Source organism: Sciurus vulgaris, assembly GCF_902686455.1.
Source record: "Sciurus vulgaris genome assembly, chromosome: 1".
Lineage (NCBI taxonomy): Eukaryota > Metazoa > Chordata > Mammalia > Rodentia > Sciuridae > Sciurus > Sciurus vulgaris.
In genome coordinates, this window is record NC_136461.1 from 79930825 (window position 1) to 80145592 (window position 214768).

Below are 214768 nucleotides of genomic sequence, written 5' to 3' on the forward strand. Positions count from 1 at the left end.
TCTGGGAATAAAAAGATGAAAAGATGGCATGGAACCTTGTCCTTGAGTATCTCAAGTCAGCAGAAGGGGATTGTTAAACAAAAATGGCAAAATTGTGATCTGAAGTGCCATAATAAAGCTCTGTGAAAAGTATAATTGGTGTGTAAAGGACAGAGAAGTGATGGAGGCGTACTCAGAGTAGTTGGAATTCATATGACAAAAGGAAAATGCACATCCCTGGCAGAAAAAGAAGACAGAGGCAGTGAGGAATTCTGGTTGTTCCATGTAATTGGAGAGAAGGGAATGGATAGAAAGATTAAGAGATGGAGTTGGACAGGAAAGTGGAGTCTAGAAAGGAACATGATCAGATTTGCATTTTAGATCATTTTGATAGCAATATGTAAAATAGTGGAGTGGGATGATAATAAGGACAGGGAGACTAGTGAAAGATCTTGCAATAATAAAAGCTTAGTAGAGAGAAGAATTAATATATTTGAGAGCTCTAAATGGAATTGGAGAAACTCAGTGTCTAGGAATGGGAATTAAAGAAGGGAGTCAGAGATTTAGATTTCTAAATCTAAATGGGGCTTGGGTGGTTGATGACATCAACCAAAAGAGTGAAGCAAGCATAAAAATGAATTTAATTTGGGACATACTGAGTTTGAGATGCCTGTGGGACATTCCAGAAGCTGAGGACAAACTATGGTTAAAAAGAAAAAGAAAAGCCTACTAAAAAGAAGTATTCAGAAGTAGAAGTAGTGGCAGGCAGGCAACACCCACCTATAATCCCAGTGATCCAGGAAGCTGAGGGTGGAGGATCACTAATTAGAGGTCACCCTATACAACTTATTGAGACCCTGTCTCAAAACTAAAATGTTTAGGGGCTGGGGCTATAGCTCTGTGGCAGAGTGCTTGTCTAGCACCACATAAAAATAAGCAAAAGCATACTGTCCATCTACAACTACAAAAATAAATTTTTAATTAAAAATTTTAAAAAGAGATGGGGATATAGTTAAGAGGAAGGGTGCCCTTGGGTTCAATCCCAACTGCTAAAAAATAAATAAGAAACCAAGATGAAGAGAAGAGAGTGATGAATGAACAATCTTGCTATAATCAGAAGAGGGAAAACCAAAGTACCAACTTTGACCTATCAAATTCACAGGGATTTTTAATTTAAAAAAAAAAATCAATATCAGCAACAGAACAAATTTGGGATTCTTGTATGTTTTTTGGAGATTGCAAGTTACCTTTCCAGTAAGCAATTAGTGAATATCAAGAGTGTTCACAGCCTCATATCCTTAACCTAGTCCTTTCTCCTCTTGGGATCTACCATTTAAGAAAAAAGAATCTTGCTGGTCACAGTCGTGCATGCCTGTAATCTCAGCAGTTTGGGAGGTTGAGGCAGGAGGATTGCAAATTCAAAGTCAGCCTCTGCAATTTACCAAGGCCTCAACCTCACGAGTTGCTGGGATTACAGGCGTGTACCACCATGCCCAGCACCAGGTTATGATTACAACTGAAGCACTGATGCAGGTGGGACCACAATGGAAGATAAATCTGGAAAAGTGCATGCAAGCCAAACTACGATGAATCCTGCAGGCCACGCCAGGGATTATGAGCAAACCATTTGGGCAAACATCTTAAAAATTTAAAACAGGCAAATACATTGCAAATATGATTTTTTTTCCATTAAGATTACTCAAATTCTATCAGGTAAAAGCTGATTGTTCTGATTTTTTTTTTTTTTTTTTTTTTTTTGGTTTCTGTTTTTTACAGTTGTAGATAGATAGAATGACTTTGTTTGTTTATTTTTTATGTGGTGCTAAGGATCAAACCCACTGCCTCACACATGCTAGGAAAGCACTCTGCCACTGAGGTACAGCCCTACCCCAAAAGCTGATTGTACTTGATTGGAAAAGAGGTAGTTTTCATTTTGGACATGACACATTTGAGATACAATTGAGACTTCCAAAGTATACAACATAATGCCTTTCAAAATTAAGAAACTCAACAAACCATGACATTTACACATTCCCACTCCATTTCCTGCTAGTTTTTTTGAGGTGTAATAGGTAGAGATGAGAACATTGGCTCTGTTTAATTATTATCTATTGCTAGAGCTGTTTTGAAGTTGGAATTATCTACACATTCTTCTCTAGTGATTCTTATGTTTTAAATTCTGATAACAAGATTACTTTGGCTAGGCGTGGTGGTGCACACCTGTAATCCCAGCAGCTCCAGAGACTGAGGCAGGAGGATATCAAATTCAAAGCCAGCCTCATCGAAAGTGAGGTGCTAAGCAACTAAGTGAGACCCTATCTCTAAGTAAAATACAAAATAGGGCTGGGGCTGTGGCTCAGTGGCTCAGTGCCTCAGAGTTTAATCTCTGGTACCCGCCCCCCCCCCAAAAAAAAAAATTACTATGAATCTCACTTAGCTAAATATTTTAAGTGTATGTTTTTATCATTTAATATTGCAGAAGTTACTTTTAGAGTCCATGATTCACCTTTCATACAGTGGTTTCTTAATTACTTCCAAACCAAGCCAATGTTAGCAAAATAATTTTAATTCTAACATGAGAATTTCAGTTCTACTCTGACTATATTTTATAATAATGTTGTCCCCTGATCAACTAAATATTGAATTTCTAAATCAAGAACATATCAAGAAAAAATGTTTTCATGCAATGATATATTTTTCCCAAAAAGGGCTTCCATATAAAATATGCTGAGTTTTATGTTTTCTTTCCATTTTAAGCTTCATTTTAGCCTAGCAAGAGAGCTTAATTTGGGGCTGGAGTTGTGGCTAAGTGGTAAAGCAGCTGCCTAGCACATGTGAGGCACTCAGTTCAATCCTCAGTACCACGTAAAAATAAAGGTTAAAAAAAAAGAGCTTTATTTTGAAAAACTGCATTTGAAGTAGACCTTCATTTACACAATCACATGCCTTAGGAAAGAATATGTCTACACCATGAATTGTTCTATTAGATCCACGCAGCTCTCAAAAATATGAATAATCTACTCTGTTAAATTGTAGGTTATATCCCACGGGCATACTTGGCAGCAGTCACTTAGTCAATGGTGTGAGCAAAGGCCCACCACTCAGGCTGGATTGGAACACCATCCAGTGGACTTGTGATGCTTGCCTGTAGCCTTGGGAACATCCATGATAATCAGAGTTAATGACCTTTTCATTGGTTGATGCAGAAGGAGCCTCCCCTCACTTATGCAGCTGCATAGTCTATGAAACCAAAAGCTTTGTGCACAATAAACAGATTTTGCTTCACCACCACCTTGAGTGAGTCCCCACAGTCTGTGTGTAGGTGACACCATTGCCCTCACCCCTCCAAGGAAGAAACCCCATTCAATATTAAATTAAATAAGCAGGAGGTCATTGGCCTGAAGTTATAGCCATGCTTTGAGTTCACACATAAAGAACTGCAATCTAATATTTTTAAAAAATAAAAAAGAACTGCAACATAACTTAGTATGCAAAAAACTGAAAACATAAGTAGGAAAACAGCTAAGTCTCAGCCAACCAGAAGCTGTCAAGACTTCAGCCAATCTCAATCTGCCAACTGATCAGACCATATCCAAATAAGGAAAAAGGTGGAGCTATCACCAATCAAGTTATTTCTGTATTTCCCTTTTCTGTCTAAAAATAATGTCTGCTGCTGCAGAGCAGAATTGACTAAAACTTTTCTGGTTCTGAGTTCTTTCCAATTCATGAATTGGATGAATTGAGTTCTTTGCTCAAATATCTCTGCTAAATCTAAATTGTCGGAAGTTCTTCCTTTAACAACTTTTCTTGTAAAAGGAATTTTTTAAATTTAATTTTTAGTTCCTTTGACAACTTTTAAGTCAAGAAAGTAAAACAATATCTTCTTAGAGTTTTCCGATTTAGTGCAAATTATAAAGAACATATTCCAGAAAGTAGCATCACATTGAATCAAAAGAAAGTGAAAGAATTAATATAATTGTGGGAATTAACTAGAAGTTAGAAAAGGAGTAGAACTAATAGAACTGATATAATCTAAGAGTTGTTTACTAAAACAAACACCCACACACTGGCTTAATGGAGAGGAAATAAGGAATAGAAATTATTAATGAGGAAATAAATCATATATAATAACTACACATAATAGCTATACATAATCACAGTTGAAAATCTGTTAGTTGAAAAAAGTGCTAGCTAGTTCACTAAGCCATTTTAGAGTATGGAGAAAGAAGAAAAATCATCAAATGCAATTTAAGAAGGCATAATGTGATTACTAATATCTGAATAAAGCATAAAAGAGAAAATTATAGAATTACATCACTTATGATAACTATTGCAAAATACCAAAATGATTCAATAGTATGTTAAAATAATATCCATGTATTAAAATTTAAAGAATACGAGGTGAGTGAATTTTGGAAGACTTTTCATATAGTACCCCCATATTAAATGGTTAAATTTAAAAAAACTCAATAGATGCCAAAATTTAACTGAAACAATGACATCAAAAGAGTACTTTAAGAAAACATAAGTGATATTTTAATATAACCTTAAAAGAACATAAAAAGAAGAAAACATAAAAAAAAGAAAGAATATAAAAACAAGAAAATACAAGGAACTCTGAAATAATAAATCATAAGATTGATAATTTGGCTTTCCAAAATTTAGAATTCAGGGGTTAGGGTTGTGGCTCAGTGTTACAGTGCTTGCCTCGTATGTGTGAGGCCTTGGGTTCAACTCTCAGCACTGCATGTAAATAAGTATGAAAAAGGTCCAATGACAACTAAGAAATATATATTTTTTTAAAAATAAATAAAGGTATGTGTTCCTCAAAAAAATTAACTTAGAACTAAGATATGACCCAAATACAAACAGAATGAAAAGACAACAAGATAAATTGGGGGAATCCTTTTTCTTTTTAACAAAAATGAAAATGCAGCCAGTCAGTAAACAATTTTAAAAAAATGCTTAGTCAGACTCATGCTTACAGAAGCATTAAAAAAGAAAAAAAAGAACCATAAGAGGAAGCCTTTTTGAAAATATGAATCAATTCAATAAGTAATAAATTTGATGTAAGACTATGTATGGTAAGTAAATAAGTGAATGTATACTAGCCCATTTTTATTATAAATGAAAACAAGGAATTATAAATGAAAACAAGGTAGATGCTTTGTTGACTTTACAAAAAGAGTGAATCAGACTCAACTAACCAACTGAAATATATTAAAGTAGAAAACTAATTATACATTTTATTATACCATACATGTTTAAATTATTGGTCAAGTCAGATAAATTGCTTGAAACTCAGTTTTTTTCTAATGTTCTAAATCAAGCTAAAATTCTGGGCAGATTCCATTAAAACTCAATCCAAGAACATTGTGTGGGATGATTGTGCTTTTCATAGTCAATGAAATAAGAAAATCTAAAAATTACTAAGGAGGAAATGAAAACACTTTGGACTGTCATATGTAGCACAAATGCCTGAGTCAATTTATATTACCACGCAGATTTATTTGCAGCACATCCGTGTCATGCAGCTTTTAGTGCCATCACAGATTTACCATCCTAATCTGCTGCTTTTTAATTTTTTAACTTCCTTAGAAGGAGGAAAGAAATCCTAAGATAATTGATTAGTTCATTCTCCCATAATTTTTTTCCTTAAAAATTACTGGTCATTTAACATTTATTTGTACAAAACGTTGATTTGATATCTTGTTAGAAATGATAATTTGATCATAGATTCTAAAGTTAGTGCTAAATAAAGAAATTCTTAGGGAAAAAATTATTGCATTTCCCCAAGTGCTTTTTTTTTTTTTTTTTGCAAAGATATAAGTGGTTACCTGAGTCATCCGTGGGAGTGATGCATCATTTGTCTATGAAAATAATCTCATTTTCATATTTCAGTTCCCTTTTAGCCACCAACAATATATCTTTATTAATTTTGGTTGTTTACCCTAAGGGAAATTTGAAGTATGTATAAATTCTTTCTCTGAGTGATTTTTATACCAAAGTCTCTTTAATAGGAAAAAAAGAAGGAAAGCAAATCAGGAATAATATTTGTAAGAAATATGACAAATATTTATATTCATAAATACAAATACCTCATATATTAATTAGAATGATTAACAGCCAAATAAAAAACTAGGCAAAGAATAAAATTAACAAAATAAAAAAACAAATAGTCAAAATACAGTAAATGATAAGATAGTTATATGCCAGTTAGTAAAGAAGTACAAAGTCAAACATGTTTACCAATTTAATTAATAAAAATATAAAACCCAGTGTTGTCTAGAGTATAGTTAAGAGTGCCATTGAATTCACGTATCTTCCCTATAAGTGTAAATGGGCACAAACTTTCTGGAAAGCTCTTTAACAATAGGAATAAAGACCTTAAAATTGTTATAATCTTTAACTTGGTAATGTGACTTTAAGTAATTTAACAAGTAATCAGCAATAGTTGAAATATACATGTGAATATATGTAATATTGTTTAAAGCGCTGAAATATGGATATTGTTTTTGTTTGTATTTCTGAGGATAGGACCCACTGCCTCAAGCATATTAGGCAAGTGCTCTGTTAATGAGCTATGGCCTCAGCCCCTGTTGTTTTGATATGTTGTGCTATTAAGCCATTTCAGTAAACTTCATGTTTGATGATAGTATTTGATGATTTGGGGGAATGTTCAAAATAAAATGAAGATTATGCATTAATGTACATATATGTAGTGTAATATGTTTATAATATTTGATTATTTGGGGGAATGTTCACAATAAAATGAAAAAGTTATGTATTAATGTACATATATGTAGTATAATGTGTTTATAATGAAAACTTGTGATAGTCTTATATGTTAAATTTGACTAAAATATAATATCCAGTGATTTAATTTAAAAAAAAAAAAAAACCTGTTGCTGTGGAAATATTTTTCAGATGTTTTCAATCTCTAGAATCACTTGATTTTTAGAAAAGAAATTGCCCTCCATAATGTGGGTGGGCCTCAATCAATCAATTAAAAGCTTTAAGAACAAAGACTGAGTCAGGTTTGATGACACACACTAAGGAGGCAAAGGCAGGAAGATTGCATGTTCCAGGGCTGCATCAGCAATTTTGCAAGACCCTGTCTCAAAAAGGACTGGGAATGTCATTCAGTGGTAAATTGCCCTGGGTTTTAACCCCAGTGAAGGAAAGGAGGAAGGGGTGTGTGGGGGAGAGAGAGAGAGAGAGAAAGAGAGAGAAGAAAAGAAAGAAGGAAAGAAAAAGAAAAGGAAGAAACAAGTTTCCTGGAAAAGCAGAAAATCTACCTCAAGAATAGGTGTCAAGTCCTCTGCCAGCATACATGGGAAACCTGTACTAGACAGATTACAGTCTGAAATTTCTCTACTCTGAGCCGCTCCAGACCACCAGGACCTCAGCTTTCTATTCTTTGAAAACATTAAGAATAATGTCGGTTTTCAAGATGGCGGACTAGAGGGTGGCTGTATTTCATGTTGCTCCAGGACTCAGGATTCAAAAGAGGAGATATTGAGACACTTGGGACCAACTCAAAGCAGCCGGGTGAGTCTCTCCCGTTGGGGAGGCGTCCCGGATGGGCCGGAAGTCCCTGATAGCAGGGAACTTCGTGAAGTAGAGTTGCCTGGCGAGACACCCCTCCCCCCGCTGGAGCAGTGAACTTGGACAACTGGGAGCATCATAGAGGAGGCCACTCAGCACAGCACTGGGACTCGGAGCAACCACTGGGGCTCCAGTGGCTGCCCAGGGGAGGAGCGATGAGGAGAGCTGTGTGGACTCAGAACACCGGGGCCTGCCCTGAGGAGGAAGAGGAGGAGCGTGGCCGCTTGGATTCGGAGTGATTATACCAGAGCTACAGGCGGTTGCCAGAGGAGGAGCTGTGGGAAGCTGTTTGGACTCAGAACACTTCTGAACACTGGGGCCTGCCCTGAGGAGTAGGAGGAGGAGGAGGAGGAGGAGGAGGAGGAGCGCGGCGGGTCGTTTGGACCCGCAGTGACTGCATTAGAGCTCCAGGGGGCTGCTCAGAGGAGGAGGCGATTGCTGAGTTGTTTGGACTTAAATCGACCGCTCCTGAACACAGGGGGGCTGCCTCGAGGAGAAGCGTGGTGGGTCGCTTGGTCTTGAGTGGCTGCACCAGAGCTCTGGGCGGCTGTCCAGAGGACGCGTGCAGCGGGTCACGTGGATTCAGAGCCACTCGGAGCGACCACTCCTGAACACCTGGGGGGATACCTGGAGGAGGAGGAGGAACGGGGTGGGTCACTTCGACTCCGAGTGATTGCCCAGGGCTACAGGCGGTTGGTGGGAGGAGGAGGCACACAGTGAGATGCTTGGACCCCTAGTGACCGCACCAGAATACTGGGCAGCTGTCTGGAGGAAGAGGCGTGCGGTGGGTCTCTGGGACTCAGAGCGATTGTACGGGGCCCCAGGTGGCTGCTCAGAGGAGGGCCTCATAGCCAGGCAATTAGGTGCAGCGCAGGGTCCCAGGATCTAGGAGGCTTCTTGGTGGAAGAGACGCACAGAGACATGCTTAGGGGCGGAGCGAAGGCTCCAGGACTGCGGGCAGATTCTCTGAGGAGGGGCAGCCTAAGGAGATTCATGTGCGAAGGGTGAGGCTCCCAGGCCCAGGAGGTAGGGCCAGGCCCCTGGGAACTTTGCAGAGGAAGGCAGCCCAGCCCAGGCAGTAGCTGTAAATTGAGGGGAACCTCTAGGAGGGGAACAGACGAGCGAGAACTCCCCACTGGGTGAGTCTTCCCTGCCGGGTGAGGTTTCCCCACAAGGACGGTAAAACCAGAGACATAGGCCCAAACAGGCCTTGCCTCAGCCTGCAACCTAGTTCCCCTTTGAATGACCATTGGTCAACAAGTGGAGGCATCTCTGCCCACCAGCAGGGAATATACCCCACCTGAAGGCCACCACTCCTAGAGAGGCAGCTTCCTTGTGGAGCACTGCATTATCAACTTCCTCCAAGACTTCAGCCTACTGAAAGCTAAGAGGGGATATATATATAGAAATCTTCAGGGACATTGTAAGTCAATAGAGGAAATCTGCAATATCTCAGCGGTCCACTGATACCTGAACAATATGAGAAAACAAGGAAAGAAAATGCTGCAAACAAATCTAGATGTTACATCAATAAAACCCAATGACAGCATGGCAGAAGAAATGACAGAAAAGGAGTACATAATTAAAATGATCAGGGAAGCAAACGATGAGATGAAAGAGCAAATGCACGCACTGAATGATGAGATGAAAGAGCAAATGCAGGCATTGAATGATCGCACCAATCGACAGTTAAAAGAGCAAATACAGGAAGCAAAAGATCATTTCAATAAAGAGTTAGCGATATTGAAAAAAAAACCAAACAGAAATCCTTGAAATGAAGGAAACAATAAACCAAATTAAGAACTCCATAGAAAGCATATCCAGTAGGATAGAACACCTGGAAGGCAGAACCTCAGACATTGAAGACAAAATATTTAACCTTGAAAACAAAGTTGAACAAACAGAGAAGATGGTAAGAAATCGTGAAGAGAATCTACAAGAACTATGGGATATCATGAAAAGGCCAAATTTAAGAATTATTGGGATTGAGGAAGGCCTAGAGAAACAAGCCAAAGGAATGAACAATTTATTCAATGAAATAATATCAGAAAATTTCCCAAATCTGAAGAATGAAATGGAAAATCAAGTTCAAGAGGCTTATAGGACTCCAAATACACAAAATTACAACAGACCCACACCAAGGCACATTATAATGAAAATACCTAACATACAAAATAAAGACAGAATTTTAAAGGCTGTGAGAGAAAAGAACCAAATTACATTCAGGGGGAAACCAATACGCATATCAGCAGATTTTTCAATCCAGACCCTAAAAGCTACAAGGGCCTGGAACAACATTTTTCAAGCCCTGAAAGAAAATGGATGCCAACCAAGAATCTTATACCCAGCAAAACTTACCTTCAAATTTGACGATGAAATAAAATCCTTCCATGATAAACAAAAGCTAAAAGAATTTACAAAAAGAAAGCCAGCATTACAGAACATTCTCAACAAAATATTCCATGAGGAAGAGATGAAAAAACAAAGAAGCAAATCAGCAAAGGGAGGAATTATCCTAAAGGAATTGTCAAATAAAGGAGGAAACAAGTTGTGTCAAACAAATAAATAAACAAAATTTTAAAAATGAACCAAATGACCGGGAAACCAAATCATTTCTCTATAATAACCCTGAATGTTAATGGCCTGAATTCATCAATCAAAAGACATAGACTGGCAGACTGGATTAAAAAGAAAGATCCAACAATATGTTGCCTGCAAGAGACTCACCTCATAGAAAAAGATACCCATAGACTAAAGGTGAAAGGATGGGGAAAAACATACCATGCACATGGACTCAGCAAAAAAGCTGGAGTATCCATCCTCATTTCCGATAATGTGGACTTCAAGCCAAAGTTAGTCAGAAGGGATAAAGAAGGTCATTTCATACTGCTTAAGGGAAGCATAAATCAGCAAGATATAACAATCATAAACATCTATGCCCCAAACAGTGGCTCATCTATGTATGTCAAACAAATCCTTCTCAATTTCAGAAATCAAATAGACCACAACACAATAATACTAGGTGATTTTAACACGCCTCTCTCACCACTGGACAGATCTTCCAGACAAAAATTGAACAAAGAAACCATAGATCTCAATAACACAATCAACTTAGACCTAACGGACATTTATAGAATATACCATCCAACCAAGAGTGAATACACTTTCTTCTCAGCAGCACATGGATCCTTCTCTAAAATAGACCATATATTATGCCACAAAGCTAATGTTAGCAAGTACAAGAAGATAGAGACACTACCATGTATTCTATCAGATCATAATGGATTGAAGTTAGAAATAAATGAAAGAGTAAAACACAGAAACTATTCCAACATCTGGAGATTAAACAATATGCTATTATATGATGAATGGATAACAGAAGATATTAGGAAGGAAATTAAAAAATTCTTAGAGGTAAATGAGAAGAAAGAAACATTATATCAAAACCTCTGGGACACTATGAAAGCAGTACTTAGAGGGAAATTTATTTCATGGAGCGCATTTAATAAAAGAAGTAAAACTCAACAAATAAATGACCTAACACTACAGCTCAAAGCCCTCGAAAAAGAAGAACAGAACAGCACCAAAAGTAGTAGAAGACAGGAAATAGTTAAACTCAGAGCTGAAATCAATGAAATTGAAACAAAAGAAACAATACAAAAAATTGACAAAATAAATAGTTGGTTCTTCGAAAAAATAAACAAAATTGATAAACCTTTAGCCACAGTAACAAAGAGAAGACGAGAAAAAACCCAAATCACTAAAATTCGGAATGAACAAGGAAATATCACAACAGACAGAATTGAAATACAAAACATAATTAGAAGCTATTTTGAAAATCTATACTCCAACAAAATAGAAAATTTCGAAGACATCAACAGGTTTCTAGAGACATATGAATTGCCTAAACTGAACGAGAAGGACATAAACAATTTAAATAGACCAATTTCAAGTACTGAAATAGAAGAAGTCATCAAAAGCCTACCAACAAAGAAAAGTCCGGGACCAGATGGGTTCTCAGCCGAGTTCTACAAAACCTTTAAAGAAGAGCTCATTCTAATACTTCTCAAAGTATTCCATAAAATAGAAGAGGAGGGAACCCTCCCAAACTCATTCTATGAAGCCAATATCACCCTGATACCTAAACCAGACAGAGACACATCGAGGAAAGAATATTTCAGACCAATATCCTTAATGAACATCGACGCAAAAATTCTCAACAAAATTTTAGCAAATCGCATACAAAAACATATTAAAAAGATAGTGCACCATGATCAAGTGGGTTTCATCCCAGGGATGCAAGGTTGGTTCAACATCAGGAAATCAATAAATGTCATTCACCATATCAATAGACTTAAAGTCAAGAACCACATGATTATTTCAATAGATGCAGAAAAAGCATTTGATAAAATACAGCACCCCTTCATGCTCAAAACACTAGAAAAAATAGGGATAGTGGGAACATTCCTTAACATTGTAAAGGCCGTCTACGCTAAGCCCATGGCCAATATCATTCTAAATGGTGAAAAACTGAAAGCATTCCCCCTAAAAACTGGAACAAGGCAGGGATGCCCTCTTTCACCACTTCTATTCAACATCGTTCTTGAGACTCTGGCCAGAGCAATTAGACAAACCAAAGAAATTAAAGGGATACGAATTGGAAAAGAAGAACTCAAACTATCCCTGTTCGCTGATGACATGATTATATATTTAGAGGAACCTGGAAATTCCACCAGAAAACTCTTAGAACTCATAAGTGAATTCAGTAAAGTAGCAGGTTACAAGATCAATGCTCATAAATCCAACGCATTTTTATACATAAGTGATGAATCTTCAGAAGGAGAAATTAGGAAAACTACCCCATTCACAATATCCTCAAAAAAAATAAAATACTTGGGAATCAATCTCACAAAAGAGGTGAAAGACCTCTACAATGAGAACTACAGAACACTAAAGAAAGAAATTAAAGAACACCTTAGAAGATGGAAAGATCTTCCATGTTCTTGGATAGGAAGAATTAATATTGTCAAAATGGCCATACTACCTAAAGTGCTATACAAATTCAATGCAATTCCAATTAAAATCCCAATGACGTACCTTACAAAAATAGAGCAAGCAATTATGAAATTCATCTGGAAGAATAAGAAACCCAGAATAGCTAAAGCAATCCTCAGTAGAAAGAGCAAAGCAGGGGGTATCTCAATACCAGATCTTCAACTCTACTACAAAGCAATAGTAACAAAAACGGCATGGTATTGGTACCAAAATAGAAAGGTAGATGAATGGTACAGAATAGAGGACACAGACACAAACCCAAATAAATACAATTTTCTCATACTAGACAAAGGTGCCAAAAATATGCAATGGAGAAAAGATAGCCTCTTCAACAAATGGTGCTGGGAGAATTGGAAATCCATATGCAACAGAATGAAACTATAAACCCATATCTCTCACCATGCACGAAACTCAACTCAAAATGGATTAAGGACCTCGGAATCAGACCAGAGACCCTGCAGATTATAGAAGAAAAAGTAGGTCCAGATCTTCAACATGTCGGCTTAGGACCAGACTTCCTTAACAGGACTCCCATAGCACAAGAAATAAAAGCTAGAATCAACAACTGGGATAGATTCAAACTAAAAAGCTTTCTCTCAGCAAAGGAAACTATCAGCAATGCGAAGAAAGAGCCTACAGAATGGGAGAATATCTTTGCCAATCATACTTCAGATAGAGCACTAATCTCCAGAATCTATAAAGAACTCAAAAAACTGTACACCAAGAATACAAATAATCCAGTCGACAAATGGGCTAAGGAAATGTATAGACACTTCACAGAAGAAGATCTACAAGCAATCAACAAACATATGGAAAAAATGTTCAACATCTCTAGTAATTAGAGAAATGCAAATCAAAACCACCCTAAGATTCCATCTCACCCCAATTAGAGTGGTGATTATGAAGAATACAAGCAGCAACAAGTGTTGGCGAGGATATGGGGAGAAAGGTACACTCATACATTGCTGGTGGGGTTGCAAATTAGTGCAGCCACTCTGGAAAGCAGTGTGGAGATTCCTTAGAAAACTTGGAATGGACCCACCATTTGACCCAGCTATCCCACTCCTTGGCCTATACCCAAAGGACTTAAAATCAGCATGCTACAGAGATGCAGCCACATCAATGTTCATAGCTGCTGAATTTACAATAGCCAGACTGTGAAACCAACCTAGATGCCCTTCAATTGATGAATGAATAAAGAAACTGTGGTGTATATATACAATGGAATATTACTCAGCCATAAAGAATGATAAAATTATGGCATTTGCAGGCAAATGGATGAAATTTGAGAATATCATGCTAAGTGAGATAAGCCAATCTCAAAAAGCCAAAGGACGAATGATATCACTAATAAGTGGATGATGACACATAATGAGGGGAGGGAAGGGTTAGTGTTAGGGTTAGAGTTAGGGTTAGGGAGGGGGCAAGTATGGAGGAAGGAAGCACTGTATAGAGGGAAAAGAGGGGTGGGAGGGGTGGGGGGAAGGGAAAAAATAACAGAATGAATCAAACAACATTACTCTATGTAAATTTATGATTACACAAATGGTATGCCTTTACGCCATGTACAAATAGAAAAACAACATGTATCCCATTTGTTTACAATAAAATAAATAAATAAAATTAAAAAATTAAAAAAGAATAATGTCCCTGCAAGAATCACAAACTCTGGGACAGGAGTCCCCTGTGTTTCTCCTTTACTAGCAAAGCAATAAACCATCTTTTCCCTTCTCCAAAAACAAAAAAACAAAAACAAAAACAAAACAAAACAAAACAAAAATTAAGAATAATGTCTCTGCATCAGTTTTTACTATAATCAATCACCTGTCATAGGGGTTGTACCTGAATTAACCTTAGCTAAGAATCATTCAAATGAGTATCTATAAGAAGAAGGGAAGCCAGTAAGCAAAAGCTCACTAGGAGCACAAAGGGAGACATCAAAAGTGCTGACAGGGCTTCCCAAGAGCAATAACTTCATTTGTCCCTTTAGGGAAGTCTGGAAGCTAATTCTGGTGATCCTGAGGATTAATCGCACAACCATTTTGTGAAGTGGTCCCCTCTAGAGAACAAATTTGCTGTGGGAAGTGAAGCACGATTCATTTCTGTTATTTCAGGTCCAAAATTAAATGGTGGGTAAACAAACACATTAAAAAGCCAATTCACTCCCCAGTTCTCAGCTTGGATTGGTATCCCAACAATGTTTTTCAGGGAACATGAGCATGTGACTTTAAATGCAGAGTGTTTTCTGCCTACACTAAAGAAATAGTCAGCCAGTATGGTTTGGGGCAGCAAGATGCCTTTTGTTGAGCTGATGTCAGATTTTGGTGGCAAAGAGTGATAGCTGGGTCCACAGGTTCAGCTTCTCCTCTGGTGGGAGCCCCCTGGCCTGGGTCAGTCAGGGCAGCACTGAGTCTGTTGCCAATGCCTCAAAAAAGTGTGCAGGTCTCAACTCTGAAAAATGAGTTGCTGCCACTACTGAGTATTTTATTTCTTTCAGAGAATATGTTGAAGCCGCTGGCCATAACTGTTGTCCAGTGCTCTTTAACTACAATGACCACGTTACTTGACCTTTTATTTCAAGCTTGACATTGCAAAACAGAGCATTAACTAAGCACAACATGGACAAGAAGGTCAAGATTGAGGACTGCTGTTGCACCAGAAAAAGATCACTCAGTCTGTTTGTGATGCAGACATGCAAGATTGTGCCAAATTTTGCACTACTGACATCCTCGAACCCATGACAATTTTGCATTTCAAGACCCTAGTCTTCAATCCAGGGCCTTCAGATAATGCAAAGCTGAGCAAGCCTCTGCCATCCATTAGGAGAAGCATGGCTGACTCTGCCATTTGCAAGATGGTGAGGCTTAAAATTGTCCTCCATTTCTACACATTTTCCTGAAAAAATGACAGTATTTCATTATTTGTTATGGCTGAATAATGCTTTATTGTATATATATATATACCATGTTTTCTTCATCCTTTCATTTGTTGATGGATACAAAGACTGACTCCATATTTTAGCTATTGTGAATAGTGCTATAATAAACATGAGTGTGCAGAGATTTCTTTTGTATGCTAACTTAATTTCCTTCAGATATATACACATAAATGGGACAGCTGAATCATATGGACCTTGTAATTTTAGTTATTTGAGAAGCCTCCATGCTGTTTCCCATAGAGGTATGCTCATTTGCATTTCCACCAATGGTGCATAAAATTCCTTTTTCTCCACATCCGTGCCAACATTTGTTATTTTTTTGTTGTTTTAAAATAATCTTTAGTTGTATATGGACACATGCTTTTATTTATTTTTATGTGGTGCTGAGGACCAAACCCAGAGTGTCACATGTGCTAGGTAAGTTCTCTACCACTGAGCTACAACTCCAGCCCCTTGGTTTTTTGGTAATAGCCATGCTAATTGGGACGATGGAATCTTGTTGTGGTTTGAATACAAGGTATCCCCCAATAAAAGCTCTTGTTAATGCAGGAATATTCAAAGGTGAACTATTAGATTATGAAAGTTGTAATTTAATTAGTTCATCCTAGTTTGAATGGACAGACTTGGTGGAATCTGTAGGCAGGTGGGGCATGGCTGGAGGAGGTGGGTCACTGGGGACATGCACTGGAAGGGTGCCTTTTCTCATTTGGCCTCATCCCCATCCCTCTCTTTCTCTGCTTCCTGACCTACCATGAGGAGAGCAGTTTTCCTCTCCTGGGTCCTTCCCTCATGATATACTGCCTCACCTTGGACCTAGAGAATGGAGTCAGTCATCTATGCACTAGGACTCTGAAACTATGAGCCTCAAATAAACTTTTCTTTCCCTCAGTTGTTCTTGTTGGGTATATTGGTCACAGTGATGAAAAGCTGACTAAAACAAATCTCATTATAGTTTTGATTTGCATTTCCTTGATAGCTAAAAATATAGAGCATTTTCTCACATTGGCTATTTCTCATTAGTTTAAAAAGTATCTATTCAGAGCATTTGTCCATTATTAATTTGGTTACTTGTTTTTTGTTTTTAAGTTTTTTGAGCTATTTATATATTTTGGATATGAATCTTCTGTCAAATGAATAACTGGCAAAGATTTTCTCCCATTCTGTAAATTGACTCTTCAGTCTGTTGATTATTTTTTTTGCTGAACATTCCAATACCATACTATTTTTGTTATTGTGACTGTGTAGTATGTCTTTTTCTTTTCTTTCTTTTTTTTTTTTTTTTTTTTTTAGTTGTCAATGGGCCTTTATTATTTATTTATTTATTTATTTCTATGTGGTGATGAGACTTGAACCCAGTGCCTCACACGTGTCAGGCAAGTGCTGTACCACTGAGCCACAATTCTAGCCCCTGCAGTATGTCTTGAAACCAGATATTGTGATGCTTCTGCCTGTGCCCATTTTGCTCAAAATTGCTTTGGCTTTGGGGGGTCTTTAGTACTTTCATGTAAATTGTAGAATTTTTTTAAGTTCTGTAAAGAATGACAGTGATATTTTGGTAGGAATTACATTCAATCTATGGATCACTTTGGGTAATATGGACATTTTAGCAACTTCAATTCTCCAAATTCATGAATATGGGAGGTTTATCTGCCTTTTACTGTCTTCTACAATTTATTTCATCAGTGTTCTATAATTTTCATTATAGTTTATTTCTAAGAGTTCTGTGTGTGTGTGTGTGACTACTTTCCTGATTTCTTCCCTAAGCAAGTTCATCATTGGTCTATAGAAAAACTACTTCATTTATGTGTGATTTGTCAAAATGTATAAATGCATTCTATTGTCATGTGTAACTAATTATAACAAATAATAATAAAAAAAGAAAAACTACTGATATTTGTATGTCGATGTTGGATTCTGCTACTTTGCTGAAAATGTTTATCAGTTCTAATAGTCTTTTTGGTGGTGTCAGGCTTTTCTCTGTATAGAATCATATCATCTGGAAACAGGGATAATTGGAATTCTTCCTTTCCTAGTCATAAGTCTTTTATTTCTTTCTCTTGCCTGATTGCTCTGGTTAAAATTTCTAGTATTATATTGAATAAGAGTGGTGAGAGTGGACATCTTTATCTTGTTCTTGATCTTAGAGGACATGCTTTCAGTTTTTACCCATTCAGTATGAATGTTGGCCATGGATTTGTAATATATACCCTTTATTATGTTGAGGTATGATTCTTTTATACCTAATTTATTTCAGGGGTTTTGTCATGAAAAGATGTTGAATTTTATCAAAAAAAATTTTTGCATCTATTAAGATTATTATGTGATGTTTATCTTTGATTCTGTTTATGTACTGTGTTTATTGATTTGCATATGTTGAAACATTCTTGTGTCCCTGTAATAAAACCAGCTTGATTATGAAGGGGTGATATTTTTAATGTATTGTTGAATTCAATTTGCAAGTATTTTGTTGAGGATTACTGCAACTATATTCATCAGGGATATTGGTCTATATAGTTTTGCCGTTGTTGTTGTTGTGTCCTTATTATAGCAGGGTAACACTGGCTTTGTAGAATGAGTTTGGGAGGGTTCCTTCCATTTCAATTTGATTTAGTAGTTTGAGAAACATTAGTGTTAGTTACTCTTTAAAAGTCTGGAAAATTCATCCAGGTGTGATGGATGCACTCATGTAATCCCAGTTACTTGAGAGGCTGTGGCAGGAGGATCACAAGTTCAAGGCCAGTCTGGACAACTTTGTGAAACTTTATCGAAAAATAAAAAATAAAAAGTTTATTTCTAGGTTATTTATTTATTTATTTGTAATTGTCTTAAATAGTGTTATAGTTTTCTTTTTCAGACAATTCATTACTCACGTATAGAAACACTACTGAGTTTTGCATTTGATTTTGTATCCTGCAACTTTACTCAATTTGCTTTCTATTTCTAACAGTGTTTTGGTGGAATCTGTACGTTTTCTCTGTTAAGGATCATATCATCTGCAAACACGAACAATTTTACTCCCTCCTTTCCGATTTGGATGCCTTTTCTTTCTCCGGCCTAATTGCTCTGACTAGGACTTTTCCATTACCATGTTGAATAGATACAGTAAAAGCAGTATCCTTGTCTTGTGCAGATCTTATGAAAAAGATTTCAAATTATCTCTGTTCCATCTGATGTGAGCTGGTGGTTTGTTTAAAGTAGCCTTCATTTTTTTGAGATATATTCCTTCTATGCCTAATTGTTGAGATTTTTTAAAAAATACTTTTAGTTGTTGACAGACCTTTATTTTTTAATTTGTAGGTGGTGCTGAGAATCGAACCCAGTGCCTCACACATACCAGGCAAGTGCTCTGCCACTGAGTTACAACCCCAGCCCAAGAATTTTTATTATGATGGAATGTTGGATTTTATCAAATGTTTTTTCTGCATCTATTGAGATGCTTATATGATTTTTTTCATTCCATTAGTATGATGTATCATGTTTATTGATTTGCATATGTTGACCTTTTTGTCCCTGAGAGATGAATATAACTTGATTACAGTGGATGATATTTTTAATGTGCTGTTAAATCTGATTTAGTATGATATTGGGAATTTTTACATCTGTAATCATCAGGGATATTGGCTTATATCTTTCTTTTTCCTTCCTTTTCCTTTTTTTTTTTTTTTTTTTTTTTTGTCGTTGTTGCTCTTGTCGTTACTTCCTTGTCTGGTTTTGGTATCTGGGTAATGCTGGCCTTGGAAAAAGAGTTTGGAAAAGCTCTCTCCTCTTCAATTTTTTAGAACAGTTCAGGAAGAATTGGTGTTACTTCTTTGAATTCTTGGTTGAATTTATCAGTGAAGCTATTGGGTCCTGGACTCTTCTTTGATGGGATGCTTTTTATTACTGATTCAATCTTGTTATTGATCTGTCTAGATTTTCTATTTCATTATGATTCAACCTTGCTAGGTTGTATGTTTCTAGGCATTTATTCATCTCTTCTAACTTTTATAATTTATTGATGTATAACTTTGTAGTATTCTCTTAGGAGCCTTTGTATTTTTGTGGTATTAGCTGTAATGACTCCTTTTTCATGTCTGATTTTATTTGAGTCTCTTTCTTTTTTGCTTTCTTAGTTAATCTAGCTAAAGTATTGTTGAATTCGTCTTTTTTTTAAAAAAAAGCTCTTCTTTTTTTAACCTTTTGTATTTTTAAAGTCTGTTTCCTTTATTTCTAGTCTATCATTATTATTTCCTTCCTCTACTAGCTTTGAACTGTTTGTTCTCTTTCTAGTTCCTTAGTTCTTTTTAAAACTTTTTTTAAATAGCTTTTTTTAAAAAATACATTTATTGCTATAAATTTCTCAAAACTGCTTTTGCTATATTCCATAAGTTTTGGTGTGCTGTGCTTCTATCTTTATATGTCTGTTTTTTTTGGTTTGTTGTGAGGTACTGGGGAGCTCTATCCCCATACTCTCTGCTTTTAAGACAAAAACATTCAGATCACAGCAGAAAGTATTAAACAGTTTTCTAGGATATGAGAAAATGAATTAATGTACAGATAAAGTAACATTAGAAGCCTATTTTTAAAAAGTGCTGATGCTGGCTATAAACTCGTGATCTTCCTGCCTCAGCCTCCTGAGTAGCTGGGACTATAGGCATGTGCCACTATACCCAGCTTGTATGTGTGTTCTCTTGTATGAGTAATTTTGACTTTTGTTTTAGCTCAGTTCCCCAGAAAACAGAGCTTAAGGCAAAGCTTGTGGAACTAATGGTTTTTTGGAGGGTTCATTCACTCTCAAGAAAGCAACAATGAGAAGAAAAAGTAAAACAAGGAAGGAGGGAAATAAATACAGGGTAGCAAGTTACTGAGTTGCCCCCAGCTTCACTTTAAAAAACTGATTTCTTATTCACATAGGACATCTCTGGAAAGGCTAAGGGAAACTAAACCTCAGAAGTCTATTAAGGAGGAAGGGTGAACAATCTGTTCACTCCTCTGATTCACTCATTGCATGAAGATTGCCCCACTGGATTTATACTTCCTGATTGTGACATGGAACCCTCCTGGCAACTACAGGAAGATCCAGAGTCCCTCTGCATTCCAGTGAATGACTCAGCACCCACTGTAGTGTGTATGCTGGAGTTCATGTCCATGTTAGACTTTAAGTTCACCTGGAAAACCTGATTCAGCTGATGGTGTGAGGAGACAAAATAGCAGTTGAAGCACTAAGTAGTATTTATTGCAGGAATGCCAAGAACCTTTGGTAAGGTGACTTGGGCTTGGAAACAAGCAAGTGCTTAGACATGAGGGATCAGAAGGATCTGAAGAGGTGAATAAATGGGTGCAGTATCTCTCTATTTAGTATGGTGGTCAAATTTATAATTCTTTAGGTTTTACATCTTCATTTAACTTGTTTCAGTGCTCACTGCCAGTTTTTCCTATCTCTCAGTTGGCAGAAAAATAACTTCAAAAAATTGCTTTCTGTAATTTAGTATGGCAGTAAAGAAGTCTAAGGTTAATGTGATATTTTTGTTCTTTCTAAGCAACATCTTTTATTTCCTTCGTGGTTGTTTGAAGGTCACCTTCTGTAACTTAAAAACTTTCAGGGGCTGGGGTTGTGGCTCTGTGGTACAGCACTTGCCTGGCATGTGTGAGTCACTGGGTTCGATCCTCAGCACCACATAAATAAATAAAATAAAGCTATTGTGTCCATCTACAACTTAAAAAAAAAAAAATTAAAAAAAACTTTTGTGGGCTACATCTAGGAATGTAAGTCTTTGTCATTTATTTTGCTAAAAACATAGTTATTCCTTTCTGTCTGCTGCTATGGGATTTCCCTCCTTTGTTTTGGTCACTAATTCATGAACACTGATTATATTTTCTCTCTTATCTTTATTTCTACCATCTACCTCTGACCTTCTTTATTCTGGTGTGTCTCACCAGAATATGATTCAATATGCTTCCAAAATCAGGTCTCTGTTGCCAGTGTGGACTATAATCCTGTGGTTGCATTTTTGTATCATTCCTGTCCTTTATTTCAGTCATAATATTATACTGACTTCCCATTTTAGCCTATGCTTCTTCTTATATGTCCCAGATGCATGTTTGTACAACATGCATGGCTATTTAAAAAATCTATTAATGTTTTAAGTAGTTTCTTGGGGCTTTCTTTTGGACACTGCAGATCATTTTTGTGTTTTTCCTTTGAGTCTTGGTGCTGCCATTTCCTTTTCCTTGTTCTGAGGTGTTTTTTTCACAGGCTCTGTGTTGGTGTTTTGGTCTTTTATTCACCTTCCTAGAGAAAGAGTCTACAGACTTAGAATTTATCAAAGATGGAATGTTTATGTTTTTCTTGGTCCTTCTGCCTATCCATTTGCATATAAGTCAGTTCTTATTTTAATTTCCTTGTACACAATTATTGCAGTTTTGCTTGGCTGGATTTTCCTACATCATTGTCAGATCATCTGTTACTCTGAATTGATAAAGCACATGACAAACCATAATTTGCAGCTCTCACTGCTTATCCTTATCCTCTGTGCACCCCTGCCTACGTTTCTCAACATGCAGTCTGCTCCCTGGTTCTGTCCCACCTATTTTTTTGGAGCTCTTATTCCTGTGTATGTAGAACAATAGAAGGATAATGCAGGTAAAGGGAAGAAAAGAAGAGGTGACTAAAACAACTTGGCTGCCTCAAAAAACTGGACCTACCAGGTAAAGTGACAACTATAAAATTTCTAACTCGTACAGACCCTTGATTTGAGGCCAGGGGCAAAGAGGTAGTATGACTTACTGTTATCCTTTCTTGTATAGCATCTGATTCATATTGCAAAACTTGACTAGCTTTGAAGTGAAACCTGGGTAGATTCTTGATCTAGTTCAATATGTCTTAAATTTAGGAATTTTGGTTTACAGACTTAGTTGCTTATTGATGTGTTGAGGTTTTATCTTAGTTGTTTTTAGAGTATGAGCATTGAAAGCAGTTTTCCTTTGAACCTGTCAAAATGTCTAATTTTTTTTTTTCAGGTCTCGTGGCTATAGTATATTATCCCCATAGTAGTGACAACAGAGAATTTTTTTCTTTTCCAGAACATTTTATTAATAGTAATATTCAATACAGTCACATGATATATGACAAAAGCACAGTCACTGTGGCCTCAAACACTGCATGCTCAATAACTCAGCTTATTTTCTTTTTTTATTATTATTATTTTTATTTAGCTTTAAATTTTTTTACAGACTGCATTTTGATTCATTGTACCCAAATGGGGTACATAATTTCGTTTCTATGGTTGTACACAATGTAGATTCATACCATTCGTGTAACCATGCATGTACATAGGGTTATGATGTCTGTCTCATTCCACCATTTTTCATACCCCCCTCCCTCTCATTTCCTTCTACGTATTCTAAAGTTCCCCCATTATTCTCTCATTCCCCATCCCCTGCCCCCATTATATATCATTCTCCACTTATCAGGGAATACATTCAAATGCAAATTATAGTTATGCTTAATAATCAAATTATGCCAACAGTAGCTAAAGCACACAGTATTATCATGAGAGTCAATTAAAAACCAGGAGAGTCAAGTCAAAGACAGTGAACAGTGCCAGTGAAGTGGGAATGTGCAAATATTCATTGTTAGTGCCTGATGAGAACACCAAACATGTTTTGTTTTATCTAAGCCATATTCATACATATTCAGATCTGTTTGAAATTTTAAAAGCTATTTAGGCCAAACAACCATATATTTTTAAAATAATCAGTGGTTTAATTAAACTAAGCCTCTTGTTTTCAAAATAATAGATTGTTTATATTCAATCATTTAAAAATAAGAATATATATATACTGCGATTGTTTGGATCACCAATGTTTCCCAAAGGCCCATGTGTGGAAGGCTTAGTCCCAAACTGATGGCATTATCAAGAGGTTGTGAAACTTTTATGAGGTGGGGCCTAGTAAAAGGAAGTTAAGTCATTGGAAGCATGCCCTTGAAGGTGATATTGGGATCCTGGCCACTTCCTATTTCTGTTTGCTTCCTGGCTGCCAGGAGGCAAACAGGCCTACTACCCTACATTTGCCCACTGTAATATACTGTGCCACCACAGGCTCAAAGAAACAGAAGCCAAGAAATTGAAACCTCTCAATTTGTTAGACAAAATAAACCATTCCTCTTTTTAAGCTGATATTTCAGGTATTTTGTTATAGCAACAGAAAGTTGACTAACACAAATATATAGCTGGGTTGAGAATATAGTATTATGTCAGTTTCCTATATCAAAGAAAACTGATCTAAGAGGCTAGATCTAAAAATAGCCACTTCCTTTCATCAGCATTCTTCAATCCCCATTAGTCTATCTGCCTATGCGTTGATTTACTTTTGACAGGGTTACAGTGTTAAGGTCAATAACATTAGGAATAAAGGAAAAACAAAGAGAACATGTAACAGAGTCTCAAAGGAAAATGCTTATTCAACATTTACAATTGACTGAAAGGGGAAATATTGAATATGTTCATTATCATAGGTCTATCAAACCATTCAAACCAGAGTAGGGTAGAGAGTTTGCTGCCGCTTATGAATTGGGCATCTCAGAAAAAAAGTTATTCTTTGCAGAGTTCATAACAGCTTGTCAACCTGCAACTAATATGGAAATATGGCATTGCAAGGTTTATGAAATATATATTTTTTATTGATTCTATGCTTTCAAGTTGAAGTATACATTTTCAATCCAAGAAATCAATAATTTATGGAATTAATTTTTTATTATAACTTTCTCACAGCTGCTGAATTAAGAATGTTCTGACTTTAAGCACAAATGTAAATTGCATGTATTTCTAAGAATTCTAGGGAGCAGTGCATCATGGAGTTCAGCCATTATAGAGCTGCCCAATATATTTGTGTATTCAATTTCAATATATTTGGGGTTGACTCATGTAGGCACCTTTAAAAGCACAACTCAAACAACCTTGTTTGTTCTAGTAACAAATGAATCATAGCAACATATAAACCTCTTGAATGAAAGCTTGTTAGCAGAGTTAGCTATTAAACATTTATTTCTAGCAAACACCTTTCAGGCAAACTAATTAGCCTGGACCCAGAAGACCAAAGTTTGAATAACTAGTTCAAGCCTAAAAGTAATAAGGCTAAGAATTTCAATAAAAATAGAAGCCCCCATTGGTACTACTGGTACTACTAACATTTAGTGGAGTCTAATACGTTATCACTAAAACAAACCAGAAAGCATCTTATATATGAGGATGAACGATACTTCAACATTTGTCTATATTTGGTCATGCTTAATAGATACCACATTCTAGGTGCTAGAGATTTATCACTAAACCAACCAAACAAAAATTGTTGTTTTCATGGACTTTACCTTTTAGGGAGAAATGAAAAGCCATAAGCAATAAACAATGAGCTAATAAATATGTAGACTGTATAGTATGTTAGATGACAAGTGCTATGAAAAAATAAGACTGCCCCAAAAAGGACAAAGAGGGGTTCACATTTTCCAATTGGGCATTTTCAGGGTGGGCTTTATTGGAGGTGGTATTCCAGCTAGGATTTGAAGGAGAGATGAGCTAAAGCAGGATGGTGATACTTCAGACAGAAAGACTGATGCAAAATCCCTAAGGCAGGAGCATGCCTGGCAGGTATAGAAAACAGAGAGGGGGCCAATGTGACTGGAACAGATGCAGCAAGTGGGAGAGAAAGTAATAGAAGAGTCCAATAAAGGAACTGGATCATCTAGGGTTTTGCAGACCATTGAAAGAAGTTTAGGTTTTTATTTCTGAGACAGAGAGCCATTAGAAGGTTTTAAGTAAAGAAGGGACATTATCTGACTTCTGTTTTAATCAGATTACCCTGGTTTTTATATTGAAAAGGGACTTTAGAGGACAAGGCATAAACAGAGAGATCTGTTAGGAGGGTATTGCAATAATCCAGGTGAAATTGATAATAGGTTAGACCAAGGAGGTTTTCAGACTCTGGATATATTTTGAAAGTATAGGCAATAATATTTCCTAATGGACTAGATGGGGTATGTAAGATAATCAAGGTACATAACCTTAACAACAGGAAAAATGAGTTATAATTTATATAGGGAATACTGAAGGGTGATACAGATTTGGAGGAGGGAATTAGAAGTTCAGTTTTGGACATGTGAAATTTGAGATGTCCATTAGTGGAATATGACATAGCCAGTTGATTATACATATTTAAGCTTCAGGGAAAGAACCCAGGGCTAGAGATGGAAATTTGGAATTTCATGAATGATATGTAAAGCTATGAATTGATGAGATCACCAAAAGAGTGACTATAGCTAGCAAAGAAAAGAGCACCAAGGACTGAGTTTGGGACACTTCAAGATTAAGAGGTCGGGTTCTGAGCAAGAACCAATAAAAGATACTGAAAAGTGGTCAGTGAGGTTAGAGGAAAGCTATGAGGGCATTGGCATGGGGAGGAATGTGTTTCTGGAGGAAGAAATGATCAATTGTAACAAATGGGGCTGATTGGCCAAGTAAAATCAGTAATGACAGTTGTCTGCTGGATTTAGCAATGACCTTGACAACAGCAATTTCTGTGGCATAGTGGAAATTAAAAAGCCTCATTGGAGTAAGTTTAAGAGAGACTGGGGGCTGGGGTCATGGCTCAACGGTAGAGTGCCTAGCATGTGTGAGGCACTGGGTTTGATCATCAGCACCACATAAAAATAAATAAAGGTGTACACCTACAACTAAATAAATATTTTAAAAGAAAGAAAGAATAGGAGCTGGGAGCAGTGGTGCATGCCTGTAATTCCAATGGCTCAGGGGGCTGAGGCAGGAGGATTGTGAGTTCAAAGCCAGTCTCAGCAACTGCAAGGTGTCCAACAGGGACAGCAAAAGATTACACTTAAATTTAATACGTTTCATTAAATGCCAAACCTATAAAATAGTTAACTCGTATAAAAAATGATCCACACTACAAGACTACAAACATGCTCCATAAGATTTTTCCTGGAGTACTACCCACTACCGGCCAGGAATTCTTTTTTTTTTTTTTTTTTTTTTTTGGTATCAGGGATTGAACCCAAGGGCACTTAACCACTAAGCCACATTCCCAACCTTTTAATTTGTTTTATTTTGAGACAGGATCTCAGTAGGTTGCTTATAGTCTCGCTAAATTGCTGAAGCTGGTTTCAAACCTGTGTTCCTCTTCCCTTAGCTCTGAGTGGCGGGGATTACAGGCGTGCACCACCATGCCCAGTTAGGAATTCTTGTTTTACAAAGTAAGACACATAAAAAAAATTTGTACTCTAACCATTAGGCCATAAACAAGAGATGGTTTTTTCTTTCTTTTTAAATTTTTATCATTTTGAACACCAGCACTTTAATAACTTGCTAAGTTTCCGTTAGGGCTGAAAATAACCGAGTGGTAAAAACTCAAACACACAGCTCTCTATGTGTTAATTTATAGCCCTGAATGAAAATGAGTCTTTTTCATAATTTGAATAAACATGAGGCCTCTTTGATTTTATATAATAATCGTAGTACAAGCCTAATTTTAGAAAATTGTGAAAAATAAATTCCAGACAATTATGCCCAAGATCAAAATAAAATAAAGAGGAAGAGGAAGAAGGAAGAAGAAGGAAGAGAAAGAGAAAGAAAAAAAATCCTTGCTTTTTCCTAACCACTAACTGTTGGCGCAAACCTGGGCCCCTGAAAAGCAGTGGTGTGGGGGCGTGGCTAGCAGGGTCTGCGGCTGCGCACAAGCCCAGCAGCTGCTTCCGGGCTCTGGCGCCTCCGGGGCGTCCTGGGCCGCTCCGCCCGCAGCACCCATCTCACACCTGGTGGAACGTTCTGGAAGTTCTCGAGAGCAGCTGACTGAGCCGGCTCTGAGGGCTCAGCGCCCAGGTGTGTTCCCAGCTCTAGGAGTGCAGTCACCAGTGATGTGTCTCTTCACGTTTTCTTTCTTCCTTCTGCCAGCGTCTTTTTCTCCGATTGGAACTTGCAAGATAACGTCTACGCCTGGGCTTTGGTCGACCCCTTTTCTTCTCTGGAAAGGGTTTACCTCAGAGTTTTCGTTCAAGATGGTCGAACTGCTGCCTCTAAGGCCTGTCAGTCACCCTGTGATTTTATATTTTATTTGCTTTAGTCTCTGCTGGTCAACTAAAAGTAAATGATTAAAAGATGCCATGAAGATGCTGCGGGCCAACAGCTCCCGTGAGAAGTGAAGGGACTGAGCAGGGAAAGTGATTTACTGGAGATTATTTTGCAGTTACCCTTTAACTTTGAAAACACTCTAGATTTTGAGAAAAAGCCTTCACAAAGCCCAGAATGTGAGGGCCTTAGAACTGACAAAGGTTTAAAAGGCCACTGAGTCCAAGCTTTATGTTTGGATGAGGAAGCTCGCCAACTGCAGGTGAAGTAATTTGTCCAGAGTTGCATAGTTCTGGAGTGGATGAGTCTGCATCCTGGCGGCGGCTCTAGGAGTTTTCTCCCTCAGGGATACTGAGGAAGCCTTGCTGCCAAGCCCGAGTTTTCCGATCCATTCCTGATCCTTAGCAGCACACTCATGGGAAATCTGCCGACCCCACGTCCTTTTCTCACAAGTGTGCAAAACTAATTCTCTTGGCTGTGGTTCAATTGTTTATAAAACGTATGTATAAAGGTGTGAAGATTTAAATGAACTTAATGTATTACTGATATATATACAAAACAGTAAGTGCTCAAAAAAGTAACTGTGACCTTTGCATATATGCAGTTATATGATATATTATCATGCACCCCAAAACTGTCGTTAGCTAGATAATTAAATTGTGTATGGAGGAAGGGTGACAGGGTTAAGAGTTTCTGTCCTTCCCCCGCCCCAGTCTACTCATTTGATTACTCAAAAGTAGTTTTTTGAGTATCTGCTATGTGCCAAGTGCTGGATTAGGTAAACCAGAAGGTGTTCCTGCTCTCATGGAGCTAGTTAACTTGTCATTCTTTCATTCATGCAATAAATGAGGCAATTATAGAGCAGCTGGTTTCAACCCAGCAGGAAGGACTTTCTAATTATTAGAGTTGTTCAGAAGTAGAATGAAACTGCCTTGGGAGATATAAACTCACTATCACTGAAAGTGACTTTCATTTGGATTAATTTCTAAATTTTGCTTTGAACTACTTTTGTATTAATGTGGAGAATATAAATTTACTTGACATGACGTTCATGATTTAGTAGATGAAGTACATTCATAAACAAGCATGTTGGGCAAAAATTGTTGAGAGCTCAACAGATATGTAAGCCAGCTTCCAACTAAGGAGGTCTCATTTAGTTTGAGGAAATCAGGAATAGTTTCTTGGAGGAGATAAGATTTTTAATGGACTTTGAAAGAAAAGTAAGATTTATTAAAAATAGACTTTTTTAGAACAATTTTAGATTTGCACAAAAATTGAGAAAATAGTGTAGAGTGTTTCCATATACTCCACATCCAGTTTCCTTTATTATTAACATTTTAGACCTAGTTTCCCCTATTATTAACATCTTAGCATGGTACATCTGTTAGAATTAGTGAACCAATATTGCTACATTATTATTAAAGTCTATAGCTTATGTCTTTTTATCTGTCCAGGATTATAGCCAAGATAGCACAGTTGGAATGTTTTCTTAGGTTTCTTTTGGTTGTGATAGTTTGTTTTAGACTTACTTTATTTTGGTAATCTGGACTGCTTTGAGGAGGCTGTTTAGATAATTTCAAAGATGCCCTTTTATTAGAACTCATTTGTTGTTTTTTTCTCAAATAGGACAGGAATTGTGGTTTATCAAGAGAAAAACTATTATATCAAATGTGCACACTATGAACATGGTTTGTGACAATGTAGATTTTGACCACCTAGCTGAGATTTTTTGTCATGTTTTTCCAATGTTAGATTACCTGCCCTCCACACACTTCCATACTATACTCTTAGGAAAAAAATTACTAAGTGCAGCCTCACCTAAGAGATAAGAAGGCACTAATTGAAGAAAGGTGAGTAAAAAGATATAGATTTCCCAATCACTTTTCTATATGACCTTTGGTGCATCCTCTCAGTCTGAATACTTTCTACATTTGTTGTTCAAAACCTAGCCCACTTTGAAGTTTGGTGCTCAGTTTCTTATGTTCTTTTTTGGGTCATTACTCACATTATAAGAGTATACACACAGATTAAGAATCTGTATACTGAAAATATGAAATCCAAAATGCTCTAAAATCTGAAACTTTGGGCATCAACCTGATACTATACGTGGAAAGTTCCACACATCTTCATGAGATGAGCACAGTCAAAACATAGGTGCACTAAAAAATATGCTTATAAATTTATCTTAAGTTTATAAGACATATGTGAAACATAAATGAATTTTGTGTTTAGACTTGGGTCTCACCCAAGATATCTCATTAAATATATGCAAATATTTAAAAATTTTAAAAAATCCAAAATCTAAATCACTCTGGTCCTAAGCATTTTGAATAAGGGCTAGTCTGTGTATGTGTATGTATATGTATGCATATGTGTAGGTATGTATATGTATGTGTGAATATATATATGTATATATGTATGTGTTTTCATTCCACTTTTTACTGATATTTTCGATAGTTATGATTGCTCTGAACAGTCTTTATAGTCAAGTTTGAGTCATTTCAATTTTCTTTTTCTCTTCTTGTCTCCCTGTCACCAGATAGGATCTGAGGAGGTCCTCAGAAGAAAGAAGGGGACCTCAACTTGGCCTTGGCAGGTTCTTGACTTATACCACAGAAAAGAATTTCAGGTCAAGTTAAAAGAGGCACAAGCAGAGAATTTTTTCAGGAGCGCAAATAACAAAAAAGGATATACACACAAAGGGAGAGGAAATGTGGGTACTGGAGAGTGAGACATACTTTTTTTGGATCTCAGTCTTCTTTTTTTATTGAATTTTTTATTTGTTATTTTTAGATATACATGACAGTAGAATGTATTTTGACAAAGTATACATATGTGGAATATAAATTTCCATTTTTGTAGTTTTACATGTAGAGTTACACTGTGTATTCATACATTAACATAGGAAAGTTCTGTCTAGTTCATTCTACTGTCTTTCTTACCCCCATCCCTCCACCCTTCCCTTCAGTCCCCTTTGTCTAATGCAGTGAACTTCTGTTCTTCCCTCCCCACTCTCCCCTATTCTGTTTTAACATCCACATATCAGAGAGAACATTGGGCTTTTGGTTTTTGGGGATTGGTTTATTTCACTTAACATGATAGTCTCCAGTTCTATCCATTTACTGGCAAATGCCATAACTTCATTCTTCTTTATGGCTGTGTAATATTCCATTATGTATATATACCCCATTTTCTTTTTTTATATATATTTTTTTAATTAAAAATCATAAATTTACATAGAGCAGTGTTGTTTGATTCATTCTGTTATTTTTTCCCTTCCCCCCCACCCCTCCCACCCCTCTTTTCTCTCTATACAGTCCTTCCTTCCTCCATTCTTACCACCCTCCTTATCTCTAACCCTAAACCTAACCCTAACCCTAACACTAACCCCTCCTACCCCCTCATCTGCTTATCAGTGAGATCATTTGTCCTTTAGTTTTTTGAGATTGGCTTATCTCACTTAGCATAATATTCTCCAATTTCATCCATTTGCCTGCAGATGCCATAATTTTATCATTCTTCATGGCGGAGTAATATTCCATTGTATATATACCACATTTTCTTTATCCATTCATCTGTTGAATGACACCTAGGTTGGTTCCATAGCTTAGCTATTATGAATTGAGGGGCTATAAATATTGATGTGGCCACATCACCGTAGTATGCTGATTTGAAGTCTCTTGGGTATATGCCAAGGAGTGGGATAACTGGGTCAAATGGTGGTTCCTTTCCACTGCTTTTCAAAATGGTTGCACCAATTTGCAGTCCCATCAGCAATGTATGAGTGTACCTTTTCCCCACATCCTTACCCACATTGTTACTTGTATTCTTGATAATTGCCAGGCTTATTTTAAAGAAAACGGTAAATGATGAGCATGAAAGTTATGTAAGATGGTGTGGACCTAATGAGTTAGATTCATGGAGCACAGAGCAACTCACAGCCTTGTTATCTTTAATGTTTATTGAATATCTAAAATGACTAAAATGGAGTGAGACCCAAAATTGTAATATCTTCAGGGAAGGCTCCATGGAAATATTTTTTTTTAATTGTAAACAAATGGGATACATGTTGTTTCTCTGTACATGGCGTGAAGGCATACCATTTGTGTAATCATAAATTTACATAGAGTAATGTTGTTTGATTCATTCTGTTATTTTTTCTCTTCCCCCCACCACTCCCACCCCTCTTTACCCTCTATACAGTGCTTCCTTCCTCCATACTTGCCCCCCTCCCTAACCCTAACTCTAACCCTAACACTAACCCTTCCCTCCCCCCCCATTATGTGTCATCCTCCACTTATTAGCGATATCATTCGTCCTTTGGATTTTTGAGATTGGCTTATCTCACTTAGCATGATATTCTCCAATTTCATCCATTTGCCTGCAAATGCCATAATTTTATCATTCTTTATGGCTGAGTTATATTCCATTGTATATACATACCACGGTTTCTTTATCCATTCATCAATTGAAGGGCATCTAGGTTGGTTCCACAGTCTGGCTATTGTGAATTGAGCAGCTATGAACATTGATGTGGCTGTATCCCTGTAGTATGCTGATTTTAAGTCCTTTGGGTATAGGCCAAGGAGTGGGATAGCTGGGTCAAATGGAGGGTCCATTCCAAGTTTTCTAAGGAATCTCCACACTGCTTTCCAGAGTGGCTGCACTAATTTGCAGCCCCACCAGCAATGTATGAGTGTACCTTTCTCCCCACATCCTCGCAAACACCTGTTGTTGCTCGTATTCTTGATAATCACCATTCTAATTGGGGTGAGATGGAATCTTAGGGTGGTTTTGATTTGCATTTCTCTTATTGCTAGAGATGTTGAACATTTTTCCATATGTTTGTTGATTGCTTGTAGATCTTCTTCTGTGAAGTGTCTGTTCATTTCCTTAGCCCATTTGTCGACTGGATTATTTGAATTCTTGGAGTAGACTTTTTAGAGTTCTTTATAGATTCTGGAAATTAGCACTCTATCTGAAGTATGAGTGGCAAAGATATTCTCCCTCTCTGTAGGCTCTTTCTTCGCATTGCTGATAGTTTCCTTTGCTGAGAGAAAGCTTTTTAGTTTCAATCTATCCCAGTTATTGATTCTTGCTTTTATTTCTTGTGCTATGGGAGTCCTGTTAAGGAAGTCTGGTCCTAAGCCGACATGTTGAAGATCTGGACCTACTTTTTCTTCTATAATCTGCAGGGTCTCTGGTCTGATTCCGAGGTCCTTAATCCACTTTGAGTTTAGTTTCGTGCATGGTGAGAGATATGGGTTTAGTTTCATTCTGTTGCATATGGATTTCCAATTCTCCCAGCACCATTTGTTGAAGAGGCTATCTTTTCTCCATTGCATATTTTTGGCACCTTTGTCTAGTATGAGAAAATTGTATTTATTTGGGTTTGTGTCCGTGTCCTCTATTCTGTACCATTGATCTACCTTTCTATTTTGGTACCAATACCATGCCGTTTTTGTTACTATTGCTTTGTAGTAGAGTTGAAGATCTGGTATTGAGATACCCCTGCTTTGCTCTTTCTACTGAGGATTGCTTTAGCTATTCTGGGTTTCTTATTCTTCCAGATGAATTTCATAATTGCTTGCTCTATTTTTGTAAGGTACGTCATTGGGATTTTAATTGGAATTGCATTGAATTTGTATAGCACTTTAGGTAGTATGGCCATTTTGACAATATTAATTCTTCCTATCCAAGAACATGGAAGATCTTTCCATCTTCTGAGGTGTTCTTTAATTTCTTTCTTTAGTGTTGTATAGTTCTCATTGTAGAGGTCTTTCACCTCTTTTGTGAGATTGATTCCCAAGTATTTTATTTTTTTCGAGGCTATTGTGAATGGGGTAGTTTTCCTAATTTCTCTTTCTGAAGATTCATCACTTATGTATAAAAATGCGTTGGATTTATGAGCATTGATCTTGTAACCTGCTACTTTACTGAATTCACTTATGAGTTCTAAGAGTTTTCTGGTAGAATTTCCAGGTTCCTCTAAATATATAATCATGTCATCAGCGAACAGGGATAGTTTGAGTTCTTCTTTTCCAATTCGTATCCCTTTAATTTCTTTGGTTTGTCTAATTGCTCTGGCCAGAATCTCAAGAACGATGTTGAATAGAAGTGGTGAAAGAGGGCATCCCTGCCTTGTTCCAGTTTTTAGGGGGAATGCTTTCAGTTTTTCACCGTTTAGAATGATATTAGCCGTGGGCTTAGCATAAATGGCCTTTACAATGTTAAGGAATGTTCCCACTATCCCTATTTTTTCTAGTGTTTTGAGCATGAAGGGGTGCTGTATTTTATCAAATGCTTTTTCTGCATCTATTGAAATAATCATGTGATTCTTGACTTTAAGTCTATTAATATGGTGAATTACGTTTATTGATTTCCTGATGTTGAACCAACCTTGCATCCCTGGGATGAAACCCACTTGATCATGGTGCACTATCTTTTTAATATGTTTTTGTATGCGATTTGCTAAAATTTTGTTGAGAATTTTTGCATCGATGTTCATTAAGGATATTGGTCTGAAATATTCTTTCCTTGATGAGTCTCTGTCTGGTTTAGGTATCAGGGTGATATTGGCTTCATAGAATGAGTTTGGGAGGGTTCCCTCCTCTTCTATTTTATGGAATACTTTGAGAAGTATTAGAATGAGCTCTTCTTTAAAGGTTTTGTAGAACTCGGCTGAGAACCCATCTGGTCCCGGACTTTTCTTTGTTGGTAGGCTTTTGATGACTTCTTCTATTTCAGTACTTGAAATTGGTCTATTTAAATTGTGTATGTCCTCCTCGTTCAGTTTAGGCAATTCATATGTCTCTAGAAACCTGTTGATGTCTTCGAGGTTTTCTGTTTTGTTGGAGTATAGATTTTCAAAATAGCTTCTCATTATGTTTTGTATTTCAATCCTGTCTGTTGTGATATTTCCTTGTTCATTCCGAAGTTTAGTGATTTGGGTTTTCTCTCATCTTCTCTTTGTTAGTGTGGCTAAAGGTTTATCAATTTTGTTTATTTTTTCGAAGAACCAACTATTTATTTTGTCAATTTTTTGTATTGTTTCTTTTGTTTCAATTTCATTGATTTCAGCTCTGAGTTTAACTATTTCCTGTCTTCTACTACTTTTGGTGCTGTTCTGTTCTTCTTTTTCGAGGGCTTTGAGCTGTAGTGTTAGGTCGTTTATTTGTTGAGTTTTACTTCTTTTATTAAATGCGCTCCATGAAATAAATTTCCCTCTAAGTACTGCTTTCATAGTGTCCCAGAGATTTTGATATGATGTTTCTTTGTTCTCATTTACCTCTAAGAATTTTTTAATTTCCTTCCTAATATCTTCTGTTATCCATTCATCATATAATAGCATATTGTTTAATCTCCAGATGTTGGAATAGTTTCTGTGTTTTACTCTTTCATTTATTTCTAACTTCAATCCATTATGATCTGATAGAATACATGCTAGTGTCTCTATCTTCTTGTATTTGCTAACATTAGCTTTGTGGCATAATATATGGTCTATTTTAGAGAAGGATCCATGTGCTGCTGAGAAGAAAGTGTATTCGCTCTTGGTTGGATGGTATATTCTATAAATGTCTGTTAAGTCTAAATTATTGATTGTGTTATTGAGATCTATGGTTTCTTTGTTCAATTTTTGTCTGGAAGATCTGTCCAGTGGTGAGAGAGGCGTGTTAAAATCACCTAGTATTATTGTGTTATGGTCTATTTGGTTTCTGAAATTGAGAAGGATTTGTTTGACGTACATGGATGAGCCACTGTTTGGGGCATAGATGTTTATGATTGTTATATCTTGCTGATTTATGCTTCCCTTAAGCAGTATGAAATGACCTTCTTTATCCCTTCTGACTAACTTTGGCTTGAAGTCCACATTATCTGAAATGAGGATGGATACTCCAGCTTTTTTGCTGAGTCCATGTGCATGGTGTGTTTTTCCCCATCCTTTCACCTTTAGTCTATGGGTATCTTTTTCTATGAGGTGAGTCTCTTGCAGGCAACATATTGTTGGATCTTTCTTTTAATCCAATCTGCCAGTCTATGTCTTTTGATTGATGAATTCAGGCCATTAACATTCAGGGTTATTATAGAGATATGATTTGGTTTCCCGGTCATTTGGTTCATTTTTTAAATTTTATTTATTTATTTGTTTGACACAACTTGGTTCCTCCTTTATTTGACAATTCCTTTAGGATAATTCCTCCCTTTGCTGATTTGCTTCTTTGTTTTTCATCTCTTCCTCATGGAATATTTTGCTGAGAATGTTCTGTAATGCTGGCTTTCTTTTTGTAAATTCTTTTAGCTTTTGTTTATCATGGAAGGATTTTATTTCATCGTCAAATTTGAAGGTAAGTTTTGCTGGGTATAAGATTCTTGGTTGGCATCCATTTTCTTTCAGGGCTTGAAAAATGTTGTTCCAGGTCCTTGTAGCTTTTAGGGTCTGGATTGAAAAATCTGCTGATATCCGTATTGGTTTCCCCTGAATGTAATTTGGCCTTTAAAATTCTGTCTTTATTTTGTATGTTAGGTATTTTCATTATAATGTGCCTCGGTGTGGGTCTGTTGTAATTTTGTGTATTTGGAGTTCTATAAGCCTCTTGAACTTGATTTTCCATTTCATTCTTCAGATTTGGGAAATTTTCTGATATTATTTCATTGAATAGATTGTTCATTCCTTTGGTTTGTTTCTCTAGGCCTTCCTCAATCCCAATAATTCTTAAATTTGGACTTTTCATGATATCCCATAGTTCTTGTAGATTCTGTTCACCATTTCTTACCATCTTCTCTGTTTGTTCAACTTTGTTTTCAAGGTTAAATATTTTGTCTTCAATGTCTGAAGTTCTGTCTTCCAGGTGTTCTATCCTATTGGATATGCTTTCTATGGAGTTCTTAATTTGGTTTATTGTTTCCTTCATGTCAAGGATTTCCGTTTGGTTTTTTTTCAATATCTCTACCTCTTTATTGAAATGATCTTTTGCTTCCTGTATTTGCTCTTTTAACTGTCGATTGGTGCGATCATTCAATGCTTGCATTTGCTCTTTCATCTCATCATTCAGTGCATGCATTTGCTCTCTCATCTCATCGTTTGCTTCTCTGATCATTTTAATTATGTACATTCTGAACTCCTTTTCTGTCATTTCTTCTGCCATGCTGTCATTGGGTTTTATTGATGTAACATCTAGATTTGTTTGCAGCATTTTCTTTCCTTGTTTTCTCATATTGTTCAGGTATCAGTGGACCGCTGAGATATTGCAGATTTCCTCTATTGACTTACAATGTCCCTGAAGATTTCTATATATATCCCCCCTTAGCCTTCAGTAGGCTGAAGTCTTGGAGGAAGTTGATAATGCAGTGCTCCACAAATAAGCTGCCTCTCTAGGAGTGGTGGCCTTCAGGTGGGGTATAATCCCTGCTAGTGGGCAGAGGTGCCTCCACTTGTTGACCAATGGTCATCCAAAGGGGACCTAGGCTGTGGGCTGAGGCAAGGCCTGTTTGGGCCTGAGTCTCTGGTTTTACCGTCCTTGTGGGGAAACCTCACCCGGCAGGGAAGACTCACCCGGTGGGGAGGTCTCGCTGGTCAGTTCCCTCCTAGAAGTCCCCTCAATTTACAGCTACCACCTGGGCTGGGCTGCCTTCCTCTGCAATGTTCCCAGGGGCCCGGCCCTACCTCCTGGGCCTGGGAGCCTCACCCTTCGCAGATGAATCTCCTTAGGCTGCCCCTCCTCAGAGAATCTACCCGCAGGCCTGGAACCTTCGCTCCGCCCTAAGCCTGTCTCTGTGAGGCTCTTCCACCAAGAAGCCTCCTAGATCCTGGGACCCTGCTCTGCACCTAATCGCTGGCTAAGCGGCCCCTCCTCTGAGTAGCCACCTGGGGCCCGGTACAATCGCTCTGAGTCCCAGAGACCCGCCACACACCTCTTCCTCCAGACAGCCGCCCAGTATTCCAGTGCGGTCACTAGGAGTCCTAGAAACTCACTGCGTGCCTCCACCTCCCACCAACCACCCGTAGCCCTGGGCAATCAATCACTCCGAGTCGAAGTGACCCTCCCCGTTGCTCCTCCTTCTCCAGATAATCCGCCGGGTGTTCAGGAGCGGTCGCTCTGAGTGGCTCTGAATCCACGTGACCCACTGCACGCGTCCTCTGGGCAACCGCCCAGAGCTCTGGTGTGGCCACTCAAGACAAGCGACCCACCACGCTTCCCCGCCAGGCAGCCCCCCTGTGTTCAGGAGCTGTCACTTTAAGTCCAAACAACTCACCACTCGCCTTCTCCTCTGAGCAGCCGCCTGGAGCACTAATGCAGTCACTGTGAGTCCAAACGACCCGCCGCGCTCCTCCTCCTCCTCCTCCTCCTCCTCCTCCTCCTACTCCTCCGGGCAGGCCCTGGTGTTCAGAAGTGGTCTGAGTCCAAACAGCTCGCCACACAACCCCTCCTCTGGCAACCGCCTGTAGCTCTGGTGTAGTCACTCTGAATCCAAGCGGCCGCGCTCCTCTTCCTCCTCCTCGTCCTCAGGGCAGGCCCCGGTGTTCAGAAGCAGTCGTTCTGAGTCCAAAGAGCTCGCCGCGGAGCTTCTCCTCTCTCAACCGCCTGTAGCTCTGGTGCAGTCACTCCGAATCCAAGCGGCCACGTTCCTCCTCCTCCTCCTCAGGGCAGGCCCCGGTGTTCTGAGTCCACACAGCTCTCCTCGCCACTCCTCCCCTGGGCAGCCGCCGGAGCCCCAGTGGTTGCTCCGAGTCCCAGCGCTGTGCCGAGCGGCCTCCTTTACGGCGCTCCCATTTGTCCAAGTTCACTGCTCCAGCGGGGGGAGGGGTGTCTCGCCGGCAGCTCTACTTCACAAAGTTTCCTGCGTTCCGGGACCACCGTCCCATCCAGGACGCCTTCCCAACGGGTGAGAGTCACCCGGCTGCTTTGAGTTGGTCTCAAGTGTCTCAATATCTCCTCTTTTGAATCCTGAGTCCTGGAGCAACATGAAATGCAGCCACCCTCTAGGCCGCCATCTTGAAACCCTGGAAATATTAAGATATAATCTAAATTACAAATCTAAACTACAAAATAATCATGATATTTGAATATTCTAAGACATGTAATTCTGTTGCAAAACAAAGGCCACATATCCTTTTATTACTTTGAACACTCAAGGGAAAAAAAGCATTCTCTTAAGGATAAAAAAAAGCTACAATAGAAATAAAGTTTCTGTAGCATATGTGAAGCCCTGGGTTTGATCCCTAGCACCAAAAGAACAAACACTTTGTGAAGATTGTCTATTTTTTAATAGTAGTGTTTGCAAACCATATATTTTGCTTTTGAGGTAGGGTCTCAAAACAGTCCAGGCTGTTTTTGAACTCCTGGGTTCAAATTATCCTCCTACCCTACCTCCTGAGTAGTTGGGACCACAGGCATGCCTTACCGTGTCCAGCTTGTAAAAGCACATTTTAATAATGACTGCTACTTCATTTATTATGTGCCCCACTGTTCAAAGTGCTTTCTTTATAAAGATATATCAGTCTTCTCTCTCTCTCTCTCTCTCTCTCTCTCTCTCTCTCTCTCTCTTAGTGATACTGGCAATTGAACACAGGGCGTCACACATGTGCTTTAGAGCTGAGCTACATCCCCAGCCCTTGGTTTTTTCCTCCATATTTTTTATTGGTTCATTATAGTTGTACAAAATGGTGAGATTTGTTGTTGCATATTAATATATGCATACAATATAACAGTATAATTTTGCCAATGTTCCTCTCTAGCACTTCCTACCTCCCACCCTTCTCCCGCCTCCTGGTCCCTTTCCTCTATTCTAGTGATCTCCCTTTGCTTTTCACATGATCACCCTCACCACCTTTCTTTTCCTTCTTCCTCCCAAACTTCCACATATGAGAGAAAACATGACCCTTGACCTTCTGAGTTTGGCATATTTGCTTAACATAGTCTCAAGTTCCATCCATTTTCCTGCAGATGGCTTAATTTCACATTTTTTATGACTGAATAAAACTCCATTGTGTATATAAACCACATTTTCTTATGTTGATGGGTTCCTAGGCTGTTTCCATAGTTTGGCTATAAACATGGGTCTGCATGTATCACTATAATTCATAGACTTTAATTCTTTAGGATAAATATGGAGGAGAGGTATAATTGGGTCACATGAGGGTTCCATGCCTAGTCTTTTGAAGAACTTCCATAATGATTTTCATAGTGGTTGTAGTAATTTACAATCTGACCAATAGTATAAAAGTATCCCCAATCCTTTTTAAACTTTTATTTTGAAATAGGATCTCATTAAGTTGCCCAGGCTGACCTCAAAATTGCAATCCTTTTACCTTAGCCTCCTGAGTCGCTGGGATTACAAGGTGCGTGCTACCACAACCAGCATGAACCTTTTTAATACCCTTATGAGATAGGAGTACTATTATCCCTGTTTTACTGATGAAGAAACAGGGATACAGGCAGGTCATTTAAAACTAGTAGGTGGTAGAGCCAAGGAGTCAAATCAGGCAGCTTATCTCTAGAGCTCATGCTCTTACCCTTTTTTTGTTTTTGGATGTTGCTAGGAATCAAATCCAGAACTTTCAGAACTTTGGGAATACTAGGTAAGTGCTCTACTACTAAACTACACCCCTAATCCCTTACTGAATATTATTGATATTATCTGATTTAATCCTCACAAAGTGCTATGAAGGAGGTGCTGTTGTCTGCAATTTATAAGGGGGATACCTAAGTTTTAGAGAGTGAAGTGTGGTGATTGCCAAATGTACATAACTGGTAAGCGACAACTAGAATTTTAATCTAGGCAGTACGACCCCAGATTGTGCTCTTAATCATTATATTAAAGTGCTCTGATGCTGACTAAAGAGTCTTTATAAAAATAACTAAATACTGTGTATTTTAACCTTTTAAAAATCTAAATACTCTTGATCACATTTACTTTAGGTTTTAATCTAATGTTTGAGAATTCCCACTATCTGTAGTTGCCAAAGTCATACTGGGTAGATCTTTAAGCCTAACCAGTTAAATCTTGTCCTCCTCTAAGTTTGCCTCAATTCCTAGTCTAAAAAGTCTTACTTAGCAGGAACTTCCCTTCCTCCTTTAAGAACTCAGGTAGTGTTGATTGTGTTGTAGCATACCTGTAGTCCGAGCTACTCTGCATGCTGAGGTAGGAGGATCTCATTAGCCTAAGTTTGAGGTCACCCTGGGCAATATAGTGAGACACTGTCTCAAGAAAAACAGATAAACAAGAAAACAGTTCAGGTAGTGCTGCCCTCTTCTTCCCTTCAGAAGTTTATTAATATAACCCAAACTGGGTGATTTCTATGCTTTGAGATAATAAAAAATGTCAACTTCTTACAAAAATATAGGAAATCTGTTTTACTAATGAGAAGTCTTCTGTTTCACAGTGTTTTAAAAGGTCTTACCACTGAAAGAAAATGCTGTATGAGAGCAAAGATTTTTTTTTTTTTTTTTTATCTTATAATAAGCAGAGTAGGTTGTTACATCTAGAAGCTGAAGGTGTTTTTCCTCTTGGAATGTAATTCCAATAATAATTGGGATGTAGCAACTTCTAACACCTTTTTTTCCCCCAGTGAATATCAAAGTGTTTCTAAAAGGTTCTTTTCTCTTTGCATAACAAAGAATTAGTTTTGCTTTCTTTGCTTAACTTCACCTACCTGGCATAAATGTTGGTCTCCATAGCAGTAAGAGTAAACATTTGGTAATGGAGTAGCCTAAATTGCTGCTGATTTCAGAACTTCTCAAACATCAGAATTTGCTAATATATAAAGGGCACACTTGGACTGGGGCTCAGTGGTAGAGTGCATGCTTGGATATGTGAGATCTTGGACATCTTCAGCATCCCATAATAAAAAATAAGGAAAAGAAGAAAATGGTATGCTCATTATTACTAAACATTTTTGTAACTGTTTTAAGAACTTTAAATGGACTGGGGATATAACTCAGTGGGTAAGCACTTGACTAGCATGTGTAAGACTCGATCTGATTCCCAGCACACACACACACACACACACACACACACACAGAGGGAGGGGAGAGAGAGAGAGAGATTTATGGTGTGTGTGTGTGTGTGTGTGTGTGTGTGTGTGTGTGTGTGTGTGTTGAGATATAATTATATTACTGATATATAATAAATTGTGGTGTATAATGTGATGTTTTGACACAGGTCTATATCTGCTGTAAAACCATCACCGCAATCAATGATTAACATACCCAACATCCTCAAGTTTCCTCCTGCCTTTGTATAATTCCATAATTTTGTGCTTATTACCCCTCTGGGTTTTTTTTGTTTGTTTGTTTTGTTTTGCTTATTTATCGTCACTAGATTAGTTTTCATTTCTAGAGTTTTATATAAAAGGAATTGTACACTATATACTTCTTAAAGTAAAGAGGAGATCTGGCTTCTTTGATTTAGCATAATAATTTTTGAGATTGATCCAGGTTGTTGTGTGTATGTAATTCACTCACTAGTTGGAGTTGTAATTCAGTGGCAGAGCTTGTGCTTAGCATGCATGAGGTCACAAATTTGATCCTCAGCATTGAAAAAAAAAATCTTTTTTATTGCTGAATTGTATGCATTGTATATATTGAATGGATAGATATATCCATTCACCTGTGAAGAATCATTTGCAATATTTCTGTTTTTTGTCTATTACAAATAAATCATTTATGTGTAAGACGGTATAGACATATGCCCCCCCCCACTTTGGTAAAATACATAGGAGTGAAATGGTTGGATCATATTGATTTATTACTAATTTTTTAAGAAATTACAAAACTTTTTTCCAAAGTGTACCACATACTTTCTAACCAGTAGTATATGAGAGTTCTAGTTCATTATATCCTCACCAACACTTAATATGATTAATCTTTTTAATTTGTGCCTTTGTAATAAGTTAGTAGAGGTATCTCATGTAGATTTAATTTATATTTCCCTAATGATTAGTTGAGTGTCTTTCATATTTTTATTTGGCATTTATTTGTCTTTGGTGAAGTAGCCATACAAAATTTTTTGCCCATTTTTAAAATTGGATTGTTGTTTTCTTATTATTGAGTCTTGAGACTCTTTAAAAATATATTCTGGATTCAAGTGATTTGCTAGATATATGTTTTGCAAATATTTTCTTCCGCTCCATGTCTTATATTTTTATTCTTCCAACAGTGTCTCTTAAAGGGGAGAAGTTTTTAACTTTGATGAAGCCTAGTTAAGCACTTTTTTTCTTTTGTGGATTATGCTTTTGATATCTAAAAATTCTTTTCCTCATCCAAGTTCACAATGATACTTATAGTTTTATGTTTACATGTAGGTCCATGATTTACTCTGAGTTAAATTTTGTATATGGTATAAGGTATGAATCTAAGTTCATTTAAAAATATATAGATCACTAATTGTTTCAACACATTTTGTTGAAAAGACTATTTTTTTCTCCACTCAGTTGTTTTTACACCTCGGTTTTTTTACAAAAAAAGTTAAACACAAATATAAGAGTTTATTTCTGTCCTCTATTCTGCTCTGTTTATCCTTATGCTAATTCTATTCTGCTTTGTTTGCTATAACTTTATAGCAAGTTTTTAAATTGGATAGTCTAAGAATTTTAACTTTATTTTTCCTTTCCAAAATGGACATTCTAGATCCCTTGAATTTTCATATAAATTTTAGGATGATCTTGCCAAAGTCTCAGGGAGAACAAAACAAATCAGCTAGGATTTTGATAGCAATTGTGTTGACTTTGGAGTCAGGCATGGTGGCACATGCCTGTAATCCCAGCAATGCAGGAGGATCATAAATTCAAAGCCAGCCTCAGCAATTTAGCAAAGCTTTTTTTTAACCAACTTAGCAAGACCTGTCTCAAAATAAAAAATAAGGGGGTGGGGGAGAGGGAGAAGAAGAAGAAAGAGGAGGAGGAGGAGGACTATATTAGAAATAATAATTTGCATGTATCAAATATCACCTAAAGAAGGGGGAAAACCAAGTCAAAGATGGGAGAAAACATACCTCGCTGATAAAGAATTAATATCTGGAAAAGAAATTCATGTTCACCTGGCAGAGGAGATATGATTATGAAGATGGTCCTCCCAGGGTGAGACTTTTTCATTACACTTCCATATGTAGTGACCCTGGTGATTTCCCCAAATGTGGGAAATTTGGCTGCATAATTTATGATAGTGAGGGGCTGCATTTGCATGTTCCCCTGGTTAAAAGAAGAAAGGAAAGGAAAAGAAGAAAGAAAGAAATCCTACCAACAAATGAGAAAAAAAGGAAATTCTAATAGAAAAATAAGCAAAGGACACAAGCATTTCACAGAGATAGAAACATGGCTTAAAGGTGTTAAGCCTCAATGTAATCAGAAAAGTCAAACTGAGAGCATAGATTCAATTTTATGCTACTAGGTTTGCAGTAATTTTTATTTTCTTCCCAACTATCTCAAAAATATATACTGTAAATTTTAGCACACTGAACCTCTTGAAATTCTCTTTAAGGCTGATTTCCATTGTATAGTGTTATTATATAGTGTATAATGTTTGTTCTCCAGAATACTCTTCCTTTCCTTAATGCAGTGATTGTTATAGTACAATCCTCAGACCAGCATTATCAGCATCACCTGTGTACTTGTTGGAATTGCATATAGTCAGGCCCTAGCTCTGAATTATTTTTTCAAGGATATTTGTATAACAAATAGCTTTGTAAGATATAGTATTTCTCTCCAGAGTAGAAGACAAACTTGTTTATAAAAGATTGGTTACCAATACTCTGGTTCCTTTCGTATACTACAACCCACTGTGTGTGCCAACGTCATTTGGTCTTTATCCCGTCACCCTGTGGGACCTAGTGGAAGAAAACAATGATACTCTAGCTGTAACTGCTATTGCTGTGAGTAAAAAAAACGGCCTTTGTCTCTGGGTTTTAGATCTAAATATTCATGGAACTCTGGCTAATTAACTTTTTTAAAAATATATTTTTAAATATATTTTATTTGTTATACCTGACATTAGAATATATTTTGACATATCATACATACATGGAGTATAACTTCCCATTTTTGTGGTTATACATGAAGTGGAGTTACACTGGTTGTGTATTAATATATGAACACAGGAAAATTATGTCTGATTCATTCTACTGTCTTTCCCACTCTCTTCCCCAGACTTCCCCATGTCCAATCCAGTGAACCTCCACTCCCCTTTCCCCTATTGTGCTTTAGCATCCACATATCAGAGAGAACATTCGTTGGGCCTTTGGTTTGGGGGATTGGATTATTTCATTTGACATGATGGTCTCCAGTTCCAACCATGTACTGGCAAATTTGGCAGGTTAACTTTTTAGCTTGCAAATAAAATAAAACCTTAGACCTTTCACGGTTATTGGCATAAGTCCTCTTTCTTTAAGTTAATGCTCTGAATTGAGAGCCATTGCTTCTAATTGTTAAAGCATAGTGTTGAATAAGCTAAAGGTATAACGAGATACTTTTTCCATCGCCCAAATTTTAATGTTCAAATATACTTTAAAATTCTCACATTACTCTAAGTTTTGTTCTATCTTTCATTGATTTGTCATCAAACATTTCTATGGTATTTTGTTCTTAATTTTCTCAGATTGTGGTACCATTGGAAGCTGGGCTAATCTAAAGACGTACAGATGGCTGAAAGTGTTGGGAAAGAAGAAATAAAATGGACAACCACAGTAATTATTAGCTCATCTCTTAAGGTAAAGGGGCTCACTGAGCCATTAATCTGAAATTAAACAAATGAAACTAATTTTTATATAGAACCATATTTTAAAAGATAGTTTTAATATTCACAGTTGTGGAGAGCAGGAAGTACATAATAAACTAAATGTATTTTAAAGCTAAATTATAAACTTTTTGCAACCATTTTCAACATCCTGTCTTTTAAGGCTGGAAATTTTCTCAAGTTCTTTCTCTCTAAGCCTGCTCTAATAGAGCTGTTAATATTTCTAGAAACAGTAAGGCATATATATACACATATACACTCCTAGATACTTAACAACTGTACATGTGTATATGTGTGTATGTATATATGCATATATATGTATGTGTGTGTGAACACGTGTGTATACTTATATAGAGAGGATGTAAGGATTTTTGAGAGATAAGTAACTAGAAACTGGTATTTCCTGTCTTAACAACATTGGAAGAAGGCTGTCTCTGTAGTTTGTAGGGGAAGGGGATGGGAAGTTGAATACCTGAGGGCAGTCAGTCAGTTCACAGCTCTTTTTAACTCAACCCCCAGGACTTCCCATCTGCCTGATGTTTATCTTATGTACAGCAGCTGATGTCTAGTGTTAAGGAGCAGAAAATGATTGTTCTGTGACAAGAATAAGAAATAAGGATTAAAATAAGATATTTTTTACCCACCCTCTCCTCCCACTGCTGCCTCAGTCTGCACTTTGCCTGTTGGCATCAGTCGTTCAGTTTCATAACATGTTACTAGTTTAGTAGTTTGCTACAGCCTTAAGTCTCACTGGAAGTTTTGTTTTGTTGTTATTATTTGCAGTACTACGAATTTAACCTAGAGGTGCTCTACCACACCACACCCACCTCCACAAATGCACACATAAATTTTTTATTTTTTTGAGACAGGGTTTTACTAACTCTTCAAGACTGGCCTCAAACTTGCGGTTTTCCTGCCTTGACCTCCTGAGCTGCTGGACTTAAAGGTGTGTGCCACCATGCCTGGCTCTCACTGGAATTTTGCATGCTTCTTATTGTTACCTTTCTAGAATCATGTTTCTATAACTTTTCCAGACTGATTTTGAGAGAGGAAACCAGAAACCCATTTTAATTTGCCATAATAACTATTTCTAGTTCATTTATCATATTTACCCATCTTGCTTTGTGCTATTTGTTGCACTCTTCCTATTTCTTTTTTCTTTCTTGCCTCATTTTATTGATTGGTTGTTTTTCTCATTTTTTTCTATACTAGCTTTGGAAATTATATGTTCTATTTCTATCTTTTAGTAATAATACTAGAAATTTTAACATGTATACTTAGCTTCACAAAATCCAAAGTAAACAATCTTTTTCCTCCTCCTAAACAATGATAGAATCTTATAATAATTTAATTCCAATCACCCCTTTCGGTATTATGTCCCATTATCATATATTTTAATTCTGTTTTTTCTAATATTATTTTAGTTGTAGATGAACACAATACCCTTTATTTATTTATTTATGTGTGGTGCTAAGGATCAAACCCAGTGCGATCATATACTCATATATGGTAGGCAAGCACTCTACCACTGAGCCACAACCCCAGCCCCTTAATTCTGTTTTTTAACTTCATAAAACACTATTATTATTTTCTGAAGTTAGCATTTATTTAGATTTACCCATATTTTTACCGCTTTCTTTGCTTTTCTTTCCTTCTTAGGGCTCACTCTTTCCTTTTTTTTTTTTTTTTTTTTTTTTGCAAAACAAGTTTAATAAACATAGACTGAGAAGTTTGGCGAGCGTAGGATGGATACATAAATGACTGGATGTCATATGGTTCAGTATTATTAATTTATGGTACCCTTACCTCACTCTAGAGAAAAAAGAAGCAAGGGAAAAGTCCAGCTCCATCTCTTCCACAGACACCTGCCAAGTGCAATTGCTTCTGCAGTTGAAATTTCCCCTTGAAATTTTTCAAATTCCGATGAGTTTCAGTGGGTAAAAGTTCACTCCAAAATCTGGCTGTGCCCCCCAGATCACTACAGAAAGCTAGGAGTGTACACCAGGCAACCAAGGAAACAGAAGTGTGAATTCAAGTTCCAGCTACATAAGGAGTCCATAAATCTCAGCAGCCTCTGTTTCCTCATCTGAGAAATAGATGTTTTCTTTTTTTTAAATGTTTTTGTATGTTTTAATTTAATTTGTCCTACTGTCCATGACAGTAGAATGCATTTATACATCTTGACAGATCATACCTAAATGGAGTGTAATCTCATTTTTCTGACTGAACATATTGCAGGATCACATGGGTCATGCAGTCATAATGTACATGAGATAGATGTTTTCTATTCCCTACTTACTATTTCAATATTTCTGCATTCTTCAATGCATCATGTAGGGTACAATCTTTAACAGACAATATTGGTTATTTCCCTTCTTCCTATTTTCTGTCTATCTTCCCTTTGCTAAAGGGAAAAGAAAGTAAGCACAGAAAACATGTTATTTAATTAAGCGTTCTAGGGCACATTTCTTAGATTTTTTTCCCTTAGCATGAAGCAAGGCTATAATAAATACAGAACACCTACCCATACAGTCACTTATATCTTCAACACTTCTCTGTGCTAGTGAAAATTCTCAGGGTACCATTGTATTAATCACATTTTACAAAGAAGTTAAGAGAAAAACACTTTTTTTTTTTTTTTTTTTTTGCATCTGAAAGAATGAGTAAGCAGGGTTGGTTTAGAATTTCCAAAACCCTTAGCATTTCTTCCTTCTCCCTGAAATAGGTAGAATGGTAAGTAAATTGTGGGTTAAAAACATGGAATACATATACAATATCACATAAAATTTTTAAAGAAATTTTTCCTGAATCTTTTCTCATCTGTGATTGCTGATGAAATTTTTTTTCTTTTTTTTATTTCAATTAAAAATCATAAATTTACATAGGGCAATGTTGTTTGATTCATTCTGTTATTTTTTCCTTCCTCCCACCCCTCCCACCCCTCTTTTCCCTCTATACAGTCCCTCCTTCTTCTATTCGTGCCTCCCTCCTACCCGCATTATGTATCATCATCTGCTTATCAGTAAGATCATTCGTCCTTTGGGTTTTTTGAGATTGGCTTATCTCACTTAGCATGCTATCCTCCAATTTCATCCATTTTCCTGCAAATGCCATAATTTTATCATTCTTCATGGCTGAGTAATATTCCATTATATATATATGCCACAGTTTCTTTATCCATTCATCAACTGAAGGGCATCTAGGTTGGTTCCACAATCTGGCTATAGTGAATTGAGCAGCTATGAACATTGATGTGGCTGCATCTCTGTAGTATGCTGATTTTAAGTCCTTTGGGTATAGGCCAAGGAGTGGGATAGCTGGGTCAAATGGTGTTTCCATTCCAAGATTTCTGAGGAAACTCCATACTGCTTTCCAGAGTGGCTGCACTAATTTACAACCCCATCAGTAATGTATGAGTGTACCTTTTTCCCCACATCCTCGCCAACACCTATTGTTGCTTGTGTTCTTGATAATAGCCATTCTAATTGGGGTGAGATGGAATTTTAGGGTAGTTTTGATTTGCATTTCTCTTATTACTAGAGATGTTGAACATTTTTTCATGTATCTGTTGATTGCTTGTACATCTTCTTCTGTGAAGTGTCTGTTCATTTCCTTAGCCCATTTGTTGATTGGATTATTTGTATTCTTGGTGTAGAGTTTTTTGAGTTCTTTATAGATTCTGGAAATTAGCACTCTATCTGAAGTATGAGTGGCAAAGATATTCTCCCTCTCTGTAGGCTCTTTCTTCACATTACTGATAGTTTCCTTTAATGAGAGAAAGCTTTTTAGTTTGAATCTATCCCAGTTGTTGATTCTTGCTTTTATTTCTTGTGCTATGGGAGTCCTGTTAAGGAGTCTGATCCTGAGTCGACATGATGAAGATTTGGACCTATTTTTTCATCTATAAGGTGCAGGGTCTCTGGTCTGATTCCAAGGTCCTTGATCCATTTTGGGTTGAGTTTTGTGCAGGGTGAGAGATAGGGGTTCAGTTTCATTCTGCTGCATGTGAATTTTCAGTTTTCCCAGCACCATTTGTTGAAGAGGCTATCTTTTTTCCATTGCATATTTTTGGCACCTTTGTCTAGTATGAGAAAACTATTTATTTGGGTTTGTCTCTGTGTCCTGTATTCTGTACCATTGATCTACCTGTCTATTTTGGTGCCAATACCATGCCATTTTTGTTACTATTGCTTTGTAGTAGAGTTGAAGACCTGGTATTGCAATACCCCCTGCTTCACTCTTTCTGCTAAGGATTGCTTTAGCTATTCTGGGTTTCTTATTCCTCCAGATGAATTTCATAATTGCTTGCTCTATTTCTGTAAGGTATGTCACTGGAATTTTAATTGGAATTGCATTGAATCTGTATAGCACTTTTGGTAGTATGGCCATTTTGACAATATTAATTCTGCCTATCCAAGAACATGGGAGATCTTTCCATCTTCTAAGGTGTTCTTTCATTTCTTTCTTTAGTGTTCTGTAGTTCTCATTGTAGAGGTCTTTCACCTCTTTTGTGAGATTGATTCCCAAGTTTTTTTTTTTTTTTTTTTGAGGATATTGTGAATGGGGTAGTTTTCCTAATTTCTCTTTCTGAAGATTCATCACTTATGTATAAAAATGCGTTGGATTTATGAGCATTGATCTTGTAACCTGCTACTTTACTGAATTCACTTATGAGTTCTAAAAGTTTCCTGGTGGAATTTCCAGGTTCCTCTAAATATATAATCATGTCATCAGTGAACAGGGATAGTTTGAGTTCTTCTTTTCCTATTCATATCCCTTTAATTTCTTTGGTTTGTCTAATTGCTCTGGCTAGAGTTTCAAGGACAATGTTAAATAAAAGTGGTGAAAGAGGGCATCCCTGCCTTGTTCCAGTTTTTAGGGGGAATGCTTTCAGTTTTTCACCATTTAGAATGATAATGGCCATGCACTTAGCATAGATAGCCTTCACAATGTTAAGAAATGTTCCCACTATTCCTATTTTTTCTAGTGTTTTGTGCATGAAGGGGTGCTATATTTTATCAAATGCTTTTTCTGTGTCTATCAAAATAATCATGTGATTCTTGACTTTAAGACTTTAAGTCTGTTGATACGGTGAATGACATTTATTGATTTCCGGATGTTGAACCACCCTTGCATCCCTGGGATAAAACCCACTTGATCGTGGTGCACTATCTTTTTAATATATTTTTGTATGCGATTTGCTAAAATTTTGTTGAGAATTTTTGCATCGCTGTTCATAAAGGATATTGGTCTGAAATATTCTTTCCTCGATGTGTCTCTGTCTGGTTTAGGTATCAGGGTGATATTGGCTTCATAGAATGAGTTTGGGAGGGTTCCCTCCTCTTCTATTTCATGGAATACTTTGAGAAGTATTGGAATGAGCTCTTCTTTAAAGGTTTTGTAGAACTCAGCTGAGAACCCATCTGATCCCAGACTTTTCTTTGTTGGTAGGCTTTTGATGACCTCTTCTATTTCAGTACTTGAAATTGATCTATTTAAATTGCTTATGTCCTCCTGGTTCAGTTTAGGTATTTCATGTGTCTCTAGAAACTTGTTGATGTCTTCAAGATTTTCTATTTTGTTGGAGTATAGATTTTTCATTGATTGTGTTATTGAAATCTATGGTTTCTTTATTCAATTTTTGTTTGGAAGATCTATCCAGTGGTGAGAGAGGTGTGTTAAAATCACCTAGTATTATTGTGTTGTGGTCTATTTGATTTCTGGAATTGAGAAGGATTTGTCTGACGTACATGGATGAGCCAATGTTCAGGGCATAGATATTTATGATTGTTATCTCTTGCTGATTTATGCTTCTCTTAAGCAGTATGTAATGTCCTTCTTTATCCCTTCTGACTAGTTTTGGCTTGAAGTCCACATTATCTGATATGAGGATGGATACTCCAGCTTTTTTGCTGTGTCCATGTGCATGGTATGTTTTTTCCCATCCTTTCACCTTTAGTCTGTGGGTATCTCTTTCTATGAGATGCGTCTCTTGCAGGCAGCATATTGTTGGATTTTTTTCTTTTTAATCCAATCTGCCAGTCTATGTCTTTTGATTGATGAGTTCAGGCCATTAACATTCAGGGTTATTATTGTGATATGATTTGTATTCCCAGTCATTTGACTCATTTGCTGTTTTTCTCTTGCAGCTTTAAAAATTCTACCTTTATTCTATCTATTAAGCATTTTCATTATAATGTGTCTTGGACAGAATCTTTTTTGATCTAGCTTATTTGGGGTTCTGTATGTTCTTATATTTGGATTTCCATCTTGTTCCAGAGGTTTGGAAGATTTTCTTATATTATTTCATTGTGTAGTCATTGTGAAATACTTTAGTTTGTATTTTGGAGTCTTCTCCTATACAACTGATTCTTAGATTTGGTGTCTTACTGTTATTCCAGACTTTTTAAATATTCTGATTGTGGTCTCAACATCTTTTCTTTATTATCAACTTTAAGGCCTGAAAGTCTATCTTCAAAATGATCAAATGTATTGGTGATGCTTTCCATTGAATTTTGAATTTGATTTATTGAGTCTTTCATTTCCAGGACTTCTTTTGGTTCTTTTTCAGAATCTCTTTGTTGAAATGATGTTTCACTTCCTGTTTTTTCTAAGTTAGTTCCTTACATCTTCTTCAAGCTTAGTGAAATTTTGACTATGAACTTTGTACATTCTCCAGTATTTCCTCCACTGTGGTGTCAATGGAATCACTTGTTGGAAGTGTTGTGGTCTGTTTGGGTGGTTTGTTCCCCTGAATTTTCATACTGCTTCTATTTCTACCCATCTGCTGGGGTCTTTATCACTTTTACTTTTATGCAATAAACTATTTGGTGACCTTCTTTCTCTTAAGATTCCCGGGCTAAGTGAATAACCTGGTATTGATATTTTCACTCAATGTGTGTCCTCTGTTGTTCCAAGTAACAACTCCACTTTGAGAGAAGATTTTAAACCCTATTTACTACAATAACTTTAGAGCAAAATCTTGTACTAATCAGCCTTAGGAAAAACAAAAACTTTTTTATAATATTCTCTACATTTCCTCTAATCCAGTTATAAAATTGCATTAATTGCCTTATTTTTATGAATGCTGTAGCTTGCTCACCTATAGAAATGCAAAAGTTTCTCTTTTTTAATGCTAAAGTGACTGAGTGTCTTTGCACAAAAAAAATAGATCAGATACTGTTTGGATTTGATTCAGATGATGAAAAGTCTTCTATGTTCTCAGTAGATGAATCCAACTCAGAAGTAGCCACAGAGGACATTTGAGAACTCCTAGGGGTCACAAATTATTGATATATTTATATAATATCTACCCTATTTATTATTGCTCTCAATTTGTTGGTCCTGTTCTTCATTCCCTTTTTCATCTTGCTTTCTTTTTCTGCCTTTTGTAGTTTTGCTTGAGCATAACATAACATTTTCTTTCCTATCTTAGCAAAACAGTAATACTTTTTCTAGAGGTTACCCTAGAATTTGCATTACACTTATAACTAATATGAATCTATTTTCAAATAACACTACACTGTTTCATAGACAGTGTGAGAACCTTACAATAATAAAATAATCCTAATTCCTCCTCCTGTCCCTAGTATTATTGCTATGATTTATTTTACATATATATACTGCTTTGAGAGGAGAAAATACCCACCAGTAATAGCAGCAACTAAAAAGCAAATCAGATATCATATAATAAAAATCTATTGAAAATAACTCCTACAACTCCACTAGCCAGCAAGAAGATAGGCATTAATGAAGGTAAAATTAATATGAAGATACATTATAAGGGGTAGAAAGAGTAAGAAATGATGAGAGGAAGTAAGTCTACTGTCACAGTACACACAGGTTTTGTTACACATGGCTGCCGCCATTTTGGGACAACAGCCAGGATCTGCAGAACCCCTGGCCCAACTGTGCCCTGCCTCCAGGACCCCCAGTCGAACCGACTGTACCCCACATGGACTCAGCGCCTGCACCCTGCACTGCAGCTCCCCATTTGCCAATACGTTTGAAAGCCAGTGGAGCCATCTTGGATTATCCTGGAAGTGGAAGCTGCAATCTTTAGGTGGGGCCAATCCCATCCTGAGATGCCTGCTGGAGACTGGAAGCTCATTGTCAGGTACCTCTCATGCATCAGGCTACTTAAGACTGGGAGATTTGAATTGTATATGACTATTATAGTGTAGATTTTTTTTCTCCTTTTTGAAAAATTTTAAGTTTTTATTTCTTTATTTTTCTCGCTCTGTTTTCCTTTTGTTTACTTATTTCCTCAGAGTCTCTTTCTCCCTTTTCTCATGCTAACAACCAACTTCTTTTGATTCTGCTTTCACTCTTCCTACAATCTAGTATTTCTGTATACTCTTTTCTTATCCAATTAACAGTTACATCCTACACCCCTCCCCATCCTCTTTGTCCACCATTAGAAACCATAGACCTCATTGCAAATCTATTTTTTATACTGTAGATAATAATTGATCCCATCCTCTCTGTTCATTATGACAATATTGTTAACATCTTCATAGGGGTTATTTGGTTTAGGGCTGCATATTATCTGTACTGGGTGCTGCTAATATTTATCTCCCCCTTAGAGGAGAGGTCTTGGAAACCTGCAGGGTCACTATAAGCCTGTAGAGGGGAAACTACAATACCCCAGATCTGCACTGCTAGAGGGGAAGATACATGAACAACATGAAAAAATAAGGGAAGGAAGTATTGCAAACAAACCAAGATTCTATATTAATAGATTCCAGTGACAGCACGGTAGAAGAAATGTCAGAAAAGGAGTTCAGAATATACTTAATTAAAATAATTCACAAAGCAAAGGATGAGATAAGAGAGCAAATACAGGCAATGAATGATCACTCCAATAAACAGTTGAAAGAGCAACTAACTGCAGGAAGCAAAAGCTCATTTCAACAAAGAGATAGAGATTCTGGAAAAAAAAAAAAAAAAAACCAGAAATTCTTGAAATGAAGGAAGTAATAAGCCAAATAAAAAACTCAATGGAAAGCATCACCAACACACTAAATCACTTGGAAGACAAAACTTTAGACAATGAAGATAAAATATTTAATCTTGAAAATAAGGTTGACCAGACAGAGAAGATTGTAAGAAATCAGGAACAGAACTTCCAAGAACTATGGAATATCATGAAAAGACCAAATTAAGAATCATTGGGATTGAGGAAGGCACAGAGATACAAACCAAAGTAATGAACAACTATTCAATGAAATAATATCATAAAATTTCCGAAACCTAAAAAATGAAGTGGAAAATCAACTATAAGAGGCTTACAGAACACCAAATGCACAAAATTACAACAGATCCACACCAAGGCACATTATAATGAAAATGTCTAACATACAAAATAAAGATAGGATTTTGAAGACTGCGAGAGAAAAGCATCAGATTACGTATGGGAGAAACCAATATGGATATCAGCAGATTTCTCAGCCCAGACCCTAAAAGCTAGAAGGGACTGGAACAACATATTTCAAGCTCTGAAAGAACATGGTTGCCAACCAAGAGTCCTATACCCAGCAAAACTAACCTTCAGATTTGAAGATTAAATAAAATCCTTCCATGATAAACAAAAGTTAAAAGAATTTACAAATAGAAAACTTGCACTACAGAACATTCTCAACAAAATATTCCATGAGGAGAAAGTGAAAAACAACAATGTAGGTCAGCAAAAGGAGGAACTACCTTAAAGGAAAAACCCATCAAAGGAGAAAGCAAGTCAAATTAAAAACCAAAAATAAACCCAAATGACTAGGAATACCAATCATATCTCAATAATAACCTGAATGTTAATGGCCTAAACTCATCAGTCAAAAGACATAGACTGGCAGATTAGATTAAAAAGAAAGACCCAACAATATGATGCCTTCAAGAGACTCATCTCACAGAAAAGGACATTCACAGACTAAAGGTGAAAGAATGGGGGAAAAAAACCTACCATGCACAAGGACTCAATAAAAAAGTGGGGGTTTCCATCCTTATATCAGATAAAGTGGATTTCAAGCCAAAGTTAGTCAGAAGGGATAAAGAAAGACATTGCATACTGCTTAAGGAACCATAAATTAGGAAAACACAACAATCATAAATATTTATGCCCCAAACAACAGCACATCCATGTATGTCAAACAAATCCTTCTCAATTCCTTGAATCAGATAGACTATCGTAATTCTTGGTGACTTTAGCACACCACTGTCAGGATGCATGAGAAAATACTTTCCCCTCCAGAGTCCTATCAATAGAGTATGTTAGCTAACTCTGGACTTTTGCCAATGGAGAGAGAGAAAACGGTCTTTCATCCACAGTTTTCATTTACATTTCTCTTTTTTTTAAATTTTTTTTTACTGCATTTTGATTCATTGTACACAAATGGGGTACATAATTTCATTTCTATGATTGTACACAATGTAAATTCATACCATTCATGTAATCATATATGTACATAGGGTAAGGATGTCTGTCTCATTCCACCATTTTTCATACCCCCTCCCTCTCATTTTCTTTTACATATTCTAAAGTTCCCCCATTATTCTCTCATTCCCCACCCCACCCCCATTATATATCATCCTCCACTTATCAGGGAAAACATTCAAACTTTGGTTTTTTGGGCTTGGTTTATTTCACTTAGCATGATATTCTCCAATTCCATCCATTTATTTGCAAATGCCATAATATTATTCTTCTTTATGGCTGAATAGTATTCCATAGTGTATACATACCAGAGTTTCTTTAACCAATCATCTGTTGGAGGACATGTAGGTTGGTTCCACAATCAGCTATTGTGAACTGAGCTGCTTTAAACATTGATGTGGCTATGTTACTGTAGTTTGCTGATTTTAGGTCCTTTGGGTATAAACTGAGGAGTGGGATAACTGGGTCAAAAGGTGGATCCATTCCAAGTTTTCTTAGGATTCTCCACACTGCTTTCCAGAGTGGCTGCACCAATTTGCAACTCCACCAGCAATGTAAAAGTGTGCCTTTTTTCAACATCTCTAGTAATTAGAGAAATGCAAATTAAAACAACTCTAAGATTTCATCTTACTCCAATTAGAATGGCTAGTATCAAGAACACAAACAATAATAGATGTTGGCGTGGATGTGGGGAAAAAGGCACACTTTTACATTGCTGGTGGAGTTACATTTCTCTTTTTTAATGCATGAAATTAACTATCTTGTTGCTTATTAATAGCAAATTTTATTTCCTTTTTCTATGTTTTGAAAAGGTTATGATTCTGTCAATTTACATGTTAGGAAGGATAGTTCTTTGTGATATGAACTATAAATATCTCTCTTAGTTGTCTTTTTAAAAAGTTTGCTTATGATGCTTCTTTCCATAAAAAATTGACTTTTATGTAACAAAAAGAACCAGTGAAATAATTTATGACTTGGGGATTTTGTTTCATGAAATGTTAGATAGTTCTTGCTAACTCCAGATTTGTAAAGAAAAAAATTTTGTTTTCTTCTTATTATTTAAAGGTTGTATTATTTAAAAAATATCTTTGGTACATATTAAATTTATCATGGTAGATGAGGTAAGGTAGGGATATTACTTTACTTATCCCTATAACATTTATTGACTACTTCTTTTTCCACAGTGATGTCCTCTTTATACATTCAATTTCTATATGTATCAGAGTGCATTTACTTCTGGGCATTCTGTTTTGCTAATAGACCAGTATGATACTCTTAAATTATTTAGACTTTTTTAAATGGCTTAATGTGTTTTAGTGCTGGTCCCACTTCTATGTTTATTTTTTTCACTAAATTTAGCATCAGGTGATATAGCCTAAAACAATATATTAAGTTCTCATTGAGATTTTGTTAAATTTACAAATTAATTTACACAATAATATGGTTCTTCTGTTTGTAGAAAGGCTAATTCTTGCCTTCAGTGGTACTTTAATTTTTACTTTTAATAGGTCTCACATTTTTATTGACAAACATATTAATATATTTTTTGTTATTGTTATATATGAAATCTTTTCTTCCATTAAATATTCCAGAAGATTGTTTGAATATATGTAAACTACTGATCTTTGTATGTTGATTTTGTACTTGGTAATTTAATTGAGGTATCTTACTGATTGTAGTAGCTGTTAGTAAATTATCCTGAATCTTAAAAAAAAAAAGAAGACATAAGACACTGAGCATTTCTCATGTGCTTATTGTGATCATGTGTTCATTTTCTTTGGTGATGTCTGTTAAGGTCTTTGACCCATTTTTTAATAGGATTCTTTTTTATTGTGGAGCTTTGAGTTCTGCGTATATTTTGGATATCAGTCCTTTATTTAAAAGTGTCTTTTGCAAATATTTTCTACTAGTTTGTGGTTTTTCTTCTCATTCTCTCAACATTACCTTTCAGTGTTTTCAATCTATACATATGGAGAAACTTTAGTTTGTGGTAATTTGTTTTATATTTAAGCACTTCACTGACTTTTCATAATATGTTATCAGCTGATTCTGTTGGGTTTTCATGGTAGTCAATGAAAATTTGTAATCAATGAGAATTTCTGATAGCTATATCTCATATTTTTATTTTGAGTTATATTGCTGTGACCTGCAAAGTAACCAAAACAATATTTCTGATTTTAATTGAAATATCTCCAGGGGCTGGGGATATAGCTCGGTTGGGTTCAATCCCCAGCACAGCAAAAAAAAAAAAAAATCTCCAGTATTTTATTATATATGGTGTTAACCTATTGCCATAAATAATATTTATTATGTTAATATACATCTAAGCTTAATTTATGCTATCTTTCCTTTTAATCAGAAATAAGTACATTATTTTTAAAATACATGGTTAGTGTTATCTGTTGATAAGAACCCAAATAACTAATCTTTGCATTTCTTCATTAAACTATTTTTGTAGGGAATACAGTGGTTTTCCTCCTCACTGCTTACTCCAAATTCCTTGTGTACCTAACAGTTTATATAGTTTGGAAATTATTTGTACTTTAAGTTATAAAGGAATTTTCCTGGGGTAGGGATGTAATTCAGTGATAGAGCACTGGCCTATCACGAACGAGGCCCTAGGTTCAATTCCCAATGCTAAAAAAAAAGCGAGGAATGGGAATTAGGTTCTTATTAAATTTTCTGTGCTAGTAATCTTTTAAGAAATGTGAGAAAACAATAGTTTCTATGGGGTTTTCTCTACTAGGTTTTTATACTTTGTTCTGTGTATATTTTATAAGTTATAATTTTGCAAATATTTACCCATTTCATAAGGTTGTTAAATTTATTAAGCTGAACTCATGAAATTTGCCTTTTCTGTAGTTAAAATTTTCATATGGGCATTCTTTTAATTTTTATTGTAAACTATCAGTTATTAAGTGCCCTTTTTCATCTCTGTTTAAATTTATATTTACTTTCACATGAGAAGATTTTCTAGATATAATACTAGTTTTAAAGGATATTAATAGATATTATATATTCAGGAAGGATTATTGTATGGATTTTATTTGGAATGCTTGTTTAAACAAAGTTGAAATAGTTTTTTCTTCACTCTACTCCTCTTCTGAGCCTTACTATGCTCAAATGTATTATGAAACCCCCAAAGGAGACAAAATAATATTTAGTGTTTTCTAATTTTATATGACTAAGGAACTTTTTTTCATATTTTATGGAACTATCTCAAGGGATTAATAATCTTTGAAAAATATTTTGGAAAACCTTACCTTAACTTTCCATTTATGTTGACAAATCAACTCTTCCTTTTTTCCCCCCAGTAATGGGGATTGAACCAGAATCTTGCACATGCTAGGCAAGTGCTCTACCACTGAGCTACACTCCCAGCCCAATAAATTAACTCTTAAACTTATTTCTCTCAATTCAGTACTTCCTAATTTTACCTTTATTATTTTCTTTTTATTATCATTTTTAGTTAGCTCTCCCAATAAGATATTATTCAAATTCTTTAGCATAGCATGCATGGGTTCTCATAATCTGCCTATGGTTATTCCTAACATTATTCCCAAATTAACTGACTCGTGTATACCTTTCATACTCATCAGTTAAGAATCACACTTTCAAGTCTGGATGCTTTTTCCTGTTATTCTACATATGCTTTTCTCATCTTTATCTTTTCCCTTTACTTGTTGGCTTGATAGACCGCTTTTTCCACTTTAAAGATTGGACTTAAATTTTAGGAAGCTTCCCTCTTTCACATCTGTTACATCCTTTTATATAGTTTCTGGAACTTTTTTAAATCTAAAATTCTCAACCTTATCTTTCATTTCCTTGAACATAATAGTAAGCATGCCTGTTTTAAGGTTTGTATTATAGTTTCAATATATAATGGATTGCCTGTTAGTCTATTTTTCTGTATCTATTATTTTTAATGATTCACTTTCATGTAATCTTATTTTTTGTATGTCTAATTTTTATTGTGTTGGAATTTTTATTTAAAAAATTGTAGAAGTAATTGGAGGACTCAAATAATATTAGATTTCTCTAGAGAAGCCTTAATTCTGTGAGAGAATTGACCCCTAATACCCTATTTGCCAGGTAAAACAGAATTTGAATTTCAGATGAGCAATGCATTTAATGTATGTCCAAAATATTGCATGAGGTAATACCTATACTAAAAATTACATAATTATTTATAATTCAAATTTAACTGGATGTTATATTTTTATTTGCTAAATCTGGCAACCCTAGCCCTCAGTCGTTTATTGTATTTGATGAATTATCTCCTGTGCATCTGGAAGGGCATTAATTATGGGAGAATTGAAAAAATAGTTACTCAAATAATTTTCTTTGTTCTGTAATTCATCAGGCCTGATAGAGAAGACCTGATTGAGAAAAGTTGCTCTAGGGAGGGCTTCTGTAAGGTATTTGGGAGTACTAGTAATTCAGTATCACCTTAATATAATTTCTGGGATTGAAATGATTTGAAGCTGGGCTTCATGCCCAGTGAGAGCTGCTCTACTTTTGTCAGAAACTTCGCTTAGCTCTTCTTCTGCCTCTTCCTGAATTGGCAGGTGCCCTCAGGGAAGATGTGGCCTAAATGCTAGGGTTATATCTTTGAATTTTTGTACAGATCTTCACCTTATAGGTTTTTACTATCCTGCTAGCTCTCTGATGCATTCAAGCAGATTTTTTTAATTGTCCAGTTTTTCAAGTTGCTTTCAGCAGGAGAGTTGGCCTAAATTACTTAATCGGTCATTGCTGAAAGCAGTGTACAGTTTTAAAACCACAGAATAAAGGGCCATAGTTGAACTCTAGGTCAGGATAGAAGTAGCACAAAAAAACTCTCTTAGGAAGGAAGGAAAGCATGTATTTTATACATAATTTTAGACTGTGTACTTAAAATATACATGTTCTGAAGGAAAATATAAAATTAATCTACCTATTTTTATCCACTTGGAGACTAACAAGCTCAAGTTTTAACCAGTTAGGAAACATGATTACCACTAGGATTTTACTTAATATTTTTTGTTGTAGATGGACACAACACCTTTATTTTATTTATTTATTTTTATGTGGTGCTGAGGATTGAACCCAGTATCTCACACATGCTGCACAAGTGCTCTGCCACTGAGCTACAACTCCAGTACTAACTGCTAGGTTTTTAGTATCTTGGGTAATATGATCTAATTTCCTGGGTAGAATAGGAAAGAGGTAATTTTTGAAATAGCATCTAAGCCAGAAGATAGTAATGCTGTTTTCTGACTCACCTGCTAAGAGTATATTAAAATAACTAATAAAAACTGATGAATTGGAGAATTGGTTGTCTCCTGGGTAGTCATCTGTTTCCTGGCACTTTGTGGTTCTGTCAACTATCTAAGAAACACACCATCATCCATTTTCCAGAGTTATACATTAATACATGTCAAATCCATTTCCAAGTAGTTTTTTTTTTTTTTAAGTTTTCATTTCCATGTTCTTATGGGTTATTTCTTCAATCCTGTTCTTAATTTCTGCTCCCAAATAACCTATCTATAGTACATTAATTCATTTCCAAACATACAATCAGTGTTTAAGTAGCATAAAATATTTCTGTTCTTAAAGTGTTTTTCTCCATAGAGAACAGATTTTTTCTCTTTTGGTGACCAAATCTTTACAAGTGATATATTATAAAATAAACTATTAAGCTTTAAATTTTTTTCATTAACTATAGTAAAAGTTATTGTAAGCATGTCTTTAAGTTTATATTTCTAAAAATTCTTTTCAAGAGTTATGAAATTGCAACTGCCCTAGAAAATCAAAGCCACAAGATTCGGTATTCAGATACAGTGGAAAATGGATCAATTATATTTTCTCTTTCAGGTACAGTATATTTGCTAACTGCCTTGACATAAATTATGTGATAGTTAACATGTTATGTTTAGGGAGAGGTGAATGTGTTAAGTTGTTGTTGCTGCATGTAAACACAGATGGTCAACTAGAGAATATATGCCTGGTTAGGTTACAGTTGTTAAAACTGAACCAATTGAGTATGGTGGAGGATGGAGAAAAACTACTCACCTTGGAACTAAGATGAAAGTAGAAAAGCCACTCTCTCAACAGTCAATAATATTAAAGTATTGACTGTATTAACAAGAGACCAATATCATCACATCACTGGTCAAAATTTAAATGCAAAAACAATGAGATTTTTTAATCATGATTTTGTATGAGAGTTTATTCAATAGGTTATAAACAAATATTAAAGAATTGTGTGGGGACAAATAAATGTTCCTGAAATCATAAAACTGTACAACTATGAGTCATGGGCAAAGTACAGGTTTAGATTAAGAGAAGGCCAGGGAGATGGGAAGGGGCAGCTCCACCTGTGCTTGGGAAATAACAGAAGTGATAAAAGAGAGGGAGATAAAGGATTTTTATTGAGAAGACTGCAAACAGACCTATATTGTAGCAGAGGTTTTGGAAAACTGGTGCTTTCAAAAGCTCTTAGAAATAAGACCTCCAGGCTGAAAGTATTCCAGTCTCAAATTCATTCTCCTGACTGAATAGAGTCCTCCAGGGAGAAGTATTTTTGGTGACCTACTATATGTTTTTGCCACTTTATATACATTATTTAATCCTTTTGACAAGCCTAACAAAAAGTTATTCCCATGTTATAGAGTAGGAAATGTATATTCAGAGGTTATATGTTTGCTCAAGTTCATCCAGTTATTATATAATCATGAAGTCACTTTCCACAGATTTTTACCACATCTTAAAGAACTATAAAATCAAGTTTTCCCTCAGAACCATTCTTATGTGCTTCATACTATTTCAGAGATCCCAGGTATCTGTTGAGTGTATAAATTTATATAATTACTTGTATTCAGGTAGAAAGATTTCTCCAACAAGAAATAATTGAATATTTGCTTAAGACTACCCTTTCTTTAGTTGATTTATAGCTTCTAAAAGTCACGGGAGCTTCTGAATTGCTGAACACATGGAGGTGCCTGGAAGGTGGTGGGCCCAGAGAGGGCATTGAAATTCCATGAGACCTCTTCCTAGATACCTTGCAAACAAAGTATCTAGATGTCTTTTCCATCTGGCTGCTCACCTGTATCTTGTGGAATATACTTTCTAATAAACCATTAAATATGTTTCTTTAAAGTAACAAAAAGATTAATTTTTAAAATACAATCAAGCTTTTAACTAAAGTTAGGCATTACCTTCATGTGGACAGTGCCTTATCTGGACAAAATTGCTGTGCAAATAATTATTTTATATACAGAACTTCAAAACTACCTAAATCACTTTTGTTAAAAATTATAATTTCTACTCCTTATGCATTTAGGGTCTGGACATTTTGTTATAGATATTTTTAATTTTGTTGAGTTTACAAATTTTTCTCTATATGACAGGTTGATTTCATATTACATTTACCTTTTCTAGGAGTTGCATTTTTATTAATGGATGCTAAAGAATGCATTATGTCAACTGAAGAAATGTTTCTAACCAAAATTGAGAAGTTTATTAACATTCACCAAAATAGTTTTTTGGTTTTGTTTGCTGCCCTCCATGGGCCTGAAGAATGGAAACTGATGTTCAGGATTCAGCAGAGGTATGGAAAAACAGCACTACAGGTTTTTTTCTTTCTTTCTTTCTTTCTTTCTTACTGCATTGTTTACTTCAGTTTGCAATTCTTAAATGCAGGTGAGTTTTGTTTTGTTACAAGATAAACTTTATAATGTTTACTTTCATATTTAATAAAATTTAGGTCAAACAGCTAGTCTATCAGAGTGGCTGAAGTTCATGCTGACTTATGAGTTTCTTCAACACTAAACCAAAAGTGAACCATTTTAAAATTAAAGACTATTAAATTCTGGGTATAAAGACACCTCAAATCCTGTGGCATTAATCAGGAATAAACACGTAATGAATAAATACATGATAATCAAGATTCATGTACTCTCTATGCCTATTTAAGACAGCAAATACCAGCAAGGTATATGATCTCTGTAACATACTTTTTTTTCCAGATTTCTGGGAAGTAACTTACGGATACTTCCAGTACACAACACAGTAAATGCTATTAATCTTATGTGTGCTGTAGCCAAGGTAAGTCATGTGGGAAAGACACGTTTATATATACAAATACTAATGTGCTTTTAGGTTTTTAACTTCAAATTGCACACCCTTTTAAGCAAGATTGACAATAGTCTGTTTCTGTTTACCTCAGAGAATTTGCTATTTCATGCTTGAAGCTTTTTACTAAGCCTGAACTCAGCCTCTCATATTCTTTTCTGGTAGCTACTCTCCATTTATGACTCAGTTTGGGGAAAAAAGAACATTTAGCTACATATATGATAGCCCTAGTGGTTACTTTTATCTTCCTTTAAATTCTTAAGTATAAATAAATACTAGCCAGATAGCAGTCATGAACTGAGTACAAACATTATTTTATGGAATGTTCTCCATAGTTGTCCACTTTCTTAAGTATACCCAGATACCCCTAACTCCCTTAGATAAAGTTAAGTCTTCCTTATTCTTAAATTTGGAACATATCCCTTATTTATTCTGGTTTTTGGCTATGCTTGAAATTTGCTGATGATAGAAATTGAGTATTTTTCCTATTACTCTAATAACACATTTTTTTAAATTTCAGAGATACTTGCTGAGTTAAAATTAGGTATATTTTATGTGACTGAAAAAAATACCTTGCTTCCTGTAAATAATGCATGTTTATATCTTCTTCCAGACTACCTCTAAACCATACATAGATAGCATCTGCTATAGAATGGTAACAACTAAAGCTTACATCATAGAGCAAAGTCCTGTTTGGAAAACACTTCAAAAGATAAAACTGGGCAGAGATGCAATTAACCCAAATTAGAGTATCAATTGTAAGCAACATTTTAGAAGAATATAAAAATAATTAGCTTTGTTAAATTATAATGCTGAAATGTACTCTTTTGCCTTTTTTTATAATTGTAAACAAATGGGATACATGTTGTTTCTCTATTGAAATGTACTCTTTGAAAATGTTTATATTGATTTAAAGTAATAACATGTATACAATTAAAGGTAATTTCATTTTAGGAGTTTTGTTGAATGATTCCTTTAATAATGTATAGAAAATAATTGGTACCTACATATACTGTAAAACTTATGGGGCTGGGTCAGTGGTAGAGCATTTTCCTAGCATGCATGAGGTCTTGGGTTCAAATCCTAGGACCACAAAACAAAAACAAAACCCATGCAATTTTTTAATGATACAAATTACGTTGGATGTACAAATATGGAGTTGGAAAAAAAATACAGGTTTTTCTAATTAGCTTCTTGGACTAAAGTAAGAGTCGTGTTTAATTTTTAGGTTTTCCACAATTGGCAGCCAGTATTCTAAAATTAATCTTTGCAGGTGCTTTCACACTGTAACTGTTAGAGTTGGCGATGGGACTCTTCCTTAAGACTGCTTCTGAGCATGGAAAGAGAGGGCAACTAAGAGAACCAATCAAATGCCCTGAACTCAAAACTTCTTACTACTCTTTTACAGTGGTATGATAACCAGCTTCACACTAGGAGTTCTAAAATGTTACAGACACCTATGAAGCAGAAAATGAATCTGTTTTTAAAATCTCCCTATATGAATGAATAAGCATTTCAACATTTTATGAAATTAAAATACAAAATTATTAGTTTGTATTGAATTTTCAAAAGTAATATTTTGATTTTTTAAAACCAAAGAATACTAATCCATTATAGAAACATGCAACTGAGAAAAGCTATATTTACATTGTCTAGTAAAATTGTTTTTATAAATGTATTAAAAAAAACATAATGGAAAATATTGTACTTTATTAGTTTTATTTAGGAAGTAATGCTTTCACTTTATCCCAACATTTTCTTGAGAGGTAGACTTTGTTTTGATTTCAATGAGTTCTTCTACTCGAGCCAGAACACTTTCAATCAAATCAAACGTGAAAAGAGCTGAATGTAGGACCTGTAATGCCAAGAAAAATTAGTGTTGTTAATGCTGCCTTTACAAGAAAACAAAAGATTTCATCTTGATGTAGCTTTAAAAAACTTCAAATCACCTTAAGCTGCATTTCAGGAGGCATATTAGGGATCTCTTCTCCACCTACAGTTACAGAACAAAGATCCTTAGACTTCTGGACTGCTGGAAGAGAAGGAAAAAAAAATCATATCATACTTCACCATTAAAACAACTTTTAAGAACTAGATGTAGTGGTGCATGCCTGTAATCCTAGCAACTCAAGAGGATGAGGCAGGAGGATCACAAATTTGAGGCCAGCCTCAACACCTCAGTGAGACCCGGTCTCAAAAATAAAAATAAAAAAGGGCTGGGGATGTAGTTCAGTGGTAAAGCATCCCAGGGTTCAATGCTTAGTACCTCTCACAAAAGATATAAGTAAAACAACCCTCAGATTTTAATAATATAAGCTACCTTCCTCATTAAAAAATGGCATTTGCAGATAAATGGATGGAATTGGAGAATATCATGCTAAGTGAAATAAGCCAGGCCCAAAAAACCAAAGGCCGAATGCTTTCCCTGGTAAGTGGAGGATGATATATAATGGGGGTGAGGGTGAGAGAAGAGTGGAGGAACTTTAGATTACATAGAGGGAAGTGGGAGGGAGCAGGGGTATGAAAAATGGTGGCATGAGACAGACATCATTACCCTATGTACATGTATGATTACATGAACGGTATGAATCCACATGGTGTACAACCATAGAAACAAAATGATGTACCCCATTTGTGTACAATGAATCAAAATGCAGTCTGTAAAAAAATAAAAATTAAAAAAAAATAAGAAAAAAAGTGTGTAAATTATTGAATCTTAACATCAGCCCAGGGAATATTTATACCAAGTTACAAGCAAATACAAATATCAAAACTATCAATTTAGATAAACATTATTTTGTCATGTATAGGATGCATGAAACTTTTCTTTAGAGTATAAACTGAATTATAGTCATTATAAATGTGAAAAACCAAATTTCTAGCAATGCCTCTAAAAATATCACCATAGATATATGGAAGAGATCACAAGATTATTACAGGAGAATTTCTGACAAAGTAATTCTGAATCTAAGATTCTCTCCCATAATTTGTTCAGATTTACTCAGGAGTAAGATGGGGGAATGGTTCTAGCAAAACAAAAGAAAGTGTTAGCTTGTAGTATAACCACACTCAAAGTCAGAACTTGAGCTTTAAAACAGAATATGCTTCAATTTGGTTTAAATTTTCATTAATCCAATTTCAACAGTAATTGCCTTATAGATCAACTAAGAATTACTTTAATCACAAATAAAATAATAGCTGTTGTGGTCCCTTGTTTGGCATAAGTTAAATATGTACTGAAAAGTGTTCTTTTTGAATAAGATAGTCCCAGAATTTGAGTAACTTACTGAAAAAAAAAATTGCATATTACCAACCTTGGCTGTTTTCTTGGCTATTTTTAATTTCTGCTTCATAATGTGCTTTTGACATATTAAGTCCTGTATGAAGTGGCTTTAAGAAATTATTCTCAATCTTTCCAAGTTCTGCCCATAATCCAGTCTGTTGAGAAGAATTAATGAAACAACTAGTTATTTGGTTCAACACTTACCAGTTGCCTATTACTAAACATGTACTTAGAGTGGGAGAAACAAAAATGAATGAAACATGATCCTTGTTTTTCAAGACAGCTTAATGTTTAATAATTATGGTATATGAATATCAACTGAAACAAAAATGTACATAGGGCACTATGCTCATTATCATTACTGCACCATTTGGCTAGCTCCTGGTTTTGAAAGCTGTAATTTTTATCCAATGCGAAAATTATCTAATGATAATTTTACACAGTTTGAAACATTTCTCTTCCCCTACAAACCATCCCCACAATGACTCTACCCCAAATATGCCTTCAACCCCGGGCTTTTCCATGTATATCCTTGCTACAGTTTTCTTTCCTATTGATGGAAACTTTTTTTTAAAACAAAGTTAATTTGGACTTTCTTGGTGACCAATATAGATGAAGACTTTATCTGCCAGAGGCAGCTCAGGGTTATTTTGTCATGTATCTGAGAAGCTTTCATTTCAAGATCATTTCCAAAAACAGTACTAGACGGGGGGATTAATGAAGTCTTTATTTTGAAAAGAGGGGATAAAGAAGAAAAAATCCACTGGTATTAGTAAATTTCTGGGTACTCTTTACACTGGAAAATATTTTAGGTAAAAGAGCAACCCAGTTACCCTAACTATAAAAATGAAATGGACCACTTGAAAATGCATTTTTAAACTAACTTATTTTGAGTCAAGTAGTACATAAATTTTACTTATAGTTCTCCAAATAAAATCTACATGCACTTATATTAAACAATTGATAATATTAGTAACTTGTCACACTTCCTTTTCATCTAAATCTGTTCTCTTCATTTGTCCTACACTGCTAGGAATTGTAGAGAGGCACTAAAAGAATCTAAAACCTAAAAAAATGCCTATTATTTAATTCAACATCTATGAATTTATCCTGGGGAAATAATTAAAGATATATGTTGTAATGATTTTACTACAGGGATTTTAAAAAAAAATATTTAAATAGTGAAAATTGAAATTCATGAAAATATTTCACAGCAGAATGGTAAGTTCCAGTACATTTACATAATGCAGCCATTAAAATACCATTCTTTAGTACATATTGGTAAATGAGGTAAAGGTTATATTATAGTACACTTTCCTATATGTAACACTGGATATAATTTTATTAATATATAAATATAATGCAGAAAAAACTATCATTCAAAAATAAATATTTTTTAAAAATATATTTTTAGTATTTGGCAATGGACCTTTGTTTTATTTATTTATATGTGGTGCTGAGAATTGAACCCAGTGCCCTGCACATGCTAGATGAGTGCTCTGCCTCTGAGCCATAACCCCAGATCCCAAAATAAACATTAAGGCAGATTTTTATCTAATGAATGGGTATGCTTGCTTATTCATGGGATAATTCCAGCCTAGTGCAATATCAAGCCCATTCCTTTTTATTATTTTTTGCATCCAAGTTTATTTAGTTATCAATTTATTTACAGCAAACCACACTCTTTTAGTGATATAGTTCTAAACAAATATTCAGTCTCATATAACCACCACCACCATAAATTTCTGTGACCACAGAAGCTTCTTTGTGTCCTTTTGTCGTCATTTTTCCCTACCTCCAGCAGCCACTGATTTGATTTTTGTTTATATAATTTTTGCCTTTTCCAGAATATCACATAAATGGAATCATAAATGTAGCCCTTTGGGGAAGAAGTTGACAAGATGATTCTAAAATTTATATGGAAAAGTAAAGGAGCTATAATAGCCAAAACAATTTTGAAAAAGAAAAAAGTTGGCAGACTCTCAAGTTCAAGACTTAGTGCAGATGTGGTAGATTTTGTGCTTAGCGTACATGAGGCCCTGGGTTCAACGTATCCAGCACCAAAACAAACAAATAAAAATACTATTAAACCATAGTAATCAAGACCATGTGGTATTGATAAAAGAATAGACATATGAGGATGGAACAGAACAGAGAACAAAATACAACTCAATTCATTTTGTTTTGTTTTGTTTTTTTTGTGGTGCTGAGGATTACACCCAGGGCCTCATGCATGCTAGGCACACACTGTACCACTGAGCCATATACCCAGCCCCTCAATTCGTTTTTGACAAAGGTATCAAGATAATCCAACTAGTTAGGGATATAGTCTTCTTAACAAATAGTGCTGAAGTCAAAATAAAATTCCTTCATACTTTATACCATATAAAAAATTTACTTGAAGTGGATCACAGACCTAAATATAATACCTAAAATTAAATCATTTCTATAAGACAATTTTGGGCTAAGCAAATATGTCTTAGAAAGGACCACCCCCGCAAATAGGTAACATATATAATGTAGATATGCTGAACAAAGGATGATTCATGTCCTGGTTGGGATGGCATAAGATTTCATGGGGCTATTCAGAACATTGTGTAATTTAAAACTTATAAACTATTTATTTTTGAACTGTGCTTCACTATGGGTAAACTGGAGCTGAAGGAAGCAAAATGGTGGATAATGGGGGACTACTATATTATTTATTTTGGTATTAAGGACCTACCTTACCAAACAGACTCACAGAAGCAGGTACAATTCTTTTCTACTCTTTGGAACTTTTAAGATTTATCTGTTCCTTGGAAGTATGATAAAATTATCTGATCTTGAGTTTTCTGTTAGTAGACTATGACAGTTAAGTTATATCTAAAAAATTCCATTTCACTGAAGCTTTCAAATGTACTGCTATGTTGTCCTATAAGTTTTTTTTTTAATTTTTCTGCATTTGTACTTAGTCACTTTTAAATCAACACATTATATCTTCATGCAATCTTTAAAAATCATACCAGAAATTCATTTAATAATTCTAATATAAGCATTTTATTTTTAATCTATAATGCAGCTGCATCTGTTTTATTTAGTTTTAAATAGTTAATATTATCCTTTATCATATACAAATGATACCCTGTAAAAATATTTTTATGGGCTATAGGTGTTTAGTGGTAAAGTACTTGCCTAGCATGTGGGTCCTGGGTTCAATCCTCAGCACCACATAAAAATAAATAAAGGTATTATGTCCATTTACAACTAAAAAAATTTTTTAAAATATATTTTTATGCATAATATATGGAAGTTCTCAAATTTTACTGTTAGTTAAAAATACAGATTTCTTGCTTTACTAAGAGGTTTTCACTGAATAGATATGGGGCTGAACCCAGTAATTTGCAATTATTAAAAAGGTACTCAGATGATTTTGATTAGGATCATATGCTGAGAAATACTGATCTAAAATGGCACTATCCGATGCCACTAAGGAAGTAAACTTGTAATTTTTTATAATTTTAAAATAAAATTTCAATAATCACATGTGGCTACTGTCTACTATAATGAACAATGCAAATCCAAAATTTTTTTAATATTAAAACCTATTTTCAATGGTGATAGTTTATCTTAATACACAGCCCATGATCATAAAACTTCAGGTAATAAAAACACAAGCCAGAATTTGGTTAAAGGAAATTTGTTACACGTTCTGTTCAGTATAATTCTACAAATCTTTCCTATGATGAACAAACTATAATATTTTTAGACGCATGTAGGAGTGAAGAAACTACGGAAATAAGAATATTTTTTGTCTTACATTAGGTTACTGGATCTCTTTAAAAAGTACTATAAATGGATGGAACTTGAGACCATTATGTGAAGCGAAATAAGTTAAACTAAAAGATCAAGGGTCATACGTTTTTCTCTTGTGGAAGCTGAGGAGGAAAAAGGAAAGGTGTGGAGGCAGGGATCTCATGAAAATCAAAGGGAGATCAGAAGCAGAAAGGGACCAGAGCGGGAGAGAAGAGGGAGGGAAGAAGTGCTGGGGAGTGATACTGGCCAAATTATATTGTTTTATTGTGTGCATGTATGAATGAATATGTAACAAATTCCATCATTATATACAACTATAATGTGCCAATAAAAAATGTGGAAAGAGAAAAGAACAAAGGAAAATAAAACATTAAACACTATAAATAATTTTTAAATCTCTTTCATCTTAAATGTTTAGAAAAAGAAGTAACTTGACATTGATGTAATAGTTCTGAAATCTTTTCAGTTCTAAGGTTTAACTATACATTTCAAATTCTACTGAAGCCTCTCTTACAAAAAGAGAACGCATTTCTATACCACAATTAAAATTTATTGCCAGAACAGACAGGGAATGTGGAAAGGATTCAGTCAACCATAATAACAAAGTTAAAAAAAAAAAAAAAAAAAAAAAAAAAGACATGAACAAGACCCAGCTTTTCCCTTTTTTCTACTTGTATTGGTCTTCTTATTTATGAATTGATACTGCAGAGCTTCTCCAACTTGTAATATTATTGAACTATTATCACCTGATGTCATTTGCACTGCAGATACCTCACATGGGATGTTTGTATTTATTTACTTATTCATTCATTTACTTATTTACTTTTGCAGGATGGGGAGTTGAACCTAGGGCCTTGCACATGCTAGGCAAGGGCTCAATTGTTGAGCTACATGCTCAGCCCCAGGATATGTTTTAATCTTGGGGAAACAATGGATTATATAGAATTATATATGTATTATTATGTGAACTATCTGTATTTTTTACTAAGTAAAAGGAATATTCTATGTATACATACATTACACAATTTAATTTTTAAAAATTCTGCTACTTACTTGTGTTACCTGCAATCTCACTGTTTCTCTGGACTCTTTTACTGTAACATTACAATTAGAAATTATGTAGGAAACAATGGACAAGCAGGTGGATGGATAACGATATGAGTAGACAAAAGGTAAAGAATAGCATAATTGTAGGCTATGCATTGGAATCATTATAATTCAAAACAAGTAAAAACTAAAGATACCCACCCATAAAGAATATTTGGTATAAAAATTAGGTTGGTTTTAACATGAGAGATGGGGCAAGACTTATGCTACAAGATTCTAGAAAAGTTGTATGAAACTGAGGTATGGGATAAAGTTCTTGACAATACAGGGAGAAAGAGTCATGAAACAATAGGGTGAGGAGGAGAATGTCAAAGAGTAACAGTAACTCAAAATGGCAGGAAAAGAAATGGATTATTATTCAATTATGAATCAATTTGTTGTCTTTGAATGGTTCTGTTCTTTTTTAAATTTCCTGTACATCTTTCTGATACTTTTTAATTTTTCATCTGACTAGTTACCCTCTTGACTTAACCAGTCAAAAATAGGAATTGGTAGAAGTCCTTCTGAATAAAATGCTCCACAATTCAGCATGACAAGTACAATTTTGTTTATCCATTATCCAAAATTTCTTAAAAATTAAGAAGCTGATTTTTTTTTTTTTTTTTTAATTGCTGGGGATTGAAACCAGGGTTTTTCAAATAATAAACATGTATTCTACCACTGAGCTAACCCATAGCTCCAGAAGCTGTCATTTTTTTTTTTTTTTTGATAAACCACAGGACACATTTATTTCTCATTTTATATACAAGACCTACTGTCATTGTACGTGGGAGAAACACTGCCATAATGCACAAGCTATTAAGCTGCCTCAAATATGTCAGGTTGCCATCTTGGACTAAATTTTTTGCTAATTTCCCTGGTATGATAATTATGTGGTAACTTACATGACCAAATTTGGAATATTTGATCCTTGAGGGGAAAATTTTTAAACTATTAAATAAGAAAGGAGTTTTATAAGCAGGTTGTATCCTTTTTCACCATAAAATGTTCAAGCTAAATAAAAGTAAGGTGTTATCTGTGGATATCAAAACACTGTTCAGTGCTAAACTACTCTTAAGTCTTCTCTAGGCAGGAACCCATTTGTTGCCTCTGTATTATACTAATAAATCTATACATCTTAATCACTAAGATTCCTTTTCTCTGGGTACGGTGTAGCCCATGCATATAATCCCAACAGCTCAGGAGGCTGAGGCAAGAGGATCACGAATTCAAAATCAGCCTCCGCAATTTAGCAAAGCCCATGAGACCCTGTCTCAAAATAAAAAATAAAAAGGGCTCGGGATGTGACTCAGTGGTAAGAACACCCCTGAGTTCAATCCCCAGTACCAAAAAAAAAAGATTCCTTTTCTTTCTGTTAAGCAAATCAGATCATCTCTTATATAGATTAACAACCTTTCCTGATAACTAAAAAGGTAAAAACTCATACCTTACCCTAATTAGGGACACCTTGCTGAAACCTTAGGGGTTCCACTGCTGCTAAATCTCATGCTGAAACTTTTCTGGTTTTGCCACAAGTGCCTTTAGGAATCAGGATTTTTGTGATTTCAAAACCTCTGAACACTGCCTGAAGTCAGAGCCATTTGTACATTTCCTAGATATGTATCCTTATGCAAGTTAATTTATTCTTCCTGCACCTACGTTATCAATGAAAAGGGGAAAACAAAGAATACTCCTTTTTCAACTTTTTGAAGAGTAAGTGATGCACAGCACCTGGTTAGAATAGTGGCTGCCTCTGGCAGGGATAAGAATGGAGGTGGAGCAATGAGGGAATTTCTTGTGATGATTATGATGTTCTCTATTTGATATGGGTTTGGATAAACCAATCTATGTATTTGTTAAAATTCACTGAATATACACTTAAAATTTGTGCATTTCATTTTATAAAAACTCTTCTTCACAGAAAAGCTTCTGACACATATTTAACTCAATGAATAGGTGCTGAAATATGTTGATGTCTGTAAAAGTATACTGATGTCTGTTGCTAATCTTGAAATGCATCAAAAAATAAGATAGAAAGACGGATGGACAGAAGGTGGAGACATGGATAAAATATGAAACAAACAGAGGAAAATGGTAGAATCCAAGTGGTAAATCAACTCAGCATAAAATTCTTTCAATTTTGCTGTATATCTGAAAATTTTCACAGTAAGATTGTGAAGAAAAAAAAAAAAGTACCTAGTACCATAGTAAGCTCTAGTATATGACAGCAAATAACTATATTTGGCTGAAGAGGGATGAACAAGAGGTCAAATAACTGAATCTATTAGATCTGTCAAGAGGGAAGGAAACTGCTACTTTTCTAATAACTTTTTGTCCCAAATCATAATTTATTTAATTAAAAAATCTCTTGGGCATCTTTACATAAAATCTATTTTTTCATTCTTCCTATCCTTTCTATTAAAAAATAGACTAATGACACATGATTAAGATGGTTATAGTTAACAGAAGTGACACATATAGGGAAAGCAATTATTAGAATAGGGTAGGTAGAAAGAAAGGAAAAGATAAAAGCAAATATAACTAATGACACATCTTCCTCAAATTGTCTTCTACTTATTGAATACTTCTAATGAAGTGGTATTTTTTTAAAAACTCCAACTTCCTACACAATATCCAAAAGATGCTGTTACCAAATTTAGTTTTAGTGCTGAAAACACTTCGATTTGTCATGTATGATGAAATGTTATTAAAATACCATAATTTTATATGGTTCAGTCTGAAAACTGTGAACTATACGGTAGAGGAAAACTGAACAAGTCACCCAAATATAAGTTGACTTCCATAAGGTTAGTTAACTTAGGATCTGCAATTTATCTACCCAACAGGCCTGAGTGCATTCAGGAAAGAGCAAAGGCACAACAGGAAAAGGAAAGGGAAAGTTAACTTGGATGTGGAATGGTAAATGCTCCTGGGAATTAACTGCAGGTGTCAGAATAATTGCTGGCACTGTTCCCAGACTTTGTAGCTAACTGACATTAAACACTGGCTTAAAGCAGATATTGACCAAGAAAATCTGAAACATTCCTTATCAATTTTTAATATATTGCTTCTTTTTCAAATAATTCACTTACCTGACTGTTATTTTCATTATCTTTGATAACCAAATATCTCAATAAATTTAATGAAGCCATAATCCTGTTAATTAAAAATATGTTACTTATAGTATAGTTTTACATAATCAACAGCAATTTCAATGCATAAAACAAGTTAAAACCTTTAGAATGTTTTTATAACTGTTTGCCACTAGAAACTATTACTATCACAACTTTTGGAGAATAGCTTATTATTTTTGTTTTGCATTTAAGTTCAAAAAATGCAATTGTGAAAATTACTATTTTTTGTGTGTTGTTTTGTGTGTGTGTGTGTTTGTGTGTGGGTGAGGAGTTCCAGGGATCAAACACAGGACTTCATGCATGCTAAAAAAATACTTTATCACTAGAATCTTGTTATCTTTAATATTTGAAAGCACTATTTGAAAGCACCATCTCTTGATTTCTGGATTTTAAGATTCCTTTTGTTTGCAAATGCTTAAAAATGTTTCTCAACATCTAGTATATCAAAAGTGAAACTACATGTTTTACATGAAAAAAATCCAAATACATAAACTTTTTATAAGTTATATACATGAGGTTCTTAATTTTTAGTCACAAATGCTAGTTGAATCTCTAAGGAATGCTGGTTACGTTAAAGGTATAAAGTGGAGTGTTGGTCATTCTTCAAAGAGATTTTATTGTTTTTACACATCAAATAACGTAAATATGAAAATCTTAATTTTATGAATTAACCCCAGACCATAAAATCATAGGAAAATATATTTTATTAGTTTAGGTAGTGTACTATTTGAACCTTAGTAATGGTTACCTCACCTATCTGAGTTTTGCAGTAAATCTGTTTCAGCACCCTCTGGGAGAAACAGTACCAAATCTAAAAGAGAAATCAGCTGTGGTCCTGTAAACCATTTGTTATATGTTTTCTGAAAAGCAAAAGAAAAATTGAGAAAGGTTTAAATAATAGCATGATAAACTATGTTCTTATTAGCATCAAGTATTCCTGATGCTATTAGAATAAACTATTAACACATTTTAAATGTATATATATGTATATATATATATATATTTTTTTTTTTTTTTTTTTTACTTTAAATTTCAGTACTTCTATTCACTTTCCAGACACCTGAAACAAACCCTGCTCATTTGAGAATACTGGTGTTCTCTCTGTTTTCTATATGGAAAACACTGAATATTCACAAAGAGATGAGACAAGTTTCCATTTATTTTTCAGAAGCATATAACAAAACAAAATGTCATACTTTTAGCTCAAAGAATTAAAACAATTTAAATTTAGCGTTAACAAAACTTTGAAATTCAGGGTTTTGGGTTTTTTTTTTTTTTTAAGAGTAGAAATAGGGAAAGAATATACCTTAATACTAAAAAAAGAAAAAGACGAGGGCAATACCCCACATTGATGTATGCCACATATGAATAAGTTAATTGGCAACTGACACCCTATCTATGATCTTACCTTAAATGACAAGTCGATTTGATTTTTGATATTTTGAATAATAAAGGCCTCCACACCTGAGTGATTACTTGTATTCAATAAGCACCTTGAAAGCAAAATTACAACGTATAAAATTATTCTGAACTGCATTACAACTAAATGATGAAAGTTTTGCGAATTCAAATGGGCCATGTTTTATTTCTGGAGATGTAAAATCCACAGTTAAGATAATTAGTAAGGAAGATCAACCAATTACAAAGTCACTTCTAAAGGTTATTGTTCTTACTAACTAGTAAATTCTATTTATAACTGGATATTTCCAATGAGAAATTTCTAATAAACCAAATTTGAATCTCTTTGTGCATACAGCTGCAATAATTTAACATGGAAAACATGAGCACTAATATAACTTAAAAACTCCAAAAAATATTGCTGAGAAAGTAGATTAATGCTGGTTGGACTAGATTCATTATAAAAGGAAAATTGGTATGACTAATATTATGGTTTAGATCTTAAATGTCCTCTAAGGGCTCATGTGTTAGAAGTCTGATCCCCAGCTAATGGTGCTATTAAGAGGTTGTAAAACCTTTAGGAGGTAGGGTCTAGTGGAAGGAAGTTAGGTCACTGGGGTGTACCCTTAAGGGGATATTGGCAACCTGGACCCTTCCTCTCTATTTCTTGGCTGCCATGAAATAAGCAACTACTCTGCTACCCACTTGCTGTGATGAGGTTCTTCTGCCTCACCACAGGCCCAAAAGCTTGAAGCCAATTGAGCACTGTCTGAAATCATGAGCTAAAATAAATAAATAAATAAATATATATATATATATATTTTTTGCAGTGCTGGGGATCAAACCCAAAGCCTTGTGAATTCCCAGCCCACATCTTTCCTCCTGTTAAGTTCGTTTTTCTTAGTTATTCTGTTCCAGCAACAGAAAGCTAACATAACTAGCTTAAGAAAAAAAAGGAGATTTCTTGGTAGAGACATAATCAAAACCAAACAGGAAAGCTGATATAAGACCTAAATACAGAGATTTTATATACCAGCTTTGACTCTGTTAATAGAAATGAAGAAAAGATAGAATCAAGAATGCTAGTAATGAACAATCCCAAGAGAGATTTTTTTTTAGCACTTCAACATTGCCCAAATCTGTTTTTAACTCATTTTTATTACTTAAAACAAGGCTCAATAAACTAACGTCTGCAGGCCAAATCTAACATGCTGCCTGGTTTTTTTTTTTTTTTTTTTTTCAATATTTTATGGGAACACACCCATCCCAATACAAAGCCTATGTAATAGTTGCAGCAGAGGCTGTAATAGCCTTACACAGACTCTTTGATGCCTCAAACAGCACTGTCAGTAAGCTCTAATATTAACTTACAGGGAAAAGCCTGTCAAAGTTATAAATCTAAAGCTATTAATCTCAACTGTGAATAGTGGAGATCATTAAAATTGTAAAGTTCTAGCAGAAGTGTTATCAATTTCAGTTTAATCTTTTTTTTTTTTTTTTTTTTTCAGTTTAATCTTTTTAAAACCTATTGTAACTTTGGAGATACTCCCATTAACTGAACTGAAATACACACTATTATGGATATATATGTATCTAAAATATTTGATAAACCCCTTCTCTACCTGTTACAGATAAGACTTTAATTATAATATGGCTACTAAATATAGCTGAATTATATGTAAAACATACTGAAGTACTATATTCTAGAATAATTACATGGTATTAACTTGATTTTTAATCAGCCACAACACTTAGTAATTAGCCATTGTTGATACATACCTAAATAAAGTATATTTGCCTTGTGAATCCAACTTGTTAATATACAGTTGAAGCATAGCTAAACTCTTTTTCCTCTAAAATGCAACAAATAAAATTGTTACATAAAATTCATTTTATGAATAAAGATCAAATTATCAAAATTTCTCATTGTAATTCATTACTATTTAGTCCCCCAAATTTACATACCAATGTCTCAATGGGGCAAAGTGTCATTACTTTGACTAAGCCCTGGAAATTAAAAAAAAAATTAATTCTGATGTAAATAGGTTATAATGACTGCAAACAAACAAATACATTATCAATAGTGACTGACTAAAAATTCCGAAAAGTGAGGGTAGGAGATTTACAAGTAAAGTAAATTAATGTTTTCCTAAGACTTTCATTCCACTACTATTTCTATAGGAAACTTAACTACAATTGATTTTGTAATTAACAGAATGAGATGTTACAAAGTGTGATTTTAAAAGTGAATGGTAATTTTCAAATAAATCTAGAGTGGTAAGAAAATGAAATCAAGCATGTAGAAATGCAGTACATTTATTAATAGTCAATCTTAATGTATTAACAAAAGCCATGCTTTTCTATTCAAATATTAAGAAATTTCTACAGATAAAGACTTATTTGGATATTATAACCAATAAAGAGTATTAGGCAAAAAAAATGCAAGGAGGGAAAAACAAAATGTTCTTCTAGTAGTGAGTTAGTACACGCTTTAGATGCACTTAAGTTTTGAGAAAAGTTAAAGGAACTTCATTTTCCAAGATCCCTCTAGAAATAAAGTATTCAAGAAGGAAGTTATACATTTTCACTAGATGTTATGGTTATCAACTATGGTAGCCACTAATATATTTAAGTTTGAATTAATTTAAATTAATTCCAAAGTCACATTAGTCACATTTTAAGCATTCAATAGGCTCCTGGTTTTTCTACTGTACGACACAGATAATAGAACATTCCATCATCACAGAAGGTTCTACTGGATGGCAATATACTGGAGTTTTCAGAGGTAGAGAGGAAGTGGCAAAGGAGGAGTTAGAGGGATCTTTACCTTACTAAAAAGTTCAGGATAGGTAAGGGATTATTTTCAAATTAGAATGCATATTTTATTTACCTGAGGTACAGTAAGAAAACTCTTGATTTCTAAGTACTGGTAAAGTAGACTGTTGTCTTCTATTCTCAATAAACCATTCTCCAGCAGTTCCTACAGATTAAAATATATGCACATGTATATAAGGTAAAATCAACAGCTGTATTGACAAGATTTATATTAAATTATAATGGAAGGGGTTAGGGATATGGCTCAGTAGTAGAGTTCGAGGCCCTGAGTTCAATGCCCAGCACCACCCAAACACACACGTACACACATGTATGTGTGAGATATGTATATAAATAACATCTTTTTAGTTTTTAAAATTTTTTCCAATTAGTTATACATGACAGCAGAATGTATTTCGACTCACTGTACATATATGGGGAACAAACAAATCTTACCAATCCTTTGGAGAAAACAGACTCTTCTGTTCTGAAAGAGAATATTAAAATTTGTCAATATGATTTTATAAATTGTTTTAGAATGACATTTTAGGAAAAACAAATTTTAAAATTTGAAATTTAAAGACTTTTAAAATGCATATCATTAAGGATACATTTTGTTGAAGAATTAGTGAAAATTCTTCATCTACTTTAATATTTCTTTTTATTTGGGTCCAAATCTGACCAAAATTACCTGCTCAGATCCTATTTATTTACAGCAAATCAAGAAAATTTCAACAAGTGCTAAAAAATAAATTATAACTGATATAATTTGCATATTCCAGTTGGCTATTTCTATAAAATATTTTCAATTCTTTTTATACAAAAAAAGAGTTAAATGTTCCACTTGGAATAATACTTTTTAGGTATTCGTAATCATTATTAACTAAATATTTAAGAGTTTGGGGGAAAAAAAATTTCAGGCTCCAGGTTCTTATTCTAGCCATGCAAGTGGTTAAAAGTGGTATGTTTTTGGCTCAATGACTAAATTGTTTGAAAATATCAACACAGAACTTAAGCCAGATAGTGGGACATGCCTGTAATCCCAGCAACTTGGATAGCTAAGGCAGGAAGATTACAAGTTCAAAGCCACCCTAAGCAACTTAGTGAGAGCCTGTCTCAAAATAAAAAAATAATAAGGGATAAGGATGTAGCTCAGTGGTTAATGCCCCTAGGTTTAGTCCCTGGTACCAAAAAAAAAAAAAAAAAAAAAGATTCAAAACAATACATATTTTCACTATATTAATAATAAACTACATGAAGTGAATATAAAAATAATTAGGACATATAAAATATAATACAGAAAATTTACAGAGTCTACAACTACTTGTGCCAGGAGACCCTTAGAAATCCCTGCCTTGTAGGCTGAGGCTTTGGACATTTGCCATGTTATAAATCTTGCTTCACCTGGGAGGGGATGGGATTGAAAAACTGTCACTAGTGTTAATAGGTGACAGCACTGCAAGGCCTGGACTGATGTTAAGAAATAATTTTAGGGCTGGGGCTGTAATTCAGTGGCAGAACACTTGCCTAGCATGTGTGAAGTACTGGGTTTGATGCTTAGCACCACATAAAAATAAACAAAACAAAGGCATTCTGTGCATCAACAACTACAAAAAATAAAAATTAAAAAAAAAGAAATAATTTTACCTGTTATAGGGAAAGAAAACATTTTGAGTTGTGCAAAATTCTTAAGTTTCTGTCTGTAGATTAAGCATACCTGTTACCCTGTAATTTCTTCTTTTTTTTAAAATAAAGTTCTGTTTCTTAGACCTCAAATGAAAAAAAAGGTATATAATTGATCCTAGCACCTCAAATGAGAAAAACTGTAATTGAATATCACTGCTGATGATCAAAGTTAAAAAATGTGAGGTCAAGAAGTCTACTTCCTTTTTGATATAGTTTATATTGTGTCCATGAAGCAAAAAAGATGAACTTCTTGTATTGACTGATCCTCCTTAGATAGAGAAGGCTGCAGTGGAGTAGAAGTGTTTCAATTTACTATCTTTTGAAATAAGGTTAAAAACCTTTGAAATAGATAAATGGAAAATCCCTTATTAAGAAAAAGACTTAATAGTCACTGTTTTATAAAATTATCAATTAATTAGTACTATTTCAAGACTACTACTTAATCCTGAGATACCATATAAATGATCTTACCTTTGTAAAAAGACTTCAATATGCCCCATATTAAACTGCAAAAGGTATGATGGGCTAAAATAGAAAAAGATAATGTACACACATGCATTTATAAATTTTAACATACTGTTATAAGCTGAATTGTAGTCTCTCTCAAAAAGATGTTGAATCATAACCTCTAGTACTCAGAATATGACCTTATTTGGGGGTAACATAAAGTGAGGTCTTTAGAGCAGGTCTGAATCCAATATGACTGGTGTTTATTAAGAAGAGAAATTTGGACAGACATGTACATAGGGAGAACACCACATGAACATGAAGGCAGACAACAGGGTAAAAGATCTACAAACCAAAGAACATCAAAGACTAGGAAAAAATCAATAGAAGCTAGTGGGGAGGCATGAAAGAGATTCTTCTTCATAGCCCTTGGAAGGAACCAACCTTCTGAGACACATTAATCTCAGACTTCTAAGCTTCTAGAACTATGGGTTAATACATTTCTGTTATTTTAAACATCTAGTTTGTGGTACTTTATTATAGCAGCCGTAACAAATATGCACATTACATAAGTTATTTTGGTAGTAGAATTTGATGCTTAAAAGTAACCATAAGTAGTACCAAGTCACCTGCCCTGCTTATAGTCCAGGAAGGCACCAAAAGCTTCAAAACCAAGAGCAATTTAAAAACACTTTGACTCTTATCCCCACCATTTCCTTACACAAATTTTTTATTATTTGACTACTGGCATTATTTTTATTATAGCCAGTATCATTTAGAACTAGTAAAAACAGCCTTTGTTTATACATTATTTTAAATGTATTAGTGAAGGAGTTAAAATTTAAGTGCCCATAATTAAAGCACAGAATCTGTAGTCTAGCAAATGAACTTAGGAAAAGAAACAAAGAGGGACAGGCTTGAGGCCTGAACATACCTTAACAAGCCTAAAATAAGACTGCCAAAACATCAAAATCTAACTGGCCATGGAGGATAAACAATCTCCACAAGGCCGTGGACCATCTGGTGTCACCCACTTTCCCCCTTCTTCCCTTTTCTTTAAGGTTAACTTGACCGCCTGCTAACCAAAATAAACTGCCCTACCACATTGCTGGAATGTCAATTTGCACGTACTACTTGCTGATGTAATCAATGTAGTCATGTGCCCGCTTATGTTTGAATCAGCCAATTATGTGTACCCGCGCCAAACTCCCTAACTTTTCCTATATAAACCCCTGACTACTGAGCCTCGTGGTCAACTCCTCTATCTCCTGCGTGAGATACGTGTTGGCCCGGAGCTCCGTTATTAAAGTGCCTCGTGCTTTTGCATCAAGCCGGTCTCTCGTGCTTCCTGGAGCGCGCCATCCTGAGACTCGAGTAAGGGTCTTCCTTTTGGGGGGGGTCCTACATTAGTATGTTAATATGCATATACTGGACATTAGATAAATGACAGTTTGATGCTTCTTTTAGAATACATGAATAAACCAAATACTAACTCTTACCTTAAGACCATTGGAAGCTGATCAATACTGATGCCCTGAACAAATACTAGATATGCCAGAGAAGCCATAGAGTCTGCTAATTGTTTGTCTTCTTCTTCCTCAACTTCAAGGTAATCCCAAGTCTTCTTTTTCCTTCCATGATTAAAAATAATTTTGGGGAAAGGGTGTCCAATTGCTGATAAAAACCCCTGTGAAACAGGTTAAAAAAAAAAAAAAAAAAAGAAGAAGCAGCAGCTAGGCAGGTAAGACTCGAAGGTGCCCCTTCACTCTATTTACAGACACTGTATAATCCCCTCCTCTTGAGGATGGGTAGGATCTGTAAGACTTGTTTTAACCAACAGAATATGAATGTCACTCCCATGATTAGGTTACATGTCAAAAATGAAGGGATTTTTTGCAGATTAAGGTTTCCTAATCAGTCTAGGCCTAGCTTCCCAGAGTCAGAAACTTTTACCTTGCTGACTTTAAAAAACTGAGCTACATATTATAAAAGTACATATGGAGAAGGCTTTGTGGCAAGAGGACTACAGGTGACTTCTAGAGGCTTTGCAGTCCGTCCCTGACCAATGGCCAGCAAGAAAATGGGGACCTCAATCCTACAGCTTTAAGGAGATGAATTCTGCCAAACACCTGAGGGAACTTGGAACTAGATCTTTTTTCACTGAGGCTTCTGATAACATTGCAAGCCCAGCCAACGACTGGCCTTGTAACCTGATGATATGCTAAGCAGAAGATCCAAGCTGTGGCTAGATTCTTGATCCAAAAAAAAAAGTGGTAAGAAAGATGTGTTGTTAACAAATGGTGCTGGGAAAACTGAAAAATCCACATGCAGCAGAATGAAACTAAACCCCTATCTCTCACCCTGCACCAAAATCAACTCACAATGGATCAAAAACCTTGAAATCAGACCAGAGACCCTGCATCTTATAGAAGAAAAAGTAGGTCCAAAACTTCAACTTGTTGGCTTAGGAACAGACTTCCTTAACAGGACTCTCGTAGCACAAGAAATAAAAGCAAGAATCAACAACAGCTTTCTCTCAGCAAAGGAAACTATCAGTAATGTGAAGAGAGAGCCTACAGAGTGGGAGAAAATCTTTGCCACTCATACTTCAGATAGAGCATTAATCTCCAGAATATAAAGAACTCAAAAAACTCTACACCAAGAATACAAATAATCCAATCAACAAATGGGCTAAGGAAATGAACAGATACTTCACAGAAGAAGATGTACAAGCAATCAACAGATATATGAAAAAATGTTCACAATCTCTAGTAATAAGAGAAATACAAATCAAAACTACCCTAAGATTCCATCTCACCCCAATTAGAATGGCGATTATCAAGAATACAAGCAACAATAGGTGTTGGCAAGGATGTGGGGTAAAAGGTACACTCATACATTGCTGGTGGGGTTGTAAATTAGTGCAGCCACTCTGGAAAGCAGTATGGAGTTTCCTCAGAAAGCTTGGAATGGAACCACCATTGTACCCAGCTATCCCACTCCTTGGCCTATACCCAAAGGATTTAAAATCAGCATACTACAGTGATGCAGCCACATCAATGTTCATAGCTGCTCAATTCACCATAGCCAGATTATGGAAACAACCTAGATTAGATGTCCTTCAATTGAAGAATGGATAAAGAAACTGTGGTGTGTGTGTGTGTGTGTGTGTGTGTGTATACACACACACAATGGAATATTACTCAGCCATAAAGAATAATAAAATTATGGCATTTGCAGGCAAATGGATGAAATTGGAGACTATCATGCTAAATGAGATAAGCCAATCTCAAAAACCAAAGGACGAATGATCTTGCTGATAAGTGGAAGATGACACATAATGGGGGTGGGAGGAGCCAAAAATAGAGGAAGGAGGGACTGTATAGAGGGAAAAGAAGGGTGGGAGGGGTGGGGGGGAGGAAAAAAAATAACAGAATGAATCAAACACCATTACCCTATGTAAATGTATGATTACACAAATGGTATGCCTTTACTCCATGTACAAACAGAAACATGTGTCCCATTTGTTTACAATAAAAATAAAAGAAAAAGAAAGAAAGGTGTGTTGTTTTAAACTGCTAAGTTTGTGGGAACTTATTACATAACAGTAGAAGACTAATACAGAAGCCAATAACAAAATTATTTTACATAGCATTTATATGGTTTCTAGATTAACTCAATCATAATTAAAGGCACACAAATGCGTTTTGTCAATGATCTGACTGCTAGATGAAGGGCTCTTTTATTAAAATAGTTTTTTTAGTTGTGACAGACACAATACCTTTATTTTATTTATTTATTTTTTATGTGGTGCTGAGGATCAAACCCAATGCCTCACATATGCTAGGCAAGTGCTCTACCACTGAGCTACAACCCCAACCCAGATGAAGGGTTCTTAAGTGATAAAAGAAAATCATTTCACATTCTAATAATAATTGTTACAGAGACAGAAAGCAGAACAGTGGTTGTCATGCAATGAGGGGAAAGGAGGAGGAGAAGTCAGTGTGTAATGGGTGAGTTTCAGGTAGGAAGATAAAAATGTTTGAGAGATGATGATGGTTGCACAATAATGTGAATGTCAATCTTAACTGTATGCTTAAAAATGGTTAAAACAGCCAGGTGTATAGCACATGCCTATAATCCCAGTGGCTCGGGAAGCTGAGGCAGGACGATACTGAGTTCAAAGTCAGCCTCAGCAACTCGGTGAGGTCCTAAGCAACTCAGTAAGACCCTAAATAAAATATTTTTTATAAAGGGGCTGGGGATGTGGCTCAGTGGTTAGGTGTAGCTAGATTACCCTGGTACCAAAAAAACTAAGAACAGTTAAAATGGTAAATTTTATATTATGTGTATTTTACCATTTTTTAAAATGCATCAAAGATATTTAAGCATCATCTAAAAATGTTAGACATACAAATATCATGAAATGAAAATAAACCTACTACTCAGATGAAGACTATTCTAAGAACAGTGACTCACTGATCCTATCTACCTGGATACAAAGTGGTCCAGAGGAACACACTCATCGGTGGTAGCAGGGCTTAGAAAATCTATGCTGACATCTCAGGTTGTGTAAGTTTTCCAGTCATAAAAGACATATCCTTGCATGAGTGTACAGGACTACAGCTTTAAACTCAAGAAACACAGAGTCAGCTCTATGCTCTTAAAATTATTTCTAAGTCTAGTATCTGAAAAGCACCTGACCTTCAAAGTCCATTGATTGATTGGTTCCTTTTTTTTCTTTTTCTTTTTTTTTTTTTTTTTTTAGATGGAGTCTTACATTGCCCAGGCTGGCCTTGGATTTGGGATCCTTCTATCTTAACTTCCAGATTAGCTGGGATTTTACAGGTGCATGCCACCGTGCCTGGGTCACTGGGATTGATTTTGAGTTTTGCCTGTATCATTTACTGGCTGTGTGACACTGAGTGAGTCACTTAACTTCCCTAAACCTGTTTCCTTATGTAAGAAATGACATAATACCTATGTTAAATACTTATTGAGCAGCTCCAAAACAAAGTTTATGAAAGTTAAGGTCACAAAAAACTAACATACATAAGTTAAAAGGGAATGAATGACAACAATAGTTAAAGTAGAATGAATTCTGACCTTCTATATATTCATTCTTTTATCCACAAACACTTCAGTACCAGGCACTGAGCCTGACATTGTAGAGAATTAAAAAGTCAAATAAGACTTTGCTGGTCTTTGGGGAATTAAAATCTGCTGATCCCAGATGGTTCCATTAGTCATTTCAGAACACAAAAAAGAACCATGGAAAATCATCCTCAGTCATAAGACAGTTATTTAGCTAACAGATACTAAATATATACTGCTAATTTTCAAAGCCACACATTCTTGTTATAGCTACAAGATAAAAAGTTTACTGCACTCAGATTTCCATTGTCGTCTTAATCATGAAGCTCCATCTCTTCATTCAGTCAGTACTACTTGAGTTTTTTTCCAGAGGAAGGTAGACTTTTAAAAATCATCATATGTACCTAGGTGCTACAGTGCTTCTCTGGATATGTGAGTTCTGACCTGTCAGGGCCTTCACTCTTTATCCACACACTATCCAACAGTTTTGCCCAGACACAGGCTCTTGTAGTTGCCATTGCACAATTTCTTCAACTTCATGGCAGTCTCTGCCCCACCCTCAACTTAAAAAAAAAAAAAAAAAAAAAAAAAATATATATATATATATATATATTTTAGTTGTAAATGGACACAATACCTTTATTATATTTATTTATATGTGGTGCTGCGGATCAAACCCAGTGCCTCACACATGCTAGGCAAGTACTCTACTGCTGAGCCACAACCACATTCCCCCAGTCTCTGTTCTTTGAGGAGTGTTCCTTTACTGCAGCCTTTGGGACATTCATGCAGTTCTACACCAAAAAAACTTGTGCCAAAGTAAGGATTGCTGAGGTCAGTCACAACACACTCACCAGTATTTCTCTAGTACAGAAAAGAAGGCATCTCCTTCCTTCATTTCCTACCTGGTCTCACCCCTAATTCTTGACTTGCTTTGTGTTTCCTCACTGCTGGTTCTTTGTATTTGCAATGCTCCTCCCTCTGAGATCTGAGGACCACTCTTCTATACCCTAAACCTCTTCATAGGATACTTGCTCTGCCTCACCACATTAATTAAACTGGTCTCATTTCTAGCTGTTCATTCTCTCACATCTTTTATACAACAGGGCCAGGAAGGCAGCAGTGGGAGATGCAGATAGGTAGATTAGTATTATCCTGGCTCTTTCTGTACTCTTCAGCAAAATGCTTTCCTCTAGGCAGAACCATACTGTCCTTTTCTCTGTCATATGTTGACTTCCTGATCATTTACTCACATTCACTGAAGATTCTGGCACCTGCTTACAATTTTTTTCTCTATCCAATTCCTGTTATGATGCTGGGAAAGCAGAATGTTCATGTAGTAAACTCTTATAATAGGTCAACCTCATGGATCTTCATTTCTACAAGTTTAATCCTTTTCAGCACCTTTTCTGAATCTCTGCTAACATCTGGAGTTGTTCCACACCAAATCCTTAAACCTACCTATCCATCCCCTCTTACCCATCCCCTGCTTCTTTCCCTAACCGTCCTGGACCATGCATTTTTGGTCAAAATCATTCGAACTATTATTTGTACCTTGTAACTTCTTTATCTGTACCTATGCAGTAAAATACCAACTTAAAAGTAACTACGATCCACCTTTTCTACTTTAACACCTAGGTAGGTGAGTACTGCTGCAGAAATCACACAAAAATATAGACTGTTACCCCTATAGCTGTGGTCTCCAACAATACTTGCATGGTTTTCTACCATCTCTTCCTCTCCCCTGAAGTACTCCAAACTTTTACCTGGTTTCCTGTAGCCTTTTATTCAATCCTCATTTCTATTCCTTCATTCTTAAAGAGATCATCTCTCTTTCCCCTAGAAATTCAAGGCCAGAGATTTTGATTCCCCTAAATTATAATATCCCACTTCTGCTACAAATTTTTTCACACACATACCCATTTTTACTCCTCCTCTTCAGGAGTCCTCTTATTTTTTGATCCTATGTACCCAGATGTCTGCTCTTGGGGCATGTTCTTTCAGTTATCCCAATAAACACCTCTCTTCTCCTCTGGTGGTTTGTACCCTATTAGCCTTGCTCAAACCTTCTCACCTTCCCTGCCATTTTGCTCCCCTGGGCCCACATTTTCTAGCTAATGCCTCTTTCCTTTCTTATTCAGACTCTTTTAAAGAATAGTACACACTAATCATCTGCTTTTTCTTATTTTTGTTCTTTCTTTTACTCATCCTACTCTGATTTCTGTCTCCAACACTACACTCAAACTGTTCTTGCTAAGATTATCAATACAATCTTACTTTCTAAATCCAATGGATGCTTTCCAATCCCTACAGGATTTCTCTGCTACATTTAATAGTACTGATTACTTGTGAAACATCCTAGAGTATTTTAAGTTAAGCAAAATTTTTTAATGTGAATAAAAAAATAAAAAAAACTAACAATGCATATTTGAAAGTCAGAGGAAGTGAGTGTGGAAAATAAGTTAGAATCAAACTATAAAGGCTTCAAGTTTTAAAATCTTTCAAATGTTACAATAAAGTATTTCAGATGTTAAAAAAAAAAAAATAGTACTGATTACTTTTTTCTTCCTGAAATCCCACTACCCCAGTTTCTGTGATATTTCTACCAATCTTCCTTTTGATCTCTTTGGTCGGTTCCTCTTAAGTGGAAATAGTCTTTAGGCTTTAGTTCCAAGCCCTTTTCTTAGGCTGAACTACTTTTTAGGGTGATCTCACCCACCCTTATTAAGAAACTTCTTAAGAACCTGCTTTCTTTGGGTATTAGATACATAGACAATCCCCAACTTACAATGATTCAACTTAAAATTTTTTCGACTTTATGGTGGTAGGAAAGTTGTACACCCTGAGTAGAAACCAAACATTGAATTTTTACCTTTTCCTAGACTAGTAATACACTGTATCACATTCTCTTGCAATGCTGGGCAACAGCAGAGAGCCATATAGCTCCTGGTCAGTCATATAATTATGAAGGTAAACAAATGATACTCTATAGTACACTGTGTTGCTAAGCTATAATGTTCAGTAGGTTAGGTATATTAAATACATTTTCAACTTAATGTATTTTTAACTTTTGATGGGTTTATTGGGACAAAACTCCACAGTAAGTCAAGGGCATTTACATATTAAGAAATTAATGTTACCTGGGTGCAGTGGTACACACCTGTAATTCCAGCAACTTGGGAGGGTAAGGCAGGAGGACCACAAGTCTGAGGTCAGCCTCAGCAATTTAGCAAGATCCAGTCTCAAAGTAAAAAATAAAAGGGACTGGGAATGTAGCTCAGTGTTGCTCCAGGTTCAATCTCCAGTACCTGTGTGTATTTGTGTGTACACATATATATGTATGAATATACTGTCAATCTTGTCAGGTATCATAATGGTATTGTATGTTTTAAAAATCTTATCAATAGAAGCATACAAGATTTATGGGTGAAATATGTCTAGGACTTGCTGTAAAATACTATAGCAAGAAAAGAGGGAGGATAGATGAAACAAAATTGGCAAAACGTCAGTAACTGTTAAAACTGAGTGATGGGTACATGTGGATATAATGTTCTAGTTTTCTAAATGTTTTTAAATTTCTTACAGTTTTAAATCATAAGACCCCCGTTCTTGCTCTTTATTCGCTATCTCAGTTATTGGTACCTTCATATACTCTGTTACCCTACAAAAAAACTTCAGGACACCCCTTTTACTATTCCAAACCCAATCTATGATCAAATTTTGCCAATATGACCCACTATAAGTTTTCAAATCTGCCTGCGCCTCGTCTTCTTTACCATTAGATATGCTTAAGTTCTTATCACATCTCACTTAATTCCCAATGAATACCTACTAGGCTTTCTATTTCCATCTTATCCCAGTTAAATTTATCTTCTATTAAAACCATGAATCCCAAAGAATTTCTTTATATTATTCCCAGGTTTAATAACCTTTAATAGTTTTTAACTTTCATAGTCATCTTCTCAAAATAGAGTACACCTACCATACATGGTGGTGCTTATACTATATCCAGAACATTATACTGTAGTCTAGCATTGGCAACAATGAAAAGGCCCCACAGACTTCATATGCTCCTGGAAAAATCCTTCACCTCTCCTTCCTCTACACCACTCACAGCTTCTTCATTACATCTTGAGTGTCATCACTAACTATATTAAACTATGTATTCCTAGTTATATCAGTCACCAAGTCATCGCCCATCCTCAGAATTTAGTTCCCATAATTTTCTGGCATCCCCTCTTCTGATTCCTATTCTCAATTCTGCTCAAATTTCAGAAACCCTTAAATCATGGCCTCTGAATCACAACAATTATTGATAAAATCAATTCTTCTCTAAATGGTCTCCTGTTTTCCAAATCTGGTTCTCCTCCGAAACAACTGTTTTCTCTACAATTCTCTTAAACGGCTGCTATTTTTTATTTTTTTAATCCAATATCCATTGTACAACTAGGCGTGAAAGTATACCTGCTCTCTTTGCTGCCTCGAGACCATTCTTTTCCTTCCTCTCTAAAATCCCTCAGTATTAAAACTTGTTTCTGTGACTTGCTTCTTGTGATAAGAATACTTATCACAGACTTTATAATCTTTTAAAAATTTCTAAACATATTGAGGGAGATGTAAAAGGACACAGGCAGCCAGGACAAGATGGTGAGTGAGGAAGTCAGGGCAGGAAGCATGAGAGGGTCTTCTGATGAAGTCAACTTCCTGATTAACAAAGTGGTTATGGACCCAAAGTGGTTATTGGACAAGTGGGAACCCAATCAGACAAACACTTCCATACTTGTGCTCCTAAGCAGGGGGGATCAAAAAGATAAACAGACAAGTGGACAGAGGGGGCACCAATCAAAAATAGTGAGGACAGTGTGGACAGGGGAGGAGACAAGGAAAGGAGAAAATTCCAGAGACCATAAAAAGAACAGGCCAAAACTCCCCCACCAGACTCTCAGCTCTGGGATCCCTTCTCTTCAGAGAAGTCTATCTCTGTATCCTGTTGCTTTTGCAATAAACCTACTTCTTTTTTTTAATTTAATTTTTTAGAAAATGTATTTGTATTGTAAACAAATGGGATACATCTTGTTTCTCTATTTGTACTGAAGTAGAGGCATGCCATTAGTATAATCATACATTTACCTAGGGTAATAGTTTTTGATTCATTCTGTTAATTTTTTTTCCTTCCCCCCTGCAATAAACCTACTTTTGCTTGTTACTTCTGTGTCCTGTTCTTCAATTCTTTGCTGAATGGAGACAATGAACTCAGTACCCCTAGACAGTAACAATATGTGTATAATTTTCTTATTTATGAATATATTTATGAGTACATAGGCAGAAAAATTCTGGAAAGTGATAATAGCATGTCTTTTGCTAATGAAATTATTACTGTTCTATTTTCCATCTTTTTACTTAACTGTATTTTACAAAACCACACATTTCTTTATTAATAAATTATCAATTTACATACCCACATGTAGTATATGAGAACATAAAAGTATAAAATTTAAGTTTATAGCAGATTTTATATATTAAATTAGCTGTACTTACAATTATTTCACATGCAAAACATCTTAAAGGATCACTTCCAGCTTCTTCAGACTGTTCAAGGAATTGTGCTGTCAGCAAAGGGCATTTCAAGCTTTTGAAACAACTAAGGCATGAGAAATAGGTTAATAAAGAAATCAGCACTTCCCAAGTATAAAATGCCAGGTCTTCATCTCTAAATTAATTTTACATGAAAAGTAAAATAAGCACTACTACGATTTGAATGTTTATTCCCACCAAATCTCATGTCGAAATGTAACTGCCATTCCAACAGTATTAAGAGGTAGACCTTTGATAGGTGATTAGTCCAGAAGGGCTCCACACTTATAGAAGGTATTAGTGTTGTTATAAAAGAGTGGATTCAGCCCCCTTGTGTCTGTCCACCCTTCCTCAATCTCTATGTGATGACACATCAAGGCCTTCACCAGAGGTTGGTCCCTTGATATTGGATTTCCCAACCTTCAGAACTCAGAGCCAATATATTTCTATTCACTAATTTATAGTAATCTCAGATATTCTATTACAGCGGCACAAACAGACTAAGATAAGCACCAATAATTCAATGCCTATAAAATGGCTGATGAATTATCTTATTAGTAATTGAGAGAACATGAAAATGCCTTGCTAGACCCAACATAGTGAAATTCATCTCTACGTCTGGACTGTTCCAGTGGATTCTGAATGTTTGTTTGAGAATTAACCAGTGCTAATTCAAGATGTACTTTTCATTAGTTCAAGGAAAAAGAAAGACAGTAATAGTTTCTTCATAAAGTTGTATTTCTTTTATTTAGAAAACCAAATTTTGTTCTTTGATTAAGCCTTTCCCATTTCTCTAAAATCTTTTCTTTTATAAAGTAACGGGGGACTGGGGTTGTGGCTCAGTGGTAGCATGCTCACCTAGCATATGTGAGGCCCTGGGTTAACCCTCAGCATCACACAAAAATAAAATAAAGGTATAAAGTAATGGTTTTCAGGAGTGGTAAAAAAACATTTTCTAATGTCCTAACCTGACAGAAAAAGAAAGCTAACACTAGCTAAAGTCTCTAAAATTAAAAAAAAAGTAAGGTTATTGGTTCATGGAATTCAATAATCTAGTTTAGCACTATCCTATAAATATAATGCAATCTCCATATATAAGATTTCTTAGTAATCACATGAAAAAAGTAGTAATAGGAAAATTAATTTTAATAACCTAATGTCTAAAATATTTCAACACATAACACTATAAAAAAACTGACATATTTACTATCCTTTTTAAGGCTATCAAGTCTCTGAAGTCCACGAGGTATGTTATACTTGGAGTACATCTTAATTTGGACCAACCATATGTCAAGTGTTTAACAGCCACATTGAACACTGCATGTTTAGTCCATAGCATCCCTAAGTAAACACTACTGCGTGAATACTTTGCTGTTTTCATGGAAGAGCTGGATGTTTAACTGTCTGCTGGTCCTTCTGCTGTTTTCATAGGGAGAATAAAAACAGAGTAGATTCTTTGGGTTACGTGTTATCTATTTCTCTACTTTCATTATTCACTGTACTATGATGAATAAAAGCAGTACATAAAAGAATATGAAATAAATAAAATGAATAGATTTGGCTTTATTTATTTATTTAACTTTTTGGTACTGGGGACCGAACCCAGGGGCACTTAACCACTGAGCCACATCCACAGCCCTTTTTATTTTTTATTTTGAGATGGGTCTTACTAAGTTGCTTAGGGCCTATTTAAATTCATTGAGAGTTGTTTTGAACCATATACTTACAATTTCAGTAATTCATCCTTTAATTTTTCATTTTCCTTATTTTCTTTGTCATTAGTGACTTCTTCCACAAAAGGTTTAGTGAACTCTATTAAGGCCGTGCAACATTGACAAAGGCCATAGTCATCTGTTTGTATTTGTTCTTTTGAGTACGGAACAGGAAGAAGAGATAGTTGACTCCAAAGGGTAGACAATGCTAATCCAACTGAATATGCCTTATTGTTACGAAGTTTCTGAATCACTACAACAGAGACCGGGTTGTTACTTGAGGTAGCCTTATCAAGTATGCTAAACAAAGGACAAGAAGTTCAACATGTACAATTATAAGATACTTTCTTTCCTCACATTTTAAGACTCTGACATAAGGATAAAATACCATAAGCTTAATTGGGAGTGCTTTTTCCTTCTTGGTGGTATGGAAATTAATGAAGGATCTTACAATTGGTGCCATGAAATATTGTTTAGGTGTTTGTAACAGGTTACATACTTAAAACAGAAACACATTCCTCCCATATTTTTTGGTTACGAAAGCATAAAATAAGAGTGGTAATCTATAAAGTAGAGTACAAATGGGAGGTAGTATTTTTTCCCTAGACGACTTTTGAGTGTTTCAAGTAGTAGAAAACTCAGGAATATTCATATTTAAAATGAATTTAATTTCTGATGCTGGGTCATTCCACTAGACTCTGAGATATATATGTTTCCTAAAATGAAAGAATAATCTCTTCTTATGGATAAACACTGTCTGTCTTGGTTGCTGAGACCCATTACTTACCAATACTACCACTCCACTTAGTCATGAAATCTTATCATTCCATATGTCTCCTAGTGTCATTCTTCAGTCTTTGTTATTCTTAATCCCAACCTTCCAATACAGAGGCTGAGCATCCTGCTTGATACTATTCTTTTTTGTTTTGTTAATTTTTTTTACTTGTTCTAATTAGTTTTACATGACATTAGAATACATTTACACCTTGATAGCTCATACAAAAATGGAGCATAATTTCTCATTTTTCTGATTGTACATACTGTAGGATCACATTGGTCATACAGTCACATATGTACATGAGGTAAAAATGTCTGTTTCACTTGACTATCCTTCCTTCCCCATATCCCCTTCCTTCCCTTCACTCCTCTCTACCTAATATAAATAACTCTATTCTTCCCTAGTCACCTGCCAATGGTGAATTAACACCCGCATATCAGAGAAAACATTTGGTCTTCGGTTTTTGGGGTTTGGCTTAGTTCGCTTAGCATGATATTCTCCCAAACTATTCTTAACCAAGATACAGAACTGACACAATACTGTCAGACTAAGTACTGCAGACATAGAGTAAATATGCTTTAAAGGAAAATTCGAGATATAAACTGCAGGTAGGAAGATTTACCAGAAAAGTTACAGGCTATAACATAGCACATGAAAAAATAGTATGACGTTCAACAATGTATTAACTGGGTAACAACATAGGAGCAGGATTGAAATTGGCATTTGCTATAATAATTTAAAAAACAGAAATACTCAATAATTTGTCATTAACTTACTTTGGTGTAGTATTGACAACTGAGGGCAAATATCAAGGTACTTATACAAATAAAACAAGAAATACTTTAATAATAAAACATTCATTACCTGTTTGTAAAGGTTGAAGTAAAAGAAGAATAATTTGGGATATCTGTTTTCCAGAGGGCTCTTCAATCAGTTCAAGCAAACCCAACAATAATTCCTTTGGATTACATAACTATAAAAATATTCACAATTGAACCTGTTTAATACAAGTTGCATTTAAAGCCACATGATTACTATTTTAAAGAAGGCATATACTGAGAAAATACAATTATTTTTGCTTAACAGTAAAATGTCTCATACAATTATTGAAAGGAAAAGTTAAAGTATTGAAAGGGAATAACCTGATCACTAGAGCTCAGGTTTCCATGGGTTTCTGTAGGCTGATTTAGACTGCTAGGGCTTCCCACTGATGGGTTCTTCCTATCCCATGTTGCTGGGTATTTAGACATCTGAGTTTCTGTTTTACTTTCTGAACAGATAAAACTGCATTGCTTCTGTGGCCATATTTTATTCACCTTGCTTGCCTAGTTGGTTTTTGTTTTTTATGGGGAGTGTTTTCTATGTTTTTGCAGTGCTATGAATCAAACCCAAGGCCTCACACATGCTAGGCAAGCACTCCTACCTCTGAGCTATATCCCTGGTCTATTTGTCTTTTTTTTTTTAAAAACCTTCAGAGTCTTCTCTTTCCAAATATATATTTGTGTATATCTGTACTAATCTCCAAGTAGCTTCCTATAATTTTTTTTCTTAGAATTTATCTTTCTTAACAATTATACACTGACTTATAACTCAACTAGCCTTTTACCAATGAATGGTTCTTTCTAAATTGTGAGTTCCAACTGATCTGTTTACACTTCTACCATAATCATTTGCATTCTAGGTTTTTCCTACTTTTAAGAGAATAAGAATTTCCACAGAGGAAAGAGCATTGATATTTAATTTTGTTCCAGTATTGCAAAAAAGATCAATGTGGCCTTGAACTACCTCTCTAAAATACATCTATACAAGAAGGGTGCTTGTTAAAATACAACTTCCTAGGAAATGGAACTGCCCATCTAATTAAATAAGTTTGGGTTTCTTCCCCTCCATGTACGAATGTTGAAGTATGCTCTACTGTCATGTAATCTAAAAAGAACAAAACACAACAACAAAAAATATTGGGTTCTCTCCAGAGTTTTCTTCTGCCTGTGTCTTCATGAACTGAAAATTTCTTACCAAACAATAAGAATTAAACATTAAAAAGAAAATAATACTGCTGTGTATTTTGAGACAGAAAACCTGGTAATTTAACATACCTTTACCAATAAATCAAGCATCAGAAAATAACCTTTTCTTTTATCATCTTCATCATTCCATAAAAGGCACCGAACAACAGGACCAACAAGATTCCAGCCCATAGTCTTAATGATGACCTATAAAAAACATTTTCAGAGTAAACACTGCCATCTATAGGACTCTTACAGTGTGTTTTCTAACTTTGCTTAGCTTAGAATTTATTCTGAAATAGGAAAAAGGAGGGAAGTGAGGCCCACGGTCATTTCATCAGTACTTCCTAGGGTTGGCTGCCAACAGATAAAAAATTTAAAAATAATTTTTAATCTTTTCACTGAGAAAAGGCAAAAGGGTCTTTACTTTCTATCAGGTAACTTGGTTTTTCTCAGCATTAAAATAATCCTCTATTTCCAACAAGAGCATTAATTAATGTTTAAGACAGGCAAGGGCTGATAGCAAAACTATGGAGCCAACCTAAATGCCCTTCAACAGATGAATGGATAAAGAAAATGTGGTACACGTATACGAAATATTACTCAGCCTTAAAGAAGAATGAAATTATGGCATTTGCAGGTAAATGTATAGAACTGGAGAATATCATTCTAAGTGAAATAAGTCAATCCCAAATAACCAAAAGCCGAATGTTTCCTCTGAGAAGCGGATGCTTATCCATAGTGGGGTGTGGATACAGAAGAATGAAGGAACTTTGGATTGTACAGAGGGGAGTGAAGGGAGGGGTGGGGTGGGTAGGGATAGGAAGGAAGGTAGATTGAGACAGACATTATTATCCTATATACATGTATAAAAAAAATTTTTTTTAAAAATGTATCAGTGTAAAAAAAAAAAAAGTTAATGAAAAAATAAATAAAAGTTTAGAAAAAAAAAAAAGATGGGCAAGTACTTAACTTCCATAGAGAATTTCTGCTCTCCTGAGTCAAAGAAATACAGTCAATGCTCGTGAACCTTTAAAAGCTCCTTGGAGAATCTCTGAATATAATCATTGTAATTTGTATAAAATGAAGGGATGTGATTCATTAATTTTCTGTTATATACAATTTGCTTCTTTTTTCAAAGACATTTCAGAATGTTTTACCATACAAAAGTTTATAATTAGTGATTTACATTATTAAAGTCACTGATTTTCAAAATTACAATTATTCCAATTCTCCAAAATTACTCCAATTCTCTAACCTGCTTTGTACTGTAACTCATTAATATTTACCAAGTATATAATACATAATATTCTGGGTGCCAGAAATAAAGCAAGGAATAGATCAAATAATATCTCTATCGCCACAGTTCACATTCTAGACTAATTCTTTAAAAACAAAACAAAAAAAACACATATCTATGAAGAAGAGGAAATAGCACATAGAATACCTCCTCCTGACCCACCCATTTTACAATATAATAAAGGTAGAATATGAGGAATAGAAAGAGAATAGTCATCTCAAACATGGAAAGACAGGAGAGGCCTCCCAGAAGCTAAGGCATTTAGGAAAAACAAAGAGATCTGTCAGGCACAGATAGGTGGAAAAAACATTCAAGGCTCTGAAATAGCAACGTGTAAAGGTATAAGTCTTTACAAGTCCTGGAGAACTATAAACAGTGTTAGGGTATGTGAACACATATTTTGCAAAAGAGAAAATATTATGCACATCTTAGTTCATTTATCAACTACCCATTTTAGCGTTTTTTTGTATCAACCTCCATGTATTCTCTATATGTTAATATTAAAATTTGTATTTATGACAAAAAATTATTAGGTCATTCATTCATTTATTTATTTTGAGAAGGAGACTTGCTATGCTGCCCAGGTTGGTCTGGAACTCCTGGCCTCAAGCAATCCTCCTGCCTCAGTCTCCCAAACAACTAGGACTTAGGGCACATGCAATTCCAGCAGATTAAATTGTCATTATTTTTATATGAAATACTGCTTTTAAATGGATTTCCCTCCTAGAGATTAATAAGCATTCATTTAAAAATTTTTAAAGGTATATTTCATCTTTCTTTATATTTAATGAAATTTGTTAGGAACATGGCGTAAAATAAAATTCTAGATTTTAACAAAGAACAAAACAATCATGCTTTTCTTAACTTGTGAGATAGTTCAGTTGATCTCTTTGAAGATCAACTTGTAGTGCTAGGTTTTTTCTACTTGGGATTCTTCTCTCTAGTCCCATAGTTTATACTCTTCTTTCTTTTTTTTTTTTTTTTTTTTTGTGGTGCTGGGGATTGAACCCAGGGTCTTGTGCATGCAAGGCAAGCACTCTACCAACTGAGCTATATCCCCAACCCTATACTCCTATTTCTTAAAATCTGTGTAATTTTACCCAACATACTAATATCTCTTTTCCTTCACCATGCTTTATTTTTCTCTACAGTATTCAAACTTCCTTGCATTCAATATAATTTACTTATCAATTGTAAATCTGTTTTCATTCATTAGAACTTAATATTGCATGAAATTTTGGCCATTCATATGGGTATGGATTTTGGTTCACTGCTATTTTCTACTCCCGGCATCTACAGTAGGGCCTGTCACAAAGTAACAAAATAGGTGCTATTACAAAGGTATTGAACAAAGTAGGTGTTTAATAAATATAGGTTGAATAATGTTTATTACTTATAGGTGTAAAATTATCCTTCCTCCAAAGATTTGATATTTTGTTTTCTCCTATTTTTTGTGTGGCTTCACTTTTAATATTTATCATTTTACTACTAAGGAATTTGTTGTAAATCAATGACTAATTTTTTTTCAAAATTACTATTTATCCCACCATTACTTATTAAATAAACCCATATTCATTTTTAAAAACTTAATTAGTTCTTCTAAGACTCTACCTTTCCAAAGCACTGCTTTCCCTTTACAAAGGTCTACTTATCCTCTATAAGAGCAATTCTGAATAATCATCAGCTATAAGAGAAATGTCAGATTTGAGTGATTTTGCATATCAGAATTGAAAAATTTTCTGAAAATATTTTATAAATATTGTATTAACTGCAGCGATAACTCAGTCACTATATAATATCTCATGGCTTTAGTCAGGATTAAGGAAAGACAGTAAATGTTATAAAGAAGGGGACTAAATCCTTACTATCATTAACTTATGCTACTCTTTGTTTAATTTAGTACTAACAATCACATTGAATAAGACTGTTAATCCTAATTCACAGATGAGAATGGCAAAGTTTAGAAATTAATGACATATCCAATGTCAGACAACTGTATGGCTTCCAAGTTCAAGCTTTTCCCACTATACTGCTGGTTTTCCACTGTGAGTAATTTTGCCCTATACCTCCCAGGGGACAGCTGGCAAGATTTGGAGACATTTTTTGATTGTCATTATTAGAAGAGGAGGGTAGAGAAGCTACTGGTATCTCACACGCAGTCTAGGGTTGTGCCAAACATCATGTAATACACAGGAGAATCCCTCAAAATAGAGAATAGTCCTGTTCAAAATGTCAATAATGGTAAAATCCTATACTATGGTGTCTTAAGACCATTTACTATTTATTTTTATCTGACTTTTTTTTTTTTTAACATTTAACACAGATTAATAGTCAATCTTTGGGGCTGGTATTGTGGCTCAGTGGTAGAGCACTTGCCTAGCATGTGTGAGGCACTGGGTTCGATCCTCAGCACCACATAAAAATAAGCAAATAAAATAAAGGTATTGTGTCCATCTACAACTAAACAAAAAATTTTTTAAAAATAGTAAATCTCTTTTTTTTTTTTTTAAATTGGGCATTGAGTCCAGGGACAATTTACCACTGAGTTACATCCCCAGTTCTTTTTATTTTGAGACAGGGTCTTGCCAAGTTGTTGAGGATGGCCTCAAACATGGGATCCTCCTGCCTCAGTCTTCCAAGTCTCTGAGATTACAGGTATGCACCACCACACACAGCTAATAATAAATTTTGACCAATCCTTGTAGTGTCACCTCACAAAAATATTACGTTGTAGTCAGTTTTAAACATTATCAAAATCTGAATCTCTGTATTTAGCAGACCACACACTAAAAGGTGATTTTCAAACTATTAAGACTAAGCTTCACTAAGCCTAAATCTATCCCATTAACCATTTAGAAGCATATTAAAAATAAACCATTGAAGGGTGGGAATCTCATGCAAACCAAAGGGAGATCAGTAAAGGAAAGGGATGGGGGTCGGGGAGTGATGAGGCAGAAAAGGAGAAAAAAACAAACAAAAAAACACCCAACCACTCAGGCATGCATTGCCAAGACAGTTATAATTCCCTTCTCTCTCTGCCTCACTGATGCAGTGCTGATCCTCACCTCCTTGGCAGGCCTCTTCCTCTGTTCCTTAAGTTCCTCAATATGGGATCCTTGGGCTTTTGCCACTTTTCTGTTGACTAAGGCAAATTCTTCCCCTCCCCTCAATCACCTAATCTCTGGACAAAACTATATCTAAATCTCTTGTTTCTCTACTGACCTCAAAACCTTACCTTCTAATTGCCTGCTCTGTCTTAAAACTTCTAAAAGACAACTTACTTCTCTTCCTTCAGGAAACTTTCTCCTTAAGTTGCCTTTTTCTGTTCAGGATATCATACACTTTTTTGTCCTTTCAGAGGTTAGAAATGCTGTCATCCTGGCGGCCTCAACATCCCTAACCCCATAATCACTCAGTCCCTTCTCTTCTACCATAAAATTTTCTAATAAGTACTATACCATGCTAACCAGAGGTAAAGCATAGTGGTTAAAAGCCCTGAAACCAGAATAAATAGATCTGAATCCCAGATGTCACTAAAAAGCTGAGTTATTTTGGGGCACATCTTTTAATCTTTCAGTCATTTCTTATCTACAAAATGAATTTTTTTTTTTAAGATGGGGGGTCTCACTATGTTGCCCCAGTTGCTCTTAAATTTGTGCACTCAAGTGATCCTCCTACCTTAGCTTCCCAAGTCTATATGCTACAAAATGAATTTAATAGAGTACCTATCTCAGGGAATTTCTGAAGAGGCTAAATAAGTTAATAGATGTCAAATACATAGACAGCATCTGACAAATAGTAAGTTTAAATATAACTGCTCCTGATCTTATTGTTAGCAGCTAAAAGTTAAGTACTCTCAAAGGTTATCTTCTGAGAATGTAATTGGAAAAAAAATCACAAAGATTTACAACACATGAAATTTACTATATTTTTGGCAAAAAAAAAAAGTATCAAACATTAAAAATAGAATTAAAGGTCCAGTTTTTCTAAAAAAATTTTTTTAAAGGGTCAAGTCACTTGAACTACTGAATAAGGGACTATACAATAGAGTGTGATTTAAAAGTCTTAGGAGGGTGAGGGTATGTATAGTTCAGAGATAGAGTGCTTGGGTAGCATTAGCTAGGCCCTGGGTTCTAGCCCAGGCTGGCAAAATGAGTCTTAGAAATGCCCTGCATCTAATCAAAGTGCCCTGGACAGAATCTTAAGCTAGTATGACTAGATTATCATATCAACAATCAAAACTTCTAGATAAATAAATAGCACTACAAGTGAAGAAAGAGCATGTTCCCAGAAAGAAAATGGCCTTTCTTTCTTTTCTCCTTTTTCTTTCTCCTTCTTTTTTTTTTTAATTTGGGGTGTTGGGGATTGAACCCAGGGCTTTGTACGTGCAAGGCAAGTACTCTTAACAACTGAACTATATCCCCAGCCCTAAAATGGTCTTTCTTATAAGAGGAATCCAAAGACACAAAACTTGGTAGTGTCTTTAACCAATACTGCATTCCAGAAAAAAGTTGATCATGATACACAAACAAGGTCCTTTCCCATCATAGAGAATGATTTCTCAGACTATTAACGATTAAATGATATTGGTCAGCTCTCCCTGTTCTGATTCTATGCATGCAAAATATTGTTTTACTTACAATTTGGTTTTCTATGCACAGCTGACACACAGCTGGTCACAAAAAATGAGTACCTAGTTGGCTTTATATTTCTCAATGTAAGTTAATGATTCAAATGTTATCTTTTGAACATCTAAGCCTGTTCCTTTTAAAGTTCTTTATATTTCGGCAGTTGCTTCATTTATTCTGCCTCCTGACTGCTAGTTTTTCTTTATGTTTATCTCTTCCAATAGACTGTAAATACCTTAAAGTATGAGTATTCCTAGTTCCTTTTTTCCATTTTCTACAGTGAAAATTTAAGTTTATTATTAAGTTTATTCTTAAATGATTAATGGACAAATGAAGGGATGAATAATAGCAACAGGTGATTATTCTCTTCCCAAGTAAAATCTGAAAAGTAAACACAAAGATTGTACTTACTTTATTCTTTTCATTTTGAATAATTGCTATTAGTTGGTCTGTGTGCCCTTCTTCTATACATCTTTGGCCTGCTAACTGAAACAGGCCAAAATCTTCTTCTTTAAAGTCATGCTCTTCTAGAATTTGCTGGGAAAACAAAAGAACAAGCACATATGCAAATAAAAATTCCGTATGACAATTTATTTTCTCTCTTTAGAAAAAGGGAAATCTGTTTAAATCCTAGATAAATTGAACATAAATACATGTATGAAATTTAGGATCACCCTAATAAACACTTCAAAGATTTTGAAATCCACTATATCGAGTCCTATGAAAAGAAACAGCATCAAAATTAAAAAGGATATTTAGATAAGTATGTCACCTGCACAAATAATCCAATCTGCTGTCCTGTCCTCATGCTATTTACCAGCCAAAAAAAGCAGGGATTAAGGAAGATAAACAATCTGAGTGACACAAAAGTAATTTAAAACGATGTCCTTCCCATATTTTTAAAGGAATTTTACACAAAGGAAAAAAGTTACTTACACATCTCTTAATTATGGACTGAAGTTCCTCCACAGCCATTCCTAATTATTATTCCTGGTTTGAAGCTGAAATGATATAAAAGTTAACTGGTACTGTTTAATTCGGATCATTTATTAGAAAACATTATAAGGAACATGTAAAGTTTTAATATTACTGAATTTTCGTATGTTCGCCTAAGAAAGTAGTTTTGTTTTATAAAGAAGCCCCTATTGCATCTTTTTAGGAGCACAGTTTTGGAAAGAACTCTCTAGAGCACTCCCTAGAGGACAGGCAAATATGCATTTAAAAGGCAAAGTATTTATTTTCTGGAAAAAATATTCCACAAGTTGGGCCTAAAATGAAAATCGTAATCATTGGGGGAATTTTTATCTTTTAACGTTCTACGACAAAAACTGGAATTCAATACAAGTCACCCACAGGGGGTTGAAAGTTAAAACGCCCTCCACCCCGTTTCACTGTAGGAGCTGCACTCCCCCGAAGTAATCAATCCAGGCAGCGAAACCGCCGTATCACACCGAACAGGGCAATCTGCAGTCCTCAGGAGAACAGCATCCGGCTCCCGCAGGCCATCGGTTTCTCTGGGCGAGAAGGCTCGGCCCGGAGTCCGCGGCGGCGGGGTGTCGCTCAGCGGGGTCTTCTAAGGAGGATAACACCCTAGCGCGCTTGTGGGCGGCATCCAGAGGAAGCCATTTCCCCCGACTCCTGCTGTACTAGGCGTTCAGGTCCCACCACCTCGCGGGGCCTAGTCACTCGCGGCGCCACTTCCCCACCGCCTGCCGCGCGCGGCTAGCCCAGCCCACCCCAGACCTCCCCGCGCGGCCACCTACCCGCCGGACCTTGCGGTGCGCTCGGCAGCCCCCACCACTTCGGGCCGCGCAGGCCGCGCTCCGGCCCCGCCCCGGCCCGTGCGACGCGTGTGGAGGCGGAGCTTCCAGGGGGACGCCGGGGCCGGTCCCTGATCTTCTGACGAGGCTTCCCCATGGCAGACTGGGCTCCGCCGCGCTCTGCCGGCCAGAAGGCCCGGGTTCCCCCCGCCTCCCGAAAAGCTGCAGGTAGGAACAAAATTCCCTTCCCACGTTTGGAGCCTGGGAACTGGGCCCAGGGCCCAGTTCCAGTTCCAGACAGAGGCGCGCGGTACGTTCTAGAAAGGCCGCCCGGGGGAAGCGGGTCTCCGGAGTTGAGAAGGCCGTGAGCTTCCCGCGGCGGTCTTCTCGACTTCCCGCCGGGATCCCCACGTCTCTGTGCAGATATTTCAGGATTTCTCCCAGCCTGCTCTGTGGCCACTTCCCGCCGAGGGGAAGTGCGGCGAGGTGCTGGGGAACCTTCAGGGAGCAAGTAAATGACCAGTCAGGCAGTGCAGCTGCCTTTGAACCTCGGACTCAGACAGCTTTGGTGCCCAGCTCTCTGGGGCATGGGACTTCCCTACTATCCCGGTAGAAGTTTGGTAAGTGGCGAGGTTTCCCCCTGAAAGTACCCAGTTCTAGGATGTGGGGGAGCACTTAATTAACGAAGGAACTGTGATGCATGAGACAATTCAATCTCTAAAGAGATTCATATTGACCAAGAAAAATTGGGAAGTAATGCACAAAAATAAATTGAACTTCCTTCCTATTTCATTTTGATTTACACACAGGATTGGAAATGAATTATGTGGACAGGAAGAAAAGATGTCTACAGTTTGTTATTTGAGCAGGAATCTCTACCTACCGTTTGTGTAAACTTGACCTACGGTACTCAGTGGAAAACACTGTAATCCCTGCAACTCAAGAGTCTGAGGCAGGGGAATCACAAATTTGAGACCAGCCTGGCAATTTAGCGAGACCCTATTTCAGAATTTTAAAAGATACATTAAAAGGACCGGGAATGTAGGTTAAGGGTAAAGTGTTCCTGGGTTCAATCCCCAACACACACAAAAAAGGCGACCTGTTTTTTAAATTGTAGGTACTAAAGACACAAGTGCTTTGAAACAAGAAGATGCTTTTAAAAGGTGAGTACTGTTTGGACAAGAGCATTCACTGTTACATTATGTCTTATTAATTGAACTGCTTTTAAAAACAATAATAGCTACCTATTTTGGAGAAAATTGTCATGAGAGGGAAGAGGAAGATCTGGGAATCACTAAAAATTCTCACGTAGACTGTTACATCCCTCTACTCCAGGTTTTAAGGACACCAAACTGGAGACTCAGATTGCTGGCTTTTTGAGTCAGGTATGAGTATTTGTACGAAGCTGCTGTAGGAACAATGTTCTTGAATTTGCAGATACTCCTTTCCCACCTCTTCAGGTCTCTTTTTATTGATGTATATGCCAAAGATGCACTGTCCAAGTTTTTCTCTTTAGCACTTCAAGAAACCTTTTCTCTTTTTTTATATCAAGTTCAGATTTCATCAAAAAGGTATCCTGTACTGTCCTTTGGCTCTTAAAAAGACAAGATAGTGCCCGAGGGGTAGTGCTCACTTGTAATCCCAGCAGTTTAGGAGGCTGAGGCAGAAGGATTGAGGGATCAAAGCCAGCCTCAGCAAAAGCAAGGTGCTAAGCAACTCAGTGAGACCCTGTCTCTAAATAAAATACAAAATAGGGCTGGGGATGTGGCTCAGTGGTGGAATGCGCCAGAGTTTAATCCGCAGTACCAACCAAAAAAAAAAAAAAAAAAAAAAAACATGCCTGGGATGATGTGTGCATTGTGGCAAGAGCATAGGAAAGGGTTAGAGGCAAAATTCTGTCCACATAGTGCCTGGTAGGCCATGATGAGAATTAGGTTGTCTAGTTGCAAATGGGAAAACGTAATGAAGTAATGAATGTTGAAGACGTATGGTTAGTGATCATCTAGGAATGGAGAACCTGGATGGATTTGAACTCTGTTTTGGAAAATAGTTCCCTCAGAGCAGCATAATACTAACTTGGCTTTAGGAAATACTACAAGAGTGAAGTTTAATTAATATTGATTATGATGGTGATTTGCAACTCTTTTCAACATTGATCTGACCATAGACCCATGGAGATTACATTTCCTATAATTTGAGGAATATAGGTAAAACCAAAATATTTTGGGGGTTGTTTTGTTTTGGTGCAACACTGTGGTCCAAACCCAGGGCCTCTTGCATGACAGGCAAATATTCTGCTGAGCTACACCTCCCAGCTGAAATGTATTTTGAGTAGATCACTGAGGATGATGAAACAAACAATACATGGGAATAACCAAATCATTGTTGAGAGGAGTGCTCCTCTATAAATGTATTCCAACTTAATTCTTTTACAGTCAATCCAGCTCAATACCATTCAAACAGACACTGAAGAGATTTGCAAAAATAGAAAACAATTTCACTCATCTCACAAATTTTTTCATTTAAAAATGTTAACATGTAATAGGTTGATAAATGAATTAAATGCTTTTAAATTTTCTCAGTTTGAATCCTAATGTGGTAAATATAAATCCACATATGCAAAAGTTCTAATTTTAATAGTTGTAAAGGAGTTCTGAGATCAAAAAATTTGAGATCTGCTCTTACACACCACACTGCCTATCATTTGTGACAGAAGGTCATAATGAGACAGGCTATCCATAGAAGCAGCTCTGGATATCTGTCAATTAAGAGGAGTATAGCTCAGGCGGACATAGTTATGACTTGAACTAGAAATTCCTTAATGAGATTGCATGTGTACTGATTATGTGACATGACTTTTATTGGCAGGCAGCAAATTGAGAAAAGCAAAGAAAATTATGAGTGTTTCATGAAGCTTAATGTGTTCAATTTTAAAAAAAGTCACAATCTGTTTTCATGTTTTTTATACTTAATATAAAAATGATCTCAGAAGGCATGGTGGTACACGACTATAATCTCAGCGACTTGGGAAACTGAGGTAGAGGATTACAAGTTCAAAGCCAGCCTCAGCAACCTAGTGGAACCCTACACAACTTAGTGAGACCCTGTCTCAAAATAAAAAGGTCTGAATGTGACTCAGTGATTAAGTGGTTCAATCCCAAGTACCAAAATAAAACAATCTTTATGAAATTATATATGAATAGGTGTTGTTACAAAATTCTTGTTTTAATGTCCATATTTGACAAAAATAAATTGTTGACAAAACCATCAGATTGTTTCCGGAAAACATATTGCTGGGAATGAAAGTATTGGAAGTCAATGCAAGTAGAAAGAAAGGATAAAGACATTGTAGGTCTAGTTGTGAGAATCAATTCAAGGACCAGGAGGTCAGCAAAGGTAGTTCTGATAAGTAGAAACCAGTGCAGGAAAGGAATAAAAGAGTCACTAGGAAGATTGATCTCCTTGGTTCTATGACAGTGACTCTCAACCCTATTGAACTGAGCAGTATCTTGTTTTTTTAAAAAAAAAAAAAAAAAAATCTCCACATGTGTAGCTAGAACTGAGAATCACTGTTGATAGGGCTATCTTTTGATTAAATAGTCTGTTTTTATATTCTGTAATATATGGGGTCCAGCAAAGGCTGACAGCCCAGCTGGTAGCAAGAACAAGCCCTCTCAGGTAGACTTTCCTTTACCCAAACCACACATTTTTATCAATATAGTTACTTAACAAGACCTCACAACAAAAGTAGTTTTTTGCAGATGTGATTGTTCTTTCAAATTGGGCTTTCAGTTAATTTTTGAAACTTGACACAAACACAAATTTCCACTTAAAAATTATCTACTTTCTAGTGTCGTCTGATATTTGACTCTTCATCAGAAAACAAGCCTTTTTTTTTTTTTTTTTCAAAGGTACATGTGGGATAGAGTGTACCTTAAAATTGATAGAGTATGAACTAACAGGCAGAAAGAAATTCTCCTTTTCTTTAGGAGTCTCTAAAGTGCTTCCTTTTTGCTCTTTACCCTGGAAATAGTCCTTATGGCTGACTTCTGTGTACGTGGTGCAACAAGTAGCTTGTTTCCTTTTTGAAAAGTAACAGTATTAATATAAACTGGCAAAATAGATTAGTGTTGGATTTTAAAACATGAAATATTGTAAACAAAACTTATGAGATTAACTTCATTAATTTTTCAGGAAAACAAAACTTGAAGCAGCTGTGAAAAAGAAGATTGAGTTTGAGAGAAAAGCTCTACATATTGTTGAACAACTTTTAGAAGAGAATATTACAGAAGAATTCCTAATGGAATGTGTATGTGTTAAGTAAACCAATTATTTATAGTATTAACATCTTCAAATCTGTACAAAATGAAACTTTGCATTGTTGAAATCTTTAAATTTGTCAGTCGTTACATACAGGTAATGTGCTTTATAATTCATGCATCTTTAAATAATCAACAATGCTAATATTATGCAATGATTTTTAAATGCATTAATGAAAAATAGTATCAAGATTACTATAGTTAAAATAATGTATATTTTAAAGTTACTAAAAGAATGAATATGAAATTTTCTCACCACAAAGAAATAAATATGTAAGATGATGGATGTGTTATAATCTAATTTGCTCATTCTACAATGTGTATGCATTCTGAAACATTGTATCCCATAAGTGTGTATGATTACTATTTGTCAATTAAAAATAAAACATTTAAGAAAAGAAAAAGAACATTTTGCCCCTTAGTTTTAGTTCTTTTAACCAGTCTGCTGATATCACTTGATTTTTTTTCTTCAGTTTAACTAGCAATCACAGTGTCAGTTTTCTAATATTGTTTTTTGTGCTATTTTAAGTAAGATTATTTTTGTGAATGTAATTCATTTTGATATTTTTAAAACCTGAAATATAAGGCTGGGGTTGTGGCTCAGTGGTAGAATGCTCGCCTGGCACTTGTGAGGCGCTGAGTTCGAGCCTCAGCACTACATAAAAATAAATAGAAAAAAGCTATCATGTCCATCTACAACTAAAAATATTTTTTTAAAAACCTAAAGTATAGGTCATTTATAACTTAAGATTGTAATCTGCATTAAATTTTTAAAATAGCTTTATTAAAATTTTTAATGGAAATTTTATATCCTCATAAACTATAGTGAAAACATTTTAAGTTCTGTTATAGAAGTAATTTTTAGTGTGATTCAGGGATCTTTCCAAAACAAGAATATGAACCTGACAGTATTTAAGTTACTATAGGTAACTACATCAAAATTTACACACATGATCATGCTAAACAAAGACAAACCAGAAATGCTTCATTTGAGACAAAAAACATCACTGTTAGACTGTCTCAATCCCTGTAAAAACAACTTGTTCAAAAAGATCACAAAAAGCCAGACATGTGTCTCAAGCCTGTAATCCCAGCTAAAATTTAGGATGTTGAGGCAGGATGATTGCAAAGCCAACCTGAGCAAATTAAAAAAAAAAAAAAAAAAAGGTGGGGGGTGCTGGGGATGTAGCTCAGTGGTAGAGCACTCCTGGTTTCAATCCCTAGTACTGAAAAAATTTTTTTCAAAGTTACAAAACAAGAATTAAAATTATTTAAGCATGAGTATGTCAAAGAAAATTTTTGGTATAAGCTTATTAACCATTTTTTTTTTCAAAAGCAGGAAGATTTGCACAAAAATTTGTTCAGGAGTCACATAGTTTACCTACCTTAAAAATAGATAAAATTACATATTTCTAGTACTTCATGTGGTTTACTTTTTTAATAGTACTTGCTTAAAAGGTACTTCGTTTAATTTTGGTATAGCACCACTTCTTCTTCCTACCTCAATTATTTTATCAACTATAATCTACAAAGATGCCTAATCTGCTGTGGTGGAAGTTTTTATTTTTAATAATAGCTAATATTTTTTGAGTGTTTACTATAAATACTTTTGAGTGCTTTTTATTTTCTCTAATTTCAGACTTTGAGACAGGTAATATTGTTAGTCCTATATTTTCAGATTAGATTTATGAGTAAAAATCAATAAATTATCTTTTCCATTAACCTGGAAGAAAATGCCCCTCTCATTTCATTATAGGGGAAGTTCATCACACCTGCTCACTATAGTGATGTCGTGGATGAGCGTTCTATTATCAAACTCTGTGGTTATCCTTTATGTCAGAAGAAGTTGGGAATTGTAAGTAACATTTTAAAAATTCTAGCTTCTGTCTGATTTTTAGCAAAATGTTCTGGAAAGAAAATGAAGTTAAACCTGAGGTCATGAACTAATGTCATGGGTTAGCTGAAAATATGTAGATAACTTTTACTTGTAAGAGAAGTTCATGTTAATTACTTAGATTCTTTGTAAGCTATACTTTCTTTTCTTTAGGTACCAAAACAGAAATATAAAATTTCTACCAAAACCAATAAAGTCTATGATATTACTGAAAGAAAGGTAAGTTCAAAGACTATTTTCAATGTGGTAGTTAATTCTTATTATGATTTAAGTAGAATTTAAAAATAACTTTAAAATCTTGCCTGTTAGAAAATAACCTTGTTAAAAGTTTGTAAATATTTCAGTCAAGGCACTAAAACAATTCCTTGCTTAAGCTTGACTTAAGACTTAAACATATATTGGCACAAATTATATACAGATTGTGTACAATAAAACTACATATTAGCACAAATTAAGTAAATCATGGATCAAAATAGAGAACCAGTAGACTCAGCACAAATGTAGACACTTGACATATGGCAGTGGGAGATTAGTGAAAAAAGAACAGCTCTTTCAAGAAATAGTACTGACAGTTATCTAGATTAAAAAATAAAGATAAAAATCAACCCCTATACACAAAGTGAGTAGAATAAAGACTTAAATGTGAAAGGTGTACATATGAAGACATTATGGGAGAATGTAAAGTGGGGATAGAATTTCTTAAGAAGATTGAAAAAATTACAGATCATAGAGGAAAATCAATTTTTTTACATTAAAAGTAATTTTTTTTCCATCAGAGGTTTCCAAAAAGTGAAAAGATAAGCCACAAATAAGAAGTTATATTTCCCACATATAACTGACCACAGATTCACATCCAGAATGTATAAGCTATAAGGAAAAGGAAAACTTTCGGACAATGAACTTAAATGGCTGTTGAACATATGAAAAGATGCTCGATTTTTTTAATAATTAGGGAAAGAGCAAATAGCACATTGAATTACATTTTTATAATCCCCAAAGTAGCAAAATTATAAAAATCTGATATTAGAAATCTTTGTTGCTTGTAGTAATAAAATTTGGTATTTATCTAGTAATGTTGACTTTTCAGCTAGACAAGCTCTCATCACTGAGTTACATCCCTACCAGCTTTGCACTTTATTACCAAGTCTTTCTATTCCTTTGTTCATACCTTAAAGAAATTTTTGCCCATAGGCACCAATATAATATATATGTATGAGATTGTTCATAATTGGAAAAATAAAATGTGGCAATACAATGGGATATTATTCAGCTTTAAAAAGGAAATAAAGTCTGACACATGCTATGATATGAATGAACCTCGAGAATGTTATGCTAAGTGAAATAAACCAGCACAAAAGGAAATATTATGATTCCTTTTGGGTACCTAGAGTAATGAAATTCACAGAGATAGGAAGCAGAATGGTGATCAATAAATGGAGAATTAGTATTTAATGCATATAAAGTTTGGTTTTGTAAGATGAAAAAACAGTGCTGGTGATGGTTGTACAACAATATGAACTGTACACTTAAAATGGATAAGATGGCAAATTTTATGTTGTATTTTACCACAGTTAATATTTATTATAAAAACATTAACATTGAACTGCTTATAAAAAATTAGAAACAATTGTCTATAAACAATGTTTAATATACTAACAATGGAATCTAAAATATAGCGAAGATGAATAAATTATAATTACATGAATAAGTGTTAAAAATATGATTTTGAACTGAAGATGAGAATATATAACAGTATGATACAGCATGATTCCACTTAAAGTGTTAAAAAGAGGCATAACTGAATGTTATATTTTATGGGGATACGTAGGTAGGTGGTAAAACTAGAGAAAACAAGGGAATGATTAACATCAAATTAGGATAGGTTTTACCTTTGGGGAATGTAGAGGGTAATGGAAAGGGGCCCATAGAAACCTTGAAAGGCACTCTACCTTATTTCTGACCTTAGATGGATATTAGAAGATTAATGGACTTTTGTTTTAGTCTTTGAATTATACATTTTTGTCTTATACTCTTGTGTATATAGGTTATATTTCATAATAAGGAGAATAACTAGTTTTAAAATGTCATTTTCAGTCTTTTTGCAGCAATTTTTGTTATAAAGCATCTAAGTTTTTTGAAGCACAAATTCCCAAAACTCCAATATGGGTTCGAGAAGAAGAGAGGTAATTTAAATCATTGTATATGCACATTTGTTCATATATTTATTAATTTCTGCATTTTGAGATAAGCTGAAAGTAGATCTGGTTTTCTCTAGAGTGTTAAGATTTTATATGCTTTAACTGTGAAATGGTTATATTTTGAGCATTGTTATTAAAATTTCAACTTAAAATCAGAAAATTTATACATGCAAATGTTATTTTTTTGCTATTTTAACTTTAATCACAAAATTAGAACTTTAACTGGCTTCTGCTGTGCCAGAAAGGTCTATGAATCCTGTTAATATAATAATTCTGAATTAAGAATATTATATTTCTTCAGAAGATACTAGGTTTTATTGTTAGGAAACTACGTACTAAGGTTAAAAATTTTTTACTAATTCATTTTTTTAAAATACCTTTCTAGTTGTTGATGGACCTTTATATATATATATATAAATATATATATATATATATATATATATGGTACTGAGAATCCAACCCAGTTCCTCACACATGCTATGCAAGCACTTTGTCACTAAACCACAATCCCAGCCCTACTAATTCATTTAATCTATGTCAAAATTAATATGCTATTTCATAAATTTAAAGAAAGCTCATTAAAGTCACTTATGCAAGGAAGTTTATGATCAATGCAAGAGTTTTACCTCTTGATAAATACTTAGACACTTGCAGTATTTTACTAGGTGATGAATATTGAGAGTGAAATGGCATTATATAACAAAGGTAACAAAGATTATTATGGTAATTAACCTGTTGTCTAGAAAGTCCAAACAAAAGCTTAATGGGATAAATAATATTCCAAATAACTCATATTTGGGAGAGAATATTGCAACAATAAAAGGAAGTATAATTTGTGATAAGATAGCAAAGATCTATGCTAAATAAGTATAGTAAGTATAATGAGGTGAAATTTACTGAAGAATTTTGTCCCTCCTCCAAAAGAAAAATCCTTAATGTCTCATCTTTCAAGTCTCAGCTGATGAAACTGATATGACACCACTCTAAATTCAACTAGCATCATTTGTAGTTATGACAGTACCCTTAATGGCAGACACCTTTTCCTGCCAGTCCAGTCCTCTGTGACTTAGAATATATAAAACATACCACCCTTTGATCTTAATTGAATTGAACATAATAAAGACTAAATTGTTCATCATTTCAGCACCACCCTTCAGCTTTTCTTGTTTAAAGGATAAAACATTGTGGTATTGTCCAAGGTAACTTGAAAAGTACTTTGTCCATCTCTTTTTCCCATTTTAATTATTTCTTTCACCAAAGATGCTCATTACCACCTCAACCCTACAACAGCAATATATTCCATTCCCCACTAAGACCTGTGTTTTCTTAAATTATCCTTAACTTTGTTTCCAAATGTACCTTTTCTACTTATTAAATTTAACCGCCCTCCCTGCCCCCCCCCATGCTAATCTTATTATTGCTTCAAGGCATTTACAAAACCACTATGTCTGTTTTTTTCAAACTTAGTTTTTGGTACTTCTCTAAGCTAATTTAAAAGGTTTTCCTCTAACCTTTTCCTAAAATTTTACCATTCCATGTTCAAAGTGGCTGTTTTTTCCCAAAACTTGAAATATTGTCACTTTATATTTGTGGTTCTAGAAATTCTACCTTATTCTTTCCCCACATCACTAGAAAGGAAAGATAAAAATGGCTTTTGTATCCCTAATCTGAACTAATGAACTTAATTCACATTCCAAAATGTTCAGTATGAGCTTTGTACCTGGCAGGCAACACATATAGGGATAAACCCACCTGAGAATTTAGCAGTAATGGACATGACAGAACAAATACATGATTGAAACAATCTTTTATTAACTTTAATGGGAACATATAATCTAAATTAGCAAGGTTTGGATGTTGCTTAATGAGAAACTAAATAAAAGTGAAAAAAACCTCACAGGAGTGACTTGTGATATTGAACACATTTGTTCACTTGAAATAAGGAGTATACATGTCACTGTTTTTCCTGTTTTAATTTCTTTCAATTTAATTTCTTATCCATGGTTTCACTTTCTATTCTTTCAGTTATCCATGTTCTACTACAGTCTGAAAACATTAAGTGGAAAATTCCAGAAATAAACAATTCATAAGTTTTAAATTATACACCATCCTAAGTAGCGGGTAAAAATCTCACACTTTTTTGTTTCCTTCTGCCCAGAACATGAATTATCTCTTTTCCAGAATATCCACACTATATACACTACTTGTCTCTTGGTCACTTGGTAGCTATATAGGATAAAACACAGTATGTTAAGATTTGATACTGTACGTGGTTTCATGCATCCGAGAGGGGGGGTGCCTGAAATAATTTCTCCATAGTTGGGGGGATTGTGTATTTATTGGGGGAAAACAGATAATATTAGGCAAGTAGTAAGAAGCCAGGCAGTGTTTGGTATATCCTCAGTCAAGTACAGTCAAGTACAGTCAAGTACTGGGGAGCCATCTAAGGTTTTTGACCAAAACTTAATCTCAGGTTAGTATACAAGATAAAGAAAATCATATTTGAAGATCTTAAAGAATCCTTAGATTTAATCCAAACTCTTCCATTAAACAAGCTCAGAAACATTAAGTGTATTTAAGAGTGATAGATTCTGAATGAGGCCAAGACTATATTCATTATATTCCACTTGATTAGAAGAATGAAAATCTTATACATTTTTCCCATTGTGTATAGGGTAACTATAACCCTTAATTATGTGTAGCCCTTGTCAGTTTTATAGCCATGCCAGTATTTTTCTATCTGGACGCATCAGCATTATCTTAATTTCTGAATTCTTTGGGAAAGAAATTATGCCAGTGTTATTTAATGAATCCACTAGAGGTCACTGTTTTTTCAGAGACTTTTTTTTTAATGTGTGCCAAGTATCAAAGTTCTAGAAGTTGGTATTTTAAAAAGCTTGTCTAACTATTGCACATGTAAGTTTTACAGAAAAGAGCTATTTTAAAGTCTTTTCACATACGGTAAGAATCAGTCTTTTGAAGGGAAAATATGACTTACTTTAAATGGTAGCACTTAGTATTTAATGCAGATATTTTTATCGACTTACAGTGAGTCATCATAATAAGAACTGCATCGTAGTAATTTAATAGTTTTAAGAGTAAAATTTTAAATCCACTTGAAGAATTAGATGTTATTGTGATGACTTGTAAACTTTTAGATCACTATAATAATTATATTTTATAGCATGTTGTAATATATGCATGTAAGTGAACAAAAGGTTTATGAAACACCTGTTATTTTCTACTCTTTTACTTTTGTAAAATGTTGTTAGCAGCTTATTTAATTGATTGGTCTTGATGTGTAGCTTTAAGAGCCCTGTTGTGTTATATCTAGCTCATGTTTTTAGTTTTTTAACTATAGGAAAGGAGCTTATCAGCACTAGACCTCAGTTTCCTCATTTGTAAAAGTAGAAAGTTGCATTTAGTCTCTTAGTTCCTTTTAATTCCAATGCTTTACAGTTCTAGGTCAGTTGTGTCTTTAGTTACTGCAGCTATAATTGATGGTTTCTAGATAAGGAAATGCCTAACCTGAAAAAATGAAGAAAATTAAAATTATCAGGATGAGAGAAACTTTATTACTACCTTGTGACAAAGTCTGATTTAAAAATTTAATGTAAAATTTACTAGCTTTAATAATTTGAACTCTTTACTATAAAGAGTGATAAGGGGTTGGATCAAAGTTTTTAAATTACAGGGGAAAAGGGGGATATTTAGAGTATGTCTGAACAATGTGAAGTTGTCCCCGTTAGGGACTCCTTGATTTTACATTTGGAAATCAAATTGACCCAATTTGATTTTTCTTACATTATCGTGAATGCTAGTTTAAGTTTATATATCTTAAAATATGAAAACCTAGTAGTGCCCCTTAAAATTTATAAGGTATTGACTTTATACCATAGTGAGTTCATTATCTGATGGATACAACTGTATGTGATTTAAGAATGGTTTAGACAAATTCATAAATTCTAGCACCACACTTTTTATCAAGACTTTGAAGTCAAAAGGGGCCTTGGAGGCTTTTTAGTCCTTCATTTTAAGGTATGAAAAAAATATCTGAAGTATATCTCTTAAGTCACAGAGAACAATAATGCATCTCACAAAATGTCTCCTAATTCCCTATTAGAGACAAAACATTGACCTAGAATGATTTGAGTCATAATGCAATATAACGAGACCCACATTGTGAGTTAGAAATATTTTTACCCACTTGGTGACCAGAAACAGACCACATATAGTTTTGATGCTCTAAGACAGTATGCTCATTTAGATAGGCATATGGTTGCATTTATAAATCCTCTTAGGTTAAATGTAGGTTCTAACAAGTCTTTTGAAGGAGGGAATTGTGAGCTAAAATCTACAACCTAAGAACAAAGGACAAATTTTGAAAAGCAAATTATAATTTTAAAGATAAAATTGGGGTAAACATTTAATGCTGACAGAGCTAAAGGCGCCATCATGTGGCCCAGAGTAGGGGATTTTCACACATCATTTCTTGGCAATAAACAGTACAATCTCAGAGGTGCGGAAGCCAAAAACCTCTGCAGAACAACTTTTATAACCTCTTCCTGAACAGCCAGCTACCTCTGTTGCTCAGTTTATAAAATAAAAGCTTTGTGAACAGATTTTAATGTGTCTAAAATATGATTGAAAAGTTCTACCACAGAGAATTGTAGCCTGCTGCTTCTCTTCGTTTATATGTAAGATGCATATTTGAATTATATATACATATATACGTGCACACACGTTACACATATGTACACAAAGCATAAATTAGTTTTACTTTACTAAAGTTTAATCATCTAATATATGTCTTAGTGAAAATAAGATGAAAATATTTATGAAGAAACATTTTGAAGGTATTCCTTTTTTAAAAAAAAAATTTCTTTTTAGTTGTAAATGGACAGCATGCCTTTATTTTATCTGTTTATTCTTACGTGGTGCTGAGGATCAAACCCAGTGCCTCACTTGTGGGAGGCAAGCCCTCTGCCACTGAATGTATTCTTTAACTAGGATGGTTATTTATTTTCGTTTTTCAAATCAGCTTCCAGAGCTGACTCCAGAGTAGAGTAAGCTGTGAAGAAGGGAATAGAAGATACTTAGCATAAAGAGAAAAAGCAATTTTAATAAACAAAAAATTTGAATGTTAACCCAAGAATAGAAAATGAAGCAGTGTAACTTTTTACCTCATTCTTTTTAAAATAGCACATAGCAAAAATGAACTAAGTTTTATAGTGAACCTTTCTTTCATCTCATACCTGAATAAATTCAAATCTAGTTTGTTATAATGCCAGGTATCATTCTTCATTTTATAGATTGGGAACCAGAGAGAGAGTATTAGAATATTTATGTCACACATAAAACAGTTAACATCTAGAAACAAGGTTGAGTGTAGTTCTCTTTATCTGAAGTCAGAAAATTTAAAGATCAGTATACTGAGTTCCTGTTAGAGGGATTAAACAAAGGAGGTATCCTGACAACTTTTGGGGGGTCTTTTTTCTGACATTGGTAGCAACATGGCAGTGGAAAGAACTTAGATTGAAATCAGGTCTAAGTCTGAATATAGATTTATTACTGTTAACTCTATGATCTTAAGGAAGTCAGGTAACCTCTCAAACCTTTTTCCTCATCTGTAAAAGTTGTAAGTAGTGTAACAATTATATAAAATAATGTTGTGAACCACCTAAGAGATAGTTGGAAAGATGAAAAAGTGCTGGAGATAGATGGTGGTAATAGTTGTAAATAATGTAAATGTAAATGCACTGAATTGTACACCTAAAAATATACTAAATGGTAAATCCAAAGTACGTATATTTTACTACCATTGTGTGTGTGTGCACACTGCAGATCGAACCCAGGGTCCGGCACATGCTCTACCACAGTTATACCCCTTATCCCTTTAACACACACACACACACACACAAAACTCCACTTAGTGTCTAGTAGGTATTAACTATATAACTGTATGTTAAAATTTCTCTTGCCTTTAGAGATTGAATTTTAGTTCTCAAAAAATATCAAGTGGAAGAAAGGGGATTGCTTGAGTCTAGGATTTCAAGGCCATTCTGGTCAACATAGTAAGATCCTGTCTTCTAAAAAATTCAAGTTATATAGCTAGGGATTTCTTATAAAATTATTTTAAATTGTATTACTGATTTATAACAATGATTACATTGTAATTACCCCTTGATTCACTTGGACTTCATTCTTATTTGGAACTCTCCTGCCTTCAAGATCTTGAAGTAAGAGCTTCCCGTCTCTGACCACAACCTTTATCTCCTCTATAGCTATCAGTCTGCTTTGTAACCTCATTTTGACCTCCTGTCTCCCCGGCTCTATTCTGGGTTGACAAATCCTTTTATATTTGTTTCTTGAGTTCTACAATTAGCAGATACAATGTTGTCCTCTCAGATAATCCCAGATTCTCCTTTCTTCTGCTATGTCCACTTCCCAAGCTGCCATCATCCTTTTTTTCAGTACTTAGTTTGCTAAATGTTATTGGGGAGAGTTCTCAGCTAAAACCTCTAATACTTCAAATAAGTTATTTTATTTAATGATGTTCTCACAGCATCCTTGGGGAAATATGTTACACATTTTATGGGTGGCAGAACTGAGACTCAGAGGTGTAGTGACTCACTCAAGTAGTCATGGCTGATATGATGTAGATTTGGGTTAAACCCTGATCTTCTTGGCACCAAAGGCTGTACTTCTGCTTTCTTTTGGCCCTGTTTGCAACTGTGTGCTCAAATTTTTTCCCTTTGTTTCTTTTTGATTATCTGGTGCATTCAGATGTTTTCTGTTCTCCATAAACCTTTAACCCAACCTGTAGTAGATAATTTGACATACTACTTTCCAGAAGCAATTGAAGGCATCCAACAGAATGTCTTTCAGCATTGTTTTCCTTCACATGCATTCTCACTTCTCTGTATCCTTATTGCTAATACAATACCCTCCTTTTTGTTACTGATTCCATTCTCTCTCCAAGATCTTGCTTTATGATTTATTTCTATTTTTCCTCATTTAAGATCTCCTTTCATATTGATTCCCACCCCCCACTTCAGAAAAGAAAAGAAACTGAAAAATATCCAGTCCTATATCAGTTGGTGATCTTAGCAAGAGCCATTTCAGGGTAGTAATGAGAACAGACTGTAGGAGACAGAGGGTTGATTACTAGATAAGAGACACGGAATTGAAAATGATGAGTATAAACTTCCCTAAAGAAAGCTTGTAATGAATAGGGTAGTGGCATGGAATGACTCTAATAGCATCATGTTATATACATATATAAATGTACCAAAGGAAATATCTCCTTTATAGAAAAAAAGAAAAGGGCTAGTGGACTGTTTGATTGAAGGATAGGGTTGGGTTTTGTTTGTTTTTTAAGAGATAGGGTAGATGTAAGCATAATTATGTTTCGAAAAAGAAAAAAAATAGTATGTGGATAATATCCCTGAGTGAGAGTTCTAGGATTGTCTGTATCTATCTATATAAGCAAAATTTATATGATTCCTCTCAGAAACTTTATTGATTGGCTCAACAGGAAGTTTTTCCTTCATCTCTAATTTCCTGTAGCAATTCATGTATCTCATACTCTCTTGAATTATATAATCAAAGTGTTATTTTTCTTGATTGTTACAAAAGTTTATTTAATAAAAAGTTTAAAATGAAAATGTACATGATCCAATTTTTAACATAGAAAAACAGACCCTTTAGAGAAGGAATATGGAGTTCTCTGAACAGTAGTTATTTATATTCAGTCCAAAGTTTCTTATATGATGATAGTATTTCCTTGTATTACCACCATTCCAGTATTGTTGTCTTACCTACAAGTTGCTGTCTTCACACATTCATCTATCACAAAACGTAAAGGGATCAAATATCCAGAGTATTCCTTGGACATGTCTACCACTGTTTTATTCCAATGATGTTATTTTCTATAAATTTTTTCAGCTTGAGAGGCTAAACTTTGTGGTCAACAGTGTAATTATTATGAGTTTTATTGTGTGGGTTTGATTCCTGGCATCATCATTTACTGTGTAACTTGGGACAAATCACATTCATTTTTAATACTTGGTTTCCTTATCTCTTACGTGGGGATGACAGTAGTAGCTGCTTCGTTATTATGAGGATTAATATTTGGAAAGCTCTTAGAACATGTATTTCTCTCCTACTAAATCATAAGATCCTTAAGAATAGGAACCTATTTCTATTAGCATGCCCAGCATAGTTCATACTTACAGTTCAGAATTTGATTTTGGAAGGAATTTGTCAAATGGTGAATACTCTGTGCATGGTAACTTGTGTCTATAATCCCAGCAATTTGGGAGGCTAAGGCAGGAGACTCAGAAGTTGGAGGCCAGCCTGGGCAACAAAATGAGACCCTCATCTCAAAAAAATCTCTATGTGTAAGTTAGCCATAAGGTGTGAGAATCCCATTAAATACTGTATCTATGTGTATTTTTTTTTCTTTCTTTTTTGATACCAGGGATTGTTAACCCCGGAGCACTTAACCACTGAGTCACATCCCCAGCCCTATTTTCATTTTTTATTTTAAGACAAGGTCTTGCTAAGGGCCTGGCTAAATTGCTGAGGCTGGCTTTGAACTTGAGATCCTCCTGCCTCAGTCTCCCAAGCCGCTGGGATTATAGGCATGTGCCACTGTTCCTGGCTTCTACACATATTTTCTTCCCTACAGTAGTACTCAGACTCCCTATAGGACTAAATGTTAGACAACTGCATGGTGCTGAACCTTAATAATTGCAGTGAGAATGGCTATAGTGATGTAAGATAGGAAGAGTAAGAGAACTGGAAATAGAGTTGGGAAGTAGTCAACAGATAGTAAAACACTCTGTTGTGAATATTAACATAATATTTAGGCCCCAAAAGCCCTTAGTAGAAGTTATAAATATCCCTGAAGTAGTCAAGGCTAGTCACTGTCCAAGCAATGTAATTTTTTTTTTTTTTTTTTTTTTTTTTTTTTTTGCGGTGCTGGGGATGGAACCCAGGGCCTTGTACTTACAAGGCAAGCACTCTACCAACTGAGCTATATCCCCAGCCCTCAACTCTGATATTTTTGACTGTCAGCCTTGAAATGTCATAATTCAAGAGTTCTGATCCCATCTATTTGTTTAACTTGACTTTCTAAATGAAAGTTTTGTTATATCACCACCTTTAATGAACCTCTGTTTTGAGTCTTTCAATCCGTTTTGTGTTCAGAATATTAGCTTCTCTGCAGTGTGCATCTAAGCCCTTATGTTTCTTTCTTTATTTTATTTTTATTGTAAACAAATGGATTATAGTTTGTTTCTCTGTACATGAAGTAGAGCCATACCATTTGTGTAATCATACATTTACATAGGGTAGTGGTGTTTTGATTCATTCTGTTATTTTTTCCTCCCCCCCACCACCCTGTTTGTTTCTTTTTTTTTTAATCTGTTGTGCAGTCTTTAGAAGATACCTTGGGGTGATGGAGATGTAGCCCGGTGGTAGAAAACTTACCTACCATGCATAAGGCCCTGGCTTTAACTCCTAGAAGAAAGCATAGGGTCAATACTCCAACATTTAGGCATAGCAATGACTTTCTTAGTAGAACCCTTAATGCTCAGGAAATAATGCCAAGAATTATTAAATGGAACTGCATCAAATTAAAAAGCTTCTGCACAGCAAAGGAAACAAGAACGTGAAGAGAAAACACAGAGTGGGAGAAAATCTTTGCTAGCTACTCTTCTATCAGAGGATTAACATCTAGAATATATAAAGAACTCAAAAAATTTAACACCAAAACCACAAATAACCCAGTTAATAAATGGACAAATGAACTAAACAAACACTTTTCAGAAGAAATGCAAATGGCCAGCAAATATATGAAAAAATGTTTAGCATCATTAGGAGTTAGGGAAAGGTGAATCAAAACTACATTGAGATTTCAGTTAGAATGGCAGCCATCAAGAACACAAATGAGAAAACATTTGGCCTTTGGTTTTTTGTAATTGGCTTATTTCCCTTAGCATGATATTCTCCAGCTCCATCCATTTACCTGCAAATGCCATAATTTCATTCTTCTTTAAGACTGAGTAATATTCCATTGTGTATATATACCATATTTTCTTGATCCATTCATGTGTTGAAGGGCTTCTAGGTTGGTTTCATAGTTTACCTATTGTGAATTGAGCTCCTAAACATTGATGTGGCTGTATCACTGTAGTATGCTGATTTTAAGTCCTTTGCGGGGCAGCTAGGGAAGAATGGAGGAACTTTGATTTGGGCAGAAGGGAGGGAGGGGAGGGGTAAAGGGTGGGATGGGAAGGATGGAGGAATGAGACAGACATTATTATATTAGGTACACGTATGATTGCACAAACGGTGTGACTGCAATATGTACAGCCAGAGAAATAAGAAGTTGTGCTCCATTTCTGTGTGATGAGTTGAAATGGCATTCTACTGTCATGTATAACTAATTAGAACAAATTTTTTAAAATTTAAAAATTAAAAAATACAAGGGGGGCTGCAATTGTAGCTCAGTGGTAGAGTGCTTGCCTACCTTGTGTAAGGCATTGGGTTCACCGTCAGTACCACATAAAAGTAAAGTAATTTTTAAAAAAAAGGTATTTAAAAAAATTTTTTTAAAAAGAAATGCTGGAGAGAATGTAAAGAAAAAGGAACACTTTTATGCTATTGGGATTGTAAATTAGTACAGCCACTGTGGAAATCAGTATGGAGGCTTCTCAGAAGACTAGTAATGGAACACCATATGACCCAGCTATACCACTTCTTGGTATTTATCCTAAAGAATTAAAGCCAGCATACTATAGAGATACATGCATACCCATGTTTATAGCAGAACAGTTGACAATAGCCAACCTGTCCATCAAAGAATGAATAAAGAAAATACGGCATATGTACACAATGGAATTTTATTCAGCCATAAAGAAAAATAAAATTGTCATTTGCAGTAAATGGCTGGAACTCAAGACCATTAAGCAAAATAAGCCAAACTCAAAAGATCAAGGGTTGTATGTTTTCTCGCATATGTGAAAACTAAAGAAGAAAAAGGAAAAGATGCAGGGTTGGGCCTCCTGAAAATCAAAAGGAGATCAATAGAATAAAGGAAAGAGACCAGAGGAGTAAGGAGGGAAAAGAAAGGGAAAATTTTGGGGAATGATATTAACCAAATTGTATCGTGTGCATGTACGAGTATGTAACAACAAATCCCACCATTATGTACAACTAGAAAAAAAAAGAAGGCTGTTTTTCTGAGTCTCTTCAGGAGTATTTTATAGATATTTCCTTTTCTCATGAATTTGCTGTGTTTGCTTCTCGTTAGCCTTATAAGAGCTTTTTTTCTCCCTTTTTAATACCTATAATGGCCAAATATGATTTCTGGTGTTGCATAGCCATTTTTTTTTCCTGAAAGTTAAATTAAATTACTTGATCTATATAGTTCATACAGTGTAACTGCATCTTGGAAATTAAAGCAATGTTTTAATGACTATAGAAGGGATATACAGAATTATGAACATAGTCCTCTGCCCTCAAGGAGCTTGTAGCCTAGTTAAATCAGAATTAAGCATATGAAAAGTAAAACATAGATAATAGTTCTGGTAGTAGGCCATAAAGAAGTATATGATATGTTAATTATACAGATAGTGACAACTCTGGAATTTACAGAATAGAGAGATTTGCTTTTGTCCAGGTTAGTAAAAGAAATTTGAACTTAGTACTGAAAACAAATGTTGGATAAAAGACTAACTCAGCTTTCTTTCTTTCTTTCTTTCTTTTTTTTTTTTTTTTGTTTGTTTGTTTATTTGTTTTTGTTTTTTTGGGTTTTTTGTTTTTGTTTTTTGAGGTACTGGGGATTGAACTCAGGGCCTTGTGCATGTGAGATAAGCACTTGAACAACTGAGCTATATCCCCAGCCTAACTCAGATTTCTTGTTGAAGAGTTTCATAGTACTTTGTTCTTTTTTCTTAAATAAATGAACTCTTCTAATTGTATTTTTTACCTAATGCGCTTAAAATAAACTCTTGAAAGTGTTTGACTTGTCAGTTGCCTTCAATTTTTTATTTTTGTGTTTTTGTCAGGCATCCTGTTTTTCAGCTGCTGAAGGAAGGACAAAGGTATGGTTAAATCAGTATCACTTACATTCTCTATAGTGATCATGTTAATAGAAACGTTAGGAGTGAACCAGGTGATATGAGCTCTTGGACTTCCTGTGCTGATACATTTTAAGTATCGTATTCTAGCTCACACAAAAAAATATTTGACATGTTCAGCTTTTTTATTTAGTGATGATAAGATGATGAGTTTGATCTCTGATTTATTGTACAGCTGAGGAGGTCTAATTGAACCTGTTGAAATATGATACAAACACAGCCTGTATCTCAGATACTGAGTTTGTCAGCTGGATTGTACTAATTACATTCATTGAAAGAATTTTATGATTTATAGGATCAAAGCATTTATGTATCAGTTTTTAATTATTTGAAAGCATTAGTATAACTTTCGGGCTGTGATTTTTTTTTTTTCCCCTTAAACCCTCATAGTATTGCTTGTCCAACCATGAACATCTCTCAAAACATTTTCTGTAACTCTCAGAATAAAGGTTCCTGGTTTTAGTCACAACCTTAGTCACATAGTATTGAGCACAAGTAAGATATTTATTGGTATATATCTTTATAGCTTCAAACTAGTATAGAAAAAATTTAATTGCCTTAAAATTCCATGAAAAAGTATGAAATAATATGACAGTTGAACTGCTTTTTTTTTATCTTTATTTCTTTATTTTTATGTGATGCCTAGGATAGAACACAGTACCTTGCACATGAGAGGCAAGTACTCTACCACTCAACTACAGCCCCAGCCCGTTTTTTTTTTTTTTTTTTTTTTTTTAATTATACTTTTTTCTTATCCAGGAGATAATTTCCTTGTTATATAGATTAAATTTTAACAAAAAATTACATCTAATGTGGGAAAAATTGCCATTTTTTCCCATCCATAATCTTGCTTTCAACTTTCAACTTTTTTCTTTTACACTTCCCCAAGGTTTTTTTTTTTTTTTTTTTTTTTTTTTAATATTTTTATAGTTGTCGATGGACCTTTATTTTATTTATTTTATTTATTTATATGTGGTGCTGAGAATTGAACACAGTGCCCACTCATGCAAAGCAAGCGCTCTGCCACTGAGCTACAGCTCCAGCCCCCAGGTGTGTTTCTTAACCCAGAAACTTTCTCATCTGAATGTTTTTAAAGTTCTAATATGTGTTTGCTTGAGAACAACTGTTTATCTATCCTTGTTTGTCTCAAGCTGGATTAGCAAAGCTACTCTTTGCCTTTACTCTTCCATATTTCTTTATCTTATACAAATCTAATCTGAAAATTGGAAATCTTAGCAACAGGGAAAATGATTCTTTTATTGTTAGCATTCCATTGTAACTCTGGATTTTCAAATTTTATCTTTCCAAATTTTATCTTCTATTGAAAAATGTTGATTTTTTTTCAAGTTTACAGTCTGTTATGATTTTATTTTTTTTATTCTGTGGAATGTTCTGTTATATGATGATCAACCAGAATTGGAAAGCATTTACTCATCTCTTTTTATCAGAGTTCACAAAGTTCCTGTAATTATATTTTTTGAGTGCCTAGTAATGAAATTTTCAAGAGAAAAACCTATTTTTTAAAAGCTACTGAAATAGTCACAAAAACAGCAAGTAAAAATCAAAATAATTCAGTAGAACAGACTTATTAAAAAATTTTTTTTTTCATTTTCCTGGACTCCTTTGACAACTCAAAAATTAGAGGAACAAGCAAAAGGAAGAAAGGTGGAAGGAGAGCTATATCAAATACATATTAGATATAATAAATGTAGCTTTCTTCTAAAATGTATATATTGGAGTCTATAAACAAGGTTATGCCTAAGAAATAAAAATTGCTACCTTGAAAGTTACAAAGTAAAAGTATCATGGAACTTTCCCATTATAATTATTTTATCTTTCCTTTTACAGTGGCCATTCAGGAGAGGAAGTACAGTTATGCAGTAAAGCCATTAAAACATCAGATATTGATAATCCTGGTCATTTTGAAGAGCAATATGAATGTAGTTCTTCTAGCACTTGTAGTGATTGTACCAGTGATAATGAGCAAGACTTTATTTCCTCCATTCTACCAGGAAACAAACCAAATGCAATGGGTACAAGGCCACAGTTGCACCAAAAAAGCATAATGAAAAAGAAAGTTGGTCAAAAAGCTAACTCCAAACACAGAGACAAAGAACAGACAGTAGTAGACATCACTGAGCAGTTAGGCAATTGTAGATTAGATTGTCAGGAGAAAGCTGTTGCTTGTGAACTTCCTTTACAGAAAGTAAACCCTCAGATTTCTTCATATAGTCCTTTGCATGAAAGATTAAAAACTTCAGGAAATTTTGAGAATAAATACATGTCAGAAATAACTTTTGTAGGCATAAGTAAAAAAAGTGCTGATCATTTCAAGACCAAATTTGCCAAATCAAACCAAATTTCTAAGCCAGCCTGTAATTCCATGCAGTTGTGTCCTGAAGTTGCAAAGATGAACTTACTTAAAATTCTAAGAGAGACTTTGATTGAATGGAAGACAGAAGAAACTTTGAAGTTTTTATATGGCCAGAACTATGCTTCTGTGTGTCTGAAATCCTGTCCAGCCTCTCTGGTTAATGAAGAACTTGATGAAGATGACATAAACTCTCCCCCAGATAGTCATTCCCCTGTCTTGGTGGAATCTCAGAATAGCCTGGGTGAATCTTTACCTTTCAGAGGCTCAGATGCAGCCATTAAACCACTGCCAAGTTATGAGAACTTGAAAAAAGAAACTGAAACATTAAATCTAAGGATCAGGGAGTTTTATAGAGGACGATATGTTTTGAATGAAGAAACCACCAAATCACAAGACTTGGAAGAGGTATGTCTCAATGATGAGTATCATAATGATGAGTCTCATAATGATCAGTTTTTCCAGGCTGCTAACATTTGGAAAAGTCATCATAACAAATCTTGGAGCAGAAAGAAGAATATTAAAGAGTTCTTGTTAAATTTTCAAAAAGTATTGATTATGGGTTTTTTTTTTTTTTTTTTTTGGCAATACTAGGAATTAAACCTAGGGCCTTACATATGTCAGACAAGGGTTTTACTACCGAACTACATCCCCAGCCCACTAAAAGTTTCTTTGAGATTGTCTTTTTGGTTTAAAATGCCGTCTCCACTATTGGCATTATAGTGTTACAAATGAGTTGAAGTTTTCTCTTAGTAAATTTTCATAAATTGTGTAGTATTTCTCTCTAATGTAAAATTAGCCTAGAAAGGTGAAACATTAAACCAGGTTTCTTCAAACTGGTAGAGCATGCCTAGCATGCATGAGGCTGTGAGTTCAACTCCTAGCACCACAGAAACAACAAAAGCCCAGTTCTTCATTTGATAAGTAAACTCTCTGAAGAAGCTTTTTTCTTTGTTGGTTTGTATTGTTGGAGATTTCTCCATGTGGTGTTTTTGTTTTATTTACATTGGGATTGTATGCAATAGCATAAACTTAACTTGTTGAATAATAAAGTATTTGGATAATATTTGGCCAGCATGCCATTTAAAATGTTATAGATGAAAATAATATAATAAAGAGACTTTTTGGGAAAAATGGATATGGAAAATGGGAGGAGTTCCTTCAGACAGACCTAGATTTGAATATCTGCTGTGTCATTTACTAGCTTTAGGAAAAGTTAGTTTCTTGAGTCTGTTTGCTCATCTGTAAATAGGACTATTAATTGCTTCCCTTACTCAGTTGTTTTAAAAGTAACGTATGTAAAGCATTTATCACAGTGTGTGACATGTAGTTGGTACGTAGTAGATAGATATATGTAGAGACTGAATATATCTGCCAAGGTTTAGGAAGGACCTTTTAGTATTTCTGTTACCCATATTTGGTTGATAGGTCTTGTTTGAGAAATGAAGTCATTTGTCATGAAGAAGAATGGGTATGTTTTTACCACAAAACTTCGTTACCGAAGATTTCTCAGCAAATATAGCTCTAAGTTTAAAAAATACTTTGGATATTTGGAAAGGGGGTAGAAGTGAGAATGTAGCAAAAATTTAAAAATTTCTTTGTGTGTTTCTCCTAGTCTAGCACCATACTTAAAATCACATCAACTATATTATTGGATAGCATTGAAAACTTTTATTAAACTGAGAGAAACATTGGTCTCTCTTACATTGTGTATCATGTTTTATCATTTTTGTGCTAGTAAGCCTTAAAAAGAAAAACCTGATACCCGAAATGTACAAGTTTTCCTCTGTTGCATAACATTTTAAAGCTTTCATTGACCTATAATGCAAACAGTAAATGGTATAACTTATTGAATATTTAATCATGTGAACACACCCACACAGTCACTACTCAGACCAAATTCATTGTAAGTAAACTATTTACTCCATTTATGTCTGCTCCAAATCTTACCTCTTTATAAAATTATTGGCTGCTATTATAGCACAGATTTACCAATTTTTGAACAGTATACTCTTGGGTATCCCACTTGTTTTATGCAATATTATCATTGTGATCCATTTGTATTGTTGCATGTAGCTGTAGTTTATTCTTTTCATTGCTGTGTAGTATTCTCTTATATAAATACAGTTTTCCCTCCATTCCCCAGTGGATGCCAGAAATGAAATTCTGTATTATGTTTTTTCCTAAACACACATACTTATGATAAAGTCTGATTGGGGGATGTGGCTCAGTGGTAGAGGACTTGCCTAGCATATGAGGCCTTGGCTTCGATCCCCAGCACCACAAAAACAAACAGAAAGTCTAATTGTACATGAAGAGATTGGCAACAATGACAATAAAATAGAACATTTATAATAATTATGTAATTATAATAATATAAAAGTTATAAAAAGTTACAAACCATAAATGCTATTTATGTTCTTATAAAAATTATGTTATAATAAAAGTTATTTGAATGTAGTCTCTCTCAAAATATCTTGTACTGTACTCACCTTTCTTATGATGATGAGAAATGATACAGTGCCCATATGATGAGATGAAGTGAACTAGTGCTAGACTACATTTGGCCTTCTGACAATATGTTAAGAGAATCACCTGTTTTGGGTGATCCTGGATCATCAGGTCATAGTGATGTCAGTGGTTAGGGATCTTTGATACTTGAAAGTATCTTTTGCTGAAACCTTTTGGAAGAACGTTAAAATCCCAAGTTGTCTCTTCAACTCATTGAAGTGTGGCTGCAGAGGTTGCAATCCTTCAGCAATCACAAAGGTGACTTTAATGCTGTGTTCCATCCAAGGATCATAATCCCTAATTTTGTCCTTTAATGTTTGTGCAATTTGAAACACTTGAGCAAATTTTAGTAATGACCATATTGCTGATTCTACTTCCATTTCCTCATCTTCCTTTTGTTCTTTAGATGATTCAACAAGTTCTTCCTCATTTGTTAGTACTTTTTTGTAGCTTTCATTGTTTCCATTTTTTCACTAAACATGTTGAAAAATCCTTCTCCACCAACTTGCCTTTACCATATGAATGATTTTCCTAAATTCATCAATCCTTGAAGGGCCTTTAAAATCATTTACAGCTTCAGTCTGTCATTTCCTCCAGCAGGCATTTATAATTTCTGGCTTTTACTCATTTATTATAGCTTTGATGAATGTTATTAAGTCAGCAATAGCAAATGATTTCCAGGACTATAATATGTCCAGATTAAGGTCTGCATCAATTGATGATCAAATACCAGGTCAACTGCCAGGGTGTATCTGGCCTTAGGAAATCAAATAATGCCCTAGTGAAGGACCTGAAACCATGAGGTTTTATCTCCAGGTAAAAACACAACCACACAACCGTAACATTTCCATTTTCAGGGCAAACAAATTCAAATGGGCAGGCGCATTGTCTTTTATTTATAGGATTTTAAATTCCAACCTGTTCTCTTCTAAGCCTTTTTTTTTTTTCTTAGATGTAGTGTCAGTTGAAACCATCCCACAAACAAGATGTCCACCACCCACACTTTCTGATTGTGCTACGAGAAGAAGGGCAGATAACTTTTGCTTTCTTTTTGAGAGCAGATGGGTTCTTGGCTCTGTACATTAAAGTTGGCTTTATTATATGCCCTACAGCATTGCCACATAGTGCCAAAGTAATCTGTCCTTCAGTGTTTTATGCACTGGTGCCACCTGTGCACTTTTAGGAAGGTAGGCATCTTTTTTCAGAAAAGTACTGTTTTGTAACAATTTAAAACTTGCTTTTAATGACATTCTTTCTTCCTAACTCTGCTGAAAATGTGGCAGCAGGTTTCTTCTTTGGCAGATGCACCTTCTCCAGTAACTTTTATATTGGTCATTCCAAACCTATCCCTGAATCTGTCTTGCCATCCCTTATTTACAGTAAATGGCTTGGTGTCACTCGTTTTAGGAGATGCTTGCTAAAGTACTCGTATAGGCTCCATGCTTTATAGCACAATAAGTTGCTCTCAGAACACATTTTCTGTTTCTTGGTTCTGTTTCTCGTTCTAATCACAAGCCTTTTCCATCTTAACTAAGCAGTTACATGCACTGTGGCTATAACTTGTGCAGTTTGTGGCATGACAGCAAAAGTAGTGTGAATTTCATTTTTCTTCATAATTTTGCAAATAAGATTTGTTCTTATTATAGATCTTAACAATTTTAGCACACAATTTTTTTTTCTTAAGTTCAGAACTTTCACCTTTTCACTTAAGTACTTTACAGCTTCTCTTTGTCTTAAATTGATTTGCTCCATTACTACTCTTGCACTTTGGGACCATTATTAAGTAAAATAAGGGTTACTTGATTACAAGATCTGCAGTACCACTACAGTCTACCTCATAATCAAGCGACTACTAAGTGACAAACAGGCTAGGGTAGCATATGTAATCTGGATATGCCAGAAAGAGGGATGATTCACATCCTGTGCTGGATAGAGCAAAATCATACTACTTAGAACAGTGCACAGTTTAAAACTTAACCATTTCTTTATTTCTGAAAATTTCCACTTAATATTTTTTAAGTAGCTCCAATATTTATTTATTTTATTCACTCATTCATCATTCATTCATTTAAACCCAGTGTCTCACACATGCTAGGCAAGTGCTCTACCACTGAGCCGCAACCCCAGCCCCCATTTAATATTTTTATACCATGACTGACCACAGGTAATGGGCATCATGGAAAGTGAGATCCTGGATAAGGGGGACTACCACATTTTTTTTTTTTTTTTAATGTCAGTGGACATTTAGACTGTTTCCAGTTTAGGGCTATTATAAAATGTGCTGTAATGAACTTTCTTATATGTCTGGCTTCTAATTTGCATGCAGTTCTGAAGGATATGTGTCTAGTATTGGAATTGCTAAGTCACAGAATATGCATATATGCAATTATATTAAATAATGCCAGTTTTTCAAAATGGTTGTACAGGTTTATATTATCAGTGTCTGAGGGTTCCTTTACTTTCTTCTTTACTGGCATTTGCTATTGTTAGTTTTAGCCATTCTGGTACTATTGCTTGATGTTATAGTACATTTGTCTGATTAATGAGTAGAGCACTTCCATGTTCATTGCTTTAAACAGTTGCTTATTGACCATTTGGAGAGTCTTATGAAGTACCTGTTGAAGTCTTTTTTTCCATTTACCTATTAAAATATCTGGGTTTTTAAAAACTGATTTGTAGAAATTCTTTATATGTCCAGGATTCAAGCTCTTTTTCAGTTATATGTACTATAGATGTCTTTCACTCTGAGACTTACCCTTTCTGTCTCTTGACTCCAGTGTTTTAATCATTCCCTTTAGTAACATTTTTATGAAATATTTGCTTAGTCCACATTGTTTCGCCTTCTAGATGCTTTATTGTTTTCATATGTAGAACTGTCCTTCATCTGGAAGTGAGTTTGTTTTCTTGAGAAGTATGGGTTGGATGTCATTCCTTTCCCAAATGGATATCCAGTTTATCCATAGTGTGTATTAAAATGAGTTTCCTTTTCCCCACTGCTCTACAGCTATGGTGTGAACCTTGTCAAAATAAAATGTTTATAAATGTGTGGGTTAATTGGTCTATTTCTGTACCTCTGAGCTAAAACTATGCTGATTATGGTAGCTTTATAGTAAGTTTTAATATATGATAGATCCCTCCATCTAAAGATTGCCCTGACTGTTCTCTTTTTTTTTTGCCTTATAAATTTTAAAATCAGTTTATCACATTACAGATTGGGAGGGGAACTGCTGGGACTTTTATTGGGGTCACATCTAATTTGTATGTAAATCAGTTTGGAGAGAATTGACGTCTTTACAGTATAGTCTTCAACTTGTGAACAAGTATGACTTTCCTTTTGTTAAAATCTGCTTTAACATTGTTTAGTAATCATGGTTTTTACATAGAGATCTTAAACATGTTTTGTTTCACTTATTCCTAAGTATCTGCTTCCTATATGATATTGTAAATGATATCATTAAAATTTTTTTTCCTAAATAGCTTTTATGTAGAAAATCAATTTTCATGTATTGACCCTGTGTTAGACTACTTAAATTATGAGTTATGATAACTTATGATAATTAGTACTAATAATTTATCTTTTGGGCTGGGGTGTAACTCAGTAGTACAGTGCTTGCATACCATACATGAGGGGGTTCAGTCACCAGCATTTTTCCCCCCTCCATACCAATCCTTATTCCCAGTGTTTCTTTTTTTTTGCCTTATTCCACTGGTTTAGACATCCAGGACATTGGGTTTCTTTGTCTCATTCTGTCTCAGAGCAATGCTTTAAATATTTTACCACTAAGTATTTTTATTTAAACTTACTTATGGATTCCCCTTCAACTGTTTATTGATATTTCCTTCTGTTTCTAGTTCACTAATAATTATTATCATGAGTGGATATCGAATCTTACTAGGTATTTTTCATGTGCTTTTTAAGATGGTCATTTGAGAGATTTTTCTCATAATTGCATTTATTTTTACTATTAAATCCACCTTACATCCTTATAATAAAATCAACTTGATTGAGCTCTGATAACCTTTTTTATATAATATAGAATTTGGTCTCCTAATATTGGCTTCCATATTTTTGCATATATCTTTACACTGAGTGAGATTGGTCAGTGAATCAGTCATGGTGTCATAAAACAGAGGGTCAAATTAAGTAATTTGAGGATTAATAGAGACTGTTTAAAAAAAAAAAAAAATGTGGTCTACTTTGGCAACCCTCACCGTTCCTGAATCTGAAGGGAAAAAGCCAGACTTGATCTCCAGGTGTTGGATCAAGGAAGTTATATATATAGTGGACCTAGAGGGAAGAGGAGTCAGGTCATTTCCCTCATGTGATTCTCCTCTGTCATTCAGTTTCTTGTTCTCCATTTGCAAAGCCCAAATAAAAGCCAGAGAACCAGGAAACCCATTAATGGCAGCTCACAGTTCACCCTTCTGAAAATGGAAGGGTTAAAAAGAAAAGGTGAAAAATGAATCAGAATTAAGATACCTGATAGAACCTATAATTTTCCTTTTTTATAATATCAAGGTTTGGTTATAATCATTTAGTAAAAAGTTGGAAAATATTCCTTTTCTGAAAGAATTTGAGTAAAATTGATGTTATTTCCTTAAATCTTTAGAGTATTACACATTTAACTGTTTTGTTATGGTTTTTTAAAAACTTTCTTTATGAAAATTTTCTGAAACACAAATAATACAATGTGGTATTATACTAAGTGTGATCCATAGTACCATCAGCATCACCTAGGAGCTTGTTACCAAATAAGAATCTGCTTTTTAACAAGCTTCCCAGAGGATATATATGTGTATTAACATTTGAGAAGCACTATTGTTTTTTGTGTTTTAATCTGTTCATTCTCTCAGTTGGTAACAGTCGAATTAAAATTTCACTGTAATTATGGGTTATTTCTCCTTTTAATTTCTATTTTAATTCTTTGCCTTTATTACTTTTTTTAAGTATATATTTATTTTTAGTTGTAGTGGACACAATACCTTTATTTTATTTAATTTGTGTGGTGCTGAGGATCAAACCCAGGGCCCCACTTATGCTAGGCGTGGATGCTACTGCTGAGCCACAGCCCCAGCCCTGCCTTTAATACTTTGAGACTGTTGTTGGGTGTAGACATAAGATTGTGTGTCTTTGAGGTTAGTTGAACCTCTTGTTATTATGGAATAACCTTTCTCTCTATTGCTTTTTTTTCCCATACACTTAGCTTTGTTAACCTTCCTGTGTTAGTGTTTTCAAGGATTGTGTCCAGACCAATAATCTTTGCCATTTAGTCATTTGCATTTAATGTCATAATTGATATATTTGAGTTATATACCACGTGTCCTGGGTTTCTCCTCTCCTACACTCCCACTTCTTTCTTTCTTTTTAAGAATTTAACCTTCAATTTTTATTTGTTTTTAATGTGGTGCTGAGAATCCAACCCAGTGCCTCACCCATTCTAGGCAAGTGCTCTACCACTGAGCTCCTCTCTCTTGCTTTCTTTTGGGTTGTTTGTCATGATTTATTCTATTAGTCTGTATTATCTTGTTTTTATATACTCTTTTACTAATGATTAAATAGATACCCTAAAGGTTAAAACCTGAATCCTTGTCTTATTAAAGATAATATAAATTAATATGTTCATCGCTTCTTGGACATTTAATACCTTAGAATATTTAACTCCATTTATCACCTATTGCTACTATTGCTTATTATTTTCTCTCTACATTTTAAATTATTAATTTATTAATAGTATAACAGTTAACACATTTAACAATTATTTGTAGCTCATACTCAGTTGGATTTACCCAATTTAATTACTTTAGTGATTTTTCATTCCTTCCTACTTCACTATTTATCCATCTATGAACAGTTGCCCTGTGCCTAAAAAAGAATTCTTTATTTCTTAACTCCTTTTTTTTTTTTTGCACTACTGGGGATCGAACTCAGGGCCTTGTGCTTGCAAGGCAAGCACTCTACCAGCTGAGCTATCTCCCCAGCCCAATTCTTTATTTCTTTTAGCCTCAGTTTGTTAATGAATTTTCTCATTTTTGTTTATCAGAAAATTCTTTATTTTACTTGACCATTTGAAAGATATTTTTCTAAGTATTGAGTTCTAGATTAGCAGTTACTTTCTTTCATCCCATTAAAAATATCATTCTCTTTTCCTTTGACTTCTTTTCTCTTATTGCAGCTACTTTGAAAACTAATTATTTTTACCTCTAACTACTTTTAAGATTTTTTTTTTGGTCTTTGTTTATTATCAGTTATACAATACTTAGTTGTGATTATATTCCTTTGTGTATTTTTTCTTCTTTTGGCTGTTGTAAATTTGAATCTGTGACTTGATTTGTTTTCACCACTTCTGAAATGTTCTATTATTATCTCTTAAGACACTGCTTCTACCTTGTTCTCCTTCTCTTCTGTACTTAGTACTAATTACAGATATATTAGTCTTTTTCAAGGACTGGGAGTGTAACTCTGGGTGCAAGCCCCAGCACCAAATAAAACAACAAATACACACACACACACACAGACATTAGTCCTTTTCACTGTATCTTCCGTGTCTTTATTTTTTTAATGCTTTGCACTGCAGAGGGTGTCAGCTTCGTTCTGGGTATTTTCCTGGATGTATTCTCTCATCAGTCATTTCTACTATGCTATTAAACCTATCCATTTGACTTCTTACTTTTAAGTGTATTTTTCAGTTCTGTAATTTTCATTTGGCTCTTTTATATAGTTTCTAGTTCCCTGCCAAACTTTTCAACATTGTCATTGTTCTTCAGATATGTTAAACATTATTATTTTAGGTAGCTTTCTCATTGCTGTGCCAAAAAAATTTGACAAGAACAACTTAGGGGAGGAAAAGTTTATTTTGGCTCATGCTTTCAGAGGTTTACTGCACAGTCAGCTCCATAACTTTGGGATCAAGGTGAGGCAGAACATGTGGCAAAGGAAAGCAACTCAGGACATAGCAACCAGAAAGCAAAGAGACCTCTGCTAATCAGGGACAAAAATATAAACCCCAAAGGCACATCCCCGGTGACATATGTTCTCCAGCCATATCCTACCTGCCTCAATTTACCTAATCCACATCAATGGACTAACTCATTGATTAACTTATATCTCTCATAATTTAATCATTTCACTTCTGAACCTTCTTGCATTATCTCATGCACGAACTTTTGGGAGACACCACATAGCCAAATCATAATATTCCACCCCTATCCCTCAGAAGCTCTTGCCCATCTCACAATGCAAAATACATTTTTGTCCATTTCCAACTTAACAGCTATAGTGTTGCCTAAAATGCAAATTCCAAATCTCATCTGAGACTCAAGGCAAACCCTTGACTGTGAACCAAGATCAAAAACAAATTACATATATCAATATATAATGACACAGAATAAGCATTTCCATTCCAGAAGAGATAAGTGGGAATAGGAAGAAGAGATGGGACCAAAGCAAGCCTGAATTCCAACCGGGTAAAAATGTTCTATAGCTCTACATCCAGCATCTGGGGTACATGGCAATATTACCTCCAAAGGACTTGTGTTGCTCTGCCCCTATGGCCTTGCTGGTTGCAACCCATATGATCTCTCTCTTGGCTTTTCTCTGCTGTGTCTTGAACCCAGGGCCTCATTCAGGCCATTTAATTTTTATTAGAAAATTTGGTCAGGCTCTTGGTTTCTAAATTACCTCTTCCAGAATTAGTTAATACTCTCTCTTGAATCACCTTCCCCAGAATGTTAGCCCACAATTTTTACTGCCTTGTTAGCTTTCTGATGCTTTAAAACAAATGCAAGGGTGTTTCTTTCCTCCCCAGTTTTCTCAGTTCTTGTAGTAAGGATTGGTTTGAATTATATTGTCTGCCATTTTGGGAAGCAAAACTTTCCACAATATATTTTATAATATTTGCTAATTTTAGTCTTTTAATCCCACACTTGTATAGCACTTAGCAGTTTGCAGAATCCTTTTGTATACATTTTCTCATTTAATAAAGGAGGTATTAATGACCCTATTATACAGATGAGAAAACTTTCAAAAGAAAACAAATGACTCAAGTAAGCAATGACTCAAGCTGAGCTGATACTCAAATTTAAATCTTTTACATCTCAAGTCTAGTTTATTTCCTTTTATGTCACAGATGTAAACTTTTGTGCTTAATGTTTATTGTTCTACTTATACAAGAATGTCAATTCATTATTCTTTTTTGTTTTGTTGAAAAATGAGATTCAGCATGAATCCACCTTTCCACTGATAGATTCAAGTTCCCAGAACCAGATTAGAAAACGAATCGTTCTTGAAAAATTGAGCAAAGTGTAAGTATATAATTGCCATCCCAGCTTTGTAATATTTTAAAATTAATGTTATGAGTTCATATTTGTAAATACTATCTTTGAATTTTAAACATTTTGAAAAATAGGAAAAATTTACATGGATGTCTTCACTTGAAAATTTTATATTTTTAAGTTATCATATCCAGGAAATAATAAATTTTATGTAGAAGACACAGAGGAACTCCATGGATTCTATACTACCTTACTCCCTCTTAATAATCCAGTGAAGTCAGGGAAAAATTATCAAAGCTAGACCATTTAAATACTGATTTGTGGTTAATGTGTCATGTTAATTTCATATGTGAATAAGAGGTTCTTAAAGTTTTAAAGGTCTGTTAACTCACTCTACCTACATATTCATAGAATCATTTCACACTCAGCAACTTTTTTTGTTCAACTCAACTTTTCACTTCAAGCTTCCTGTGGCAGAAATGATTTTTCTTATAATTAGCCCAGTCATAAATAACACAAAAATTGCTATTTTGGTTTCTCTGTGAAAAGGGATTGAAATCTTTTTTCCATAGATGTGAGGGCTATCTTGAACTTTTCAGGCTGCATGTTTTTTCTTTAGCAGAAAACATAGAAAAGTGTGTCAATCATTGTTTCAGAACTTGTAAATAAAGAGAAGTCTTAATTTTGTAGTAGTTTGAAAATAAAAATGTATTTTCTGGAAGTCATAATGTTTTGAGCATTAAAATCACTACAAGTATTACTTGTGATATAATAGGAAGTAAGATAATTTTGCTTTAAAGTATATACTTCTGAAACCACACTTGAAATCCTTTTTGATTTGCTTTGTATCTTGATTTGGTAATGTATAACAAACTGATTCAAAAGGAACTACTGTAATTTTTACATTTTAAATAAATGTTTAATACTCACGCAGTACCTGCTGTGGGTTAGGCCCTCCATATACAGTAAATCTGTTAATAGTTTTGCCTTTTATATATCTTCATACTTGCATATATGTTTCTGTGCAATATTAATATATAAAGCAGTATAAGAGACTACCTGATTCACAGTACAGAAGATCTTTGACTTTAGTTACACAGATTTTTGAAAGCTGGGTTAGATTATACATACCGATAATGATGTTATTATTACTTTTCTATTCTGGACCACTTTTTAAAAGGATAATGCTTGTTGGAGAATATTTAACAATACAGAAATAGTATAAAGAAGGAAATGAAACTCAAATCATCTATAATCCCACCACTCAATAATAATCATTAATATTTTGATGTTTATCCCTGACATATATGTATGGTGTATGTATGTTAATTCCCTTTGGTTCCCTCTGTTGTAACATAGAATGAATGAAATGTTTGATATGTAATATTTATCATATACAAAAACATTACGTTTTTATAAAAATGGGATAATGCTATGTGTGCATTTTTCACTTAACATTTATCATATCTTTCCATGTTTTATAAACTATTGGCTCAAAGAATATTCACAATTAAAATGTTAAGATATATTGTCAAATTGTTCTTCAGATAAGAAAAACTAAACCAAAATACAGATGGCCAAAATGATTTTGCATTTCAGTGCTTTACTCTGTAGCTAGCAGAGTATAAAGTTACTATCAAATGTTTCCTTTTGACTTCTCACCAGTCGTAATCTAGTTTAACTGTTTAAAATCATGACTATTTCCACCTAAGTGCCATTATTGCTTTTGGAAGATCCAGAGTTAGGCATGATCCAACATATGTTTCTATATAATTAAATTAAATTATAAAAGAAATGTAACTTTTTTTAATTTTCAGATTGCCTGGACTTTTGGGTCCCCTTCAGATTACATTAGGAGATATTTACACTCAACTTAAAAATCTCATCCGAACTTTCAGGTTAGTGTTGTTATTTTAATTTATTTTGACTTTTTTTGTTATTTTGTTATTTTGACTTTATTGATTACTGCAGAATCCATTAGATAAAGACATGAAGAAAGTTAATGATTTACCATCAGCATCTTAGATCTAAATACAATACTGTTTTCTTCTGATCTAAACATTACTTCTTATCTTCTATTGAGTACTTCTACTTATTTGTTCAAGCCTTGGTATATTTCACTTTAGATACTTTAAGAATAACCTAAAATTAAGAAGGAAAATTTTATTTGTGACAAAAAAACCAGTAACATTGTTGGTTTTAGAGAAATAGTAAATATGTATCAGATTACCACCACTATGCTAGGCACTGTGGGCAATACAAAAGAAACATAATGTCCACCCTCAGAGAACTCTCTTGTGAGAAGATAAGGTGAGTACAGTGAATAATAAAAGATAGTAAGTAACAATACTGAATTGTGTGGAACTGACTTGAAATGTTTAGAACTACAAAGAAAGGGAGAAAGGAGAATTGATATCAATTGTGAAGTTCTGATTGATAAACATGCACATAAGGTCACTTTTACTTCATTTTATCTAGGATGTATGTATTTGAAAGTGAGTGTTTAGGTAATAATAAATCTGACATGATTTGTCTAGTAGTTACTAGTTTTGTCACTGTGAATTATGAAAACAATGCAATTTCAAAATCATTAATCACACACAAATTCAGGGATGCCAATAATGATCCTTATATTGACCTAGTCTTAAGGTTGACTGACTAAAAGCCAAAAAGAAGGTTTAAGCCAAATAGTATGGCCAAGGTGGCCATACTATTTATCCTTTTTAGTGATGAAGAGAGACAATAGATTTTTAGGTATTCTATACATATCACAGAACCATGCGTCCAAATGAAAGGAATAACTGTCTACACTAACAGTAAAAGTTTGATAAAGTTTGAATAGATATACACAGTGTGGAAACACTAAAGTTTAGGATTCCTTCAGGATTTATCAGGGAGTGAATATTATACTAACATAAAGTTTAACTGAGAAAAGATGAAAATCAGGTACTATTCTTGGTTTCCTTCATTTTTTAAAGGACTTGTCATTCAACTTCCTGCAGACAATGTAATAATTACTATGCTGGACAAATTGACAAAGTCACTGAAGACTCATCAGAAGAGATACTAGAGTTATCTTTTTTTAAAATTATTTTTTAGTAGTAGATGGACACAATACCTTTATTTTGTTTATTTACTTTTCTCTGGTGCTGAAGATCAAACCCAATGCCTCACACATGCTAGGCAAGCGCTCTACCACTGAGCCACAACTCCAGCCCCTAGATTTCTCTTATCTTGAACTATATATATTTTTTTTAAAAAAAACTATTCCAAGGTTCACAGAACTTACCAGAAACACAGGAAAAAAATGTTAAGCTACCTTAGACATTTCTAATCACTGAGGTTTGCTCAAATTTGGAGGCTGATTATAATCACCTGGGGAGCTTTAAATAATTGATACCCATGTCCTATTTTTTCCATTGTCAATCCTAAGGATTCTGATTTAGTTGGTTTGGCATATAGCTACCTAGGTGGTAGTATTTTTTTAATTTGTTTTCTTTAGTTATACATGACAGTAGAGTATATTTTGACATATACATACATGGAGATTTTTTTGGAATCTACTGCTCCAGGGCATAATGCAGAAAAATAGGGACTAATACCTTACAAATCATTCCAGTTTCTTGGATCTCCTACTCTCTCCCTTCTGCTGCCAGTCATTTTAGAATTTTACCAAATGGACATGATAATAGTGAAATTTGTATTGTAGTGATTTGTCGCAGTCATTTTTCCTCCCTACTTCTAAGGACCTTTTTTCCACCATAGACCACAAAATTATCTGTGAAGTAGTGACTAATTTATTTTCCTTTGTAAGAAAAAAAAATTAAAATGAAAAATACTTTCAACTGCCAATGAAAACTTTGATAACTAACGTTATCATATCTGGTTGTTATAATTTCAGTGAAAACAATGAAACTTGGTACTTTCAATAGATTGTGCTGACTTATGGGTAGATTTTCTTTTTCCTTTAAGGTTACTTATGTCATCAGAATAATTTTTTTTAATAACTGCAGAATTGCCCCATTGTTGCTTGTATATGTCCTAAAATTTGGGTGCTTCATGTTGGAAATCACTACCTGGACTATTTCTGATCTTTTGTAGCAGCCATGGTAATAATGATCGATTCATGTCATTACATGTAATCAGTACAGGTCTCACTGTGTGCCAAGCTGTAACTGGCATTTTTTTATGTTGGCTTGAAAAAAAAAAAAATGGTATTTTCATTTTACAGAGAACAGATGAGAGGTTAAGTAACTTAAATCATACAACTAGTAGTTGAGTTTTGGCACCAAATCTAACTATATAGCCCTTTTTTACCACATCATGCTACCTCTTCTCTTTGTAGATGAAAAGTTAATCACAAAAGACAGTATAGAATCAGGCTTTTATAGCAGTCTACTCATGTTCAGTGAAAGTCCCTTGCTTTGATACAGAAAGTCAGTTTCCTCTGTACTTGATTTACTATCTGATCACTTTGTTACTTAAATAGACAATTAAAATTACTTTCAGAGGCATGGGTGTATCTCAGTGGTACAGAGGTTCAATCCTCAGCACCAAAAAAAAAAGAAGAGAAAAGAAAAAGAAAAGAAAAGAAAACTTCTTTTAAACCGGAAATCTAAAATAGCAATTTTTTTGGTGGTGCTAGGGTAGATCCCAGGGCCTCGTACAAGCTAAGCATGCACTCTACCCCTGAATGCATTCCCTAGAGTAACTATGAAGAAAATCTCCTGGTTTTATCTTCTGTATCTATTGTTACATTGGGGTTTGTCCCTGTATTCTGCAGTCTTTAAAAACGTTCAGATATAGTATAGCTTTGAAAAAAAAAAAAGTGTTTTGTCAATAAAACATGAATTTGACCTTTAGCAAATTTTATAAAAGTTAAGGAACAAGGCAATTTAATTAAACCAAATTGAACTTTGAGGTAAGAATGAAGAGACATGATACTATACCTCAATTTTTCATTAGTTGAAAATTTTTTTTCTTTGTGTGATAGCCCAAAGAGTTACCGAAGTTTACAGCAGGGGATTACTCTTGTCAGGTGGAGAAGATATTGTATTATCAGGGATACCCTCCCTGAAGAAATGACATTAAAATTAAGACATGAAGAATACTTAGGTCATTTAGCTAGGGATGTGGCTCAGTGGTAGAGTATGTGCTTAATATGCAGAAGGCCTAGGATTCAATTCCCCAGTACCACCAAAATTAACACATCTGTCGTTTAAATTATATTATATCTCCCATTCTCTGAAATGGCAGCCTTACTGATACCAGTAGCCTAAGCATTCACCTAGTTTTCTCACATACATATCAAAGCAGCATCTTTTACTATGCTAAATGTACCTCAAATCCAGAACCAATAATCTCACCAGACCAAAATCTCAGATTTGGATACTTCTGTTAGGAGAACTTGGAAGACCCAGTGGGGTTTTGGGATTGTTATAAAAAGATTTGTGTAAGAAATGTAGCATTGGTTGTTGCTATATTCATTAGTATTTTAAAATGTTTAAAAACAAACTCACTCCATTTACATTATTTACGTTCTCTAGATGCTAAATGAGAACTATACTTAACCTAAGTTAGCCAAAATGAGAGGCACAATGTTCTTCTGTCTGTAAGAGATGGCTAACAAATGGAAGAGACTTTCAAATGCCCTTTTCCTCTTTTACATATAAACCTTATTATTTTGTCACCTTTTTTTTTCTGTCATTACTATTATATACATTCCTTCCAGTTACTTTCTCCATTATTTAATAAAAATAAAAACAAAGACTAGCTGAAATGATGTCATAACCCCAGGTTAGTAGGGGTAGTGTTGAAGATTGAGTTGTGAAGATGAAACATGATTGGGCAGAATTTAATCATTGTCAAAATTTTGATGAGCACATGAGTTTATTTTATAGCTGCTCTAATTTACATATGCTTGAAATTTATTAGGTTATGGGGGAAATAAGACCTAAAAATATGTATTATTATGGTAGGGAATATTATAAAACAATTTAATATTTTTAAAATTATTTACTCTTTAGACCTGTGGATCAGTCTGTAGCTTTAATAAAAATTACTTAAGTTAGCTTTGTTACCTTTTAGAAAAATGTCAGTTGCTTAGAATGCAGAATGACCTCTAGTGAGATACCGATTTGAAGTCTCCAGATTTTGACAGAACAGTGTAACTGTAAGCTAGAGTTTCCAGGTAAAACCTCTGAAAAAATGCCATATTGAGGATAGGGAGTAGTTTTGAAAATCTTTCAATCAATACTGCAGTGGGAAAGAGTTGACATAAATAGCTGTATCCTGTTCTATGAAGTGATAACCGATAATAGGAACTTGTAGAACAGTGTGATTCTCAAGCCATTTGTGTATCAGCATTACCTGGGGAGTTTTTAACAACTATAGATTCTTGACTCCACCCCAGGAGATTGACTGTCATTTGACTAGGGTTGAGCTCAGACATTAGTATTTCTAAAAGCCCCCAGATGATTCTCAGCCAGAGTTGAGAGCCTATTTTAGTATCTAAACATAAAGCAACCTTTTTAGTACTCCTTGAAGAATCTTTCCCTAGTGAATAGAGCTGTCCTTTCCACTGAATTGCATAATAGTCTGTTATCTAGATGTTACATTGCTTTCCTGACAGTGTAAAACAAGTTCCATTACAAGCTGCTTGGTAATCAGTGTTAAGGTATGTTTCTATATCAGATTTGAATTAAAACTATATTTTGACACAAAAGTCCTCTTTAAATTTCATAGGTACTGACTCAAGGTTTTTTTTTTGTAAAATTGTTGGATTTCAAAGTACTATATTTTGCAAATGTGCTTTTAAATGTTTTCTAATATTATTTTATTTTTGAATTATCACCATACAATAAGTGTATTCATTTAGCATTTGTACCGGAAATTATTTTGACTCCAGCAAAAGGAAAAATATGAAAAAAAAAAGTTTGCTATTCTACCAGTAGAAGTACTTTGAAGTAAAACCAACCCCTTTTATTTGTGTTTACCCCAGTGTCTAGAAGAGTGATATAGAGAGGTACTCAGTAAATTTTTTTGCTGAATAAGTAGATGAATTCTTGAATCATTTCATGACTTCTTTTTTTTTTTTGCTGGTGCTGGGGATTGAACCCAGGGCCTTGTGCATGCTAGGCAAGCTCTCTATCAACTGAGCTATATCCCCAGCCCCTCATTTCCTGAATTCTTAAATCATGAAATGATTTCTTAAATCTTTATTAGCTCTGGAAGATTTGTATACACTAGAAAAGGAAATTGAATCTTTTTTGTCACTTTTTCTTCCATACTTAACCTTTTTTGAGCTGTTTTTAGAGGTAGATTCTGTTTTAGTTCCTACAGATAGAACAATAAAGAAATAGAATCATCCCTTCTCTCCTGGAACTTACATTCTACTACAGTATATAAAATTTAAAATGTAATAAATAAATCATATTATGATGATGATGATGATGATGCTGTAGCATTGTCTTTTTCCCTTCCCCAGTCCATTCTCCTTTTCCTCCTAAATAGAGGGAAACAGAATGGTACTGATAAGGAAGAAAGTTGTAATTTTAAATAGGCTGGTTATGGAAGGCCTCAGAAGATGCCATTTGTGTAAAGACCTACTAGGAACTAAGTGAGCCTGCTGTTGCCAACTCTGAAAATGTATCAGACAGAGGAAGTACAAAACCCCAAAACAGGAGTGTTACAAAATACTTAGGATGCTGATAAGGCTGGAAAATTGAGCAGAGGCAAGAATATGAAGAGGGAAATGTGGGACAAAAATTAGGTGTGGTACAAATTGTATAGAGCACGTAGCCATAGTAACTCTTTGGCTTCTACTCTGAGAGAGATGGAGAATAGTGGGTGGGTTTTGAAGAGGAATGTCATCCCATGTTCTAATGTACATTTTTTAACAGCAACACTCTTGCTGCTGAGTTGAGAATTACAACAAATGGAGACAGACCAATTAGGATGCTATTTTTCATAGGCAAGAAATGGTGTGAACCAAAAAAAGAAAGAAAGCAGTGAAGGTATTAAGAATTAATAAGATTCTGTTTTGAAGACAGAACCATCAGAATTTGATTACTGGTTTTTCTTGGGATGTGAAAAGAATCAAATGTAACCACATGATTAGATTCTGGAAGGCTAGGGTAGCCTTTAACTAACTGAAGTGGGGATGTTCACAAGAAGACATGGTTTAGAGGAGGAGGATGAGGAACTCCATTTTTCTTATACTGTTTGGGTTTTTTTGTTTTGTTTTGTTTTTAGTTGTCCATAGACCTTTATTTTTGTTTGTTTTTGTGGTGCTGGGGATTGAACCTAGGGCCTTGTGCATGCAAGACATGCACTCTACCAACTAAGTTATGTCCCCAGCCTACATAGACCTTTGTTTTTATTTATTTATTTATTTATATGCAGTGCCTCACACATGTTACGTAAGCACTCTACCACTGAGTCACAACCCCAGCCCTCTTATACTGTTTTGAGGTGCCTATTAGACCTCCACATAAAGATGTCAAGGAGACCATTAGATACAGAAATCTAGAATTCTAGGAAGAAGTTCAAGTTAGAGATAATAAATTGGATGGTTTTCAGCATGTAGTTTTTTAATATTTAGTGCTATGAGATTGCTCAGTATCACCAAAGGGAAGAGTGTTATAAAGAGAAAAGACCTAAGGGCAGAGATCATGGGGCATTCCAATATTAAAAGGTCTCAGGATGAGTGCCAGTGAGAGGGAGCAAAACAAGACAGTGGAAACTAGGTGAAAACTTTCCATGGAGAAGGGAGTGATCAGCTGTGTCAAAATGCTGCTGGTAGAAATATCAGTTGGATTTGACACCATGGATGTTTTTGTACATTTAGTCCTCACAAGAATTCTGAGAAATAGATGGTAGTATTGTCCTTATTTTACCCCCCAAATTTTTTTAAGTTTTACAGCCATCATGCAATGTGTCAAACTGGGGATGTAGCTCAGTGATAGAGTACTTGCCTAGCCTGCCGCAAGGCCAAATTCTATCCCCAGCACCACACACACACAAAAATAATGTATCCAAGGTAAAGCATATGGGATTTATAAAGATCTAGTATTAAACACAGATCTGGCAGATTGTAACCAATATAGTATACTCTCTTTTTATATCATCTAGAGCTTTTAAATTCTGAAACACACTTTAAACGACAGAGAAAATTCAGATTAATGTAACAAAACATCCTCCACTCAGAATTAATAGATTTTAATAGTTTCCAAAATTTGATTCAGATTTATAAACAAAACATTATAGGTTAATTCACTCATTCAATATGAATGAATGCCCACTGGTTGCCAGGCTCTTGTTCTAGGGATGTGGAATTATTTTCCTCAAGCAAGAGAAAACGAACAATAAATAACAATAGGTAAAGTGGTAACTGATATGGGAAAAGAAAAATATATACATATAGCAGGGTAAGGAGATCTGGAGTATTGGGCTACTTTTTAATAGGATGGTCCAGATAGATCTTACTGCAAAGATGGTGTAAGGAATTGTATCTGAGGGAAGATAGTTTCAGACAGATGGGAAAGACAGCACAGAGGAGGAGAACAAAGTCTGCTTTGTTTCCCTTCCCAGTCCATTCACCTTTCCTCCATAGAAGCAACCTATACATCCTTCTAGTCTTTGTTTTTAATACTTTCTTGCTACCTATGTATGTGTCCATTAGTATTATTAAATCTTGATTCATATGAACAATATCATACTATATTTGCTTTCTTTCACCCAAACTTATGAATGAAACATGTAAATGTAGGTCATTTATTTTAATAGGTCTTCAGTAGTTTATAAATATGCCACAATTTGGGGTTTTTTCCCCACCCACAGGAGTATTGTATTAACATTCTTGATACACATTTCCTTGTGCATAAGTGAGAGAGTTTTCAAACTTTATATCTGGGCTATTCGTATGTATTTTCAACTTTATTAGATATTACTAAGTTGTTCAGTTTCTCATATCAATAGTGTATTAAAGGTACTATTTCTTCTTATCCTCACCAAACTTTGGTATTTTCAGTTATCATTTTTTAATTTATAGTGATGTATCTAAATGTTTCCTGAGAAGCTAAGATGACTCCAGAGTATTTTATTACTAACAAGGACTAATATTTTATTATCATCAAGGATAGAATTTACTTAATTTAAAAAAAATTTTTTTGGTTGTCAGTGGACCTTTATTTTATTTATTCATATGAGGTGCTAGAATTGAACGCAGTACCTCGCGCATGCTAGGCACTCTACCACTGAGCTACAACACCAGCCCCATAATTAATATTTTTTAAAACAAGTTTTCTTTAAGACCTGTTCTTGCAGTTTATTAAGCTAACTCTCATTTCTGTGAATTATGAATTATGGCATCCCTTAATTGCCTGCCACCAACTTAGCACATGGTGGAAAGGTTGTCAAAACCTTAAAATTTTTAAATCAGAAATTACTTATCTTGTTAGCTTTAATAAAATATTTTATTAAGGGAAAGCACAGAAGGTGTTGTTACAGGGTGTGTTTATCTTAATAAACTATGCAATTTAGTTCCTATCATTGTTCTTGTATTCTCACCTTGTCTAATAGTACTGTTTTTATTAATGTGTAAAAGTGGGCTAGAACACTTCCATTTGAGATCTTTATTATCAGATGCTGAAAAAAGTATTTCTTTGACACATAAGAAGTCTGATTTTATCCAGAAATAGAAGGTTTACTAATTCAAGTATAAAAATATTTGGGTAAATTTTATCTTGCTATCTTTCAGATTAACAAATAGAAATATAATACACAAACCTGTGGAGTGGACTTTAATTGCTGTGGTGTTACTGTCATTGTAAGTACTCTTTCAGATTTTAACTCTAAGTACTAATTAAGAATTTTGATTAGTGAAAAACAAAGATTTTAGTGATTTTGTAAACTGCTTTGGAAAAATGTTATGTCTATTCTGTGCCTTTTCTTTCGTATATGATAAAATAGTTTTCATGTAAAGTGATATACCATATTTTGATAAGCTATAATCACTATATTTTTTGTCTTCTGAGTACTCTGTTCTTCACAAATACTGTTATCTTTGGAAAGAAAAAATACCCATGTGGGATAAATACAGATTAGCTCTTTAGTTTCATTTTCAATAATCTTTTTTGTCAGTACTGAATGAGCATCATTATTTTACATCTGTATTTTTTCTTTTTTATTAATATTTACATCTGTATTTTAATCTAATGCTATTTCATTTTTTTCAACATATTTTACCTTTAATAGCATCAGAAAAGTTTTTTGTTTTCCAAATTAATGTATACTTTAAAATCTAACAAATTTAAAGAAAACAAAATAGATGCTTACTACACAAGCATATATAAAACATTTAATACTCATTCACCTTTTAGGAAGCCACTTGTGGTTTCTAAGACTGTTTTTCAATAGAGTAAAAACCATCTAATAAGTGTAGTGTTTTTCAGCTTGAATTGCAAAAATCTTTTGAGGACCATTCATTACCGAATTACTGTTGCTGCCTGGTGCTTGTTAGGTCATCAAAGCCCATAGGACATCAAAACTTACTGGACATTCACAGGTCAAGAAGTGTTATGAGTCAACCTCATAGCATTTCCAGCCCTGCTTTCTCTTTCTTTGATATTACTTCAGTCTGACATGTTATTCTGGCTTCACTGTCCCAAGAAAGGCTTTGCTGGGAAGCATTAGAGTAGGCTTCAGTGAGCCAGAATCTGTGTCACCCAACCAGATACAACTCACATGATTCATTAAATCAGAACACAGAAAATAACTTTACTTGAATGCCCTGATATAAATTTTTTATCAACCATAAGAACAAATCTTTTGTCATTTCTACTATTCAGTGTTCCAGTTGAATTAGTAATTTGTGAAACAGATCTTATTAATTTTTTAGAAAGTTCTTTCTGCTTTTGAAATGTGTAAATATTTTGGTCACTGGCAGAGAAAAATCCCAGTATCTCTGCTTACCCGTCGTATCATATGCCTGCTAATAAACTCTCATAGACAGCTGTTTAACTGTACTTCTGCAATTCATTATACTTAAGAGGAAGTAACTTTTGGTTGACAAGTTAGAGGCTTAGGCCCAGCAGTAATCTCAGAATCTTGCTTCCTAATCTAGTGACTGGAAGTATTATCTTCATGAACAGCTGCTTACTAAGGACATGATAGGTCCTACATGTTTTTTATACTAAATTATTGCCACATCTCCAAAATGTATAACAAGGAACAAAAAAAGTATGGAAAATGAAATAACAAAAGCCACCATTAAATTGTCATATAATTATTCTGCATAAAAACGAACCTCTAATGTTTGATTTTAATACAGGTACCATGTGGCACAAACTATTAAAGGCTTTGCTGGTCCTTTTATGCACTATTTGACTTCCCTAATTTTGAATGTAATATAGGGAACCTCTTATTTCAAAGGTCAGTGACCCATAAAAAATATCAACTCCATTGAATTCAAGAAACAAACTGTACACATCTTAGGTGTATTACTTGTTTAACGTGTGTAATACATATTGAAGTTGTATTAGTAAACACTATTTTGTCATTCACTTTCTCTTTCATTAATATGCCCTAACCCCTACAGCTAGATCTGACCTCCTTTTTCCTAGTCATTGATCCTTTTAATCCCCGGACTACTAAAATTCTTTCTACTTTAGGCCCTTTTGACTCCTTTTTAAATCTTTGGTCAATATAGATACCAAATCAGATGGTACTTCCTAGGTTTTTGCTTTTAAAAATTTCTTTACTCATAATTCTCTTGCCACAGGCCCTCCTTAAAATTCCTTTCCATTCTGTGTTTGCACATTTTGTATCTTCAGATTCCAACCGAGTCTCTTTTTTCTTTGATCATCAGCTTCTAAGATATCTATCTCCTCACCTATGTTGTTTTATTTCTTATTTCTTCTTTTTTCATAAAGTCCCTTTTAGCTCTTCATATTTCTGTCCCCCAGGGAACCTGTGGCTCAACTGATAGCTCTTTTCATCCACAACTTTGTCCTTTTATTACCCTTTTATGGTGGATATTACTATACTAGTTAGGGATAAAATTAAAATGTATATTAATTTCTATTTCCACCCTCTTTCCTTCCATGTACAGTTAACAATTACTTTTTTTTTTTTTTTTTTTTTTGCCATGATGGGAATTAAACCCAGGACCTCACACATGATAACCAACTACTCTGCCTACACCCCCCAGTAAAAGTAACTTTTTAGAGAAGGTGACGTTTGTCATTGGGAAAAGAAAAAGCAGGCATGAGGCCAGCATTGGATAAAAATCCTTATGGTGAAAAACATGGAAACTTTAAACACCTAAAGAGACATGCACACATATTTGTACAGCATTAACTCTTTTTAGCCTTCCAGCTTATTGCAACTAAGACTGACTATAGACATACAAGAAAGTATCTTTTTTAAAAAAAATTATGATTTAGAAAACTTTCATATCTGCTTTCAAATTTCCATTGGAATACTTTTGATCATAATTTGTAGGCATTTTTGGAATTCATATTAAAAAACAAAGTTCTCATTAAGTCTTTGCAGCTAAGAAAAAGACTGGTAGTTGTAGATCACTGAAGAGGAATAAATAAATATTTTACATAATAAGTACTATTATAACAATAGTATTGTTCTTTGTGTATGCATGTTGCAAAGTTTGATTACTAATATTTTTTAATTCATGAAAGCTGTTTTCAAAATTCATATAAACCACTTAGAAAAGGATACATGTACAGATACTATGTAATTAGTATGTTGCTGTGATGGTTCTAGACTAACTCTTATTAGTGGAGGGCCAGGGATCAACATTTTAACCAAAATATGATCGTCCAAAGCAACAGAAAAATCTGGCTCCTGAATTTTCTTGAGAGTAAATAAGGTATTTCTATAGCAAATCATCTTTTCCTGCTGACTTCCACTATGCTTTCACAGATGTATTAACATTAAAACCATTATGCCTCAGTGTCCCATATATGCCTCAGTGTCCCATATATAGTACACCTATAAACACTTTAATTGAGCAGCGACTTTGCTGCTCCTCTGATGGAACACTGGGATATAATAAACTTTTTAAATATTTGGGCCACATGTAATTTATCAGAATAAATTACAATTATGGGACTAAAATTTGGAAAGTTATACCAGTATGATCTCAGAAAGAAATTTGATCAAATGGAGTATGTGTACAACTGTTCATTAAATGCTCAGTGAAATGCATTCATATATGAAAATACATAATTATTCATTCCCACTTCATTTACATTTCTTATTGTATGTGACGTTAATGGTTATTGTGATTGCAACATTTATTGATGTTCATACTATATATTCCCTACCTAGTAGCCAGGAGTACATACACCATTTAAACAGATTTTGAGCAGTATACATTTATTTTACAATGAAGGGATAACTTTCGCTTTGGTTCCCTCATTTTTGTTCAATAAATGTTATACTTAAAGATTTTCAAGAATTCATTATACATAGTAGAATGTCTGTAATAATCAAATGATTGACCCTGTTTTTATTAAGAACCAATTAATTTTGTTGAGTTAAACTTTATCAGACTTTACTCTTATATCAGGTTTTATTCCTGGACAAGGCCTAAATGTTGAAATAATACAAGCTTGAATCTGATTTTACCAAATAAATATGCCTTAATAAGATATCAGGCTCCTTTCACAGTCTTAGGTGTATGACTTTTAATTAAAATGTATGTGTGTGTGTGTGTGTGTGTGTGTATCATCTTCTGTAAATACTTAAGTACCTGTACACTGTGTACAACCTGTTAATGTATATTTTGAAGTGCTATACACCAAATTAGAAAAATTCAATAACAAATTACACTAAAATGCATTTTATGATGTGGTACCATACTGTATCATATATTCTTTTTCATATTCCTTATAATTACCATTTTACCCACAGTAGAGGAAACCAGAGCGAAGAATCACTTTTCCTTGTGGTCACAGTATTCGGGATCATTTGAGATTTTGACAAATCATTTTTAGAAGAATTTATACTACCTCCCCTCATCTCTCCTTTCCTTCTTCCCTTTGCTTTTATTCTTCCTCAGTCTTCTTTGACCTCTGTCATTATTCTTGAGCCTTTAACACAAGAGGGGATTGCCAATGCTGATCTAAAGCCGAGAAATCTAGGGAAAGAAAGATCCAGACCAAAACCAAAGAGAAGCCATCAAGAAGCAGATTGACTTGCCCAAGTACCTGTTTGTGTAGCCCATGTGCCAGAAATGGGAATAAAGTTTCTTCAAGAGGACTTGTAATTAAAATGTAACTTTTTTTACTTAAATTTAATATGGAACTTTATAAATAGACTACTACTTCTGATTCTGATATGGGTGGCCAGGAAGAGAGATATGTGTTGGGTTCTGTGGGGTACTTAAATTATCTGATGAAAGAGACGAATACTTATTTTTTATTACTAGTGAAGATAGAGGATAAAGTGACTTGTAGAGGTCTAATATGGATACACGCTCTTCCTACTTTTATGCCCTTGATGCTGTCTAATGGAAAGCTTTCAAGACTATCTCCAAAAATGTCCGCTTTCATTTTATTTATCTGAACTGGCTGTTTCCAGTGAACTGTGGCCTGCTTCCTAGGCATAGACCGTGCAATAGTTTATTCCCTCTAAAAGCTTTGAGTATTCCTGTCGTTCAGGGAGTAGCTTGTAAGTCCTGGGAAATGGTATTTAAACAAACTCAACTTGACCATGATCACTAAACAAAAGCCATCACTGGACACGGACAGCCACTTTCGGTAACCATCATACAGATAGATACTCTGGAGAGTCCCTTCCCTAGGGCTACCAGGCATGAATGGAAAGATGTGACTAAGGCTTTTTACTTCAGCAGGCTGTTTTTTTAAAGGCTGCCCATCACTAATTTCCTCATAAAAATTTGTGAACATACCATGAAAAAACAGAGATGGTTCCTTAGAAATGTTTTGGTTCTTAGGAGTCCTAAGTCTTTCTCTTAATATTCCAAATTTAGTTCTTGGTATTTGAGATCATACTAAAAGATAGTTGATATTATATTTTATATTTCCATATAATTATGGAATTTCATAATTAAATTTTATTAAATTAAAAGTCACCATTTTATTGTATATAGTTCACTAACTGGTTTTTAGTAAATCTGTTGTGTTGTGCAGCTAATGCTATCTAATAACAGAATATTTCTATCAAAAAGAATCTTTGTATCAGGTGAGTTCCAGTTTCCCTTTCTCCCATCCTCTGACAACCACTTACCACTCTTTCTCTGTGGACTTTGCTATTCTGAACCTTTTATGTAAATGGAATTCTATAATCCATGCCCTTTTGTTCTTGGCTTCTTTCACTGAACATGTTTCTAGGGTTTTTGTTCATAGTGTAGCATATAATAGTACTTCTTCTCTTTTTATGACCAAATAATATTCCATTGTATGGATATACCACATTTGTTTACCCACTCATCAGTTGATGGTCATTCAGGTTGTTTTCACTTTGGGGCAGTTATGGATAATGGTGTTAAAACATTCGTGTTCAGATTTTTTCTGTGACCACATTTTCAGATTATATAAGTATTTATCTTGGTGTGAAATTGTTGGATCATATGGTAACTCTACATTTAAACATACACATACACACCATACTAGGAATGGAACCCAGTGGTGTTTTATCACTAAACTACATCCCTAACCCTTTTTATTTTTCATTTTGAGACACCATCTCATGAAATTGCCCAGGGTGGCCTTGAACTTTAGATTCTTCTACTTCAGCCTCCTCAGTCACTAGGATTACAGGGCATGTGTCACCATGCCCAGCTTATGTTTAACATTTGGAGGGACTACCAAACTGTCTTCCAGAGATTGAAATGTAAAAGTCATCTCATCTTAACTCACACCCACTAGTGATTTTAGGGGTTTATATATGCCCTTTTTCCAAAACATAATTATTCCTATTCTAATTGATTTTAGACCTCGTGGACTTGTAACATCAATTTGTTATTTTCTAGAAATTTCAGTAACGTAAAATGAGGACCTTTGAGCCAAAAAAAGAAAAAAGTCATAGTGTTGGATTGATTGATTGATTGATTGATTGATTGATTTTGGTAGTGGGCATTGAACCCAGAGCTGCTTAGCCACTTAGCCACGTCCTTAGCCCTTTTTATTTTTTATTTCAAGACAGACAGGGTCTTGCTAAATTGCTTAGGGCCTTGCTAATCTCAGCTTCTCGAGTCACTGAGATTACAGGCGTGTGCTGCCATGCCTCCACTCATAGTTTTGAATTTAAGACCATATAAATAATGTCTCAGTAGTACCTAGTGATATTTCCTTTGGATTCCACAGTATCCAAAAAATACCTTTTTTGTTTGCTTGCTTATATATTTCTATACTCCTTCATACTAATTGCTGAGAGTTTATATAAGAAAAATATTTTTTTAAAAAAACTGAAATATCTTTACCCTCAACCAGCAGCACTTTGTAGGTAGGACTCATATGCTTCCCAAAGAAATAGTAGTTTTAATTTTTAATCAAAGTCTGTCTTCAGTGATTTTTTTCCCCCTATATCTCTGGAAAATTTATAATGTTATTCATTTCATTTTAATTTATAAGTAACTGAAAGTTCCCTTGGGCCTTGATCCATATTAACAGTCGCCAATGTTCAAGGAATCAGGTTCCATCCTCTGTACCACCAGAGAAAAACAATGTTACAAAAGATGTGCTCTCTATTTTCTCCATTCAAAGCAGCAGCAGCAGCAGTGGTAATGACAGCAGCTAACAGCAGTTGGCCTTCACCAATGATGACCTCAATTTCAGAGGCTAGTGCCTAGACCTATGTAAAGTGCCATCTTTATGTTTGAGCTCCCCAGAAGCTAGGAAGCATAAAGCTTAAAGTTACTGTTACCCCCAGTCTCCATGTTCTATACTGTAAGAATGTTATAATTATTATGTGTGGACCCCCCCCCCCCCAGTTCATTCCACTGAAAATCTGAAAATTTTCAGCACTGGGGGGGGGGGGGGGGCACTAGATCTGTTATTCTAAGAGAATTGCCACATAGCAGCAGTTATGAAAAGTTTTTTCCAGTATTCCTCTACAAAGCTGCTCTATAAACTTGTTACAAACAGGATTTAGATATAAAGTTTTAAAGTCACTACCACCCAGCCCCTTAAATAAACCTACATGTAATATATCACTACAAAGTGATTTACAAAGAACTTGTTCCTTTGAATTAGAAATATCAATGGAAAGCATCCCTGCTTCCTTATTAATAGGTAATCTTAATGCATTAAATGCAAACATAATCAGGGCATAAGCCATCTGTTATAAGAAAAACATTTTATTTTATTTGGCTTTCATAGTCTTTTTAATCAAAGTTTTTATCTTGGTTTTCTAGATAATAGTTCTGAACTAGAAAACCCATAATGACATTCCTCTTCAGGGTATATTCTTGTTTTCTTTGTTTGTTTCTCTTAGAAGTCCTTAGTAGCACTACATGCATGTTAATTTTTTAAATTTTGGGACTTTAGCTTTGTGCCTATTATAAAATTAATGGCAATTTTAATTTATATAGTTAATTTTTTTTATTAAACAGTAAGTTTTTAGGAAACGTAATTTCCTTACCCCAGAGACAGCCGTCAGCTTGTATATGGATCTCTTAAAACCCTGAAATTCACACTCATTCTGGATAATATCCTGTTTTTATCTATAACAAGCAGTGTAGCCTTGCACAAATTATGTAGCCTCATTGGGTATCATATTTTACATTGGTAGTGTGAGGGATTGGATTAAATCCAGATTGTCAAATTCAACTCTTAAGATGTTATAAGTAAGAAACCCCTCTCCCCCTCCCTCCCTTCCTTCCTCTCTCTCTCTCTCTCTCTCTCTCTCTCTCTCTCTCTCTCTCTCTCTCTCTCTCTCCCTCCCTCCCCCCCTCCCTCCCTCTTTTTTTTTTTTTTTTTTTTTTTTAATGAGACAGAGGTCTCACTGTGTAGCCCAGGCTGGCCTCAAACTCCTGAATTCTAGTAATCCTCTTGCTTCAGCCTACCAAGTAGCCTCCCAGGTACTCATAATCACACCGAGCTAAGAAATAGTTCTGATGCACTACCTCAAAAGTTACCAGTTCATTAAAATGGGTAAAATGGGTATTTTTAGCATAGGAAACTATTTAATTTTGCTGATAGAAATTGACACTGCCCAAATATTATACTTCGTTACTTTGTTAGGTTTCTTCATAAGCTTGATAAAAAAAAAAAAAAAAGAAATACATTTAAATGATATGGCTACTCACTCTTTCTGTGGAAAGTGTAACATAGTGCACTTTTAAGTAAATGGGAGGAACATCCCAAGATTCCTTTAGTCTCTACTGAAGACTTTAGTTGACATGACATTTTTGTCAGTATCTAAGATGAGAACGTTCTCTGAATGCTAAAGAAAATAGTGGAATGGTGTGTTACTTCAGCATTATACTAAAGGTGGTAAAGAACAAAATTAAATGAAGTTTGATTTTTTTAAAAAAGGTTAAAATGTGTCTTAAAACTCCATTTTGCTTACAGAATTCCCACTATAACTGTGGACCTTTCTCCCCCTTTCAATTTATTCTCTACCTTTTTGTCTGGGATTATATAAACATCATCAATGTATAGGGAAACCTAGAAAGTTATTATATGTGAGAATATCTCATTTCTTTTTATAAATCTCATTTAAGGAATTATTTTAAAATAACCAGAATCAGGGCTAAGACTACAGCTGAGTGGTAGAGCACTTGCCTAGCCTATATGAGGCTAGGATTTGATACCCAGCACTACCAAAAAAAAAAAACTATAATTATTTTTTTTTCCCCTCTAATTGATGCCAAGTGTTCACTGATACAACATTTTTGAACCAGGTACTCTAAAGTAACCTGAGTTTCTTTTCTGAGATAGTCCTATCCGGCTAAAGGGTAGATAGATACATTACTTGAAACCCTAATTTTTCTTCCGAAGAATTTATTTATACTTTTTTGTCTTTAATATCCTGCATGAAAACCAGTGTGAGAAGAACCCATATGTACCTGAAAATAGGAAATTGACACTTTGCTATAGCGTCATAACTAGAAATCAGCGTAGAAGCAGCCATCTACACAATGATGGAAATTTTTTAAATATTTAGAAATTGGGCTAAAAAAATTATCCACCAAATATCTTTTGAGCACCACTTTGAGTTAGACTGTCTTAGACCATGTAAGGGTTGCAGAGGTTACACAAATCCTCTGTCCTCGTAGACTTTGTAGCCACCTGGAGGTTGTGTAAAGGAGGAGACTGACCTGTGCACAAGTATTACAATAAAAAATTGAGTGTGTTAAATGCCAAAAAAGCACAAACTCCTTTGGGTCTTCAAATCTCAGTTCAGATCATAAAAAGATTTTATAGAAGTGGCCTATTATAGGTTCAAAAACCAAGATGTCAAGAAGTAGAAATGAACAGATGAGAGCATCCTAGGAAGTACTTAATAGCACACAAAAAAAGCAAAAAGATATAGTCAAGAGTAAAAGGTAACTAGAAAGAAAGGTTGGGTCTATTATGAGAAAAATTTTTTTAGTAGCAGGTAAACTTAATTCAGGGGGAATGAAAATCATTTAAATTTGAGCAAGTAACATCATAATACTTGGGGTCTGGGGTTGTACCTCAGTGCTAGAGCACCTGCCTAGTTTGTGTGAGGCACTGAGTTTGATTCTCAGCACCACATATAAATAAATGAATAAAATAAAGGTCTATCAACATCTAAACATTTATTTAAAAAAAAAATCATAAAACTTGCACATTGGAAAGATCAATCTTATAAAGATCTGGCATCAAAACTGATCTTCTCTTTCACATTGCACCAGCCTTCAAAGACTTTGAATTACTCTTAAAGTAAAACCTCTTATTTGGCCTACATGACTTTACTTGGCCTACACTCTCCTTATTTTTTAACCTCATCTTACATCTCCCTGCCTTGACCTCCTCATTCCTGCCACTCTGATCTTCTTTCATAATTTTCTCATCATACTCTCCCAGAACAGGACATGAATTCAGAATGTTCTTTCACCTTCTTCCCTTCATTAGTTCCCTTCATCGTTCAGAACTTAAGGAAACTTCCTATTTCCCTGACTAAATCCATTATCTCTATAAAGAGGCTCTCAGAACACCATATTTTTCTTCCTAGCAATTTTTCTGTTTCCTATTTAATCATGTGATTACTTGATTAATGTTTGCCTACTTCACTCGACTTGAAGATTTTTAGGTGCTGGTTGTCAGATTTTACCCATCATTATAAACTTAACAGCACAGATTTACAAAAAAAAATCTGAAAGAGAATGAGTGACTAAATGAGATTACTTTGGAAGCTATCAGTTCTTGACTTTCGTTGACTCCTCCCTCCCTGCCTGCCTGTGTTTATTCATCTTTTAAAAATCAAAACAGATAAATACACCTATCCTTTGTGCTTCACCTCATACTGTCATCAACTCACCTTTCATATATCTGGAGTTGCTCATCTGCTCTCAGTGGTTCCAGAGCTTTTCATTTTCTCAAAGCCACTACTAGTAACCACCTAGTTAAACAGAAACAATGAGGTGATGAACTGAAGCAATTACAATAAAAAGGAAAAGGGAGAAAAATGATGAGAGACATTACAGCTCTAAATTCTACAAGGTTTAGCAGTGGGAGAGGACTCAAACATAACTTCAAGATATTAAAGGTAGATGACTGGGAAGGTACTGGTCTTCTACAAGTATTGAGATTCTTCCTGTTCAGTTTAATATTCAGACAGATCATACAGTTAAATGGTACACCAGCAAGTAGTTGAAAAATGGAAGGAAAACCAGTGACATAGATCTTGCATTCAGTATTGGGATGGGTGAAATGGCTAGGTAGAGAATGTTCAGAGTCAAGATGAAACAGAATCTTGTGGAACTACTGTATACAGACCAAGGATGTCTTAAAAATACAGAGAAAGTAGAAAAGGAGGGTTGGAAACAGACTTTTTTTGACACTGTGTGGTGGTTTATTTCATTTGTGTCTCCAAGTTCATTCCACTTACTAAAGGAAGAGAGTCTGAAAAGACAAGTACCTTTTCCAAGTTTGTCAAAACTAGGACATAGGCTCAGACCTAACTTCAAAACATGAGTACTTCAATACACAGAGTGAATCAGAGAGGAATGTATATAACTAGAACACAGTCAAGGAATCTAAAGTGGGTTTGAAGTTCAAGAAGTAGGTGGTAACTACCTCTCTGAGGAAGAGGTAGTTGTCCTCTGAATAAGGATAAGGACTGATAAAAGACAGTGGTTCTGGGAAATAAGTGATTGTAGTGGATTGACCTATAGTTTCCATAATGACAGGCGTGAAAAGGCAAGACTGCTACAGTAGATAAGTGGTGAGATACTAGACTTGTGTTAGCTGGCTTTTCATTGCTGTGGTCAAAATACCTAATGAGATCAACTTAAAAGAGAAAAAGTTCATTTTGGCTTTTTGTTTCAGAGATTCAGTCCATGGTCAGCCAGCTCCCTTTGCTCTGAACCTAAGGTGAGACAAAACATCATAGCAGAAGGGCATGGTAGAGGAAAGTTCAACCAGGAAATAGAGATCTAGGTGCTAGGAACAAAATATAAACCCCAAAGGCACACTCTCAATGACCTACTTCTTCCAGCCACAGTTACCTGCCTACAGTTACCACTCAGTACAGTAGTCCTTTCAAACTATTAATTCACCAAATGGATTGATCCACTGGTTAGGTTATAGCTCTCATAAAATAATCATTTTCACCTCTGAACATTCCTACATTGTCTAACATGAACTTTGGGGGGAAACACCTCATATCCTAACCATAACAATAAGCAAATGTTAACTGATCTGTTCATATGGTTGGCAAAAGATGAAAGAAGAAGGATTATAATCTGAAAGGACACGGTAAATCTGCAGAAGACTTCTCAAGATAGAGGAGGCTTGAGTTTGTTGGTATCAGAGGGGAAGGAGAATGCCATCGCCCTTTCCTTCTGTTTCCTCCATATGTTTCTCTCTTCTTGCCTTGAATATCAGTGTTATTTGGTGACATTTTTTGCCTCCTGGTCTTAATTTCAAAAATGAGTGAACTAGGGCTGGAGGCATAGGTAGTAGAGCACTTACCTAACACATCCAGGGCCTTGGATTCTATCCCTAATACTGAAAACAAACAAACATGCATACCGTGTCTGTGTCTGCTTCCAAAAACCCATATTAATTCCCATGCTTCATTAGTGACTCTGGTTCTTTCCCCTTACACCACCATGATCTGCCTGGAGAATTAATTTAGGGAAGCATTCCTAAGCTTGAGCTATACAGCCTCTATGCTTAATTCTGGTGACCTTTTTTTTTTTTTTTTTTTCTTTTTCCACATCATGATTTTTACCTTCACTGTCTTTTCATTTTCCATGACCAACAAATCAGTCTTAGTATGTAATTAGTGAATTACATAAACATGCAATTCACCTGCCAAAAAAAAAATTATACACATATGTGTCTCTATATGACAATAAGACATTGTCCATTCATTCAAATATTGTGTTTGGACAGTGTGTGAACAGTGCTAAATGAAGAAAGATGTCTACAGTAAACAAAGTGAATTTGAAATTGTTTTCTTACAAAAACATAATGTCCATGCATCAAGGTTACTGTTTACATTTGTTACTGTTCAGTTACATTTGTCTCCTTAGTACCAAGCACACAATTTGGCATTTGGTAATTATTCACTGAATAAAGCAAATGAATGGATGAGAAAAAGTTGGATAAATTATTGTTGATATTCACTTCAACAAAGATTTGGTGGCACTGACAAAATTACAATACATGTGAAAAAAAGCCATTTATTATTATGAATAGAAGAAAAGACTTTCATTACAATCAGAGGCAATCTCTATATTGATTCATATTTTCCAGGGTTGGTATAATCTTATAAAGAAGTGACTATTTAGCCTAAAGAAAATTGCTGCTTTTAACTAAATCTAGCATTTTGTTTTTGTTTTTGTTTTTGCTTTTGCTTTTGCTTTTGTTTTTGTTTCTTGCAAATAAAACTTTTTGAAATGTTTAAAATTGCCAAATGGCAAAGTTAGATATAAATGTGAGATTATCTTTAAATCATGTGATTACTAAATAAATGAACATGTTTATTTTAAAAAAGGTTTATTTCACCCAAAACCTTTATTCCAAATGTTGCTCTTCTTTTATCTTCCATGGACTTGCTGTTTTAGCCTCTAGGTACTGGAAATAGAATTGGTTACAGAGCAGTTCATGACTAGTAGATAGATGTGACACTACATCTTTTTGTTATTTATCTCATTCATCACAGATACAGTCCTGGAGAATTCTTTAACTGTTTTATGTTTTGATATTTGTTCATTGAATTAGAAATATTTATCAAATATTAATGGTTTCTAATGGAAATTTTCAGTCTAGAGGCAAACTCTTCTTACTAGTTTTATCAAAAATATTTTATTAAGTAGTCTTGGAAGCTTGAATGATGTTATAAGAAGGAAAATTTATTATTCCCAGGTGTATCAAGTGCTGCTAAATTCAAGATTCTGAATCTAGTGTGTTCTTTTCTTCATTGTCTTTAAACACTTCTGTTCAGCTGTTGTGGTAGCATACACCTGTATTCTGAGAGACTTGAGAGTCTGAGGCAGGAGGATCACAATTTTGAGGCCAGCCTTGGCAACTTAATGAGACCCCATCTCAGAATTAAAAAGACTGGAGGTATATGGCTTAGGGTAGAGAACCTGGGTTCAATCTTCAGTACCACCAAAAACAACAACAAAAAACTTCCATTTAATTTGTGTATCATAGACACTTGACATCTTTTAAATATTCTTCCTGCCTCTGACTTCCCTTTCCCCATTCTGATTATTCTAGTTAACAGTAAAGTCATACAATTTTTGGAGATAAATTGCAAATGCTTCCATTTTGCTCCTTGTTTAAACATTTGTACAAAGTTTTAGAGCAGATTATAAGAGCCAGAGGGTAAAACAAAGCTTGAAATTATCTGGTTCTCACTATTGCTATTCATGTTGTCCCACCATCCATTTTAAATGAAGAGTTGGGAGTTACCTATTCGTCATTTTAGTATAAATCAAGTGTATTGTGTATTACGTGGAAAGCATGTCAAAATACACAGGCTTAATACTGAAAATTCCATTATAGCAAAAGCATTTGGGGAATTACTACAGACTGCTTGGTGAACACCTGCAATATCCATAGTGGTGAAATCAATCACATTATAGTAACTGAATATTCTGGGCTATTTTAGTTTCATTTTATTTACTGATTTTTTTCTAATGAGTTTTCAAGCCCCACATTATGACATTTTTCATCACATAGATATTTTCAATTGTTGTAACAAATCAAACTGCACTGCAAAAGTGTTTCATGAGAACAAAGCAACTGCCAGTTTAAAATTATTTTCCTCTGGTTTCAGTGCAGAGAAAAATGTTGCTAATTTAAAACACTAAGACTCAACACCATTTTCACATGCTCCAAGATCAAATTCCCAAACCTATAAAATTATATGCTACTAATTCTCAGCTACTAAGGTTATTATACATTGAGTTGAATGGTTACATATTGAAATTAGGAGTTAAGACGTGTACCTTGGCCAGGAACAGAGACACATGCCTATGATCCCAGAAACCTGGGAGACTGAGGCAGGAGGATCACAAATTCAAAGCCAACTTCAGTAACTTAGTGAGACCCTGTCTCAAAGCATAAAAAGGGCTGGGGACGTAGCTCAGTGGTTAAGCACCCTTGGGTTAAATCCCTGGTACCAAAAAATATATATGCATGTGTGTATGTATCTTTTGGGGAGGGGCATGTATATAAAGAAAGACCTTTTATGTAATTTGAAAGAATATATGAGCCCCCCCCCCCCACTGACCATGTCCCAGTTTAAGATAAGGAAGTAGAATTGGCGAATACAGATTTCTCTTTTGAGTAATTTAATGAGGTTAGGAGAAATCAAACAATAGCAATTTGTTTTGGATAGAAAGAGACAAGCATGTATGTAGGGCATGGGGAAGGATCTAGTAAAGAAAAATAATTAGAAGCTGATGGCAGGATGGAGGGTACAAATACCTAAGAACAAGGTCCCAAGGATGCACAAAGAAGTGAGATCAGACACAGGAGGTAAAATAGGTTGAACAGGAGAGGAATATTACATCTTCTGATACAGGAGGAAAAAAGTGAACAGTGTGGCTATTAGATACATTTGTAAGTAGAAGAAAAAATTTTTAGACCATGCCTGACAACTTAATTTTTCAATGAAGTAGAATTTGAAGTTGTGTTCTAGAGGTGATGCTTGTATGAAGAGTGAAAATAGTGGTAGTCATTGAGAAGATCCAGAAAAGGAGCTAGCCAAGGATAAGAGAAAACTGACAGGTGATAGTGTCCAGAAGAGGCTAGCGAGCATGGATTTATAGTATTAGTATAAGTCTCCTGTACTCCTTTTCTTCCCTCCACAAATCCTACCCCAGCAGTTTTCAGCCATCTTGTTGTAGGTAAGAAAAACATAGGTTGCAACATTGATCTCAGCTTGTAATTTTGATGGGTAGGATAACAAAGACAAGGAAGCAGAAGGTTCAGAAGAGTGACATGAGGGATTAGTTTGAGAAATCATAACAAACGTAATTGGTAAAGGATAGTGAAGTTAGTTTAAGAAGAAAATTAGTCAACTCAGTCAAGTATTTCTGTGTCCCTCTTCCCAAAATTGTATCTTCAGCCCCGATATCTCTCCAAGATTACAGGTCAAAGTTTTTCTTCTTTTTGGTGGGTAGCTCCATTTGGATATCCCTCAGGCATTTGAAATTCAAATTTGAGATGGAACTCATCTTTCCTTTCTGAGTTTCCCTATTCCTTTTGGTAGCATTCACATCTTCCTAATTACCTATAAATAAAATCTGACTTTCTTATGTTTCTCTTGCCCTTTATTTCCCATAATCAATCTGCCTTTTTAACTTCTTTTAAAGTCATTTTTCTCCATTTCTACAACTACTAATCCACATCAAGCCTTCATTACTTGCCTAGCCTGCTGTAATTAGCTTCCTAAACAGATTTTCTTGCCATGTTTCTCTTCACTCAACTAGTCCATCCTTCTATAATATTTTCATTAAAGCTTAATTCTAATTAATTAAAAATCCTAGTGCCTAGCCAGGCATGGCAGTGTACACCTGTAATCTCAGTGACTCAAGAGGCTGAAACAGGAGGATTGCAAGTTCAAGGCCAGCCTCAGCAACTTAGCGAGACCCTATCTCAAAAATTGAAGGGGGAAAAAAAAAAAAAAGCTGGGGATGTAGCTCAGTGTTTAACACCCTGAGTTTAATACCCAATACCAGAAAGAAAAAAAAAAAAAATCCTAGTTCCTTCCTGGCTCCTACCACATAATTTTTGCCTGAAATTCTAGGCCCTCCTGAAGTAGCTCCAACCTGCCTATCTTATTTATGTCCTTGCGTTGCGTCCAGTGTTTCCCCTTATGGTCATCTTTGATAGCACTGTGGCCTGTGCTTAAAATTCCTTTATCTCTCTAACCTAGCCTTCATGGCCCAATTTAATATCATCTTCTCAGAGGTCTTCCTTAAGTATGATACCCATGCCAGGTAAAAACAATATCGTGTTTAAATTCCATAAATAAGACATCTCTTTTGAATCGTGTCAATAACCTTGTGCTTTGTTACACAGTTAAATGTAAAAATATTTTCTTTACTATTCAGGTCTTCCAACAATGTAACAACTATTACAGATTATCACAACTTCACAAATTTATTCCAGATCAAAAATTTAGAGCCTGGTGTCATGTGCCTTATAGCCCAACGTATTCAGGAGGCTGAGGCAGGAGGATCTCTTGAGCCCAAGAGTTCAAGGCCAGCCTGGGCAACCTAGCAAGAATCAATCTCAAAAAAAAACAAAAAATTTTTTTAACTGATCTTCAAATTTTGTGGTTCTTAATAACTTGCTATACATTAGAATCTTATAGGGAGTGTTTAAAAATTCAAAGATTTTAGTTCACTGACCTTTGGTGAGTCCTGAACATAAGTATTTTTTTAAGTTCCCCAAGTGATTATAATTCATACAAAATGAATTTAAAAACCAGTGTCTTAATTCTAGTTCTTATTGATGTGCCAAGTAGAAAGCTTCTAAGTCATTTGACTTAGCTATGTCTACTAGGATTTGTTTAATTAGAGGTATGCAACTTTCTTCTAAAGTCTTTGTTACTGACGTTGGAAGGTATCTCTTGACTATCACAGGTAAAGGATGAATTAGAAGCAGTAGACTTATCAGTTTTCATTAGCATGTTTGTTTTGAAATGACACATTTCAAAATTTGTTTTAAAAGCTCACAGAGGTAGGCCTTTAAAATCATAAGATCTGCTAAGCTCCTAAAATGAATCAGACATGTGAGCTAGTGTGGTCTAGTGGTTAAAAGTATAGACTAGTGGAAGTACTTCTGGGGTTATTTGTTCATCTTTTACTGACTTACGTGACCTTAAGAAAGTCACTTGAGCCCCACCCTGTAGCTAGCACTTGCTGCAGCTTCACAAAAAGACCAAAGACCAACAAATTAATCTCAAATTTTGCTACAAAATCGGAAATCACTGTAACCTCTTATGTTTGATTCAGTGCGAGAGAAACAACTGGCAAAGAAAATTGGCATCTTTAAGGGAAACAAACTCATTCCACTCCAATTTAGAAAGTCACCCACCACCAGTTTTAAAGTATCTGAGTTTTAAACTCAACTCTAACCTCTTAGTATGTTTCCTTACGCATGATAAAGCCATGTTTACTCTACTCAATAATATTAATAACAACATTTTAAAAAGTACAAAGATGTAGTTAACCACAGCATAAGGCCCAGTCTTTTTTATTTTATGGAAAAGGAAAAGCTCTTCAACAGGGTGACATTTTGGTCCTTTTCTTGTACTTAGGTGGCTGTCGTTTTCCTTTGAGAAGGAAGACAGAGCCACGGACTAGAAAGCGTTTTCAGGGACTCACTGATTGAAATAAATCTTCTACTTTCTCCCCAGTAAGAAATAGGTGGAAAAAGAGTTAATGTTAAATATTGAAATTCTAATTATTTGCTAGTTCTAAGGATCCTTCAATATATAGAGAAAATTCCTTTTAAAAGTACATACCAGATTTTTTTTCAGTATCTAAGAGAAGCATTTTGCAAAACGAGGATTTGTGTGAACCCTCAACTTTCTGAAAATCAGTGACATTTTGACCCTTTGTGTTACTGATCACAGCTCCCCTTTGTTTTAGTTTTGAGTGTATGGTTGGGCAGATAGAGCTATTCTGGTTTAATGCTTTATCATCTCGAAGTGTTCATGTAGAGAAGGGAAAATCCCACCTCGTTTTTTAGAAGATGACAAAATATGAGTAAGATTATAATTGTTACTGCCATGCAAAAAGAAAGGAATAACAGGACTTGATAGATAAGCAAGCTACCTTTGTGGAAAACATATCTACTTTTAGCCTTTTTCTTAACCAATATGATGCCAAATAAGTTCTTCATCTTTTCTCAAGCCTCAAGAATTTCACCTATTAAAAGGAAACCCAGTAGTTTAAGACTAAATCACTCTTGAGAAAATTAGGTAGTATAACCTCATAAAAAGAGACTACATACACTTAACACTCATCTTTTAAATTCTTTATTTGCCTGTGCCATTATTAATAAAAGTATCTCACCTATCCCAGCAGGCTTCTGCTTTTGTTTGATTTTAAGCCCTCAAAATGCAGGTATTGTAATAGCCATTTGTTTTAATTGGTAAAGTGATAAATACAGTGCTTGTTCATGTAAACATTCTGTTTAGCAGAAATATTGCTCATTCCTACTCCTTCCCAGATCTAAATTCTGGAGGATAAGAGTGTTAATTTTTTTTTTTTCTTTTAAGCCCAACATTATCTTTTAGCAGTCTTTGCACCTTTATCACCTTTATGTGTGTTATCAGCAGAACAGGTTTCCCTACTGCAGCAGAACTCTATATGAACCCAGTAATTTCTCAAATCTGATAGGTACAGAAAAGTGTGTGGCTTTTCACTTCCTGTCCCTTCCTCTAACCCCAAACCATAGAGAAGCTTGCTTTCTGGTGACATTTATTCACATAGACATTCTTACAGCTCTTTCTTCCAGTAAGGTTATGTTATGTGAAGAGTGTTATATTCCGTGTCATTTTACAACAGCCTACCAGTTTGATTCTTTGAATTTAGAAATCAACATAAACTCTCAGAAAACTCCCTCTAAGAGAGTTATTGCTTCAGTTTAGTTTTGAGGGTGAGCGTCAGGTTCAGAGATATCTGTGCTGTATCATTTCAGGCAGATGCCTAATGTGATCTTCACACATACCACACAGATTGGTCAGGAATCAGTCATTCAGATGGCGCTATAATGTATAGTGTTCCAAGAGCTGCAGTATAGAGTTGCAGGAGGTTCAGTAAGACTACAGTGAACAAGGAAATAGGGACCAGAATGGGGAAGGCCATTTAAAAATCCAAGTTTATTACTGATCTTTATTGTTTTGCAAGAGATGGATAACATAGAGTTTAATTAGTTGTTTAGTTCTAGTTGCTTAGTAAACCACAACTTGAACTATTTATATAACTTTCTCTGTTGACACAGATATAAACCAGTAACTTATGGATAACATACTCCTGAGACTTAAATCAAGAGTTTGTACAGCTCCAAATCCTTGGATATAACAATTTATAAAAATTGCCAACTTTTAATTTAAAATCTCTTATTCCAGTTCTCATGCCCAAACTTTGAAAACTCTTTACTAGCATATATAATAATTCCTGTTAACCAGATGTTGTGTGATAGCTCAATAACAACAAATAGAGGGACTTGTCCTCACCAGACTTTTTGTATTCTGTCTTTTTGATGTGTAGCATATGTGGAGCGGTCGGCTAAATAAAGGTCTTATCAATAAGATGCTGTTTGAGGCTTGGCATTTTGCTTTTGTTGTTATGACACTTACCATATGGTAAAGAACTAGTTATAGAAGGCTGTCCAGCTTTTCAGAATTGAGATTTGAATCAGTGGCATTTTCATGAGAACATTCTCTTCTTGTTTGTTATTTATACATTGCAAGCTTTTATTATATGGATTTTTTTCCAGATTATTTTCTCTAGTATATAGACTGTTAAGCCATTCTTTTAGTGTCACCCGTATAGGTTTTTATGCATACTTAAAAGCATTTAAAAGAAAAAAAAATAAAAACTTTGTTTTTACTCACTGTAAATCATATTCTCTGCTGATTATTTTAAAGGTATTTCCTATAGAAAACACATTATTAAATACCAACTCTGGTATATTACTATTTGGGGGGGTGGTACCAGGGATTGAACTCAGGGATACTCGACCTCTGAGCCACATCCCCAGCCCTATTTTGTATTTTATTTAGAGACAGGGTCTCACTGAGTTGCTTAGCGCCTCCATGCCCAGCCCTCTGTTATATTACTATTTTTTAATTAACCAAAGTTATTTGGGCCCATAGTGTTCTTTGATATTCACTATTAGAAGGTTCAGGATTCAAAGAGAGGCTTCGTTCTCTTTTATAATAGGGCAGGGGTTGTTCTTTAATGAAAAGGTTAAACAGGTAAGTGATTAGTTTATCATAATTAATAGTACACAGATAAAGGATTAAGAAAAAGAGGAGGGCTGGGACTGTAGCTCAGTTTCAGAGCACTTGCCTAGCAAGTGTGAAGAAATGGGTTCAATCCTTATAAAAATAAATAAAGGCATTCTATCCATCTACAACTACAAAAAAAATTAAAAAAAAAAAAAAGAGAGAAAAAGAGAAGCCTAGGGAGTCCCTTTAACCAAAAAAAGGGTAGGAATGTAGGTGCTTGATAAGATCCTGCACTTGTACTTCAAAAGTAACTAGGAATAGATAATTTTATTTCATAATACATTTCTGTAAGGTGAAAGATGTGTTTTATATTTTGAAGTTATGAAGTTGGACAATACTTATATTCTGAGGCACTACATTTTAGGGAAATTAGAAGCTTAAAGGGTGTATAGGAAAGAACAGTAGCAGTAAGGAGTGGTTATATGACATCTCTGAGGAAAGATGAAAAAGATTTGGAGTTAAAGAGAAATGTTTTCTAAAATATGAAGAAATAACTTTAAAAGCTTACCTATCCAAAACCCCTGAAAGTTCCACGGAGGAGAAAAAAACTGTGAGATTTGTAAAATAAGAAACAGTATCTAGATTTAAGGTTTGCTGATCATTGTAGAAGCTCCCATAGAGGTATAGAAGCTCCATCCTTTGAGATCTAGAGCTAGTTCGTTAGCAGTCTTACAAAAGGATATCAAATCATTACTTTAAGGACGGGTCTTAGAGCTGGGATTGTGACTCAGTGGTAGAGCATTTGCCTAGCATGTGTGAGGCACTGAGTTGGATTCTCAGAACCACATATAAATATGAATAAAATAAAGGTCCATAAGCAACTTAAAAAAGAAAGAAAAGAAAGGGTCTTAGATGGGTGTGGTAGTGCACACCTGAAATCCCAGCTACTCAGGAGACTGAGGCAGGAGGATCATATATCCTGGGCAGCTTAGCTAGACCTTGTCTCAAAAAAATAGTAATAAAAAGGATTGGGGTGTACTCAGTGGTAGAGCACTTGCCTGGCATGCATGAGGCCCTGAGTTATCCCAAAAAAAGGGTGCAGGGGTCTTGAATCTGGCTGTACATACTTATATTTCCAGCAATTGGAGCCTGAAGCAGGAAGATCACTTGAATCCCAGGAGTTTGGGGCTAGCCTGGGCAACACAACAGGAGTCTAGTCTTCAAAAAACAAGATGGAATTTGAATCTTTATTTATTATTTATTTTGAAATGAGGTCTTGCTATGTTGTTCAGGCTGGCCTTGCAGCCCTGGGCTGAAGTCATCCTCCCACCTAAGCCTCCAGAGTAGCTGGGACTAGAGGTGTGTATAATCCAGGAACCACCATACTTTACTAATTCTTAACAGAAAGAGACTAAAAGTGAGTATGGATCCCAAATTCAGTATGTGTCCTCATTTTGCTACTACATTCTGCTTCTCTCATTGACCTAAAAGAAATTAAAAAAAATATACCCCATTAAAAAATGGTCAGATTACACAGAAATAAAGAGCCACAGAAAATGTGTTGGCAAGAATAAGGAGAAAAGGGAACCTTTGTATGTTACTGGTGGGAATTGAATTAGTACAACCATTATGGAAAACGGTATGGAGGTTCCTCAAAAAATTAAACATAAAACTATCATATGCTCCAGCAATCCCACTTCTGGGGATATAGCCACAGGAAATGAAATTGATATGTCAAAGACACCTCTGCACTCACATGTTCATTGCAGCATTTATTCACAATAGCTAAGATACTTAGGGATCAACCTAAATATCCATCAAAAGATGAATGGATAAAGAAAATGGAATGTATCTTTAGATAATGGAATACCACTCGACCTTAAAAAAGAAGAAAATCTTGTCATTTTTGACAGTATGAGTGAATCTGGAGGATATTGTGTTAAGTGAAAAAAGCCAGGAACAGAAAGATAAATTGCTTGATCTCACTTACATGTGGAATCTTAAAAAAAAAAAAAAGTTGGACTCAGAAGCAGAGAGTAGAATGGAGATGATTGCCAAGAATGTGGGATCAGTGCAGGGTGCAGTGGTACACGCCTATAATCCCAGCAGCTCAGGAGGCTGAGGCAGGAGAATCAGGAGTTCAGAGTCAGCCTCAGCAAAAGCAAGGCTCTAAGCAACTCAGTGTGATCCTGTCTCCAAATAAAATATAAAATAGGGCTGGGGATTGGGCTCAGTTGTCAAATGCCCCTGAGTTCAATCCCTGATACCCCACCCTCACCCAAAAAAATAAAAAAATTAAAAAGAAGGTCAGAGAGAGAAGGGGATTCAGGAGGTATTGGTCAAAAGATACAAAATTTCAGTTAAGAAAAAAAGAGATCTATTGTACAACATAACTGTTGCTGTACAACATAACTGTTGTACAATAACAATGTGTGGTATTCTCAAAAATCTTGAAAGTAGATTTTAAGTGTTCTTTTTTAAAAATTTTTTTAGTTGTCAGTGGACCTATATTTTATTTATATGCAGTGCTGAGAATCGAATCCATTACATCATGCGTGGTAGGCAAGCACTCTACCACTGAGCTACAACCCCAGCCCTTAATTGTTCTTATCATACACAAAAAAGTATGCAGGGTAATGCATTTGTTGATTAGTTTGATTCAGCCATTCCACAAGGTATACATACTTTAAAACATGTTATTATATTTCAGTAATTTTATAAAAGATGCAAGGACTAGGACTGCAGCTCAGTGATATAGCACTTGTCTAGGATATGGAAGGCCTTGGGTTTAATCCCCACCACCACCCAAAAAAAAAAAAAAGGTGTCATGGCACACACCTGTAATCCCAGCAACTTGAGAGACTGAGGCAGAAGGATGGCAAGTTCAAGCATCAGCAACTTAGCAAGACCCTGTCTCAAAATTTTAAAAAGGGTGGGGGTGGGATGTGGCTCAGTGGTTAAGCATCCCTGGGTTCAATGCCCTGTGCCCAAAAAAAAAAGAGAGACTGAGACAAAGATATAGGCTTAGTTAGATTGTAGATACCAAGACTTGCTTCTGCTTTGGCCAAGTACATCTCATATCATTTAAAATGATAATTTCCTCCTCTTTTACCTTTCACCTAATATGTACTTCTTCAAACAGTCACATCAGGCTCCAACTCTTTGTGCCACATTTTCCTCTACAGTACTGGAAGTGAATTATAAACCAACCAAAGCCTGTTCCATGGCATTTAACACTATTCATTCTTGGCAGTCTTAGTGCCTCCCAGACAACATGAGTTCCAAGACAAATGGATGTGAAGAGGGAAGATATGAGAATAAGTAGAAAGTCATGATGTATTTGGTCTGCCTAGTGAATTTAAATCTCATCTCACCTTACTGGTTGATGCTGTGAAACATTTCTGACAGGAAGGTGCAGCTATTTGCAAGCAAGGGAAGAGTTAAAATATACCCTCTATTCTGTTCTCTAAAAATGAAAGAAGGAACATTTTATGAAAAGGAGAAAATATTCCAAGAATCATAATAAGTAAGTGGACTTTCAAGCTAGTTTTTGTTCAACAAGTAATTATCGATCACTGACATGTGACAGGCATGAAGGACATAGTAAGCAAGATAAATTGGGTCACTACCTTTATGACATTCTTTTATAAGGTATTTGTGGTCTAAACATCCTCCACCCTTTAGTGATCCAGTTTGCAAAAGATCTTTCCCAGTCTAGACTCTGAATATTCTAGAGCCCATCAGTTAAATTTGTATTTCTTAACTCCTATTAAAATTGCCCTTATCATAGCTGTGTGTATATAAAACATCATTAGTAACTGAGTTATTCATTCTAAATTAAAATTGGTACATAATTGATCTTCTAGTTCAGGGGTTGGCACACTTTTATAAAGAGATCATAAATATTTTTATCTTTGCTAGCTCTACATTCACAGCTACTCAGTTCTGCTATTGTACTATGAAAGCTGTAGGATAAGTAAATAAATGGTATGGCTATATTCCAGTGAAACTTTCATTTACAAAATGCAAGCTGTATTTGACACATGAACCACATTTTGTCCATTGACATATTCTAGTACATTGAGAAGTGTTAGTTTAGATCTGGAATGTCTTTGAAAGGCTCATGTGTTAAAGGCTTGGTCCCCAGTACAGCAATGTTCAGCAGAATAACTTTAAAACAATGATCAGATTACAAAGACTCTAACCTCATAAGTGGTTTAATCCATTGACATATTCATAATTTGAATGGACTTTTGAGAAGTAGTAGAAATTGTAGGTCAGATCTAATTGAAGGGGTCCTTGGGGCTGTGCCTTTGGGGACTATCTTGTTCCCAGTTCCTTCATCTCTCTCACTCTGCTTTTAGCTGCCATGAGGTGAGCAGCTTTCCTCTGCCACATGCTGTCTACCATGAAACCTCACCTCAGACCCAAAGCAAAGGAGCTAGTTGATCTTGAACTGAAACCTCTGAAACTGTGAGCCAAAATAAATTTTTCCTCTGTTAATTACTTTTTCTCAGGTATTTTGTCAGAGCATTAAAAAATTAATACAAAAAGTGCTAATATGGGGAACAGCAATTTCAGTTCTGTAATCATTCACCCAATTAAGAGAACAAACCTGTGCAGAAAACAAAGATGGATAAATAAAATGTGATCTCAAGTCTTCCCTCAGCCTAGTGAATTAGACAAAATTTATACAACTAAAAGTATATTCCATATTATTTGGCTATAAAAATCTATTTGTATGATTGAAACAATGAAAAAAGGCCCAAAAGAAAATAGATTTCTCTTTAAAGGAAGGAAGTGAGTGATCACATCTATGAAAGAGAATTGTGATGGCAAGTGTGAAGAATGAATTGGAATGGGAGACCACTGAGGAGGCTGTAGCAATAGTCCAAGCAAGAGATGATTCATCTGAATTAGGACAAGGACAGTGAGAATGGAGTGAATGAAATGAATTCAGGAAGTACCTCAGGAGCATCAGCAAGACTTGGTGTCTGATTGGGCATAGAATATTAAAGGATAAGAGATAAAGATGACTGAGGTTAGCATGTTCAAGGCTGTGGGATCACTCCTCAGCACCAAAAGAAAAAGGAAAAAAAAAAATATAAATGACTCGGACCTCTAGTACCAGAATGTTTTGATGGAAACAAGAAGTCAGAAATTCAGTTTTGAACATAATGCATTTGAGGTATCTTTAAGGCATCTAAGGGAAGGAAAAAACCAGAAGCTAGAGATTTGAATCATTGATAGTCAAAGCCATGAGGTAGAATGCTGTGGGGAAAGAAGAGAGTCAATATAAAAACTAAGACCTGTCATTAATGAGCTAGTTAGAAAAGAAAAGTGGGCAAGAAAGATTATGAAGAGGGTCTGGGGAGATAGCTCAGTCAGTAGAGTGCTTGCCTTGTAAGCACAAGGCCCTGAGTTCAATCCCCAGCACCCAAAAAAAAAGATTATGAAGAATCAAGTGGAAAAAGAGTCATGACTGAATGTGCCACAACAACCAAAAGGAGGAAATTTTCAGAAGGGAAGAAATGATATCACATACTGCAGAGTAAATTGGGAAGAGAATGGAGAAAAGGCTTTCAGATGTAGCAATCAGGAGACCATTATTGACGATTCCAGCAATAAGTCTTTTGTTTATTTGTCATTGAGTCTGGTAAACACACACAGGGACTGTTCCTCAGTGCTTTTGTTTACAAAGTCCTCTTCCATGATTATTGCTACCAAAAGCAGACTCTGGAAAAACCCCTATATTCCAAGCTTAGTGCAATATCTATGCACATTAGATAGATCCTTAAACTCCATCTGACCCTAAAACACTTGGAATTAAGATTGCAGGTGCCCTGAAAAATCCCATCAATTCATTAGTAGCATCTTTGAAAATAACTACAATCAACTCTTTTCACTAATCAAAACCATAACCGTCTGCTAAAATGTTATGATCTTGCCTCTGATTTATCTATGCAAGCAGATAGCCTTTTGTTACAGAAAATAACATGAAAGTTCTGAAGTCTTGTAAGCAACCAGGCTGGAAAAATGGGTAGGTAGTTGCTATTAACTAACAATAAACATGTTAAAGTAGATGAGACAAGAAATTTGGAAAACCTAAGATTATATATTATCCATATTCACTTCAAATGAAAATTACTTTGAAAACAGAAGCAAACTCGGGGAGGGAAAAGAGAGAAAAAGGGTAGGTATTAGGGAATGAAATTGCTCAAACTGTTATGCACAAATATGACATAATGAATCCCACTTATGTATAATTATCATCCACCAATTAAGAAAAATGTGCTTCTGTAAATCATAATTCTCTTAAATTCTCCTTATAATTCATAAAATTATACCATAAATCAAAATTTTGGGGGTTCAGAATCTTTCTTGATTATAACTTGTCAAAAACATTCTCCATTTTTAATATTCATGAACCTGGCTTCTAGAGAGGATAATTTTAAAAGAAAGTATAATATTATATGACTTCAAAAATAATCCACTGAATTATTAACATTTAAGAGGTACACAGGAACTATTAGAGTATATAAATCATTTATACCTAATCTTAGCTTATAACTCTCAGCAAGTTATATAGTTCTGTAATCATTTACATTCTATATTAGGGACTGAGGGTATGGAAGAAGTCTTATCAGTAAAAGCAAAATAAGTGGAATAATTACAATGAAAGGGAATATCATTGCCTATCTCTCCAGGTGTTTTTAATCAGCTTTTTTGCTGCTGTGACTAAAAGACCTGAAAAGAACACTTTTTTTTTTTTTTTTTTTACATTTTTTTTTATTGTAAACAAATGGGATACATGTTGTTTCTCTGTACATGGAGTAAAGGCGTACCATTTGTGTAATCATAAATTTACATAGGGTAATGTTGTTTGGTTCATTCTGTTATTTTTTCCCTTCCCCCCACCCCTCCCACCCCTCTTTTCCCTCTATACAGTCCTTCCTCCATTCTTGTCCCCCTCCCTAACCCTAACTCTAACCCTAACACTAACCCTTCCTACCCCCCATTATGTGTCATCATCCATTTATCAGCAAGATCATTCGCCCTTTGGTTTTTTGAGATTGGCTTATCTCAACATGTTATTCTCCAATTTCATCCATTTGCCTGCAAATGCCATAATTTTATCATTCTTTATGGCTGAGTAATATCCCATTGTGTGTGTGTGTGTGTGTGTGTGTGTGTGTGTGTGTGTATCTCACAGTTTCTTTATCCATTCATCCATTGAAGGGCATCTAGGTTGGTTCCACAATCTGGCTATTGTGAATTGAGCAGCTATGAACATTGATGTGGTTGTATCTCTGTAGTATGCTGATTTTAAGTCCTTTGGATATAGGCCAAGGAGTGGGATAGCTGGGTCAAATGGTGGGTCCATTCCAAGTTTTCTAAGGAATCTCCACACTGCTTTCCAGAGTGGCTGCACTAATTTGCAACCCCACCAGCAATGTATGAGTGTACCTTTCTCCCCACATCCTCTCCAACACCTGTTGTTGCTTGTATTCTTGATAATCACCATTCTAATTGGGGTGAGATGGAATCTTAGGGTGGTTTTGATGTGCATTTCTCTTATTACTAGAGATGTTGAACATTTTTCCATATGTTTGTTGATTGCTTGTAGATCTTCTGTGAAGTGTCTGTTCATTTCCTTAGCCCATTTGTCGATTGGGTTATTTGCATTCTTGGTGTAGAGTTTTTTGAGTTGAAAAGAACACTTTTAAGGGAGAAAGTTTTTCGGGGGCTTATGGTTTCAGAGGTCTCAGTTTGTAGACGGCTGGCTCCATTCCTCAGTGCTCAAGGTAAGTCAGCACATCATGGTGGAAGAGTGGTGGAGGGAAACTGCTCACATGTTAATCAAGAAGCAGAAAGAACTGGGCACAGGGGTGCACGCCTGTAATCCCAGCAACTCGGGAGGCTAAGACAGGAGGATTGCAAGTTCAAAACCAACCTCAGCAGAAAGCTAAGCACTAAGCAACTCAGTGGAGACCCTGTCTCTAAATAAAATACAAAGTAGGACTGGGAATGTGGCTTAGTGGTCCAGTGCCTCTGAGTTCAATCCCTGCTACCAAAAAAAAAAAAAAAGAAAAGAAAAGAAAGGAAAAAGGAAGCAGAGACAAACTCTGCTTGCCAGATACAAAATATATACCCTGAAAGCATGCTCTCAGGGACCCATCCGCTCCAGCCACACCCTACCTACCTTCAGTTACCACTCAGTTAATCCCATTAGGATTTAATTCACTGATTGGGTTAAGACCCAATCATTTCTCCTCTAAACCTTCTTGTATTTTCTCATACATAAGATTTGGGGATACCTCACATCCAAACCATAGAGCTCAAATGGTAGAATAGTCAGGAAATCCTGGTTCCAGATGCCTGAAGATTGTTCTCTGTCTGCTTGATGACGTGTTGCAGAAATACTCAGGCCCAAGTTGACATTTCTGTCTCCAACAGACATCAAACCTGTGTAATTAATCTATCAACACTTCCTTCTGCCTGCCAACCACTTGCCATTGGTTTTTATTTGTAGTTCTCCAAAGAAAATTTAAATCATGTTGTTCCTTCTGCATGTACATTGAGGTCGTGGTACACATCAGGCAGCTAAAGGTCAAATTTATAGAGTACCCACAGTCTACAAAGAATGAAAGCTGCATATTGGGTAATAGCTTAGACCTTTTGAGATAAATCACTTAGGTTGAAAACCCTGAACTGCTACTGTCTTTTTGATCTTGGGGAAGTTACTTCAATTTTTTGTGTCTTTATTTCCTTGACATAAAATGAATATAATAACTACATCCTTCCACATCACTCTGGTTAAAGATTATTCATGCTTAGAACAAATACATAATCCATGGTAGGTACTCATAAATAGTATGTAGCAGGTGTTGGTATTATATTCATTGTCATAATGAATAAATTACTCATCTACAATATCCTCTATGAATTTTATAATACTTTTTAAGGTACTTAAGTATTATTAGCCCATTTTATAGACAGATCCTAAGGTTTTGAGGTTCAGCTTTCCCAAAATCACGCAAGCATTCCCGGCAGAACAAGGATTAGAAACAATTGTGTTTGCCAGGCATGGTGGCACACACCTATATTCCCAGAGGCAAGGAGGATCACTGGTTTGAAGCCAGCCTCAGCAACTTAGTGAGGCTGTAAGCAACCTAATGAGAGCATGTCTCAAAAACTACAAAGGGATGGGCTGGGGATATGGCTCAGTTTGGTAGAGTGCTTGCAAGGCAAGCACAAGGCCCTGGGTTCAGTCCCCAGCATCACAAAAAAGGAAAAAAATATTTACACAAAGGGCTGGAAATGTGGCTCAGTGGTCAAGGGTTCAATCCTTTATACAAAAAAAAAAAAAAAAGAACTGATTAAGTTCAGAGTTCCCTAGGGCCTGCCATTAGATATTAGACTGGGGTTTCATCTCAGGAGCCAGCTGTAAAGAGTTGAAGTGGTTGTTGAGAGTTCTGTTTTTAGAATTCTCAATTCAGATCCAAGCTCATTAAGAAAAGAATATCTGATTTATGAGCAGTGTTAGCCAGGAGTTTGGAGTGGGATTGCATCGTTGCTCTTCTTCCCACCCGCTCACCCCTGACACTACCAGGTAAAGATTCTCAATAACCCTTTTTTAATTTTAATATTCTTTTAGTTGTCAATGGACCTTTTTTTTTTTTTTTTAATTTATTTATATATGGTACTGAGGCTAGAACCCGGGACCTGACACATGCCAAGCAAGTGCTCTTCCACTAAGCCACAATCCTAGCCGTAATCTTATTAATTTTTATTTTTGTACCAGGGAATGAACCCAGGGGTACTTCACCAGTGAGCCGTGTCCCCATCCCTTTTTGTTTTATTTTGAGACAGGGTCTCACTAAGTTTCTAAGGGCCTTCCTAACTTGCTGAGGCTGGCTTTGAACTTGTGATCCTCCTGCCTCAGGCTCACAGCCATTAGTATTAGAGGCTGCACCACCATACTCAACCCTAGTTTTTCTTAATAAACAAAACTTTTAGACTAATTCGAACACATTTTGTGATGAACTTACTAATTTATAGAATCATTTTGGCCTTACAAGTTTGCCAAGAAATGTTACTATACCTAAAACATTTACTAATTATTTGGCAGAGGGGTTCTCTTATAAGCTTTCTCTATAACTCTTCTTTTTTTTCTGCTCATAAAGGGGCACACAGGTTGAGAAATGAGGTGATCATCTCTTAATTCTAATTTGAGAGTTAATTTTGGAAATTTGGGGTAAGTATTAATGACATTTTGAGAGGTGACTGGGAAAATCTTATGTGAGCTAAATCCTAGTCTCCTTGAAAGAAATTATTTTGTATGTGTTATATAAATACCATTTAAAATACATACAAAGTCACTTTCTGTGGAGCCAGCATGTTTGATCTGCCTACTCTGGACTTCTTGCTTTTATTTTAGCCAGTGTTATCCCATCCCTAGAATTTTTGGTCTTATTATAGGGAAGTCACAATTTACATTTTAAATTGTTGATATCATCTAAGCGTGCAAAGTCATAGTGGGCTTTTGGGTTCTACCTTCTCTGTAGGAAGATGCCTCAGAAAAACCTGGTCACAGCTGTCTAGCTTCTCCTAAGTACCCATCTTAGGCTGGGCATTAAAAGAAGGGGAGTCCTGTTTCCCAGTATGAGCTACCTTTGAGGAACACAAAGCTTATGAAATATGAGAACTTGGTACTCCAGCCCCTAGCCATAAAGAAACACAGGCGAAATAGAGAAGGAAGACACTATACCCGGTTTTCCCAGACAGAATTCTGTTGGTTTCACTGGAGTATTAAGAGTCAGTTACCTTACTTTCCACTTCTTGCTAAGATACCTTTAGAGATGTGGAGACCTTACCTCCTCCCCTGGAAGTCGGACCATTTTTAGGCAATTCTAATATTTTTTTCCTTTTTCTTCTGCTTCCTATATAAAATTTTCAAGCAAGGAAGAAATTTTGTTTCTTAGAAACATTTCCCATTCCACACTCATCTGCTCTGATTTCTTGAGCTTTATTGATTTAAATCCGAGTTTTATTTACATTTGATGTGCCCATTGGCAGTGACCAAGGCTAAATAAGCATCTGAAACAGCTTTGTGAAAAAGGAATTTGTTCCCAAAAAGCTTTCCAGAGATGAAACTTTCAAGGAATCTTGGAAACATACTCTCTGGAAATAAAATACTTGTGAAAAGTAAAACTTTAGATGTTCATTTTTATTAACACACATTAATTGTACATATTAACAGAGTTCATTGTGATACTTACATACATTCATATACTAAGGACTGATCAAATTTGGCTGCCCTCCCCGCAACACCACCCCCAACACACACACATACACCCCCTTCCCAATCGCTAGTAATCTCTCTTGTACTTTCAGGTCAACTTTTTTTGAGCTTCCACATGAGAGACAAGATATAGTACTTATCTATGTCAGGCTTATTTCACTTAACATATGTCCTCCAGTTCCATCCATTTTCTCCAGTTGAGGAACCGCCATACTGTTCTCCACTGTGGCTGTACTTATTTACATTCCAGCCAACAATGTATGAGAGTTTCTTTTTATTCATCTGGTGGTTGATTGTTGCTATTGTTTTTTGTTTTTTTTGTTATAACCATTCTGACTGGGGTGAAGTGGTATTTCATTGTAGTTTTGATTTGCAGCTTCCTGATGGCTAATGATATCGAACATTTTTTCATACATTTGTTGGCCATTTGTATTTCTTCTTTCATTTGCCAGTTTATTAATTGGATTACAGCTTTGTTGTTGAGCTTTTTTAGTTCCTTATATATTCTGGATATTGACACTCTGTCACATAGATAGTTGGCAGATATTTCCTCCAATTTAGCACATTGTCTCTTCACTCTATTGATTGATTCCTATGCTCTGCAGAAACTTTTTAGTTTGATGTAGTCCCATTCATCAATTTTGTTTCTTGTGCTTGGGGTCTTATCCAGAAAATATTTGCCTATACTGAAGTACTGAAGTGTTTCCCCTGTTTTTCTTCTGGTAGTTCCAGAGTTTCAAATGATCTTTGATCCATTTTGAGTTGATTTTTGTACAGAATGAGAATTAAGGGTCAACTTACAATCTTCTGCATCTGTATATTCGGTTTTTCCAAGGACCATTTGTTGAAGAAGCTGTCCTTTTTCCAGTGTAGGGTTTTGGTGCTTTTGTCAAAAATCAGTTAGCTGTAGATGTATGGGTATATTTCTGGGATCTTCATTCTGTTCCTTTGATCTATGTGTCTCTGTTTATGCTAATACCAAGCTGTTGTGATTACTATGGCTCTGTAGTACATCTTGAATTCAGGTAATGTGATGCCTCCAGCTTTGCAGTTTGTTTGGTTTTTGCTCAAGACTGATTTAGCTATTCTGGGTCTTTTGTGCCACTGTATGAATTTTATGACTTTTTTTTTTCTAGTTCTGTATATAATGTCAGTGGTATTTGACAGGGATTGTACTGAATTGCTTTGGTACTATGGACGTTTTTAACAATATTAATTCTTCCAATCTTTGAACATAGGTCTTTCCAGTTTTTTGTATCTTCAATTTCTTTTATCAGTTTTGCTGTTTTCATTTTAGAGGTCTTTCACTTCTTTTGTTAAATTTATTCCTGAGTTTTGGGTTTGATTTGGTTTAGTTTGGGGTTTTTGTACCTATTGCAAATGGGATTATTTTCATGTTTCTTTTAAAAAATATGTTATTGGTGTATAGAAAAGTTTTCTATAGTTTTTGTGCATCATTTTGTCTCTTGTTACTTTAATGAATTTATCATTTCTAATAATCTTTTGGTGGAGTCTTTAGGTTTTTCTATATATAGAATTATATCATCTGCAAACAGGGGTAATTTGATTTCCTCCCTCCTATTTGTATGCCTTTTATTTATTTTTCTTGCCTAATTGCGCTGGCTAAAACTTCTAGTACTACAATGAATTTAAAAGCCAGGGAGAATGAATACCTTTATTTTGTTCCTGATCTTAGAGGAAATGCTTTCAGTTTTTCCTCATTCATTATGAATGTTCGATATGAATTTATCATATATAGTCTATTATTTTGAGGTATGATCCTTCTCTATCTAATTTATTTAGGACTTTTGTCATGAAAGGATGCTGCATTTTATCAAGTACTTTTTTTTTTTTAACATCTATTGAGATGATCACATGATTTTTAACTTTCATTCTGGTGAGACTATATATTATTATTTATAGATTTACATATGTTGAACCATTCTTGCATCCCTGAGATGAAACCAACTTTGATCATGGTCAGTGATCTTTTTGATGTGCTGTTGAATTCTATTTGCTAGTACTTCATTGAGAATTTTTGCATCTTTGTTCATCACTGATGTAGTAGTCTCTTTCTGTCCCCTTCATCCCTGACCCCTGCCTAATGCTGGCTTCATAAAATGAGTTTGGAAGAGTTTCCTCTCTTCCGATTCTGTGGAATAGTTAGAAAAGAACGTCTTTTAAAGTATGACAGAATTGAGAAGTGAAGCAATTGGATCCTGGGCTTTTGTTGTGAGACTTTCGGTTACTGATTTAATCTTATTACATATTTTTGATCATTCAGCTTTTTTTATGCCCTTATGGTTTAATTTTGATAGATCATATGTGTCCAGAAATTTGTCCATGTCGTCTAGCTTTTTCAGATTATTAGCATATCATTTTCATAGTAATCCTTATTTGGTATGTCTTGTAACTTCTTGTTTTTCCTCACTAATTTTTTTTTAATTTAAAGTATGTACTTTATTGAAATTAACAGATGCAAAAAATGTTTGGCATATTATAAAATATTCTACAAATACTAAATAGAATAGCATAGCAAACAGCCCAAGTGTTAGGGTCAATCTGTTTGATTTAAACCCTGTTCCAGCCACTTTCTACCTATGTGGCCTTGGACAAGTTACCTAATCATTCTGATCTCTATTTTCCCAATTGGGAAAGGAAAATTTTGTAAAGATAAATGAGAAAATACCTCTAAAGTGGTTATCACTTACAATGCTAAATACAAGGCACCACTTATGAATAATGTAATAATAGAAATTCCAGGCTTCTCCTAATTTGAATTTAATTACAAATATGAATTTCTTTTAGGAATTAGGAATACTTAGAATCATCAGAGAGACAGAAGTTAGAACAAGCAAGTCAGTTTTGTTAACATTACTCCTTTTTTCACCTGTTGAGCAACATAGCCATGTCACTGCACGGCCATTTTGGCAGTAAAGAGCCTTGTCTTTCCTCCACATGATCACAAAGAAACAGGAGACTCTAGAAGGCTGGGCCAGGCTTGGCATGTAAGGTGCCAAGAGTGCAAAATTCAAGGATCTCTAGGCACCTCACCTGACTCACTTTAGCCAGGGTCAACCTTCTCTCCAATATTCTTTTTTTTTTTTTTTTTTTTTTTTAATCTTTTTTATTTTTACAGACTGCATTTTGATTCATTGTACACAGTTGGGGTACAACTTTTCATTTCTATGATTGTACACAATGTAGATTCACACCATTCATGTAATCATACATATACATAGGGTAATACTATCTGTTTCATTCTACTGTCTTTCTGTCCCCCACCTCCTCCCACCCTGTTTTCCTCTACACCATCCAAACTTCTTCATTCTTCTCTTCCCCCTGCCACCTCCCCTCATTACATATTGTCATGCACTTACCAGAGAAAATATTTGGCCTTAAATTTTTTGGGCTTGGCCTATTCCACTTAGCATGATATTTTCCAACTTCATCCACATACCAGCAAATGCCATAATTTTATTATTCTTTGTTGCTGAGTAATATTCCACTGTGTATATATACCACAGTTTCTTTATCCATTTGTCAATTGAAGAGTATCTAGACTGGTTCTACAATCAAGCTATTGTGAATTGAGCAATTATGAACATTGATGTGGCTGCATCACTGTAGTATCTGATTTTAAGTCCTTTGGGTATAAACCAAGGAGTAGGATAGCTGGGTCAAATGGTGGTTCCATTCCATCTTTTCTGAGGAATCTCCGTACTGCTTTCCAGAGTGGCTGCACCAATTTGCAGCCCCACCAGCAATGTACAAGTTTGCCTTTTTCCCCACGTCATGCCAACACTTATTATTGCTTGTGTTCTTGATAATAGCCATTCTAATTGGAGTTAGATGAAATCTTAGGGTGGTTTTAATTTGCATTTCTCTAATTACTAGGGTGATGAGCACTTTTTCATGTATTTGTTGATCACCTATATATCTTCTTCTGTGAAGTGTCTGCCCAGTTCCTTAGCCCATTTATTGATTGGGTTCTTTGTATTTTTGGTGTAAAGTTTTTAAAGTTCTTTATACACTTTGGAGATTAGTGCTCTGTCTGAAATGTGTGTGGAAAAGATTTTCTCCCACTCTGTACGCTTTCTTTTTACATCATTGATTGTTTCTGTGCTGAGAAAAAAAATTTTAGCTTCAATCTATCCCATTTATTGATATTCTTGCTTTTATTTCTTGTGCTATAGTAGGGGTCTTGTAAGGAAGTCTTATCCTAAGCCAACGTGATGGAGATTCAAGCCTACTTTTCTATTCGGTGAAGGGTCTAATTCCTAGATCCTTGATCCATTTTGAGTTGAGTTTTGTACAGGGTGAGAGATAGGGGTTTAATTTCATTTTACTGCATATGGAGTTCCAGATTTGCTAGTACCATTTGTTGAAGAGGCTATCTTTTCTCCATTGTAAGTTTTTGGCACCTTTGTCTAGTATGAGATAACTGTACTTATGTGGGTATGCCTCCATGTCTTCTATCCTGTACCATTGGTCTACCTGTCTACTTTGGTGCCAGTACCATGTCATTTTTGTTACTATTGCTCTATAATAGAGTTTAAGTTCTGGTACTATAATACCTCCTGCATCACTCTTCCTGCCCAGGATTGCTTTGGCTATTCTGGGTCTTTTGTTTTTCCAGATGAATTTCATGAAAAAGCAATCATGAAATCCAGATGAATTCCATGATTGCTTTTTCTGTTTCTATGAGAAATGTCATAGGGATTTTAATTGGAATTGTGTTAAATGTGTATAGCACCTTTGGAAGTATGGCCATTTTGATAATATTAATTCTGCCTATCCAAAAACATGGGAGATCTTTCCATCTTCTAAGGTCATCTTCAGTTTCTTTCTTTAATGTTTTCACTGTAGAGATCTTTAATGTTTCTTTAATGTTTTCATTGTAGAGATCTTTCACCTCTTTGGTTAGATTGATTCCCAAGTATTTTTTTTATTTTTGAGGCTATTGTGAATGGAATTGTTTTCCTCATTTCCCTTTCAGATGTTTCATTGCTTATGTCTAAAAATGCTTTAGATTTATGCATGTTGATTTTATATCCTGCTATTTTGCTGAATTCATTTATGAGGTCTAGAAGTTTTCTGGTGGGGTTTCTGGAATCCTCTAAATATAGAATCATGTCATCAGCAAATAGTGACAGCTTGAGTTCCTCTTTTCCTATTTGTATCCCTTTAATTTCTTTGGTCTGTCTAATTGCTCTGGCTAGTATTTCAAGGACAATGTTGAATAGAAGTGGTGAAAGAGGGCATCCCTGTCTTGTTCCAATTTTTAAAGGGAATGCTTTCAGGTTTTCTCCATTAAGAAAGATGTTGTATTAAAAAGATAGTGCACGATGATCAAGTGGGTTTTATCCTGGGGATGCAAGGTTGGTTCAACATCTGGAAATCAGTAAATGTAATTCACCATATCAACAGACTTAAAGATTTCAATAGATGCAGAAAAAGCATTTGATAAAATATAGCACTCCTTCATGCTCAAAACACTAGAAAAAATAGGGATAGTAGGAACATTCCTCAACATTGTAAAGGCTATCTATGCTAAGCCTACAGCCAATATCATTCTAAATGGAGAAAAACTGAAAGCATTCCCCCTAAAAACTGGAACAAGGCAGGGATGCCCTCTTTCACCACTTCTATTCAACATTGTCCTTGAAACTCTAGCCAGAGCAATTAGACACAAGAAATTAAAGGGATACGAATAGGAAAAGAAGAACTCAAACTGCCCCTATTTGCTGATGACATGATTCTATATTTAGAGGAGCCAAAAAATTTCACCAGAAAACTTATAGAACTCATAAATGAATTCATTAAAGTAGCAGGATAAAATCAATGCTCATAAGTCGAATGCATTTTTATTCATAAGTGATGAATCCTCTGAAAGAGAATTTAGAAAAACTACCCCATTCACAATAGCCTCAAAATAAATAAAATACTTGGGAATAAATCTAACAAAAGAGGTGAAAGACCTCTACAATGAGAACTACAGAACACTAAAGAAAGAAATGAAAGAAAACCTTAGAAGATAGAAAGATTTCCCATGTTCTTGGATAGGGCTGAATTAATATTATCAAAATGGCCATATCACCAAAAGTGCTATACAAATTCAATGCAATTCCAATTAAAATTCCAATGATGTCCCTCATAGAAATAGAGCAAGTAATCATGAAATTCATTTGGAAAAATAAGAGACCCAGAATAGCTAAAGCCGTCCTTAGCAGGAAGAGTGAAGCAGGGGGTATCGCAATACCAGAACTCCAACTATACTACAGAGCAATAGTAACAAAAATGGCATGATATTGGCACCAAAATAGACAGGTAGATCAATGGCACAGAATAGAGGACACAGAGACAAACCCAAATAAATACAGTTTTCTCATACAAGACAAAGGTGCCAAAAACATACAATGGAGAAAAGATAGCCTGTTCAGGGCTGGGGATATAGCTCAGTTGGTAGAGTGCTCAGCTGGTAGAGATTCCTTAGAAAACTTGAAATGGAACCACCATTTGACCCAGCTCTTCCACTCCTTGGCCTATATACCCAAAGGACTTAAAATCAGCACACTACAGAGATGCAGCCACATTAATGTTCATTGCTGCTCGGTTCACAATAACTAGATTGTAGAACCAGCCTACATGCCATTCAATTGATGAATGGATAAAGAAACTGTGGTATATATACACAATTATTCAGCCATAAATAAGAATAAAATTATGGCATTTGCAGGCAGATGCATGGAGTTGGAGAATAACATGGTGAGATAAGCCAATCCCAGAAAACTAAAGAAGGAATGATCTCTTTGATAAGTGGATGATGATACATAATGGGGGGTGGGAGGGATGCAAGAATGGAGGAAGGATGGATTGTATAGAGGAAAGAGGGGTGGGAGCGGTGGGAGGGGTGGGGAGAAGGAAAAATAACAGATTGAGACAAACACCATTACCCTATGTACATGTATGATTACACAAATGGTATGACTCTACTTCATGTACAACCAGAGAAATAAGTTGTACCTCATTTGTTTACAATGAATCAAAATAAATAAATTATTTTTAAAAATAAAATAAATAAAAACAAAAATTGATGGCCGTGGGCTTAGCATAGATTTTATAATGTTGAGGTATGTTCCTACGATCCCTATTTTTTCTAGTGTTTTGAGCATGAAGGGGTGTTGTATTTTATCAAACCCTTTCTCTGTCAATTGAAATAACCATATGATTCTTAACCTTCAGTCTGTTGATGTGGTGAATTATATTTATTGATTTCCAGATGTTGAACCAAACTTGCATCCCCACTTGATGAACCCCACTTGGTTGTGGTGCACTATCTTAATATGTTTTTGGATGTGGTTTGCCAGGATTTTGTTAAGGATTTTTGTGTCTATATTTATCAGAGATATTGGTCTAAAATTTTCTTTCCTTGATGTGTCTTTGTCTGGTTTAGGTATGAGGATGATATTAGCTTCACAGAATGAGTTTAGTATTTTCTGGAATACTTTTAGAAGTATTGGAATGAATTCTTCTTTGAAGGTCTTGTAGAACTCAGCTGAGAATCCGTCTGGTCCTGGGCTTTTCTTGGTTGGTAGGCTTTTGATGACTTCTTCTATTTCATTGCTTGATATCAATCTGTTTGAATTGTGTATGTCCTCCTGGTTCAGTTTGGGAGGATCGTATGTCTCTAGAAATTTGTCGATGTCTTTGGTATTTTCTATTTTGTTGGAGTATAGATTTTCTAAGTAGCTTCTCATGTATTTCAGTGGTGTCTGTCATGATATTTCCTTTTTCCTCACGAATATTAGTAATTTGAGCTTTCTGTCTCCTTCTCTTTGTTAGTATGGCTAAGGGTTTGTCTATTTTGCTTACTTTTCCAAAGAACCAACTTTTTGTTTTGTCAGTTTTTTGAATTTTTCTTTTGTTTCAATTTCATTGATTTCAGTTCTGATTTTAATTATTTCCTGTCTTCCACTACTTTTGGTGGTGTTCTGTTCTTCTTTTTCTAGGACTTTGAGCTGTAATGTTAGGTCATTTAGTTGTTGACTTTTTATTCTCTTCATGCATGCACTCCATGCAATGAATTTTCCTCTTAGTACTGTTTTCACAGTGTTCCAGAGATTTTGATATGTTGTATCATCATTCTCATTTACCTCTAAGAATTTTTTTATCTCCTCCCTGATGTTTTCTGTTATCCATGCTTCATTCAATAGCATATTACTTAGTCTTCAGGTGTTGGAGTAATTTCTGTTTTTATTTTGTCATTGATTTCTAATTCCATTCCATTATGATCTGATAGAACACAAGGTACTATCTCTATTTTTTTGCATTTACTGAGGGCTACTTTGTAGCATAATGTATGGTCTCTTTTCAAGAAGGTTCCATGTGCTGCTGAGAAGAAAGTGTATTCGCTCACTGATGGATAGAATATTCTGTATATGTCTGTTAAGTCTAAGTTATTGATTGTGTTATTGAGTTCTATGGTTTATTTGTTTAGGTTTCGTTTGGGAGATCTATCCAGTGGTGATAGCAGTGTGTTAAGGTCATCCAGAATTATTGTGTTGTAGTCTATTTGATTCTTGGAATTGAGAAGGATTTGTTTGATGTACATGGATGCACCATTGATTGGGGCATAAATATTTATGATCGTTATGTCTTCCTGATTTATGGTTCCTTAAGCAGTATGAAATGTCCTTCTTTTCCCTTCTGACTAACTTTGGCTTGAAGTCCACTTTATCTGAAATAAGGATGGAAACCCCCTCTTTTTTACTGAGTCTGTGCATGGTAGATTTCTTCCCATCTTTTCACCTTTAGTCTGTGAGATAAGTTTCTCGAAGGCATCATATTGTTGGGTCTTTCTTTTTAGTCCAATCTACCAGTCTATGTCTTTTGATTGATGAGTTTAGACCATTAACATTCAGGGTTATTATTGAGATATGATTTGTATTCCCAGTCATTTGGGCTGATTTATGATTTTTAACTTGATTTGGTTTCTCCTTTGATGGGTTTTTCCTTTAAGGTAGTTCCTCCATTTGCTAACCTACATTGGTGTTTTTCATTTCCTCCTCATGGAATATTTTGCTGAGAATGTTCTGTAGCACAGGCTTTCTATTTGTAAATTCTTTTAAATTTTGTTCGTCTTTAAATCTGCGTATAGGATTCTTGGTTGGCAACCATGTTCTTTCAGTGCTTGAAATATGTTGTTCCAGGCCCTTCTAGCGTTTAGGGTCTGAGCTGAGAAATCTGCTGATATCCATATTGGTTTCCCCCATATGTAATCTGATGCTTTTCTCTCACAGCCTTCAAAATCCTATCTTTATTTTGTGTGTTAGGCATTTTCATTATAATTTTCCTTGGTTTGGATCTGTCGTGATTTTGTGTATTTGGTGTTCTGTAAGCCTCTCGTATTTGATTTTCCATTTCATTCTTCAGGTTTGGGAAATTTTCTGATATTATTTCATTGAATAGGTTTTTCATTCTTTTGGTTTTTATCTCTGAGCCTTCCTCAATCCCAATAATTCTTAAATTTGTTCTTTTCATGATGTCCCATAGTTCTTGGAGATTCTGTTCATGATTTCTTACCATCTTCTCTGTTTGGGCAACTTTATTTTCAAGATTAAGTATTTGGTCTTCATTGTCTGAGGTTCTGTCTTCCAAGTGGTCTAGTCTTTTGGTGATGCTTTCCATTGAGTTTTTTATTTGGCTTATTGTTTCCTTCATTTCAATGATTTCCGTTTGTTTTGAGAATATCTCTTTGTCAAACTGATCTTTTGCTTCCTCCAGTTGCTCTTTCAACTGCTTATTGGAATAATCATTCATTGCCTGCATTTGCTCTCTTATCTCATCCTTTGCTTTATGAATCATTTTAATTATGTATATTCTGAATTCCTTTTCTGACATTTCTTCTATTATGCTATCACTGGATTCTGTTAATATAGAATCTAGGTTTGTTTGGATCATTTTCTTCCCTTGTTTTTTCATGATGTTCATGTATCTTCCCCTCTAGCAGTGCAGATCTGGGGTATTGCAGCTTCTCCCTTCCGGCTTATAGTGACCCTATAGGTTTCCAAAACCTCTTCTTTAAGGGGGAGATTAATATTAGCAGTGCCCAGTACAGACAGTATGTAACCCCAAACCAAATAGCCCCATGAAGACATTAACAATATTGTCATAATAAACAGAATGAGTTCAGTTATTATCTACAGTATAACAAATAGATTTGCAATAAAGTCTGCAGTTTCTAATGGAGGACAAAGAGGATGGGGAGGGGTGTAGGATGTAGCTGTTAATGGGATAAGAAAAGAGTATATAGAAGTTCTAGATTGTAGAATGAGTGAAAGTATAATCAAAAGAAGTTGGTTGTTAGCATGAGAAAAGGGAGAAAGAGACTCAGGAAACAGGTAAACAAAAGGAAAATAGAGCGAGAAAAGTAAAGAAATAAAAACTTAAAATTTTTCAGGACTGGGGAGATAGCTCAGCTGGTAGAGTGCTTGCCTCGCAATCACAAGGCTGAGTTTGATCCCCAGTACCGGGAAAAAAAAAATTTTTCAAAAGGAGAAAAAAGAAGAAAAGAAAAAAAATAATCTACACTGTAACAGTCATATGGTATCAAACCTCCCAGTCTTCTGTAGCCTGATGTATGAGAGGTACTTGACAATGAGCTTCCAGTCTCTAGCAAATCAGGATGAGATTTGCCCCACCTAAAGATGGGAGCTACCACTTCCAGGATAATCCAAGATGGCCACTCTGGGTTCCAAATATGTTGGCAAATGGGGAGCTGTAGCTTGGGGTGTGGGTGTGGTCAGCTGGAGGTTCTGGCGGCGGGTATCAGTTGATCAGTCTGGGGGTCCCAGAGGCAGGGAGTCGTCGGTTGGACTGAGGGGTCCTGGAGATGGGGCTTGGTCAGTCTGACCAGGGGTCCTACAGGTCCTGGATCTTGTCTCAAAATGGCGGCAGCCATGTGTAACCCAACCTGCTGGTACTGTGACACTGGACTTTCAGGCAACAACATTCAGCTGGTGCTCTGCTGGCAGTCTTCAGTCTGTTGGCTGCTCTCAGACGATCAGCAGGTGAACCTCTGGTGGTGGGTGATGGGTAGGTGAAAGGCAGGCGGTGGGCAGGCAAGAGGCAGGCAAATGGTGAATGATAGGCGCCAGTGAGCAATCTGCACTCAAAGAGTAGTCGATATATCTCACTAATTTTTTTGAGTTTTATTCCCCCTTGACTAATCTAGCTAAACGTTTGTTAGTTGTATTTTGTCAATTTTATCTTTTCAGAGAACCAACTCTTTATGTCCACTGATCTGTTGTATTGTTTTTTAGTCTCATATCTGCTCTGATCTTTGTTATTTCTTTCTTCCTTCCAATTTTTGGTTGGTTTTGCTTTTCTAAGTCCTTAAGATGTAGCATTAGGTTGTTTATTTGAAATTTTTTTGTGTTTTTTGTTTGTTTGTTTTTTGTTTTTGTTTTTGTTTTATTGATGTAGGCACTTACTGCTATACCCTTTTCCATTTTCTTTTTCCATTTATCTGTTGAGGGGCACCTAGGTTGGTTCCATAGTTTAGATATTAATTGAGCTGCTATAAACATTGATACTGCATCATTGTAGTATGCTAATTTTAACTTCTTCAGATATATACTAGAAGTGGTATAACTTGGTCAAATGGTGGTTCCATTTCTAGTTTCTTGAGGAATTTCCTTATTACTTTCTAGAGTAGTTGCACCAATTTGAAGTCCCACTAGCAATGTGAGTGTACCTTGTTCCCCACATCCTTGCCAACATTTATTGTTACTTGTATTCTTGATTGTTGCCATTCTGACTGGAGTGAGATGAAATGTCAGTGCAACATTAATTTGTATTTCTCTAATTGCTAGAGGTGTTGAACATTTTTTCATATATTTGTTGACTATTGATATGTCTTCTGTGAAGTGTTCAGTTCTTTTGCCCATTTATTGATTAGGTTATTTGTTTTATGGTGTTAATTTTTTGAGTTATTTATATATTCTGGAGATTGATGTTCTATCTGAGGTACAGGTGGCAAAGATTTTCTCCCCTTCTGTAGGCTCTCTCTTCATGCCCTTGATTGTTTGCTTTGCTGTGAAGAAACTTTTTAGTTTGATACCATCCAATTCATTGATTCCTGATTTTACTTTTTGCACTTTAGGTGTCTTATTGAGAAAGTTGGTTCCTAAGCCGACATGATGGAGATTTGAACCTATGTTTTCTTCTAGTAGGCACAGGGTCTCTGGTCTAATGCCTAGGTCCTTGATTCACTTCGAGTTGAGTTTTGTGCAGGGTGAGTGATAAGGGTTAATTTCATTCTGCTACATATGGATTTCCAGTTTACCCAGCACCATTTGTTGAAGAGGCTCTCTTTTCTCCAAAGTATGTTTATGGCACCTTTGTGTAGGATGAGATAACGGTTCTTATGTAGGTTTGTCTCTTTGTCTTCTGTTAAATTTCACTGGTCTTCATGTCTGTTTTTGGTGCCAACACTATATTGTTTTTGTTACTATAGCTCTGTTGTATAATTTAAGGTCTGCTATTACAATGCCTCTTGCTTTGGTTTTTTAAGGATTTTTTTGGCTATTCTGCGCCCCTTGTTTTTCCAAATGAATACATGACTGCTCTTTCTATTTCTATGAAGAACATCATTGGGATTTTAATAGGACTACATTAAATCTGTATAGCACTCTTGATAATATGGCCATTTTGACAATATTAATTCTGTCTATCCAAGAACATAGGAGATCGTTCCATCTTCTAAGGTATTCTTCAATTTCTTCCTTTAGCATTCTGTAGTTTTCATTGTAGAGTCTTTCACCTCTTTTGTTACATTGATTACCAAATATTTCTTTCTTTTTTTTCTTTTTTTCTTTTTTTTTTTTTTTTTAGGCTATTGTGAATGGAATAGTTTTCCTAATTTCTCTTTCAGCTGATTCATCTTTGATATAAAGGAACACAACTGATTTATGGGTGTTGATTTTATATCCTGCTACTTCACTGAATTTGTTTATGAGTTCTAGTTCTCTGGTAGAGTTTTTTCAGAACTCTAAATATAAGATCATGTCATCAGCAAATGGGGATAGTTTGAGCTCTTCTTTCCTCTTCCCATCCCTTTTTTTATTTTGCCTGATTGCTCTGGCTAGAGTTTTAAGGACTGTACTGAATAGAATTAATTGGTGAAAGAGGACATCTCTGTCTTGTTCCTTTTTTTGGGAGCGGGGGAGGGAATGCTTTCAGTTTTTCTCCATTTAAAATGATGTTGGCCTTGGGTTTAATGTATGTAATTTCTACAATGTTGAGGTATGTTCCGACTATCCCTGATTTTTCTAGTGTTTTGAACATGAATGGATGCTGTATTTTGCCAGATGCTTTTTTGCTCTATTGAGATAATCATGTGATTCTTATCTTTAAGTCTATCAATGTAGTGAATTACATTTATTGATTTCCATATGTTGAACCAACCTTGCATCCCTGAGATGAATCCCACTTGATCATGGTACACTCCTTTTAGTATTTTTTTTTATGTGATTTGCTAGTATCTTATTAAGAATTTTTGCATCTATCTTCATGAAGGACATTGGTTTGAAGTTTTCTTTCCTTTATGTGTCTTGTGTGGTTTTTATATCAGGGTGATACTATTTTCACAAAATGAGTTTGGAAGGGCCCCTTTTTTTCTATTTCATAGAATAATTTGAGGAGGATTGGTGTTGGTTCTTTAAAGGCCTGGGAGAACTTGGCTGAGAATCCATCTTGTCCTTGACTTTTCTTTGTTGGTAGACGTATGATGGCATCTTCACTTTCAGTGCTTGAAATTGATGTGTTTAAATTTTCTGTGTCCTTCTGATTCAATTTGGGTTAGTCACATATCTTTAGAATAATTTGTTGATGGCCTTAAAATATTTTCCAATTATTGTCTGTATTTTAGTAGTGTGTGTGGTGATATTTCCTTTTTCATCACAGATTTTAGTAATTCGAGTTTTTTCCCTCCCTCTTACTCTTGGTTAAGTTTTGGCTTTTTTTTAGTTTTTCAAAAACCAAATTTTTGTTTTGTTGATTTTTTGGGGGGGGATCACAACATCTTTATTATATGTGGTGCTGAGAATTGAACCCAGTGCCTCACACATGTGAGGCAAGCGCTCTACCACTGAGCTACAACTCCAGCCCTCATTGATTTTTTTTGTTAATTTTTTTATTCCAATTTAATTATTTTGTCTCTGGTTTAAATTATTTTCTGTCTTCTTCTTTGGATGTTGATTTGTTATTCTTTTTCTAGGGCCTTGACATGTAAGTTAGGTTATTTATTTGGTGATTTTCTATTCTTTTAATGAATGAGCTCAGTGCAGTGAATGAACTTTCCTCTTAGAAAACCACCTTCATAGCATCCCAGAGATTTTGGTATGTTGTGTTGCTATTTTCATTTACCTCTATATATCTTTTTATTTCACCCCTGATTTCTTCTGCTATCCATTGGTCTTCCTATAGTGTACTTTTTAGTCTACAGGTGTTAGAATAGCTTCTGTTTTTTATTTCATCTTGATTTCTAATTTAATTCTATTTTGATCTGATTGAATGCAAGGTATTATCTCTATTTTTTTGTGTTTGGTAAGAATTACTTTGTGGCCTAAGATATGCTCTATTTTAGAAAATGATCCATATGCTGCTGAGAAAGAAATGTATTCAGTCATTGATGTATGAAATATTCTATTTGTCTGTTAAGTCTAAATTTTTAATTACTTTTTTAAATTCTATAGCTTCTTTATTTAGTTTTTGCTTGGAAAATCTATCCAGTGATGAGAGAGGCATGTTAAAATTACCCAGTGTTACTGTGTTATGGTCTGTTTGATTCTTGAAATCGAGAAGAGTTTCTTTGATGTATGTAGATGCTCCATTGTTGGGGGCATAAGTATTTATGATTGTTACATCATATTGATATATAATTCCCTTAAGGAGTATGAAATGACCTTCTTTGTCCCTTCTGATTAACTTTGGCTTGAAGTCTGCTTTCTGTGACATGAGAATAGAAACCCCTGCCTCTTTACAAGATCCATGTGAATGTTTTTTCCCATCCTTTTACCTTCAGTCTGTGGATGTCTTTGCCTGTGAGGTGTGTCTCTTAGAGACAGCATATTGTTGGGTCTTGTTTTTTAATCCAGTCTGCCGGTCTCTGTCTTTTAATCGGTGAGTTTAGTCCCCTTACATTCAGTGTTATTGAGAAATGATTTTTATTTCCTGTCATTTTGATTTACTTCTGATTTTTAATTTGAATTAGTTTCTTCTTTGATTGACTATTCTTCTAGTGTATGTCCTCCCTTTGGTGATTTTCAATTTTTATTTTTCATTTCTTCTTCATTAAATATTTTATTAAATATGTTTTGTAGTGTAGACTTTCTAGTCATGAGTTCTTTTAACTTTTGTTTACCATGGAAGGTTTTTATTTCATTGTCAATTCTGAAACTTAGTTTTTCTTCATTGGCATCCATTTTCTTTCAGAGCTTGGGTATATATTATTCCAAGACCTAGCTTTTAAGGTCTGGGTTGAGGAAATCAGCTGAGATTTAGATTGGTTTACCTCTAAATGTGACCTATCATTTTTTTCTAGCAGCCTTTAAAATTTTGTCCTTAATCTGTATGTTAGGAATAATGTGCCATGGTATAGGTTTATTGTAATTTTGTACATTTGGGGTCCTGGAAGCCTCCGGTATCTGATTTTTCATTTCATTCTTAAGTTTTTAGGAAATTTTCTGATATTATTTCATTGAAAAGTTTGTGCATTCTTTTGGTTTATTTCTCTGAGCCTTCATCTATCCCAGTAAATCTTATATTTGGTCTTTTCATGTTAGCCCATATTTCTTGGAAGTTCTCTTCATGGTCTTTTAACATCTTTTCTCCATGGTCAACTTTATTTACAAGATTATACATTTTGTCTTCATTGCCTGAAACTGTCTTCCATGAGGTCTAATCTTCTGGTAATGCTTCCCATTGAACTTTTAATTTGGTTTATTTATTCCTTCATTTCGAGGATTTCCACTTGATTTTTCTTTGTAGAAAATCTCTCTATATATTGATCTTTCACTTCCTGTATTTTCTATCTGATTTCACCATCCTTACCTTGCAGATTAGTTTAACTGTGAATTTTCTAAACTCCTTTTCTGACATTTCTTCTACTGTGGTGTGTTGATGGATTCTGTTATTCAAATATTTTGGTTCATTTGTGGTGTTTTTTTTTCCCTTCCTTTTTCATATCGTTTGTGTGTCTATCCATCTAACAGCATGGATCTGAGGTAACAGAATTTCTACTCTGTGACTTACAGTGTCCCTAAAGGTTTCGAGTATCTCACAGTTTTGGGAGAGACAAATAATAACAACCACCAATGCAAACAATATACAGCATTAAAACAAATATTTCCTACTATGACAACTATAGTGTTTTCACAGTAAACAGAAATAATGTTACCAGTTATCACCGACAGTAAAAACAGTAAGTTTCCAAAAGGGTTTACAAATTTTGAATGGTGAACAGTGAGAGAACAGAAGAGATGTAGGATGTGATGATTATGAGGGAGGAGGAGAGAAAGTAGAAGTAAAAAACTAAAAGAAGAGTGAAAGAAAAATAGTTTGTTAACTGAAGAAAAGAAAGAATCAAGGGAAATGGATGAGAGGAAAAAATGTATATAAAATAAAATTTTTTTTAATTTTAAAATAATACAGGAATACAAAACAAACCCAAAATATAATAATCAAACATCCTAACCCTAAGGACTTAGCCATGAAAAATAACCACCTTCAAAATATGCTAGAAATGAGCAGAGACAAATATGTATAAGTGTCCATGAACCATTCAGCTCACAATTAAACAGAAAAAAATTAATAGTTCCTGATGAAAAGTTTAAGAATTATTTCCTTTGGATTTCAGAGAATTCTTGGCTTCCCTTCTTGGCAGTGTTAAGTGAGGTGGACTGGAGTGTGATGTCTGTTCCACCCTCAAGGTGGTGTCACTGGAGTTTTATGTGAGAGGAGAGCCCGTAGGCAGAGCTCCTGGAAGCAGTGTTTAGGCCTAGGTAGGCTCCACATTCTTCATTGGTCTCAAGATTTTAAATCAGGGAACTTCCAGGGCCCAGCAATTGCTATCCACACTGGAAAGCTACACCCCAGAAATCTTCCTTAGGTTCCCCTTATGCAGGGAAGAACCAATCTTTTTGTCCCCTCCATCACCCACAGACCCTGTGTTTCCTGGTCTCCAAATTCAGTCATTCCCATCCCTACCCTCTTGAATTCCCAGTCAGGCACATCCCTCCCAGCTGGTCCTGTGAGCTGCCACTCTAGAAGTGGAAGGAGCCAGGGGGGTTCTCATGACCTGTATTCCCCTGTGTAAGCCCCTCTCCATGTCTGATTTTTTTCCTGGTCACTTAGGCACTCTCACTGTCATGCAGTGTGGATTTGCCACGACTGTATTTCAGGCCCAGTTTGGGTTTGCTAGCAGTCAGCTCCCACAGCTACTGGCCTGTGTAGCACAGCTACCAAGTGGCTCCTTCTGTCCTCCCCTGGCAGCTGGGAAAGATGTGGCTTCCTTCCCTCACAAAGATATTATGCAGCACAACTTTAGTCCAGTAATGTCTTTGATCTTTGATCTTTTCACTACTTAGACATACGACAGGCCTCCTAAAAATTAAAGTTTCCTTTAATTCCCTTATCCCTCCACTTTGTTTGCAGGGGGACCTCCCTCTGCATGGCTCCAGTGGCAGCAGAAGCAGAGGTCGCAGTGATGGCACACAGGATTTCCTCATTTTATTATATCCAACCTCCTGAGTCCCTGATCTGCTTTGAATGTCCAGTATTAATTCCCAGTCAAGTCTCTTTTTTTTTCCAACCCACCTTACTGAGAAGCTCCCTGTCTGCTCACTTGGTTTCATGCCATGGAGCAGCCAAGAAAGTGGCCTCCTCTATTCCACCACCTTCCACCAATCTCTTTTAAATTTTTATCAGGCATTTTATCCATTTTAATTTCTTGAACCTGTTGCTAGAGAGTTAGGTTCTTTGGATGATGTCACATTACCTTGTTTTTTCCTGTTACTTACACCCCTGGGTTGATATTTGTGGGTACATCAGACATCTCTGCCCATTTTGTGAGGTAGTCTTCTTAGGGGCTTTTTTTTTTCTTTTTGGAAGATGTGTCTTAATTTGTCTTTGATTCTATCTGGGCACCGTAGCATGGTGTACCTGTAACTTAGTTGACTGTGATTGATGACTTTGGGTACAACGTATACTGTGGCAGAGTCAGAGCGATCCATTGTCTCTTTGGCCATGCAGGTGGGATGGGCCAGCCATTCAGGCAGGTGTGCAGGCAGCAGTGGGTGTGGAGTGCTGTGCAGCTACTCCTACAGTGGGAATGGTGGCCCCTATCAGGTGATGGAGGTTTCCTCAGGCACTGCTGATACAGTCTCCTGCTAGCAAGGGCCTCTGGCACAGTGGCCCCAGCATTTGTGAGGGGTCTAAAGCACTTGTCCTCCCACTAATATGATGCAGGTCCAGATGCTACCTCTCAGTGGTGAGAACTACAGTGCCCCCTCTGTGGCACTTACACCCAGACCTGACAACGGTGCATAGTTAGATAAGGTGATGGCAGGGCAGTGGCAAGAACTACATAGGAGGTGTGGCAGCAGGAGTGTGGTGTTCTGCTCTGCCACCCGGACGCAGGACCATGAATGAAGCCAGCCAAAATTCCTCTCAGGCACTCCTTGCATGCTTTGGCAGTAGGGCAATAGCATGCCTTGTGGGGAGAGTAGAAGTGGAAAACTCAGGTCCTCATCCCATCCTGTCAATAACAGGCATCCAAGTCTGATAACAGTGGGGAGCAGCAGCAGGAACAAAGTGGGCACCAACTCCACATGCATCTGACCCCACCCTTGGTCTCAGAGGGCAAGTGCTTTGATCTGCTTCCCAAAGGCGGCACCCTCCATTCTCTACGTTGCAACTCCCATCCCCTATAGTACAGGGTACCCAGCAGGCTTAGGTCACAGTCACTCTGCTGGAGCACATTGGGTTCACAAGGCTACTGCCTTCTCCTCACACTACAAACAGTGCACCCAGGGATGGGAATGTGCAGAGATTTCTGACCCCTACAGTAGTTCAGACTCAGACAGTGGTGCACTTTATCAAGATGGCTCCTGGCTACAGTGTCCTGTGACATCACTGGGAGATGAGGTGAGATCCTTTTCTAAAACAAGGCTACTATGCAGATTTCAGGTTACTTACCTAAGTGGACTGCCAGTCTAAGAGGATTGTAAACTTTCCAGTACATAGGATTGCCAGCATCCACAATGAAACAGTTTGCCAAAAGTCCCTTTTTTACTCTTATCTCTACAAAAGAATGATTCCCTCTCCCCCAGCTATGAAGATACCAGGGTATTTTGTTTCTCTTAGTTTGTGGTTGTCTCAGGTCTCTCAGTCTTCCAACCTCTTGCTGATTTCTAGTGTTCTCTCATGGTCACTCACCTCAAAATGCATGTATACACTTGTTACTTTGGTACTTTGTGGAGGAGGGGGTAAGAACTGGTATCTCTGTTAAACAATTTTGAATCTCCTACATTGCTTGTTTAAAAAAAATCTTGATTACTGATCATAATCAGTGAAAATTAATTCAAAGATTCCATTATATACAGTCAATCTTTAGGGGTATTTAGCAGAGATGGTTAGAGAAAAAAGTATATTGTTCCATATGAAGTTGATATTAAATGCCTTGTGGGACCTAACCCATTTCATGTTTTAAAAGTTAAAATGTTCAGGTTTCATCCAAAAGGTAATCTTGTTCATTGTTTATTATCCTTTCTTCGGGTGGTATAATCCACTATAAACTTTTTAAAGCTGTACCCAACTCTAAACTCTTGGGGATCCATTCCTCAAATGGAAGGAATCCATTTTCTTTCCTAAACAGAATTTTAGTAGTTTTTGCTTGATTATGAAGAACAGGTTAACATTAGTAGATTCAGGCTTTTAGACTTCTTTCTGTAGTTAACAATATTTGATCTTTCCTCTCTCTGGGAATGTTATTACATCAAAATGACCTCATTATCCTCTCAAAATCCTCCCTCTCATTATCCTCTCAAAATCCTCCCTCTCATTTTATACATGTACATTTAGTATTTTTGGTTGTTTCAGATTGACCCCAATTCTTGGCATTCAGAAGCATTCTCCAAAAAATGTGGTGTTTACCCAGTTCATAGCCACCCTGCTTGAAGAATTACATTTAAAGAATGAAGACCTCGAAAATTTAACAATCATATTTAGAACCAGCTGTTAACCAGAGTGGTAAGTTGTATTTTACTTTTTTTTTCCCAATTGTGGCCTATATGGATTCTCTTTATATTGGAAATTTTTTATTTATTTCTTTTTATGATGCTGGGGATGGAATCCAAGGCCTCACATATGCTAGGCAAGTGTTCTACCACTGAGCTACACCTCTAACCCCATTTTGGAAATTTTAAAAATGAAGTGAAGACCTCAGGATGCCCTCAGCTTGCTAAAGGACATGGTATGTCTTAGTTCTCAGCTGCATTAGTCACTTCTATATAGTTTTCTTACTTTGTGCCCCATCCTATTGCCATTTCTCCTTTATGGACCACAGCAGTTCTGTTTCTTACATTCCAGGAAACTCCACTATCAACTGTTAGAGCCCAGGCCATCCCACATGTCCCATCTGATAAATTCCTTCCTCGGAAGGAGCAATTTACTCCAACCAGCTCCTGCAGGGATCGATTGTGAACATCCTCATCCTCCTACTCCTTTGAATGAAATCACCCCCTACCCAGCTAGTACCTTGGTCATCTCATGTGCAGTTAAGTAATCAAATTTACATGTCTGGCTTTGCTGAATCTTAATCCTGCTCCCAAATAGATAGCTCTTTCCTTTCCTAAGTCCCCACCTCTTTCAGAATTGCCCATCAGAATATCCCCTAACTCCATATCTCTTCCTCCCTTCTTTCTTCTCATGCTTCCAAGTGCTCAGATATAGATTTAATGTTACAGTTGAAAGAATTCATACTAAATTATAATTTTTATAAAAGCAATAAAAAGTGCATTATGAAATAAAAATTAAGCAATATAGAGTTGCATATATAATAAAAAAAAATTCCCCTCTCACCTCTGCATCCAATCCCATCTCTTTCCCTGAGGCACACTTAATTTATATTTTTATATATTTGGGGAGACAGGTAGTGAGGATTGAACTCGGGGCACTTGACCACTGAGCCACATCCCTGTTTTCTATTTTATTTAGAGACAGTCTCACTGAGTTGCTTAGCACCTCCCCATTGTTGAGGCTGGCTTTTAACTCACAATACTCCTGCCTCAGCCTCCTGAGCTGCTGGGATATTTTAATATTTTTATTATTTGAATTTTATAAAACAATCTTCAGGAAAATATTTTAAGGATATTTAAGAGAGGCATCTTAGGTAAAAAAGAACAGGGGATAGGGGTGCAACTTAGTGATAAAGTGTTTGCTTAGGATGCATAAAACCCTGGGTTTGATCCCCATACTTCAAAAGAAGAAGTGGGGGGAAGACCAGCATCCCTTCATTGAGCCTGCAAGTGAAGAAAATATAAGGAAATAGCATTGTAACTGCCTCCAGTGGCCTTTTCAAGTAATCCTGCTACCCTGAGGACCCTGTAAAGCAAAAGCTTTTATTTAGGGAGTGAGCTCAGATTGGTTTATATAAAGATAGCATTCAAAGGCCTTTAAAGAATGAAGAGGTTAGAATGTTTTGTTATACAGTGAATGTTAGTCCAAATAATCATGATTCATTAAACCCTAAGGCTATTGAAGTCCTTCTAGACTCACTTTGATTAATGGATACCAATTAAGAATTATTTTAATTAGCATAATTTAAACATATGTAAACAGATGGTGTTAAAGTTGTTTTAAGAACTTTCAACAGTGGACTTCAATGGACTTAATTCCTGTGTGATTCATTTACATTGTTCATTTGCTAAAGTAATCGAAGGTTAATCTTGGCACAGACTTTGCACTGTTATTATAAAGGATCATGAATGAATGAGGCCTTTTTACATAATTTTCCATATGAGAAATGGAGATGCATGTGAGTAGGTGGATAACTTTTTTCTTTTTCTGTGGATTTTATAAACCATGGTAAATTTGAGTCTAAAGATTTTAATATTGAGGAACTTCAAGATTACTGCAAGTGTACATTAATATGCTTTCAATTACAAATAACTGGGGGGGGGGATTCAACTCTAACTAGCTTTTATTTTGGTGGTATATTATCTTTTGCTACTTAACAAATCACTCCAAAACTTAGTGGCTCTATTGAGCTTGGAGCCTCTGCTTCAAGGTCTCTGATGAGGTTGCAGTGAAGGTGTCTACTGTGGCTGCAACTCTAGCACACATGGGCAAGGAAAAGGGTTCCTGTCAGAGGGATGGACTGGCTGTGAAATAAAAGCTAAGAAATATGTGTGTGTGTGTGTGTGTGTGTGTGTGTGTGTGTGTGTGTATATATATATATATATATATATATATATATGAGAAAGACAAAAGGCAGGGGCGTGACCAATTGAGCGGTCCAGAAGGGTCTGGCTCTAACAAAGGAAGGAGCCTGTGCTTGCTTTATTTATAGCAGTACAGATCAGAGGGGATGGGCAGGAGCTTCTTTGAGGAAATCAGGATGGGGGTTGGAGGTAAGCAGGCCATGTGGCTCTAAGTGGGTCACTCCCATCTGTGGGTGCCTGTACTCGAACCTGAGTGGTGAGCTAATGCAGAATACCACAACTCAGTCATTCTCAAACAGTCAGTATCCAATTTAAGTTCCTAAGGCCAGATATTTCTGGTTAACGGCTCAAACTTTGGCCAGTTCTCAAGGAGTCATGGATGGCTCGCCGCATGCAACATCATGTGAAACCACAACCAGAAGATGAACTTCTTTCAAGCTCACTAGTGTGGCTGTTGGCTATATTTAGTTTCTCACAGATTGTTGAACTCAGGGCCTCAGTGTCGGCCTCTCTGTAGCATACCTCATAACATGATATCTGTCATCCCTCAAGGTGAGCAAATGAGATGATACCCAGGATGGAAGACACAATCTTTTAGTAACTCATGCCAGAATGGACATCCCATCACCTTTGCTATATTCTGTTAGAAACTAGGTCCAGCCCCCAGTCAAGATGAAAGTTTTGCATAAAGATATGTTTACCAGGAGGTAGTATTCATCAGGAAACATTTTAGAAGCTACCAGAAGTTGGCAAAATTGTTCAGTAGTTCCCAGTTTTATACATAGCATACCACATGGTCCTACTGAGTCTTGAACTTCACACTGATCAAGGACATCCCTGAATTAATCCATGTGGCCTGGGGAATGCTGTGGGCCAACCCTATCATTCTGACATGAAGGAGAGAAGCAGGATTTTCTAACTGATGTAAGTCAGTCAAGGCCTAGCCCTAGAGTTGAATACATAGTTGAATCTCTTCCACCCAAACCACTGTTGCTACATAATGAGAAAGAAATGGAATGTGTATTGCAAGGACAACACAGCATCTATAATACCTGGTGAAATACTTAAGGTGTTTTATTCAAATTATCCTTTTTTGCTTTATAGGTATAATTCAGGAAGACAGACTAGAAGATGAACTTTTACTCACCATATCTGGAATTCGAGCCATAGGAATGGTTGGTGGTGACTGATAATTAGTCTTGTTTTAACAGAGTATTACTTTCTCAGGTTTCATCCCACTCACCCTCCCACATCTGGGTCCCTATCTAAAGAGGACAACTTCTCCAGTTAGAAGAGAACCATTACTCCAACAAGGATAACCAACTCCTGCATCTACCTACAAGATATAGTTGGGCTATTGTTTTTTGTATTTGGAAAGGAAAATAGAAGTCATAAGTTGAAACTTGAATATTCAAGAGACCTCTAGATACTTCTAGCCATCATAAGTTAAAAAAAAAAAGTTTGAGAAAATTACCATTTGGTCCTTCTAATTAAAGAATAGCAAATAATTAAGTCAATAGATACTAAGATGGAAACTTTTAGAAGTCTAGTCATTCTGTGCAGTGGTGCATGCCCATAATTCCAGTGATCAAGAGGCTGAGGCAGGAGGATTGCAAGTTCAAGAGGCAAACCTCAACTCAGCAAGACTCTGAATAACTTAGTGAGACCCTGTCTCAAAAAATTAAAAGGTCAGAGGATGTAGCCCAGTGCTAAAGTGTCCCTGGGTTCAATCCCCAGATATAACACCTGACATCAAAAAATAAATAAATAAAAAGTATTTCATTATTTTTTAAAAGCTAACTCTGCTGGGGCTGGGGTTGTGGCTTATTGGTAGAGTACTCACCTTGCATGCATGAGGCCCTGGGTTTGATCCTCAGCACCACATAAAAATAAATAAACAAAATTAAGGTATGGGTGTCCACCTACAACTAAAACAAAATAACTGGGGGGAGGGGGGAGCTAACTCTACTATAAAGCAGTCCTGAGCAATATGGTTAACCTCTCAAGTCCAAATTGGGAGAATCCCAGAACTTTTGGAATCAAGGATATTTTTTGGAAATTTAAAAAGGCATCTTTAGTTTGTTTTCAAGAGAGATGATCTCTAGCATTTAGATTGCTTTTCAAAATATCAAGGATGCAAGTTAACTGGACCTCCACAGCACTTGGAGGGGACTCAGACAATTTGCAGAGCTTTACTAAGAAGCCAAGAAAAAAAGATTTAAAAAGCACCCTAAAGAATGGGGACACTCAGTGGGCCAGCAGGTACAGATATGAATTCTCTTCTTGGCTCTACCAGTAATTAGCTCTGTAGCCAAGTTACCTAAACTTTCTAGATTTCTGTTCTCTGTGAAATAAGACCATAGGCCATATAGTCTATTGAAAGGACTGCCAAAACTAAAACTCCACACAGACATAGGCTGCTGCTACCCTGTTGTTGGTCTTGGGCACCTTTTTTTAAAGTCTCATTTGACTGGATGAGGACCTAATCACAACAAAAAATTAGTGTACTAGAACTAATCAAATTCAGGTTCACAAGCACACACCTGTAATCCCAGTGGCTTAGGAGGCTGAGGCAGGAGGATTCCAAGTTCAGTATCAGCCTCAGCAAAAGCAAAAGCGAAGCGTTAAGCAACTCAGTGAGATTCTGTCTCTAAATAAAGTACAAAATAGGGCTGGGGATGTGGCTCAGCAGTTGACTGCCCCCAAGTTCAATCCCCCATAACCCCCAAGGGAAAAAAAAAGTTCAAATTCAGAGATTATAATATCAGTATACAATAAAGTTGTTTTTGTGTACTAACAATGAAAAATCCAAAAATGAAAGCAATTCCATTCACATTAGCATCCAAAGAAATTAAAGAAGTGTAAGACTTGAATAATGAAAAAGCATTGCATTTTCATGAATTTGAAGACCCAATACTGTTAACAGTTCTCCCCACATTAATACACAAATTCAGTACAATCCCTATCAAAACCACAGCAATATATTTCAGTACAGTAATACAACATGTACTTAACTAATTAGGGTAATAAGCATTTCCATATTCTTATCATTAGTCTGTGGAGTCTGAACTCTCTTCTAGTCACAAAATCAATGTTATTGTGAACTGTGGTCACTCAACTCTCCTATAGAACACTAGAAGAACTTACTCTCTCTAGTACCCCTTACCAACTTCCTGCTATCCTCTATCATCTGCATCCTTCCAGCTGATACTAATCACTGTTAAACATTCAGATTAACTTTTTTTGTGTATGTTTCTGGGGTGTGAGCCTTGGACTTCATGCATGGCACGCAAGCTCACTACTACTGTGCTACACCCCAACCCAAGATTAACATTTTAAACACCAAAATATGAGTGAGAACATGCAGTACTTGCTTTCTGGTATCTGACTTATTTCACCTAACATTCATGTCCTCCAGTTCCATCCATTTTGCTGCAAATGATAGGATGTCATTCCTTTTAGTGAATGAATAATGCCACTGTGTACATTTTCTTTAACCAGTCATTTGTTGAATGTCTTAGCTGTTGTGAATAGTGCAACAATAAACATGGGCATGCAGGTTTCTCTGATATGCTGATTTCATTTCCTTTGGCTCTAACTCAGGTGTGGGATAGCTGAATCATATAGTAGTTCTTAATTTTTTAAAGAAACTCCAAATGATTCTCCATATGGCTGTACTATTTCACATTACCACCAATGGTGTATAAGAGTCCCCTTTTCTCCTCATCCTCACCAGCATTTGTTTTGTTCAGTTTGTGGCACTGCGAGCAGGGCCTTATGCATGTTAAGCATGCACTCTACCTTTGAGCTATACCCAAACCCCATTCTATCTGGGGTGAGATGTTAGCTCATTGTGATTTTGATTTGCATTTCACCTGACTGCTAACTAGGATAATAATTTTTAATATTTAAGGAGCCAGGCATGGTGGTTCATGCTTGTAAAAGGCTGAGGCCAGAGGATTCCAAGTTCAAGGCCAGCCTGTGCAACTTAGCAAACCTTTGTCTCAAAATAAAATGGGAATAAATGAAGTGGTGGAATATTTGCCTGGCATGCATGAGACCCTGGATTCACTCTCTAGTACCACCAAAAGGGGGGGGGGGGGGAATGTTAATTACTGTGATTTGATCTTTTCACATTGTATGTATGCATCACAGTTTCATTCTATACCCTGTAAGTTTATATAATTGAATAAGACTAGAAAGGTAACAAGGCAAATAAATGTGCAGTTACTGATTTGAGAGAAAAAAATCACAGCAGGCTTTTTGGAAAATCAAGCTTATCCTAAAATTTATATGGAAATGCAAAGGATCCACAATAGTCAAAACAACTCTGGAAAAGAACACTTCTTGATTTCAAAACTTACTAGAAAGTGACACTAATCAAGATAGTGTATATTAATATAAAGATAGGGGGATAGATTAGTGAAACAGGAAAGTCTAGGAACAAACCCTCACATTTATGGTTAACTGATTTTCAACAAATGTGCCAAGACAATTCAGTGAGAAAAGATGGTCTTTTCAATAAACAGAAAAATTAAATGACTTTGGTTTAGGAAAAGAGTCCTTAAGACACCAAAAGCACAATTCATAAAAATATTACTAAGTTAGATCAAACTTTCGCATGGCACACACCTGTAATCCCAACAACTCAGGAGGCTAAGGCAAGAGGATCACAAGTTCAAGGCCAGCCTCAACAATTTAGTGAGGCCTTAAGGAACTTAACAGAACACTGTCTTAAAAAGAGCTAGGGGGGCTGGGGTTGTGGCTCAGTGGTAGAGTGCTTGCCTAGCATGTGTGAGGCACTGAGTTCAATCCCCAGCACCACATAAAAAAACTACAACTAAAAAAATTAAAAAAGAGCTAGGGATGTAGCTCAGTGTTATATCCCTGGGTTCAATCCCCAGTACCAAAAAAATAACTTATTTGTGAACTTGAAGCAGGGGAATCTTTTTCTTTTAAAACTGTTTTCATTTGCATTTAACCTGATACATAAAAACATAAAAATTGTACATCTTCATGGTGTGCTGTGTGATATTTCAATAAATGTATATATTGTGGAATCAATTTAAACACAACCATCTCATTTATCACTTTTTTTTTTTTTTTTTTTTTTTTTTGATACCAGGGATTGAACCCAGGGGCACTTAACCACTGAGCCACATCCCCAGCCCTTTTTGTATTTTATTTAGAGCCAGGGTCTTGCTGAGTTGCTTAGGGCCTCACTAAATTGCTGAGGCTATTTTTGTTTTTGTTTTTTAATTTTTTGTAGCTGTAGATGGACACAATACTTTTATTTTTTATTACAATATTTTATTTTTATTACATTTTATTTTTATGTAATGCTGAGGATCAAACCCAGTACCTCACATGTGCTAGGCAAGCGTTCTACCACTAAACCATGGCCCCAGCCCCTGAGGCTGGCTTTGAACTTTCAATCCTCCTGCCTCAGCCTCCCCAACTGCTGGGATTACAGGTGTGCTCCATCACATCTGGCCATCATTTATCACCTTTTGATGAAATCATTCAAAATCCGTTTTTCTAGCTTTTTAGGATATGCAGTATACAATTACATCCTACTGTGCAACAGAACATCTTAATCCCATCTGATCATTCTTTCTGATCCTTTGTGAGAAAAATACCTTTGAAGTCTATGATTTCCTTCCTTCCTCCCTTTTCTGGGGATTGAACCCAGGGGTGCTCTACCACTGAGCTATTACCCCAGTTCTTTTTATTTTGAGATAGGGTCTCACTAAGTTGCTGAGGCTGGCCTTGAACTTGTGATCCTCCTGCCTTAGCCTCCTGAGTCACTGGGAAGACAGGTGGGCACCACCTGACTTAAGTTTTCTTCTCAAGAACTGCTTGAATTTCAAACAGCCTAAATGAATTACTACCAATATCACATATTTTTGTTTTCAATGGATTTTTTTAAATTTTAGGTATAAACATATCAAAACGTCTAAACACAAATTGCAAATGTTTGTTTTATCTCTTATACTTACATTAAAAGCTTTAAAACAAGCATTAAAACTTGTCCCTTCCCAGTTATTTCGCTGTTCTACCATTTGGTCCTAGAGTTTTGTGCAGTTCCTGGAACTGTGGTAGAAACAGAAGAGCATGTTTCTGGCAACCAGGGGAATTTTATGTGTATAAACTGTACCTTTAGAATGTACTATTCATGTGCTGGGGATGTAGCTCAGTGGTAAAGTGTAAGCCTAGCATGGACAAAGCCTCTGGGTTCAATCCCCAATACTGCAAAAATAAAATAGTTTAAAAATTCTTAGGTAATGACAGAGCCCCTCTCTTTCTGACCTACCCACCAGAGGTAGGAGGGGAGAAAGGTAGTTAAGAAGTAGCTAACTTATTCCAACTCTGTGCCCATAGATATCTTTTATCTTCCACACCCAGCAGGTCTAGGGGTCTTAGGTGAAAAGCCAGTATAGAAACATCAGGAATTCAAATGATCCAGTGCCCAAATATACCACTGCTACCATGTCACTGCAGGGTCAGCTGCTTTGGGGAGTGCTACAACTACCTGTCACATACTCCTATTAAATTTGTTAGCCTGGGAAAACAGAATTCAAAGTGATGTTCTGGATCTTGGTTTTTAAATATTTTATTGAAGGCTCCTTGGAAAAATGCCTAGTCTAAGGTTGGGGCAGGTAAAATACAAGATAAGCCTGGAGTATCTTGTACCAGAAAGTGAACAAGTACCCCAAAATATGAAGGATAAAAGCATGTCAAAGGGGTATGGGAGTCAACCTGAAAGAGCTCCCTGTGTCCAATGCTGCAATGATTTCTGCGACAAAATAACAGCATATCCAAAGTATAAAATATAAATGAATAAAACATACATGAATCCATACTGATATAAAAGACTGAATAAATAAATGGGGGAAAGGAGACAAATATTTTCTTTAAAGATTAATTTGAAATAATATATGTAGGGTCCTCCACACTAACCAGAAAGGGGTCTTATGGTTTTGCTCTGGGTTCTCATCATAAAGGGCAAGTCAAAGGCTGAGGTATATAGTTCAGTGATAGAGCATTCCCCTAATGTGCATGAGGCCCTAGTTTTGATCCCCAGCGCTACAAAAAGGAAAAAAGAAACAATGTCTAGAACTCTTGATGTCCTCTAGATGCAAGGAATTTATTCCTTACAACAGGAACTTACGTAGATGGCACCAACCTTAACTTGCAAATGGAATAGTGCATCTACCTCATAAATCTGAAGGTGACCTAGGAAAAAATTCTACTAGAGGCTTAGACCATTGTTGCCACTGAAAACTCAGCTCATGTTGGTGTCATGTCTTCCAAGAATATTGGCCAGCAGGCTGTGCTGAAGTTGGCTAGTGCCACTAGAGTCACGCCTGTCACTGGAAACTTCACTAACCAAATTCAGAGAGCCTTGCAGAAACCATGTCTTTTGGAGGTTACCAGTCCCAGGACTGATCTCCATTCTCTGATGTGTTTTATGTTAACATACCTACCACTGCTCTAACAGATTCTGCTCCATGACCCATGACCACTGCCATCCGTGCAGCAACAAAGGAGCTCACTCCATGGGTCTGATATTATCAGATGCTGGTTGTTGTGGTTTGGATATGAGGTGTCCCCCAATGTGTTCACGTGACAAGAATGTACAGAGGTGAAGTGAATAGATTATGAAGGCTAATAGATTATGTAACCTAATCGGTAGACTGATTGATGGATTAATAATTTGAAAGCACTCTTGGGTGGTAACTATAGGAAGGTGGGCATGGCTGGAAGGTGGTCACTTGGGGGCATGCCCTTAGGAATTACATTTTTTTTTTTTAAATGGTGAAAGGCAGGAAAGAAACTTTAATCATTGTAGCTTCTCCAGAAAGACAAGGGGACCCACATCCTTAGCCCTCCCTTTGAAGGACTGACAATGACTTTGAGGTTTTATAGAAAAGGGGAATGAGGGCAAGGGCTGGGGGTTTGCATAGCTGGAGGTTTTTCACAACTGCCAAAGCAAGTGATCTTGATCAAGTGTGATCTTTCCACCATCATCTCAGGATTGGTCAGGCAAGGCCTTTTCAGAGGTAAGAAAGTTGCTATTGCCTGGAGGGGCAGGTAGCTTCAATTCACCAGAAGATATTAACAGATCAAACCTGTTGTTCCTAGAATCCAAGGAGACTCAGAGCAAAGGAGACAGGTGCAAAATGGAGGCAGAGATGCCAAGTCCTTAATTCTGCTTTTAGACAGCCATCCAGTATTTGAAGACCACAGAGTCTAATGTCATTGTTACATTTATGTTCGTTAGTTTTCCAGAAATGTTCAAAAGTATCATACATAGAGTCACTAAATGCTGTACCTCTCACAAGAGAAAAATTAGGAGCATCAAATGCATCTACTTTGTGTATCTCTTTAAGTAGTTCATGCCATGGATTACCAATGCTCTTTATACTACTAGAAGTAGAATCTTCAGCAACTTTAGGTCTAAGCAATTTAGAGAGTCATCTTCAAGAAACGGCAAAACCAATTAAGGAAATTCAACCTCACAATTTGGTTTCTCTAGAACCACTCTTGGTACCAAAACCTGTCCTAGTCAGATTTCTCTAGAAGACAAGAACCAGTAGAATATATATAATTATAAAAGGGATTAATTAGATTGGTTTATATGATCAGAGGCTTGATAATCTCACAATAGCCATCTGCAGGCTGAAGAGCCAGAGAAACCAGTCCAAGAAGCTATAGGCTTGAAACAAGAGGGACCAATGACACAGCCCCAGGCTGAAGCTGAAGGTCTGGAAGTTCTCTGGAGGGTTGCTGGTGAGAGTCCACTTTGAAAGGCTACGGACTCTAGAGTCTGCTGTCCACAGGTGGCAGAGGCAATAGATGCACCTTATGAGGTTTATTTTGGCTCACAGTTTCACAGTTTCAGAGGTCGCTTGGCCTTGTTGCTTTGGACCCATCACGTGAGGCAGATCATCATGGTGGGGAAAGTGTGGTGGAGTGAAACTGCTTACTTCATGATCACTGGGAAGGTGAGGATTTCAGACATAAGGGATCCCAGGTCCTATACACAGTTCCTGATGTCTTTAGGTAAGAAATCTGGTATCCAACTAGTCCTGCCCTTCCCCCAAGCCGCTGTTCAGGAATTACATATTTTGTCCCTGGCTCCTCTCTACTCTGTTCCCTGCCTTCCGTGACCTAGGAGCTTTCTTCCCCACCTCACCTTTCCACTATGATGTTCTGCCTCACCTCAGGCCCGAAGCAATGTAGCCAGTAGACCATGGACTGAACCTACGAAACTGTGAGCCAAAATAAACTTTTCCTCCTAAGTTGTTCTTATTGGCTCATTTGGTCACAGCAATGGAAAGCTGACTGACACATTGAAGTTCTGTGCCATCTCTGGTGAGCACCGCTAGAGGGATCCTGAAAAGACTGAAAAAGGAAAGTAGGCCACTGCTGAAAGTAGGAGGAATTCCAGGGAGAATGGCCTGTCCCATCTGCCCAGTTTACTACTACTTGACCTGAATCACAGACTGTGCTGGTGTACTCTGCATCTCTTCAGCAGGTCCTGACTGAAAATAAGCATGTAGCTGGCCATTGAGGACTTGTCTGAGGCTCCCACTGCACATGCCACTGAATGGGTAGGAAGAACCAGTGAATGGTCTCAAGCTGCTTTCCCACAGGCTCTTAAACAGAAAACAAATGTTGGAAATCATCCCTTTCTAAATAAATAATACACGTAGATACTCCTCCATCCAGGAGGTAGGGCTTGATCCACTGTTTGCACAGAGGTTATTGACTTGCTTCTGGAAAACAGAGAAAGGAAAAACACTAACTTTACCATAGAATGAAGGTTAAAGCACAAGAAGTACCACGTGTTATCATGTACTCCCTGATGTATGTGACCAGAAGTGCACTTAACCTCCGTGGGATTGTTCTCCAAAACACAACCTTAGTCTAATCATGAGAAAACCAACAAATCCATTTTGGGGAGTATTTCCACAAACATAGTACTTATCCTGTACTCCTCAAGACTGTCAAAGTCATAAAAAAACAAGACTGAAAAGTTGCCACAGATGGGGGAGACATGTAAATGAAATTTAGTGTCATACCCTACTCTGGGTGGAAAGAGAAAAAAGATACTAATGGAAATAAAACATGAAATTCCAAAGAAGTGTCATCAATAGTAATAAGCCAGTATCATTCCTCAGTTCTGGCAATATCCTGAAAATGCAAAATACTAATGATGGGGAAAATTGGGTGAGGGGTATACAGACCTGTAATATCCTTGCAACCACCTGTAAATTTAAAAAAAAAAAAAAAAAGCTGGCAGGGTGGTACACACCTGCTACTTGAGAGACTGACGCAAGAGAATTGCAAGGTTGAGGTCAGCCTGGGTAACTTGTAAGACCATGTCTCAAAATTTTAAAAAGGGCCAGGGTTGGGCTGGGGTTGTAGCTCAGTGGTAGAGCACTTGCCATGTGTGAGGCACTGGGTTTGAGCCTCAGCACCACATAAAAATAAACAAAATCAAGGTTTAAAAAAAAAAAAAGGAACCACATTATTTTAAAAGGTGGGGGCTGGGGTTGTGGCCCAGTGGTAATGAACCCCTGGGTTCAATCCCCAGTACTGAAAAAACAAAAAGTGCTGGGGATATAGCTCAGAGACAAAGCACTTGCCTAGCGTGAGGAGGTTCTGGGTTCAATGCAACAACAACAAAAAAAAGAGAAGATAAAAAGGAAGAAAACCTAGTTGGACATAGGAAATGGCAAAGACAAGAAAGACAGTCACTGCCCTCAAAATGTTCATCCTGCCTATGGAGTGGGGTCACAAGAGTCAGTGCCCTGAAAGGAAACATGCATCCTGGTTTGCCTAGAACAGTCCTAATTTATACCTATTGTCCCAGCATCATTCTCAATTTAAAGCACCCTTTTATTTCCAAAAGTATTCTGGTTCGAACAATAAACTACTATATAGTTAGACCACCTAAAAGGCCCAGGGTTTGCTTTGGTGGTCAGATAGGAGGGGACTTCTGTGAAGGCATGGAAGGATATATGGGAGGTCATGAGGTGGGAATAGAAGGGAAGGACAGGGCAGGGCACGGCCCTGCAGGGGCACCCTCAACAGGAAAGACCCAGAAGCAGAAAAGGTAATAGTGTATAGGATTTTTAAGACAAAAGTCTAAATTTGGAAGAAAACTCAG

The 214768-nt window shown here is 35.5% G+C and overlaps 3 protein-coding genes and 1 long non-coding RNA gene across 15 annotated transcripts; 2 read left to right on the plus strand and 2 right to left on the minus strand.

Moving 5' to 3' along the window:
• Window positions 1-27325: 27325 nt before the first annotated feature.
• Window positions 27326-64785, plus strand: LOC306668479 (protein SPO16 homolog). 2 transcript variants are annotated; one of them, XM_079151904.1, is made up of 7 exons: window positions 27361-27756; window positions 30233-30322; window positions 45285-45396; window positions 61611-61704; window positions 63271-63439; window positions 63858-63936; window positions 64577-64785. In XM_079151904.1, exons 3-7 carry the CDS (start codon window positions 45328-45330, stop codon window positions 64709-64711), a joined length of 546 nt encoding a protein of 181 aa, XP_079008030.1. In that variant the 5' UTR covers window positions 27361-27756; window positions 30233-30322; window positions 45285-45327; the 3' UTR covers window positions 64712-64785. The 2 variants fall into 2 exon arrangements, with proteins under 2 accessions (XP_079008029.1, XP_079008030.1); XM_079151903.1 differs by lacking the exon at window positions 30233-30322 and having other exon boundaries at window positions 27326-27447.
• A 135-nt stretch (window positions 64786-64920) lies between these two features.
• GLMN (glomulin, FKBP associated protein) lies at window positions 64921-104586 on the minus strand. Of its 6 annotated transcripts, XM_079149458.1 has the most exons (20): window positions 104462-104533; window positions 104150-104271; window positions 103635-103699; window positions 103110-103235; window positions 96861-96977; window positions 95629-95737; window positions 94002-94239; window positions 92239-92341; window positions 83106-83293; window positions 81631-81684; window positions 79930-79960; window positions 79550-79639; window positions 78625-78666; window positions 78439-78512; window positions 76670-76754; window positions 76015-76121; window positions 75220-75283; window positions 67278-67404; window positions 65913-65995; window positions 64921-65818 (listed from the first exon to the last, which is right to left on the minus strand). In XM_079149458.1, exons 3-20 carry the CDS (start codon window positions 103671-103673, stop codon window positions 65702-65704), a joined length of 1794 nt encoding a protein of 597 aa, XP_079005584.1. In that variant the 5' UTR covers window positions 103674-103699; window positions 104150-104271; window positions 104462-104533; the 3' UTR covers window positions 64921-65701. The 6 variants fall into 6 exon arrangements, with proteins under 6 accessions (XP_079005584.1, XP_079005585.1, XP_079005587.1 ...); XM_079149459.1 differs by lacking the exon at window positions 104150-104271 and having other exon boundaries at window positions 104462-104586; XM_079149461.1 differs by lacking the exon at window positions 104462-104533 and having other exon boundaries at window positions 65913-65992; window positions 103635-104444.
• RPAP2 (RNA polymerase II associated protein 2) lies at window positions 104530-205097 on the plus strand. Of its 6 annotated transcripts, XR_013765360.1 has the most exons (14): window positions 104530-104686; window positions 105576-105621; window positions 108653-108767; window positions 110534-110632; window positions 110825-110890; window positions 112766-112854; window positions 124947-124982; window positions 126867-127797; window positions 138113-138201; window positions 139989-140069; window positions 148931-148999; window positions 201248-201397; window positions 201506-201620; window positions 201737-202609. XR_013765360.1 is itself a non-coding variant. In XM_079148828.1 (13 exons), exons 1-12 carry the CDS (start codon window positions 104614-104616, stop codon window positions 201387-201389), a joined length of 1836 nt encoding a protein of 611 aa, XP_079004954.1. In that variant the 5' UTR covers window positions 104530-104613; the 3' UTR covers window positions 201390-201397; window positions 201737-202609. The 6 variants fall into 6 exon arrangements, 5 of the variants coding, with proteins under 5 accessions (XP_079004954.1, XP_079004955.1, XP_079004953.1 ...); XM_079148828.1 differs by lacking the exon at window positions 201506-201620; XM_079148829.1 differs by lacking the exons at window positions 201506-201620; window positions 201737-202609 and adding an exon at window positions 204694-205097 and having other exon boundaries at window positions 104567-104686; window positions 138119-138201.
• On the minus strand, window positions 158954-205348 carry LOC306669188. The gene is made up of 2 exons (XR_013766052.1): window positions 205221-205348; window positions 158954-165442 (listed from the first exon to the last, which is right to left on the minus strand). It is a non-coding gene; the product is annotated as an uncharacterized lncRNA (long non-coding RNA).
• Between the last annotated feature and the right edge of the window lie 9420 nt (window positions 205349-214768).

Bases quoted from the DNA above. Each gene is read 5' to 3' on its own strand.
- LOC306668479 (XM_079151903.1), top strand. From the start codon at position 45,328: ATGGCTGAAAGTGTTGGGAAAGAAGAAATAAAATGGACAACCACAGTA. The intron at 61,705-63,270 runs GTACAGTATATT...TACCTTTTCTAG, and splicing joins AATTATATTTTCTCTTTCAG to GAGTTGCATTTTTATTAATG. The intron at 63,440-63,857 runs GTATGGAAAAAC...TTTTTTTTCCAG, and splicing joins ATGTTCAGGATTCAGCAGAG to ATTTCTGGGAAGTAACTTAC.
- GLMN (XM_079149459.1), bottom strand. From the start codon at position 103,673: ATGGCTGTGGAGGAACTTCAGTCCATAATTAAGAGATGT. The intron at 67,405-75,219 runs GTAAGTGAATTA...AATTCTTCTCAA, and splicing joins ATAATGAAAATAACAGTCAG to CAGACTGGATTATGGGCAGA. The intron at 65,819-65,912 runs GTGATTTGAAGT...TTGGCATTACAG, and splicing joins CTCCTGAAATGCAGCTTAAG to GTCCTACATTCAGCTCTTTT.
- RPAP2 (XM_079148828.1), top strand. From the start codon at position 104,614: ATGGCAGACTGGGCTCCGCCGCGCTCTGCCGGCCAGAAGGCCCGGGTT. The intron at 105,622-108,652 runs GTGAGTACTGTT...TTAATTTTTCAG, and splicing joins CAAGAAGATGCTTTTAAAAG to GAAAACAAAACTTGAAGCAG. The intron at 138,202-139,988 runs GTAAGTATATAA...TTTAATTTTCAG, and splicing joins CTTGAAAAATTGAGCAAAGT to ATTGCCTGGACTTTTGGGTC.